Source organism: Salvelinus namaycush, chromosome 8 (genome assembly GCF_016432855.1).
Source record: "Salvelinus namaycush isolate Seneca chromosome 8, SaNama_1.0, whole genome shotgun sequence".
In the NCBI taxonomy this organism is placed as follows: Eukaryota; Metazoa; Chordata; class Actinopteri; order Salmoniformes; family Salmonidae; genus Salvelinus; species Salvelinus namaycush.
The window spans coordinates 22,894,572-23,182,929 of NC_052314.1; the positions used below are offsets into that span (position 1 = coordinate 22,894,572).

Below are 288,358 nucleotides of genomic sequence, written 5' to 3' on the forward strand. Positions count from 1 at the left end.
GATACGGACAACAACCTCTCCCTCAACGTGAGCAAGTCAACAGGCCCCATTTAACATCGACGTGGCTGTAGTGGAGCGGGTCGAGAGCTTCAAGTTCCTTGGTGTCCACATCACCAACAAACTAACATGGTCCAAGCACACCAAGATAGTCGTGAAGAGGGCACGACAACACCTTTTCCCCTTCAGGAGACTGAAAAGTTTTAGCATGGGTCCCCAGATCCTCAACAAGTTCTACAGCTGCACCATCGAGAGCATCCTGACTGGTTACATCACCGCCTGGTATGGCAACTGTTCGGGTTTTGACTGTAAGGTGCTACAGAGGGTAGTGCGTACAACCCAGTACATCACTGGGGCCAAGCTTCCTGCCATCCAGAACCTATATACTATACGGTGTCAGAAGAAGGCTCAAAAAATTCTCAGACTCCAGTTACCCAAGTCATAGACTGTTCTCTCTGCTATCACATGGCAAGCAGTACCGGAGCGCCAAGTCTAGGTCCAAAAAGCTCCTTAACAGCTTCTACCCCCAAGCCATAAAACTGCTGAACAATTAATCAAATGGCCACCTGTACTATTTACATTGACACCCCCTCCTTTGTTTTAACTCTGCTACTCGCTGTTTATCTGTGTCACTTTATCATAGTCACTTTATCCCTACCTAGATGTACTAATGACCTCGAATAACCTGTACCACCGCACATTGACTCGTTACTGGTCCTCCCTGTATATAGCCTCGTTATTTTATTTGTTACTTTTTAATTTTTTACTTTATTTCTTGAACTGCGTTGTTGGTTAAGGGCTTGTAAGTAAGCATTTCACAGTAAGGTCTGCACCTGTTGTATTCGGTGCATGTGACATACAATTGTGATTTGATTAATTTAAGCACATTTCAACATTGGTTCTACTGTCACCCTACGTGAATACTTTTTTTTTCAAAGAAAATGTGATAAATAATACACTCAAAGCCATGTCTTTTTCTTTCGTATGTTCCTATCTCGTCATAAGGAAACCTTGTTAGGTATTTGCTGTAGAACCGGTTGGAATGGAAATAGAACAGCTCTTTAAATGGAAGTGCAACAGCTCTTGAGTCAGCAGTCTGTCATAATGATACATTGGTTATTTATTTCCTTCATACATCCATACCTATGTATAATCAATCCTGTTTTGAACCTGTGCAGATGCTGGATAAGAGATGCTTGTCGCAGTCACTTAGATTCTTTGCCTGCCTGCAAGTAGCATTAATGCAGTGTTTGGATTCAATGTGTGTCTGCTCAGGTGGTTTGAACTCTGTTTTCCTGGATAGATGGCAGCATAAAAGTACTGCTGCTGACATTAGGTTCCTATTTCTCACATACAGTGCCTTCGGAAAGTATTCAGACCCCTTGACTTTTTACACATTTTGTTAGGTTACAGCCTTATTCTAAAATTGATTTAAAAAAATTCCCCCCTCATCAATTTACACCCAATACCCCATAATGACAAAGCACAAACCATTTTTTTTTTAATGTGAAATTTACATAAGTATTCAGACCCTTTACTCAGTACTTTTGGCAGCGATTACAGCCTTGAGTCTGGGATATGACGCTACAAGCTTGGCACACCTGTACTTGGGAAGTTTCTCCCATTGTTCTCTGCAGATCCTCGCAAGCTCTGTCAGGTTGGATGGGGAGTGTTGCTGCACAGCTATTTTCAAGTCTCTCCAGAGATGTACGATTGGGTTCAAGTCCGGGCTCTGGCTGGGCCACTCAAGGACATAAAGAGACTTGTCCCAAAGCCACTCCTGCTTTGTCTTGGCTGTGTGCTTAGGGTCGTTGTGCTGTTGGAAAGTGAACCTTCTCCCCAGTCTGTGGTCCTGAGCACTCTGGAGCATGTTTTCACCAAGGATCTTTCTGTACTTTGCTCCGTTCGTCTTTCCCTCAACCCTGACTAGTCTCCCAGTCCCTGCCACTGAAAAACATCCCCCACAGCATGATGTTGCCACCACCATGCTTCACCGTAGGTATGATGCCAAGTTTCCTCCAGACGTGATGCTTGGCGTTCAGGCCAGAGTTCAATATTGGTTTCATCAGACCAGAGAATCTTTTTTCTCATGGTCTGAGAGTCTTTAGGTGCCTTTTGGCAAACTCCAAGCAGGCTGTTGTGCTTTTTACTGAGGAGTGGCTTCAGTCTGGCCACTCTACCATAAAGGCCTGATTGGTGGAGTGCTGCAGAGATTGTTGTCCTTCTGGAAGGTTCTCCCATCTCCACAGATAAACTCTGGAGCTCTGTCAGAGTGACTATCGGGTTTTTGGTCTCCTCCCTGACCAAGGCCCTTCTGCCCCGATTGCTCAGTTTGGCCGGGTGGTCTGCTCTAGGAAGAGTCTTGGTGGTTCCAAACATCTTCCATTTAAGAATGATGGTGGCCACTGTGTTCTTGGGGACCTTCAATGCTGCAGACATTTTTTTTGGTCCCCTTCTCCAGATCTGTGCCTCGACACAATCCTGTCTCGGAGTTCTACGGACAATTCCTTTGACCTCATGGCTTTGTTTTTCCTCTGACATGCACTGTCAACTCTACAACATTTATATAGACAGGTGTGTGCCTTTCCTAATAATGTCCAATCAATTGAATTTACCACAGGTGGACTCCAAGTTTTAGTTGCATTTCAAGGATGATCAATGGGAACAGGATGCACCTGAGCTCAATTTCGAGTCTCATAGCAAAGGGTCTGAATACTTATGTAAATTGCTGATTTTTATTTAATTTAGTCAATTTTAGGATAAGGCTGTAATGTGGTCTGAATACTTTCCCAAAGGCACTGTACAGCCACTCTGAACTTAAGCAATTTTAATTAAAAAACTAATTTTTTCTGACTTCATTACTGTCTTCAACTATTCTAATTGAAGGTGAACAGGAGTGATGTGGAATGAGCCACCCCTGACTGCCCCAGCGCAGACTACTGGGCAGGACAGCTTCTTAATGTCTCTGATGCAATTTTTTTTATTCAACCTTTATTTAACTAGGCAAGTAAAGTTAAGAACAAATTCTTATTTACAATGACTACCTACACCAGACGACGCTGTGCCAATTGTGCGCTGCCCTATGGGACTCCCAATCACGGCCGGTTGTAATACAGCCTGGATTTGAACCAGGGTGTCTGTAGTGACGCCTCAAGCACTGAGGTGCAATGCCTTACCCGGCTGCGCCACTCGGGAGCCCCTTCTATTACCATTCTTCTATCAGTGCAACATTCTGTCTGTCACACTGAAGGAGTAAGGATGTGGGATACCTCTTCATGTTACCTCGAATGTCTCTATGGGGCTGCAAAGGCTTTGTTTGCCTTCTTGTGTTGCTGTTTTTTTTTCTTGTTTAAAAAAAAAAAGCCTTTCTCCCCTCAGAGCTGTCAGCTGCATGGAACAGTCTGAATCAGACCAAAGCTGCTGTAAGTAAACCCATATTAACAATGTTGTCTCATGGTTTCACAGTTTTTCTATTTTTGTAGACTCACCACTTAATGCAATGACACATGGGCTGTGGTATTTGAGTTTTTGTTCTGCATTCTTTGTCTGAGTCAGGCACTTTTGTTTTCCTTGCAGTTACAGCACATTGAGAACTACCTGGAGGCTTCTCCTGGCTCTGGAGTTCTGCTGGATTCCGTCATGGATACAAAGAAAAGCTCTGGGGGCGCCACCAGGAAAGTGAGCCGCAGAGGTGAGGCACACAATGGTATATCTCATCCTTGTAAGCCGTGGTTACTATTTACAGGACAAGGTTCTCAAACTGGACTTAGCAGCAGGCATCGTCAATACTTTGCGTTGTTTTGCATTGCAAGGTTACTTTGCAGGAATTCTAACCCTATCTCTCCTGACTCAGATGGGCGGCGCACAGAGGACAGCTCCCAGGCAGGCGGAACCTCCAAGTCCAGAAGGAGGAGTCATCGGAGCCCAGACAAGAGCTCCCGCAGCCCCCTGAGGAACACCACACAGGACAGCAACGTCCACAGGAACAACTGTGTTGAGTTTAAAGAGCCTCTGACCTCTTATAGGTATGCACTGTTAATGAAATGTAAAAACATTTTAAGTGTATTTCTACCATGTTTACTAATGTATGCTGAGGTTGTGCGACGATACAGTGCAAAATGTTGTGTTTTTAGTCCCTGACTGTAATCCTATAAATCCTGCAGTCGTAAGTCGCTACTTTTACAGCCAGGTCTTTGCACATAAGGCTGCTATTCAAAGCCATGTGATCTTGACACATCCCATTCAAATAGCCTGAATGCTTAAGTGACCCCCCCCTCCAGGGAAGCAACCCCAACACCCCCCCTGACCTCCCAGCTGGAGGCCCACAGTCTGCAGTCAGAGGTTGCCACCCCCCCTCCCCCGGACTCCTGTCTCAGCCAGCTGGTCTACCAGTGTGACACGCGAGACCAGCAGACTCGCGGAGACCTGAACAGCACACACTCGTCTGCCCTGGACAGCACTGTGGTGTGCTATCTCAACCACCGTTCCACGCTGGAAGCCCTGTGGCCCCCAGGCCACGCTGTTACAGCCAGAGATGCTAACAAGGAGGGGGGCCCAGAGGACAGGCCCAAAGCACACACCCTGGAGGGCCCGGCCCCACCCCCAGCAGAGACTGTTTCCTCAAGCCCTGGTTCGGCCTCCCAGAGGCTGGAGAACCTGAGGCAGAGGAAGCCTGACGACAAGCTGGAGAAGCTGAAGGAGACGATCCGCAGACAGAGAGAGCACCTGGAGGCTGCTGACAGAGACAGGCTTCTGGAGCAGCCTGTGGGCATCAGTGGAGCTGTGGAGACGACCACCGTACCCACGGCTAAGATACGCAAAGTAGCAGCCGCACCTCCGGCACCTATATACAAAGGTAAAGTCCACTGGATAAAGAAAGTTGGTCTCCAGTTGCACTGGATGTAAAATCTGATTACATCATTCCTTCAAACCAAATCTTATGTAACAGTCATTTGTTCTTATCAGGTTTCAACAGGAGTGAGACCAAGATCTGCGCTCCTGATGGTAAAGTGTGGCGAGAGATCTACAGAGACCTGTCTCGCCAGCTGTCAGGTGAGCACTGAGTGGTAGATGACCAAAGGACACACCCTATGCTATTAGCTATGCTTACATAATGACCCCTGCAGTTAACAGGTGTTATTGATAGTTGTGGGGAGTGACTAAAAGGACTGTGGAGATGAACTGCCAGCTCATCACCGCTCAATAGAATCAATGGGCTGTTGACGTCATAGTGGATGTACAATGGAAAAGGACATCAGATGGACAGCGTAGTCCAGGGGTGCTCAAGTACTATTTGAGAAGATCTGATCACACAAATTTCATGGTGGCACAGGTCTGAATGGATATTGTCCTTTATTGGCATAATAACAAACACCCACCTCGCAACCCATGCGATCCCTTGTTCACACCTTTTATTGGCGGAGAATTTTTAGCAGTTTAAATGCTTATTTCCTGCTATTGTACACATTTTCCCATGTGTTTCTATGATACAGGTGTCAAAGCTTCCCCAAAAGAATTAGGTAGCTCTGGTAGAACATATTTTTTGATTGGCGATTTTGTGCATTTAACAAAATCCCATCAGATAGCCTGGTTTTCAAATGTGTCATGTAAACAATAGTATTAGGGAAATCGTAAATGTTTAAATCAAACTATTATATTAATCTGCTATTCACAATAATAGTATTATTGTGTGCGTACTCAGTGCTGGCAATGTTCCACTTGGTCAGTCACCGGGATCGTCTCGTTAACACCAGCCACACTACACGATAATGGCAACAAAAATTCTGATGCTGCCAGAACTTTGTCAGAGCCTACGACTTAACCCAGTGGTACTTAATCGTCAGACCTAGACCCTGTCACACTGAATGACCCAAGATGTCCGACAATCGTTTACGACCTAAGGATTTGCCCACAACGTGAACATTTTGTCTGGTACGGCAAAATCGAGGCAAAAGACGGCTAAAATCGTAGTCTGCAAAGTCTTTAAGTGTTTTTATTTTCGAGCCACCTTAGTCTAATCTTTGGGATGGAAGAATGCTTTGTTTTACTTGAATGACTAATACCGGATATAAAGTATGTAGAAAGATGATGGACCTATATAATCTTTGACAACTAACAATTCTGACAACTGAATTCGAGAGGATTTATTTTATGTTTGAGCATAAGAACACAGCATTAGCCATGGCAAAATGCGTAGAATTGCAGGAAATTAACTTTAAAACCACAAAATCTTCTCAGCGCCATGCAGAATAAGTGGAATCACAGGAAATGTGCTTTAAAATTGCAACATTTTCTCTCAGCTCCATGAAGAAATCTGTAGAATTGCAAGAAATTTGTAAAAAAAAATAAAACACATTTTTCTACACCGCCAAGATGGAGGCCTCTAAAATATTATTGTCCAGGGCCATTCAGATTAGCTGACCAGACCTATTGCCACGCCCAATACCTAAACTCCCAGTTTGATCCGGGAAAAAACCTGTAATACTAGGCTATAAATATATCTGATGTTCCGATTTCAAGCTCCTGTGCTTAAATGCTGCTCTGCCATTCAAATTGCCCTGGAAATGAGATGGCATAAAATACACTCCAGTATTTTCAGAAAGACAAAGGGCTATTTTACCTATCCCCGTCAACTGTTTCCTTTAATAAATAAAGCAACTGTCCTATTTTGGACAAGAATGATTTTGAGAGAGAACATTTCCACCAAAGAAATTAGTGTTCTCTAAATTTAGGATAACTTGATGAATGCGGTGAGGTTTTTGCTGCAGCAGATTTTCCAGGCATTTTGCCACAACTGCAGCACTGCTCGCTTCCCTACCGTTTTGTATGACTGTTTGAAGAAACATTTTTGTATTTTCTTTGTTCTCCCTGGCTCTCTGCTCATTCCTGGGCTTCCTCACAGGTTGATGCCAAAGTTCTCTGCTTCCTCCTCTTACACTGATACAGTCCACCAGCTTCATATTCAATTGCTTTGTTTTGCATTCGGATGTCTTTCAGGAAGCTAGCAACTTTTTAGAAATTTGATAGTTCTGTTATTTTTCCCTCTGTTGTGTTCAAACTGTCATGTCATATCCTTTCTCCCCGTCTTAGAGAGCACCAAGCCCAAGCAGCGACCCACAGAGAAGGCTAAGGAAAGGAAGCCGTCCAAGCCTGTGAGGAAAATCCATAAATCAGCTTCTGTTCCCGACCCGGAAACCAAGCTAGGTTGGATCTCTTTTCATTTCTCCCCGTCTCTCTATCTCACTTTTTATTTGTCTCTCGTGCTTACTCATCCTGGGTCTATGCGTTCAATAGAAGATGTGGAAGCTCCTCCAATATTGTGTGTGTGTAGGTGATAATTCATCACAAAGCCAAGGGGTCTTTCACAAACAGGGGGAGTCTCCTCATTTCTTTTGGTTCATCAGTTACTGTGCAGCATGCACACTGAACCTGAGCATGCATATCACAGTGAATACATCTGGCAGGCGTGTACCACATAAGGCCTTAACTGTGTGCTATTAAACAGGCCTCTGTTTGTCAGTGGCACCATTTAAGTCACTTATCCACAAAGAAATGTCCAGAATGTATCGCATGCTGATTGCAAGCAAGCCGCAGTGTAGATGCACACTGTAGTTGGAATGCAGATGCGGCGCAGTTCTGCTGGGCTGGGCATACCAGCTCTCTGACAGCCACCCTGTACTGGGCCCATACCAGCCTCCCTCCCTCTTTCTTTGCCTCTCTGTCTCTCTCTGTGTCTCTTGTCTGTGTGTGTTCTTCCCAGTGCAGTGGAAAGTGAGATGAGTGTGGTATAGTGTAGTCTTACCCTGTCATCCTGCTGCTGGACTTCTGCTCCCAGCCCGCTCACCAAAAATAGCCTCCTGAAATCTATGATCAAGTTCAGCTCCTTTACCAAACAGGAACAGCTGCTGGCCTAACGTCAGCTCCTGCTTTGTAGAGCAAATCGGTAGGCTATATTATTCAAAGTAATGGAAGAATTGAGAAATGGTAATGTTCCATTTGTTCAAAGTGAATCCAGCAACACTGTGCTTTGTGTTAGATCCCTTGAGTTCACTGCAGTGCTGACACTTTTTATGAAGAAAGTTTAAAAAATATATATTTTCAAAGTTGGTTATGCAGATGGTGCATAATTGAACCATACTCATTACATTTATTTTCTCTCCAAAGACTTCATAGTAGAGCGAGACGACATCATTGTCTCTTTTGTGCACATGAGTATCACTTCAGTAAAACAGCATTACATTTTATTTGATACATTTTCAAGGAGCAATAAGCTGTTGCAACATCAATAATTATATGTACCAATTAAATCTTGAAGGATATAACTTATAAATGCCTCATGAGTTCAACTGTTGTACCCCATCATAACCCAAATAGAAGCTAGTTTTACTCCAATGTTTGTAACTATGTAAATGTAAACAAACACTGTATAGTCTCAACATAGTTAACTGTAATTTTGATATCATGGATGATCAGTCCTTGCATCCATAGCTCTGTCTATTACTGAGTGGCAAAAATGTCAGGTATATCCCTCAGCTTTTTACCAAAACCGAGGCAGGTTGACCACTTTGTTTCAATTAAGGATTCTAAGTTGTAAGTCTTTGCTTTCTGATAAACAGTCCTGCCATAAGTCATTACTGCTGAACTCTACACCGACCATGACCTTTCTGTGTGTTTTCGTGGTGTGCTCCCTGTTGCTGCAGTGATCAGCACCACGTCATGGCGGGAGGGCCAGAAGCTGGTGAAGATGGTACTGGGCCCCGCTCCACGTCTGCCTCAAGAGCAAAGGCCAGAGCCCACAGAAAGACTGGCCAGAACAGGTGGGTTGGGAGACATACTTCGGAAAGTATTCAGACCCCTTGACTTTTTCTACATTTTGTTACGTTACAGCTTTATTCTGAAATTGATTAAAGAAATAAAAAATAATCCTCAGCAATCTACACATTATCCCATAATGACAAATACAAACAGATTTTTTGAAATTATTGCATAATTATTAAACAAACAGATAGCTTATTTACGTAAGTATTCAGACCCCTTCGCTATGAGATTCAAAATTAAGCTCAGGTGCATCCTGTTTCCATTGATCATCCTTGAGATGTTTCTACAAAGTAATGAGTAATGGGTCTGAATACTTAGGTAAATGTGATATTTCAGTTTATTTTTAAATGTGCAAAATATTCTAAACCTGTTTTTGCTTTGTCGTTATGGGGTATTGTGTGTAGATTGATGGGAAAACCCCCCTAATTTAATCAATTTTAGAATAAGGCTTTAACGTAACAAAGTGGAAAAGGTCAAGGGGTCTGAATACTTTCTGAAGGCACTATCTACTACCCTCACCCATCTCTGCTCTACTTGGCCTTCTCTCCTCTATCCCTCTCACCCCCCTCTACTCCCTCTCACCCCCCTCTACTCCCTCTCACCCCCCTCTACTCCCTCTCACCCCCCTCTACTCCCTCTCATCCCCCTCCACTCCCTCCACTCCCTCTCATCCCCCTCTCACTCCCTCTCATCCCCCTCCACTAAATCACACGCTAATGTGTACGGCTACATGCACACAATAATGAGATTGTTGTGGATAGTCAGATTCATATAATAGTTTGATTAAATTGTTTACATGCTATGCAAGAAGAACGATTCTCCTAATAATCATGTTTACATGGACACTGAATGGCACTCTCATAAATGCAGAAAATTGCATTTGTGTTACGGTATATGTGGTGTTCATGTTTTTGTTTTATTGCCTGTTAAAAGGCGTACAGTGCACGGCTAAAGGAATATCAATAAATAAAGAGTTTGTCGTCTCTTCTAGCACAGGCAGTCTCCCTACATTAGCCAACTTTGGCTGTCAGTGACCGGAATTAATTAAGATTGACTAGCCGTTTCTGACTGACTGCGCAATTCAGCATGGTTTGGTTTCCATGGGTTGTGCTGGTGGTAGACTCATATCGGCGGGGTGGGGGTGAAGCATGATAGGGGGGGGGGGTGAAGTATGAGGCTGCTTAAGGGTTGTACTGCCAGTCTGTCTTTTTTACTGATATATTAATTTCTGCATTGTTGGGGTTAGACTTTGCAAGAAAGGCATTTCACTGTACTTCTGCAAGTGACATTAAAACTTGAACTCCAGACAGAACATTTACTTAAACAATTGTAGATGTGTTATCTGGATATAGCTACTAGGGCTGTCAAACCATTACAAACATTTGTCAAGTTAATCGCATGGTTTTCCTTAGTTGACTGCGATTAATCTCACATTTATTGAAAATGTTTCAATTATAACACATCACATTGGGTTGTAGGAATAATATATTTTGATTATAGGGGAAGAAAAATAAAATATTTAAGACAATTGAATAATAACAGATCAGACAAGTCTTGAGTTCATGTAAAATATCATACAACTATTAGATCTAGCCTAGACTACTTCTTATCCATGTTCTTCAACATGAACTAGTTACAAGCTGCTACTACAAGAATTGGGATAATTTGGTCATATCTTTTGACCTGAGGACTATTAACAAAAACATAGCTAAATGGAATGGCTGTCCTGTTCTGTTTTTCAAATCGGAGTTTAATCTAGAGGCATTCTGCCATTACATTCTAAACATTCTCGTTTGGCTAGCTAGCTAACGTTAGCATAACAAGCTAGCTACTTCTGTGCAAATGAAGTGTCTGCTGTTATTTAAAGAAACGCCTGAGAAAGTGTATGGTTGAACTTTCTGTAAGTTTTCTTTCAGAATTGTTGCGCAAAGCTGCGCGTATAGTTGTTTTAGCACAACAAGAGAGGCAGACCGCACTGCTACTGCTGTTGGTAGCAGCTGTTAGTAGACCAACAGCACAGAGTGTTGCGATTTAAAGGGTCTGTGAGGAAACGGACTTGGCTGACAAAAATTAAATGCGTAGCAAAGATTGCCGTTTAATTGTAACGCTTTAACTCTGACAGCCCTAATAGCTACCACGATTTTCCCCCTAATCATGCACACAAAACACATGTTCCTTTCAATTCACAATAACATTTAGTCACAAATCAATACAATACCCCTTATGTCTTTTACAATTTTTTTCCAGCATCCCATCCTCGGTCAAATTCGGACCCCTGTTCAGAGCTGAATCGGCGGTCCAGACCCAGCAGCTCAGAGAGACCCTGCAGCCGGTACAGGACCACCCCAGACCCTTTCTTTGCAGGCCCAGCCGAGGACAGAGCCCTCAACACAGACCTCCTGTCTGTAGACATCCGGGGCATCCTGGACGACCTGCAGCTGGAGCACAGAGCAGAGGAGCGAGCTCCAGTGGAGCCCAGGATGGGTTCAGTGTCCGGGGCCAGAACCACAGCATGGACGGCTGGTTGCTCATCCTTACGGGGCTCCCGCAGTGCCAGCCCCACCAAGCGCAACAAGCCAGAGCCATCAGAACCAGGGCCCAAGAAGAGGCACTACGACGCCGACTCAGTGCGCCAGTACATCACCCGGCAACAAGAGGAGCGTAAGAGACGTCTAGTGGAGGAGCGAAGGGCCCAGAGGGAGGAGGCGGAGAGCAGGAGCCAACGTCTTCAGGAGCTATACAGGAAACAGAGAGCGGGGGTAGCCAATAAGGGCCCTGCGGTACTGGAGAGTCCAGTACAGAAACGCCTGCAGGAGACCTACACCAAACTACTACTGGAACAGGCGGAGTTAGAAGAGGAGCCTCTGCCTTACCAGACTCAGCCAGCCTCTACCACAGTCATCCACCAGGTAAAGGCATCTTTAGTTGTAATGGGGATGAAGCCCTCACTGTCCCCTTACTCACATGGCAAGCTTTAGCGAAAATGTGGGTATAGAGCATGGTATGCATGGCATGTCAAATGCATATTTATAGCTGCCCTTGTTACATTAAGAGCCAAGATGTGAAATGGTGACATGGAGAATTACCCTCAGTATAACTCTGGAGATATAATGCTATTGCTCATATTTCATGTAGTCAAGTGGCCTGTAGGAAATGACTCATCCTGTGGTGAGTTAAACTAGCTGTGAGTTATTTGTGGTGTGTGTTCTCCTTTAGCAGAGGCCCCTGTACCAGCCATCCGGGGAGTCGGACAAGGAGAACAAGAGGCAGGAGAGACCCCAGAGTGCCTCCTCTAGCAGTGACCTGTCTCTATCTGAGATACAACCTCCTCCACTCTCCAGGTCAGCACACACCTCACTAAAACACTAATTACAGGTTATACAGTGCCTTCGGAAAGTATTCAGACCCCTTGACTTTTTCCACATTTTGTTAGTTTACAGCCTTATTCTAAAATGTATTGTGTTGTTTTTTCCCTCATCAATCTACACACAATACCTCATGGCAAAGCAAAAACAGGTTTAACAAATGTATTATAAATATAAAACTGAAATCACATTTCTATAAGTATTCAGACCCTTTACTCAGTACTTTGTTGAAGTACCTTTGGCAGCGACTACAGCCTTGAGTCTTCTTGGGTATGATGCTACAAGCTTGGCACACCTGTATTTGGGGAGTTTCTCCCATTGTTCTCTGCAGATCCTCTCAAGCTCTGTCAGGTTGGATCGGGTTCAAGTCCGGGCTCTGGCTGGGCCACTCCTGCGTTGTCTTGGCTGTGTGCTTAGAGTCATTGTCCTGGAAGGTGAACCTTCATCCCAGTCTGAGGTCCTGAGCTCTATGGAGCAGGTTTGCATCAAGGATCTCTCTGTACTTTGCTCTGTTCCTCTTTTCCTTGATCCTGACAAGTCTCTCAGTCCCTGCCGCTGAAAAACATCCCCACAGCATGATGCTGACACCACCATGCTTCACCGTCGGGATGGTGCCAGGTTTCCTCCAGGCGTGTTTTTAATCTTGTTTCTCATGGTCTGAGAGTCTTTAGGTACCTTTTGGCAAACTCCAAGTGGGCTGTCATGTGCCATTTACTGAGGAGGAGCATCCGTTTAGCCACTCTACCATAAAGGCCTGATTGGTGGAGTGCTGCGGAGATGGTCCTTCTGGAAGGTTCTCCCATCTCCACAGAGGAACTCTAGAGCTCTGTCAGAGTGATCATCGGGTTCTTGGTGACCTCCCTGACCAAGGCCCTTCTCCCCGATTGCTCAGTTTGCCCGGGCGGACAGCTCTAGGAAGAGTCTTGGTGGTTCATAACTTCTTTCATATATGAATGATGGAGGCCATTGTGTTCTTGAGGACCTTCAATGCTGCAGACATTTTTGGTACCCTTACCCATATCTGTACCTCTACATAATCCTGTCTCGGAGCTCTAGAGACAATTCCTTCAACCTCATGGCTTGGTTTTTGCTCTGACATGCACTGTAAACTGTGGGACCTTATATAGACAGGTGTGTGCCTTTCCACCTTTTATTTAACCAGGTAGGCTAGTTGAGAACAAGTTCTCATTTGCAACTGCGACCTGGCCAAGATAAAGCGTAGCAATTCGACACATACAACACAGAGTTACACATGGAATAAACAAAACATACAGTCAATAATACAGTAGGAAAATAAGTCTATATACAATGTGAGCAAATGAGGTGAGATAAGGGAGGTAAAGGCAAAAAAAGGCCATGGTAGCGAAGTAAATACAATATAGCAAGTAAAACACTGGAATGGTAGATTTGCTGTGGAAGAATGTGCATAGTAGAAATAATGGGGTGCAAAGGAGCAAAATAAATAAATACAGTAGGGGAAGAGGTACTTGTTTGGGATAAATTATAGATAGGCTATGTACAGGTGCAGTAATCTGTGAGCTGCTCTGACAGCTGGTGCTTAAAGCTAGTGAGGGAGATAAGTGTTTCCAGCTTCAGAGATTTTTGCAGTTCGTTCCAGTCATTGGCAGCAGAGAACTGGAAGGAAAGACGACCAAAGGAGGAATTGGCTTTGGGGGTGACCAGTGAGATATACATGCAGGAGCGTGTGCTACGAGTGGGTGCTGCTATGGTGACCAGTGAGCTGAGATAAGGCGGGGATTTACCTAGCAGAGACTTGTAAATAACCTGTAGCCAGTGGGGTTTGCGACGAGTATGAAGCGAGGGCCAACCAACGAGAGCGTACAGGTCGCAATGGTGGGTAGTGTATGGGGATTTGGTGACAAAACGGATGGCACTGTGATAGACCGCATCCAGTTTGTTGAGTAGAGTGTTGGAGGCTATTTTATAGATGACATCACCGAAGTCGAGGATCGGTAGGATGGTCAGTTTTACGAGGGTATGTTTGGCAGCATGAGTGAAGGATGCTTTGTTGCGATATAGGAAGCCGATTCTAGATTTAATTTTGGATTGGAGATGCTTAATGTGAGTCTGGAAGGAGAGTTTACAGTCTAACCAGACACCTAGGTATTTGTAGTTGTCCACATATTCTAAGTCAGAGCCGTCCAGAGTAGTGATGCTGGATGGGCGAGCAGGTGCGCGCAGTGATCGGTTGAATAGCATGCATTTAGTTTTACTTGCAGTTGGAGGCCACGGAAGGAGAGTTGTATGGCATTTAAGCTCGTCTGGAGGTTAGTTAACACAGTGTCCAAAGAGGGGCCAGAAGTATACAGAATGCTGTCGTTTGCGTAGAGGTGTATCAAAGAATCACCAGCAGCAAGAGCAACATCATTGATGTATACTGAGAAGAGAGTCGGCCCGAGGATTAAACCCTCATAGAGACTGCCAGAGGTCCGGACAACGGGCCCTCCGATTTGACACACTGAACTCTATCAGAGAAGTAGTTGGTTAACCAGGCGAGGCAATCATTTGAGAAACCAAGGCTGTCGAGTCTGCCAATAAGAATGTGGTGATTGACAGAGTCGAAAGCCTTGGCCAGGTCGATGAATACGGCTGCGCAGTGATGTCTCTTATCGATGGCGGTTATGATGTCGTTTAGGACCTTGAGCGTGGTTGAGGTGCACCCATGACCAGCTCTGAAACCAGATTGCATAGCGGAGAAGGTACGGTGGGATTCGAAATGGTCGGTAATCTGTTTGTTAACGTGGCTTTCGAAGACCCACAAAACCCACTGAGTCAATGATGGCCCCAAAAGCCTTTTGGAGTGGGTCTGTGGACTTTTCCATATGAATATTAAAATCACCAAAAATTAGAATATTATCTGCTATGACTACAAGGTCCGATAGGAATTCAGGGAACTCAGTGAGGAACGCTGTATATGGCCCGTAAACAGTAGCTATAAAAAGTGATTGAGTAGGCTGCATAGATTTCATGACTAGAAGCTCAAAAGACGAAAACGTCATTTTTATTTTTTTTGTAAATTGAAATTTGCTATCGTAAATGTTAGCAACACCTCCGCCTTTGCGGGATGCACGGGGGATATGGTCACTAGTGTAACCAGGAGGTGAGGCCTCATTTAACACAGTAAATTCATCAGGCTTAAGCCATGTTTCAGTCAGGCCAATCACATCAAGATTATGATCAGTGATTAGTTCATTGACTATAACTGCCTTTGAAGTGAGGGATCTAACATTAAGTAGCCCTATTTTGAGATGTGAGGTATCACGATCTCTTTCAATAATGGCAGGAATGGAGGAGGTCTTTATCCTAGTGAGATTGCTAAGGCAAACACCGCCATGTTTAGTTTTGCCCAACCTAGGTCGAGGCACAGACACAGTCTCAATGGGGATAGCTGAGCTGACTACACTGACTATGCTAGTGGCAGACTCCACTAAGCTGGCAGGTTGGCTAACAGCCTGCTGCCTGGCCTGCACCCTATTTCATTGTGGAGCTAGAGGAGTTAGAGCCCTGTCTATGTTGGTAGATAAGATGAGAGCACCCCTCCAGCTAGGATGGAGTCCGTCACTCCTCAGCAGGTCAGGCTTGGTCCTGTTTGTGGGTGAGTCCCAGAAAGAGGGCCAATTATCTACAAATTCTATCTTTTGGGAGGGGCAGAAAACAGTTTTCAACCAGCGATTGAGTTGTGAGACTCTGCTGTAGAGCTCATCACTCCCCCTAACTGGGAGGGGGCCAGAGACAATTACTCGATGCCGACACATCTTTCTAGCTGATTTACACGCTGAAGCTATGTTGCGCTTGGTGACCTCTGACTGTTTCATCCTAACATCGTTGGTGCCGACGTGGATAACAATATCTCTATACTCTCTACACGCGCCAGTTTTAGCTTTAGCCAGCACCATCTTCAGATTAGCCTCAACGTCGGTAGCCCTGCCCCCTGGTAAACAGTGTATGATCGCTGGGTGATTCGTTTTAAGTCTAATACTGCGGGTAATAGAGTCGCCAATGACTAGGGTTTTCAATTTGTCAGAGCTAATGGTGGGAAGCTTCGGCGTCTCTGACCCCGTAACGGGAGGAGTAGAGACAAGAGAAGACTCGGCCTCAGACTCCGACTCGCTACTTAATGGGGAAAACCGGTTGAAAGTTTCTGTCGGCTGAATGAGCGACACCAGTTGAGCATTCCTACAGCATTTCCCTCCAGAAGCCATGAGAAAGTTGTCCGCCCGAGGGGACTGTGCGGGGGGATTAATACTACTATCTGTACTTACTGGTGGCACAGACGCTGTTTCATCCTTTCCTACACTGAAATTACCCTTGCCTAATGATTGCGTCTGAAGCTGGGCTTGCAGCACAGCTATCCTCGCCGTAAGGCGATCGTTCTCCTGTATATTATGAGTACAGCAACTGCAATTAGAAGGCATCATGTTAATGTTACTACTTATCTTCGGCTGTTGAAGGTGCTGACGAACCATGTCCAGATAAAGCGTCCGGAGTGAAAAAGTTGAGGGAAAAACTAAAAATATAAACGGTAATTAAAAAGTAAAAACCGTAAAGTTGTCAGCTAGTAAAGTAAGGTTGGCAACAAAACGCACAGCAACACGTCTGCAAGTTCAAGAGGAAGTGACGTTTCCAAAATCACCGACAATCAACGACTATCTTTGCAGTAGATTGCAACACTGCCCCGTTTGGAAGTACTATCTTGGCGGAAAATTTTATAGTTTGCGATGGAGATTTCAGGATTTTTGGTGTCATGTCCAATCCAATCCAATGTCAAATCATGTCCAATCAATTGAATTTACCACAGTTGGACTGCAATCAAGTTGTAGAAACATCAAGGATGATCAACGGGAACAGGATGCACCTGACCTCAATTTCGTATCTCAAAGCAAAGGATCTGAATATTTACGTAAATAAGGTATTTCTGTTTTTTATGTTTAATAAATATTCAAACGTTTCTAAAAACCTGTTTTCGCTTTGTCATTATGGGGTATTGTGTGTGGATTGCTGAGGATTTTGTTTTATTTAATCCATTTTAGAATAAGCCTGTAACGTAACAAAATGTGGAAAGAGTCAAGGGGTCTGAATACTTTCTGAAGGCACTGTATGTTACCTTTTCCATTAGCACTGGCTAGTGTAGAGGCCCAAAGCATAGAGCCATATTACCTCCTCATAGCGAAGGAACAGAGCCAATAAGGATTTTTTTTGTTTCTGAACGGTCTGTTTCCACGGGTTTCCATTGCAGCATTTCAGAACATGGTGGAGTATTTTATTTGTTTGTTTAACCTTTATTTTATCAGAGAGTCCTACTGAGACCAAGGTCTCTTTTGCAGATGAGCCCTGAATTACAGAAAATACACACATCTAAATGCAGAAAGAAAAACACGGTCATTAAAAACTAACACATTCATCAGTAATACGTTCTTCAATCAGCTTTCTGAATTACACTAGAGGCACCAGAACATCACATTTTAAGAACATTTTGAAGATCGTTCCACAAATAAGGTGCAAGAGAACAAATTTACCTATTATGCTCGATTAACCATAAAATAGGGTACTTCTAGTGATAGTTTAGATGCAACAGTAACTTCAGATACTGTAAATATCTGTCTGGTCCTCACATAGGGTAAACATTATGGTATGTAACTGTCATCTGCATATGTTCATAAACTCATGAGTTGCTATGCAGTTTTTGGAATCTTGTTGTGTTGATCCTCGGCCCTGAACAATTTTTGCTTATATAATGAACACAAAGGTGGTTCTCAAAGTCCTATTTAGACTGTACAAGTCACATATTTTAATGGCTTCATGCATATTTAGATGTCTTAAACCTTTGGCATTGTATCCTATGGACAATGTTGCTCTTTACTAAAAGAATTTTATGGGTCCATAAACTAAAGGACTTTGTTAATCCCCAAAACAATATTTTGAGTGTTTCTGAGCCGTATAAAATTGTGTATTTGAATACTAATCCTCCACTCTTTCTCCTTTAGGAATGAGCTGGGACTGGGAGTTCCATCGTGGCTGCAGCCAGACCGTCTGAGTTCTGTAGTTAGACTCTCTAGTGCTCTGGCTCCCCCCACAGACAAGCTTTTCTCCCTGGGCCTGGAAACGGGAGGGGGCTCTGGGGTGAGGGGAACCAGCCCTCCAGCCAGGCCTCAGCACTCCACTCTCACAGGAGCATCCAACAAGACCAAGATGAACTGCAATGAGGCCCTGAAAGCCACAGCCGCATCCCTGTCTACCCGCATAGAGAGTGAAGCACGGAAACTGGCCGGCACAGGGATCAACTATGGCTGTGCGAGGGACTTGGATCTTACCGGTCTGACCCATCTTCAGCCTCAAGATGACGGCTGCTGGGCCAAGCCTGTGAGTCCATCGGTCAGAGAGAGCACTGATGCTGCTGACGAGCTGTCCCTGAGGATCCAGAGGCTACTGAGTGCTGGCCAGAACACATACAATGAAGCTCTCCCAGGGGTGGGCAACCTGCACAGCTTCAGAGAACAGAGAGGCGGGGCCTCTGCTTCAGGCAGCAGGCCCCAGACATCCCCAAGCGTTGGCTCCCATAAGAGGCCGGAGGAGCACCCTGAGGTACCGGGGAAGACCAAGCTCCATGACTCCAGCGGTGACTCCATCAGTGAGGGCCCACTGCTGAGCGAGGGCAGCCTGTCAGAGGGAAACAAGAGCCCCTGCACGCACATAAAGAGGGTCCCCAAACCAGCAGAGCGTCTCGGGTCACTGGACTTCTGTGCGGGCCAGAGGGAGGGCTTCCAGCCCATCTCTCACTTCCAGAGAGTGGCAGAGAAGTACCCAGCCCTCAGCACCCTCCCGTTCTCTCAGCCACGGGACCGCAGCCGAGGCCCATGGGAGGAACTGACCAAGGGAAGACCTCATAGCGTCATCAACATCTTCACGAAGAACCACCTGCACAACCACACCAAGGGTTAGCCAACACATTTACACACCCACCCTATCCATAGAAGTGTTTTGAATGAAGAACGAATGTTTAACCCATCGTCTGTTCGTCTTGCTTCCCTCTGCAGTTGGAGTAGAGGAGCAAGCAGACAGGAGCTCCCCTGCTGTGCATTGTGGCCTGTCTGCAGCCAGCTCGGTGGATGTGGCACCAGCGTATGAGGATGACTTTGTGTCTTCCCGTAGCATCGGGAGCAGCCAGTCTAAGAAAGGATACAACGGATGCAGGTAAAGTGGTTTATACCGCTGTCACATGACTGGGTGTTACTATCTGAATACCTCTCATGCAATTAAAACATAATTTCAAAATCCTGTAAAAAATTATGGGAACTTGACCACAAGATGGCACTAATGTCACATGGCTGGCTAGGAGTTCAACTCAACAGATGTGAGTTGCTGTTTTTGAAGTTGTTTTAGTCGTCTGTGGTGGTTTGATGCACATGATGTGGGTCTTAAACAATCTTTTATCTCGACGTCTCATTGCAGCATCACCAGTGGGAACAGTCACTATGACGAGTTGATGAGTCGCAGGTCCCCTTATGACACCCGGACTATAGACCTGCCATCCCATCACTCCTCAGGCTCCACTCCGGTATCTTCACCTCACTCAAAGGGTTCAGTGAAAAGGGGTGAGACTTTCCCCACAAAATAAAATAACCACTTCCCCTGAAATCATGCAGCCAAGTGACAATTTCTTACTAGTGTAAGTGTCTCCCATCTCTTTAGGCGCTGCTTCAGACAAGAGTGATACCACTCTGGTGGAGGAGCAGAGGAGCCCCTGCTCTCCGGGATCGGAGAGCCTGTCTAGAGACTCAAGACGAGGAGGCTCAGCCTCTGAGAGAAGCTCCATCCACAGCCTGGTGAAGAGCGTGTACACTGACAGTACACTAGGGGGCGCCTCAGGCTACTTACACTGCAGGTAATGTGTTCCAGACCACTTCTGAGGGGCTCAGGGGAATTCCCAGGAGCTTGAATATCCTCCTTGACCTTCAGTGATTACTGGTATTTCCTTCCTTCCTGAGCTTCTTGGTTGTCGTACAATCTCTGAGCACATTTATGTGGGGATATTATTGCTGGCATATGGGCACAATGCCTCTTTCAATTACATGAGTTTATGGTCTATTTGTTTCACTGTGCAGTCTCACTTCAGGTATTCGATACAATTTCCTTGTTAGCCAGCAGCCTACCACCCTGCATCCACTGCTGGCTTGCCTCTGAAGCTAAGCAGGGGTGGTCCTGGTCGGTCCCTGGGTGGGAGACCAGATGCTGCTGGAGCAGTGTTCGAGGGCCAGTAGGAGGGCCTCTGGACAAAAAACAAATATCCCAATGCCCCAGAGCAGTGATTGGGGACATTGCCCTGTGTAGGGCGCTGTCTTTCGGTTGGGACGTTAAATGGGTGTCCTGATTCTCTATGGTCACTAAAGATCCCATGGCACTTATCGTAAGAGTAGTGGTGTTAACCCTGGTGTCCTGGCTAAATTTCAAATCTGACCCCACCATCATAGCCACCTAATTATCCCCAGCCTCCAATTGGTTCATTCATCCCTCCTCTCCCCTGTAAATATTCCACAGGTCGTTGCTGTTCTCAGTCAACTTGGCTGGTAAAATAAGGGTAAAATAAATTAAGTGGTCCTTGGCTTCCAAAGACCACCACTCATAATATTTACACATTTCAAGTGACTAGAGAGAATATTGGAGTAAACTTGGAACACCACATCAGCCACAGTGTTCTCTCTACAGGGTCTCTTTGCCAACATAAAGATGCATCTCACTCTGTCAGGCCTGAACAGCGAATGAATGGGGTCTTTTCAGTTCAGTTCCCAATATAATGGGGGGGGGGGCATTATATACACTTAGTGTACAAAACATTATGAACACTTTCCATGTGAATCCTGGTGAAGGCAGTGATCACTTATTGATGTCACTTGTTAAATTCACTTTAATCAGTGTAGATAAATAGGAGGAGACAGGTTAAATAGTGTTTTTAGCCTTGAGACATGGATGTTATGAGTGTGAATGGCCAAGACAAAAAAATCCAACTGCCTTTGAATGGGTTATGGTAGTAGGTGCCAGAGTCACTGGTTTGTCAAGGACTGCAACGCTTCTGGGTTTTTCTTGCTCGACAGTTTCCCGCACGTATCAAGAATGGCCCACCACCCAAAGGACATCAAGCCAACTTGACACAACTGTGGGAAGCATTGGAGTCAACATGGGCCAGCATCCCTGTGGAATGCTTTCAACACCTTGTAGAGTCCATGTCTCAACAAATTGAGTCTGTTTTGAGGGCAAAAGTGGGTGCAACTCAATATTAGGAAGGTGTTCCTAATGTTTTGTACACTTATATTTATTTTCGTGAATGGATTTAGTCATACCCAATGGAATTTATCAAAATTCACTGCATCACAAAAAGTATATGGACACACCCCTTCAAATTAGTGGATTTGGCTATTTCAGCCACACCCATTGCTGACAAGTGTGTAAAATCGAGCACACAGCCATGCAATCACCGTAGACAAACGTTGGCAGTAGAATGTCCTTACTGAAGAGCTCAGTGACTTTCAATGTGGCACCGTCATAGGATGCCACCTTTCCAACAAGTCCTTTCGGCAAATTACTGCCCTGCTAGAGCTGCCCCTGTCAAGTTTTTGGCTTCTTCTTCCCCATCAAAAACCTACTTTTTTTTTTTTTATTGACTCGGAAACACGTATACAATATAACATGGCTGTGGTTTTCATGACTGATAATGCAAATTTGAGGCTCGTTCTTAGCCTACATAACAAGGAATACTGAAGTAAAATTGACACGCCACTTGCGTATGGCCTTAGCTAACTCAACACTCTAGAATGCTTATTTTGCTGTGGCTATAGATCTGGGCATTGAGGCTAAGAACTAATGATTCAAATGTGTTTAGGAAGTCTAGTGCAGAGTGCCAGGGAAAAATAGTATTTTGGCTGTTGCTCTGGTTGTGGCTGAAGGGTCTACAGCAGCCTGCCTCATGGCAGCCTAACACTGACTCTTTTGTTTGGGCAGCGAGGTTGTTAAATCTCCTCACTGCAAAATGGGCATGTTGCCAGGGAGTTTTTTTTCTTCTTCTCCTGGGACATTTGAGCCTCCCCAATGGTGTTTATTGTTTTTTTTTGCCCAGGTGGTAGATTCCCTCCATACCTTTCTGTCTGCTTGATGTGGTAGCGATTACATTCAGGATCAAGTCCTTAATGCTGCAGTTGTTCTCTGGTAAGATAAAGCACTGTGTACAATGGCAGTTAGAGCAGGAGAGATGCACCGCTGTCTACCATACTGTTTCTAGCTAGGAAGCAAAAGGACATACTGTATCATCATGATTAGACGTCTTTGCCCATTTTTGTTTGGCTCAAAGCAGCACAATATGTTAATTTCTTCACTTACTGTAGGTCTTAGGATGGTTTTCCTGGGGCCCCTTTTTCTTAATTCTGTTAGTTCCTGGTTCTCCATTTCACCTTGTTAATTTAGTGTTCTGGCGGTATAGCACACACCTGAACTGAATCAAAGTTGTTAATGTTCCATCTGTTATGTTTAACGTATACTGTACGGCCCGAGCGGTGGGTTTGAGTGTAAAAAAATCTAATATATATAGATATATACTGAGTATATATAAAACATTAGGAACACCTGCTCTTTCCATTACAGACAGACCAGGTGAATCCAGGTGAAAGCTATGATCCCTTATTGATGTCACTTGTTTAAAAATGTCAATTGACATTGAAATGACCAAAACCTAATCAAAACTGTGTAGGAATGATAATGAACTTATATTTTAAAGTCTCGTCACTCTGTCCAGCTTGTTAAGTCTTAGAATGCTAGACAGTCAGGGAGCATCGGAATTTCTAAAAGCGATGGATGTGAGACTATATTTTGCAAATTTGACAGCGACTAAATAATATAAGACATTTTAAGCGCGGCCCTCCGGACCTTGGTTAAGACTGAATGCAACCCGCGGGGCAAAATATGTTTGACACCCTTGGTTTAAAGCATAATCCCCAACCCTCACCCCACCACTTTTTCAAACGATAATCCAGCCTTCTTTAAATTGACAGTTACAAATGGGAGTTTGTATGTTTTCAGAAAGCATGCATATGAATTAATTGTTTATTTTTCCTTCTCTTGGTTCCAGTTTGGGCTTGGACAGTAAGAAGTCCCCCAGAAGCCCTAGCCCGTCTCCAGCTGGCTCTCCGACAGACTCTAGTTCTCCTCGTGTGTCTCCAGGCAGCGCCTCCCTAGCCGGGGCAGACATCCTTGGTCTTGGGTCCGGCTGCCCTCACTCCTCAGCCCGCTCCTCCTCATCCCTGTCCGCTACACTGGGGGGCAGAGCAGAGCCCACGGCTGCAGGTATACCACCTAGAAACACCCGCTCAGCCGTTTTGATACATACTCTATTGCCCATCTACAACTTCCTTTGTTTCTATCCGTCTCTCTGTTGTCCAGGTGAGCTCCACTACACCCCAGGGGTGTTGCAGCAGCGTATGTCTGCAGAGCTCCACTACCTGGAGTCTATAGAGGAGTCTGTGCGTCAGCTGGGTGACGTGGAGCGGTTAAGGGGCGTGTCTCTGGCGCAGCAGGAAAGTGTCTCGCTTGCCCAGATACTCAAGGTGAGGGAGGCCCAACCCACCAATCAGAGCACCTGAAGAGTGCTCACTTATGTATATGAATGCTTAGTATAGGCACTACTCCACTCTTGAAATGTTAGCTATTGTCATGTTCTGGTGGTTTTCATTCACCTTTTTCCATAGGTCCTGACCTTTGACCTCTAACATTTTCAGGCGCAGCAGCAGCGGCACGAGCGCGACCTTCATGAGTTGAAGATGAAGGCAGAGCAGGAGGCGCTGGAGACCCAATGGCAGCTGGAGGAGACACGGCAGAAAGCAGCCAGGGTACTGCACACAGCACTGGCATTTAGAACGGGCAACTCTGCAGAATCCACATACTTCTCACCTAGAGTTAGAACCATGCACCAACTTGGTAGATTGTTGATCCTCTCGAGGGTGGCATCATATTTGCCAACACCTTGAATATTTATAGAACTCAATCTAACTTCACTGCATGTGGTGTGAGAAAGGAGCTATTTTACTAGACGTGTGTAGGCTGTAGTGTGGTTCAGTAACAGAACTGTGTGTGTGTCGTTGCAGGCTCACGTGGAGCTGCAGGAGAACATGGCTCAGACCCAGCAGCAGTCTCTGGGAGGCATGCAGGAGGCCACCGCTAAGATGATCAGCCAACAGGCCGAGTCTGTACACTATACGGCCGTAGCTGCTCGCCAGGTCAAAGAGGTCAGAACACTCTCGCTCTCCCTCCACTCTTGTCCCTACAGCCAGTCACTGGGCTTGGTTTGTTTCCTCACTGTTGCATGTATTTGCAAATGTCTGACTCTTGCTTCTCGACACAGTTTCTTTCAGTTGATATATTGCTGACTTAGTTGCTCTCTCCTCAGATGACGGAGCTGGCCCTTTCTCAGATCGCTGGAGGCATCGGTGACCCTGCTGCTGCTCCCATCAGCACCCTGTTTGACCAGCAGAGGCAGCATCACCAGAGCTTCATGGGTGAGATGTCTGCTGCCAAGAACAGAACCGAGGAGCCCTTCTCCCTGGACAGCCGCTCTGACTCCACCCCCTCCAGGAGACCCAACATCAGGTACTGAAATTCACACTCTGGTGTTCCTCACAGACAGACACCGGGAGATGTTTCTCCTTGTCAGCATAATTGGCCTGGTCAGGTTAAACTTTATAGGCATGGCTAGATAAGCAATTGGTTTTCTCCCTCACCTGTCCCCTCTGCGTTGTACTCCCCAGTGGTGGAGAAAGCAGCCACTGGAGTCCCTCCCTGGCCTCCTCTGAGAAGAGACAGAGGAGGAAGGTGGAGACGGGTAACAGCTCAGTGGTGGAGGCGGTGGCCCATACATCAGCTGAAGATTCCATCCCCAGTGACAGTGTTCAGGACCTACTGGATGAGAAAGGTGAGGCCAGGGGTTCATAGCACTCATTGTGGGATTGGAAGAGAGCCATTATCACAAACAGGCAATGCAAAAGAATTGTTTGATGCATAAATAGCCTGAAGTCTCTTAGAAAGAGAAAACAATGTTCCTCTCCCCTACAATCTGTCCCCATACAGACAGCGCCTCAGTTGCTACAGAGTACTCTCTGAAGTTTGACGAGTCCATGACGGAGGATGAAATTGAGGAGCGTTCGTTCCGCTCGCTGCTGCCCTCCGAGTCTCACCGGCGTGGAGTGTTGGAGAAGAAGAGAGTTCCTCACGAGGAGTCAGATGACGAGCCCAGTCAGGAGAACCCCACAGCACAGGACAGCTCCAAGGTTAGTTTGCCACCTAATTTCAATAACTGTAATGCTGGCAAAGTAGCAAGACTACTCAAATACTTAATGATTGGCTGAAATCTTAGCACTTATCCAAAAACTTAAATGTACTAGTTTACTTTGGGAGGTTTCTCCTTAAAGTAACCAGTGCATAATGCTTATCCACATTTAGCCCGATTTGACCGCAGTAATGGTGAAATTATAGCTTCTGTCTAATATGTTGGCAGCAGCATCTGTCTTAGCTCTTAATGTCAAGCCACAGTAGTAGCTCCCTGCCTCTCTGAAGGGTTCAGTATGCGGGATTGTGCCTAGCCATACTGACGCCTGGAAAGAGCTACCTGCCTAGTAGGGCTCCACTGGCCATGGCATCAGAAAGACTGGGAATGCCTGCTCAACTCATTACTACCCTGGGCACAATAAACGTTCTGTGTGCCGCTTAACTGGGTTCTGGGAGATTCCCTGCCTGGCTGTATCGTTCCCTGCCCGACCCATACCTGGTCCCCTCAAACACAACAGGTGGAGGAGAGGTTGTGGTGCGGCTAGGAGAGGTTGTGGTGCGGCTAGGAGAGGTTGTGGTCACACATGGCTGCCACATGTAGGGATGATCTTGTACATACCTTGGCCTTCAATGGCCCCAGGTGTTTTGACAGCGCTCTGGATAGACTTTGGCATTTACAACACTGATTCTATATCGCAACCACCAAGGCCAGCAGCCTCTCCCTCACCTCAATTTGTTTGCCAGCTGGAGGGAGCATGTAACCAGTGGCCAAAGTGATCTTCCATCTACCACTGTTTGCTCTCTGTGTATGCCTGGTTTCCTGACTGATGAGGCTTTGTGATGTGTTAGTGACTCATTGTCTCCGCTCCCGGCAGCAGGACGGCAGCATGCCCTTCTCCAGCGGACAGGACAGCTTCTCCAGGTTCACCATGGACATGGTGCGCCAGTACATGAAGGAGGAGGAGGTGCGCGCCCACCACCAGAGCTCCCTGCTGCGCCTGCGACAGAAAGCCCTTATGGAGAAGACCAAGGCCGAGCTCGCCTGGCTGGAGCATCAGAAAAGGCACTGGTTTACTTGTATTAGGATCCATGTTTTCTGAATGAATATTGTCTCATTCCCCGCTAAAGCCAAAGCTTTTGTTTTCCATCATACGAAAACGTGCGATTGAAATTCAGTAAAACACATTGACCAAAACTCTGAGTCTAGTTTTGGTCAATGTGTTCTGTTGAATTTCTTTCGCATGAAGCACTTCTGTCCTCATTTTGCATTCATGTTCTCACTGTTTCTCCTTTCTGACCTCATAGGCGCCTCAGAGACAAGGGTGAGGATGACAAGATGCCACCCATCAGAAAGAAGCAGAGAGGCCTACTGATGAAACTTCAACAGGAACAGGTAACTAACCAACAAAATCTCTGCCCATCTGTAATGCTGAGTGACCATGACCTTTGACCCTGTCTGTGTGTGTCCAGGCGGAGATCAAGCGTCTGCAGGAGGCCAACAGGGCAGCCAGGAAGGAGAGGCAGCTGCTGCTCAAACAGCAGGAGGAGATAGAGAGGATGAGATACACCACCCTCAAGCTGAAGGAGCGCCTCAAGTGTGCCAGCACCGGTGACACCCCACCAGTCAGTACTACCACCTTCTTACATCATATTCATATCTGGGAATGTGTTATTTATGGAGATATTGAGCTAATCCTCAGAAAGAGATGCTTTGTGTTATGCATTTGTCTAAAATAATACTGCATGGTTCCATTAAGATTTGAAATGGTCTTGCGCTCTTCTTCATTTCTGGTGTGTGAGTGTGTAACCATCTATGTCCTACAGGAGACTCCAGTGACGGAGCACGTCGAAGGGGCAACCTCCCCCAGTGCTGCGATGACTGACGGGGACGTGCGCAGCGCCTCACCTCTCTCAGTGTCTGGCAGTGAGACCAGCAGCATCATGCAGAAGCTCAAGAAGATGCGCTCTCACATGGATAAGAAGTAATTTAAACTTCTATTAACTACACTGTCCAATTTTTCTATTGGCAACCTAAATGTCTTATTGGAAGTCTTTGTCATGGGCTTTTTTTTCTACTTCAGGGCTTATAACAGGATTCACTAAGATGGACACAATTTATAGCAACTTTTAAACAGCTGAAATTACCATATTTGATAGCTTTATCTTTATGGGTGTGATTGTTAACTTGTCTTAGACTGACGATCTAACAAAACCATATTGGGCATATCAATCATCATGTTTGCTTTTTTAATCACAATGAATTATGTACCAGCTTCAGAGCTTCTGTTATTGAAAATCATTTGATAGAAGTTGCTGTTGCCTTGTGAAAGTGAGGGATTGGCTTGACTAGAAACCTTAATTCTTCTGTGGTGTGGATATGAATATAAGCATGCTCCATGTCCTCTATAGATCAGGGATCATTAACTAGATTCAGCCGCGGGCAGATTCTTTTTGTTTGCGCAGAAAACTTGGGGGGGGGGGCATATAAAACCACCTCGCGAACCGCCAGTTGGGGAACCCTGCTATACATGCATGTTAGTTATTCAGACTGCATCTTCTCCAATCTCTGTACTCATTCCAAAATGTACCATATGAACCAGAGCAAATATGTAGTGTTAAATGTCTGTCTGGTGTCTCATACAAGCAGCGAGGGCAGGTTTGAGTCTTTTAACAATGTGGTCATGTGACTGGAGGGGACTCTCACGATGGTTAAACAGCCAGACCTGCACACCGACTGACCTCATTCTTATGCTTGTACATTCTGCAGTACAGGTCCTAACAAACGTTCAGTTGTTGTGGTGTTTAAGGATTTGTAACTTTCGTTCAATAGCAACGTGATCAGTACTAATTGTAGGCCGAGAGCGAATGATTCCTTGAATTGAATAATCTACCAAAAAACATGAAACTGAATGTACCCAATATCACAGCTAAAAGTAGGAGGTCACTGTCAATTTGAGCCTAGACTTTATTTTCTGTAGGGAACTAACACGCTGCTTGTAGCCACGCCTCTGTCTGCTTGCTTGCATTGGTCTTCTAACAACCTGACATTTCAATATGTTTACACTGTCTCTTTTAATAATGCACTAGTGTTGTTGTGGATCATAGTGAAGGTTAATGTGTGATTTAGCCAGTGTTTTAGTCTAATAAAGCCTAAATCAGGTTTTAGTTACCAGTACTTAAAAACAATTATCACCCACCACTACATTTGCAACTTTTTGCTAAAATAATCTAATCTCGCAAATTCCTCCACCCAGTGCATTTAATTAAGAAGAAGCATTATGTCCTCTGAGGTGCAAAATGAGACAAAGGACTCTCTCTTAACCTTTTAGGATTATAATTTATCAGTCACGCCTACCTCTTCTCTGGCACTGCCGCACACATTCACACATGGCTGCACATTTCTACACACCTGCTCTTTATTGGAGTCCAGCTCCAAAGACAAACATGCACATCTTGCCATGTCCTGGCCAACTCCTGATGAAAAGGACTGAGTTTTAATACCCCTCTTAGCTCTGCCACCAACACAAAACCCTGGCAGATTAACTACATTACTTCTCATTGAATGAAACCATGAAACATTCAGTACAATTAAGCACATGCTTAATCACTACTCTATTCTCTCTCTAATTGGCTGTTTTCTCATTCTCCAACTCATATTTTGTGGGGGTTTTCCTGTGTCATGTGTCCTTGCTTTGTTTGGTTGTAGACACTGCTCTCCTGTTCACTACTACTTCTCTCCGTTTACGGCCCACCACTGGGCATCTCGCAGTGTCTGTTTCCCCTACCTCCAGCTGTTTATCTACATCCAGTTGGTCAGGTACAGTGCTGCTCTCGCCTCTAACTGCTGCCTCTCCTTCTCTGTCCCAAGGACCATGCTTGTGTTCAGCTCCCGCCTCCCCCATTTCCTTTTTTTCCAGGAAGTGTGAAGTGAAAGCTTGAATAACACCCAATGCCATCCTGTTGGCAACACAAACCAGTCATCAGGCATTGCATGTACGTTCACAACCGTATGCATGAAGGGGCACAGAAATTCAACAAGAAGTGAAAAAACGAAAGGCATTTTTGCCAGTAATGATATGACCTCACTTTGGTCTGCTAAGGTCAAAGGTCATATTCCTTTTAATACAGTTGGCCTGATTTGAACGAGAATCCAATTGAACAGCGAGAGCTCTCCAATCTCTGTGGTGTTGCTTTGAGGGGCTCATTTAACTCATTCAGAGTGAATGAATCAGGATCTGCATGACTTTCTCATATTCATGCCACTCACTACTTTTGTTGAAGAAAAGAGAGTAAAGAGTAAATTATAAGATATTAGGCTACACACCGTCCATGAAAAAGAGGCAGTGCCTTTGGCCGGTGCTTTAGCAGTGATAGAGGGTTTTAATCTGTTCAATGAGCCCAGTAAATCTTCACCGACGTTCCTGATTAGGTAACTGTTGCTTGTGATGGGCTAATGAGTATGTATTGCAAGTGGGCTTAATAGAATTGGGAGCACAGTCTAACCCAAAGCTGTACTAGTGTGCGAAAGAGAGGCAAGCAAACACAGTACTGTCTGGCACTTCTACTAATTATAGTCAACATGCAAAATAGCTGATTAACTTGCAGTGCATAATGAACCAGTTCTTTTCAATGTACATTATAAATCAAAGCAATGGAGAAACAATTTTGAAAGTATTTTCTTTCCGCAGTATACATGGGAAATGCATTTTGACTCTTGTGTTGTGTAGAATTAATGTCGAAGTTACACCATAGACATTTTGACCTATATTCTGCAATGCATTTTTTTAACCCTTGGTGGTCTTTGACTGATGTTTTGAGGGGTGTCCTACAGTGATGTTAAGCCCTGGGGTCAAACCAACTGATTGAACCTGACTACTACACTTTGTGCCTGATTTATCCATTTTGATCAAATGTTTGTACTCTGTTGTTGTGGGGGAAGAGTGTGGATGACTTGTGCACTATGGTGTCAAAATGAAACCATGTCTGTTGAGGTAAGCATGGTTCTGATGGTTTGTGTGTGTGGACCAGGTTTTGAGTTTGCAGTGAAGATGGGCAGGGGGTGGTTGGGTTGACTGGTTGGACTGCTGATGACTCCACTAGCTTCTGCGACGTTGCAATCATTTCACTGCTTCTCACACCAATTTCACCTACCATTCTTTGTGCTTACTCTCCCTTCCTCCTGTCCTCCCCACCACCAGGTTCCTGACCAAGCGGGAGCAGGGTCTGATGCATCGGCGGAGGCACGCGGAGGAGCTGCTGGAGTGGAAGCAGAGGCTGGATGCTGAGGAGGCTGAGGTGAGGCGGATGGAGAAGCAGGCCCTGGCTGCCTGGGACAGAGAGCGTCCTAGAGACGGAGACCAGAGGTCAGATCACAGAGACTGCTCCAACGCCAGCCTCAATGCCAGCTCTGGCCAGCACGACCCTGAGGGAAAGACTGACAGAGGTGAGAGACCACTGTTGACAGACACTGAGCTATAGGCCTATTGTATGAGATGAAATAAGCACATGCTGTAGTATGCAGTAGTTTCTGTTTATTGACTGTTATCAGGTATGAGTTTACTTGCCTTGGGTCGTATACTTTTATGAAGGAGAGAACATCATACAGCTAGCTGCATATCCATGTTTGAGGCTGCAGGTGTATTCATCTGCTCTTGACCCTTGACCTTTGTATGTCTCTCCTCAGACTCAGTGAGTGAGGGTGACTACTCCCCAGTAGTGACTGGCTCCAGCGTGCACACAGAGCTCTCTGGGTCCCAGCAGCCAGACATCCCCTCCACTGATCAGCCTGGCTCTGTCTCTGAGCTGCCCTCCACCCAGCACAGCCCCTCCATCTACACCCAGGACTTAGACTCCCCCTCTGCGAGCAAGAGAGTAAGGCCCTGTGCATGTTGTGATGTCATGTTATCTATTACTACAGTAGAAATACATTGATTACATTTGTTTATGAACCCTTCCATAAGATTAGATCATTTTATTGTCCCCCCCACAAAAAAAGCAACATGCACAGGGCCTTACTCTCTTGCTCACAGAGGGGGAGTCTAAGTCCTGGGTGTAGATGGAGGGGCTGTGCAAGGAATTGTATGAGTTACCAGAATCTGTCAACACGCATGCTCCAAGTATTATCCCTCCTGAGAGCAAAGTGAGACTTTGTTAGCGCTCTTCCCATCAAATTTAATTTGTGACGTGCGCCGAATACAACAAGTGTACACTTTACCGTGAAATGCTTACTTACGAGCCCTTTCCCAACTATGCAGTAAGAAAATTAACAAATAGATAAAAATAAAATAGTAACACAATAAAATATATGCCATATCGGTAACGAATCAGTGAGCTGCAGTACGAGGTAACTGGAGTGATAGATTGAGGGGAATTGTAGGTTTGGTTTGGTTAGGTGATTGAAGTACTATGTACATGTGAGTAGGGGGTGAAAAGGAAAAAATCCCTGTAGCCATTTAATGAACTGTTGAGCAGTCTTATGGCTTGGGGGTAGAAGCTGTTCAGGAGCCTTTTGGTCCCAGACTTGGCTCTCCGGTAACGCTTGCTGTGCGGTAGCAGAGAGAACAGACTATGACTTGGTTGGCTGGAGTCTTCTGACCGCCTGGTTACGAGGTCCTGAATGACAGGGAGCTCGGCTTCAGTGATGTACTGGGCCGCACGTACTACCCTCTGTAGCGCAATACGGTCGGATGCTGAGCACTTGCCATACCAAGCGGTGACGCAGCCAGTCAAGATGCTCTCAATAGTGCAGCTGTAGAACTTTTTGAGGATCTGGGGGCCCGTGCCAAATCTTTTCAGCCTCCTGAGGGGGAAGAGGCTTTAGGCAGCTCAGTGAATGTAGGCCTTTGTCCAGGGTCCAGACTCAGTTGCTTCTTTCAGGGAATTGTCACTTTCCTTGTGCACAGTTTAATGTGTTACTTGATTGTTATTTGAGTGTGACATTGAGTATTATTAATTAACTGCCCTATTGGGTAAAGAAGAAAACACTTTAAAAAATCACTTATTTCGTTCACTCTTGTGAGCTCATTTTATGAAGCTAGATGTCACTAGTTATTTAAATCGTCTCAGGAATTTAGAAGCCACATGCAAATGAGATGTAAGCAGAAACACTCAAGTCTAAATGTCACAGAAAGGCATCTGTGCATGTACCGTTAGAGACACTGCCTTTTGAGTGTGTTTGTTTTTGTGTATGTGTGTGAGTTTTGGTGTGTCTTGGTTAGTTAGTTTGGGGCATGCTGTTGTGGTGAATGTGAGACCGTCCTGAATTCCCCTTGGGCCCTATCCTTTTCCTCTGTTGTACAGTCTCCTTCACCAAAAGCCAGCCTCAGCACTAACACACACCCAGAGGGCAGCAGCAGCAAGATGCAGCTCCGCTCCTCCTCCAGGACCTCCAGCCACGACCCCAAGGCCGCTGACACTCCCTCTGGCACACACACAGGTGAGTTGGTCCCCTCTCTGGAGCAGTAGGGCCTCCAAAACGGGACATCATTTTTATTTTCTGTTAGAGCTGTTGAAAAGCAGAGTCGAAAGAGGACTGACTGCAGGCATAATGTGATGCCGTAAGGAAAGGATTATGCGTGCAGTTCCCTGACACTCAACCTGCTTAGTTGTGTTATGGGAGTATGGAAGCTTCCCAGACGTCACTGAGCTACAGTTATAGTCCTTAAACTGTCGTTGCTGGTTCTGTTGGGCTATTATAGTGGACATTTCAATCATCAGATTTTATCACTAACATAACATGTGCAGGCATTTTTGGAGTAGCCAATGAATGTCCGGATGGACAAACTGCAAATAAATAAATATTTACTCCCCCTTCTGAGAATTTGAGTTCAGTAGTTCTAAGTTGGATTACTTTATACTAATCAGTCTGGCATGGATTTAGCATTCTAACCATACTTATTGTGTCACACAGAGCCTATGTCGGATCAGAGCGACATCGAGAGCCGTATCCGTGCCCTCAAAGAGGAGCTGCGCAAACGCAAGTCTGTGGTGTACCAGCTGAAGAAGGAGCAGAAGAAGAGGCACAAAGAGCGTCTGAAAGCCCAGGAGGCCAGCCTGCTGAAGCAGCTAGAGGTCAGTGTATATCAGAGAATCCTAGCCTGCCCTGCTCCATTCAATGAGCAATAACAAGAACAGTGACTTACTTTGGGCTTTGTTTGTTTCCTTATGTCTAGTCCTACAATGATTTCATTGAGAAGACCGAGACTGAGTTGAGTAAGGAACCGGACTCGACACCTGCTGCCAAGCCTCAGATCAAGGCCCCCACCTCAGCCACAGAGAAGCCCAAGATTAAACCACCACCTCCTTACAGGTACACCAGCGCACTAACTATGTGTATGTTGCACAAACTGATGAATTGGTCCATCTTCATCTAAACATGTTTTTTTCCTCTCCAGACCTGAAACTGGCAAAAACTGTAAGGTTGTCTCTGACTCAGAGAAAGCTGAGAAGACACTTCCACATTCTCCAGTTGAACAAGGTGGGTTGTGCATTGTCAAGAAGTGTATATTTCTGCACGTTGACATTTGTGCCCATACTGTGATGATAACACAAGTTGTTCCATGTTTTGTTTGTCAGATGACCTCACAACATCTGGGCTCAGTAAATATTCAGCATGGCATGAGGCGTCCTCAGACGAGGACCCCCCTACTGTCACCCCAACTCCAGTGTATGGGAGTCCAGAGCACACGAACGGTCTGAGGGGCCTGCTGTCCCCAGAGCCTCTCCCCAGGCAGCCCTCTGCGGGGGCACTCCCCCTGAGGGAGCCAGCCAGGCCACAGGCCACCGACTCTGGGGATGAGCGTGTCGTCTCTAGCCACCTGTCAGAGGTCATGGAGGAGCTGGACTCTGTGAAGTCTGAAGGATCTGAGCACACTCAGTCACGCTCTGAAGACCGTCACTTTGACCATCTACTCAAACTTGACCTAGAGCACAGCCCAAGTTCCCAGCAGCACCATTCTCTGTCAGAACATGTTTCCTCAGAGAAAGGAGAACAAGGGATTTCCCTGATAAGCCGTCTTGATGTTAATGAGATATCTGCTAAGTCACCATCCCCCATCAAAGAGCGATCCTACACCCCTGAGTCTGATGTCTTGTCATCAAAGGGTAAGGATGCCTCTCCTCCTTCAGCTGATGGTTATCATGAAGACTTTGAATTCTCAGTGGAGTCGTCACTCAGGGAGGAAAACCAAGGCTCCAAACCTACCTCACCATCCCGCCAAGAGACCAGAGAGGCTTCCCACAGCAGGTCACCCTTCTACAGTAGTGAGGAGGAGATCAGTGAGGAGCCAAGTGGAAGATCTGGAGCTCCTGGTGGCAGTCCTCGCTCTGAAAGACATCTTGACCTGCAGAGCCAAACCAAGGATTCCCAGGTCATTAGTTCAAACTGCTCCCCAACTATCTCCCCTTCCCAGATCCCACCTTCACCAGCACTGGATGAAATGCTTAACTTCACCATTGGAGACAGGGTTTTAGTGAGCAACGTCCAGCCTGGTACGCTTAGATTCAAGGGCCACACCAGCTTTGCCAACGGCTTCTGGGCTGGAGTGGAGCTGGACAAGTCTGAAGGAAGCAACAATGGCACCTACGATGGGGTGGTGTACTTTGAGTGTGAGGAGGACCATGGCATCTTCGCTCCTCCGGACAAGATCTTCCGTATGCCAGAGAAGTTTGAGATCTACGTGGACACCACAGAGGACGAGGACTCGTTCCTTGACGACCAATCTGAAAACAAGCCAAAGAAATGCAACTTTGAGGAGAAAATGCATGAAAGCAATCTGCAAAATAAAAGAGGGGGTGTATCTCAGAGTAATCGTTCTGGATACAACGGACCTACTGACGTGAATGATGAATCAGCTGAACACCAGAAAAACTTGATCAACTTACATGAGTTCAGAGAGGGAGAATATTCAATGTCCAATGAAAGAACCAAGACCATCATTCTGGACCTTGAAGATGTACCTACCAGTCTCTTCATCACTGACATAGACCGTAAGATAACTCTTGATGAGACCTCTACCATCATTGAGAGGAATGGCCTAGATGCCCATCAGAAATCTACTCCAGAGCAGACCGTGGGGAAAGACTCCCTCAGTGCTTTTGCAGATAAGCTCCTCAACAACTTCATGAAAGACGCTGTGAAGCAATTCGCACAGATCAGAAAGGCCAAAGAAGAGAAGATATCAGCTGTTAATCAAATGAAAGATTACCTTTTTAATGAAGAGGGTAGGGAAACAGTCTCCCAAGCTCACGTTGTGGCACAGAGAGATGGTCTGCCCGTCTTCCTAGATGGAGACCAAGAGGAGCAAGTGTCGTCTCCAGAACTCTGTAACCGGCCGGTGAGTTTTGATCCCATTTTAAGACTGTTATAGAGTAAATGTTCGAAGTGTTAAAACGTACAATATTTTCTTCAGATAATGTGATAACCTGCAATCACATCATGTGTAATGCATTTAATTTATAAATTATGATATTTTCAGCTAAAGTACTTCAAAGAGCTGATTTGTCTCAGTAAATGATTAAACAGAACTGATGACATTGCTGTAGGGGAATGGAGCAATAATTGAGCTTAGCAGCACTGTTGATAACCATCCAGAGTTGATTTGACCTCTTTGTGGATTTGTTTGAGTCCAAAGGTCAAACAACAACTTTGACCAACATGCTTATCTACGCTGAGTGTATAAAACATTATGAAAACCTGCACTTTCCATGACAGACTGACCAGGTGAATCCCGGTGAAGGCTATAATCCCTTATTGATGTTAAATGTAGATGAAGGGGAGGATATGGGTTAAAGAAGTATTTTTAAGCCTTTAGACAATTGAAACATGGATTGTGTATGTGTGCCATTCACAGGGTGTATGGGCAAGACAAAATATTTAAGTGCCTTTGAAGGGGGTATGGTAGTAGGTGCCAGGTGCACTGGTTTGTATCAAGAACTGCAACGCTACTGGGTTTTCCGCGCTCAACATTTTCCCGTGTGTATCAAGAATAGTCCACCACCCAAAGGACATCCAGCCAACTTGACACAACTGTGGGAAGCATTGGAGTCGACATGGGCCAGCATCCATGTGGAACACTTTCGACACATTGTAGAGTCCATGCCCTGACGAATTGAGGCTGTTCTGAGAGCAAAAGGTTGTGCAACTCAATATTAGGAAGGTGTTCTTAATGTTTTGTACACTGTGTATATCCAATTGAATTTGGTGCTCTGTTTTCTTTTGTTATGTAAATATTTATGCCAGTAGAAATAAAAACTTTCTTAGATTTTCTTAGGGTGTTCACTTAGTGACTCTTGTCCTTACTCTGTATCCATAGGAGAGTCCAGTGTTGGGGGCTAGTGGTCAGGAAGAGTTGACCAAGCGTCTGGCAGAGCTGGAGTTGAACCGGGAGCTGCTGGATGAACTGGGGGACGAGCAGGACTGGTTCGATGAGGATTATGGCCTCAGCTCCCGTAGAGAGCAGCAAAAATGGAAACAACAGCAGGAGGAGGAGGGGCTGTCAGTAAGCCTGGCTGACCAGGTGAAGACCCCACCCAGACCAGAGCTGCCCCGGCAGCCCAAGCTCCCTGAGCAGCCTGCCATGGTGGTGCCCCACTCCGCCCCGAAGGTGGAGAAGCTGGTTGACGCTGCCACCCAGGAGATCTGGAACCAATGTAAACTGGGCCAGGGCACACAGACTCTCACTGGGCTCCCAGTCCCTAAGCCTTCAGAGGAGTTCCTGGGATGCGATGGCAAGGATCAAGAAAGTCAATGTGTTCGCAGCTACAGACAGGTAAGGACACATTGAAAAAAGATGATCCATGTCATATATTGAAATGTATCCACTGACATTTGCTTACTATCTGCAGGCTGTATATGACTTAACATGGGAGATCATCCAGGAGATCTTTGCAGAGGATCCTAACGCCCATCAGCCTCAGTGGGTCAAGCCTCGACACATGAACTCCTCCTACTTCCATAGAGTAAAGAGCCCTGGCGACATCACCAGAGTTCAGGTGTGTATGTGAAACCGACGTCAGTGTGCTGCTAACAGTATAGCTTCCTCCACTGTCCCTGTTCCATACCAGGCTCAAACTAGTGGGGTTCTGCTCGCAAACACACGTGACCGCCCTTCTTGACACCGTACCAAGCAATTGAGCTATAGAGAAAGCTCTATATCGATGGTTCCATTGGCAACATTTCAAGCTAGCTGTGGAGTGAGCTTACGCCACGTACTTAACTCTTGTTACATATTCCATGCTTATGGTGCCATCTAAAGTAAAATCTCGTCTTCCAGGCGTTCATCACCACAGAGGTGTTGAAACTGTATAGCCTGAAGAAAGACCTCAACCAGAAAACAGATTGGCAGAAGATGCTGAAATTCGGAAGGAAAAAACGGGATCGAGTAGATCATATTCTGGTAAGAGCATTAAACAGTGAAGCTTTAGGAGTGACTCGTTCTGAATTCAAGAAGTCCTTTATTTTATCAATTACCCAACTAATGTAAAGTGTATTTTCTGGTAGTGAGATGTCTTGTGTGCATTTTCAGGTCCAGGAGCTTCATGAGGAAGAGTCTCAGTGGGTGAACTATGATGAGGATGAGCTCTATGTCAAGATGCAGTTGGCTGACGGTATCTTTGATGCGTTGATTAAAGACACAGCAGAAGTTCTCACACAAATTCAGGAGAAGAGATCGAAAAGAGCCCTTTCCTGAGCTTTTAAGCCTCCATTGTAAACCCATCTTCCACCAGTCAGTCCCTCCCACAGCCAACGTGCCAATGATCTCCAGATGCCTTCAGTTCAGTCAAACTGGTACCCCTCTGCAACACAGCTTTGGACTAGCTAATTGTGGATCTACCACATGTCTTACACCAAACATCTTTGATCCAGCCTTCAACCAACATGTAAAGCCTCCCATGTTGGCTCCCCTGTTCATGTCCAGTCAAAGATGGAGTGGATCTTGTTTCCCATTAAATTCATCAATGCTGCTAAATTGACTGTTCCATGGCTCATGAACGCAAGACAGTATTGAGGAGCAGTCTGGGTCATCTAATAACAGGTGATGATGAGAAGATTATATATCAAGTGTGGAAGTCATTGGGGTTATCAGATTGTATGAAAATGAAATATTTTGCCTTTTGTATTGTGCTATTTATTGTATGGAAATTATTTGATTATGGTTTTGTTGTTGAAACAAACTTGCTGTTAACAGGTTTCGAAACAAAGATTATTTTAGCATTTTGTAAAAGAATGGTGAAATAACAAAGCACAAAAAGATATGTGAATGTAGAAATGGCAATACATTGTATAGGAAGTGAGTGAAAAATAAATTAAAATCTACCTTTTTGTATTTAATATTTAAGAATCCAAATATTAGTAATTGATGGGTTTAAACACTGTCCTTTTTCTTCCATGTTTTTGCCTAGTAACTAGTGTATTGGCAATGAAAACAGATGCCTAGAGGTTCTACCTGGTTAGATTGGAAGCCAGCCTGTCACGCTGGATTCAAGCCTTAAAATTAGCCTTTTACCTGATTCAGTTAAAGTGCCTCTTTTTTTTGTTCTGTATGATTATGAATTGCCGCACTCAAAGCAACAACACAATTTACAGGCCTTAGTTGACGTCTCTACTCTTATGTACCTCCTTTCTTTGAATGATATTTAAATATACAGTACATACCTTTTCATAAATACCTAAAGTAAAAGTATTTTTCCAACTGGGTTAAACTTCAGTCTCTGCCTTGTTCAGTGTCTACCTAAGTATAGTTCTAACCAGAGAACACCTTTTGAAATCCCCCATTTTGCCTTTTGCTCACAGACTGTCAGTATTGCATTTCTAATGGTTCTAAGGTAGCATGACTCAAATGCCATTTATGGTAGGTAAATATATTATGCCTTTGGGTGTCACTGATGATGCACTCTTGATTTACTGCAATGGAACCTAGTGTTCTCTCCATTCGTCACGTACACAATGGCTTTAGCAGCATGGTAGCAAGTGTGAGTCATTGATTAATTTGTGTGGGTCCTAGCATTCAACAACAATGTTCAAGGGCTTATTCTGTCCTCATCAGTAGATACTTTGGTCCAAGAATACTGTGATGTACAAATTAATTTACCATGCACAGTGATGCTTGTCAATTGTAATTTTGGTTAGACAAGTGACCTTAATGGTGGGAATGAAAGTAGTTTCCATGCCAATTTGCATTTTACAACCACTGTTGTTTTACCAGAAGGAGTGGATACTGTTAACTGTCTATTGTGAATTTGCATTTTACCACCGCTGTTATTTTACCAGAAGGAGTAGATACTGTTAACTGTCTATTGTGAGACATTGGACTGTACATTTCCCTTTGATACCCATTTCTCCATGATATGCCTCATTTTGTGTGGAATGAGAAAATAGTGATGTGATTTAATACCTAGTAAATTAATTTCCACAAGACTGTATTGCAACACCTCCCCGTAGAATGGTGAGAAAAATCTGAATTGATTGTAGCTGCGGAGAAATATGAATTGATTGTAGCTGGTGGATGTAATGTCCCATTTATAACTATGCAGTATTTGTTGGTTGGGTACATTGTTTTATGTTTGGATCATACAAGCCAGCTTTGTAGTCTTGTGGAAAAACATTGAATTGCAATGTAACCAATACGCCTCCAGACAGTTTTCAAACCGCTGTCTGTAGTAGGTTTGTGTTGGCCCTTGCTGTGAAGATGAATATTTTAACTCCAAAGCAAAAATGTATATTAGGCAAAAATGGTTTGATAATGAAGATCTTTTTGCATCTTTTAAAGTGTATGCATATTTAGAATGTACTACTGTCAGAGACGCAGGTACACTAGACTTGTAAATTGTTTTATGGGGTGTAAATATACTAGAACATTTCCCTATTGGATCTGACTCACTATTGAACCTGGAAGATTTTGTAAAATAAACATTGTTCACATGTATATAGTATACATATATTTTAACTAAATTGAACTTTGAAATTGTAAATAAAGCTTTATTTCCAAATATTAAATGTGTGCTATAACCTGCAAAAAGCATGCCTAGCACAGTGCCTCAAGTATGTTTGGCCAAATGTGGTTTTCATTTTCATTTTTTTTGCCTTATTATTTTTCCCAATTTGAGTGATTTGCATAAGTGTATTATTATAAACAAAGCTGCAGGACATCCTGACTGTGTCCTGTTACACCCTAAGTTATACCCCACACGTTATCACAACGCTGACTCATCACCTCAGCCTTTGATTGTCATTAGCTTGTGGAAGTAGAATATGACAAGCATTAAAATACAGTAAAGCTCATACATTGAAAATGTAACCCATACAATTTACTTTTATAAACCGTGTATATAAGGAGATCAGTCAATTGAAATAAATGAATGTTAAATCTAAAATATAGATTTAACATGATTGGGCAGGGTGTGGGCCTGGGAGGGCTTAGACCCACCCACGGGGGAGCCAGGCCCAGCCAATTAGAATGAGTTTTTACCCACAGATGGGCTTTGTTACGGACAGAAATACTCTCCAGCACCCCCTCCTCCCAGGCGAAGAAGCCGGATGTGGAAGTCCTGGGCTGGTGTGGTTACACGTGGTCTGCCGTTGTTCGGCCGGTTGGACGTACTACAAAATTATCTAAAATGCCGTTGGAGGTGGCTTATGGTAGAGAAATGAACATTACATTCTCTGGCAACTGCTATGGTGGACATTCCTGCAGTCAGCATGCCAATTGCACGCTCCCTCAAAACTTGAGACATCTGTGGCATTGTGTTGTGACAAAACGGCAAATTTAAGTGGCCTTTTATTGTCCCCAGCACAAGGTGCACCTGTGTAATGATCATGCTGTTTAATCAGCTTCTTGATATGCCAAACCTGTCCGGTGGATATTGGCAAAGGAGAAATGCTCACTAACAGGGATGTAAACAAATTTGTGCACAACATTTGAGAGAAATAAGCTTTTTGTGCGAATGGAACATTTCTGTGAACTGGGGTTACAAATTGGATGTTCAAATCCTGGATTGGAAAAAACACTGCCTGATATGTCAAGTCAAGTGATAAAGACAGATGCAGCTGGTAATGGTTGATTGGCCAGACAGTATGGAATAGCCACAAAGTAAATATTTAACAAGAGGGTGATTCTTGATAGAAAACAGAACTAGCAAGTCAGGCTGTATCAGCTATCTGAACACGATGTGGGAGGTTACAAATGAATACATTGTATCAAATATAGGCCAATGGATAGTTGGGGACGTTACAATGTATATCTACTGTCTGTTGGCAAAAGTTGCTTGTTTGCATCCTCCAAAATCAGGATGCTGATTAAACTAAATTGCGTTCCATAATCGAGGTTCAAGTACAACTATAGTCAATGGAATTACTCTGTCTTACTTTATGAATTTAGCCAAATGACTATGATTTAGCCCTGCTTCGGTTGGGGGAGGGAGTTGGACGAGTGACAAAAGTGAAAAAGTTTATCACTTTCTTATACAGTGGTTGCCTTTCTGAGTTGCTGGCTGTCAGAAAGAAAACACTCGAAGATGGCGCGGCGCTGCTGCCGTGCCACGTCTCGGTTTACAGGGGAAATATATACACATTTCAGAGAGTCATTCATATCTACGATTGTCATATTTGTGTGTTTAACTTTTCCTTTTACCACCGAAGCTGGCTTGTACACCGCTTCTGATCAGATAGTAATCTTAACCCCGGATAATGTGGACAGCGTTTTGGTCAATTCCACCGCCGCACTGGTGGTTGAGTTTTACGCCTCTTGGTGCGGGCATTGTATTGCATTTTCTCCCGAATGGAAACGTCTCGCAAGAGATATTAAAGGTTGGTATGCATTTTAACGTAATAAACATTTTCAATGTAAATTGAACGGGTTGTTAGTAAACCAATCATAATTGACTGGTCGTAGTATGAATAAGTGCATGGGTTAGAACAATACATATGTTCTTGACATGTGGATCCCTAAATTTGTCTTCATTTTGCAGAGTAGGCCTATGCATGTTTTCTTGTATGCCCATCGAACTTCAGTGCAAATTAAGGCAGTGTGTAGTAACCAGTTCAAAAATCTAATAATTGATTATGTAGACTTAAAATTAATTTAAGACTTTTAAAATAAAATAATAATAATTAATTGTTTTAATTTATTATTGTATTCTACTTTAACATGTAAAAAAGCTGTGTGATTCTGACTGGTGAATTGAGAACACATCTTGTTTCCCACAGTACAGGACAGACAGTTTCTCAGCCCCCCCTTCCCCCTTCCAGAAAGCAACCTCTACATGTGATTATTGGAGCATATGATGTGATTTAGGAGTTCACATTCTGTCCATGTCTCATTGCTACTCTTGTTCAAACACCATCCTTTGCAATCTCAAATGAGAATACTATCTGACAATTCAGGCCTCAGTCTATAAGCAGGATCCAGTTAACTATAACAGGAAAAGAATTCCATACAATTAGTTTGAAATTGACATAGTTTCCTATTGGCAGCAGGCCCGAACACAGAAAGGTTTTAAGGCCTCAGATCTAGAGAGAGCATGACCCACCAGCCTCTGGCCTGCTTTCAAGCTGACCATACAGAATACTTGTAAATGCTTAGGAGCGGTAATAATAAGAGGAATATTTGCTACTAAGATCAAAAGCTGTTTTGACTTCTGAATTCCTGCATATAACCCTTACTTTGTAGAGTAATGCACTTTTGGTGCATTGACTTTGACACTAATTATCTCTCTCCCCAGAGTGGAAACCTGCTGTGGATTTAGCTGCCATAGACTGTGCTAATGAAGATAATGGGCCGATTTGTTCCCGTTTTGGTGTCAAGGGGTACCCAACACTGAAGGTACTTCAACTGTAATATTCCACAAGCCTTGTGGATTTTCAGTCTTACCTCACCGGAACATGTATCCAATGTTTAAAAATGACCCGTATCTCACAATGATCATGAGTCATTATCAGCTATTTTTACTCTGAAACTTTTCCATATATAAACTCGTAACCTCTAACAGTGTTACATTTCAGTCGTGTTACATTTCAGTCAGCAATGCACACACTTTAGATTAGTCAGCAATAAATCTGTTATTTTTCTCCCTTTCTGTCATCTGGTGGAAGTCAAATGAAAGAGATCATTTTTCTGAATGAATGAGAGAGCTGGAACATCTGCAGTTGATTTAAAGTATGAAGGGGTTGTGGGGGAAGGGGTGTCCCCAGTTCCTCCCAGTGGTCAACATGCGGCCACCTGTCACCTGATCCTCTCTTTCTCTCCCTCTGACAGTTCTTCCATGCTTACTCCAAACCTGACTCCAAGGGACAAGGTTTCAGAGGTAATGCAAATGTTCCGATAATTCCTAGGGTAGATGGTGATGATATGAATGGTTAGTATGAGAAGTTAAAACAAACAACATGTGATCCATATCCTCTTATTAATCCTGTGTACCTGAATCCTCCCAGAGGGTCCTCGTGATGTGAGGGGCTTACGCCATAAGATCATCGAGAAGATGGAGACCCATGAGGAGCCTTGGCCCCCTGCCTGCCCCCCTCTGGAGACCGCTAGGTGAGGCAGCCTCTTCTGATCATGTCAAACACCCCGGAGCTCACACATACAGACAGTACTGGTCTCCAGCAGCTCAATCGCGAGATCCAAGTAGCTAGCAGACCACCTATGAGTAGCTCGCCAAACAATTCTAAAAGTAGATGCACATGTTCCACTGCACGCTGTGATAAATATATCTCACAAGTATCAGACACAGTAAACTCCCAGCTACTACCTAATCCACGCAACATTGGCATTATATGACACCCCTGGTTAGACACTATTGGCTTGAAAAGCCAAATCTAACACAATAACTGCCAATGCATTTCCAGCAATATTGCCCCCTTTGTGCTGTGTGGTGTGGGCGTTTGTTTATCACTTTGTGTGTAGCCAGTAGTCATTGCTTGACTTAGGTGCCGGTACTCATTTTGGGTGCCGGTACTGTTTATATTCAGGTGCTGGAGCTCCACAATACTTCTTAGCTAATATTCTATAAGAGGAACAGGAGCTCCAGCAGTAGAACATTTGAGGTGCTGGTACTCTGCTCCCAGGAGCTCCTGCCCAAGTCAAGTACTTATTGTGAAATGTGAGTTCAAGTAATGGTTTGGAGCAGATCTGTGCCATAAATCCTAAAAGGTTAGCGTTTGAAACAATGGCCAGGTAAACAAAACCAAAGCATAGATACCTTGTCCATAGACTGCTTACAGGGTAAGGAAACCAACATGTTATTTTGTAATTTGGGAGAACTATCCCTTTAAGGCCCTATCCCATCTGTCATTTGTGTTGTGTCAATGCCCAGATTGTGCTGCTCTTCACTTTATAGTCTTAATAGAAATGTACTTGATGTTTCAAACGTCAGCTTTTATGGAAATGTAGTCACTCTGTAGAATGTATTATTCTCTTCTCTCCACAGCAAAGCAGAGATTGACAACTTCTTTGAGACTAACAGTGTGGAACACCTGGCCTTGATCTTTGAGACCTCTAACTCATATGTGGGCAGAGAGGTAAGAATTTATTATCATCAGTCAAGCTACATGCTCCTCAGAGGGAAATGGAGGAGAAAAAATCCTGGGCGTGATCAAATAGAAAGTGTTTTTAATGGACATGTTTACTATGTATAAAGCTACACAGTGGAGGAGTCATAATACCCATAAAGCCTAGCGGTCAAACAGGGAAATGGTTCAATCATTTTTCCACCATTCATTTTTCCCATTGGGGATTTTAGAAACACTTAAAATAAGGGCTGTGTTTGGTAACACTTTACTTGACAGCCAGTGTCATGGTCATAATCATGTCATAATGTCATAACAGCTGACATAACTTGTTATAATATGATCATAACACTGTCATGACATATATTTAGACCTGTTGTGACATATGTTACCTTATTTTATGGCTGGTTATGACACCTACGTAATGGTCAAATCCCACAAAACCTACTACACAAGGCAAAACATTCCATTACACCATAGCATACGTGTCAACAGTATGTTTGTTATATTATTTTTTTATTGACCATGTTATCATTGTAACATGAAATAGTTAATCCAGAGATTTTTACCTTTGCCTCGATTCGGCAGTCCCGTCCATCATCATGGCATTTCTTGTTCCTTATAATAGCCACATTAGCAGCTAATTAGCATTTCACTTTTGTGGGGTAAATACAGGCAAATATATTGATAAAAGTCACCTTATCCTAGAGAGATTTACATGGTTATCAAAACGTCACTCCAGGGTAAGCATACACGAAGCACATCCCTTATTTTAAGTGCTTCTAAAATCCCCAATGGGATAAATGAATAGTGGAAAAACAATTGGAACCATTTCCCTGTTTGACCGCTAGGTTTTATGTGTGTTATGACTCATAACACACATAAAGTGCTCATAAAGTGCTTAAGTGCTCATAGTACCATGCAGACAATATGTTGACTGTGGGACTGTATCAACAAGAGTGTGTCACTATGTCAACAGTGTACTTGCATGTTTAGTACAACCAGTTGAAAACAACATACAGACAGTGGATCATTACTGTGTTGGTTTGTTCTTCCTCAACAGGTGACTCTGGACCTACTGCAGTATGAGAACATAGCCGTGCGGAGGGTCCTGAGGACTGAGGAAGCCCTGGTGGCTAAACTGGGTGTGACTGACTTCCCATCCTGTTACCTGTACTATCCTAGTCGGAACTTCACCAGGCTCCATGTGTGAGTGGCTGTTTGAATACCATCACAATATATGACAGAACTGCAGATCACTTTAGCCATCTTCAGTCTGGGTCCTAATGTACCAAGTCGTCAAGTGTTTTTCTTCTTCTTCAGTTTTCACGGTTCAATACGCAACAATCTTGTTGTGAAAGGCTTTATCTCAGTTGTTATCCACAGCGATGATAGGATGCCTTTTAACATCTGGCCTCTTAATGGCATCATGAAATTAAAATAAGTCATTATTCAATATCATAGTACTTTGTATGATGATTGCTCACCCCGTGAATTAATCTGTGTTTTCTTTCGCTTTGTTTTGCTTATTTCAATAACTTGGCACGCAAGAGGAGTCTTTTTAGTTGACAAATGCAAAAAGGAAATTATTTATTGCTAATTTATTTATTCCCCCCTCCTCTTCCCGAGCATACAGAGGGGTTTTTAATTTCTTGCATGAAAACAATGGCGTTCCTTTCCTGCGGTTCACCTACCAAGCCACCCCAGCCTCGCCTCGCGCTGCGACAGATGGTCGCCCATCACAGCTGAATGCGCGATTGATCCAGGAGGGGGGGGGGAATGCAGTCGCACATCCGTCATGAGTGTGCTTCTCCCAGGTGAACGCAGCCCCTCCTCTCTTCGATGCGTGCCTCTGTGCACTGGGGAACCCACTCTGTGCTCTGGGGTGGGCTGGACGAGCTCAGGCCTGGAGCAGCATCCTCCTCCTGCTCTCATGTGCTCGGGGGGGGGGCAGGCCCTGGCAGAGGCAACCACTTGTATCCTATTCCTAGACAGAGAAGCTAAAAAAGCTTTTTCTTCCACTGTAGCTAGAATATACTGTGAGGTTTGTGTTCTAGTGGGAAGGATTTTTCACCTGTTTCCATGGTTAAAATCATCCTGTTGCTGGATGCCAGTTCAATGGAAATGCATCAGTCCTACCTGTGAAACTGTCTGCTTGGCTGTCTTCCAGACAAAATGAGGCCCGGACCTTCTACACCTACGCCCTGCAGAGGCTTCCTGGGGTACTGCGGGCCGGAAATTCACCACCAGTGACCTCTGACCTCTTGAAAAACACAACAGAGGACCAATGGAGACCGTTCAATAGGTAAACCACTTTAACTCGACAAAGCAGTAAAAAAGTTACTATTTGGGGGGGGGGGTATAAGCCTTACCAATGTAACCCCAGTGATTCCATGACAAAAATGTTAAATTCTGTGTGTCAGGTCTCGTGTGTATATGGCAGACCTGGAGTCTACTCTGCATTACTCTCTGCGCTTGGAGCTGGCAGCTCACCCTGTCATCAAAGGAGAGGCTCTGAGCGCTCTACAGCGTTACATCTCAGTACTGGCCAAGGTGATTGGGCAGGTCTACTCACCCCCTGAGACAAACCCTACCCATAATGAACACTAACCTCACATACATTCATCTTCTGTTCATATCGAACACCCTGAGGAAAGGGCTTTGTAGTGAGGGTGACACGCCACTAGAGGGAGAGTGAGACAGTGCTTTGGAGTTGTCGGATATCAGTTGGGAAACGCACATTTCTGCATGAATTAGCTGTACAGTTTGTTCTAAAATGTAACTTCGCTTTGAAAAATATAGCTGAAAATATGGTCCCTATAATGCATCATAATAATTAACAATTGCTCTCTTAGTACTTAGATGTATACAATATTCATAATGGTACAACTATGTAATAACTACAATGTTACATATTTATTACAGAAGAAGACATTCACAATTATTTTTTTGCACAGTATCACAGTAGGAATGACACCCTCAATGTCAATCCCAAAATTGGAGGCCATTGACTTGACAGGACACAAAAGGCTGTCTTGGGTATAATTTAAATACTTAATTTGCTTCCCTGGTGAATAGAGCGTGCCAATACCCCCTACTGATTTTTTTGTACGCAGACATACCATGATTAGGATTTCTTTGGACTGGGTCCCCTCTTCTCCTCTCCTCCCTTCCCAGCACTTAGCCTACCCAGAAGTGTGCCAGGGATCCTTTTGCCCAGGATGATGGTATGTCATAACAAACTAAGATCCTTAACTTCCAGAGTGACTGTAATTGGATCATCCTGAGAATGAGTTACGGTGTACAGAACCTACAGCTGGTGTCACACCGATGACACACCTTGACACACTCCGTTGTCAATAGAATCTGTGGTGTGCTGTGCAGTGCTGCACCCACATCACAGTGCATCTCCGTCCCAGACAGGATGTAAACAAGTTATATTTTCCTGCGCCATAATATTACTAGATTTACTGTCTTATCAACCAGAATCCGGATTTATGAATCCTTATATGTATATGAGGATTAAAAAAAGCGGATCTGGGACGCATGAGAGCATTACAAAGAGGTTCTAGGATTACCGTTTCTATCCTGCTTTCTTGAAAGAAGCCTCCAGCAGCGATGGAGGGAGGGCCAGGGAATTAGGGGAACTTGAGCCCAAATCTTGCTGTCCTCCATCCCAAATCCAGCTGTCCTCCATCGCTCTCCCGTGGCGCGTGCCTCAGTGTGCCCATGCTAAGGTTAGCAGTTAGCGGAGGTGCATGGTGGTGGAATGTGGCTGTGGCAGCTGCTTGACATCAGTGATACTGTATACGTAGCCCACCAACTCCACAGTAGAACAAAGGTCTTTGTTTGTCAGGCTTTGGCTGGGCTGTGGGTATGACAGATAGGTCCACTCGGCTGATGCCACAGTGGGAGCAGTTAGGCAGATTTTACTCAGTGGCATGTATATTGGTCCCAGAGGTCGAATGGGGCAGGATTAAAAGGGCTTCCCCGGGCCAGGCCGACAGATGCATTCTCTTTTAAACGTCTCTCAGAGGAGACTGCGGTTTCTCAAGTGCTGATACTAATCGGATTTAAGATGACATATTGCTGTGGTGAAGTGAATTGTCATGGTCCTCCGAGAGACGGGGGAGGGGGTGTGTAAGGTGGGGGCTCTGATAGTGGTTGGAGGTACACTACCAGAGAAGGGGTCACTTAGAGAGATCCTTCATAATGGTGATACTGTATACTGTAGCATTGGTTCATCTCACTTGATATGTTCATGAAACGTCTGCCCATCAGTGACCTCTGCCAATACTTCAGACAATGTACTACTGATTTCCAAGCCGAATATGTTGGCCTTTGCTTATGATTCGGAAAATAGACACACAGGTGGAAAGCAGAACATGCTAAACGTTTGGCTCTGGTGAGCAAAGCGCATTAGTATCTCCATCCCCAATTTCCTCCCTCTTAGATTCAAATGTGTGTTAATGAGCTTTTCACCCTGGTTAATGCCCAGTAGACCAGACCTGGGCGTCTGGGCCGGATGGTCGCTAAACCAATTGTCCTCCTCCTCAGTAGCAGCAGCAGCCGGGGGACCTCCTTTTGAATCTTGTTAAAACCCCACCTGTAGTACGTGATTGGGTATCTGTGTCTGTGAATACCCAAACACCATATTTTTGGCTGAATGTCTAAGATTAAGGGGAGCAAATCAAAGCCTGTGTGGGGCGCAGGGGTTAAGTACATCTCCAGGAGCCTTTTTAAGTGGGCCTGGTGTAATGGAGATCCAGTTAGAGTGATGAATAGAATCCTGCGCCAGGCACCCAAACGCTGCTGAACAGATGGCCAGGGCAAATTGAAAAGACTCTGAAGCACAAATAAAAAAAGGTGCACTTCTGGGAAGCTGGCGCCCCGGCCGGGCTGAGCCGTGCCCCTGCCTCTGTGTCTCACTGATGGGTTTGTGCCCCTGTGCCGCCCAAGGAAGCAAAAGGTCAGCACTGGCCCACTTTCAGGTCCACCATATTCACACTGCTAGATGTTACTACACTGACTGTTTCTTTCCTCGTGTGCTTTATGCGACTGTGGGCGTGTGTGTGCATGTGGTTTCATTGTTATATACTGTCTCCTCATAAGTAGTCACTTTTTCATGACTCAATGCCAGAAAATGCTAATGGTCCTTCGTGACTGAGACATCTTACCTCTGTTTTGAATGGGATGAGGTTGCCATGACCACCTGCTGTTTATTTGGTCGTCTCTCAGCCGTTAGGGTGAAATCCAGGCCGACCTGTAGGATCTAGTCTTCATAGTATAATAGTGTGTCCTCCAGGGTGGCCGTTTTAGGAGTTCTTTAAGGATAGGAAGTGACTTTACACCTCCATTCAGCTGACACTCTTCTGTCACCACCGTCTGAAACACAAGGCACTGGGATTTCCTCCCTGTCTTCCATAGTGGCCCACTGTTGGTTGCAGTGTCATTTCTACACACGCCATGTTGTCTTGACAACTACAGAGGTTAGAGAATGGAAACAAACAGTACGAGAGACAATCCTGAAAAACAGTGACTTTATTACACGTTAAGAACTGCAAAAGCAGTTTTAGGTTAAACTTCGACCCTCCGACAGATGGCATAACAGATGGATTTGGAACTCCTAGTGATTATAACCTATTACCACACAGTCAATATGCTGTTGAATAGTCTATTGTATTAAATGTGAGGAGAGTTAATGATGATATTTAACTGTAACGTTGTCTTGGGCAGTACTTCCCTGGTCGACCTGTGGTGAGGAACCTGCTGAAGTCAGTGGACACGTGGCTGAAGGGTCAGAACGACACAGAGCTCTCTTACAGCTCTCTGAGGGACGCCCTGGACAACATAGCAGAGGTGAGGGGTCAACCCAAAGCCACCAGCCAATCAGACAAGCCTGAGGCAGAACCACCCACCATATTGTCGATGAGCCAGAGTTTTTATAATAATGACCGAAATATTACAGGCATACTACACACAGGGAAGTAAGTTTATGTAATGCTGTATATTCAGATATGTCTCGATATGAATCTTTGCTCACAGTCTTGTGCAGGCATGTGTATAACTGGAAAATGTATGTGAAGTTGTCTTTGGATGAAAGCTTGCATGCCTATAGGTTCACAAATTGGACCAGTCACTTAGTGGCATCATTAGCTTTTAGCAGCCAAATCAATGAATCAATGAGGAGGTATGAACCAGCTCCTCTAAGGAAATGGACTGATGTCTAACAGTATATACACACGGAATCTTTACTATTGACTTCAGAGTAATTCTGTCAATCATAGACTCAGCAATCCTGGCCAGTGGCAGGGAGGGAACGACTATATGTCAGGAGAAATATGCTGTTGGATCAAACCACGTTTAACCAGTGTTTCCTCCTTCTGACCTGAATACAGTCTCTCCATTGAGGCGATCCATTACCTGGAATTGACATGATATGGAATGAGAATAGTATGGCACAGAATGCTCTACCACTTAACATGAAATGTTGCAGTAAAGTAGATTGCAGATGAATTCTCCTCCATGTACATGCTTATCTTGTTGTTTACATGAATGTAACCAACCTCTAAGAATCCTCAGATAAATCTGTTTTCCATGTAACCTGCTCTGTGAGAAGAGTGATCAATGTGGCCATATCTTGAGCCGTGTTTAAGTGTCAATACATGTATGTGTTTGTGTGTGATCAGGTCCCCGATGCTGCTCTGCCTGAGGGGGTGAGGTGGGTGGGCTGCCAGGGCTCCATGCCCCACTTCAGAAGGTATCCCTGTGGCATGTGGACCCTTTTCCATGTCCTCACTGTACAGGCCGAGGAAGCTGCTGGCAAAGGTTTTTTTTTTAAATCACTAAGCAACGGCTGTTTATGTCTTTATCATAACACTATCACTAAACTGTTAATTCAGTATGAATGTTCCTGGGACAATGGTAATAAGTGAGAAAGTGTTGCTAGATTCTAAAACAAACCCTCCTGCCTTGTTAGCCCGTTGCTGTGGCCTGTAGAGCCCATCGTCTGGTAGGAAATTAGCCAGAAGTCAGCAGCCATCCAGTCTTGGAGGAGTGAGTGTGCCCAGGCGATGAACCATGACACAAGTGTTTCCAGTCTGTTAGAACTCCTATGGCTCTCTGGGGACAAATCCTCGTAGTGCATTGAGCCAGTCAGAAGCGTGTGCAGCATTAACACAGGGGCTGCTGCTTTCAATGCAGGGATATGGGGCAGCTAGGGGATGGCAGCAGGGGGGGCAACTGGGGACAAGTGCTTTGTAAACAAATTTGCCTGGAATGTTTAATGGAATGTTTTGCATTCACCTGATGTGACCGCACACACTTGCACAAGCACAACATTTAGACTCACACAAGTACGTTCCGTGTTAAATTCCATTAGTAGCCTATACAAAGCACTGTTCTTTTTTTGGTTTTGTTATTCGTTTTGTTTTCTTGACACACCACCAGCTGAAACAGTCCCTAATTGTGGATGGGTAAAAAGGGATTTCTTTAGATTAGTGGTTAGAAAAAGAGGCAGCTGACCAGCACTCCTCTCCTGGAGGGGTTAATCCCAGGGCTTATGGGTTGGGGAGGAGGGTTCACATAACCTGCAGATGGGCCACCAGGGGACCAGGGGTGTCCATCTGGCCCCCCGCGGATGGACCTCTGGATTAGAGCGCCACCCCTCCACCACGGCTCATCTTTGAGCAAAATAAGGTTTTAATTTAGCAGGGCATGAAACACAACATAACCTGCATCAACAATATCTGCACTGGTACGGTGCTGTTACTGACAGTGACATCTGCAGACTTGGTTGTTCTCACAGCTCGTTGACTAAATACTGTTATTCATGGTACGTACACATCACAGCACCGTAAGAATGAAAAGGAGACTGTTTGTATGGCCGTATTTCCCTGTTATTAACCACCCATGGTTTAATACTGGAAAAGCCCTCACTCCATTGTAAAAATTATTTTTACCTTTAAGCCTACACCTTTAATAACAACTGGCAACAAATGTAAGGGACCGTTGCACCTTTTTTAGTGTACCAAACCAATATGGCCATAGCCCATACTAAATGTATATAAAAAAAACAATATATACTATATATGTTTGCTGCGATTTTATAATGTACAATATTAGACTACTTTTCAATAGTACACATCACGCTGAAGTGCATAACAAGTATGGTTAATCTTGTTGATGATTTCATCCTCTTGTGCGTTCTTCTCCCCAGACCCCCAGGAGGTGCTACAGGCAATGAGGTCCTACGTCCACAGTTTTTTTGGCTGTCGGGCATGTGCCACCCACTTTGAGAACATGGCCAAGGATAGCATGTCCCATGTGGGGACGCTGTCCACCGCCATGCTGTGGCTCTGGTCCCGCCATAATCACGTCAACAACAGACTGGCAGGTAAGGACACATGACAAATGTTACTGTTACTTCCATAGAGGATGATTGATCAGCTGTCTATAAGACTGAACCTCTAACACATATGTCATAATATGCTAATTATATCAGTATAGAATATGCATATAATATCATATTAAAATATGAAATATCTAGAAGAAAAATAGAAACGTCTCCCTTAGTGGTCACCATTGTCCATACAGGAGATAAATGTGGCCCTCACAGGCCACTACTTCTCCCTCTCCCACTTTCCCCCCTAGAGGATCTCTTTCATCCTCTCACTCCTTTACACAGGTCTCATAAGAACCACACCTTACTTTTTTGGTGGATTCCTGCCCCAAGTGTCCCGACCCTACTCCTCACCCCTAAATCCCTATAATACACCCGGAGATCCTCTGGGCAGACACCAGCTGTCCCCCCTCGCTTCTCTCCCCTGTCTCTTCCTCCACTGAGATTAGCCCATCTTCCAGGAGACTGAGATTCCCTGCCCCAGCCTGTCTACAGCTCATTACAGGTCAGCAGTAAATACTCAATCTGTGCGCTTAACAGTAGTGCTAAAGACTACAAAACAGCAAAGACTACAGTCTTGTTTATTCAATTTTGGCATTTATTTGTTTCTATCCTTTGGCAATGTTTTAATGTCAAATGTTTTATCCATTCATATTTTGTGAAGATGGTCAAGCCCATCTGTGGTACTTAACGTTTTGACGTCTGTGTCATTTTAATGAGGGCTATATGGCTGCTGCGTTGGCCTCCCTCTGTTAGAGCCATCATTTGAGTTTATTAGGCACAAGCCTGTCATTACCACCTCACTTTGTTTAGTCACTTTGTTGTCTTTTCTCTATGGTGGTGGGGGTGGCTCCCCCATCCTCAATCTCCTGGACAGCCCGTGTCCTGAATAACAGGGTGCGTCCCCTTCTGGGCCTGTCCCTGGTCCCAAGACACTCCTCCCTATTAGGACTGACTGTCTGTCCCTCCCCAGAGAGTCATATCCTCCGCTTGACAACTGATATGGCAACAATCTCCCAGAACGGGGACCACCAGCCCAGGCGGAGCCCAGAGGCCCTGCCTCAATTCCCAAGATGCTTGTGACAGCTGGTGGCACACGCCATGTCACCGGCATCACGCCTCCCTCTGTTTTGTAATCCCTCACCAGGGTTGTTCAAGTTGTGGGATTTTGGGGGCAAGTACCTCAGGGGGTGGGGTGGGCTGAGCTGTGGGGGGGGGGGGGGTGCAGGAGTGTTGGTAGCAATGCGTAGCAGTACCTCTTCTGTCGGCCCACCCCCCTCACTGACCCCTCACGCCTCTGCTTCGCATCCCAGTCTTCCCCAGGGGGGAACATCCTCTCCTCCTCCCCCTCCTCCCTAAAGTGGGGCTCTTTAGCAGCTCCCCCCACCGTCCTTTCAGAGGCAGCCATGCATGAAGTAGGCCCAATTTGTAAAGCAGCAACACAATTAATTTAGCTGGCTCAAAAGGTCCCCAAGCCAAGCCCGGCGCAACAGCAGACCTGTCCTGTTGTCAACAGGGTGAGATAGAGACTCATGTCTAAAGATGGCAGAGCCACGGGCCTGCCAGGGCTCGGAGATGCTGTATGGAGGATCTCACAGTAGTGCTGCTGGAGACTGGAGCAGCTCATACTGTACTATAGGGCTGCAGGTAGCCTAGCGGTTAAGAACGTTGGGCCACAAACCAAAAGATTGCTGGTTCGAATCCCGGAGCCGACTAGGTGAAAAATCAAAGTCCTCTTAGTTACTCTGGATAAGAGCATGTGCTGAATGCTTGAAATGTACTGTGTGCTTCAGAGCATCACTATGCTGATCTACCAGTCCATATACACTGCCACTGCTCCTTCATGTCCTGTAGTGTAGATCTCCACATTCACAATTAGTGGTGAAGAAGCTAGTTTAAACAGTATTTATTTATACTCTGAGTATTTATGCAGCCCTATGAATGACATTTCCTGACAAGCCTTTGTTACAGTATCAGTTTCGGTACTATTGCTAAAGTCACCTCTGAAAATGAAAGGCAAGGTGATGAGTAGACACATCAGAGGCATGTCATCACAAGGGGACGGGATATGAAAGCTGTCACGCTGGTAGAATGTATACAAAAGGGCCCAATCCCAGCAGGACAGGGTAAAATGTATGTATCTTTTATGTAAAGTGGTGTATGCAGATTACATGCATATGACTGAGATGAATCTGGGGGAGAGACGGTAGATGTAAATTGACAGAGCTGCTGCAGCTTTGACTTTCCTCCCGCATGGGCGTCGCCAAGCAATTTATTAGCAGATGCCTCCATTTGGGGGGCTAAAGAAAACATGTAAAGCAAAACAATTGTAATTCGTTAAAAGGAGAGATCCCCTCTGGAGGTGCCTGCTTTCATATTCAATTTAGCGATTGGGCCATCTTCAAAGGGGTGTGGAGGTAAGGGATTGGGGGTCTGGGAGAGGTTTGGGTGGAGGGGGAGCTGTCCGCATGGACCACATCTATTATCTGGCCTCTGGGACATCCCAGAAGCCCATTGATCATTGTTAGACCCTGTCACACTGTCACATACTCACACACCTAGACATCACACACACACACACACACTGCACTTACTGCTTATTATGAGCCATGCGGGTGAAATGGATCTAATGTATTCAAGCAGCAACATAGATTCTACATACAAAAATATGTATTGGTATAAGTTTGGTTTTATTGTGGGCGATCCAGTATGTCATCATTATGTCCTTATATGGAACCAATCTGTTTTACCTAATACATTTCAATTTTCACCGAAACAGTTTGCCCTCTCAACATGACTGGGTTATCTGTAATATTATCTCAGATGAGTAATCACACACCCATCTTAACTGTCATATTCCTTCTGACCAGGTGCTCTGAGTGAGGATCCCCACTTCCCTAAGATCCAGTGGCCATCCCCAGAGCTGTGTCCCAGCTGCCATGGGGTTAAGAAGAGTGGAGAACACACCTGGAACCAGGAAGAGCTGCTCACCTTTCTCCGATCCCACTTCTCCTCTGAACACCTCCTCTCTGACTACCTGGAGAAGGAGGCCCAGCTCCTCAGCAGGCAGAAGGAGAGCCTGGTCGCCAGGCAGCAGGAGAATGAGCAGGAGACCAAGAGAGGAGCAGAGAGGAGGGCCAGGGCTGCCTTGGCCGAACCACCTCCAGGCCAGGAAGAGGAGGAGGAAGATGAGGAAGAGGCTCAAGAAGAGCCAGCAGCAGAAGAGGAAGTGGATCAGAGGGCAAGAGGAGAGCAGCAGGGGGGTAAGACCTCTGAACCACCCACCTGGGTAAAACCCGAGGCAGACGTGTCCCGGCAGTCCCAGCGCAGGCCCAGCATTGTGGGGCTGAAGCTCAGGCCACCCCAGGAGGAGATTGTGGACCTGGACTCCTTCGTCAACCAGCACTACAAAGCCAAGGCCCTCCGCGCTGCAGCCGCAGGGTTCTCCCGCGTCAAACGCAGGACCCTGCAGAGGCAGGAGGAGCCGCAGCCTGGAGCCGGTCTGGAAAAGGGGCCAGGGCTGGGGCTGGGGGTGCAGCCCGTGGAGCCGGAGGACTTGTTGGGGCAGCGCAAAACTCTGCAGAAAAGGATCCTGACGGGCCAGTACACTGGGTCAGAGGAGGAAGGGGCTCTGGAGATGTACCCCCACCCTAACAAGAGGCGCTGGATGTCCTTCCTGAGCGTGGGCTTCTCAAGACTGGACATCAGCCTGTGTGTGCTCCTCTACATCCTGTCCTCCATGTGTCTGCTGGCCATGTACCTCTTCTTCAAGAACCGCCTGCGGCTGCGCCGGGCCAAGGTGGCTCTGCCCTGAGTCAACTCTGCCTTGCTGTGCTACTGTAGATTTACCCATACATGTGACAGTGAAGCTGTGGTCAGTTCTTAAACCATCCAAGTGAAGGATCCGTAATGTTCCGCATTAATGGATGGCTTTGTGGTGCATGCTTCCGGGATAATAATTTATGCATTTTATTTGTGCCTTTTTTGACCACTTGTGAATGATTAATTAAAACTCGAGGAAATTAATATGATTGTGGTGATTTTTTTGTGAATACAACAAAAGGGTTGTTGTTGATATTTATTGTAATTGTTAGGCTATGTATAAAGCCATATTATAAATTAATTCATGTGAAAAGGAATCACTATATAGTTTTATGGATAGTAATTCAATATAAAAGACAAAGCTCTTTCTCTTACTGTTACTTCCAGCTCTTCCAAAGAGTTCAATAAGCTGTGTACTCTAACAACTGTAGAGAACCATTTTATATTCTTAGAATGAAATCAATCTTCTATTCAAAAATGTGATTTTTACAATGAGAAATGTGCCTCGAATGACATTTTGGATTAACAGTGCCTGAAAGATGATTATCCATATTAATTTTAGCATTAAGCAAGTGAATGTTTCCAAATAAACAAAGATGCCATATGATAACAGATAGTCTGTGGTCAGAATTGTAGTGCTCAGTGTTCACACTATAGAATTAGCTCTAATTCTATGGTTCACACACATTCCGTTCCACAGTGGTCTATGTTGACTGAGCATGCTATGCTATTGTCTGATTGGCTAGGACATATGACATGTCCCAATTAGCTTTGCACAATAGAGTTTAGACATTAATGAAATGTTTTGGAGCCGCACTAGTTAACAGGTTACAAAATAAGGAGGATTGGGGTTTTGGCTGGTGCCCATTACATAAAACTTACTGGTCTCAATCAACTTGAGATACTGTGTTTTGCTTTGCTTATCTCAATCAATAAAATTATTTTTGCTCAAATTGTGCATTGTTGTCACGATTGGTCACTTGTTGACTTTGATAGTTCTCTTTGGGGCAAGGGACACTGTTACAGTGTATATTCTAACTGCTGTTCTATAGATGAATGGAAACCACATGTACATTTATCATCAATATCCAAAGTACCTGAGATGTCAGATGATGCTTTCTCTGTCCCTCTACATTTTACCACTTGATGTTTTGCATCAGTTCAGATGAATAACATTCAGATGTTTTGTTTTTCGTAAGGTGGCAGGGTAAGAAGTGGTGGTTGTGGGGGTGGCTGTAGGTTAAAGGAAAAAGCCTGTTGCCATCTGCTCTGTTGCTCTAGCTAAATCCTAACAATTTCATTGGGATTATAGCAAGTGAGTAATCCAGCTTTCCTTTGGACTGTAGGAGATTACCGTGAGGATTAGCTTCCACCCGATAATAAACTTTATTAAAACGCAATCGGCTTTCAGGGTCTCTTCCTTCACACTTGGAAGTGAGCTCCGTTGGGGGTGTTTTTTCAACCGTGGGGGGGTGGATGTGAAGGCCGGATGGGTACCTTGGGGGATAGGACAGTTTTGATGTGGTCCAGGTTACAAGCTCATTTGAAGGACACTAACGCTTGATCTTGAGCTTTGTGTTTTCCTGGAACATTGAACTCAATCGATCCCATGTCGCTGCCCCCTCTACACCAAGCCCTCCCTGTCTCCTGGCTTTCACATTGGCTGAGCAGAACAGGGCATGGTGGCAGCAGTAACAGTAGCCAGCAGTGTGGTGGTGGAGCTCTCAATTCTCCACAAAAACACAACATGATTAATGGCCCTACATTAAAGGAGTGGAACACCAAGCCTGAGCAGCTGTGATCTCGGACTAAATCAAACCTTTCAGAATTGTGAATTAAGCCAAATGACAGTTTATGATCTGTAGAATGGACTGAGAAAAGCATAGTTTGTCATGGTGAAATTACTGCACGGTTTAGACATTTTACTGATTGCCTCCGATGTATCATCTATAAAACTCATTCCGGAGAGGTGTATCTCTCTGATCGAGTGCTCTTTCTTTGGCTCGTCAAACTGTAATAACAATGATGACATACAGTACTTATTTACTTGCTTCATCACTTGCTTTGATCCAACTTACCTACTTATCCTTCTCAATTGACTTGTTTATTTGTTTACATGCATTGCTATTGGATTGTGAGCAGTAAAGGTGCTTTTTGACCCCTTCCCTGCTGCTCATGGCAACCCTCCGGTGTTCTGAGCCCTGAAGCCCAGGGTATTATGTGGGTTGAGACTAATGCAAGTTAATGAGGAAGTTGGCTGCAGTGCAATATACGTCTTTGGCTTTGCCAACATGGGAGGTGAAAAGTGCGCACTGAGGACAAGGGTTTCTAATCCAATCGTAGACTCTCAGCCATCCACTTGATATCCCTGCTCATGAATTGAGATCACACAGGGACACTCTTCTACTACTTTAACATCTTTTAGAAACTGAGAAATCCTTGCTCCTTGCACTGATCCTAAAATGTGGAGAGACTCAGGCAGGGAGGTCTGTGTCTGTAGTTGCCTGGCTACCCAAACTTGGTCCGGCCAAATGCTACGCCACTCCCACGTACGTTAGATTTCTTCTCCGCAATGTAGCCTCTGCCGAGTCCCCAACTACTGGATGTTCCAGTTTTCAGGGGAAATGGAGTTAAGCAGAAGTCATTATTTTTAACTCCTCCACATTTATTGGATTGGTTGAACAGTACAGAATAGAACCTCCCCCTGAAAAAATATGTATTCTCGTGAAGACCAGTATGTAGGGGATCTAGTTTCAGGAGGTTATTTTACGCCCGCTGCGATAGGTAACCACAATGAGTCTGAATCTGAGTGCCTCCCCGACAATTTCTAGAACTCAAACACATTCTAACCGTTCTGATTGGCCCCGGAGACAGATGGGTTGGGCCAGAACCAGGACACACGTGGTGGGTAAAGCGGCTTTACATCTTTTGGGGGCATTGGCTTTGATACTCTGATTGGTTAGAGATCATCCAATCGCCGATGACTTTGCTTTGTACAACACCCCTCATTATGACGTCACCACAAACGACTTCAATGATGGCAGTTTCAGACTGAAGTATGTAGTGAATGATAGAGCAGTGGAAGAATTCCGTTTGAGTCGTCAGGCAATGACTATAGCGCTATACCAGAATGTAAAATGTAATATTAAGGAAGCTCGAAACTCAAGGGCAAAAAAATCACCTTGCTGCTCTGTATGGTGTTGTCTTCCATAAATTAGACAATACACAGTTTTATTGTCAGCCTCTCCTGTATTCACAGCCTGCATGTTTACTACCAATGTGTTGATGTGTTAAAATGAAGGACAGGTCTGATACATTCTCTATCTGACCTTAACAATACTATGAAGCTTTTCCCCTATAGAGCTCCAGCATGTGGAAACAGTGAATCATTTAAAATGGAGAGAAAAAAAGAGGTTCGTACAGTTGAAGTGGGAAGTTTACATACACTTAGGTTGGAGTCATTAAAACTCGTTTTTCAACCACTCTACACATTTCTTGTTAACAAACTATAGTTTTAGCAAGTCGGTTAGGACATCTACTTTGTGTATGACAAGTCATTTTTCCAACAATTGTTTACAGACAGATTATTTCACTTATCATTCAGTGTATCACAATTCCAGTGGGTCAGAAGTTTACATACACTAAGTTGACTGTGCCTTTAAACAGCTTGGAAAATTCCAGAAAATGATGTCATGGCTTTAGAAGCTTCTGATAGGCTAATTGACATAATTTGAGTCAATTGGAGGTGTACCTGTGGATGTATTTCAAAGCCTACCTTCAAACTCAGTGTCTCTTTTCGACCGATTATGATTTTTCAACGCTGATACCGATACCGATATTGGAGGACCAAAAAAAGCCGATACCGATTAATCGGACGATTTTTTATTTATTTATTTGTAATAATGACAATTACAACAATACTGAATTAACACTTATTTTAAGTTAATATAATACATCAATAAAATCAATTTAGCCTCAAATAAATAATGAAACATGTTCAATTTGGTTTAAATAATGCAAAAACAAAGTGTTGGAGAAGAAAGTAAAAGTGCAATATGTGCCATGTAAGAAAGGTAACGTTTAAGTTCCTTGCTCAGAACATGAGAACATATAAAAGCTGGTGGTTCCTTTTAACATGAGTCTTCAATATTTCCAGGTAAGAAGTTTTAGGTTGTAGTTATTATAGGAATTATAGGACTATTTCTCTCTATACGATTTGTATTTCATATACCTTTGACTATTGGATGTTCTTATAGGCACTTTAGTATTGCCAGTGTAACAGTATAGCTTCCATCCCTCTCCTCGCTCCTACCTGGGCTCGAACCAGGAACACATCGACAACAGCCACCCTCGAAGCAGCGTTACCCATGCAGAGCAAGGGGAACAACTACTCCAAGTCTCAGAGCGAGTGACGTTTGAAACACTATTAGCGCGCACCCCGCTAACTAACTAGCCATTTCACATCGGTTACACCAGCCTAATCTTGGGAGTTGATAGGCTTGAAGTCATAAACAGCCAAGCATTGCGAAGAGCTGCTGGCAAAATGCACGAAAGTTCTGTTTGAATGAATGCTTACGAGCCTGCTGGTGCCTACCATCACTCAGTCAGACTGCTCTATCAAATCATAGACTTAATTATAACATAATAACACACAGAAATACGAGCCTTAGGTCATTAATATTGGTCAAATCCGGAAACTATCATCTCGAAAACAAAACGTTTATTCTTTCAGTGAAATACGGAACCGTTCCGTATTTTATCTAACGGGTGGCATCCATAAGTCTAAATATTCCTGTTACATTGCACAACCTTCAATGTTAAGTCATAATTATGTAAAATTCTGGCAAATTAGGCGGCCCAAACTGTTGCATATACACTGTGTCACTTCTCACAAATTGTGTCACTTCTCTTGCGTTCATTGCACGCAGAGTGCGTGCAATGAACGCAAGAGAAGTGACACAATTTCACCTGGTTAATATTGCCTGCTAACCTGGATTTCTTTTAGCTAAATATGCAGGTTTAAAAATATATACTTCTGTGTATTGATTTTAAGAAAGGCATTGATGTTTATGGTTAGGTACACGGAGCAACGACAGTCCTTTTTCGCGAATGCGCACCTCATCGATTATATGCAACGCAGGATACGCTAGATAAACTAGTAATATCATCAACCATGTGTAGTTATAACTAGTGATTATGATTGATTGATTGATTGTTTTTTATAAGATAAGTTTAATGCTAGCTAGCAACTCACCTTGGCTTCTTACTGCATTCGCGTAACAGGCGGGCTCCTCGTGAGGCAGGTGGTTAGAGCGTTGGACAAGTTAACCGTAAGGTTGCAAGATTGAATCCCTGAGCTGACAAGGTAAATATCTGTCGTTCTGCCACTGAACAAGGCAGTTAACCCACCGTTCCTAGGCCGTCATTGAAAATTAGAATGTGTTCTTAACTGACTTGCCTAGTTAAATAAAGGTATAAAAAAAAATATATATATATATATATATTTTTTTTTTTTTTAATCGGCAAAATCGACGTCCAAAATTACCGACTTCCGATTGTTATGAAAACTTGAAATCGGCCCTAATTAATCGGCCATTCCGATTAATCGGTCGACCTCTAGTCTCTTTGCATGACATCATGGGGAAATCAGCCAAGACCAAGTCTTGTTCATCCTTGGGAGCAATTTCCAAATGCCTGAAGGTACCACGTTCATCTGTACAAACAATAGTACACAAGTATAGACACCATGGGACCACGCAGCCGTCATACCGCTCAGGAAGGAGACGTGTTCTGTCTCCTACAGATGAACATACTTTGGTGCGAAAAGTGCAAATCAATCCCAGAACAACAGCAAAGGACCTTGTGAACATGCTGGAGGAAACAGGTACAAAAGTATCTTTATCCACAGTAAAATGAGTCCTATATCAACATAACCTGAAAGGCTGCTCAGCAAGGAAGAAGCCACTGCTCCAAAACCGCCATAAAAAAGCCAGACTACGGTTTGCAACTGCACATGGTGACAAAGATCGTACTTTTTGGAGAAATGTCCTCTGGTCTGATGAAACAAAAATAGAACTGTTTGGCCATAATGATCATCGTTATGTTTGGAGGTAAAAGGGGGATGCTTGCAAGACGAAGAACACCATCCCAACCGTGAAGCACGGGGGTGGCAGCATCATGTGGGGGTGCTTCACAAAATAGACGGCATCATGAGGTAGGAAAATTATGTGGATATATTGAAGCAACATCTCAAGACATCAGTCAGGAAGTTAAAGCGTGGTCGCAAATGGGGTCTTCCAAATGGACAATGACCCCAAGCATACTTCCAATGTTGTGGCAAAATGGCTTAAGGACAACAAAGTCAAGGTATTGGAGTGGCCATCACAAAGCCCTGACCTCAATCCCATAGAAGATTTGTGGGCAGAACTGAAAAAGTGTGTGCGAGCAAGGAGGCCTGCAAACCTGACTCAGTTACACCAGCTCTGTCAGGAGGAATGGGCCAAAATTCACCCAACTTATTGTGGGAAGCTTGTAGAAGACTACCCGAAACGTTTGACCCTGTAACGGGCTTCCTCCTTCTCTTCATCCGAAGAGGAGTAGCAAGGATTCGACCAAAATGCAGCGTTGGAGTTATACATATTATTTATTACAAGGAACAGACGAAGACGGAAAAACTCTTGAACAACAATACAAAACAACAAACGAAGTAGACAGACCTGGACTACGAACTTACACGTAACGAAGAACGAACGAACCAGTACTGACTACAAACAAAACGAACGAACGATACAGTCCCGTATGGTGCAACAAACACAGATACAGGAAACAACCACCCACAACAAACAATGTGAAAACACCTACCTTAATATGGCTCTCAATCAGAGGAAATGAAAACCACCTGCCTCTAATTGAGAACCATATCAGGTCACCCATTAACCAACACGAAACACATAACATAGACTGCCCACCCAAACTCACGCCCTGACCGACTAACACATACAAAATAACAGAAAACAGGTCAGGAACGTGACATAACCCCCCCCTCAAGGTGCGTACTCCGGACGCACCACCAAAAGTCTAGGGGAGGGTCTGGGTGGGCATCTGACCACGGTGGTGGCTCAGGCTCTGGGCGAGGTCCCCACCCCACCATAGTCAATCCCAGCTTCCGTATTCCCCTCTGAATGACCACCCTCCTATTCCACCCACTTAATTTAAAGGGTACCGTCGAGATAAGGGGCAGCACCGGGATAAGGTAGCTCAGGACAGAGAGGTAGGTCAGGATAGAGAGGTAGGTTAGGATAGAGAGGTAGCTCAGGATAGAGGGGCAACTCCGGACTGAAGGGCAGCTCCGGACAGAGAGACAGCTCTGGACTGAGGGGCAGTTCTGGATGGCTGGCTCTGGCGGATCCTGGTTGGCTGGCTCTGGCGGATCCTGGCTGGCTGGCTCTGGCGGATCCTGGCTGGCTGGCTCTGGCGGATCCTGGCTGGCTGACGGCTCTGGCTGGTCATGGCTGGCTGACGGCTCTGGCTGGTCATGGCTGGCTGACGGCTCTGGCTGGTCATGGCTGGCTGACGGCTCTGGCTGGTCATGGCTGGCTGACGGCTCTGGCTGGTCATGGCTGGCTGACGGCTCTGGCTGGTCATGGCTGGCTGACGGATCTGGCTGGTCATGGCTGGCTGACGGCTCTGGCAGATCCTGTCTGGTTGGCGGCTCTGGCAGATCCTGTCTGGTTGGCGGCTCTGGCAGATCCTGTCTGGTTGGCGGCTCTGGCAGATCCTGTCTGGTTGGCGGCTCTGGCAGATCCTGTCTGGTTGGCGGCTCTGGCAGATCCTGTCTGGTTGGCGGCTCTGGCAGATCCTGACTGACGAATGGCTCTAGCGGCTCCTGACTGACTAACGGCTCTGACGGCTCGGGACAGACGGGCGGCTCTAACGGCACTGGGCAGACGGATGGCTCAGATGGCGCTGGGGAGACGGATGGCTCAGATGGCGCTGGGGAGACGGATGGCTCAGATGGCGCTGGGGAGACGGATGGCTCAGATGGCGCTGGGGAGACGGATGGCTCAGATGGCACTGGGCAGACGGATGGCTCAGATGGCACTGGGCAGACGGATGGCTCAGATAGCACTAGGCAGACGGATGGCTCTGGTCGGATGAGGCGCACTGTAGGCCTGGTGCGTGGTGCCGGAACTGGAGGCACCGGGCTAAGGACACGCACCTTCAGGCTAGTGCGGGGAGCAGGGACAGGGCACACTGGACTCTCAAAACGCACTATGGACCTGGTGCGTGGTACCGGCACTGGTGGCACCGGGCTGAGGGCACACACATCAGGACGAGTACGGGGAGAAGGAACAGTGTGTACAGGGCTCTGGAGACGCACAGGTGGCTTAGTGCGTGGTGCCGGAACTGGAGGCACTGGGCTGGAGACACGCACCATAGGGAGAGTGCGTGGAGGAGGAACAGGGCTCTGGAAACGCACTGGAAGCCTGGTGCGTGGAGTAGGCACTGGTGGTACTGGGCTGGGGCGGGGAGGTGGCGCCGGAAATACCGGACCGTGCAGGCGTACTGGCTCCCTTGAGCATTGAGCCTGCCCAACCTTACCTGGTTGAATGCTCCCCGTTGCCCGACCAGTGTGGGGAGGTGGAATAACCCGCACCGGGCTATGTAGGCGAACCGGGGACACCATGCGTAAGGCTGGTGCCATGTAAGCCGGCCCAAGGAGACGTACTGGAGGCCATATATGAAGAGCCGGCTTCATGGCACTTGGCTCAATGCCCAATCTAGCCCTACCAGTGCGGGGAGGTGGAATAACCCGCACCGGGCTATGAACACGTACAGGAGACACCGTGCGCTCTACTGCGTAACACGGTGTCTGCCCGTACTCCCGCTCTCCACGGTTAGCCTGGGAAGTGGGCGCAGGTCTCCTACCTGCCCTCGGCCCACTACCTCTTAGCCCCCCCCCCCCAAGAAATTTTTGGGGTTTCTTCCCGGGCTTCCGTGCTAGCCGCGTACCTTCATATCTCCGCTCCTGGGCTGTGGCTGCCTCCTTCTCCTCCCCAGAGCGGCGATTCACTCCCACCTTAGCCCATGGTCCTTTTCCTTCTATGATTTCCTCCCAACTCCAGAAATCCTGCAATCCTTGTTTCGTGGACCACTGTTCGTGGTCCCGCTGCTTGATCCGGGTTTGGTGGGTGGTTCTGTAACGGGCTTCCTCCTTCTCTTCATCCGAAGAGGAGTAGCAAGGATTCGACCAAAATGCAGCGTTGGAGTTATACATATTATTTATTACAAGGAACAGACGAAGACGGAAAAACTCTTGAACAACAATACAAAACAACAAACGAAGTAGACAGACCTGGACTACGAACTTACACGTAACGAAGAACGAACGAACCAGTACTGACTACAAACAAAACGAACGAACGATACAGTCCCGTATGGTGCAACAAACACAGATACAGGAAACAACCACCCACAACAAACAATGTGAAAACACCTACCTTAATATGGCTCTCAATCAGAGGAAATGAAAACCACCTGCCTCTAATTGAGAACCATATCAGGTCACCCATTAACCAACACGAAACACATAACATAGACTGCCCACCCAAACTCACGCCCTGACCGACTAACACATACAAAATAACAGAAAACAGGTCAGGAACGTGACAGACCCAAGTTAAACAATTTAAAGGCAATGTTACCAAATACTAATTGAGTGTCTGTAAACTTCTGACCCAGTGGGAATGTGATGAAAGAAATAAAAGCTGAAATAAATTATTCTCTCTACTATTATTCTGACATTTAAAATAAGGTGGTCGCAGCCGGCCGTGACCGGGAGGCTCATGGGGCGACGCACAATTGGCCCAGCGTCGTCTGGGTTAGGGAGGGTTTGGCCAGCAGGGATATCCTTGTCTCATCGCGCACTAGCGACTCCTGTGGCGGGCCGGGCGCAGTGCACGCTGATCAGGCCGCTAGGTGTACGGTGTTTCTTCCGGCACATTGGTGCGGCTGGCTTCCGGGTTGGATGTGCGTTGTGTCAAGAAGCAGTGCGGCTAGGTTGGGTTGTGTTTGAGGACGCATGGCTCTCGACCTTCGCCTCTCCCGAGTACGTACGGGAGTTGCAGCGATGAGACAAGACAGTAACTACTACTAATTGGATACCATGAAATTGGGGGGGAAAAGGGGGTACTTTTTTTTATATATATATATAAAATAAATAAATAACGTGGTGATCCTAACTGACCTTAGACAGGAAATTTTTACTTGGATTAAATGTCAGGAATTGTGAAAAACTGAGTTTAAATGTATTTGGCAAGGTGTATGTAAACTTCTGTCTTCAATTGTATATGATACCCTTATCACATCTCATTCACCCATTTACTCCGTTTCACATTTGCCCCTAAAATAGGAGTCAAGCAGGGTCAGATTAATCTCATTTTACTGCTGTGGCTCCACCCCCTCCTCTTGGACCCATCTCTCACTCATCTTCACCATCCCATCCCCACCATGGCCACCAGATCATCTCAGGAGCAGGCATAGCAGAAGATACATACCTCCATGAGAGTGCAGAAGATATCACAGATATCGCTAGAGCAGTCAAAATAGTGTACCCATGCATACTTGGGAGGATGGACTATACATACACAGCAGAATCCATTTTACAATAATTCCACTTGTTCTTCACGTGAATATTATTAAGTGTAATTATTCAGTAATGCATGATAAATAGTTGTTTGAAGATGTGTAGATAGATACTTTATACCTGCATGCATATATCTCAGTCCACAGCCCTCTAACTGGAGTACTACTGTTTTCACTCTCCTGTGACTGTTATTTATAGGGCTGCTGGTCGGTGTGTGGGTTTTTCTTAACCCAGGGGAGCAGGTTGATTGACAGAATAGAAGCAGGGAATAAGGGCTTTTTTTGCTGTACAGCGCTACTTGTGTTTAGCCAGAGAAGACAATGTTAGGAGCAGTTGCTTTATATTTCTCAGTCCATCTCCAGTGTACCTTAGTGGGCTGCTGTTTGATAAAGGAGTGGGCTGGGTTGGGGGGAGTGGAGTGGACGAACAATTGATCAATACATTTCAAAATCTAATCAGGCCCTGATACTGTTCTCTACTTTTTGGAGTTTAAATAGGGACCATGCCAACTTGAAAGAACAGAAAGTTTCGTAACCCTCAGTGTCTGCCTAACATCGGGTACATGGATGATAAACTTGGACAAATTCCCGAATGTGTCAATCACATTGGTTTAATAATGCACTCAAACACCCATGCCTTGTCACTCATCAGGGCATATTTTCTGTTTCCCAAGTATTCCCGCGTTTATTACAAGATGTACTGTAGATCATCAGTGTCAAGGCTACGTGTTCTCATTTGTCAACAAGGAAATTCTGATTATCCTATAGCATTTAAACAAAATATAAGCTTTTTTAATGTTTTAAAATTAAACGTAGGCCTGTTATTAAATGGGGAGGTAGATAAATGTTTATTTTGCAATAATGGCTGTGAGGTTTATTTTTTAAGTCTTCAGTTTGGTCATTTTAAAGACCTAAGTGCACCGTAAGTGCAATGGTGTCGACAGTATTTGTAACTAGGTTACATATTCTGAAAAATAGCACAAAAATATATATATAATGGCACCATTCACATTACATTTTTAAAATGCGTCATCAGACATTACAACACAGATGATCAGTTATTGTATGAGGACTTCTTGTTACGTATAGAACCATACATAGCCTACCTCTTGTTGTGGTCTAATAATAACGACTAAACTGATTGATTACATTAGCCTACAGATAACGAAATCAAATGGAAAATATAACTTACTAAGTAACAGAATAGTAGTCAATCAGATCGCTGTGGAATACAGCTCGTTTGTTCAAACAATCTCTTCTACTAATTACCTAAATGGACAGGACCTGTCAGGAGACAACTATTCCCTAATAGAATTTGCTCAGAAGTGCAATTAAATGTTCTCCCTGCCCTCGCCTGAGGTCCCCTATCTTTCTCTGTGTCTTTTTCTGGCAAAGAAATGGGGAGAGCGTTCTGACATGATGCCTCGGCCACCGTGGTTCTCTATTTATGTTTCTATTTTTAGTGAAACGGGAAAAAAAGATTTGAGGAAAATTCTACTGCTTTCTCCTCGTGGTCACAGAAGAACCTAGCTGGAGTAAACAAGAAGAGAGAAAGCCCCACCCTGCCCCGCTTCCGCCAGGTTGAGCGCTGATCAGGAGTGGTGCTGAAATGACCATGACGCCTGAAATCCACCTGTGTAGGTATGTTTGAATGACGTTGTACGTGTTTTAACGATGGGCAGTAGTGATGCTTCCTGTGGTTATTATGCCTCTTAAAGGGAAAATCCACTCCAAAACGATATTTGTTTCATTAGGCCACAGTTGAAACTGGCCCAAAATGTTTTGCATGTCACAACAGTCAAGTTTTCAAGATATTGGAATTTCAAGAAGCAAAGTGTCACCCGCCACATAATTTCCCCTTTAAATGTAGGAAGTTCATTCATTAAATGTGATGTTCAAACCTGTTCCTATAGTCAGTGTTGTATGTGTCTCGGTCCACATATTGAGTGTATCGGTCTTGTCTCGGTGTCGGATACATTTGTACTCGGTCTTGACTCGGTCTCAGACAGTGAGGCCTTGTAATTTCTTCCCGAGACCAGCGGAGTAAAACTCGAATAATTATCAGCTTCCATTCAGTCAGCGCAAAAAAACGATTCGCCAGGCCAAATATATACACTCCTTTCTTGAAAATAATTCTCAACAGCCTTTATATCTATTATAGACATGTTTGCGCAGTGGCGAATTTATAGGCCTTCAGTGTCACAGATTTGTGATTCTGAAAGGACAGCAACCATAATACCAGCGCACTCATGTAGGAGAGTGCACTTTTTGTAAAACACAAAGGGCCAGTGGTGTAGTAAAGGGTATACGCAGGTATAAATCGTATACCCACTTTTTTTTCAGTAGCCATTGCGTATACTCACTTCTTAATCCCTACGGATGCGTATCAAAGTAGTGTAGGTATAGGATTTAACAATTATTTAGTACAATAGAGAAATTACACAATCGCAAAGCAAATTAAATATATTCACGTACGCTCCGCACACAGCCTAGTTTCAGCGGAATATCACCTGCAGGCAGCAAGAGTGTGGAGCTCTCAACTGGTTTTGGCATGGAGCAGCTCACAGATGAATGACTTCGGTTGCCATTAGGGTAGGAAAGACGTTTCAACTTATGATATCTACCAGTAAATGTTATATAAGGCAACAATGGGTATGCAAACCAGGTGTTGAAAAGGTTTAGTCCAAAGTGTTGGTTAATAGGCTATTTGTGATATGCAATTGTCATCATGTGCTGTTTCCATCAGGGGTGTAGACATGGATGGGCCTGGGTGGACAGAGGCCCACCCACTGGGGAGTCAGGCCCTGACAGGCCCACCCAATCAGATTGATGTGGTTTAAGCATTGTTGTGGACTTAGACCATCAAATCTTTGTATTTTTTCTATATAAACAAAAAGTGTGGGCCTCCCGAGTGGCGCAGCAGTCTAAGGCAGTGCATCGCTACAGATCTGGGCTCGATCCCGGGCTGTGTTGCAGCTGACCGCAACAGGGAGACTCATGAGGTGGCGCACAATTGGCCCAGTGTCGTCCGGGTTAGGGGAGGGTTTGGCCGACCGGGATGTCCTTGTCCCATCGCACTCTAGCAACTCCTGTGGCGGGCCGGGCACATGCCCGCTGACACGATCGGCAGTTGTACAGTGTTTCCTCCGGCACATTGGTGCAGCTGGCTTCCAGTTTAAAAACGAGCAGTGTGTCAAGAAACAGTGCAGCTTGGCAGGGTTGTGTTTTGGGGAGGACGCATGGCTCTCGACCTTCACCTCTCCCGAGTCCGTCACAAAGTAACCAGTGACCTAAAGTTTAAAGTGGAACTGACAGCATTTTAAACTACTTTGCAGATATGAAGGAAACAGACAATCATAATATCCGTCAAATGCAGTTCAATGCATGATTAATTTAATTCACCAATAGATTTCTTGGTAGTCCAAAAAATATTGCTATCAGGTTGTAAATCACAGCTGGCCTGGTACATTCTTTGCTGCCTCCATTCGGAGGCACTGTTTCAGTTTCAATAACTCAATATTCTGGACACAAACAGACAAATGTAACTAAGGCTGGGAATGTCAATACAATCAAACTAGCAAAGGCAATGATCACAAGTCAGCTATACCGTGGCTAATAGGCTAGCATATCTATTTATGTAGCAAGCTAAAAACACGGAGCCTAACGTTAGCTAGATAGCTAGCTAGCTAGTTAGCTGCTTGGAGGATGTCATGTCGTGCCATTGGAGGAGTGGGTGAGTGACTGACTTTTTCTCCTCATATTGTTTTTCTGCGGCTATACACAGCTAGAGATGCAGGTGTCATGTGGTTAGCTAGCAAGAACCTGAACAACTGTTATCCAGTTAGCATATCTCTTGTTCGAAAATTCACTCTGGCTATCTTTGATTTCAGAGCACTCTCGACTGAGTGCGCCAGAGCGCAGAACAACTGATGAATGTACAAATGCGCAACACCCGCTGAATATGACTGGTGTTATTAAACGTAGGCAAAAAAACAATAGTTAGTCAAGAATGCTCTAGATAACATGTAAACAGCCTAACAAGCTCTGCTACGGTGAGTAAAATGCTCAGAATGAGATGTTCTGTCATTTCTGTCTGGAAGTATCTAGCTAGCAATCTAGCCAACTTTAGCTAGTTAGCTTGGGTGCTTGGTTGGGACAAGCATGCATTGACAGGCAAGCTGCAGAAGGACGAGGAGGCTACAATTCCTCATCGTTTATCTGTGTAATTTTGAACACCAACTAGCTGAAAACGTTTGAGAGAATTTATCTAATGTTCCTTCGTTAGATTTTTGCTCATCTTGCTCTGGCTAGCATTAGTTGTTGATCTTGTTGTTGTTGATGTGCATAACTGAGGGAGAGAGAGCCTACCTTTTCATGGTTGTTTAATCAATAGGACTGTAAAGTTCCCGAATGTAAGAGGACTCCCGTGGTGTTTCCATGTTTGCAGAAATCCATTTCGGTGTATTTTGTCGCTTTTGGCGAATGCGTTCTAATGATCTAATGTCACGCTATTGCAACTGCCTGTAAATACACAGTAAGGTTCAAAGTGAATGACAGGCCTGTGTGGCAAATGGCTTGTTTGTAAAAAGGTCTACTGTAGCTCTGACTGGCTATAGCGGACTGGTCTGTGTAGACTCTGGTCCTGGACAAGACAGATGTTTTTATTCCGTTTTAATTACTGAATTGTCTATTAATTGTCCAAACGCACAGCGGCTTTACCACTCTATATTGCTGTAGGATTTTCGCAAATGCCTTAGTATATGTAATTCCCAAACATTCTTAGAATCTATGAAAACGTGAAAATTACCATATTTAAATGGTCCCTTGTCAGATATTTTTTTTTATAAGTGTCATATTCTATCTGGGGGTGTATATGAACAGATTTGAATATGATTTCATGTTGCTAAATTTCTGTCAGTTCCACTTTAATTGCAACAATGTTTCACACACAAGTTATTTTCAAAGAGATGGCTAACAACAGCAAGCACTATGCAATAAATAACACAGTTCCACTCACCAGATGATGATGATAATATGATGATAATTTGAAACTTAACTACTTGTTGAAAGTTTTTATTGAAAAGGGAGAAGCTAAAAAATGAGCACCTCTTGATAACACCTCCTGCATGCAGCTGCTGCAAACTAGCCGACAGCAAAGCTAGCTAGCTAGACCTTGGGAAACTACTGCTCGCTATTGCGCAATGATCTGGTCGATTCTATGTGATTGGTCGATTCTACTGTCACTCCAAAAGTGTGCCCTAATAAGGTTGAATGGCAGATGTCTTTATCTAGCTTCTGATGGCCTAGCCAATGGCTGATTTTGCCAGCTAGATTTATCTCCCCAGAGACCAGCATATGTATATTTTTCTCTTCAGTTTTAACCCTTTCCTTTCCAACAAAAACGGAAGAGATTAAATCAGAACATCTTTTAAAATAATAATATAATAATCATTGTCATTATATTATATTATTATAATCATTATTTGTTAAATCCTTAGCCCTTCTCTGAAGGTGTAGAAGGCCAATTTTTCCCTACTGTGTTTGGGTTAGTAATAATTTGTAGAGTGGCTCTATTTTCCCTCAGCATGCATTTTTTCACTCTTCTGAAAGTCTAAAGAATCCATATGTTGTTTTGAATATGAACACAGAAATACTGGACATTTTAAACTCTTATTATGGTGGTGATTTGACAAAATTACAATCAAATCAAATCAAATGAAATTTTATTAGCCACATGCACCGAATACAACAGGTTTAGACCTTACAGTGAAATGCTTACTTACAAGCCCTCAACCAACAATGCAGTTTTAAAAATACGAGTAAGAATAAGAAATAAAAGGAACAAGTAATTAAAAAGCAGCAGTAAAATAACAATAGCAAGACTATATACAGGGGGTACCAGTACAGAGTCACCGGTTAGTCGAGGTAATTGCGGTAATATGTACATGTAGGTAGAGTTATTAAAGTGTATATGCATAGATAATAACAGAGAGTAGCAGCGGCGTAAAAGAGGGGGGGCAATGCAAATAGTCTGGGTAGTATTATTTTTTTTTAAATGACTTGAAGGTAGAAGCTGTTTAGAAGCCTCTTGGACCTAGACTTGGCGCTCCGGTAGCGCTTAGCAGAGAGAACAGTCTATGACTAGGGTGGCTGGAGTCTTTGACAATTTTTAGGGCCTTCCTCTGACACCTCCTGGTGTAGAGGTCCTGGATGGCAGGAAGCTTGGCCCCAGTGATGTACTGTAGTCCTTTGCGGTCGGAGGCCGAACAGTTTCCATACCAGGCAGTGATGCAACCAGTCAGGATGTGCTCGATGGTGCAGCTGTTGAACCTTTTAAGGATCTGAGGACCCATGCCAAATATTTTCAGTCTCCTGAGGGGGAATAGGTTTTGTCGTGTCCTCTTCACAAGCGTCTCGGTGTGCTTGGACCATGTTAGTTTGTTGGTGATGTGGACACCAAGGAACTTGAAGCTCTCAACCTGCTCCACTACAGCCCCGTCGATGAGAATGGGGGCGTGCTCGGTCCTCCTTTTCCTATAGTCCACAATCATCTCCTTTGTCTTGATCACGTTGAGGGAGTTTGTTGGTCTTGAATAGGACTTGCAATTTTCTGGTCTCGGGCTTGACTTGGTCCATTCATTCCGATTTCCGTGTCTGTGTCAAGTAGGCTAAGTAGGCTTATCAAAAGTAACTCAATAAGAAGAAGAGAGCGATTTTGAGATTTCTCCTAGACACAGTGCTTTGTTCCAGGTTCAATACGAGTGATGTGTATCGCTAAAATAGCCTAAATTACAGAATTACAAATGAAATAAAAGTATAAATTCACCACAATATCCAACAGATTCAATATTATTACTCCTTGAATTTGGATTATTACTCATTATTTACCAGGATATTATTGCTATTTTATGAAGAAGATACAATAGAGAGCTTAAATAGACCATTGAATTTTCTATTTATATTTTGAATCATGTTTTTCCCAATCACAATTTACTGTTTTCGTGTGCATATTGGCTGCCTATAGTGATGGTTATAGTGATGATATAGCCTAATCTGTACAGTTCTGCTCTCTCAACCATGTGTGCGTTCAATGATGTGTATAACCCCTGGATGACAAACAGGGGGAGCAGTAATGAAGGCATCACGCAGCCATCTTGGTACTCCTCCTCACAAAATATGTTTCAATCAATAGAAATGCATTTATAAATGTCTACATCTACGTTTTGACACGTTTATTATATTACAGACACCTTAATGCATACTTTAAAATTATATTATGTGAGCTAAACATAATTTTTTTTCAATTAAATAATATAGTAAAACATTTCCCTTAAATATTTTTTTTAGACAGTACTAATGTTACTGTTCCCACTACAACAACAAAAATACTTAAATATAGGTTATTTTTTTCTTGAAACATTTAATTGAAATAATGTATAATTCCATTCGTTCCTATGGAGTACTGCTCCTACTCGGGAGTCCCAATATGGCCGACCATTGGCTTCAACGCCTCTCAATGGTCAATACATAGTAACAGCAATCCAGGGTTTATATACATCTACGGTGTATTTAGGTTAGGTTCAGCCTGTTCTTGTTTTATGCGTCAGGTAATTCATCCGCATGAAATGGTTGGATGGAAACCTGGTTAGTGACCCACAACTATCAACTGTATTTCAAGTAAGATAATAGCCTAGATCCTCAAGTTATTTGTTCTTCTTGTAAATCACCCACCCACTTCCCTTAGTGTGTCTTGGTTTTAATAATAAGCATCGATGACGCTTAAATTCGTTAAAGGTAATCATGATGGCTAGCTAGCCTTTTGGGTGCAAACGTTGAACATCTACAAGAAGGTATTGGGGAAGGCCTGGTTAGCCTATGAACAATAGCGGTCCAGTGGTGAGAATTAATGGTTGTATTCTGAGACCCCTTGGTCCTTGTGCTTTACCTATAAGATGGATTTGTGAATCGCAGATGTCAGTGAACTCGTACACTGAAATATTATATCTAATTAGAGGTGACTGGGTCAACAGCGGTGGCAGAAAAATCGCCATTTACTTGAGTTATAGCTTCCTGCTTACTCATTTTATTTGTAGGCTACGTTCTAGCAGGGGATCAACCACTCGTTTACGCAAATTCCACAGTTTATACTATTTCAATAGTTATACTTCACTTGAGAAATGTTGATCTGCTTAATTTTTTTATGGCTATTTTTACTTTCGTTACTAGGCAATGTATTTGAATAAAATAAATAACATCCTAATTGTGTCCCTCAGTTTCTATCAAATGTGCATGTATCCACTGTAGGCTTACATCCATCAATTAATCTAATTGTATGACCTAATGTTGACAGTCTAAGTAAAAACATTTTCTACACACTGTATTTAAAATTCAAATGCATGTTTTCGATGCACTCGACAATCAGAGTAATTGAATAATCTTGGGGGGAAAAGTGTAATGAAAATGAAAGTGTTCGACGGGATGATTCCCTTGCCACACCGGCCTGGGTGAGAGGATGGAGGGATGAAGGGGGTGGGTATAACTGGGACACCTGGCATAAAGACGGGTTTAGCGCTTGTGGGGCTGGTGTGGAGTGTAGCCTATTCCCAGAATATCCCTGCTGCTCCCATTTAATCAATTTGATGAGTGTTTTCATTTGACTAAACTACATTTCAAACGTTTAACACACAACGGCGTATGTGGTTTGTAGGCCATATAGCATTACAACGTGAAACAATGGAATCATCCACTAAGTTTTAAATATCCTATAGCTTTAGCTGAAATATCATATCACCATTATGCAAATGTAACAGAATATATTCTCTTTTTTAGACATTGGTTCACCTATAACCTAGTGGGCCTATATTGTCAGTATGCAAGTGATAGGCCAACTGGGTTGAGTCATGTGGGTAGTAGGCTAGTATTTTTTTTTTACAGCTGCGAAAACGAGTTTGTAGTTGTACAAAAACAGAAAACCAAAGAAAATATCAGAGACAGGTATGTAGAAACACGTGACTGTTCGTGTACCTTTAGGGGCAGGATAGTGTTAAGTTTACCAACAATAGCTGTATAAGCCGACACAATACCCTTTGGAATTGACTGCCTTTATATCCAGAAATTGTAAGTGTGTTTAAATCCAATAAAGATGGATGTTTTAGTTGATTTTAGATAAACTCCAAAGGTGGTTAATGGTTAAAGCATGTTTTTGAGAGGGGTATCTTAGTCCATTTGAAGTGAATATCCACCAAGTAACGAGATAACGATGGCAGTAATTTAGTTAGATATAACGTTGTCAGTTTCATTCCGATTCACTCGAAATGACACAGGCTATGGTGGACGCAAGGTGAATAGAAAACAAACATATATTCCTTATGCCCCAAATGTCTGTTATAATCTTATGTAATTGTTGTATCGGGACAAAATATTCTACAGTTATTGTGTTCATTATCAAAATTATGTTGATTTTATAGGCTATTATTATTCATATTATTGTTGTTATTATTATTGTAATTGCTTAATTATATTATGATTAATAGGCTAAATATATTATTTTAATGTTAGAAATGTTCAATGTTCATGATCATTATTGTAAACACTTGTTGTTAGTAATGGTGGTACGGGTTAGGGTAATAGCAGACATAAGCCTGCCTACATGCTAGGTATTTTGTATTCAGATATTCCGAGATTCAGATGGTCGGCTGCTTGTACAATTTCGTTCAACCTGAGTGAAATAGGACTGCAGGCTATTGTTTATCTGAACGCGTGGGACGCAGACCGAGCAAACTGTGCATTTCATTTTATGCTTGAAGAAAATTGGAAGCGAAGATTGAGTTCATCTAGCTTGAACTACGAACTCTCCGGAGGGAATATTTTATCCGAGAGCAGTCTCTCAAACGCGGAATTGAAATGAACACTGTCAGAAGGATTGTGCTTGGACTTCTAATACCTGTCAAGGCTCTCTGACAACAGGTCTTCATTACAGTCAGGTTACATCCTATTGTATTCATAGAGATCAGACACAAATATTGTGATTTTGTCCAATCAACAAAATGTAATTCAAATGCTGTTTTAGCCTACACACCAACGATGCTGTTTTTGTATGCTATCGGCAACCAGATTCAATAACTCGTATCCTAAGAAATAGGACTTACTTTGCCTGAAGGTTTAGAGCAGAAAAAAGCATTTACCCACATGCAATTTACAGATAGCCTAATTGTGAAATCGTTGACAATATGAGGAAACTGATTAATTTCATATCTCTTTCATATCAGAGCAGGTAGGCTATGGATTCAGCTGTATAGACTAGTTAGCCTATAGGCTAAATGTTGCTCAATGTCACATTTCACGTCTCTGAAGAGTGATTTGGCATACCTGACTAGAGTAAAGTCTATCAAAGCATATTGTCATTTTCAATTGACTAACGTTTTACCCTTTCAGTTATACTGACAGAGAGACAATGCTACGAGCAAAGCAAGCCTGTATTTATTGCTACTATCCTAAAGAAGGTCCCGCCTTTCTGGTGGCATTCTGTCTCGTCACTACTTCTTCCTTCTTCTCACCTGTTCTCACAAGGAGAATTCTTCCGCCCATTTGAGGCTCGTCCGAGGATCCCATTGGTCCCATTGGTGCCCATGCTAGGGTGACGTCACGGTTGCCCCTGCAGTGTGAATGAATCAAGCAGCCTGTATGATCACACCAAAAGAGCTCAGCGAAATCCGGCACGCACAGGACAATATTCCAGAATAATAAAACAAACCGGACTTTAACAGGACATCTAGATCTACAGAAGGGTCCATACCCAGTTTCTATGTGATATATTCTACCCTTTTCACTAAATAGACGGGAGATTCCGCCTACCGTGTATATGTGTGTGTTTATTCCCGGTTTTGGATCACAATGATGCAAAGTGCGGCTGTTCTACCAACAGAGAGTCCTGTGAAGGGTCTACCGGAGATACTCGGTGTGCCAATGCAACGTAAGGCTTTTTCATTTCCTTTTCTATTGATTATATCATACGGACATTGGCAGGTGAGCTCTGAAATGCTGCAGGGCACTGTTGTAGAAAATATGTAGCGGTTAATTACACTGGGTTGAGGGACAGACAGGCTAATGAAGACAGTGATATTATTCTACTGGCTAATATGTATTCATATTATTATGACTCTTACTCCACTGACTCATGACTTGTGTTTCATATTATTCTTTGAAGTGAGGATATTAGTAGCATCTCAGTTTGATCTTCTGGTCCTCATATGGAATTTTGTGGAATGCTGTATAGATAGAGATTCTTTATCACAAGTATGTATTGTTTAAACTGCTCACAGTGTTGTTTCCAAACTCCAGCCCTTTGCACGAGTTGTACGTGCAGGTTTTACACTATTTTAGAAGCCCCATGTGCATGGGCCTAGGTTTTGACGTGCATAATAGTTTACACATCAAGACATAGACACACAACGTTTTTTATTTTTTTATTAGCACAGGAATATTTATATTTTCTACCTCCAGCGCTTTTTGCATTTTATTCCCTCGAGCTGTATGAGAGGGTTGCCTCTGGTTTACAATCAGAGACCTGCTAGACAGCTGTTTATTTGCAAACGAGTCTGGCCACGTACGAGAGATCAGACGTTGTCATCACCTACTCTCTATACCCAGCTGGTTTGACTGACAGCTATTACTGAGTCATATCAGAATGATTCAGGCTATATATGTTAATGTATGATTTAGTGTTTCTGTTATAGCTGTGTTTTTGCACTATTGTAGGCTACATAATTGTACAATTATGTCTGTCTTATTATTGTTTGACCCATATATGATATTATAGCCTACTAAAACAGGTGGTTTTGTCGTCATTTCTTTTAAAACATGAAAAACATTAAATATTTCACTATATTGTGTGTGCAATAACTAGCCTACCTCAGCATCAAAGCAAAGAATTGCGTATCTTCGCATCTGCTCTTTATCTTCGTCATGTTAATCTCCAGGCCTATATAATCTGATCATGCTATCAAGATAGAACTGGAATTGGATAAATTCCTGACCTAATTATTCATGTGCGAGCCACTGAAATGTACAGATGGACCTATTATGGTTTTACCTCTAATGTTGCTCTTAATCCACAATTAAATACTCCTTTATATCGCAGATCCAAACGAGCCATTGCTTCTTTCAGCGCTGGAGAGTATAAACAAAACATATATATATATATATATATATCATGATTATTTTTGTTCAAAATCTACACTAATTTCTTACGATTTAGTACATGATTGTATTCAGTTTTTTTATAGCGTGCACAACAGTTAACCCATTTAACTAATTTAAAAGAGAGACTGTCAAAAACGGTCTCTTGTATTAGTTAATACAACCTTAATTTAGGCTACCATACATTATTGATAAAGGTAATGAAACATAATGCATAATGCACAAAGTGAAACTTAACGCAGAATTGTGAAAAATAATTTGTTTAACCTGTACAAATAGCCTTAATATTGGCGGCGTATGCTCTTTAATTTTGTAAATCGAGGGAGATTAAAAGATTGGGTAAAGATCTTGCCACTCAACCCCCCTTGGTGCATACATGCTGGATTTAATACCGGATTACTCTACGAATAAAAACATTTTAGTATTATGTATCTAAACATTATTATCATGATGAATATGGCTGTTAGCATGCTCTTACGAATAAGGGTAATTATTCTTAAACCGTTTTTGGCACAAGGCCCCAAGAAGAAGAAGATTACTTCCTGAATAGAGTTTACAGTCTGCTTGCTTTGAAGTGTAGGTCATGCAATCTACAAAACATATCAACTATAGGCATATGAGCTCCATAGGCTATGAGCTCGTTCCCTAATACTATAGGCTTCATATAAAGGTGTTACAGTACAGTCATTCCGATGCTGTAGCTAATAAGCACATGACTTAGTTGATATGAAACACTTTTTAAGTCCTGTTAAAAAACAAAATTAGTATCCCTATCAGACTGGTGAGAAATTAGCATCTATCGAAATACAGCCGCTTAAAAGAGGAAAGGAAGCGTATAGGATCACATTTTCTTAGATTTGAGGACCCCTCTTGAGGCACACACGAGATCTTAAGTGGTATAATCGTGTGATTTATAAGTCAAGCAGAGAGAGAGAGAGAGGGTGTGGGGGTTGGGGGGGGGGGGGGGGGGGGGTGTAGAGGCTATTAGACATCGAGCGTGAATAGGCCTACTGCCAAGATTGGCTGCATGCTGGAGGCCTTTGAGCTATCCTTTCAGCACCACCACTGCCGCCAAAATCTAATGAACAAAAGCACCACAAATCAGAGGAATTATTTCATATGGATGTAAAATACACCTATCTTTAATTTCAGTTTTGTATTAACTCGTATTGAAAATACATGTACTCCATAGTTATCGTATTTGATTGTGAAGTTGATTGGGAAATACCTGTTATGCAAATGAAGGTAGGCATAATGCCACATCACAATAGTAAAATAAAAGATATTGAGCTTTGCAGGATCTTTTCATTTACTTAGGCCTACACCTTTATAAGTGTAATGTAAAACGTATCCCTCTATTCTTTGTGTATGCGGCTTATGTATGAATGTTGTTGATTGAGCAGCCTTCCAGAAACAATAAATATAAATATAAAAATTGTACTCCTCCAAAATGTCGCCTAAAGTACAGAATGAAGAAGCACATGTAGGATTACTACTCGTGACCTCTAAAGCGCACGTTTAAACAGCTTGGTATGGGTGTGATTAGATTAATGATTAGACAGTGTGATTTAATGTGTCATTTATTTAAAACAACAACTAGTTTGGGATAGGCTAATTGCAGACCTTAGATACAGTGAAAATATTCAACTGCTCGAGCACAGAAAAAAATCACCTGGATAATTATTTTGCGCACAGAACGCTGCTTATCCCCATTGCATCAATTTGAATGAGTTTGAGGGGTCCGTTCTAATTTCGATCTCCTTATGTTCTTGCCACTATTCTAAGATATTGAAAATACTATTTTTTTATGAGATGCCTTTTCACCTGGCCATTGTTCACATGATAAACATAAGCTACCAATGCAGGGAAATTACTTCCCGAGGTTTCATATTCTCAAATGAAAAAAATAAGGCTATATAATAATAATAATATGTATTGTTATATCACATTGTAATATTTATCTCTATATATTTTTATAAATATAATAATACATCTGATTATTTGGTTTTGCATAGCCTAATCTTAGCACAGCAATAGTGACGCTGCTCTGGTGTTAGGCCTACTGGTAATGTTGATGGTGATAATTAATGGTGTATTGTGGTGATAATGGTGTATGGTTTTTAACACTATTAGTGCTCCTACTTATAGCCTAGTTTTCTTCATTCATGCCATTATTACTCGGTTTAAGATAATACAAATCGAATCAGTGGGGTCCAATCAAGTCCACTTCAAGGCGAAATATTGTGTCACTGGCACAGGCACTTGATTTAAACAAGCAGAGTAAAGAAATGGGATCAATCTCAACCTAAGTCGAATGAATGTCATGATGACACAATTTACTCTGTCAGGCTATGTTTTTATCGAGGTCGAATATAATGATGAGGAATTACATTACTGTTTTATTTATTTATTTTTTAACATAATTTTACCCGGCTCTGATCTTGTAAACCGGCCTCGGCAATGTTCTGCACACCTGTCTCCTTGCAGTATTCCAGGACCAGGATATTGTCTTAACGCATGCTGTGTCTTCTATCTCTCTCTCCCTCCAGAAATCCCCCAGTGTGCGAGCTGTAGTCAACACATCCTCGACAAGTTCATCCTGAAGGTGCTGGACCGCCACTGGCACTCCAAGTGCCTCAAGTGCGCCGATTGTCAAGCGTTGCTGGCAGACAAGTGTTTCTCGCGGGCGGGAAATGTGTACTGCAAAGAGGACTTTTTCAAGTGAGTTTAACTTCTTCATTTATAAACGTATTGAATGGGAATTTCGAACATTTGATTATATCAAGCTTCATGGAATTATATGTAAAAGTGATGTACTTTTAAGCAAAGCTAGCATTATATTTAATTGCCTACATTCAAGTGAGATATAAAATGCCAACATGATTGCACTGGCTTTGACGTGTGAAATCTTGTGAAATCACTCAAATCATCATACAATTATCAAAATTAGCCTATCCTATACCCAACTTTAATTGATCGCACAAAACAAACCATCTTACGTGATTTGGCATTACAAACCAAATAGTCTTGTAGGCCTACTTAAATCTATGACTCTTGCATTTAACATGCGACTCACATAGACCGACACATAACAAACCAAAGGCCTATAATTAATAGACTATGAGACTACAACATAATGCCCTGATATAACAGTAATATTCACAATGGGCATCCACAGCTTATAGAGATGTCTCCAACCTTTTCTTTGTCGAGATCACTTTATGATTCAAAATGCAAGCCGAGTGCAATTCTCTGCTGGGTACGGGAGATCAAGTGCTCCTACAATAGATTGTGTGATATCAATTACATTATCAATAGCCTATAGGGCCTAACTATAGTGCATGGGCGGGGAACACAGGGTAAAGTTCTACTTCCAATTCAATTAAATTCCTAAAAATGACTGGAAATAACTATTGCTTCATGCATTTGTCTATTTTCATATATAATAAGAGAGGTCCGTTTTTCTCAATGTAGTCCTACCCCTTATTATAAATAACGTAGTCCCTTATATTTCAGAACTCGAGTCTCAAGCTAGGCTACATGATAACACTGGCAATGGGTCAGTTGTTGTAGCCAATTACTTGCGAGGTACATCGGAGTATAAATTGAAATGACTTGTTTTTTTTATTTCACTGGACTGATGGTGACGTCTCATCGGAGGGTGGGAGAGAGTGCGAGTCGAAGTGGAGAAGCGTTTTTCATGATTTCTAAAAGTGTTGAATAAAAACAGTGTTGTAATGTTGATCATTGTCTCTGAATGTACTGAAACTGTCTTTAAGGCCCTCGATTAGATCAATGCAATCAATGACTGATATAGAGGGGGACTGGAGGCCCTTCATTGCGAAAACACTGATATCAAATAACTTGTCAAATGCTTCAACATCCTCTTCTATACACGGTCTCTTGAACATTTTGTAGCTTTGTTTGGCCATTTTACTTGAGTCTTAGCTAGCTAGCTAACGGTGAGTAGCCTGCGGTGAGAGCCTACACAGTGTATCCTAGCCTACACAGCGATAGCTACTGTTTACTTCACATGGTATCAGTGCGAAATGACACGTGCCAGAACCCCCCATTATTTAGAATTATTATTTGTTTTATTCGTTTTTTATTCGTTTTTTTTTCAGGTAAATAATCAAGCATAATTCAAATTAATTACATAGGTCTAAATACAATGTATTTTACGCATAGCACTAGATTTTATGTAAGATGTCCTTGAGTGTCCTGAAGGCACCTGCCAAATAAAATGTATTATTGTTATTGTCTATATATCCCTTTCGTTTTCCCACCCCGTACTGCGTACTATGAATTTCATCTGATGGCGTATGTATGTTTAGGCCAGTGCTTGACCTGGATTTAAATAGGTGCCGGTACTCATTTTGGGTCCCGGTACCATTTATATTTAGGTGCAGGAACTCCTCAATTATTTTGAGCTAATATTCTATAGGAGGTGCAGGAACTCTAGCAGAAGAAAAAATGAGGTGCCAGTACTCAGTTCCAGTGAGCTCCTGCCCAAGTCAAGTACTGCGCTTAGGTAAAAAGACAAATAATGTCCTGTTTGGAACACTGACAATCGGATTGGGTGGGCTTGGCTCCACAGTGGGTGGCATGCGCCCACCCAGGCACACCTGTGCCTATGCCCCTGGCCAGTGAGGACTTTCCTCTTTGCATAGTTAACTTTCATAATGTTAGAGAAAAGGCTTGTGTCAAGACTTAGTGACATGACCAACACAATGAGGTAAACCAAGCTCAGCATCCTACAACATCCTCCTGCCTTTCTGTCCATGTTGAATACTTATGTTGGATAAGACAGAACACATAACACTCAAACTTTCAACTCCAAAGACACTCTATACAAATTCAATTTATTACTGCTCTACCAGCCCTAGCTGGACACACAAAACAGCAACTTTGATTTTCTTCTCTTCCCTCTTTCTCCCCCTTTTGCTTCCATCTTTTTACGATTGAATTTCTGAGGCATTAAAGAAGAAAATTAAGTTTGACTTTTATCCAAAACAGGATCCGTACAGGCTTTTACCAAATCATGTTTGAGAGGTTTTAATGTCAGAAGCTTCAATGAGACCTAAAAAGCGTGCAAGTCAGAGAGTGGAGGCTAACTTTATTAGGCGGCCCTGGGGACAATAGGGGGGATTTTTTTAAATGTTAAAACTGCAGTGGTGCTGTGCACTAGAGGGACGGGAGAGAGGAAGAGGAAAGGGAGGATGAGGATGGGGCTGAGGCGGGGGCTTGGAACTGGAGTATAGTGCTGGATTCCCAGCAGTGATGAAGAAACTTCACCTTGGTCTGAAGGAAGGGTTTATTTCTCTGTATAGGCTGTGTGATTTACAGCCCCTCCTGAGTCAGTGCTTTATTGGTTCTCTTCAGTGTGTTTACTCAGAGCTCTCTCTATTGGATCTCTCAGCCCCCACTATACCACTACATTGATCCAGGCCATTTGTCATCCTGAGGACCAGCCTACCACCAACACAAATACATTCCACCACTGATGCTTTCCCCCTCTACAACTTATACAGCTATTAATACTATTATTAGTGTAAATAGAGGCGAAAACTATGCATGCTATGTCTTAACTATGTTATAGACCTTCTTTGTTATCATCTGCCTCTGTCTGAACTGACTAGGGCTGGATCTACCTGCTCTGGGTGGGGTTTGAGTATCTGACGGCAGGTGTGTATGTGTGTGTGTTTACTTGCAGGCGGTTTGGAACAAAGTGTGCGTCATGCCAACAGGGGATACCGCCGACCCAGGTGGTGCGGAAGGCCCAGGACTTTGTGTACCACCTGCACTGCTTCGCCTGTGTCATGTGCAGCCGGCAGCTGGCCACTGGGGATGAGTTCTACCTCATGGAAGATGGCAGGCTGGTGTGCAAGGAGGACTACGAGACGGCCAAACAGAATGGTAGGTGTCTGACTGTGTCATCCTCCTATTGCTTTGGCCACTGTTTTGTGTGAGTAATATTTTGTCTGAATAATCCAGTCTTGTCTCCTTGGTAACCTGTTATATTTAGAACATTCTCACCAAATAGACTTGAGACTAGCAGCCTCAAGCTGGTTCACCCGTGTGGCATGGTGCTCTAAATCTCTGCTGGCTTCTGCAGGGGAGCTGTGGAGAAGGGGAGCTGCAGGGGAGCTGTGGTTAGATGGCTAATGCTATCGTTAGTTGGGTGGTTGGGTGGCTAACGCTAATGTTAGCTAGGTGGTTAGTTGGCTAACGCTAACATTAGCTAGGTGGCTAACGTTAGCTATGCTAGGTGTAGCTAAAAACTAGTAAGTAGTTGCAAAGTTGTCTGTGATAAGATTTGAAAACACATCCTTTGGGTTGCTAGACGTTCGGTCATACGCCTACCCATTCACCTTGAACGAACAATCACCCTCCTTTCATTTTTGCCTTAAGTAACCTTCTGTCTTATATAACCATACCAAACATAACATATCATACTAATTTGAGTGTCCCGTATTTTAATTCACTATGTTACGTCAAGTCTATGAGACCAGCCTGCATTAACTCCTTTATGTACAATAATACTGAAGAATTGAGAAATCACAAGAGACAAGGGGATAGTGAAGAGACAGAATCATCATAAACCCAGCCGGATGTGGTCCCAGTGTCTCTGTGTCCTGCCTGGTCATTAAATCTCCAGTTTCTGTGACCTTTTATGGATCTGATTTTGAAAGCTCTGCCTGTGTATTTATGGAGATTTACATGGCCTACTGATTGTTTATCTTAAGTGATGCAATGCACTTTTACGGTGGGCCACCAATAACTCCCTTCTTCTGGAATTCTCCTGGGAGATTTATGTCCCTTACAGCTAGAGTGGGACAGTTTCAGAAGGGTATCAACTTGCCATACATGGCACCTCAGTCCATTCAAGCAAGTTCTTCACCTGTATTTACTAGTCGATATAAAAAATCAAAAACCCACAGGTTAATTACAATAAAAAATGTTAGTCACAAATATAGCTAAATATCTAAAGGCTATTCTATAATCCTTGCATGTCTTTCTCAGATGATTCAGAGGCAGGTGCAAAGCGACCACGAACCACCATCACAGCCAAACAGCTGGAGACCCTTAAAATCGCCTACAAGAACTCTCCCAAGCCAGCGCGCCACGTCCGCGAGCAGCTCTCCTCAGAGACGGGGCTGGACATGAGAGTAGTGCAGGTGTGTGCCTCACAACAGGATCTCTATTACCAAGCGGAGCAGTTTTCTAGTTTGGACTAGTTTAAGAGAACATCCTAGTGATAATATGTAGATATGAACACAAATTAGAAGAGTAAAACCTCTCTTCTGTATTTACTGAGAAATGTCTCTCATCCCCCAATGGCAGGTGTGGTTTCAGAATCGTCGTGCAAAAGAGAAGCGTCTGAAGAAGGACGCAGGGCGGCACCGCTGGGGTCAGTTTTACAAAAGCGTCAAACGTAACCGAGGGGGCAACAAAGTGGAGAAGGAGAGTTCAGCAGACGATGCGGGACTGAGCGACAGTGAGCTCAGCTTCAGAGGTTAGTATGGCTAACCCAACCCCAAACCTCTTTCATCTCTCTCTCTCCCTCTTCCTCAACTCCTCCTCCTCTTCTTGTCTTCCTTTTCACATATCTCCATGAAGCCTACATGAAAAGAGAAGCTTTGGCCATGCAAATTACATTTTACACATCCCCATGTTTTTATGGTTATTTGATGTTTGTGAGCCCGTTTTGGGGACTCATAAAAGTCTCAAGCCACTTTTAAAAGGAGGCCGGTTTTTACGAGAAATGAAAACACCGTAGCAGAAACTCTATAAAGTAGGTGAAGCTTTTAGTCAATTAGAGGGAAAGTGCTCTGGGGCATTCTTGTTATTGAAACAGCACTGGAGGGACTGTCGGAGACAAATATTTTGTATTGCATGAACAGACCCCCTTTGTTTGAGCTTAAGGTACATCATGACTCTTTCGTCTCTTACTAAGCGCTGGGGGAACACTATTAAGTACTACACACCTATGCCATTTACCAAGATGAAATCCAGATTGTTGCCTCAATAAAATGGTTTCATAAAGGCACTTAATTCTATTTAAAGATAACAGCTGTATAATGTTGATATAGTTGATGACAACTCCATAGAAGTGTTAAAACACCACTGTGTGGCTAATTGATAGTAGCTAACTCCCTCCTCTCTTCCACCAGACGACCAGATCCTGTCAGACCTGGGCCACACCAACGGTCTATATGGGAGTGTGGGCGACGTGGCCAACGGAGGCTTGTTGAACGGAGGCTTCTCTCTGGACGCTGCTGGACAACCCTATCATGACATTCAGCCGGGCAGTCCCTACGGCCTCCCCCAGTCGCCGTCGTCCATCGCCTCGCTGTCCGGCCACACCCCGCTGCTCAACAACCTGGGCTTCACCATGGACAGCATCATGATCCAGGGGGGGCAGGGTGGCGTGGGACAGGCTCTCAGGGCCATGGCAGGAGGCCCCACCTCTGACCTCTCCACAGGGAGCAGCACGGGCTACCCAGACTTCCCCACCAGCCCTGCCTCATGGTTGGACGAGATGGACCACTCCCAGTTCTGAGCTCCACCATGAACACAGCAGACTGACTGGGGAACAGAGACAGACGAAGCAGGCTTTTTACATTTCTATTTCCCTGAAACTGATATAGTTTGTTGTCCAATAATGGATGTGGAAGTGGTAGACATGCTACACGTCAGCTACCCTCCCACCACAACAGAGTAAAGGAAGTATGGAGACCCACCACTGACCAGAGCAGAGCAGTGGCGCCACACAGAACAGAACGGAAGGACGAAACACTACTGAATGTTGAATTTACACTGTATTCTACTTTTTTTATGGATGGATTTTCTTTCATTCTTTGAAAAAAATGGATTTGAAATTTCCAGCATGAGTTTGTGCATTGGGATGGTGTTGGTCATTAAACCCTGAGCCAAGCCCAAACAGCTATCAGCAATGTACAGTGGTTAGCTAGCTTAGAGGAAGTATTTAGTGTTGTGCGCATTGCGTCTATGCACTTAGCTAGCTACCGTCCCATAGCTTACATTGCATATGAAGTGTGACTGGCTCATCCGTGGATGTACGGAGAAAATTACCTATTTATTCTTTTTTTGGGGGGGGGGGAACTCCCCCACATGTGTTTCGTGCACTCTGATTGGCTCAAAGTCAAGTTATTGGCCATTGACGAGCATTGCGATTCTACAAGTAGAAACGGTAGGTTATAACCTACCGGGTCAGCACGCAGCAGGTGCCGCTTTTGTTCTAGCAAGAGAAGGAATGGCCTCCCACTCCTATCAACAGTGAGATTCTCTGTGAGTTTCATGCTGTAGGGCCACAATCTAAATGGAATCCCTAAAAAAGAAGCTTCCTGCATGCTTCTGAATGAGGAGGATCACTGTTGAAAAGCATTTTACATTGGCAATGCACTTTACACTTCTCTTTGTACATGGACAGCAACAAACAGAAGAGCGATGAATGCACAATACAACCCAGCAGTGTTTCCATATTAGATACTTTTTTCAAACAGTATCACAATTCCCATGCTAAGTTTTTTGATGTAATTCTGAAACTAACAGCACTGGGTTTTTAGGAATTACTCGATGTTGGTCCAGCTGTCTGTACAGTGTGGGAGCCACAGATTCTTCTGTGTGCAAAATGGGGAAGTTGAGAGGGGGAAGTTGCTTGCTAAAAACCCATTATCTTCTGTAATGTAGGTGCTTGACTTGTTCTCGTCTGTGAATGATCTCTAGTCCTGGGATTTTGTCAGTATTTATTTCTCTGTTGTCCATACTCCCAGGATATGCTCTCTGCTAATAGTGGATAGGCTCTCTGCTAGAAGTCATGGTCATCAAATGACAGTAGGGTAGAGAGAAGTGCAAAGTCAATTCAACAAGAATGTGGGAATTCACATTTGATATCCTCTTTAATTGGTGCAGCTGACAACATGGGGATTCCTATCTCATTATGACAGATACAGGAACAGAATAATGGTTTTACTAAATGTTTCATTAATACAGTATATTTATTTATCTAAAAAAAACACACACCAACCTAATCTTGACTGAGGATCATTCACTGTTAATGCTGAAAAGCCAGTACTGATCCTGCTTAGGAGCTGCTCTTCACTGTCAACAGCTGTAGCATCACTCCTCAAAGTAAACACAAGCAAAAGGGATTATCAAACGTAATACTTAGAGCCACTGTAAAGCAGCTGATGGCCTGATTGTCATGGTATCGGAATATGCTGTCGTGTCGTGCATCTTACATGACACCCCACTGGGTGAGATGAGAGTTGTTGTTTTTTTACAAAATCTGTCTTGTCTGATGGTGTTGGTTTCAAGGCTTTCATGTAGTGTCTAAAGACCACTAGAGTAACTGTACAAGGAGGCACCTCTTTGAGAAAAAATAAATGATCTAAGATACCATGACATAAACTGAGGTAACAAAATGAGATGCTGATGGAACAATTCCTGTAAAAAAATCTCAATGTCTGTTAATTTATATTTATTTTTGTGTCAATTGCCAAATGTGGAACCAGCTGAAAAGAGCATACATTATGCCAACCAGAAAGCAAATCAATAAACAGTAAAACAACACATGTAAATGTACACACACACCAATATCTGTCATTTGATTCTTTTCAATCTATGTTGCCTCAGAACTTTGCTTCTTAATTGTTGTACATTTTGTACAGTTTCAAAAGGTGTTGACAGTCTTATTTCATGAGCTCTATTTATTTCCATGTGTCTTTGAAAAAGATGAAACAGAGAGCACTGAATCTATTCATATAAGCCTTCTGTGCGATGGTATGAACTGTGTACAGTAAAAACTATACGAGGAAATAAAGCTGAATTGTCTTTGGATTAAAGTGCTGTATTTCTCTTTAATGTTTACATGAACTTTCTCATTATAAAGCAAATAGCAGATACAGTTAGAGGAGACGTGTCTTCTGACTGAAGAAGAAAACGAGCAACAACTCAGCAGTAGGAAGGCGGTACAGTAGCTATGGCTCCCCACTTAGGAGCCAGGAGAGAAGAGGAGGGACCATGATTAGTGTTTCCTTCACACAGGGAAAGGTGTGTCAGACAGGCAAAGCAATGCCCTAGGGATTGTTCACGCAAATTCCATCATTTGTCAATCTTGTTCTTATCTTGGAAGTAGCATATGGGCCAGGAGTGACTGCCATCTATGATTCATCTGTTATTTGTTAGCTATAGCCATGCAGCCTTATACCAGACTGATTAACACTGTGTGTTAACACCAATTCTGTGGTAGCAAACCATTCATGCAAGCTTGCGAGAACAGGCTGGCTCGTGAAGCTAATGACCATGCACCACTGCATAAGAATAGCATCAATTACCAAATATCACTCACTTCAGTATAGTAATCCCATAGGATTGTAGCTATGTGTTTATTGAAAATGTAGAGAATATTATTTTCACTATAATCTTACTTTGAATGAACTATCCCTTTAAGGATGAACTGATACAAATATTACACATTCAATTATGGAGATCCAGTCAGTCAATCAAACAGACTGTAGTAACCATGGGTGGGTGTTGGTTTTCTGTATCTTTATTCGTAAACCAATACACTAACCCCCGTCCCACCCATAGGAGAGAAAAACAGGACGAAGCAGCACATCTGCTCAGCTGCTGCGAACACTGATCCCTCTGCTACTAAAGACTGCACCAGATTGCAGTTTTGCACAGTCAAATCTTTCCTTAATCCCCACACTGTTAACTAATTGTAAACTGCCTTGTGAAATATGGATAAATATGATTTGTGGTCAGGCAAGATAGCAGAGCAGCGTTAATACAGGAGTGTATACAACCACACATCATAGTAAATTAACCAAATACGACCAGGCTCTATTTGAAGTTCCTTACAATTCAGCATCACTATACCCATGTGCTAAAGAAGTGTTGTTGGCTAGACATCTGAAATAGGCCTAAACTGGCTACATATTCATAGTAAAATTAAAACAAATGTAAAACTCAATAATATACAACACAACCGTTATCCAGACCTTTTCTGAGTCTTACCAGGTCCGTCCTAAACTTAAGTATTATCGATTTGGTTGTGTTTTAGCTCCTGTTGTGTAGCAAGAAAAGATCAGTCAAGCAGAACAAGCACGTTTGCATAAAACGCCACAAAACAAGCTGATTTTATTCAGCTGATGACAAGCCATGACCATTAATGGATACCCTTTAATAGTGCTGCCTTACAAAGATAAACAGCAACAAAGACAGTTCGGATAATTTACACGGCACTTACAGCACTAGTATACAAATAAATCTTGGAAATTCCTGCACTGTTGCTTTTGCAAAGATGACAAACACAAGCACAAATGCCATTATCATCGATCTGTGGCTTCTATTACAAACTTCCTGAAGGTAACAATTCTATTAACATGTAAATAGATATTTGGTTCAGACTGAACTTCATCTTGGACATCAAGACAGGATATTTTCCTCAAATTATGGCTTATTTTAATGATGAGCAATGGCTGCCATGACAGTGTAGCTTTAAAGGGGTTTGAGTCACAGAGAGGCTTTTCAATGACAACTTCAAGGTTGTTCTTCTGTTTTAAGTGAAATTAGGTTCTTTTCACTGGGTCATCATAGCAGAAATTAGATAGTTGACATATAATTAAAGCGAGGGAGGGTCGTTAACAGGATATTGGCTTCAGTGCCTGGTGAGGTGTTGCTTATTAGAACATTCTGGTGAGAGGAACCATATAGACACTTGTCTATGGAGCAGCTTGGATCACTATCGCCTCGAGTAGCAGCAGACGGCAACGCTTGTTTATCATGCACTAAACACACAGCTTTGCAACAGAGACTTATCGAGTTCTCGTGAAGATATTAGAGGGATGCTTTTCAACAGCAGAGACAGCAGAGCTGGGATTTTACTTAGTGTTGAATTCCAAGCAATACTGTTCTGGGGACTAGCGAGCAGATTGCATTAAGAGTTAGCCAGTACAACAACATGCCATTGCTTTTAGCCCCCAGACTGGGGAGAGTAAGAGAGGCAGAGGAAAGTGCTCCAGCTCATCCCTGTAACAAACCTTGGCCATCTGTCACTAATGGTGTTAGAGAGGCGACTTGTAAAAATGCATAAACGTTAAGTAAAGAAGGTTTGAGAGGAGGCACTGTCAAAAGTGAAAAGCTCAGAGAAAATTGAAGCCCATAATGGAAACATAATGGGCTTAGTGTCACAGTTGTGCAGACATGCCCGGGGAGTATGACGTCACCGACTCCTACCCCAAACCAATCGAGATTCAGGAAATTACTGGTACATGGGCGAAACAGCTTTTTCAAATATACCAACAGCATTATTCCTGGTTGTGTAGGGAATGCATACTGTAACAAGCTGAGGGTCACAAGAGCCCTCAGTGATACCGTAAGAGAGCAGACTGTCTGGGCTGGGCTGTCTCTGTTCTGTATACTGGGGCCATGGTGACTGACAGACAGCAGTCAGCATGACTCTTTTTGGTGACCGTTATTTAATGCCTCATGTTCAGGGAGATTGAGAGAAAGAGGGATTACAGCATGTCCCCATTGTTTGTTCAAATGTGCATTAGCTTCTTTATCAAGCGGTGGTTAAGAGCTGAGATTCCAGATTTAGTATTCTCATCTGGTGGGAGGGAGGGGGTGCCAAAGAGACTGCTCTGATCAGAAGGGCTTACAAAAAACTAAAGCAGATTTGGAGGCAGCCCATGTGTTGGCTATTTGGAGAACATCCAAATATATTTTAAGTGACATAACAGAGGGTGGGTATGTGGGGTGGGCCAAGGGAGACAGAATGTGCTAGGTGAACAGTTCACTTAAATGAAGAGGCCTAGCCAGGCGATGTGTGTGTTATATAGTTGTTAGTCATCATGGGATAAGGTTGAACTTTTAGTTCTCCATGCTCCATCTGAATATAAAATTGCATATTAGATGTTTATTTTTAGGATGCATTTAAATATACAGTTACATTGTCTTCTGCTTGTCAAGAATGATGCCAACAAAAATGCTTAAAACATTATTCTGAATAATAAAATAAGTTTGACTTACTCCTAGGGTAAAATGTCCATACGCTGTCCAAATGTCTTTTAAAGATTTTTAATCAGCAAACACAAGACAACCAAAGGTAACACACAATATCTGAAACAGAAGGAACCTATTTTTGGTTGACATTTCTTGATTTTTTTTTAATAGCAATGATGACGGATGGATTCCTTGGAATGTGACATGAGAGATGATGAAGTGGTGGCGGGTTGCACTGCCAGAGTGGGATGACCATTGCACCTATCCGGTGTATGTGACAATAAAAAACATCATCATCATTACTAAGAGGGCTGGATGCTAGGTCTGGGGTGGGCACAGGCTGGAGGGGAGGAGAGGGAGAGGAGGGCGAAGCTGGGCCTAGCCCTTGGAGGCGGTGTACTGGCGCAGCAGTGAGGAGATGGAGCTGGATTCAGTGACCTCCTCGGGCAGAGAGCCCTCCTGGTCCTTAATGGACGGGTCTGCCCCGGCTTGTAGGAGCAGCTCCACTATGTCAGCAAACTCACACGCAGACGCTGCAGGACAGAGAGGGGGAGGGGAGGAGGGAGCAGAGTAACAGAGTAGGGTAAGAGAGAATGAGAGAGAGAGAGAGAAGGGGGAGAGGAGAAAGGGAGAGAGAGAGAGGAAAGAGATATAATTGTGATGCACTTCAGAGGTAAAATGATCCAGGGTTGACTACAGGTAAAATGCCATGAAAGCAGCTATTTCCATATATCATTTTGGGCGGTATGACAAGAATATACACTTATCTGTATATCTAACAGTACCCAAATCACTAATTGAAAAGGATAGGATCACCTTCAAAAGGCTTCAAGGTCACTGGAGACATGATGAACACAGCTACGTCTGAACACAGCCTCTAAGCACAGCTCATTGGTGTTAATATTCCTTACGTGTTTAACCTGAGTGCAGGAGTCAATGAAAAGCTCATATGGAGGCCCATTGACATTGCCCTGAACCTGTGGTTGGCTGAAACACTTATTTTGTGCCGATTTGCAATTGGTTTCCCACTAAAAGGACTTGCAAGTTAGGCTAAGATATGAGGAGAGGGCTTGCATTTTCTTAAACAAGTTAGCGAGTCACAGCGCTGATGCACCTAGATTCCTCCACGCTCTGAGTGTTTTCAATCACTCTCTCCTCTTAAAGAGAGCTATCCTGCTCCTGTGTGATAGGCTGATGTCAGAGGGAATGGCTGATTGACAGCAGGCCCTTTTAAACCTCCAGCCCAAAGGTGGCTAAAGTGCCGCCCGTTCTTAGCAGGGAGAAAATAAGAGGCTTGGTTATGTCAGGTTCGAGATTTTTCTTCTCCTTCTAAATGTTATTTTATTTTCCGGGCTGCGTGCGCCATACGGGGGCCTTGGGCTGTAAAAACCCTCATCCCCCCGGGAGTCGTTGAGAAGGAGAACAATTTATAGTGTGCAGTAAACCCTCAATTAATCATTTGCCAGCCACTGTGGCCCAGTGTAAATAGAGGTGGAAATGAATTTTCATTCTCTGCTATTTGTCTCCTGGAGTTCATCGCTTATGTTTATTAGTAATTTTTTTATGCCCCATCCTCCTGTCCCTGCCTGGTTTGGTGGCAGTGGTGGTGGTCTACTGTACGCCAGCCACGTGACCAGTCCCCACACTGCAGCCGCCAAGCCCAGCCAAGTGCCCACTCAGCCCAGGGCCAGATGGTGTCCCCCCCTCACACACACACCAAGGGCTCAGAGGACATGGGGACCGCCCATGGGAGGGGGTCTTGAGAGTCCGAGGAGCACTGTTGATTTCCTTGGGGAGACCTGGTGATTATTACACACAGCCCCTCCATACGCACAGATACACACAAACACACCCTCTAACACTGACATAGAGAGATGGCAAGAAGGAGGGATGAAAGAGACGCTGATGGATGAAAGGCACCTGAGATAGCAACAGCAGTAAAAGAGGGAGAAGAGAGGGGGATGAGAAAGAGGGAGAAGAGAAGCAGAGGGGGACATACGTAGGGCCAAGAGAGCAGATGGTTCATGGTTTCTCATCCATCCCCATACAACTGTTCACACTCATAAACAGATTCAATTTACATTACATGTACATACATACAAACACTCATACACAAACATAGCCTAGAGACACATATTCATCCAGAATTCCAAATTAAAATCTGTGATATCTGGAAGATTACCATAATGCAGTGCTGTCTGGCCCTCGTCATCCTGTGAAAAGAGAGAGAAATGTTAAGAAACCCGAGAAGAGTTCCAGACAAACAGGTCTAACTTGTCCATAACACAGTAATAGGGTATATAAAACAAGCTTAATCGTAGAGACAACCATTGCTCATAGAGACAACCATTGCTCAATGAAAGAACCGTAGCCTTGTCAGTTGTAAAGTTGTGGCTCGCAAACTTTGCAGTTGAGGAAAACTGCTTTTACCTCTCGACTAAATCAAAAACCCAATGATTTCCCCATAAAGGGGATTATGTGAAAATATTCAATATTGATCTCAACCTGAGCGAACGATTAAACCTTTCAACTTGAGACTCTATAGCAGCCTGAACCAGGGGAACCAATGGCATCAGCCCAGTATCCACCCCTGAGCCCTAGCTGAGCCCTCTCTGAGCCCTCTGCCACAGGTTAACACACTGTGACCAATGGGCCAGGCAGAGCAGGCAGACCTCCGTGCTCAAAAGGCTCAGAGGGAGGGAACAAAGCCTAGGCGTCTCTCGTCATTGTCCTGGGGTGAGAACGTGCTAAACGCATTACCCATGGAGGCCGTCCCATCACACAATGGTCTTGGTACAAAGGAGCAGTCTGCCCTGAGCACAGTCACCGTTTGGGACAATTTGAAGTGGTGTCTATGGTCTGTGACCAGAACTGAGCTGATATGAAGAAAAACAATATTTAGGACAGAGGTCAGCAGGGGTGTAAATCCTGTGGGCTGTGTGTGCAGGCGGCATGAGGCCGGGAGTGAAGAGGTCAGCAGGGGTGTAAATCCTGTGGGCTGTGTGTGCAGGCGGCATGAGGCCGGGAGTGAAGAGGTCAGCAGGGGTGTAAATCCTGTGGGCTGTGTGTGCAGGCGGCATGAGGCCGGGAGTGAAGAGGTCAGCAGGGGTGTAAATCCTGTGGGCTGTGTGTGCAGGCGGCATGAGGCCGGGAGTGAAGAGGTCAGCAGGGGTGTAAATCCTGTGGGCTGTGTGTGCAGGCGGCATGAGGCCGGGAGTGAAGAGGTCAGTTTAACTCTGACAGTGTATGACACGCATCATCAAGGCGGATTCGTCTCCAGCGTGCCTTTTCACCCCCTAATGATGACAAACTGCAATATTGTTGTCACCAGCTAGCCACTGTTCAGATGGAAACATCTAGAATACATCCAGTCACTGAGCTAACTGGCTGCTTCTTTAGAATCAGAATCACTTTTACTCGCCAATAAATGTACATACCCTGAATTTGACTTAGAGAATAGGTGCTGTCAGCAACAGACATTGTACAAACAGGGTCCCGTGTGGCTCAGTTGGCAGAGCATGGAGCTTGAAACGGCAGGGTTGTGGGCTCAATTCCCACGGGGGACCAGTACAGAGAAAAAAAGTATGAAAATGTATGCACGCACTACTGTAAGTCGCTTTGGATAAGAGCGTCTGCTAAATGACTTAAATGTTAGAATACAGACGTCAATATACAATATAAATACAGTAAACATAAAACTCTGGAGTATAGTCTGATTACAGTGGGAATATACAATTTAATTGTGGATAATGAAGAGTGAGAAAGTTAGACGCACAAATATCATACCCACCCAAAACTGCTAACCTCCCGTTATTGTGAGAGGTTAGCATGTCTTGGCGGTATGATAATTGTGCGTCTAACTTTCCCACTCATCATTATTCATTCAGGACTATCCGTAATCATGGTAGTGTCGACATTAAGGGAGAAGTCTTCAGAAACATATCCTATTCTTATTTACAATAAAAGTGACTCCAAAATGACACAATACATTATTTACCAATACTTTCTATTGGGCACAAAATATTCTGAAACACAAACAGCAAATGCATCAAACAAGTTTGTAGAGGGCCTCCCGGGTGGCGCAGTGGTCTAGGGCACTGCATCGCAGTGCTAACTGCGCCACCAGAGTCTCTGGGTTCGCGCCCAGGCTCTGTCGCAGCCGGCCGCGACCGGGAGGTCCGTGGGGCGACGCACAATTGGCATAGCGTCGTCCGGGTTAGGGAGGGTTTGGCCGGTAGGGATATCCTTGTCTCATCGCGCTCCAGCGACTCCTGTGGCGGGCCGGGCGCAGTGCGCGCCAACCAAGGGGGCCAGGTACACGGTGTTTCCTCCGACACATTGGTGCGGCTGGCTTCCGGGTTGGAGGCGCGCTGTGTTAAGAAGCAGTACGGCTGGTTGGGTTGTGCTTCGGAGGACGCATGGCTTTCGACCTTCGTCTCTCCCGAGCCCGTACGGGAGTTGTAGCGATGAGACAAGGTAGTAATTACTAGCGATTGGATACCACGAAAATTGGGGAGAAAATGGGATAAAAAAAAAATAAAAAAAAAAAAAAAAAAAGTTTGTAGAGTCACAAGCTTGATGTAATCATTGTATGCTAGAAATATGGGACCAAGTACTAAACTTTTATCCCAATAGTCACTTAATCCCTTATGAAAAGTCACTTCATCAACTGTTCAGGTGATGGGCGGTTTTCATCATGATTGACCTGAACTGTCTGCCAGAGCGGAATCTTTGAAATATAAGGGCAGGCGATGATCTTACCGGCACGCTTCCTGGTCCTGAAGGCGTGCAGGTCCTTGACAGCCGATGACCTTCTCCACAGACCGGACGATGCGCTGCAGTTTGCCCTTGCAGAGGGCAGACGCAGACCCAAACGGTGATAGAAGAGGTGAGGATGGACGTGTATATAAGACGTGTATATATTTTCTATTTGAGATTCTTCAAAGTAGCCACCCTTTGCCCTTGAATGAGTAGGTGTGTCCAAGCCACTCCTACATTGTCTTGGCTGTGTGCTTAGGGTCGTTGTCCTGTTGGAAGGTGAACCTTCGCCCCAGTCCAAGGTCCTGAGTGCTCTGGAGCAGGTTTTCATCAAGGAACTCTCTGTACTTTGCTTGATCCTGACAAGTCTCCCAGACCCTGCCACTGAAAAACATCCCCACAGCATGATGGTGCCACCACCATGCTTCACCGTAAGGATGGCCCCAGGTTTCCTCCAGGAGTGACACTTGGCATTCAGGCCAAAGAGTTCAATCCTGGTTACATCAGACCAGAGAATCTTGTTTCTTATGGTCTGAGAGTCTTTAGGTGCCTTTGGCAAACTCAAAAGGAGTGGCTTCCATCTGGCCACTCTACCATAAAGGCCTGATTGGTGGAGTGCTGCAGAGATGGGAGAACCTTCCAGAAGGACAACCATCTCCACAGAGGAACTATGGAGTTCTGTCAGAGTGACCATCAGGTTCTTGGCCACCTCTCTGACCAAGGCCCTTCTCCCCCGATTGCTCAGTTCGGCCAGGCGGCAGGCTCTAGCGAGAGTCTTGGTGGTTCCAAAATTCTGCCATTTAAGAATGAGAGAGACATTTTTTTGGTAGATCTGTGCCTCGACACAATCCTGTCTCGGAGCTCTAAGGACAATTCCTTCGACTTCATGGCTTGGTTTTTGCTCTGACATGCACTGTCAACTGTGGGACCTTATACAGGTGTATGCCTTTCCAAATCATGTCCAATCAATTGAATTTACCACAGGTGGACTCCAATCAAGTTGTAGAAACATCTCAAGGATGATCAATGGAAACAGAATGCACCTGAGCTCAATTTCGAGTCTCATAGGAAAGTGTCTGAATCCTTGTATGTATGTAAATAAGGTCTGTTTTTTTATTATAAACAAAATTAGCAAAAATGTCTAAACACCTGTTTGTGTCGTCATTGTGGGATATTGCGATTTTTTATTTATTTCATTCACTTCAGAATAAGGCTGTAACGTAACAAAATGTGGAGAAAGTCGAGGGGTCTGAATACTTTACAAATCAACTGTATGTACCTAGTAGGTCCCTCAGGTCCTCCGGCACTGGCCTTTTAACTATCCCTAAGCCTAGGATCAACAGGTATGGAGAGGCACCTTTAGTTACTATGCCCCCAGCCTCGAATAGCCGTTTTTTTCTTCTTCTGTGAAGCACATTGTTGCATTCCATGTCTGAAATGTGCTGCATGAATAAAGCTTGACTTGATTTGAACATCAGTAAATCCTCTTTTTCTTAGCCTTTGGCCCTAGCTTATTAACCAGTGAAGACAACCATTAGTGGAACCAACCCAGTGTCAGACAAAGACTGTTGAATCATCCCAGAGCATGGGGGGGAGGGAGATCACCTACGCTGCTTGATAAAGGCTCTCTCCAACGATCCCAGAGTGAGATCCTATTGTTTGCCCTGAGCAGCACCACTTCAGGGGCCTGCTGATTCCATTAGAGAGTTCAATTCCCCCAAGATGGATAGAATACTGATGCAAATGTCCTCAACCATAAATGGATCGGGAGAGACAGTATTTTCCTGTGGTCTGCCTCTACGGTAATGTTGAGTATTCAGTACAATGTTAGTGTTAGGTTTAATCCCACTTGATGTGCAAAGTATAAATATCAAATACACACAAAAGTACAAATCCGGACAATAAAAGCATGTCAGTGGGCAGACGCTCTCACACACACACACACACACTATAGTTGGTCTATTGCCCTATGCGATAGAGGCAGAGTGGCAGATGTTTAGCGCAGAGGCAGTGAGTGGGACCTTGATGCACACAAATACATACAGGAATAATTAAACTGTAAGGGGTTTAGGTCTTAATCTGCTCCCCCCAACTAATCTGGTGTTAGTGCCGGACGGCTGGGACAGCACGGTGTGTGCAGGGACACTCCCAGGGTATGACAGGGAGGACACGCAAAAGTTGTCTCATACAGTACTTAACACAACACACACACACACACACACACACACACACACACACACAATTAACAGATTAAAAGTGTATAAAATAAGTGGGCAACACATGAAGTAACTAATGCCAAACATGTAAACATAAGTTTGTATTCAAAATATATTAACTTAAAACAGACTAAAAGCATGTTTGTACATCTTAGTAAAATTATGAAACCAAAAGCACCAGATTTCCTTTAAAGGCATATATATGTGGCAGCAGAATCCAGAAGTAGGACCCTGCAGGTTGGTGCACTACTGTGACTGACTAAAGGGACCATGTATGTTAGTGGAGGTGAGGGCTCTGCCCTTTACTAGGCTCTTTAAAGTGCTGCAGTGTGGAAGCTGGCTGGTCCTGTCTGTCTGGGAGCCGGGGGGGGGGGGGGGGGTCCTCTCGCCTCTCCTCTCAGCATTTACTAATGCTCCAAGAGGGGCTTGATGGAATCAGGAGAAATTGGATTGTCTCCCATTTGCTTTTGGAAAAAGGAGGAGACTTCCTAGCTGGAGGTAGCAATTTTCTATGTAGCTCTCCATCCCATTACAGAAGCACATCACAGCATAGCTCTTTTTTATTTATTTTTTATTTTCTAATAAATGTCGCCAAAGTTTTCCTTGCGTTGCAAAAATGCCTCGATGGATGTCAGCATACAGCTTAACCAAGCAGGTTCCATACAACAGATGAGAGGAATGAGAAGTAGGGGGAACATACATACTGGATCTAATGGCACAGAGGGCAATATGGTTTGGAGAGTTTCACCTAGGAAATTGATTGGTTTTGTGTGATGGCAGTACTGCAAAAAGACTACTTACACAAATCTATCATTCCGTTTTTTCAGAATGAGAGTGGTATGCAACGTTATTTGAAGAGGTCTGCACAAGGGAATCAAACTATATATTTTTGTCCGGCTGCCTTTTTTTGTGTGTGTACAGATAGAGGATCCTAATTTGATCAATCTTTTGTTGCTGAGAATTTCCCTGCGCCGCAGGAAATGCGGATGAGCTTCATGATTTACATAAATTCACTGAAAACCTACACTAACACACTGTTATATTAACAGTATTGCACTTTTCATATAGCCTCATTTTGACATGCTAATAGCCTAACCAACGATCAAGCAACATTATGGACTAAACATTCAAATCCTGTTGCTGTAGGATTATTTTACTGCGACAATATAGGTCAAATTTAAATCTTACATCTGTATGTTTGTGACTGAGTCTATAAATATGTCCATTCCTGTTTCTCTATTTGTTTGTAGAAGCCAACACCCTTGGAGGGGAGTGGTGGAATTTGCCTTCCCAGTAGCATGGGAGGAAAGAGGCTGCAGACAGAGAGAGAAATAACATTGATAGACATGAAGAGAGTAAAAGGGACCATAAAACAGAGAGAAAGATGGAAAGAGAGAGAAAGAAACATGGAAAAAAGTGAGAGAGAAAGAGATAGGGGACGAAACGGTTACAGAACAAGGTCTTTCCAGTACACCACAGCAAAGTAGGTTTGTCTACATGAGCCAGACATATTCCATAGAGAAAAATGCTCTCTCAAATCCATTGCCATCTGTAGAACCTGCTGCAGCATGAGGCAGCAGGCAGGGCTTGGGTTTGTGCTCTCCATGGCCAGACATTAAAAGCTTTCTTGTTATCATACCACAGCAATCCGGCAACTGCCCATGGCATATGGTAGGTGTGCTGAAAGCCATTGTGGGATTTTTATCCTTTAACACCATTCTCTATTCCAGCTACATCTTACTCTCTAACCGACGCCCCCATTCTCTCTCTACCCCCTGCACCTCTCTATCTCTCTCGCTCCACTGTCCCTGACAGCCACATTAAACAAGTGGGAAAAATTGACAAGCAATTATGATTTATGATCAATGCATGCAGCTGCAGCTGACTTGTATAATGACAATGGCGCTGGGGAGAAGGGAGAGAGAGGGGAGAAAGGCTCGGCAGTCTCCAGGGCTTGCAGTGGGACTTGTAAAGGGAGCATGGATAGAACCCTCCACCATTCATATGCAGATACCATTACGATGAGCAGGTGCCATTAATCAGAGTCTCAGAAAGACAGAGGAGAACAGGCTGATCCCGGGTTATTCCAGGTCTCTGAAGACCTGCTGCTGGGTACTCTATGGTACTGCCTGTGGTCTCTATGTTACTGTGTTCCATTAAAGTAGATCACAGGACACACACAGTGCACTGGTGGGCTGAACAGATGTCTCCAGACCAAATACACACTCTCTACTGTTCACGTCTGTTTGAAGTTCATCACAGGAGTGGGGTTCTATACAGCCAGTGCTCTTTATATGTTACAGAGCACATGAACTGGAAAAATGCTTAAAAATTATTATCCAAATATCCGTGATTTTCTTGTAAAGAGACAGCAGCTTTTGTTTATCTGGTTGTATGTGTGTGTGTGCATCTGTGACTCTGCGTGCGTGTGTGAGGGAGCTGGGTATCCAGAGGTAAAGGGATCAGAAGACAGTGGCACCCCTAATTGAATCTGTGCAGTGAATGTTAACCTTGCCATTCAGCGTGTGAGCTCTGCCATGCTGGTGCAAATTAGCGCTTCCCCAAAGTGTCCTTGAGGTGCCCGGGCTGCCCCTCGCCTGCCTCCGGGCTCCACAGCAGGTCACCCTGTGTGCCAATAAACCGCCTCACAGGCTCTCTAAAGCACACTGTAATATTTTATACAATTCCCGGAGAAGAGGAACCAGAGAGCTCAGGGGCCTGGAGCAAATGGCCAAGACCACTCCAAGAGGTCTGATGCTCTTAACGTCCTAATCAACTGAAACCGCTCAGAAATGGATTCTTCCAACAATGTCTGCCGGGAACGATTGGGTTTCTGAAACCAAGACCTGTCTGTGTTTTGGTATTCAGATTGAGGTTGATTAAAACCATAGTCTGGGGGTTGATTTTTAAAGGAACACAACCACAGTGTGCACCCTGCAAGAAGGCAGCCAAACACATATGTTTACCATACTTTAGTGTCAGAGGATCAAGAGATTATAGCACATTTTTCTCCACAGGTTCTCTGTGATTTTGGAGGATGGGAAAGGAAAACTATCTCCCTTCTTTTCCTCCTCGTGTATACTGTCCTTCTCTTCCTCCCCCGGCACCTCTCTTCCGCTTTCTCGTCTCTCTCTCGCTCTCTCTCTCTCTCCCCCCCTCCTCTCCCACCGCTCTTGCTTGCTCCCGAGGGACTCGGCAGAATCCATTAGCATGGGGGAGAGTGGCAGGGAATTAACATCGGTGTGCTCCAAGTCGAGTGGATCATCAATGATGTTTAAAAAGAAATATATAAAAGAAATAAATACATAAGAGTGTAATATGAAAATCAATGGCCAGGCAGCAGGCATTTGGGAGAGAGGCCCATTAAGTGGGGTTGAGTACTAACTGGACCCTGAAGAGGAAAACAGTCACTTTGTTTTCTCGCTCTCCATCAGTAAGCAGCCGAGGACAGCTTTAATGCTCAGCGCAATTTATGTGGATTAAATAAATTGTTGAGTGTACAAATTGTGAGAAGCCAATAAGAAAGGTAGTTACAACACTAACTGCAAAGAGGGACTTTTCTTCTTACCTGCAGCAGGAATATGAGTCACGTAGCTACTTCTTTACACGGTGCTTCACACAATAAATCCACATCTGTGCATTATCCTATTGGGACTTTTAAAAATGGTTGTGCGGCCGTTTTACTTTCATTTAAACATGTGCCATATAACCTCTGCTAGCATGTATAAATGTCAAATGTACTGTATGAGTGGTGTAATTTCACTCTATACGTCTGTGTGGCTGAGCAGAGACGTTCTGTAGAAGGGTTGCTAATGCATAAGTCATATTAGAAATAACATTGTAATACCCTATCAAAAGTAAAAGGTTGCTTATGAAAACTCCTATGATTCCCTTCTGTCAAACTGAGTTTCTGTAGACCCCTCCTCTTCTATTAAAAAAAGCACACACACAAAAACATGTGCTTCCACAAAACAGGGCAATTACCTTTCGCCAAGGTAAAGAAAACATATCCACCCCCAGCCACTAAAAAAGGCCTGAGTGAGTACTGAGCAGTGGCTTGGGCGCGGGTGCAGATTGGAAACGCTGGGGCGATTCATTACAGTTTGTCAATGGCCCTATTAAAAGAGAGGAAGCAGGGCTGGCTTTCTGAAATATCTGTATTAATGTGTGCACTGAGCCGTGGGTGTGTGACCTGTGTGCTGTAGCTGGGCAGTGCAGACGAGATTTATTCCTGCCTATGCGGGAACACTGCCATTCTCACACAGCAGGCAACGGGCCTCCCCTCCCTGCCCCCCACACGCACACCGTTAAACTTATGACGAATTCCGTTAGATATTTGTTATGACTCCGATGACTGAGCCATTTGTTATGGGAGGGGGGAGGGATACAAACCTGTAATAATGCTCCTGCCGTAGAATTTCAATCAGCTGCTGTTGTTCCTGTGTGTGTGTGTGTGTGTGTGTGTGTGTACGCGTGTTTACTAGTTTAATAACCAAGGCAGTTGACACTGAGGTGGAGGACAGAGATGAGAATGTGCAGTACACTGGCCTGTATTGCTCTGATAAAACAGACCCTGGCTTTGGACAGACCAGGAACATAGCTCCAATCTCACGTCGATACTCTACAGTTCAGCCAAACACAGCTAAGGGTACAAAGCTGTGACATTTCTAATCACAACACATTAAAATATCAAATCCACACAGAATGGCATTGCCACTAACTAGGACGATGCAGCAAACATTTAATAAGCCAAATAGTAAAACACAGTTGACTTACTGGGAGAGAAGAGTTGTTCACAATAAGCCACTAGGAGAATGTCAATATTGCCATCATACAGTACTTAAAGCCACTGCCTGAGGCTTCTGTGCAAGACATAATCCCTTGTCTTAGAGCCTTGAATTAAACTGGATTTAGTCTATACTGTAAAGAGACCACTGACATCAGGAACCTACAAAGGATAGCCATATACAGTGCCTTCAGAAGTATTCACAGCACTTGACTTTTCCACATTTTGTTATGTTACAGTTAGAATTTAAAATGGATTAAACTCAGACTTTGTGTCACTGGTCTACATGTAATACCCCATTATGTCAAAGTGGAATTAAGTTTAAAAATAATAAAAAGTTGAAATGTCTTGAGTCAATAAGTATTCAACCCCTTTGTTATAAAAAGCCTAAATAATTTCAGGAGTAAAAATGTGCTTAACAAGTCACATAATAAGTTGCACAGACTCGCTCTATGTGCAATAATAGTGTTTAGCATTTTTGAATGACGACCTCATCTCTGTACCCCAGACATACAATTATCTGTGAGGTCCCTCGAGCAGTGAATTTCAAACACAGATTCAACCACAAAGACCAGGGAGGTTTTCCAATGCCTCGCAAAGAAGGCCACCTATTGGTAGATGGGTAAAAATAAAAAGACACTGAATATCCCTTTGAGCATGGCGGTTATTAATTAATTAGACTTTGGATGGTGTATCAATAAACCTAGCCACTAAAGATACAGGTGTCCTTCCTAACTCCGTTGCCAGAGAGGAAGGAAACCACTCAGGCATTTCACCATGAAAGCCAACGGTGACTTTAAAATAGTTAGAGTTTAATGGCTGTGATAGGAGAAAACTGAGGATGGATCAACAACATTGAAGTTACCCCACTATACTAATCTAATTGACAGAGTAAAAGAAGGAAGCCTGTACAGAAAATATTTCAAAACATACATCCTGTTTGCATCAAGGCACTAAAGTAAAACTGCAAAAAATGTGGCAAAGAAATGAACTTTATGTCCTGATTACAAAGCGTTATGATTGGGGCAAATCCAATACAACACATTATTGAGTACCACTCTCCATATTTTTAAGCATGGTGGTGGCTGCATCATGTTATGGGTATGCTTGTCATCGGCAAGGACTAGGGAGTTTTTTAGGATAAAAAGAAACGGAATAGAGCTAGGCACAGACAAAATTCTAGAGGAAAACCTGTTTCAGTCTGCTTTCCAAGGTGGCAAATTCACCTGTCAGCAGGACAATAACCTAAGACACAAGGCCAAATATACACTGAGTGTACAAAACATTAGAAACACCTTCCTACTATTGAGTTGCTCCCCCTTTTGCTCTCAGAAGAGCCCCAATTTGTCGGGGCATGGACTCTACAAGGTGTCAAAAGCATTCCAATACTTCCCACAGTTGTGTCAAGTTGGCTGGATGTCTTGATACACATGGGAAACGGTTGAGCGTGAAAAACCCAGCAGTGTTGCAGTTCTTGACACAGTCAAACCGGTGCGCCTGGAACCTACTATCATACGCTGATCAAAGGCACTTAAATCTTTTGTCTTGCCCATTCACCCTCTGAATGGCACATATACACAACCCATATCTCAATTGCCTTTAACACGACTCCTCCCCTTCAGCTACACTGATTGAAGTAGATTTAACAAGTGACATCAATAAGGGATCATAGCTTTCACCTGGTCAGTCTATGTTATGGAAAGAACAGGTGTCTAATGTTTTGTACACTTGCTTACCAAAACATAATTAAATGTTCCTTAGTGGCCTATTCAGAGTTTTGACTTAAATTGTCTTGGAAATCTATGGCGAGACTTGAAAATTGCTGTCTAGCAATGATCAACAACCAACTTGACAGAGCTTAAAGATTATTAAAAGTAATAATGTGCAAATATTGTACAATCCAGATGTGCAAAGCTCTTAGAGACTTACCCAGAAAGACTCATAGCTCCAAATCGCTGCCAAAGATGATTCTTACATGTATTAGGTCATGGGTGTGAATGAGATATCTGTATTTCATTTTCAATAAATTTGCTAAAATTTCAAAAAATATGTTTTCACTGTCATTATGGGGTATTATGTGTAAATTGGTGATAAAAAAATATTTCACCCATTTTTAATTTAGGCAAAATATGGAATAAGTCAAGGGGTGTGAATACTTTCTGAAGGCACTGTAGATAACACTGCATCTCTAGTGTGATTCTGACACACACAACAGCTATAGCATAACATGTCTGTGTCCCGATATTGTCTGAGAAGGTTTTTCGTGTCTTCACACAACCCAACAAACTGCCATGGTCCCCATTTAAACATAGAAACAATCACCCACATAGACACTAAACACCCAGGCCATGGGGGCACTTAAGCACTTAGGAAAGATGTCATTTCTCCTCACATCAAAATCAAATCAATGTGTTTATTTTCTAAGAGAACGTTCATTAAAAAGAATTATACTTATGGTATCACAAACCAAACACACACACGACCCTTGTTGTCGACGTTCACGCTAACCTGCCACTCAGCAGTCAATACAAAATCAAATAGAGAGTTGTAGTAGAGTAGTCTAATGTAAATGTCTATATTTCACAGTAACAACTACCTAAACTAGTTCCATAGTGTCTCCCAGGCAGTTGCAGTCAACAGTGGAGAAACCCCCCCTCTAAGAGACAGGACACCAACATGGAGTCGCCCCGCCGTTCCTCGGTCCCCTCTGCCCTGTGATGCCTGTCTGTCCCACATAATGCGTGGCCATGAACTAGTTGTAGCCCAGCCAGATATTTATTACTATTGATCTACCTGGTCCCAGCCAGAGACTTCTGTTCTCTCGGCTCTCGGCTTTGACCTCAATTAAGTTATGAATTTCAATCTGATAGACTGCAAGCGTTTTAGCCCAGCGTGGCCGAGGAGTGGATTAATTAGAATCAGCGGTGCTGGGAGTCACCCTCTGCGCCTCATGGATCATGTTGTTTTAATACAAAGTAAAGAGCCACACACACAGGCATATAGTGACAGGGACAGCCACTGTCACAAAGCACATGCCGAGGACAGGACAGGAGATTCTGTCTGGAGATGATTTAACAAACACAAACTGAATTTACTCCCTGCCAATATCAACTGCAGCTTCGTCCACTTCATCGCACTGTGCTCTTCCTCCTGCCTCTTCTCCACCTCCCTCCACCTTTTTGGCTCTTTCTCTTCAAATTGTTTCTTTCTGTGATTGTCTTTTGCCTTACCTGCACCTTCGCACCCTTTCCCTGAGATTACATCCGCCCAATTCCGAACCTCCCACATTGTTTACATGTTTCCGCTCTGCAATCAGCCTAACCTAAGTCTTAAATTGTGTTTTTGTTGCTACCTGCAAATCTCATCACAGCCCATTCCCCAGCCGGCCAGCCCCCAGCCAGATTGCTGCTTGTTTGTTTGACACAAATTCCTAACAAGGAGGCCAGGATGTCTGAGCTTTCACCAATGAAAAGTCCTCTCAGGGTCTTATTTACTGTGCACTTAGCGGTGGGTGTAATTGTGGATTATTGGGTCTGGACTCTGGACACACACAGTGTCCATGGGGAGGGAGAGGAAACAGAGAGAGGCAGGGACTGGGAAGTGTGAGGAGCCCGAGGCAGGGTCATGACCTCAGGGTGGTAGGGGTTTGCGTAGGTCACAGCCAGGGGGACTGCAGGTGAAACTGGTGCTCTTGTCTGGACAAAGGCCTTGGTCACAGTCTTATGGAGGAAACACTGACTCAATAACACACACACACACACACACACACACACACACACACACACACACACACACACACACACACACACACACACACACAGCTGTGAATGGAATTGAAATAAAAATTCCTTTGTAAATGGATTAAGCAGTGCCCCATATAATATCTGAATAATAATCATCATCATGTTTATCTCTCCTCACATAAATGCAATTTTGAGGATATGTTCCTTTATTACAATGCTGTGCACTGTCAGCTCACATGAAATAACTGAGTGATACTTCTGACTACAAACATGGCCCTACTTCACACAAAGCTCCAGTTTTGCCATCCGACCCAGTTTCTGGGGTTCATTTGATAAAGAGCAGTAGAGAAGCAGTGAAATGGTGGTTATGGGCCAGTGTCTGGCATGCCATTCTGCAGTTGACAGGTGGTATATCGTTGATCTGGGTATTCATGGCCAGAGCTACCTATTGTAGTCCATTCTGATCCTGGATTAGAATCAAACAGCCCATAATGCAGGTTACCAGGTTCGGACATCCACTGAAACAATCAGTTGATTAATTTCCAACAATTTTCTCTGAGCAAATAATATATATATTTTTTTCATCAACAAATTAAATATAAATCACTTTTATCTTTATTTAACGGCAGTTGGCAGAGGTCACGGCAGATTACCGGGACATCAAATACACAACAAACCCAAAACCCCTCCTCTCTCCTCATACACAGACAAAAGAAATGTGAGGAGGTAAAATGGAGAGTTTTCACATTCATGTGACCATTTACAATTTCCATTCTGTAGCCCTTTTCACTCACAGCCCGTCATCCCGTACACTGTTTGAAAATGGCAGATTTGGGCACTGATAAACCCCTTAATTGGAATGCAGTGGCTGTACAGTAACATGATATATATGACGTTAGACCTCAGGCTCTGAGCTTCACAGTGCTGCATTGGTTATGACTACCAGCCGCTCTGAACTTGAGCACCGCACGCGACAGGAAGTTGCCTGAGTGACAATCCGTTTTTGTTGTCTAAGTGAGTGAGGGAAATGCTGTAAATTAAGAGGACTTTATGTATTTTGAAGGATGAGACGTTGAGGATTATAATAACAAACCTTGTTGATGTCATACAAGCAAGCCAAACACAAAAGTCCAAATGTGCACTTTACATTTCCATATAAAACCAATGCTATATACAGTGTCAACGTTTATGATCTATGTTTGATGTACAGTTACAAGATGACATGGCATCATACCTTGGGTTATTCTGAACAGAATGAGCTTGTTTGTCTACTGTAGAGAAAGTGCAGTGCAGCAGAACACCTGAACGCACCCATGACTCCTTTCTATGTGCACCAAAAACCAACAATCTGTTTCAGGGGTTGGAATCGGTTCAGGGAACAGAACCAAAAACCGTAAAATAACATTTTTCAGGGAACAGAAACAAAAGTGATCTATACTGTTCCAGAACATAACCATTATTTTAAAAGCATGGTTATAGTTATTTTACATTACAGGCATTTATTTCTAGTCCAACAACAAAATGCAACATAGCGCCTATACCCAGCCCTCTGTCACTCAGCAACTTTTTCCAGTGTCTGCCTGCAAGCTGAAAATCTTTGCCTGTGCAGGCTACCTGTCCCTCCCCCCTAGGATACTTGATTGGGATAGAGATTCTGGATGAACTTTTTCAATGCTAGTTAAGGATACTATAGGCCTAGTTATCACGTTTCATGTTGGATTCATTAAGTACAAAGACGTGTTTTTAATTCTGGTGCCACTGTGCACACACAAGCTTGTTAGCTACCTCAAACGTGTTAGCTAGCTAGCTCAAAGGACATTCAAAGTTCCTCCATAAAAGCTGCTCCTCCTAGGTATAATTCTGTGGACCTAATTTAGATCGTGCATGTCATAACAAGAGGCCCATGCTTCAAGCCTCTCTCCCCACCGACACAATTTCAGTCGCATCTTGCACCACGGGCTACACTTATCTGTCCATCACGCATGTAAACAACTAGCTTGCCTGCTCTAGCCACACTGACTGGCAAAGCCATTAAAATGAGCTAAAGGTAAAAAACAGTTGATTTTACAGGTTAAAAAAAGGAACAGAAAGGAACAATATAAACCGGTAATATTTGGGGGTTCGAACTGGTTCGGAACTTTATTTTGCTGGTCGGAACAGTGGAACGAAACAAAAAAAATTGTTCTGTTCAGAACGAAACGATTGGGAAATTATTTTGGTTACAACCCCTGATCGGTTTACCTAAATTGCATTTTAAAAGCTTAACACTGTAATATAGTATTTTATAACCTAACTAGGGAAGTTGGCAATAGAACAAGCTTCCAAATGATTCCCACCTGACCCCGAATGTGATTTATAATGGACTGTTTTTGGATTGCGTAATGAACAACAGTAATTGTGTGAAGGCGGGGATACAGGGTTGTGTTCCAAACAAAACAATTACAAGTGTCCTTGCTCTAGTTCCTCAACGGCACATCTAGGATAGCTAAAAAAAAAGCACCTTATAGTTGAATACTTCTTTGAGTCATAAAAGTGGATTGAAATTTGTGCACACTTGGAGTGGTGTGTGGCCACGGAGAGACCAGTTAGACCTCTCAATCAAACCTTAGTACTTTTTGGGGGTTTTATGTTGCACCTACAATACATTTTCCAGGAATATTCTTATCATGTTACTGAATGTATCCAGAGTATTTTCAGATGTTGTATCCAGTCTTGTGTCAGGTGAACTGTTGTGTCCTCACCTTTGGTCTAATAATTTTGCATAGACATTTTTGTCATTCAGCCGACAGTCTTCATCAGAGCGACTTAAGCCATTTTCACATTGGCAGTTTGAAATGACTCAAATCCAATTTTTGGCATATCCGATTTGAATCTGTTCTTTTTCCTGCAGTATGAACAGCCAAAAGTCACATGGAATCGGATATTTCAAGCCACATTCCAAACCACCTTCATAGGTGGTTTGAAATCAGATACAAATCTAATTCCTGGTCATGCGACTTGTGTCTTAACAGTCAAATCTGTTTGATTTGCCCTCAAGTGGTTTTTGGACTATTATTGGGCATATCTTGTTGCTTAGTCACTTTAACCATATCTACATGTACATACTACCTCAATCAGCCTGACTAACCGGTGTCTGTATGTAGCCTCGCTACTTTTATAGCATCGCTACTGTTATTTTTCACTGTTGTTTTATTTCTTTACTTACCCATTGTTCACCTAATACCTTTTTTGCACTATTGGTTAGAACCTGTAAGTAAGCATTTCACAGTAAGGTCTACACCTGTTGTATTCGGCGCACGTGACAAATAAACTTTGATGTGATAGATACTCTGTTGACAGTTTGACAATAACATGTGGTAGCTAACTATCTTGTTAATAATTTACAAACAAATTAGCGAAAGTGCTAGAAAGCCAAATAGTTACCTAGCTAGCTAGTTAGTTGACTGCTGTGGCTAGCCCAAAAAAATACTTATTTTGAAAGTTGCATCATCTTATCCTTTGAGGTGTTAAAGGTGTTCTTACACTATGATTTTGAACATCAAAGCAACTGGGGAAACTTCAATGGCAGCCATTGTTGTCACCTCAGCTTGCTACATAACTTCTGAGTGATAGGAAGCACGAGCACCACCAGCAATCAGCCTACACCACTGTGCAAACACCCATCCTTACTATGACAACTAGCGTAGCCATGTCAGCAAATGACTGCTGTCTGAACACGCACCAATCCAATTTGGTCATTTGTAACTTGCTGTTTGGACAGTCAGTATTAGAAAATAAAACTGATTTGAGCATTAAAACCTGCAGTGTGAACAAGGCTTTACAGCAGCAATTAGGGTTACGCTTGTTCATGTGCATTTTTCAGTTACTGGCCCAATGCTCTAACCGCTAGGTTACCTGCTGCCCATTTTCCAATACTGTTAAAACTGTTCCCTTTCAATTGCTACCATTGTTATGCATATGCTTTTCCTATTTCATCTGTAAAAAACATTTCAATTTAACTCTATCCTTGTACAGTAGGCCAATTCCCCTGAGTTTAAAAGGTTAAAAAGCATAGCATCTAAGGCATTTAGTCGAGTTCAGCATGGCCAGAAAGTGACTGAAAACAGCAAACTAATAGAATCTAATGAGAAGTAGCAGGCTTCATATCTCTATCAATTCCCAGTTCTGTGGGGTTTACATTGTATAATAATTATGCAAAGACTGTTGCATGATTTAGCTAGCCGTATTTCCTTTTGGACACCCATGCCATCTCGTAAATCTGTTCTCAATAATTATTGTGCAAAAGTCCAGTTATTTTTACCCTCCCTTAGGCAGCTGACTGGGTACCGCAAAACATTGGCAGAGAAGGAGATGGGCCGTAGGGGTTTCCGATGACCTGAGGGACTGCTGAGTGACCTCTCACACTAGGCCTTAACAAGAACTGTCTGCCATTCAACTGCAGTTACTGGTACCTACACTCAGAAATAGTACATGCATGTGTATAGCTATATTGTACACACTCTCCTGGAGCAAGTATCTGAAATTAATCTGAGATGCCAGAGATGTACAGGGATTAGATTTGACCACCTTCAACCACTTATTACAATTTAATTTTTTACATCCGTGTGCTGTTACTGTAACTACTGTTACGGTTCATAAATGTAGGCTAAATACAGTACATGGGGGCTTTAGAGAGAGGCTTCACTTCTCTGTAATTACAACGCAGAATTTAACATGCCTCCATATAAGTAGTCATTTTTTCTTGTTAAACCATGACCATAGCCACCGCTAGGCAGACCAAGATGATGATTATAAGGCAGCCTTCTGGTTTTCATCCACACCAAAAAGATTCAGGGCCACAAAAAGAAAGTCATTTGCAAGTGTTCTGATTATATGGGTTGTATAATGCAAACAATTTGCCTGATTACTCCCAATTGATTTGTTTTACTGTGGGGTGGTAAAGCCCCTGGCTCCACAACTGTATGCACAACAGCATTCATTTCCCGATGCATCACTCAGCCAGCTTAAGACAAAGCCAAAGCTCCCTGCCTGCCTCTAAACCGGAATGGTGTTCAGGGTTTTTCTCCACAGCCAGGTCACTAAACAAAGTATACCTGCTTACTGTGTCGGATAAACCCAATGGGATTTGTCGATATCACAAAACAAATTAAAGTAGACCTGCTCAGAGGGATCGAGGGATAGGAAGTGTGTCACTGGGCCTATAGCCTACTCTCATCAGCCACAGGTACTGAGCCTCCACGGATACAGAGGATTGGCTATGTGGTGTGCTAGTGATGTAGACTGTAGGTGTGTTTAGAATGTGTGCTTGGCTGTTGAAGGCTAGTGAGTGACAGAGAATTCTGTGTCATGAGCCTTTTAACACAATTGTGAATCTCACAGAAATCTTTAAATCCCCTAAAATATCTGTCCCTGTGACATCTGCGTCGAGTGCCACTTGACCCCTAACCCCAGTTTTTTGGTGTGTGTGCAGGGCTCAACATTAACGCTTGTCCTCTTCTCCGGGACAAGTATTAAAAAATAGTAGGACAAGAAGAATATAGATTTAAGTTGTCTGAACGGACAAGATAAAATAATTCACAATATCATACAAATACTCTGATCAGAATTTGATCAGAGGCCAACATTGGAATAATATTCAAATCAATAAAAAAGCCTACATGTCAAAGTGTAGGTGATATGCATACTGGCTACAGCCTCATGTCCAAAACGATGCTGACATGAGGGAAGTGCCAGAAAAAGGAGCCAAACTTTGAGACTTTTAATTAGTTATATAAATATAGGCTAAAAGGCAGTCATGATTGACAAATATAATGAAGGATTATTAACGTCTAAAGGCTTGATTCTGTCAACATACTCGAGGCACGTTCAGATCAAATGGTCACAACATCGGAGAGTGAAGGACAGTGCCATGCATATCACCCACCTTGAATCTGAGTGGAGGCGGTCAGCATTCTGAAACTATTTAACCACAAACTTAATTGTTTAAAACCTGGACGTTTCATGTAATTTTATGAGGCATGTCTTACCTTGTTTCAAAGTAGCCTTGCCAAAATTCGACTTCAGAAATGTTGAGGGAATTATTTTATAAAAACACCTAATGCCATTGAAACTAGCATTTTTTCAAATCAACTTTACTTTAATTGTCCAGCAGCCAAAGGCACAATCCTAGTCATGATTAACTCATGCCAGTTGATGCATCTTTAGATCTCCCCTCTCTCTAAATTTCTAACAGATATTTTAATCTGTCAAATAAAACACACGTGCAATTATTTGGTTGTAATTGTAATGTTGCAATATTTTATAGGCTCCCAAGGGTGGCCAACCATCCTCCAGGACAGGCTTGAATATGCAAAGAAGCCAATAGTCAGAATGTTGCCTACATTTTTGTCTGATTCTCTATGGTAAAGAAGATGGTAATGCATTTTATTTTGTAAAGTGGTTCCTTGCATCATATAATGAAGTTTAAAAAAAATGGGGGGAGGGGTGACTTGAACTTTTGGAAAAGTAAAAAAAAAAAAAAAAGATTTTATATATATATATATATATATATATATATATATATATATATATATATATATATATATATATATATATATATATATATATATATACACACAAATGTTTTTTACTTTTCCAAAAGTTTTAAGTCACCCCCTCCCCCCAAATATATATATATATATATATATATATATATATATATATATATATATAAAACTGTCCTACTTGGACTGTGGTGTGTGTGTGACTCACCTGGCTGTTGATATCAGCGCTGTTCTGCAGTAACACAGACACCAGGTATTTGTGTCCTCTGTCACAGGCCCAGTGCAGCAAATTCCTGCCCTGAAACACATAAAAGGTGTACCTCATTACTCCTGCATAAACAGATTCTACCATCTATGATCAAGTACTTCAAGGTACAACAGGTATTGTTTGCCATCATTGCAGTAGCGGCTAATGAGTTGGAGTCAAGATACTGAATCAAATATGTGAATCTTTTTTTTAGGTAAAACGCTCAAAGTAAATGTCAGTACTTGTTTACACACCGAAACACTATCTATTGTAAATCAGATCTCTTGATCAACAATACTTTTTCTCACGAGGCAAACAAAAATCTGGCGCTACCGGTAGGTACTTAGTAAAGTTGCCTAGTCTAGTGAGTGTACTACAGCTGTTATGGATAGTGACAGTGTGTCTGTCTGACCACAGGCTGTCTGACCACACACATATGCAAATGCAGTGAGGGGACCCGCTGGAGCGTTCAGTAACATGGATGGAGGCCCCAACCCCTCCTAACCTCTAATAGAACCATCTATTCTCTTCTGTTATGCACCGGCTCCACAAAGTTAACTTCCCAATAGACTTCTCCCCTTAAGAAAAAATTAATTATGCAGTACAATTTATAACTCAAGAGCCTTCAGATCCCAACTATAAAACGAGGTGGTGACAGGATGAGCTCTGCCCTGTTTCCTTGCCAGCAGGAGGGGTGTGTATGTGTGTAAAGGGTTGGGTCACGGCTCATCCAGGAGCTCAGGGACAAATTGCAGAGGGCCGGCAGAGTCCTTAAGAGTTGATAGATGGGATGCTGCGGACAAAACGAGAGCACCCCCTTGATCAGTCATCACACCCTGTCGTCCCCCCCTCCTCTCCTTAGTTTCAATCACCTCATTCTAATACAACCACCACAGGGAGCTCATTTTTCAGTTTGGCCAATTAGACCAAGCAAACTCCCTAAGTCCTATTCTATTGCTCAAATGATATTGATCACCACGGCTGCATGTTAAAATGAATATTTATGAGAGAGGCCGCAGCCTAAATACTGCTGTGCTTTCTCTCGGTTTTTGATGTGCCCCTTTTGATTGTTTGTCACATTTCCATCACTACATCGTCTCTGCCCTTTTCTTCTAATACGTTAATTCCACTTTGGAACGTTCTGTATATACTCTCAAGAGAACTATGTTTTGGGAACTAGTGAAGTTCACTATAACCTTTCTACTGAATTGGTCTTCTCAGACTAAGACAGCGCACTCATAAATACACCATTGGGATGTCTGGTTGGATAAAAAACAACATTTTCACGAGGGGAAAAAATCATTTGAAATAACCATTCATCGTAAGGAGGAACATAACTTCACAGTAGCACTCTCGTTTGTCTGAGATAACAACAAAAGAAGGAAACGCTACTGGAAATCATCCATCAGGAAGCAGCGCTGGCGGCACTTTTTGTCATAGAAGGTTAAGCTACCTCCCTGTCAGAGTGTTGTGGGGGATTAGCCAATGACAGGCTCTTTGATTCGCACCCACGGTAACACACAACAGACGCGTCTAAAAGGGGCTGAAAGGGCGCTCTCCTCAGCCGCTGCTTGCTCCTCAGTCTCAGTGGGAGGGGACCTGTCAGCTCAATTGGCTCTAATTGAATGGGGTGGGACTTTGTTCCAGAAAGGGATAGAGAAAGAGAGAGAAAAGAGGAGTTCCTTGGGTGGTATTACAACATGAACTCCCTCCCTCCATTGTTGGGGTACATGGTGGTTAGTGGTGGTTGTGTGGTCTCTCAGTGGCATGTGGGGACCTGTGTGAACACTTCACCCATAGAGCGTCTACTGGGGCAGACGCTCGTACACTATACAACTGCACAGCAGGAATAGGCAAATACACAAAATCTCATGATTATTCAGAGAGTGAAGGAGACAACTTTATGAGGGCTGAGGGGGATTCGATTAGTGAACTCTGACTAGACTGTATTCACTCTCCAGTATATTAGTCACAGTATTGTCTAGAATCAGTGCCTTGTCTTCAGCTCTGGGTAGTGTAAAAGAGATAGGGTATAGTGTCTCAGTGCAGCCCTCTCCAAACAGACCTCGCAACTTACTGAGAATAGTGGGAAGCAGCTAGAGTACTGTAAAACACCAGTCGGTTCCTGTGTGTGTGAAGTGAACACACACATACACACCCATAAACCAACGTTTGTCAAGCTTCTGCATGGGCCATGACTCACAGCATGTGTGATTGATCCCATGCTCATGGCTGGTGTGTGGATGATGTATACCCGCAGTGTGGCCCCCAGGCCCCCGGCTCCCCAACAGTAATGAGGCAGCCTCAATGAGTCATAAAGACTGAGGCGGGCGGCTGGACACCCTGATCTATTCTCCCCATCATTAGGATTATTTCCCCATTCGCCCCACGCCTGCACTGTACATTACAGCTAATGCCTTTGGCCTCTGAAGGGGAGTCAAGGGACCAGCCACCCCAGGGGTCAGAGGCCACCACCCAGCTCATATCACCTTGAATTAAAGTGCCAATATCCCCAACTGGTGAAAACATCAAACAGAACATTCTGCTGAAGAACAGTCTGAGTCACTAATACTGAAGGCTTTGGTTATCAGTGGAAACAAGAGGAATTTATACAGTCTCTAGATTATTCGCGGGACATTCAATTGTAGGCACATTCCAATTAGTGGGATAGTCACCACTGCAAGTAGCGAACACAGGCTCCTTGGTAGATCAAAACCTGAATGATTTAAATAGCAAAATATTAATCTATACTTCAAAGAACAGTCAGTCAGTGGCTGTTACTGTTGACTCCAGAATGTAGTTTACCCGTTCAAACTGACAATGCCGCTGCATTATAGTTTCAAATCAAATCAAATGTATTTTTATAACCCTTCTTACATCAGCTGATGTTAGTGAGATATACCTCCATTTCACTCATCCACACTCACCAAATCTTCCAAAAACATTTGCAAAGAGAGAATATGGTGGGATATGTTAATCTATTTAAATCAGACACGGCTGTCTGTCTCTCTATGAATGGATACCAGAGACATTCCCTTCCTATCTCTCTCAGCTGGGGGCCTATCCGAGATGGAAATAGATAGAGGACTCATAGAGATAGATAGAGGACTCTAGTGCCCAAAAGCCAGTTTTAGCATGGGCAGCTATTTTGAAGTAGTCAACTGGGTGGGACTTCCTATGGGTTAAGGAAGGATCACATGATTCCATCTGGGTCATCAGGAGGGATCAGCCAATTAATTATACTGGAGAGGAAACATTCCATAACTGCAGGTGACAGTAAATCGCCAACCTTGACTTTATACCCGTTCAAACAACACACTCCAGGTGGCAGTGTGCACCCTTTCAGTTTGTTTACCAACTCATAGAAGTAGTAGAAGAAAATGTACTACTTCAAAATGGAGATGGCCTCAATGGCGCTGCCCGTGCTCTCACAGGCAACATCTATCTAAGTCTATGGATGGACCACATCAGGGACTGTGGATGGAACTTCACTACTGCCCTCTGCTGGTCAGACCGGAGACCTGCAGTCCACTGGTAAACAACGCTGGAGTGACCACACACAGACCTCCACCATCTGGCCTGGCTACTCATATACCAACTGGTTCCTTATTTGAAGAATTGCTGTGATGAGAGGGACTAAGCCATTTGCCCTCTGTGATAAACGAATAAAGCAGATGAATAGATTTGAGGTCAAAGTGAAAAACATCTAATGATCTTTTAACGCCTTAAGCTTCTCCCTTAGATCGGAGATATATTAGAGTGAAGAGTTCCCATGGACTAATAGTCAATTTGAGGCCAAACACAATGGAGTTACGGGGGAATACTGTACCATATTGCAAATGAGCTGGTTTTACAGTTGGAATTAATAACATGTACTGTTTAACAAGAGGGCTCTTTGAAGATAGGATGCCACTTACCTCTTCATCTTTTGCATTGACATCCACTTCCTTGGAACTGATAGCTGTGGTAATGTGTTCTATGTTGTTCTCTCTGCAGTAGTCAAAGATGTTCTTGTCTTCTTCCCTGTGAGGGGATAGGAAGAGAGGAAGCATCAGTCAATGTACCAGTGAATGGAAATGAAGGAACTGTCTGGCATCAGATGAGAAGAGACATCTGTTCTTCTGGGAATTCTCCATCTCAGCAAAAACAATCAACACCAATAACAACACCACCATACACGCCTCATACAAATCTAGATCGGAATAAAATGAGATTGATTAATAACCATAGGGAAATGAACATTTATTTCTCTGTCAATAACAAATCTTGATATAGAATATAGTGGGATGTGTATTCATAAGTGTGGATGAGGTTAACACCACTGGAAATAGTACCCCCCCACCACACACACACACACACATGCACGCAATGACAGGGTGGGTGGGATAAACATAACATTCCCTCCTACTCATCCCTGGTGAGTCATCCCTGGGGAAGCAGCACGGTACGCCACACTATCTCTAATTATTCCCCCCCTTAATCACCTCCTGGCATTAGGGCCACGCCAGGCAGAGCTGTTGGGGTGGGGGACGCACAGGGACAGAGGGGAAGGGGCTATATCTCATTTAGAGCTTTACGCCTTCCCTCTCTTACCCAGGGCTCCTGATTAATTGCATTTAGTGGGCCATTGTCTGACAGAGAGCAACCCAGCCCCAGCCCCAGTCCCAGCCCCAGCGGAGGACAGGCTGGCAGGGTCCCTCACCACCAAGTTGTGGAGGATAGCGTTACAGTATTCGTTAACAGCGGTTAGCGGGGCTAAGAGCTACCTACCTGGAGGGGAATTGAGAAATGATTAGGATACAGTGCAGCAGTGGTTCTGCTTAGTGTTCGGCAGTATCTGAATAAGAGGTACCCTCGGTTAGGATCTTCCTTTCCGCAAAGAATTAGAGGATACGTAGATCCTAACTGAGAGTGTCAGAACCTCAAAATGGAGCCTAAAATAGCAACAGTGTTAAACAGAGCACTGTAGAGCCCTCTCTCCCTTTGTTCCTGATGCTTGCCTTGTGCCTCAATCACAAGTTGATTTATAAACAGCTCATTCCAGTTGAACAGAATAAGGTTACATGTGAGGGCACATTCATTTACATGCTCATGAGAATCATGTTTATTCATAAGTGGGGGGCTGGCCCCTCCCCCTCTGGTGATCGCCACGCTGACCCCGAGTGTCCCTGCCACGTGGGCACCATCCGTCTCCCACGGCAACTAATCAATGGCGGAGCTCATCAGTCAGGCTGCGCTGGCCGGCGAGGGTTTGGCCTCACGGTGGCCGGCCGCCTGACAGCACGCACGCGATTAATGGTGCCCTGATAAATGACCCGCCGCACGGCATGCTGGGAAGGTCACAGGCTACTCTGTCATCCCCACCGCCTGGTTAACCACAGCTGACTACCAGCCAGGGGGAGGGAGGGAGGGGGTGGGAGAGAGAGAGACCCTGATGTGTGTGAGTGGCCTAAGTGTATGGCAGTGTACGTGCAACTGTGATATCATTTGCATGTTGTAACTACTGTGTAACTAATCAGTCACTGTAAAATGTGGATTTGGTGTCATGACCCATGAACACCACCCTGCATCCAGAACACCACCCTGCATCCAGAACACCACCCTGCACCCAGAACACCACCCTGCATCCAGAACACCACCCTGCATCCAGAACACCACCCTGCATCCAGAACACCACCCTGCACCCAGAACACCACCCTGCACCCAGAACACCACCCTGCATCCAGAACACCTCCCTGCATCCAGAACACCACCCTGCAAGAGTAAAACCCACATCACCCTCATACCTAGCCCGGCTCACCGACACACACACCAGCCTCATAAAACACACAGTTCTGCTCCGCTACCCAGTCCAGCATACTGACAGATATCCCCCTCATCCATCAGCCTGCATGCCAGCCCTTCAGGAGAACACTCATCTCCCAACACAGCCAGGCGGCTACTGATGACTTCAACAGCTCCACCATCAATCACACACATTCTTTTAGGGAGGTCACCCACACACACTACAACAAAGAGCTATGAGTGGCAATGAGAGAACTCACACTTGCTGTGACTTTCCAGCCAAGTGGTCTAGAATGTCAGCTAACCATAAGTCTGATGTTCATCAGAGCCTTTTACAAAAGTGTAGCTCACACAAATCTATTCCATCACAAACAGCAGACTTCACCATCTGAGGGATATCGCCAATCAATCCTGCTTTTGTCAATACACATTCCACACATAGCTACCCGATCCGAAGCAGAAAATGAGCAAAGCGGATGCAATTAACTCAGTAACAAGCCCTTGCTTGAGGAGGCAGACTATTTAATATGGAGTGGGTCTTCCTGTACTGAGAGGGGAAAATTGGATATTCAGCGAACCATTGAGTGTAACAGTTTGGAGCGGGACATGCCCGAGGTAGACCTCGCCAAAGGGGAATGTTAATGACTTCCTGTCCCCACGGGCATCCACATTGGCTATCACCAAGAGGGTCGTCGCCAGGGGAGCCCGTGCCACGTGGCAGCGTTCTATACCCAATGCTCTCTCATTTCAACATGTTATCAAAAAAGTAATTAAAGGCAGGCATTTTCAGGCCACCTCTCCTCAGCGCATGCATACTAATGAGGATAATTTAGGAGAAAACCTGCTGGATTCAGCCGTCATTTTAATTTCCAAAAGAGCCTTTTTTCGAAGAAACGAGGTGGTGTGTATGCTTGATCAAGCTTCTGAGGGTTCCCATAAGGAGAGTGAATATAATTAACATAAAATCAGGACTGTTTAATGTTCCCAAAACAGTTTACAGCAGCGTTTCACAAACTCGGTCCTCGGGACCTCAAGGGATGCACGTTTTGGTTTTTGCCCTAACACTACACAGCTGATTCAAATGACCAAAGCTTGCAAATTAGTTTATTTGAATCAACTGTGTATTGCTAGGGAAAAAAACGAGTTCTGGAAACCCTGGTTTACAATCTGCAGAAGAACTTCTAACACTCAGAGCTCAGTGCAGAGGAAGCTTGTCTCTGATATAGGAGAGACAGAAACTGTGACGTACCTGATCATTTCTTCTTGGTAGAGGGAACTGACTGTTGGACCTCCAAATCCTGTCCTACGCTCTCTTCTCTCCTGGAACAAGAAGCAAAACTTTAAATCCTGACATTCATTCAAAAGCATAATTATGGTTCCATAACACTCCCCTCACCTCTTGTAATAACAGCGAGTCTGTAGTGGTGTGTGCCACACTACTGTGATCTAAGGACAGTTCAGTATTCCCCTGACTAGTTATCCAGTGTTCTCCCCACCTTAAACAAGCCAACTGTGCCATACAATGAAAAACAAGAGCCACTGGGAGAATGAGTTTCCTTATTCACAGACAGCAATAGGTTCACCTCGTCACGATTCTCTCACACATTGTTTAGGGGCGACTCCAAAACATGGGTAAAAAAATGACATGCATAAAGTCTTTTGAGGAGTATATTTTAACTGATCAAAATTATTTCAGCAATTTTATTTGTTTAGCATTTTCTGAACCGCTAATACATGCTGTAATGGCAAAAATGGACTCAACCGTTTTTTAGGTCCTCAGTCTAGCCCATGTTCTATAATCTCTTTCACAATGACTCACACAAGACAACAAACAAATTAGATTTAATTTCCGAGGGGGTTGTGGGCAAAAAACTAAATATAACGGCACATGCACTTTTAGGAGTGCAACTCCCTTCTAAACTCAGAATATTCTCTAATGCACTTCCTTCTCTAATGTAAAGATAGTGCAACCAACAATCCAAATAGGAGAGAGGTCAAGAACTGACTATTGTTTCTGCTGCCTTTATCCCCATCCAGCCTCTCCTAAATCTGTTTGTCTGGACCCTGTTAAGAATAGACTCCCTGTGCTTTGTTAACACTAATACAATCACATCCTTTTCAGAGGGGCATTTGTGCATTTGCCTTCCCCTGGCATTGTGCCAAGCTAGGGACCATGTCAGCATGTATTGGCCCCGATGGCAGCGCCAGAGAAAGGGATGTGTCAGGCTGGTCTGCAGGCCACTGATGCCTGCTGACACTCATATTGTGGAGGGGACAGAAGGGAAAGGAGAGAGAGGCGGGTGGAAGGCACTAACTCAAACAGGACCGGTGACAGGCTTTTATGTCACACCGCTAAACATCACTCTAAATCTCTCCTTTGGGGATGGAGGTTCGCGAAGGGGAAATTTCTTTGTGCTGAATTTTCATTCGGGAAGAAAAGTGCATTTGGGTTTGTCTCATGTTGGTACTTTCCTCAGCAATGTTGAATAGAGGTCAGAATAGAACAAACATACATTTTTCCCTGCATCCATTTTATCAAACCATACCCATGCTGGAAAGGACACAATGAGGGACTGGTCTATTGACAGTACTGTATCCAAAAATGTTGTGTTTCATTCAGCCTCTTTGCAGCCCCCCTCCCCATCGTTTCACTCCAGGCAGGGTGTCTTTGTCAGCTGTGACAGTGTGCTTGGTCCCAGTTGGCAGGCCTGTTACTGTAATGGGGTAGAACTTAGTGAGTGGATGATTCCATTGGCCTACTCCCTGAGAAAACAGGCCCATGTCTGCATAACAACACTAGCCTTCTGATGCAGGCAGGCACACCACACCAGATAAACAATTTGAGCACAGTAAACACATTTTATTTAGGCTAGATCAAAAGCCCTCTCACAAATAATGTATAAAAAAGTCCTACTTAGAACATGAAAACAAAATAATTTATTGGAGTTGGTTTGAGTGTAATCTGTGAACATTAAAGAGATGACGGCATGCAAAGCTAAAACAGTCTCAGGTAATGTTACCTCTGCTGTCTCAGCCACTGCCTGTCACCAAGGGTGTACCCAAGGCTCGATCCTAGGTCCCACACTCTTCTCAATTTACATCAACAACACAGGCAGTAGGAAGCTCTCTCATCCATTTATATGCAGATGATACAGTCTTATACTCAGCTGGCCACTCCCCGCATTTTGTGTTAAATACTCTACAACAAAGATTTCTTAGTGTCTAACAAGCTTTCTCTGCCCTTAACCATGTTCTGAACACCTCCAAAACAAAGGTCATGTGGTTTGGTAAGAAGCATGCCCCTCTCCCCACAGGTGTGATTACTACCTCTGAGGGCTTAGAGCTTGAGGTAGTCACCTCATACAAGTACTTGGGAGAATGGCTAGATGGTACAATGTCCTTCTCTCAGCACATATCAAAGCTGCAGGCTAAAGTTAAATCTAGACTTGGTTTCCTCTATCGTAATCGCTCCTCTTTCACCCCAGCTGCCAAACTAAACCTGATTCAGATGACCATCCTACCCATGCTAGATTACGGAGACGTAATTTATAGATCGGCAGGTAAGAGTGCTCTCGAGCGGCTAGATGTCCTTTATCATTCAGCCATCAGATTAGCCACCAATGCTCCTTATAGGACACATCACTGCACTCTATACTCCTCATCTCTGTATACCTGTCACAAGACCCACTGGTTGATGCTTATTTATAAAACCCTCTTAGGCATCACCCCCCACCCCCCCAATCTGAGATATCTACTGCAGCCCTCATCCTCCACATACAACACCCGTTCTGCCAGTCACATTCTGTTAAAGGTCCCCAAAGCACACACATCCCTGGGTCGCTCCTCTTTTCAGTTCGCTGCAGCTAGCGACTAGAACAAGTTGTAACAAACACTCAAACTGGACAGTTATCTCAATCTCTTCATTCAAAGACTCAATCATGGACACTTACTGACAGTTCTGGCTGCTTTGCGTGATGTATTGTTGTCTTTATCTTCTTGCCCTTTGTGCTGTCGTCTGTGCCCAATTATGTTTGTACGATGTTTTGTGCTGCTACCATGTTGTGCTGCTGCCATGTTGTGTTGCTACCTTGCTGTGTTGTCATGTGTTGCTGCCATGCTATGTTGTTGTCTTAGGTCTCTCTTTATGTAGTGTTGTCTCTTGTCCTTCATGCGTGTTTTGTCCTATATTTTTTATTTAATTTATTTTTTATCCCAGTCCCCGTCCCCACAGGAGTCCTTTTGCCTTTTGGTAGACCGTCATTGTAAATAAGAATTTGTTCTTAACTGACTTGTCTAGTTAAATAAAGGTTATATAAATAAATAAATGTTAGACAAACGCTTAGTATTTCTGCCAAGTTGCATAGTCAGTCAGTGTCCCCTGCTGGTCAATGCGCCATACTGCATTCTTAGGTGCAGGTGGAGCTGTCAAATTTAGTTATCTTTTTTTAGAATGGTTCAAACGTGAGAAAGACATTTGTTTCAGTTCTCACATTGCAGAGTTTCCTGCATGTGGAGATTGTATTATGTAAATTTGTGAGATCAAATGTAGTGTAGTATTGGATTTGTGAGGGCTTTTTACCTTCTGACTGCTGTCTGGGTCTAGTGAAGTTACACATGAAACATACTCCTGCATGGCCTGTTCTGCACTCATGTCCTCAAGCTGCTTCCATGCTGTCCTGTAGCAAAACATAACAAAAACATTCAGCAGATAGTTTCTCTCCCTCCCAAAAGCATTAAAGAGAACAGGACCATACAGTAGGTGAGTTTCAGTTTGGAACAAGAAAAAAATGTCATGTAAATTGAAATCTCAAAACAGGACCACTCACCACTTACTCCAGGGCATAGTATGATTCACCCATGCAAATTTATGCCAGGAGTTGAATAAGCACATAATATCAGCACAATGATTAACAAATTCCAAACATACCATTTTCTTTGACCTTCAAAATCGAAAAACCCAGGCTTTGCTGTATTGCACTTTCCAACCTTGACCTGTGAACATATGAAATACAGGTGACTCAGGAATGGATTAAATAGCCTAACCATCTGTTTGACAGCTCTCAGCAGAATCATCACTATCAATTCAATGGCAAACAATAGATTGACATCGATTCTACACCCGTTTGCAATTTGTGTACATACCTGTGGTAAAACTCCCACCCCACCACAAAATAGCGTAACAATGATATTATTATGGATGCAAGGGCATGATGAACAACATTTGGTGGCACCAATAGCTAGAACATAACAGACGTGAATGTAGACTGTATATTGTATATTGTGAATGTATATTTATGCCATTTGCTAGCTACACTACATGACCAAAAGTATGCGGACACCTGTTTGTTATACATCTCATTCCAAAATCATGGGCATTAATATGGAGTTGGTCCCCCCTTTGCTGCTATAACAGCCTCCACTCTTCTGGGAAGGCTTTCCACTAGATGTTGGAACATTGCTGCAGGGACTTGCTTCCATTCAGCCACAAGAGCATTAGTGAGGTCGGGCACTGATGTTGGGCGATTAGGCCCGGCTCGGAGTTGGCGTTCCAATTCATCCTAAAGGTGTTCGATGGGGTTGAGGTCAGGGCTCTGTGCAGGCCAGTCAAGTTCTTCCACACCGATCTCAACAAACCACTTCTGTATGGACCTCGCTTTGCGCACGGGGGCATTGTCATGCTGAAACAAGAAAGAGCCTTCCCCAAACTGCTCCAAGCACAGAATCGTCTAGAATGTAATTGTATGCTGTAGCGTTAAAATTTCCCTTCACTGGAACTAAGGGGCCTAGCCCGAACCATGAAAATCAGCCCCAGACCCTTATTCCTCCTCCACATAACTTTACAGTTAGGACTATGCATTGAGGCAGGTAGCGCTCTCCTGGTATCCACCAAACCTTGATTCGTCCATCGGACTGCCAGATGGCGAAGCGTGATTCATCACTCCAGAGAATGCGTTTCCACTGCTCCAGAGTCCAATGGTGGCGTGTTTTACCACTCCAGCTAACGCTTGACATTGCGCATGGTGATCTTTGGCTTGTGTGCGGCTGCTCGGCCATGGAAACCTATTTCATGAAGCTCCCCACTAACAGTTCTTGTGCTGACATTGCTGCCAGAAAAAGTTTGGAACTCGGTAGTGAGTGTTGCAACTGAGGACAGACGATTTTTATGCACTACGCGCTTCAGCCCTCCAGGCTCCCATTCGGTGAGCTTGTGTGGCCTACCACTTCGCGGCTGAGCCGTTGTTGTTTCTAGACGTTTCCACTTCCCAATAACAACACTTACAGTTGACCGTGGCAGCTCTAGCAGGGCAGAAATTTTACGAACTGACTTGTTGGAATGGTGGCATCCTATGACGGTGCCACGTTGAAAGTCACTGAGCTCTTCAGTAAGGCCATTCTACGGCCTATGTTTGTCTATGGAGATTGCATGGCTGTGTGATCGATTTTATATAAAATGTCAGCAACGGGTGGGGCTAAAATAGCCAAATCCACTAATTTGAAGGGGTCTCCACATACAGTATATATACAAAAGTATCTAAATAACAAATGGGTCCATTGGGATGTGCTGCTATCTGATAGTCACCTGTTTATACCTAGCATACAGGTACAACAGTTGTTCCCTGCTGGCCGTCTGAAGTAGATCTCGAAGACGGTCTGCTGCTGCCTCAAATTCGTGTTCCAATTCCTCCCCTTCCAGTCGATGACCAGGGTCACCTGCACCACTGTCGAATTTCCCTAATCCTAGATCTGAGTCGGAGTCCGATCCTCCTCCGAGAGGATCTCCTGTATCAGGCCGAGCTGGGTCGGTACCTGAGCCTGTGGCAGAATCAGGGGAAGACGATGGCGAGCGTGAAGCCATTGTCGAAAATAAAGACGGTTAAAAAAAATATGTGACGACCTTATATTATCGCTTTCAGTAGTTTATACAGGCTATGATTTAATCCGTTATCGCTGAGATGGACTTGTTTGCACTTTGCACGAATGGTCCGTCTGTGGTACACCCCACTAAAAGCCTCGGGTAGAACTTAGACTAGGAACAAAGATTTTGACCTAAAATCCGGACAGAAATCCATGCTTCTAGTTGTACAGAGAGGTACTGTCTATGACAGGTACATAGTACTGTTAAAAAAAGACACAAAAATAACCGTGGTGTACTATATATGTGGATACTATATACGTATCATAAAAAGCCCTGATAAAAGCCTGTACCAAGCCGGAAAGCATTGGCGTTCCTTAGTCCTTTAACTTCCGTTTTTAAATATGTTCTACCGAAATGCCAATATAGAAAAAGTACCTTGGTTGGAAAAGTCAGTCACATGATACATTTTTGTAAAATCTATTTAATATTTTTTTCGTTTAGCCTATAACGCGCACCATCATTTATTTTTCTGCCCCAAAACTGTAGCGTCCTATGTCGAGAAAGTGACCACGCACGGCGCCAGGCTACCCAATATACATTATTCTAGCCTACTTGTTGCTCTGACAAAAGCAGCTTTATTATCATTATCTGGTTAAATGAAACAGAAAAGACTGAATAAAAAAGAACAAAACTACAATTTCAAACTATGTACCAGTAGCTGCCATATTAGCAAATGTTGTCCAGTAGGTGGTGGTAGTATTTACAATATGTTGATCTGTATTGCAGGTGGCAACAATAAACCGCACGCACCAACACCAGTGTTGTGCCGAAAATCTCCCCCTGCAAGAATCCCCCCCACCCCTTCTATATTCCTTAATTTTGTGGCTAGAGTCAAATACTTTATGTGGCACACATCAGAGTCAAATACTTTATATAGAACAAACTTCACGTCAGGATAGGCAACCGAAATTAATAATGAATGTATGTGTGTTATATTAAACATAGAGGGATTAAAATGTTGGCAAGCAATAAACATTTCAGAACAACTATGGCTGAATTATTATCCTTACACTTTCAAAAATACAAGCCGAATAAGACATGGGAGAGATGACAAATTTTGGCAAAGAGATTTATTTATAGACTAATAAAAATCAGTAGCGGATTTAGGTACGGGCGACATGGGCTCGCCCATGGCGCCATACAAGCTATAACCGCCACATACACTTGAAACAAATAGCCAAACCGAAAACTGCAGACAAAGATGCTTTCTGCTACTAAGATCAGTGAAATGTAGGCTAAACTGACAAAGGAGTGAAGAGCAGAAATCTCAACTAGCAAGCAAGTCGCAGCAATGAAGAATGCGAAGGGGGGGGGGGGGGGGGGTTCTGGCAGGGGGGAGATTTTCAGCACAACACCGGTCTCAATTTGTAATCAGCATGATGGAATGGAACTCCAAGAGTGTGCAAAGCTGTCATCAAGGCAAAGAGTGGCTACTTTGAAGAATCTAAAATCTATAATATATGTTGATTTGTTTAACACTTTTTGGGCTACTACATGATTCCATATGTGTTATTTCATAGTTTTAATGTCTTCACTATTATTCTACAATGTAGAAAATATTAAAAATAAAGAAAAACCCTTGAATGAGTAGGTGTGTCCAAACTTTTGACTGGTACTGTATACATCCTTTTTCTCTCATTATACAATAGGCTATGGAATTTGATTACATACATTTGAGGCGCCAATTCATGTGATTATGTGGCCTTGTAAAAGTTGGGGAGCATATTCCCAGAAAGTGTGTCAACAGAAGATCTCACACCTCTAATGCACGCAGAACATAGGCTGTAGCCTACATGTGGATAGCTTTTTCTACAAATAATCTACCAATAATTGTCTATATTTTAATAGCCTAATAAAGACAAAGGAAGCGCAGTACAGTACAGTCGTCAGATCACAGACATTAAAACCATCTTCAGATAGGATACACACCGCGCCGGCTGTCACTGCGGAGTGACGCAACCACGTTGTTGGCTGAATGCGATGGCGGACTGCTATGTCCCCAGACCTTACCAGAGATCGAAGGGAGAAAGTCATTGAATTTGCACCGGAACCGTTATATCGTAATCAAACCACCTGTTATAGAGCGGGAGGATTCTGTTCCGCCATCCCTCTTAAGAATAGTATGGGACAGAGTTTATTTGGAGTACGTTATTTTGGACAAGACAGAGTGCGCTAGTGCAGGCTGCCGCATGCGAGCCAGCAAGTTGACAGATATAACAAAACTCGAGTCAACAGGGGACAGTCCTAAAAGGAATTACGGAGGTTGAAGATATAGCTGCTTAGACAAAATGAAATTCGCGGAGCACCTTTCGTCTCATATTACTCCGGAATGGAGGAAACAGTACCTTCAATATGAGGTAATTTCACACGATTGTGTTTAGAAGTAATGCTTTCTGATTTAAAGTGAGAAAAGTCCCTCTAATCCATCGTTTAATGAATACCTACTGAATTAATAGCATAATATGGTTCGCTATTAGTCTTGGTACATTTTATTAATCTTGATTTGTGTTTTTGTTACAGCTGTCACTTTAACTTTTAGCCTACTTCTTGAATTGTGTAACAAAAGATTGCTTGGATAGGCTACTAGATAAGGATAGTCTATAGTTTATGGTTGGCTATTGCATAAGCTGTAACTTTCCTTTTGATAAACCGTGCTTTCTTAGTCTTTTTTTGTTTGTTTTTAATTTAGTGTTGTTTTGTCATTTTAGGTCATGATTTTATGCATCCTAGTTATCTTTGTGCAACCATTCCTGAAGCTGTCACTTTAATTGTAGAAGCCTTTTGTTCATAGATAACATACTTGCTATTCATAGACCCTAAGCATTTATTCATTTTGTTAATTGTTATTTTATTTAGGTTAGTGATTATATTTACGGGATACATTATTATCTTTCTCTATATTTGTTGATGTTGACATATATCTGTCACCTGCTCAGGTCGCCATCGCGTGCGCTTCATCCTACATTACATTGGAACACTGAACAATTAGGATAGTATTTATGTGGCTTAGTCCGTTATTGTTTTCCAGTGTTGGAAACCAGACCTAAAATATTTTTCAGAATGAGAAATGTCACTTTTTCAAATATTATTTTAAAACATAACTATATATAAATGATTATGCATAGGATATTCTCTGTTAATGGGTAAAATCACAATACAATGTTTTCATTATAATTCATAAAATGTTACTGTCCTGAAACATTTTTCCTTGTGACACAACATATTTGATTGAATAACGCTATTATGTAAGTTATTTTGTTAATTGCAATTTTTGTAAATTAGATATTATGCCTTGCTTTGTTTGACAAGCATTAATTGAACGGACCAAAATCACAAAGTCTAAAACTGGCCATGTTTGGTTGTATCTATGGTTTGGAGAGATCAGAGTAAGGGTACATCCAGGTCAAGGTCTTTGTTGGGATATGTATGAGCATTTTCAGGGTCACACCCCACATCTTCTTGGTTCACATTAAGAGCCTGAGTGAGGACAGGCTCTGACAAGGCTGCCCCATTCCATTTTGTTCTATGAATTATAGACAAAGATGCTGATGCAAGCCTCTGGAAGAGTCTGAGTCTGCATTCCACTATCAAACCTGCATGCCTCACTATGTGGCCATATACCATACTATAAAAAATATATGTTTATATACATCTTATAAATACCTTTATTGATCTACCTAACTCGTTAAGTAGGTATAGGAAGGTCTATGCGGTCACTTGGATGTGGTGAAGGTAAAACACATATGGCCATATTAGTCTTTGTCTATACTTGCAGCCTGACGCATTTAGTACGGGGACCAATACATGTCCATATCAGCCATTTTACACCTCAGTCGGCTCTGAGATGGATGACCTGAGATGAATGACGGATTCTCTGGCATAGATTGGCATACCATCAATTGCTATGCCATGGATAAATAATCAGTGTTACTAACTAAATCACTTTGCTTTGTGAGGTAGTGGTTGATGAGTGGACTTTGTCTTTTTTCTCTGAGTGTGAGGGATGTATTGTTTGATCTTGCATTAATTAGGCTTGCGCGCTGGATTGATGGGGAACTGGTCAGAAATATTCTGATAAAAAAATATAGCACTTTACATTAAGTTAAGAGCCTCTGAATCTTAGAGAAGATGGATAACTTAATTTTATCCCCTGGAAATATTAAGGGAATAAGGTTATGGGCAATTCGAGGGTAATGGAATTGCGCTGAGACTTAGATGTTTCACTTCATGTAGGCCCCCCCCCAAAAAAAACACATACAACTCTATGTACAAGGACTACTTTTAACAATTTACACTGAACATTTTACAAAAACACATTCACTGAAAGAACTGTGCAGATGTAAAATCTCCCTCCGTTTTTATATGTGACCACGTTTTTTCAAAAACCAAAAACAATGTCTGTGGACGTTGAAATCAAGGCCAGGGCGGACTGACCAAATTTGAACTACTTTTCAACGTCCATGGACGTCCGGTGTCGGTGCTCAGTGGGTAAGGATGCTGGTTACAGTAAATGGAAAGAGAGGGGGCTCATGGGTAGGGTTCAGTAAGAGTCGGGACAGGTGACATTAACTAGAGAGAAAAGACAGAAAAGCAGAGCGAGAGAGGGATAGATAGAGAGAGAGGGAGAGGGAGGGGTTGTCCAGACTGTTTTCACACTTGCTTTGACCACCAGACGACAGAAAGAGAAAGAAAATGGTAATGAGTTGAACATAACAGTATTCCGTTGGAAGAGAGGACTGTAGCAGTTGACCCATCTGTGGTTTGTGACTACTATGATTTCACATTGTAGCCAATTCAATTGCACTAATTCCGTTAAAGATTATTTAGGAAATTTCGTTAACAATTTGCTAACAACATTTCAAGTTTGAATCAGTTAATAATTCATAAATCAAATAGGTATCAGTAAAAACACTAACTAACTGCTAGGTCTAGATGTACTTGTTACTTGTGTGAACTTTCATTATCCTCCCTCTTCATGAGGGAGAGAAATTAGAAAATATGATGTGGATTTTTGGTAACAGAATTTTAAGACACAGGGCAATGTTTCTTAAACTTACGTAAGGAACATAATTTATCCAAACTAAATATAAGTGTTGATATTAGTTGTCAGGGGTCTTTACTTCAACATTATTATGTTTTGATGTATTTCTAATACCTTTTAAGACTTTTCCTGGTAGATGTGGTCTAAGACCCCTTTTCCATTTGTTTGACCACTAATCAAAGCCTTTGCTTAATCCTAGTATTTAGAGTAGAAAATGGTTGAAAATGTTATAAATGCCTTAATTTGACACCAGATTTGACATGCTTCTATGTACTTCACGTTGGAGCTCATGGTCCTTTTACATGTACATGTCTGTTTATTGCCAAAACAGAGTAGAGATCACTCTGTCCTTGAGACGTTTGTTGAACAAGGCTTTGTGGAGGAAACATCAGCAACAACAAGTCTGGCTGTTATCCCCACCCTTTAGTTTGGTCTGTCAAGCGTTTTTACCATCCATCAATGACCTTACTCTTTCTTTTATTTTTCCAATGCAACATTGTCTGGATTCTTCAAAATGCCTTTGGCTACAACAGGACAGCTGGGTAGGCTGCTTGGGAGAAAAGATGCCTCTAATCACTAAAACGCTTGCATGTGAATTGAGGAATTGACAAGGTGATAAAGTAATGAAGTCTGCTCATCCTATGAGACTGTCCATTTTAAACACCTGTTTAGCGTTGAGGTCTGCTGCTGCTCATTAGGAAAGCAGAGCTCATTCCTGTGTGATATGCTGGCATTATTACAGAGTAATCTCACTCTTCTAGATAATATGAAAACAAACAACATTAGACTGCTCCGTTTGTCCTTTCTCCTTTTTGTTTTATCTCATGGACATTTTCCTTTTGGCTAGTGCAGTTGGTACATGGTCTTGGTTCTTGGTTCCAGGCTGGCCCTTGGTCTGGTTCCTGGTCTGTTCTGTGTGAGTGTGGTAAAGCAACAGAAGCCGTAACATGAGCAAGGTGGAGAGGGTAATGTGGCAGCGTGGGTGGGCGATAGAAGGAAGCCTCTTGTGCTTTTACCTCTGCAATCGAATCACTTGCGTGGGTTTATATGTTCAGGAGAATGCTTGTGTAAGCGAAGTTCCTATTCCTAAGGGACATGAAATTATTATCATAAGCAGGTACACATGTTAATTACATGCAGTGGTTACTGTGTGGGGCTCATTTCCCACTCTAGCCTCTCTGTGCAGTGTTCCAACTGTTAGGTAGGCATATATGCAGGTTTTTGAGCGCTGCCAGTGGCACACATTGCAAGATGACTCACTGCATAAACTGGATAATGTGAACCATAAATACAAATGATTGGTTCATATAAACATTTTCACTATTCCAACCACTGACATTAACAAAAGATGCATGGTTTAAATGAGAACAGAAATCATTGCACATGACATGATGAATATGATCATGCTAGCCTATAGCCAACACAAAACGACACACTTCTGGTGTAATGTATGCATCTTACTTAGACAACAGAGATGGCATGGCGAGCTTCCCACACCTCATCCTCTATCCCCTACTGAGAAGGCATCTGGTCTCGGTCAGTCCTGCACTCAGAGATCCACTCAGTTAAAGTGATGATGAGAATCATCGGAGTTTCAGATCTCAGACCACCCAGCACCTGCAGTATTGTAGTTGATATAGTTATTTTTTACTACTGTACATCTCAACAGAAGACTATCAGCCCAATTAGGTGTGGGGAGACCTGCAGGTTGATCTCTGTAAGCTGGTGTACTATACTACAGTCGGAGCATGCAAAAAAGAGCCGCCCTGCCCTGCCCCCTTTACCATCGGTGCTATTGCCATGGCAATATGCCTACATCTTGATGAATGTGTCCCTTCTGTCTCTTCCAACTATTAGTCTGGACGGTAAGCCCTGCTACATGAACCACAGGTGGTCTCCTGAAAAGAATGTTAACTACAAATGAAGTGTTCTATATGAGCAGAGAGTAATATCTGACTGCAGTGTTGGTGTTCAGGTTGGAAAATGAGCAAACAGTTTCTAAGTAGGTTCCTCCCACATAGGATTAATTATCATCCTTTCCTCTCATATATCAACGTTATCCAAACATCAGATAAACCGTTCCAGAGACTGGGGGAATGGAACATAAGCTACACATATGGTTGTCAAGAAGATACTTTTTTCTTCATTATGCGTCATTATTTAAATTATTCTTTGTCACATCTAAGCTTTGAATAAAAAAAATATTGGTTGGAAACTGTTGCACAGGACACAAAGTTCATCATGCGGGTATGTGTCTATCCCACTGAAGGCCCAAGCGTAGTTGTTTTGACTGGACGTCCAAGAAACGTGTTCACAATTACTGCTATTGCCCCAGAGTTAGATTGGTAGGGAGGAATAGTGATATATTCAGGTCCAGGCCTCACAGAATAAAGTCATGTTAAGACGTATCTCGTAATTATCTGTCCGTATCCATTATCTGCAAGGTCAGAGTGATCGAAGGAAATAACCACATTCTGTAGAAAGAGGTGTTTGTAGTATAGGCTACGCTGCAAAAATTGAAATCTAAGTAAGATTAAATATCTTAAATCAAGGCAATATATGCTTGTTTTTTGTCGGACAAGATATTTCTTCTTACCAGGCAGTTTTAATGTTCGAGCATTTCACTTGTTTCAAGCTTTTCTTGTCCTTAATTATCTTAATAAGATAATATAACTTGTTACTGAGACTGTGTTACTGGTTCTGAGTAACTTAATGCTCGAAACTAGAATGACCAGAATTATAAAGCTGTTTGATCAACACTGACAAGTACAAAACTGCTTTGTCAAAGTCAGAGTTTCTTATTTCAAGCATCTTATCCTTTTCATCTCTTCACATATTAAGAACAGATAACGACCAAATGGAATTCACTGTTTTATTGTCAATCTTACACACAGCACAGCAATCATTATGGGGCAGCAGGGAGCCTAGTGGCTAGAGTGTTGGACTAGTAACCGAAGGTTGCAAGATCGAATTCCCGAGCTGACAAGGTAAAAATCTATCGTTCTGCCCCTGAACAAGGCAGTTAACCCACTGTTCCTAGGCCATCATTGAAAATAAGGATTTGTTCTTAACTGACGTGCCTACTTAAATAAAATAAAAATACATGTAGACACAGAACAAAGACAGTACACTTTTCATATCTTGGGAACACACTATGAGTCATTTGAACTGTTGTACAATTCTATTACATCCCCAAGATGGTATTTGACTTGTACATACGTTTGGCTCTTGTTGCTAATTGTGTAATAAGAGGTAAAATAAACCAGTTTTCAGCATCCACTAACTCAGTGGCCTCTGCAAGGTGTGGGACCTCAACTTGATAAGCCATGACGTTTCTATCAAAGTGTATAGTTTGAAGTGGTTGATATTCCAAACAATAAAGCCTAGAATCAACAAGAAATATGTTTTTGACCAGTCCAAATTCTGGCATATTCCCATTCAGTACTTTGGCAAAGATCATGGACTTCTGAGTTATGTATTTACTACAGTTGATTTGGTTTACTTCATTGAAACCTAGGAAGCCCCTCAATTTTCCACGTAAATATTGTAGATCTTTAACCTCTGATAAAGGGTCCCATCTCCCTTTTAATTTGAAAAAATTGGGTGCATTGAACTGTCAACATTTTGGCAGCTTTCATATATTTGGTTCTGATTGATCAAAGACTTGCAAATATTTTAAAAATTGAGCTTGGAAGCTCATTGTTTAAAGAAACAATGTTTAGACTCAAACCGCATACATATGTCTAACCATTGGACCCAATGACTTTATCTGTGATGGCAAATGTATCATATAATGCTGTTTAGGTGTAACAATGCGGTCTGGAAAAAGCTCCTTCCAATGCTTCAAATGATTTTCAATGAGTAACTTCAACCTAGACACAGTCACAATGGAAAGAACAAATACTATCTGTACAATCTCTATTAGATCGATTATCAGTTGTATATATGCATTGACTTCCAAAGTCTCCAAAACAAATGGCAATATCCTTAGCAGGACAAGCATTTGCCCAGATGACTGTTTTAGTTTACCATCACTTGACGTTAATGTACAAACAGAAATTGGGGATCGCCGATCTCTAACATCTAGAGAGGAATAAGGGAATCAATCAATCTGTCCTGACACAACAAGATGATTCAAAACACATTTGATTTCCAATGGGGCTATGCCCTCCAAAATCACATGCATAATGTCTTGCAGAGTTTGTTGTATGATATCAAAGGTTGGGAATTCAACTAACTTGCTCCTTCTATTGATCCCATATGTTGTTCTCAGGCTGTTGCGAAGCAAGTCCGTCTGTGCCTTTTCTATTTCATCACACTGTCTGACATGCTTCTCCAATGTCCTTTTAGTATATGCATCCTCATTGAAGTGTGACTGCATGTCCTCAAAAGAACACTCACTGTGTCTGCACTTACTGTAGGCAAAGCCCACACTCTCTTTGAACCCTGCCAGTTTATGTTGTGCCCGGGTGTCTCCACAGAGAGAGACCATGGCACCATATATCGTTAATAGTTTGCATTTTAACTCCACTGTACAATGCATCCGTGTCTTCCTTGATTCTATTCAATTTTACATCTACACCAGATTGACGGAGGTCTGCTGATCTAGCCATGGCAAGTAGCCTGATAGCAGCCAGTTTAGACCTGTATTTTGGATGTATATTTCCTAGGGTGTAGTACACCATTAACAACTTGTTTTTTGATGCAAAGGATCCTAGTGGATTACAGATCTCTATTTCATTCGTGTACGGAACAATCTGCAATGCATTTGGTTTCTCTGAAAATAAGGAATGTGATTTTAGAAGAGCACCATCAACAATGTCATGAGAAAATCTTTCCCTGCACATCTGGGGTCCCTTTTCAACCATAGACAAAATCCTTGGGTGTGATAAGAACTGTAAGAACTGATAAGAACTAGCCTCTATCTCTGTTTAATTTGAGAGATGTAAAATGTGACAGGGAATTGTGTCCATCAGACATCATGGTTAAATACAACGGCACTGATGTCCTATAACTCCGCCTGGAATCATTATCTTCACACATCTTGCGGATTGTTGCCGAAGGATGGTTATTTTTCCCTGTAGACATTATGTACTGAGTTTGGAAATTTCAGATATACTTTCAATATATTACTTAGTTTTCTGGTCTTCTTTCTTCATTTGTGTGAAGTAATTGACTTATCATACTATTCATGAGAATGGCTATGTAAGTAGATTACTTGAATTTATCAATCAATAATATCTTGTTCATTACGTTAACCCCACTAACTATTGCAATCATTTACTCATATGAAAAGGCGTTGATTGATTGGATTAAACATCAACAGGTCATTGCTTGTACAGTAGAGAAACTGATGAGGGATTATCCCTCTGTTTTTTCCTTTTCCAGGCGTTCAAGAGTATGCTGTATGCAGCCCAGGACCAGGCCCCATCCATAGAAGGTAAGTCAACTCCTGGTCCACGGACAAAATGAGCTTGCCCCGCACCCGTACTGACATCCCGAAATAACAGGCCCTGCTAAAAATAGAGGAAATTCCAGTGATCATCCAGCCACCCCTCACACGACCCAGCAGCCACTGGGTGCAGTGACTTCCCCACCACTGTGCAGTGCTGAGATAAGGCCTTAGGCTATAATTAATATACAACGTCAGGCTGCTAGCGAGGCGTGACAGGGACCAGCGTAATGGTTTGTTTTTAGATGCAGAGTGATGGCAGTTAAGAGTTCTTCAGTTGCAGTGCAGTTAGTCACTGGATGACCACACTCAGGGTCCTCTTATAGAAGTCCTCTAAATACAATGGTCGCATAATACATGCTCAACATCCAACAACAATATTTAGATTAATGCCCGAGTTGTCATGCTAGAATTGGTTTACATGACAGAATGTATATCCTACTTACATCATACACAGAAGTGCTGCTCTGTGTGGAGGACTGCGTGAGGACTCTCCCCAGACGTGATGGTTGAACGGTCTGCCACTGATCTGTGAACAGTGTCTAGTTCTAGTTCACTGGGGAGCTGCATCTCTCTGAAGGTCTACTTCCAGGAGACTGGGCCGACGGGCCGGGCCTTTCTGTTAAGGTGTGAGAGAGACATTATTTCCAGTCAGTGGCTCTGTGTGTGTGTGTGTGTGTGTGTGTGTGTGTGTGTGTGTGTGTGTGTGTGTGTGTGTGTGTGTGTGTGTGTGTGTGTGTGTGTGTGTGTGTGTGTGTGTGTGTGTGTGTGTGTGTGTGTGTGTGTGTGTGTGAGAGTGGTGTGTCCAAGCCTCCTCTGGTCTGACTTTGATGTTTCCAAAACCAAAGTTCCGGTGGAATGGGAAAGAGGAAGTTGGCAGGTGCGGTTGACAGGCTAGGAGATGAACAGGGCTGGAACGAGCATGCAGGAAAAAGAAGCAGAACTGAGAATTTGCTCAATGCTGCTCGGGACCCACTCTTACTGTGTCCAGGTTGACAAGTTGAAGGTGTGGTCGGTTTCCGCTATACGACTCCAAAAGAAGACTCACTCACCACTCATGAAGCATGGAATAATCTGACAAAGACCACACTGTCAGCCTGTGTTTATAGTCTCTAGTACAGTAGTCTCTAGTCGCATCGTGGTGAGAGGAGAAAAGCCTAGTGAACAACCGTTGACAGTACGATTAATCAGCCAAACTTTCACCTCATATTTCAACCAATGATGGCATGTGAAGCCTAAATGACAGAGTTGTCTGTGTCTAGTTTGGTGATAACATATGAGCTGTCTCCTTTAAACATTCTCCTGAGGGTGTGAGGTTGGCCTTATCCCCAAGATGGCTGATGAATCACATCCTGTCTGCCCCCTGTCAGAGCTGCCATATGTAGGTCACTCCTGAAGCCACCATGAAGAGTAAAATAATGGAAAAACAGAGAAATAGGAGAAGGAATACATGGGACCAGCTGCTGTACTGGAACACATATTGAAGGTTGTTGAATTGTTAGATACTAACAATTCACTGTTGGAGTGACCTACACTGTTGCACTGTTGGAGCTAGGAACACGAGCATTTCGCTACACCCGCTGTAACATCTGCTAAATGTGAGCAATACAATATATTTTTTATATTATTGTTTAATTTCTTTACCCCCTTTTTCCCCCAATTTCGTGATATTCAATTGGTAGTTACAGTCTTGTCCCATCGCTGCAACTCCCGTACGGACTCAGGAGAGGCTATGGGCAAGAGCCATGCATCTTCCAAAACACGACCCCGCCAAGCCGCACTGCTTCTGGACACACTGCTCGCTTAACCTGGAAGCCAGCTGTACCAATGTGTCGTGGGAAACATCGTACTCCTGGCGACCATGTCAGCGTGCATGTGCCCGGCCCACCACAGGAGTCGCTAGAGCACAATGGGACAAGGACAACCCGGACGGCCAAACCCTCTCCTAACCCGGACGACGCTGGGCCAATTGTGCGCCGCCTCATGGGTCTCCATGAGCTGCGACACAGCCTGGGATCAAACCAGGATCTGTGGTGACGCAGCTAGCACTGTGATGCAGTGCCTTACACCGCTGCGCCACTCGGAAGGCCCTGTGACCAATACAGTTTGATTTGATTTGATTTTGAACCCCTGCACTTCAGCGCCAGACACTTTACTTTTCATATAAGGAACGAGATTAACAGGCTTCCCGTGAAATACACGCTTAGCACAGCATTTCTCGTCACACAGACCCTATTTCAAATCTGATTGAGTTAAAAAAAAGGGATGATTTGATTAAATCACCCCTCAATGAAAGAGTAATTACGGGAATGTGATTTCTGAGATGTTTTTCTCTCTCTCGACGGCGAGGCCTGCCGTGTCTGAGTCAGGTTTGGTATTCTGTGAGAGTACTGGTGCCTCCGGGAGACAATTTACTGGGTTATTACCGCTCCCTCTTGCTGACCCGCTACCTGATATAGTTATAGTAGAGATTCAACATGAAGGAATACAGCACTTCAAAGCCTCTGTAAGGGCCTTCTCTTCATCCAGGCTTCTATCAGATACCCCAGAAGTGCATGTTACTCCAACCAACAAGGAAATTGGGCAGTTGTAGTCCCGTAGGGTTTGAGATTCTTGCTATGTTTTATACATGCCTTTTCAAGGATTAAGGTAGGATATGCCCTACAGTATGTGTATGATGAGCACTGTGAACAGGGCATTGGAAGACTAAGGGGATATGAAGTTCAGCTCCACAAGTTGAGCTCCACAAAGCGTCTGTCAACAAGCACCCCAAGACATTGATGGGTAGCGGCAGGGGTAGCAGCACAGTGGGTTGTGTCCACTGTTCTCAACACCGTAGGCTTTCCTGTGGTCAGGCTGAGGGCATTGTTTGGATGGTTTGGATGTGAGAGACATTTTAGAAAGATATGAATGATACAACTCCTGACACAATACTGTATTGGCCATACAATACTACCTGTTGTGTTGATGAAGATTTTAGTCTGTAGTCAATTCCCAAACAATTGCTACACTGTGACCTTCTCTATATAGGAGTAAACATAAACCTGTTTTCAGGACTGATGAGGAAAGTCATTTTTTAATTTTGATAGAAATGCATTGATCAGCGCTACCTACCTGACTCGGATAAATGTTCAGTAATTAAGAGAGCTTTTTCTAGTTCCATACAGCACCAGAGTGCTTGTAGTGTCTTCTATGGCATTTAACCTCTTGGGAGATCCTTTGTTCTTGCTCCCTAGTTTTAATTAGAACAGCGTTTGCACTGCAGCTCAGTCCAGGAGAATGAACTGAGGAGCATCTGGCCTGAGCTCAGGCTCCTCCTCTCTGTCTCTCTCCAGTAAGATTGAATTAGATCAGGGATGGGCAACTTTGATGGGGGTTGGGGGCCGCAAAGAATCTGAACTCATCATGAGGGCCTGCAGTGGCTCGCGGGTCTGCTAACCCACATTCAAACACACACATGCAGTCAACTGATTTGTGCAAACAATTTACTACTTAACTCTCTTAACTAAATACATTGTACCAGATTTGGTTAATTTCCTGCAATAACAAATTCAATGGGGGCCACCTGGAGGTGCCCAGCGTGCCCGGTCGGTATTCGGCCATGGTTATTACAAGTTTAGATAGCTGGCTAGACTAATTTATCAATCACAAAAACGGGCTAATTGAGTGACTGTCAGTGAGTGACATAACAAGAGGAATGCTGCTGATGCACAACCAAGTTTCCAAATTGCACCTCGTGTATTCTACTATTCTAACTCTCAACAATGAGACCCTGACTGAGTTCAAAAGAAAAAGGCCCCGTTTTTGGAAATTGATCCGCGGGCCTACAAACGGGGGGTCTCCCTAAATTAGATCAAGTCCAATTCAATTAGCCTGCCGATTATGAGATTTTAAAACAATAACTGCAGATAACCACAGCAATGGGAGGAATTAGTGTGCCTCCGGAACTATTTATCAGTATTGTTACATGCCATAGTGGCCTAGTCTATTGGCAGAGTTACATCAGGGGTGATCTAGGATGGGGAAGGGCGGGGTCCACCCCCTCCCCCCATAGCTTGACCAAGGTAGAGGAGGAATGTGGGGGAAGGGTTGTGCTATTGACTGCTCACAGGAGGACACCATAAAGATGATTTCCCACAGCCAAGCACGTACACTAAGTTAGCTGAGGTCTTTGTCACAAACTGGCAGTAAAATGTTTTATAGTCTCTCTAGGTTGCTCTATAATACATAGCTTGGAGGACTGAAAGCCATACGTGAAACTGCAGATTGAATGGAATGAGGGGAGTCTTTACGTGTCTTCCCCTGAGTACATTGGTTGTTGATGTTTGATGCATAATGCCTCTGTATCTGTGAGGTTCAGTGTTATTGCTGTATGGAGCAGTAGCAGTTTGAGACGGACTGTAAAAGGATAAAGCACCATAATAAAGAATGATAGCTCAGTTGGGCAGAAGAGCAGCCTTCTGGACAGGCTGAGCCCTCCCCCTCTTTCCTCGCAGCAGTCCCACTGACCACTGTTTCTGACCCAGCAGGCAACATGGCCCTCAGTGCAGCCTGATTACACTGTTATTGCAGTGGAATATTATATGACTGTTCCAGAGGAGGCTGGTGGGATGAGCTATAGGAGGAAGGGCTCATTGTAATGGCTGGAATGGAATATATGGAACGGTCTCAAACAAATGGAAACCACATGTTTGACTACGTTACATGTATTCCATTCCAACCATTACAATGTGCCCGTCCTCCTATATCTCCTCCCACCAGCCTCCTCTAGACTGTTCATACCTTGATTACACATCTAGCCTTTGTGTTTTGTATGGAATACAATAGATGTTATAAAGTATGTGTTTATACTATACTGCTAGCTATTGGCTCAGCCAACCATCTTCAGCCCCTTTGTCATGTGGAGTTTTTCTTCCTGTGTAGCTCCTCATAGAAATCCAGGGGTGTCTCCTGAAACCTCAAAACCGTTTAATGTTTTATGCAGCTGAATCAATAACAGCAGAAAAGCAATTGTGTCTCAACTTCAGCCCTCAGGTTCAATAGCAGCAGATGGGCTCCAGCACACTTCAGGTAACTCAGACCGAAGAGCCCACCAATCAGATTATTATGTAGGAAACTGACATGGAGGGAGAAAATATTAGAAGTTATCTTGCTGGTTGTAAAATTGGTGAGATCGTGGTGTGTGTGTGTGTGTGTGTTGTGTTGTGTTGTGTTGTGTTGTGTGTGTGTGTGTGTGTGTGTGTGTGTGGGGGGGGGGGGGTTGGCTGCAGCCACAGACAGACTCCCCAGTCTGCATTGGTGAAGGTCGTCCAGAGTGGAGCAGTAAGCAGAGCTGTTATCAGAGAGGAGAGGGGGACAAGCTTGTTGCATGCTGAGAGAGCAACTAGCAATTAGCCTGCCTGCTTTTCTCTGGTCAAAGACCACTGAACAACACTATGCTCAATCTCTTTCATCCTCAATATGGCAGTCTTTTGTTCACACACCTCAACTGGTCACATTTACTATTGCACTTCAAAGGCACCATTGCATTAATTAAGGAAAATAAACATGGTAGTAAAAACGTCGTCACAATGGCTCCTGTTGCCTCATCGCTGCCATTCCCCTTTTAGTGCCAATTAATTCGTACGAGGAGGAATAGTAATGTGAGATAAGTACGTAATCCACTTAATGAAAGCGCTAACATGAATCACACTCCCAGAGACCTCCACCTTCCATGCTGCTTTCCACTCGCAGCTCTCCGCCTTCTGCGATGGGCGGCCTTCCATTTTGTCTGTTGCTGTTGGTTGCTAAAGGACATGGCTGGCTATTTGAAGCCTGGTGGTGGTATTATTTTAGTGATTGTTATTCCACTCACATGTGTCTAGGTCTAACAGCTATTATTACAGTGGGCCCGGCAATAGGAGAGGCCCCTGTGTGGACCTAAGCAGGAGCTCTGAGCAGGAGCCTTCCCCAGTCTCAGTAGCCCAAGGACACAGCCCTGTACGTTCTGTGGACCAGTAGCCTAGCAGCCAGTGTCTCCCACCAGCTTGCATTATTGATGGGCTGCTTCACAAGCTGCCTCTCTGATTTGGATGAAAATGCTAATTGCTCAGTGTTAGTGGGTTTATTCCTCCTTAGCAGCGCTAGCTGCCTGATGCCATCCGTATCTCAGTTTTCTGGCCGTGCATCTGTAGAAAAAGCCTTGCGTGCTACTGCTTTTACAGTAGGAGGAGAGGAGGAAGAAGCCTGGGGGCATTTATCTAGTGGAGATTGTTAAAGATATCAAGGAGTTGAGGGAAGTGTACGAGGATAATCAACATACTGACTGGTGCTCCAGAGAGGGAGATTGGAGGATGGGGAGGGTCAATAAAGAGCTGAGAGGAAACTCAAGGTTATAGATTAATCGAATCAGGGTAATGAACAATGAAAAAGCAGGGGACTAATTGGATGAAGGAGTGGGGAGATGCGACCTTTTCGCTCCCTCTCCTTACAAGTTGCAGTTTATTGGGATGAATCTTGTCCTGGAGGTAGACCTAAGGTTTCCACTATATGGGCCAGCTGCAAAGTCAAAATGGGTTTTATTTTAGGGTTAGGCATAAGGTTAGCAGTGTGGTTAAGGTTACAGTTAAGGTTAGGTTTAAAACAGTGCTTAATTTGAACAGTATCCGGCACCTCTCCGTTTTGTACCGGAACCTATTTGGCTGGATCCTGTACCTCTCATGGCATGAAATGTATTTTCTCACTTTTTGCAATGTAAACATTTTAACAATAGCAATCTTTCAAGTTGCCTCTTCGTTAATTCTCCTGCCCCCACAAAAAAACATAATGTGAAAAAGTAGATTTTTAGCCTGGCCAAATATTTGGGTTGGGCTGGACTGGGTTTATGGTTTGCGCAACAATGTTACCTATGTTTGAGACCAACTCCTGGTTGTGGCTGTGGCTGTGTGAGAAGTGTGCCAGTATCTTTCACATGACTAGAAGGAGATTCCCTTTCTATGATCTCTCTCCCTCTCTGCTCTGATAGACATGAACCTGCAACTCTCATCTCTCCAGTGTTGTACTTCATCATTTATTTCCTTATAGAATTGCGCAAAGAGTTATGAAGGAACTGCAGCACTCCTTATAAATTGAAATACATTTTCCAAAGTTATATAATTACTGCTGTCTGTTCATAAATAAATGAAGTCATTCAGAATAGCCTACTACACCATGAGAAGGCCTATCATTTAGCCACAGAGCTTTAAAAAAAATATAGCCTAGCTGTGGATTGTAGCTCAATAATTAAGCAATAAGGCCCAAGGTGGTGTGGTATATGGCCAATATACCATGTCCAAGGGCTGTTCTTATACACGACGCAACGTGGAGTGCTAGGACACAGACATTAGCCGTGGTATATTGGCCATATATCACAAACCCCGAGGTGCCTTATTGCTATTATAAACTGGTTACCAACATAATTAGAGCAGTAAAAATAAATGTTTTGTCATACCCATGGTATACGGTTTGATATACCACAGATTTCAGCCAATCAGCATTCAGGGTTTGAACCACCTGGTTTATAACAAGGAATAGCCTACAGTTGGGAACGCGTGGCAAATCTGTCAGTGAAAAAACAGCATGCTGACAAAACAGGCCTTTCGCAATATTAACAGTACAATCGAGGGAAAACACAGGTTGAAAAACAAATGGCTCCTGCTGAAAAGAGAAGGCTATACTTTAGGCTACCAAAATATTTGATCAACTTCCAAATATTGTTTTACAAAGTAAAACGAGAGAGAGAGAGGCTGTTGGTACGAGCACATCGGCAATCACCAGCGAGTGAGCTGCGCATCATTGAGTTAGTCAGTGAAACTGGAAAGCATTTTTAGGACTATAATTTCCTCCTCATATTGTAGCCTACAATATTGTTAGGTTACGCAAAGCCATTTTTATTGATCTCAGTTTGTCAGTGTCAAAGTAGAATAAAAAAAGTAGAAAAAAACATTCTGCCATAGTCTCCAGTCATGTAAAATGACTTAGAGTTGCATGAAATGCGTTTGTAAAAGGCCACATTTTTCCCAGACCGTAGGCTACTAAAAAGGTTCCCCATGTGTGCAACTTCTGTAAGTGCCTCTACTCTACTGCTCTATGTCACTACACACATGTGATGATATGCTGCCTCCAGTACAAGAGAGAGAGAGCCTCCACATTATCTCTGCAGCTATTGTCACGGTCGTCTTGAGGTGAATGAATGGACCAAGGTGCAGCGTGGTATGAATACATCTTTTATTTTACGACGAAGATGAACACGAAACGAAACACTTATACAAACTATACAAAACAACAAACAACCGTGACGCTACAAACGAAAGTGCACACACAAGCTACTTACGTTCAACATAGACAATCTCCCACAATCACCTAAAGCCTATGGCTGCCTTAAATATGGCTCCCAATCAGAGACAATTAATGACATCTGTCTCTGATTGAGAACCAAACCAGGCAACCATAGACTTTCCTAGAACTCTCTCCTGAACACAACCCCATACACTATACAACACCCCCTAAACAATACACACACCCTAAACTAGACAAAACACACAAACTTCCCATGTCACACCCTGACCTAACTAAAATAATAAAGAAAACAAAGAATACTAAGGCCAGGGCGTGACAGCTATAGTGCACAGTGCAAGAGAAGAGGGGAAAAAACCTTGATAGATGAAAGTCCATCTATTATTCATCTGTGAATTATATCTCGCCTGAATGGGTGTTGGGGAAGGGATGTGGGGTAGAGGGTGGGATGGGACAGGGGAGCACCAGGTTATTGGTGCTCGCAGTAGTCCAGGTCTTTCCGTAGAACTGGCACTTAGCCTTTTAAGGTATATGAGCAGTAGGTCTATGCAATCAGTAGGTTAGCGCCATCTCTCTCGTACAAAGGAAGTATGGATGGAGACATCCTTATGGAGACCAGCATGTTAGTGTGCTGTGTGTTGGCAGTAATCTGGGTATCATATGGATGGGCTGATAGCCAACAGACAGACTGAGATGAGAATGAGATGATGCAGGTCTCAGGAGTAAGAGTGTTTGTTCACGATTAAAAGACTCTCAGACATAGTCTCTGCTCAGTTGGCTTGTTCTGTTCACCATGACAGGTTACTGTAGCATTTTTAGTCAGACCAAAACCTAATCAGTTAGCTTGGCGGCTGCCATCTGTCATGTTATGTAAAACGTAACCTTTTTCTTGGATTCATGGACATGATCAATCTTGCATGGGTTGTGGCGTATTGCGTCCTCTTCAAGATTATCAACTTTGATCATGGTTATGGTATTTAAAAAATAAATATTGAATTATTGTGTATTATTCAATCCATATCCATTAAGATTATTACAGCACAATATGTCATGAGTGTGGAGCCCAAAAAGTCAAATACTGTCTGAGAAAAATAGAGACATAGGCTACTATGTCCTTGTCTGTTCTGAGTTTATCGCATCTCTCTCTCACAGAGTGCACAAACACCCAGGCGTAGGAGGGGGTGAACTATAGACAATGGTGGCAGTACCATCCGCTGAGGTATTTCAAGTCCCTTTTATTTGTGTTGAGGCAAATGAAATGCATTCATTACATGCTCTTCTAATCTTTCAGGTAAACAATTAGTCTTCAAGGCTGCTGAGCTGGGGAAATGAGAAACTGTTCATTATCTACAAGCATAATTAGTTTAATTGGGAACGATGTTCAACTCGCACAAAGCTATTTCTTAATCACGTTTTTCCCCCATTGACTTCTTTCGCCTCAAACGTATCACTTCACTTTGAAACTATCGCAGTACTGTATGTATAAACACACAATACGAAGTGTTGTGCCCCTGTGTGTGTTTGTGTTTGTGCATGGGCACACGCGCCAGCAGTGTGTAGGAGAAACAGTGTCCTTCAGAGCTCAAATCTGCCCGTCTGTCCATTGTCCCTCTGGAGAGATGGCTGGAGACTGTTAGCTGATTGGCTGCTGGTATCTTCCTGGGTAACCTGCTGTCAGGTGGCTGTTGTTTGATGTCTGTGTCGGCCCCTCCCTCCCTCTATCTCCCACTATCTCGCCCACTGACTCTCTTTAATCTATATTCTAATGCTCAGCAGGGGGAGCAGGAGATGACACGGGGGAGCAGGAGGGAGCAGGAGAGAGCAGGAGATGACAGGGGGAGCAGGAGATGAGGTTGGAGACAGAAAATAGCTCAGAAATTCTCAAACTAGATGGAAGATTATGGTAAAGCTTCTTCCCTATCTGCTATTGACAGATTCATTGTATACAACGGCAGGACTACATGCTCTATTTTACTCTGTCTACCTGGCAGCAATCAAAGAGGGATCTATTTCAAATGGCCAGTAGGAACTAGGAAACATACTTTTTTCAGAATGTATCCAACTGCTTCTGTTAGCAGAGCCATGTTGGTTTAAATTGAGTGTCTTCCCATGGGGTCAGTGTGGGTGTGTGAGAGAGAGCGAGAGAGAGAGCGGGAGTGATAGAGAGGGAGAAATTGGCCATTTCTGCAATGAGATGGAGCTCCCCCTGCTCAGTTGTGCCTCTGGGATAAACTAGGAGAGGAAGAGAGACTGGTGACATTGACAGTGAATGGAAGACAGTTCAGTGGGGAGCTGGAGCCTTGGGGACCAACTTTTCTCTCCTCTGTTAAGTGCTCTCATTACAGGGATGGACAATTAAGTGTTTTTACATAATGTTGCAAAATGTCACTGAGAATAGCAATGGGTCACCTCTCCACTTTGTTTTTACTTCAAGAGGATGGCCATATGAAGCACATTTGAGGGCAGGGGGTCAAAGCATTGAGGAAGTAAAGTAATATGGTATTCTGATTCTTTAAAATGTAATTCATATCCAGTGGCATGGGAGTAGAGTGCAGTGAATCAATTATTCAATGATATTGTTCCTGGACAACTTGTTATTTTATATTAAATGTTGAATTATTAACTGTGTGTTAGATTGGAAATATGGCCTCTGTTCACCATTCTCGTAATTTATCCCAGTTACAAAAAGCCACTGTTAAGTTAGACATACAGTGTATTTAGAGGATTGGACAGCTAGAACGTACAAACCATAATTTATGTGGAAAGGAAAATGTTTGTGCTACAGCAATATTTCACACAGCTGAGTATGTTCATTATCAGTAAAGTAATGCAGTTGTGACTCAAGTGGGTATGGAGGTTATCCTGAAATAGACCATATTATCATTATCAAAGATCCAAGTTTCAAAGATCCAGGAGAACTGAATGGGCCAATTGCAACCATTGAAAGCCGCCAGATTATCGCCAGTTGATCTCACGTTAAACCATCAATACGTGCTAAAATCACCCGCACAGCTGATCTCAATTGCAGCCAACATTGGCCAGCGAATTACCACTCTCTAATGCGGATGTCGAGGTTATCTTTCAGTCTTGATTGCAGCCAACATTTTTCAAGACCATTTCGATCTCTGGTTGGTATTATCATCGGAAAAACTCAGTCCTACTTTGAGCAGACTAAGGTTGACTTATCTATTTGACAATCATTCTGTACAACTGAAACAAAGTATTTCCTTCTTTACAGGGGCAAATCTACTGGGGCAATTTACCTGACACATTGTATGAATGTGAAAATTACTGAGGATAATAGCAGACGATATTGCCACTCCTATTTGCCACATCTTTAATTTAAGCCTACTAGAGAGTGTGTGCTCTCAGGCCTGGAGGGAAGCTAAAGTAATTCCGCTACCCAAGAATAGTAAAGGTCGCTTTACTGGCTAAAATAGCTGACCAATCAGCCTGTTACCAACCCTTAGTAAACTTCTGGAAAAAATTGTGTTTGAACAGATACAATGCTATTTCACAGTAAACAAATTGACAACAGAATTTCAGCATGCTTATAGGGAAGGACACTCAACAAGCACAGCACTTACATAAATGACTGATGATTGGCTGAGAGAAATTGATGATAAAATGATTGTGGGGGCTGTCTTGTTAGACTTCAGTGCAGCTTTTGACATTATCAATCATAGTCTGCTGCTGGAAAAACATATGTGTTATGGCTTTACACCCCCTGCTATAATGTGGATAAAGAGTTACTTGTCTAACAGAACACAGAAGGTGTTCTTTAATGGAAGCCTCTCAAATATAATCCAGTTAGAATCAGGAATTCCCCAGGGTAGCTGTTTAGGCCCCTTGCTTTTTTCAATTTTTACTAACGACATGCCACTGACTTTGAGTAAAGCCAGAGTGTCTATGTATGCGGATAACTCAACACTATACATGTCAGCTACTACAGTGACTGAAATGACTGCAACACTCAACAAAGAGCTGCAATTAGTTTCAGAGTGGGTGGCAAGGAATTAGTTAGCCCTAAATATTTATAAAACTAAAAGCATTGTATTTGGAACAAAACACTCACTAAACCCTAAACCTCAACTAAATCTTGTAATAAATAATGTGGAAATTGAGCAAGTTAAGATTACTAAACTACTTGGAGTAACCCTAGATTGTAAACTGTCATGGTCAAAACATATTGATGCAGTAGTAGCTAAGATGGGGAGAAGTCTGTCTATAATAAAGCGATGCTCTGCCTTCTTAACAACACTATCAACAAGGCAAGTCCTACAGGCCCTAGTTTTGTCTCACGTTGACTACTGTTCAGTCGTGTGGTCAGGTGACACAAAAAAGGACTTAGGAAAATTGAAATTGGCTCAGAACAGGACAGCACGGCTGGCCCTTGGATGTACACAGAGAGCTAATATTAATAATATGCATGTCAATCTCTCCTGGCTGACAGTAGAGGATAGATTGACTTCATCACTACTTTTATTTATGAGAGGTATTGACATGTTGAATGCACCGAGCTGTCAGTCTAAACTACTGCTACACAGCTCGGACACCCATGCATACCCCGCAAGACATGCCACAAGAGGTCTCTTCACAGTCCCCAAGTCCAGAACAGACTATGGGAGGCACACAGCACTACATAGAGCCATGACTACATGGAACTCTATTCCACATCAAGTAACTAACGCAAGCAGTACAATTTGATTTCAAAAACAGATGAAAAAACACCTCATGGAACAGTGGGGACTGTGAAGCAGCACAAACATTGGCACAGACACATGTATACACACACACACACACACACACACACACACACACACACACACACACACACACACACACACACACACACACACACACACACACACACACACACACACACACACACACACACACACACACACACACACACACACACAATAGGATTTAGTACTGTAGATATGTGGTAGTGGTGGAGTAGGGGCCTGAGGTCACACAGTGTGTTGTGAAATCTGTGAATGCATTGTAATGTTTTTAAAATGGTATAAACTGCCTTAATTTTGCTGGACCCCAGGAAGAGTCAGGAAGAGAATGAGAATCCATAATAAATACAAATACAAATGAACTGATGGTGATGGTGTAGCATGCTCTAATTATTTTATTCATTTCAATTTATGTAATCTATTGAATACAACTGTCTTTAAAATAAATAGTCTGATATGGTCATTTCTTATCAATATTGGGGGTATAAAATCCCTGGAGAGTCCATACTTGAAATGTGTATCTAAATCAAGTAAATCGTGATTGAGTTATATAATCTATGTTTTTTATCAAATGAAAATATAGTCTATAAAGTTATTTTGAATGGCATATATTATATTATTTTGTCAACTAAGGTGAAACGGTTTGAAACAAATATAGGCCTATTACTTCTATATTCTTGTACTCATTCATCAGCCTTACGGTTTCCGATGAGAGGTCAATGAGAAAGATCAACTAATCTGCTGGTTTACCCTTGTCGGTTTTTCGTTGCAATCAAGCTTAGTTTAGCCAGCAGGTGCATGTAATCTCCCGTTTAGTAGTGTTTTAGGAAATCCAGTGGTAACCTGCACGAGCGTGTTAAGTTCTGCCTGTTCGTTGCAATCAAGCCACCGACTTTAAAGATGGCTTCATGTGGCTAACAGTTGAACGTTTTCCTTTAAAATATTTCATTTTTTTATTTGTAATATTCTCTTTGTGGAGACTGGAGAGATGGACCAGCATTCCTTTCCTTCATCTTTGACCAGCCTGCTTATTCCTGGAGACACTGGACTGCCACACATTCACACACGCACGCTTGCTGGCACGCCATACACAGGGTTACAGTTTCTAGTGCCTCGCTTGTGCAGCTGTTGGAAAACCGTCCAAGAATTTCTGGCGTTGAGCTAGTAGATCTAGGACAAGAATGTCAGCGTCTTTAATTGGTAAACACTTCGTGGCCTCAGGAAATTTGCATATTTCATATCATCCGCAGCTTGTGGATAATGTATTCGTGATGAGTGTTAATAATAACCAATTACAGTGGTATGGTGAGTCTAATCCTGCGTCAGAGTTTTCACACATGGCCTCTGTGTCCTGGGGACGACTGGGTGGCGCCAGGAAGAGAAGCATCATACCACCGGTGGAGAAGAGCCCTAATGTACTAACTCTGATTGAGGAGACTCACCCCTATCCGCCCTCTGTCTTTCACCATCACCACCAAAACTAACCAGCCCACCACCTCCCCAGTGTGTTTAACAATTTCCCTATCTGTTTATATGCTATACAACTGACCTGCTCCATTGTTACCTTGAACTATTTTATTGTGGCTTAAGAAACGACAATTTGTCTATGATTAGCATTTCTTTCCCCACAGGCAAAATGCATGTTGTCCTGACAGTCAACATCTTATAATTAGACTCTGTGATTACCCAATTAGTATGCAGTTCAATTGAGCATGGATAACCTATTGTTCCCTTGGCATGAAAGTGCCATTTGCTGTAAGCTCTCATTTTAATTTCCTCATAGGCATTTTAATGACTTGAGATGTGTGTCTAGTTATGTGATTAAGTGACTGTTTACGTAAGTGTTTTTTTCTTCAAAAAAAGAGCTGAACAGAGCAAAACCTCGCAGCCAAAGGTAACCATGGCACCCAGGAGGGGAGCAGAATCATTAGTTTTTTTGTTGTTGGAGCTAGAAACATAAGCATTTCGCTGCACCTGTGATAACATCTGCAAAACTGTGTACGCCACCAATAACCTTTGACTTGATTCATCTAGGCTCAGTCCAATTAGACCGGGAGAATGGTGTAAACATATACTGGAAGCATATATGGAGATGGAGTTTAAAAGAGAGAGCGAGAGGTGTGAACTTGAAGTGTGTTGGACAAAAACAAAGGTGCTAGATGCCGGATATGAGAGGGTGTCTAGGCCTTGAGTCTGTGTGTGGCAGGAAAAGGAGAGATTGGCCAGGTTGTCAGAGGTTGTCTGTTAAAAATGGATCAGTGTGTCTGACCCTGTTAATTCAAGCCTGGTATGAGCTTGTCCTTCAGAAAGCTCAGACTCGCTAATGCACTAGTAATGCACTAGTAATGCACAGCCCTGTACTTCCTGTCAGGTAGAACTGCAGCCAGAAGGGAGACAAAGGCTAGCTCTGATCTAAGGTTATGCAAAGCAGACAAGCTGCTACAGTAGCTAAATAACAGATCTGGAAATCAGTTAGGCTAGGCCTATGTCAATGGACGATTCTTTTAAAAGCATTATCTTTATCCCTGTTAAGAGATCACAAGTATACCATGAGGTCTTCAATCTTTGATCTATTTTCATGGCCTAGAAGTGTTGTCAGCTATCAACAGCCAAATGAAAACAGAAGGTTCTTCCCCTTGAATGTCAAAGTAACCATCAACAACAAAAAAACTAATGATTCTGCTCCCCTCCTGGGTGCCATGGTTAACTTTGGCTGCGAGGTTTTGCTCTGTTAAGTTAGATAGGGAGTGGTGGATTTTCAATGGAATTCAAGTCTGACTTTCACATTATTGTTCTGGAGCCATTCCAGCATTGCTTTGGCTGTATGCTTGGGGTCATTGTCCTGTTGGATTGTAAATCTTTGCCCCAGTTTAAGGTCAGTTGCACTCTGAAGCAGGTTCTCATCAAGGATTTGCCTGTATTTGGACCCATTAATTGTTCCCTTTATCCTTACCAGTCTCCCAGTTCCTGTTGCTGAAAAGCATGATGCTGACACCCCCATGCTTCACGGTGGGGATGGTGTTAGACGGGTGATGGGCTGTGCCTGGTTTTCTCCAGACATAGCGCTTTACATTCAGGCCAAATAGTTACATTTTTGTCTCATCAGACCACGATCATTTGCCTTATGATCTGAGTCTTTCATGTGCCTTTTTGCAAACATCATTTTTTGAGGAGTGGCTTCCGTTTGGCCACTCTCCCATAAATCCCAGATTGGTGAAGTCCTGTAGAGACTGTTGTCCTTCTGTCAGGTTCTCCCATCTCAGCAAAGGAACTCTGTAGTTCTGTCAGAGTGGTCATTGGAGTCTTGGTCACCTCCCTGAACAAGGTCCTTCTTGCCCAGTTGCTCAGTTTGGTCAGATGGCCAGCTCTAGGTAGAGTCTGGGTAGTTACATATTTATTCAATTTCCCAATAATGGAGACCACTGTGCTCTTGGAAACTTTCAACTCTCTAGAAATGGTTTTATACCCTTCCCCTGATATATGCCTCATCACAATCTCAGAGATCAACAGACAGTTCTCTGGACTTCATTGTGTTGTTTCTGCTCTGACATGCGCTGGAAACTGTGAGACCTTATCTACTGTAGACGGGTGTCTTTCTTTCTAAACCCTGTCCAAACAATTCAGTTGGGCAGAGGTGGACTCCAATCAAGTTGTAGTGACATCTCAAGGATAATCGAAGGAAATTGGACACACCTGAACACAATTTGGATTGTCGTAGCAAAGGGGTGTATTTCATTTGCAAAAATGCCTATAGGGTATTGTGTGTAGATGGGTGAGAGAAATGTTTTTATTGAATCCATTTTGACTACAGACTGTAACACAGTAAAATTTGGAATAAGTCCATGGTTATGAATACTTTCTGAAGGCACTGTATATGTATGTGAATGGTGTGTACAGCAGTAATTATATAGGATGAGCCATGACTTGAATGCAGTATTTACATATGAAGTGGGTAAACAGTATGTAAACATTATTAAAGTGACCAGTGTTTAATGACTATGTATATCGGGCAGCAGTCTCTAATGTGTAGGGTAGTACTGGGTGGTAACCGGCTTGTGACTGTCTAAGGTTCAGGGCAGGGTACTGGGCGGAGGCCAGCTAGTGATTACTGTTTAACAGTCTGATGGCCTGGAGATAAACCGTTTCTATCAGTCTCTCGGTCCAAGCTTTGATGCACCTGTACTGTCTCCGCCTTCTAGATGGTAGCAGGGTGAACAGGCCGTGGCTCGGATTGCTGAGGTCCTTGATCTTCTTAGCCTTCCTGTGACACCGGGTGCTGTAGTTGTCCTGGAGGGCAGGCAGGGTGCCCCCGATGATGCGTTGGGCTGTCCTCACCACCCTCTTGAGAGCCCTGCGACTGTGGGCGATACAGCCTGACAGGATGCTCTCAATGGTGCATCTGTAGAAGTTTGTGATGGTCTTAGGGGCCAAGCCAGCAGCATACCATCCTGCACCCCACTGCTGGCTTGGCTCTGAAGCTAAACAGGGTTGGTCCTGGTAGGTCCCTGGATGGCAGACCAGATGTTGCTGGTAGTTGTGTTGGTGGGCCAGTAGAAGGCACTCACTCTGAAGGGGATATTGCCCTGTGTAGGGGGCTGTCTTTCAGATGGGAAGTTAAAATGGGTGTCCTGACTCTGGGGTCACTAAAGATTCCTAATCTGGCCCTCATACCATCCACCTAATTGTCCCCAGCTTCCAATTGGCTCATTCATCACCTCTCATCCCCCTGTAACTCTTCCCCAGGTCATTGCTGTAAAAGAGAATATGTTCTCAGTCATCTTGCCTGGTAAAATAAGGGTCAATAAATAAAAAGCTGAATTTCTTCAGCCTCCTGAATGAATGACATTACGGAGTGGCACTGCTCTCTGTACTGAGAGACAAAGCCCCTCTGCCCTCGCCGAGCTCTTTGAACACAGCAGGCCCCTGCCCCATGCTGCTCCACTGACAGTGTGCCACACACACCCCCCTCCAGCTCCCAAACCAGCCTCCCTCTCTCCCTCCTATCCAGGAGCTTTCCCACTGTTAGCCTAAATGCTCGCCCATGGCTATGGATTTGTTTCAGATGTTTCTGGGAAGCCATATCGATCAAATGACTCATGAACATTACAGAACATAAGTAAATGCTTTGCGGTTGGATGAAATCACCTGCAATTTGGGGTGGTTTCATTTAAACCTCCCGTCGGATTTATACTGTTCCCTAAAATAGAAAATGTTCTGGTTATTTGTGATATCTGTTGGGATCTCAGGTACTTTGTATTGTGTGAACCATAATGGTTTATTCTTCAATGTAATCAGATTAGGATGAAACATGAGTCACTACAAGAGGCAAGGTCAATACCTCCTGATTTAATTGAATCAGGAAATAGCAGCTAATCTAATAATATCAAGTTTGGATGCCACATTCCCTCTGTATATGATGCATATCCTGTAAAGCAGTTCATTACCATGGTTACAACCTCTGGATTGGCCTATTTATAGGTAACATTTTTTCCAATGCATTGCATTGGAAAGTGATACCAAAATTAAAACAGCCGGTTATCACTTAGGTGGCCGTAATAACATAACATAATAGCATAGATGAACTTTCTTCAATGGTCCATTATTTTCAGTTTGTTTTTGTCTTATTTTTTCATGACTCCCTGGTGACTTGATTTCCTGTATACAGCCCACACAACCAGGCCAGATGGCCTGAGAGCTGTTGGTACTCTAACTCCAGATTATGGCTAGCAGCTCAAATAAGAATGGCCTGCTGGACGTATCTGTTTATTTGCGCTTTCCAATGCAATTCTCAGAATCAGCTCTCACCAGGGAGCCTAGTATTACTACTGCAGTAAGAAATACAAAAATGCCTCAAGACAGTCCCAGTTAACATTGGTGTGTAGGTCATTCATGAGAGATTTAGAAATCGCGATATGACAGTAACAGTGGCGGTCGGTGCCATTTAAGATGAGGGAGGATGAATGAACATGGCCTTTAATGAACATGGCCTTATTTCTATTACAGCATATCTTCTTGTCAATACGGGGGCGCTGTTTTCACTTTGGAAAAAATCGTGCCCAAATGAAACGGCCTCGTACTCTTTTCTAGATCATACAATATGCATATTATTATTACTATTGGATAGAAAACACTCAAGTTTCTAAAACTGTTTGAATTATATCTGTGAGTAAAACAGAACTCATTTTGCAGCAAACTTCCACGAGGCTCTGTTTCAGGGCCTGCCTATTCAACTGGCTTTTATTTATCGATATGCATGCACTTCATACGCCTTCCACTAGATGTCAACAGGCAGTGGAAGGTGGAATGGGGTGTCTAGCTTGATCTGAGGTCGAATGAGAGCTTTTGGAGTGACAGGTCCGGAATTTTCTTTGTCTTCTAAGGCGCGCGGCGGAGCTCGACATTGTCTTCTGAATAGCGTTACGTATACACGGCGAATATCTCCGGCTCTGATTTTATTTGATACATGTGATAATAACATCATAAAGTAGGTTTATTCAACCGAGTTTTATCAGTTTATTCAACGTTTATTGGGACTTTTGGAGTTTTCCGTTCTTTGCGTCAAGAGAGGATGGGAATGTTAGCAACCTTGGCTAGCATTGTGGCGTGAATTCGACAGAAGAAATGGACATTCTAAAACCAAACAACGATTTATTCTGGACCAAGGACTCCTTGTACAACATTCTGATGGAAGCTCAGCAAAAGTAAGAAAACATTTATGATGTTATTTCGTATTTCTGTGTAAAATGTTGAGTCCTATTCTCCGCCGTTTTGGTGAGCGCTGTCTCGCAATAACGCAAGCTGTATGTTATGGTAAAGTTATTTTTAAAAATCTAACACAGTGGTTGCATTAAGAACCAGTGTATCTTTCATTTGCCATACAACAAGTATTTTTATGTAAAGTTTTTGATGAGTTCTTTGGTCAGATTAGGTGAGTGTCCAAAATATCTCCGGAGATTCTGGTGAATCGATGCTACGTATTCACAATGTATAACCAGGATTTGTAGCTATAAATATGCATATTTTCGAACAAAACATAATTGTATTGTATAACATGATGTTATAAGACAGTCATCTGATGAAGTTGTCCAAAGGTTAGTGATTAATTTTATATCTTTTGCTGGTTTTTGCGAAAGCTACCTTTGCGGTGAATAAATGTGTTTGTGTGTTTGGCTATTGTGGTAAGCTAATATAATTCTATATTGTGTTTTCGCTGTAAAACACTTAAAAAATCGGAAATATTGGCTGGATTCACAAGATGTTTATCTTTCATTTGCTGTACACCATGTATTTTTCATAAATGTTTTATGATGAGTATTTATGTATTTCACGTTGCTCTCTGTAATTATTCTGGCTGCTTTGGTGCTATTTTTGATGGTAGCTGCAATGTAAAACTATGATTTATACCTCAAATATGCACATTTTCGAACAAAACATAAATGTATTGTATAACATGTTATAAGACTGTCATCTGATGAAGTTGTTTCTTGGTTAGTGACTAATTTTATCTCTATTTTGTCGGTTTTGCGAAAGCTACCTATGCGGTGGAAACATGGTGAAAATATGCGGTTGTGTGTTTGGCTATTGTGGTTAGCTAATAGAAATACATATTGTGTTTTCGCTGTAAAACATTTAAAAAATCGGAAATGATGGCTGGATTCACAAGATGTTTATCTTTCATTTGCTGTATAGGACTTGTGATTTCATGAAAATTATATTATATGATATCCCTGTCCCGTTAGGCTAGGCTATGCTAGTCAGCTTTTTTGATGAGGAGGATCCCGGATCCGGGAGAGAGAAGCGGTAGAGGATATTGGATGACTGTCATTCATATTCTATTCACCCAGTTCAATGTAACATCAATAGGTTTAAGCTACTACATGATACTCAAATTTTCCCTGTACCCATCATGAGGTTGCTACAACCTAGCCTGTGAATGAAAGTTTACAACGTAGGTGCACAGGTCGAGAGAATTTTGAGTAATCTAGGTGACAGACAGTGACACATTCAGTACCGCCTTGCACACTCTTGCCTGCATCTAGCTGATCTAGGATGTAATCATTAGTCCAACAGTTGCAAATGAGAGTTTAAATTCACGTGTTTATCCCCGATTCGTTCCGTTGGCTTCCATTTAAGAAATGTTTTTCAACAGAATCGGCACAATAAATACATCCCTGATCACACGCAAACAGAGTTCAGTTTCATACCAGACCCATACAAACGTCTCATGGTGTATATATAATTCCTTCTCGCATCTATCTATGCATTCTCCTCCTCTCACCTTTTTCCTTCGCTCGTGGACTTCAGTGCAGAACACATCAGCTGTCTGTGACCAGGCAAAAAAAACTTTCCATGACTGCTAACCGCTATACACAGCCTAAATTGTTATCACGTCATAGTCAACATAGCTACTTGATCTCAAGCGTTAGAAAAAAAAACTACAATCATGCAGTACAGTGTAGTCGGCAGCAATCAGTTTAGCAGTTAAACCCATGGGCCCCGGTGGCAATAAATTACCTTGACTTGAGTTCCAGTGTTGGATAGCCATAGCCAGCTAGCTAACATAGCATCCCTCTCTGTTTGTGGGTGTTTGAGTAGGCTAAACTAGCTAGCTGCACTAGCTAAGTAAGTGAAAGTGAAAGAAAATATACTATGAAATATAGCTCTCTCTCTTGCTTCTCCTTAATTTTGGAAGAAATGTATGTGTTCAAACTGTTCAACTATTGTCTTTCTCTCTCTTTGAGTCAACTAATCACCAAATTTTATGCACTGCAGTACCATCTAGCTGTAGCTTATGCTGTCAGTACTAGATTCATTCTCTGATCCTTTGATTGTATGGACATGTCAGTTCATGCTGCAAGAGCTCTCATAGGTTAAAGGAAGTCCTCCGGAATTTGTTATAATTACTGTGTAAGTCTATGGGGGGGTGAGATCCACTAGCCTCCTAGGTTTTGTATTGAAGTCAATGTACCCAGAGGAGGACGGAAGCTAGCTGTCCTCCGGCTACACCATGGTGCTACCCTACAGAGTGCTGTTGATGCTACTGTAGACCTTCATTGCTAAACATTGCGTTTTAATTAATTGGTGACGTAGTATAGTTTTATCTAAAAAGGATAACTTTTTTACGTTTCACTATTTCTATTTTTATGAAATTCACTGAGGAGGATGATCCTCCCCTTCCTCCTCTGAGAAACCTCCACTGGACAGTAAATAATTGATAGCGAAGGTTTTGTTTCTAGTGCTCGGTCTGGTTTGGGTTGAGTGCTAGAGCAGTAGAACAACCTCGGAGGAGTCTGTGTGTACTGTGGAACCCTAAACAGATGGGGCATCCAGCCTAGCCTAGCCTGCCCTGCCCTCTCTCTCTCTCTCTCTCTCTCTCACTCACACACACACACACACACACACACACACACACACACACACACACACACACACACACACACACACACACACACACACACACACACACACACACACACACACACACACACACACACACACACACACACACACACTCTCAGTCACTCATAGTGACAGGGAGCAGGCATGGAGCCCTGGACTGTAACATGAATATTCCATGTCCTGGTCCCGCCCTTGCCTGATGTAAATTTGATGTGTTCACATTAACATTTTGTCTGATCCCTGTGGCGATGTTAGAATTTTGTCTTGAGAGGTGTGCTCCTCTTCAGATTGATCATTGCCACACATAGGGTCTCCATCCAAAATTGTTGCTTTGATTTTGTGAACGCTACGTGGAGCATTACATCTACAGTAGACTAGTTTCATCAGTGAGAGACATAAGAAAGTTAGTCATGATAAGAACTGGTTTCTTGGAGTCAGACCTGAGGGTAATGAGGTGTGTAGGTGTTTATATTCCTTAATGGCTGAAAGTCTTACTGCAATAAAATGTCACTAATATTTTCCATGACCATCACAAAGTTAGCTGTTGCTGTCAGTGAAAATATTTGTTGGGACAGCTTCCTGCTAGCAGCCTGTTTCACACTGAGTGCAGCGTGGTGTGTGTGTGTGTGTGTGTGTGTTTATGTTGGCAATTCACCTCATTATTATCCTCAAAGAGAGGCTTTATGGCGTGGTTCTTATCGAGAGGCTGCAGGCTGCTGCAGTTAGAATGCCATGCAGGTCTGAAGGGAGAGGTTTACACACCTCTGAGAGGACTGACTGATTGGCTGGCTGACTGTAGCCTGCTGCTGACTGAGGTACTCCTGACCAAGTTCCTATCTGAATTGATTACTTTGCCCTCCAAACTTGCCAAAGCTTCCACACAGTATGACAGTACAAAATGTGAAAATGCACTGTAGGTGATGATAATTACACTGAACAAAAATAAAGAAGCAACAAAGTGTTGCAAAGTGTCCCATGTTTCATGAGCTGAAATAAAATATCCCAGAAATGTTCCATATGCACAAAAAGCTTATTTCTTACATATCCCTGTAAGTGAGCATTTCTCCTTTGCCAAGATAATCCATCCGACTGACAGGTGTGGCATATCAAGAAGCTGATTAAACAGCATGATCATTACACAGATGCATTCTGTGCTGGGGACAATAAAAGGCCACTCTAAAATGAGCAGTTTTGTCACAGAACACAATGCCACAGATGTCTCAAGTTTTGAGGGAGCGTGCGATTGGCAAGCTGACTGCAGGTATATCCACCAGAGCTGTTGCCAGATCATTTAATGTTAATTTCTCTACCATAAGCCGCCTCCTATGTCTTTTTATAGATTATTGGTAGAACGTCCAACCGGCCTCACAACCACAGACCACATGTAACCACGCCAGCCCAGGACCTCCACATCAGGCTTCTTCACCTGTGGGATCGTTTGAGACCAGCCACCCGGACAGCTGGTGAAACGGTGGGTTTGCACAACCAAAGAATTTCTGCACAAACTGTCAGAAGCTCATCTGGGTGCTCGTCGTCCACACCAGGGTCTTGAACTGACTGCAGTTCGTGGTCGTAACCTCACCAGGGTCTTGAACTGACTGCAGTTCGTGGTCGTAACCGACTTCAGTGGGTAAATGCTCACCTTTGATGGCCACTGGCACACTGGAGATGTGTGCTCTTCACTGATGAATCCCGGTTTCAACTGTACCGGGCAGATGGCAGACAGCGTGTATGGCGTTGTGTGGGCAAGCGGTTTGCTGATGTCAACGTTGTGAATAGAGGGCTCCATGGTTGGGATGGGGTTATGGTATAGGCAGGCATAAGCTACGTACATTTTATCGTAATTCCTGGAAGCTGAAAATGCCCCAGTTCTTCCATGGCCTGCATACGCACCAGACATGACACCCATTGAGCTGTTTGGGATGCTCTGGATTGACGTGTTCCAGTTCCCGCCAATATCCAGCAACTTTGCACAGCGATTGAAGGGGAGTGGGACAACATTCCACAGGCCACAATCAACAGCCTAATCAACTCTATGTGAAGGAGATGTGCCGTGCTGCATGAGGCAAATGGTGGTATTCCATATCTAAATTCCATATCTTAGGGCCTAATGAATTTATTTATTTAAATTGACAGATTTCCTTATATGAACTGTAACTCAGTTAAATCTTTGAAATTGTTGCATGTTGCATTTATATTTTTGTTCAGTGTAACTCAAAAAACACTGCTATATTTTGAGTGTATTCTAAGGTCTCTGAGAACATGACCATAAAACATGTGATAACCTCAGCTTCCGGAAGGCTAGTCTTAACCCCTGTACACTCTGTTAATTGAAAGGCCACATTAGGTTAATGGACACAGCAGCAACCTCCAGTCTCACTAGCTGTGCTTACACCACATCTTCCATCCCAACAGTAGCCAAGATTCTCCTTCCCTCAAGATTAATGGGTCCAGCTTTGACTATTGGCACAACAGTTATCTGAGCGTTTATGAGCCCACTGTTGCGTGGGGTCCTCACATTTCCTCATAAAGACCTAGAGTCACATCAGACACTGACTTGGTTTAGCCCTGCAGGGTCTCTGCTTCACCTAGCGCTGTGATCCTGACAACTTTACTGTCCCCTCTGCAGCTTTATGGCTGTTTTCCACTGGCTGTTAATGGTTCTGAATCACTAACAAACTAGCCCTGTTTTCTGTCCCCTGACGCGTATGCTGTTATGTGACTTCACAGCAACAGTTAGAGGAGGATCCCCCTGTGGGCTTTGATTCCCCTCTACCTGAAGGATCAAATACACGCTGAAGAGAACAGCACAGGGCCTGTCACTGGCAGTTATGTTAACAGATTGCCTTGCCTAAACTTGTGTCTGCCACTGATAAAGTAGGCGGCCTGTGTGCGTGCATGTGTGCGTGTGCGTGTGCGTGTGTGTGTGTGTGACGTGAGCTCCGTTACTGCAGCCCTGTACCGTCTCTTTGCAGTCTGTGCTGATGTGCTGTCTGTTGCCAGGTGTCTGCAGCCTGTCTGCCTGTCTGCCATCCTGCCCTCCTGTGCTTGCTGTTTGGTGTGTGCCTGACCGGGGGATTGGAAATGTAATAACTGGAGCATGTGCCATAATAGAGCTGTGTTTTGAACCAGAATATCACAGATTGCTTTTGACACACTTCACCGAACCTTTCAAGTCCCTTCGGATTGAAGCAGAATATTTTGATATTGTACCGTGTATCCGTAAATATATATTTCGATAGTTCTCTCTACGTGTAATTGAGGCTGTTTGTAAGTGCAATGATTGAAAAAGTTTTCTTCCATCCTGAGACCTGTTGGCAGTTGAATCCAAACTACAGGTGAAGTACAGACTAGTGTACGAAAAGAAATATCACAATAGCAATGTTCTTTAGGTGTGGACTAGAGCCTGTTATAAGACTAGAGGAGTGACAGCTGGATAAAGACATTCAGACACTATAGAGTCACAAGACACACACACATAGAGCTGGTTGGCGAGCACAATGGATCCCTGTGGAATAGCAGATGTATGAATTGATGTGTGATTGGCTGATGGCCGGCAGATGCAGTCGGGCAGAGCGCGTTAGCCCTACATGTTGCCTGGATACAGCCGTCCCCTTATTGTATGTGAGGCCTTGAGAATGACTGAAAGGCTAAGTGTTCTGCAGAGGCATCCATCCACTCTCTGTTCCTCCTACTCATATTCTCAGGACTGTTTCCCTGCTATTTACAATCTGCATGAATGCCCCGGTAATTACAACACACATTTACTCACTTATGTGTCTCCCATTTTATAGTTTAATTACTGGATATATCTGCTAAGCCCCTAAACTCTGTATCTGTGCTGAAACCTGATTGTCTAATTATTATTTAGATGAACATACTGTACTGTCCGACCACCGTTCACACATCCATTCTGCTATGTTTATTTAGTACAGTGAGTGTTATTATAGTAATTGGAAAGGTAGCTAAGAAGCATTGTGAAAAGTGGAGAGGCGATGCCCGCTGTATTGCGTCAGGCTCGCTGTTTGGATGTTACAGGCTGTCCGAGTAGAGGGCTGTGTGTTTGTACTGTATGTGGTACTGCTGTAAGATCCTAATTAGATCACTCTTTTGTTGCTGACAATTTTCCTGATAAGCAGGATATTGAAACGTATAGTGTATTTAAGGTTTAAAAAGGGTGCTAAAGAGTAATTTCCATTTTTAAATGGTCAGACTTGATTCGCCACGACGAAAAATGTATCAAACCCTACACAAATTGTCCATTCATTATAATCCACATAATAATTCACATTTCCTGTTGCTGCAGGATTATTTTCCTGGTGTAGAAAACTGGCTCAAATGAAGATCCTACATCTGTATTAAACAGAGCGGTATCTAAAGCGTCTGTGCCTGGTGTTTAGGATTATATCTTTGTTCTAAAGTGGTCTGTTGGTAGAATGTAACCTGTGGCATTCTGCCTACACATTTTTTCCCTGACAAACCTTTTGTGATTGTGCTGTGATTTTCAGGTTGGTAGGTAAATACACTTGTGAAATGTGTTATCAGCTGACTAAAAATAAACCTCACTGATGATAATTCAGACACTTTTTTTTCTCTTTTGTAGTGGTTGTTTTTTGTCACTTAACTACCATTCAGTTTTTACCGCAGTGACATCATGCAGAGAGTCCAGACACAGAACAGAGCTGTCTCTGATGGAACACAGACATGCATACCAACAGGGGCACCAAGAATGGCTGGTGAAGCAAGGCCAAACCCATTTCATGATGGCTAAACTCTGGTTTAAGACCTTTGGTGGTCACTACGCCGAACTACATCAGGTTGTGTTTCAAACTAGGATTCAAAATCTGCCTGCTAATGTATCCCTTCTAGTGTGTGTAATGCATACTTCCCAGACATGGATGATCCTAATATAGGATTGTATATTCTCCAGGCCAACTCAGACGTGTGTCTGTAGCAGTCCTGACTCAGAGGCTCAGACGGTGACTCAGTAAGCGGCTGCTTGGCTTGTCTCTCTCTCTTTGGGAACTCGTCCACAGATACTGTCATCCCGTTAAAGTCTTCTGCTACTGGCCCACGCGTTGCTCCAAGCACTGTGAAAAACACACGGCGCCCTAACACTGTTCAGTGCAGCTACAGATGGCCCAGCAACCCTATTTCACCCTCCTGACAATGTCTTTATGCTTGTTTATAAACACTTTGGAAATGTACTGTATGTCTCTAAATCATAAGATAACTGAAGACTGCAATAACTGCATCACCCTTGCCTTCTCTATTACACTCATCCATTCATATCAGCCCTCTCCATCTGATTCCACCCCTCTTTCTCCTTGGGACAAATAAAACGCAGGAGAGAGAGAGAAAGGGGGGGGGGGGGGGGTGGCAGGGTTCCACACTCATTTATCCAAGCCATCTAAAACCAGATTAATTCGTAAAGTGAATCTCCTGCGAGGTCACTGTAACGGTCAGTGCACAATAAACACTGACTGATGCTTTTTCACCACTGTTGTCAAACCATAACATAAAATACCCCATATAACAGCTTTTTACCCTGCAGGTGATCTGCAGAGATTTGAGGACTCTACTCTATAAATTGCCCTATCCTGATTTGTGCTAACAAAGATGGAGGTGATTTATCCTATAGATTTGTAATTCCATAAATGGAGATTAGTCTCTGCTTGTTTACATGCTTTTAACTTTATCATAGTGACACACCTTATTGGCTTACCGTCCCTGTCCACTTAGTATGTCATATCTCTCTCCTGCTCTCTCCACTCCCCTCTCCTCCCTCCCAAGGCCCATGACATGCTCTTGGTGAACCCTTGTCGCTGTTGCCATGACAACTACTCTCGCTCTGCAAAACTATTCACTTTTCTGTGATGGTGTGATAAGTGCTGCAATTATGTCAATTCTGCCCAGGCAAAGTGTTGTTGTAAATCACCGCTCACTGTCACTATGGCTAGCTGCGTTCTGGTTGCAGATGAAGTGTGTGCTCTCATCTATCGCTGTTCATCTTTGTTATTCACCCTCTAGCCCTCGTTCATCGCTCTTTCTCTCACATCCTCTTACACTAAATCATTATACATACTTAGGAAAGTATGTATACTGATTTACATTTACAGAGCCAAACCATTACATACTTTATCTTGTTCTGTATATCTAGCCCAGTTTCAATTGGTTTCAAAGCTAAATTCTGTTAATTTGACATGATGGGTTATGTGTATGCCTTGGACCTTTATCCAGAATATTCTCCCTATTGTCTCTGTGACATTTTACCTCTTGGTTGTCTCAAGGCATGGATTTGCACAAGTTTAAGCTTTATTTTGTCAGCTTACGGTTGATATAGTTTCAGTGCTTGCCTTACACTGAGACTTTTTGTAAGTATCTAACTCAATCTGCTTATAAATTTATGCATTTGATTCACATTTCCTTGCACGTCCCTTCAGGATTTTGTTTACAGCAAAAAAGGTTGATTACGTGTTTAGTCACGGCGTGTGTACGTGTTGCCTGTGTGAATATTCATCACCTCTCCCTCTCTCTCAACAATAACCAATGCCGTGGAGGCAGGCTCTCTGGGGCTGCTTGAGTTAGCACTGCAGCCTCTCCACTCCCTTCCAATGGGACTAAAGGCGTCCGCATGCTTCCCAGCTGAAACAGTTCGGAAGAGTTTGCATATATTATGACTACATTTTGTGAGAAAACAAAATCCTTTTGAACTTCGGTACAGGTTTTTTTCTGGCTGTTCGGGCACACACATTTTTTGATGGTTTCTCGAGGAAAGCAGACGTCGGTAGCCAAAGTCTATGCCCCTTTGTCGTTGATTGGTCAATTGTAGGGATTCTACAATAGACTTTCTTGTCATTCAATGAGAGACGACTTGTTTTCATGCACATTTTTTTTCATTGAGAAATAATGCACCAAACATCTTGTAATGTAAAATTGCACAACCAAGATCTCCTCTGCAAAAACGTCAACATTTCTGGAATTTTCTTAGATTAATTCGGACAATTTTTTAAGAAGTGTCAAACGGCATCTCAAAATGGACAAACAGTGCAGTTGCTGTTTTTCAAGCGAAGGTCTTTTTAAGGGAGTACGCGAGCATTCTCGTTTGGTTCGCCCACTATGCGCCAGCCGAACTGAAGCATGCTCATGCCTTTAGGAGGATGGAGATTTTAGCTAGGGAGGAGAGAGAGTACAGATACAGCTCCCATCAACAATCACTCAGACCTTAGGCTCTGTCTGTTGAGTCTAAGACAAATACCTGGGGTGTCTGTCTAGACTCTTTGGTGGTGCAGGGGTAACATTTAGAATATTGTTCTGCACACAGGGAGCAAGGATTTAAGACCACAAAGCACATAGCACCTTTATAGTCCTGTCACTGGAAAATTAACCCAGATTTATTTTCTATATTGACCACATTTTTTCCAACTCGTTTTTCATCCAATGGATATGTGCCTTTTTTGGTTTATAATTGAATCCATAATTTTTTTTTTTTAGATATGGGAACCAGGGTATATGACCTATAATCTACAGGCCTAATGTTTAACCTTGTAAGTGCATGAGGAGTCTCAGACGGCTAAAGAGGACACACCGTTTGTAAGTGTTTGTACTGCATGTGCTCGAGGAGAGCCCTTGGAAACAAAGAGCATCATTGAGTGCTAGTGTATGAAACAGCAGTCAGTCAGACTGTTGGGCGTGTGCCTCACACATAGTCCACTCATTATCAGAGGAAGGATAGAACCAGTGTTGTAGTGGTGCCTGCAGAAGTGGGTATACTCTAATTTTGCCCCCAAAAAATCAGAACGGCCTGCCCGGCGAAGGACAGAAGCCCAGTGTGAACAATTATATGTCAAACAGTGACATACACTCTGAATGACCTAAAATCATGAATCCCATATTGGTCTTTCACAGTCAGGCCGGCCCAAGCTATACTGTGCAAGTAGGCTAATAGTAGGCCTACTATTGAAACAGATAAATTAGGTTGTCAACTGTCAGACATTCAAAGGTTTCAGATTTTTCAGGTTTTCACAACAAAATGTTATGTTCTAAGTCCATAACAATGCTTGAACCACATCAGGAGACCACTTTTGAGGTATGGGATTTTTGAGTATAGTTACCCTTTTAATTCAAGTGTGCAGGCACCTAGCACTGTTATAGCTAGTTAACATTTAATAGAGAAGGTTTTTGGGAAAGCCTTTCCAAATTACTAGAAGATGGTTAGGCCGATCATTAGCATGGCTATATTTTTCCTGTTCCTTAATTGTTTGACACCTGGACGTTTTACTTCATATTATGAGGCATGTCTTACCTTGCTTCAAAGTAGCCTATAGCCAAAATCCCACCATAGAAACGTGGAGGCAATTATTTTCATAAAGACTTACTCATATGCGTTCTCCTGTCTTTAATTCTTTAAACTTCCTTTCATTGTCTAGCAGCCAAAATAACTATCCTAGTCATATTAGCAACCCATGATAGTTGTTGCATCTTTAAATCTTCCCTCTTTCTAAGTTACTAATGGATATTTCCATCTCTGTCCATGAAACCGCTTGCATGTGCGATGCGAATTTTAGAACGGTGTTTTCCCGCAATTACATTTTGGAATGTTCACACGTAGGCCCACCGCCGTCTGTTCATTGTTGCGCCTAAAATGTGAACAAATAATAGTTTATCAACATTTAAAACTTAACATTCTAATCTGTTCCATCAGACTTATTAATTGATACGGCGTTGTCACGCCCTGGCCTTAGTATTCTTTGTTTTCTTTATTATTTTAGTTAGGTCAGGGTGTGACATGGGGAATGTATGTGTTTTTGTATTGTCTAGGGGTTTTGTATGGTATATGGGTCAGTGTCTTGTCTAGGTGTTTGTATGTCTATGGCTGCCTAGATTGGTTCTCAATTAGAGGCAGCTGTGGTTCATTGTCTCTAATTGAGAGCCACATTTAAGGCAGTCATGGGCATTGGGGTTTTGTGGGTAATTGTCTATGTTGTACGTTTGTAGCTTGTGTGTGCGCACTTACGTTTATAGCTTCACGATCGTTTGTTGTTTTGTTTCGTTTTGTTATAGTGTTCGTTGCGTGTTTTTCCCTTCTCTAAATAAAAGAGAATGTATTTTGCACACGCTGCGCCTTGGTCCTCTCTCTCACCCATAGACGATCGTGACAGGCGTGCACTTTCACCACACGACTTTGATATGTGTCAGTGGGGATTGAGAAGTGAGTATACACAATGCCCACTGAAAACAGAAGTGGATATACGTCGTATACCTGCGAATACCCTCCACTACACCTCTGGATAGAACTAAACACACATATTAGTCTAAATGATTACAACAAACTAACCATAGACAGTATTAATGGATAATTACATGTTCCCAGGGCTTTTGCATTATACATAGCATATTTGTACGTCATTAAAGGGAATTATGTGTGTGAAATACATGTTATAGTAAACATGGAATTAAACTGTATGTGTGTTTTGTGCATTAGTGTGTGTACATCGATTAGATGTGTGATTGAAAGGGGTCTTTTGAACTTCACTGCACTGGTCTTTTGTTGTCTGTCTGTCTGTCTGTCTGTCTGTCTGTCAGACCCCCCCCCCTGCCTTACCTCTGCATCCTCATCCACAGCCTGACTGACTTTCATCTAGTATTCTCTTCAATGGGCTTATGTGTGTTTTTGTGTGTTTTTGTGTGTTTTTGTGTGTGTGTGTGTGTGTGTGTGTGTGTGTGTGTGTGTGTGTGTGTGTGTGCTTAAATTATTGTTTATGCTGAATATGTGCGTTGTGAGGCTGCCTCAGCTGTGGGTGAAATCATAAACAGGACCATGGCTGAGTTGACATTTAACCTATTGTCTTAATGTCATTCATGGGCTGGCCAGCACATCATGTGTGCATTAGCTGTCTACTCACTGAAGATGACTAGTCTCCTCCCCCCAGGGGAGACACACACACAGCCTGCTAACAGTATTGATGTTCTGCAGTGACGTGGTGACCCATAGAGATCAATTCAACCCTGCTCTTAGTGACTGACATTAGAATAGTAATAACCACAAAATGAAATGTATGCAAACAACGTGATGAAGGTCACCACAAAGCTTTGGTGGTTCTACATAGGTGGTGGGGGGGGGGGTTGGTGCGTTGTAGAACCACTGCGATACAAAATTACACACACACTGCATCTCTGAAAGGACAACTTTGTGAACATGATGCAATTGTTGTCAAATCTCATGAGAGAAAAATCATGAATCTCAATACTGTAGCAGTTTTTCTCAGAATGACAGAAAATACAGAGAAATGTGATTTCTTTCTTTGTCAGCTGCTCATTTATCTAATTAACCGTTAAATTGGCTCCAGGATTTCCTTATTAAGGCGAGTCCAGCGGGAAAAACACAAATAATTGAATTCTAGAGATTGACAGCCAGATGTATGCACTATAATCCACAGCCTACTCGGCGCTTGCTGGGCCGCTACTTACACTGTCCTCCTGTGCTTTCTCTAAAACCCAGAAAATCAAGCTGATATCCAGTATGTGCCTCATTCAGACAGCAGGCATCCTTCAGTCAGAACAAAGCTGGACCAATCAGAGGGGAGAGAGCGGGGAGGGCTAGCCCTGTAATGAGGAGGGGGTGGGAGGCACAGAGTAGAGCAGGCCAAATCAATAAAGGCCTCCGCTGCATTACCGTTGTGTGATAGCATTTAGGAAGACACATGTTCATTTCCATGGCTCTATAAAGCGATTTTGCCTCCGTCTGTGGTCTCTCTCATAACTGAATGGTTCCACAGGGATCTCTTGGGGAGAATGAAGCTGGTGGTATTTAAGGGCATCGCTGCTTTGTTATGTATGAGTGGTGTGTCAGATGTGGGATAACCAGCAGCATTCTCTGTTAAGGCTGACCCTTCGTATCTCTGCCTCATCACTGTTGTTTTCTGCTGGCCTGTCTATCCCGACAGAGAGGCAAGAGGCCAGAGGCTAAAGGCTACGTTTAGCCTCTGAGCAGACAGAGGACATTTAGCCAGCACAGTGCTGCTGCTGAGAGTGCCTGGGGTCGCCTCAGTTTGTGGTAGAGTGACAGCGTGGTAGTGTCTAGGCCTGCTGACATCCACCCCAGCTCTACTCTGGGTATTGATCGCTGGAGACAGGGGGGATGGGGAGCTAGCCAAAATGAACCACGCCAGCACCTCCGGTAAACAGGAATCTGACACCCTGATCACAAAGTAGGTCTTTACAGGAAGAATGCAAATCACAGGATTTCATGTGAAAACATGGGGTTTTTGGAGCACTTCACATCATGTTTTCACATGTGTTATTTCATGTTATCACATATTGCTTTGCATGTTTTCACATGTTATCATAAATGTATATATTTTTTGTTTAGGTGGTAGATCAGCTTTAATATTGCAGATATATTGTAGCTTCCATCAATGTAATTGTCTGCATCACATATTAACTTCACATAAGATCACATTTGTTTTTGGAACACTTCACATGTGATCACGTGAAATTCATGTGGTTTTTTCATAAGGGGGAATACACACACACACACACACACACACATAAATAATTGTTACTACCACGGTGCAGAAACACATCATTGTCAGTGTTCACCTTGTATGCCGTCAGATTGGCTCCCATCTAATCCTTCTGTAGGTCAGGGAATCCTACATACTAAGCCTCATTATCTAAAATTAGTCGGCTATTAGTTTCACTGCCCTCCAATAACATCCAGCTTTGTTATGTAGAGCATGTGGCCTGCATAGGGGGGCCTTTTCTGTGTGATTTTGACAGGATTCAGAGTTACAGGATAGATGTGCACTGGAGCATAGAGCCTCAGCTTCAAATGGACCCCTCCATTAACACTAAACCGCCTGGCCTTTCAGCCTATACGTACCCACTAGAGAATGTTGCCGGGCATCACCTTTAGCATATGCATCAGATGCATATCAACCTGCAAGGTGCAGCAAACATAAGCACCAATGCTTGATAAATAGTGCATAAACTGTTATAAAGGATAAATTGCATGAATAAATATTTGTGGAAATGTATATAACACTAACAACAATAGTCAAGGATATATTTTGTGTAATTCTAAGTCCTAGAAAAAACGTAGGCCTGTAGCCTATTTTCATTTCCCTTACAATAAAAACATGACAGTCTAATCCATTTGATAAACTGTATTAGTAGATTTGATTAGTAATGGATTTATAGTAATGAATAAAGTCCAATGAGAGCTTCTTTTGACAAAGTAGAAAAGAAACAGATTATTATAATATAACCAGGCAGGTGCACAGCTGAAATGATTTGCTGTATTTCTAAATCACCAGTGCAATTCTAAAGGATCAGTTGCATAAATAAATAGCATATTTACATTTTATTATGTTAATAGATTTTGCTTAGTAGCGAGAGCAATGCTGCCGTGCGAGTGGTCATGTCATAAATGCTGCCGTGCGAGTGGTCATGTGCTGAATGCTGCCGTGCTAGTGGTCATGTCATAAATGCTGCCGTGCGAGTGGTCATGTCATAATGTCACGTTCCTGACCGGTTTTCTGTTATTTTGTATGTGTTTGACGGTCAGGGCGTGAGTTTGGGTGGGTAGTCTATGTTATGTGTTTCTATGTTGGTTAAAGGGTGACCTGATATGGCTCTCAATTAGAGGCAGGTGGTTTTCATTTCCTCTGATTGAGAGCCATATTAAGGTAGGTGTTTTCACATTGATTGTTGTGGGTGGTTGTCTCCTGTGTCAGTGTCTGTGTATGTTACGCCACACGGGACTGTTTTCGGTTTTGTTTGTTCGTTCGTTTTATGTAGTCATTTTTCCTGTTCATGCGTTCTTCGTGGTTCATGTAAGTTCGTCGTCCAGGTCTGTCTACTCCGTTTTGTTATTTTGTTAGTTATTCAAGTTAGTTCGTTTTTTGTCTTGTTAAATAAATTCATTATGTCCTATTCCAACGCTGCATTTTGGTCGAATCCTTGCTCCTCCTCTTCGGATGAAGAGGAGGAGGAATACCGTTACACATAAATGCTGCCGTGCGAGTGGTCATGTGCTGAATGCTGCCATGCTAGTGGTCATGTCATAAATGCTGCCGTGCGAGTGGTCATGTCATAAATGCTGCCGTGAGTGTGGTCATGTGATAAATACTGCCATGCGAGTGGTCATGTGATAAATGCTGCCGTGAGAGTGGTCATGTGATAAATGCTGCCGTGAGTGTGGTCATGTGATAAATACTGCCATGCGAGTGGTCATGTGATAAATGCTGCCGTGAGAGTGGTCATGTGATAAATGCTGCCGTGAGAGTGGTCATGTGATAAATACTGCCATGAGAGTGGTCATGTGATAAATGCTGCCGTGAGAGTGGTCATGTGATAAATGCTGCCGTGAGAGTGGTCATGTGATAAATGCTGCCGTGAGAGTGGTCATGTGCTGAATGCTGCCGTGAGAGTGGTCATGTGATAAATACTGCCATGCGAGTGGTCATGTGATAAATGCTGCCGTGAGAGTGGTCATGTGATAAATGCTGCCGTGAGAGTGGTCATGTGATAAATACTGCCATGAGAGTGGTCATGTGATAAATGCTGCCGTGAGAGTGGTCATGTGATAAATGCTGCCGTGAGAGTGGTCATGTGATAAATGCTGCCGTGAGAGTGGTCATGTGCTGAATGCTGCCGTGAGAGTGGTCATGTGCTGAATGCTGCCGTGAGAGTGGTCATGTGCTGAATGCTGCCGTGAGAGTGGTCATGTGCTGAATGCTGCCGTGAGAGTGGTCATGTGATAAATGCTGCCGTGAGAGTGGTCATGTGATAAATGCTGCCGTGAGAGTGGTCATGTGCTGAATGCTGCCGTGAGAGTGGTCATGTGCTGAATGCTGCCGTGAGAGTGGTCATGTGATAAATGCTGCCGTGAGAGTGGTCATGTGATAAATGCTGCCGTGAGAGTGGTCATGTGATAAATGCTGCCGTGAGAGTGGTCATGTGCTGAATGCTGCCGTGAGAGTGGTCATGTGCTGAATGCATGGACTGCACAGATATTCTTGGAAAAAGGGAAATTTGGAAATAGAGCTGCATCTCTTGAATTATGAATTATTTGACGAAAGTAAGTGTCATAGAAACTGCAGAATATGCTCTTTCTGATACTATATTGAAATCAAAATGTTTTACCTGCAAGTGACTGAAGGAGGATTTGATAAAGTGATGCTCCTTTCCCTGCATCTGTCAATTACAAGATGAGCCCATCTCTTCATGTACAATTTGATAACTGATAAACCTAATATTATCACTCATCAGATTATTGTACATTTTATTTTGTGTATAGGCTAACTGTTATTATGTGTGAAATTAGTTTGGGGAAAGTTTAGGTGTAGTTTCGATGGGCCGACTGTGCAGGCTTTGTTTCCCGCTCATCAAGTTGGATAGAGTCCAGGATAAGTTTTGCATTATTCTGAAGGCCCATTGCAACACATAGCATGTTTTCGTTTACCTTACAATACATTTGATTAGTAATAGAGTTACAGTCAATAAACCAGTCCTGTAGCAGCATATGTTTACAAAGTAAAACGTAAAAGGGAATGGTATCAACACACAAGGTGCGCGGTCAAATTATTAACAATGCTGATAAATAGGCATAACACAAAATCTTTACACTATTGTCTTTCTAAATTTAATCAACCTCTTCTTCCCTCTTATCATTCAGTTAGGCCTAATTAAAATTCAATTGTGAGGTAAGGTGCAAAAACATTCTGACATGAGCAGTGTAAAATACAAACATTTAGGAAAAGTCAGGGAAGGAGCACGACAGCTTTTTGGGGGGCTGATTTACAAAATCAAAAGTCAGTGGCCATTGGCCTATGGCAGTTCTACTGTTAAGGTTTGTAGTTAGGGTTACTTTTTTGGCGTTAGGTTTAGGGTTAGAGAAAATTTGGAATGGGAATAAATATTGACTTACCAAAAAGTCCTGAAAATGAATGAAAACAAAGCTGTGTGTGTGTGTGCTTTAGTCCGGGAGTTTGTGTGTGAGTTTTTAATAGACTAACAGCACCCTGGGGAACTCTTGTCGTGAGTGAGTTTGATGAAGAGGGCACAATAGAAGAAAACATCAAATAATACGGTACTGTATCAAACTGACAGACAGCCTATACCGCCACACCTTCCACAAACCAACATGGATTCTGAGTGCTGTGTGTTAGTAAGGTGTTGACTGTAAACCCAACTGACACTAATGAAACGTTTGGGCAAGCAATTCATCCAAAACAACGAGAAACCATTTTGGATATGTTATAGTAGCTTGGATGTGTTCATTTTTATCCAAATCACCCTGTGTGATGAAAATAGGTTATAACCTCAGTTCCTATAATTTAATCCACAGAGGGCACATGTTGAGCGGGTCATTGTCATGAAATCACTGAAATTAGGTTATGGATGGTAGAAGATTATACCTGTAAATAAAATCCATGCAGCAGCAATACAGTATCCATCATGATAAACATGTTTTTCTTGGTCCCGTTTTCTCCATGCAGGCGTTTTAGGGTCCCACCAGGACTGTTAGAACTGTTTAAATGAATAAGCGATCAGATGTGATTGTGCTCCCAGCCTCCAATGGAAGGGCTGTGTCTGTCACATCAATCAGTGGGTATGGCAGGGAGGCTGATCTCCCAGGACCTGGCTGAGGAGAGGAGAGGAGTGGAGAGGGCAGCTTGCTGATCCCCCTGGCTGGGGAGATTGAGGTTCACAAAGAGCCGACTACCTCAGGGGGATTCCTTCTTCCATCAGCTCTCTGTGTTTTTATTACTGCCATGATTAATGCAATAATGCAGACCCTATTAACCTCCCCCTCTCTTCTGTATACACACGCCCCGCCCCCACACATCCCCCAAGGGAATTTACAGATTCACATAGGCACGCCCATGCGGTGTCACATGATTCTACCTCTCCCGGTGGAAACAAAGACAAACAGCTCAGAGATTAGAGCTCAGTTAACCCATAGACAGAGTCATGAGGAAATGGTCCTGTGTTATAATGCATCAACAATATCCTTCTATAAGCAGTCTGATTGAGCACAATGGCAGTCTTATCTTTAGCTCTCCTAGCTACTCCACCCAGGTTTCTCAGTTTTCTTCAGATCCCCAATTGATATGGGAAAAGTATGTTGTTGTTTTTTTACACATGATTCCCCAGTAGAAGGCTCAATCTAAAAGGATTTTCATGTAACAGTGCCAACATGTAGTCCTACTGTACCTACACACTCTGCCTGAAGAAAAGGGAACGGTCACTGGTGGACCCCTTTGTCTGTCAGTCTGTCTATCCTATGAATGCTGTATTTGTCATGTTTTAGGGTGTTCTCAATCTCATTTCACGGCAATCATTTGTGCTGCTCTTTTCACCCCTCAGTGAGATGAGCTATTCCAGCCATAATATGATTGTGTTGTATTGATGGTGAGGCATAGTGAGAGGGGTGTTGCTTGCCATACAATACAAGGTACCTGACTCGCCTAATCAACGCCCACGGACTATTTTCTGCTGACTGCTTGCAGTGTGCAGATTTCTTTTCAATGGAGTTCCTGTGAAAGTAGAGGGATTTTTTTGTTGTCTCCTTTCTGTCAAAGATATGTAGTTATTATGGATGTATGCCTTATCTCAGATCAAATTGGGGACTTTTTGTTATACTGAGAAAGAAACGCATCATATACAATCTGAAACAATCCCCCAGACCCTCTCAATCATGTTCCTTAAGCCCTACCCACCCACACACCGACACGCAGGTGCACACACACCCAGGATCCTGGATCGGCCCCCCTCCCCAGATAGCATATGAACACGTCATAAGCCATGTCAAATAGTTTTAGAATTACAGGAAATTTGTTTTAAAATGCAAAATTCTCTCAGCCTTATTGCAAAATGTGTAGAAATAAGTACACAACCAATAAACTTTTATTCGATTTTTAGATTAGCTATAAAACTGCACATAATTCTCTCTCCCCCATAGCAATATGTGTAGATTTGCAGGAAATTAGCTTTAAAATTGCAACATTTTCTCTCTGCCACATGGCAAAATGTGTAGAATTGTATGAAGTTAGCTGTTTCCCCTTAAAACTATATAGGAAAAATAATTGGGCAGAGGGTCCCACGCCAAACTGCTGTACGCCACTGACACACAAACACACCACGGACACCTGCTCATTCGCATGCATGTGCACACATTCATGTGAAAGCAATTGGCTGCATCAGTGGAAAAGCCTCACTCCTGTAGATGGTTGCTAATGGCTACACCATCCGGGGGAGCACACGGAGCGAGATGATGATGATGATGTCAGTCCCAGTGACCCCACTAAAATGGAACAGCTATTTCCTGGCAGGCAGCCAGGTGACGGCTGTATTATTATTTTAATCAAAAACTGTTTCTCAGAAAGGGGAAAAGAATGTTATATTTCTACTCAATGTAATCAACATATTCTTTCAGCACATTCACATGAAATTCAAGGACAAAGTAGACTGTGCATGTATTTCTTTTTAAAAACTGAGATTTGTTCCATGCATTTGTATTCAACGTTTGTACTGATGTGGTGTTCATATTCTTAGATATAGTTGAAGTCGGAAGTTTACGTACACTTAGGTTGGAGTCATTAAAACTAGTTTTTTTCAACCACTCCACAAATTTCTTGTTAACAAACTATCGTTTTGGCAAGTCGGTTGGGACATCTACTTTGTGCATGACACAAGTCATTTTTCCAACAATTGTTTATAGACAGATTATTTCACTTATAATTCACTGTATCACAATTCCAGTGGGTCAGAAGTTTACAGTAAATTGACTGTGCCTTTAAACAGCTTGGAAAATTCCTGAAAATTATGTCATGGCTTTAGAAGCTTCTGACAGGCTAATTGACATCATTTGAGTCAATAGGAGGTGTACCTGTGGATGTATTTCAAGGCCTACCTTCAAACTCAGTGCCTCTTTGCTTGACATCATGGGAAAATCAAAAGAAATCAGCCAAGACTTCAGATTTTTTTTTAGACCTCCACAAGTCAGGTTCATCCTTGGGAGCAATTTCCAAACACCTGAAGGTACCACGTTCATCTGTACAAACTATAGTACGCAAGTATAAACACCATGGGACCACGCAGCCGTCATACCTCTCAGGAAGGAGACACGTTCTTTCTCCTAGAGATGAACGTACTTTGGTGCAAAAAGTGCAAATCAATCCCAGAACAACCGCAAAGGACCTTGTGAAGATGCTGGAGAAAACCGGTACAAAAGTATCTATATCCACAGTAAAACGAGTCCTATGTCGACATAACCTGAAAGGCCGCTCAGCAAGGAAGAAGCCACTGCTCCAAAACCGCCATAAAGAAGCCAGACTACGGTTTGCAACTGCACATGGGGACAAAGATCGTAGTTTTTGGAGAAATGTCTTCTGGTCTGATGAAACGAAAATAGAACTGTTTGGCGATAATGACCATCGTTATGTTTGGAGGAAAAAGGGGGATGCTTGCAAGCTGAAGAACACCATCTCAACCGTGAAGCACGGGGGTGGCAGCATCATGTTGTGGGGGTGCTTTGCTGCAGGAAGGACTGGTGCACTTCACAAAATAGATGGCATCATGAGGAGGAAGATTATGTGGATATATTGAAGCAACATCTCAAGACATCAGTCAGGAAGTTAAACCTTGGTTGCAAATGGGTCTTCCAAATGGACAATGACCCCAAGCATTCTTCCAAAGTTGTGGCAAAATGGCTTAAGGACAACAAAGTCAAGGTATTGGAGTGGCCGTCACAAAGCCCAGACCTCAATCCTGTAGATAATATGTGGGCAGAACTGAAAAAGTGTGTGCGAGCAAGGAGGCCTACAAACCTGACTCAGTTACACCAGCTCTGTCAGGTGAATTTTGTCCCATTCCACCTAACTTACTGTGGGAAGCTTGTGGAAGGCTACCCGAAACATTTGACCCAAGTTAAGCAATTTAAAGGCAATGCTACCAAATACTAATTGAGTGTATGTAAACTTCTGACCCACTGGGAATGTGATGAAAATCATAAAAGCTGAAATAAATAATTCTCTCTACTATTATTCTGACATTTCACATTATTAAAATAAAGTGGTGATCCTAACTGACCTAAGACAGGGAATTTTTACGAGGATTAAATGTCAGGAATTGTGAAAAACCGAGTTTAAATGTATTTGGCTAAGGTGTTTGTAAACTTACGACTTCAACTGTATGTGGTAAACTGCTTACTGACAATCATGCAGTAACGTTACTGCATGATTGTAGCGGGTTTACCTATGCGTTAGTTCTATTAGCTATGTTGACTGGGATGTTACTTTAGCTAATATGGTGACAACGATGTAGGCTGTGTGTATTGGTTACAGTATGTTTTTGGTCAGATGGTGATGTGTTGTGCATTGAAGTCCACAAGTGAAGGGGTGAGAGGAGGAGAGTGCATAGATGCAAGAAGGAATACAATGGGGCTGATATGAAAGTGAACTGTGCGTGATCAGGGGTGTATTCAGTCTGCTGATTCTGTTGAAAAGGTTTCATAAATGGAAGCAAACGGAATTAAATGGGGATAAACATACCTGGATTTGTCCAAAAGAAACTCTCATTTGCAACTGTTGGACTAATGATTACACCCTAGATCAGCTAGATGCAGGCAAGAGTGTGCAAGGCTGTCTGTCCATGTGCCTCTGTCTGTTACCTCAAATTTTTCTCTCTACCTGTGTGCACTTACATTGTAAACTTTCATTCATAGGCTAGGTTGAAGCAACCTCATGATGGGTATAGGGAAAATGTAAGTATCATGTATTAGTAGTAGAAACTATGATGTTATATTGAACTGGGTGAATGGAATATGAATGACAGTCATCCATTATGCTGTAATAGAAATAAGGCCATGTTCATAAAAAAAAATGTTGAAGTACCCTCATCTTAAATGGCACTGACCGCCGCTGCTCTAGACATATGAAATATGTTAGTGAAATGAATCACCAGCCTTGTGATGTGGCTTAATGAACTGTGTCCACTGTTGACTGTGTTCAGTCTGCATCGCAGCAGCATCGGCAGTAGCAGCGATGCTTTCCATCGAATGCAGAGCTGTGTGAACACCGCCCTTATCCCTTCCACCTGAGTGCACAGTACAGTGGAGAAGCAGAGCATAGGAGAGAGGGAGAGAGGGAAGACAGCCTTCTCTCAGTCTAACATCCATCAGGGCGGTAAATGAGACATCAATAGGACAGCCAGCCAGCCTGTTCTGATCCTCACTGCGTGCCTTAGAAAAGGGTTGGTTATTAATATCAATCTGTCTGATGAGATGAGAACATAAACATTGTTGTGTTAGTAAGCCTGGTGGGCGGTCCCTAATGAGGCGTGAACAAATAGACCTGCCCCCCTAATGCAGTTGTTTATGGGAGAAATCCTCCAATCAGACAAGGGATCTGAACACAGAGGAAATGCAGATGAGACATTGCATTATTGAGAGGGAATGGGGTTTTGGGGTTGTCCTATCAGTCTAGTCCCAGACCTCCACCACGGGTCCTCTCTCTGCTCCAAGGTAATGATTACCCCCTCATGATCCACACAGTAATAGAATGCAATGGGGACATTTTAATTAATGACACACTATTAAATGGACCTTTAAATAGGAGATAAAAACATGACAGCTTTATAACTGAATATTATAAAAAAATCCTGAGATATTTAGGAGCTAAAGTAATAAGATTGATCCATAGGGGATTGGCAGTAGGGTCAGCGTCAGCAGAGCTTCTGTGTTCCGTTGAATAACTGCTCTCTAACTGGACTCTGATCTCATTACAGACTGGGGCTAATCTCATATGCCAATCCATCACTTGCAGGAAAGATATTTCCAAGTGTGCACACTACACATTCAAACCATTATCTTTCCCAGTTCAAAGTTTAGCTTTATTTTTTGCTACAGTTCAAGTTATTAGACTTTGCTCTCAGTCATCGGCCAGTGAAAATGTTTACTTTTTATTTTTAATTATTGACAAGATTATCAGACATTATTCCCTGCATTTGATATATAATTAAATGTCCTCAGACCTGATGATAGATGCAGTTTCTCCACATATGGAAATGTAGGCAGGCAGTCCCCTGTTAGTATCAGTAAGAGCTAGCTGTCCTATCTGGGCGGATAGAGGACAGAACAGGCTTTCTCTCCTCTCTGTGTTGCTCTGCTGGTGTCTGTGGAGAGTTGGCAAACACTGCCAGACTCTGGACATCTGCTGGGAGAGAACACTATTCTGATGAGTCTTGGCATCTCCCCCCTACCTCCCCTCCATTTCCCAGGCCCCAGCCTGCTCCTGCTTCCTCTTACGGCGACACATGTGGAGTCAGAGAGCTGTGCCGTAGGGCATGTGGAGCCATATTGTCTGGGGTCTGTGCTGGTGTCTGTGTCGGCCGGTGCAGCATGGTACAGTGTATGGGTCAGCTCCAGCTCTCCTGAAGAGAGCAGCACGTGCCTCGCTGCCTCATCCCTCAGCTCTTTATACCATGACATTTCAAAAGAGATGAGGCTGTTTCCAAAGGCAGACCAGGGCACCTGATTTCATGCTGGCAGTGCAGTGAAGTGTTGTGCAGTGCTGTATGCTGATGTATGCAGTGACAGTCCTGTTAATTCACAGGCTTCGTTGCAGTGCTCCACGGGGGAGGAGAGGGAAAGTGTTCATTGTCTTATTATCATGCCAGCATATACCTCTGTCTAAAATAATTGAAAGCACAGTCCTGCCTGTTCTAGCCGCCTGGCTGAGACCTAGTTCTGTAGCAACCCAGACTGGACTCAGCTTATTCTGCAGGGTAGTGTTTTCTTTAAAAGATTATCCTGTAATACTTAATCTCTTTGATTAGATTTGGTCCTATTTGTTTTGAGTGAAAGAGCTCTGCTATCCATGACTGTGCATGCTGAGACAATAATAGTTATCTTCTTTCTTCATTGGCGTAGTACCAAACGAATAAAAGCCGATATTATCTGAAATAGTTAACATGATAAAGGGAACTGTGCCAAATGAAATGTAGAACAAAAGTATTTACATTTTAATTCCGTATTGTAGCTACTACAACACATGCTACGATACAAAACCTGTTGTGGTTCAGGTTTGATTATTACCCATCCAGGATCTGTGTTGTTGAATCATTTCCCCAGTCTTTTCATCATTCTGCTTTCACTGTCACAGTCACACACTTGTGGGAATCTCTGACATTTGTTTCAGTATCTATTCCCTTAGTAGGTGATTCCCTGTAATATATTTACATCCACGCAATAATCACTGTACACTCAGTACTTCTATTTATTATGTGTACAACAGTTCTATAATTGTATTTCAATGAGTGTGTTGCAGAATTGACGTTTAGAGGGACTTACACAGTTTAAAATATTCAATCGTAAACAAATCCCAGAAAACTTAACAAACTATGTGAAAAGTCCAGGCAGGTAAACATTTCATTCTTCTTCATAAGTTCCATTCCTTTGCTTGACAGAGAACAGAGTGACAGACAGTAGCCAGTGAGCCCTTCAATCAACTCTTATCAGCTTGACTTTTCCTTGTGCCTTTACCTGGGGAGGTGTGGGGAGGTGTGGAGGAGAGGAATAAAGGAGGGCCCTAATCTTCAAGGAGCCGCTGCATGTGGAGCTGTGAGCAGGCAAGGTGAGGTCTGGGCCAAACTTCCTCTGGCTGTCAGCACAGGAGATAACACTTAACAACAGCAGCAGATCAACACTGCCAGCCTCTACAAGGCTCTGAACCACAGAGAGAGGGAGGAAGAGATACAGACAGGGAAATAGGACATACAAAACCCTGATATGTTTGATGTGCTCTAAAAAGTCTCTGTGATAACGAAGGATCAAGATACGGTGACAACTTTAGCATGATCTTATCAAGGCTAAGATAGATGTAAGGACTTCTACTAAGTCAGTGAGGGGAGAGAACAACTGGTGTAGACTTTACTGTGAAATGCTTGCTTACGAGCCCATTCCAATGAATAATAATACAAATATATTATACAGTGCCTTCGGAAAGTATTCAGACCAGCCTTATTCTAAAATGGATTGAATAACAACATTTCCTCAGCAATCTACACACAATACCCCATAATGAGAAAGTGAAAACAGATTTTTAGATTTTTTTGCAAAGAAAAGAAATAACTGAAATTAACTTATTTACATAAGTATTCAGTCCCTTTGCTATGAGACTCAAAATTGAGCTCACGTACATCCTGTTTCTATTAATCATCCTTGAGATGTTTCTACAACTTGATTGGAGTCCACCTGTGGTAAATTCAATTGATTGGACATGATTTGGAAAGGCACACACCTGTCTTTATAAGGTCCCACATTTGACGATGCATGTCATGTCAGAGCACAAACCAAGCCATGAGGTTGGAGGAATTGTCCGTAGAGCTCCGAGACAGGATTGTGTCGAGGCACAGATCTGGGGAAAGGTACCAAAACATTTCTGCAGCATTGAAGTTCCCCTAGAACACAGTGGCCTCTATCATTCTTAAATGGAAGAAGTTTGGACCCACCAAGACTCTTCCTAGAGCTGGCCACCTGGTCAAACTGAGCAATCGGGGGAGAAGGGCCTTGATCAGGGAGGTGACCAAGAACCTGATGGTCACTCTGACAGAGCTCTAGAGTTCCTCTGTGGAGATGGGAGAACCTTCTAGAAGGACAACCATCTCTGCAGCACTCCACCAATCAGGCCTTTATGGTAGAGTGGCCAGACTGAAGCCTCTCTTCAGTAAAAGGTACATGTCAGCCCGCTTGGAGTTTGCCAAAAGGCACCTAAAGACTCTCAGACCATGAGAAACAAGATTCTCTGGTCTGATGAAACCAAGATTAAACTCTTTGGCCTGAATGCCAAGCTTCACGTCTGGAGGAAACTTGGCACCATCCCTATGGTGAAGCATGGTGGTGGCAGCATCATGCTGTGGGGATGTTTTTCAGCGGCATGGATTGGGAGACTCGTCAGGATTGAATCAAAGATGAACGGAGCAAAGTACAGAGAGATCCTTGATGAAAATCTGCTCCAGAGCCCTCAGGACATCAGACTGGGGCAAAGGTTCACCTTCCAACAGGACAAAGACCCTAAGCACACAGCCAAGACAACACAGGAGTGGCTTTGGGACAAGTCTCTGAATGTCCTTGAGTGGCCCAGCCAGAGCCCGGACTTGAACCCGACCGAGCATCTCTGGAGAGACCCTGAAAATAGCTGTGCAGCGATGCTCCCCATCCAACCTGACAGATCGTTAGAGGATCCGCAGAGAAGAATGGGAGAAACTCCCCAAATACAGGTGTGCCAAGCTTGTAGCGTCATACACAAGAAGACTCATGGCTGTAATCGCTGCCAAAGGTGCTTCAGCAAAGTACTGTGTAAAAGGTCTGAATACTTACGTAAATGTTTATTTCTGTGTTTTATTTTGAGTAAATTAGCAAAAATAAACAATACATTGTTTTTGCTTTGTCATTATGGGGTATTGTATGTAGATTGATGAGGAGAATAAACAATTTAATCATTTTTAGAATAAGGCTGTAAAGTAACAAAATGTGGAAAAAGTCAAAGGATCTGAATACTTTCCGATGGCACTGTTTATACAGGGAGTTCCTGTTAGCCTAGTTGTGTTTAGTTGTAGTGTTCAGTTCTAGTCCACCACTCCCTCTTTTTGCCTCTGACCCTTGTAGCCCTATGAGGACAGGGAACACAGTAAGTAGGGGAAATGTAATGCCCTGTTAGCTAAATTATTAAATTTCCCAGCAGCCCATAGTTAATATGCTTCCTGTGCTGTGGGTTTCTTTGTTTGGCTGGAGAATTGTGTTGTCTACTTCCTCTGTGGCCTCACTGTAGCTCCATCTCGCTCCTCCCTCCGTCTCCCTCAGACTCCATCCTCCTCCGTCACCTCAACTGTTAAATGAGCCCCTTGGTCTAAACTACTTAGTCTCTACTGGGACTGCCTAAAAACACGCCATTTCGCCCGAAGGGATTTTCGTAGCAGGTTAGGAAAGCATTTTCCCTAACCCCTTTGCTAACCTTAACCTAATTATCCTAACCTGCTGCATAAGTTCTCCTAACCTGGTAGGAAAAAGCCACTAGCTGTATTGAAGTGGCGTGTTTTTAGGCTGTCCCAGTCTCTTCTGCAGTGCCTTAAATGCTGTTACTGTCCGGCCTTATCACAGTGATGATGGAAACAATCCAGGGCAACGCAGAGCAAAGCAGAGTAGGGCAGTGGGGAATAGAGCCGCAGACCTACACACTCTGAATTAGATGGTAGTGCAATGTTTCCACTTCAGCAGTCCCCCAAACAATTACAGTAGTAACATGGTACTGATAAATGTGGAATAAATGACCCACATTGTAAGAAGAATCTTGTTGTCAGACTCTGATTAGCCCTTGTCTTGACTTATAGAGGCTATAAGAGGCTATATACTCTCTAAGGTAATTGGTTCAAAGCTATTGTGAAAGTTTTACTATGGTAAAAGATTTAAGAAGTTATAATCAAAGTTTGACGAACTTCCCTTTAGGTTTAGTATCGTAGCTTTAATGTGGTTTGAGGGATGTAGACTTCATTAAAGGGATACATTCAAGGATCCTTTTATGCCTGAGAGGAGATAAGCCAATTTGTCTCTAATTCATTGTTTTGACGTTCATTCCTATTATGGTGCAGAAATTGCCTGAAAGTACACCAGAGGCAACTTATTCTGTACAGTATGTCAGGCTTGTTTCTTATCCGAAATGCAGAAGGTTTCAGAACCTTGGACAGCGCTTCCAAACTACAGTACTGCAGCAAAAGGAATCGCTTGATTTCGTCTAACATTCTCACTACGTTCAATTCAAAGGAAGCGATTATTTTCAGCACAATCAACAACTGCTAGGACTGTTTGTGAAATATTACCTCTTCACTTCTCTAAAGACATGGCAATAAATAGACATTCAACACCTCCAGCATAATCTAGTTTGTTGCAGTGGGTTTTATTAGCTAGTGAACTGGTGAATGTTTCATGATTCATTCTCCCTGTGTCTCTCTCTGTCTCACTGAGCTGGTGTAGTTTATCATGATATAACCCTCTTGGTTCCTCAGATCATTTCATATCCCATCTGGTCTTGGCTCCTTCCTGCCACTAATGTATTCAACTGGTGCAATACCTGCAGGTTGCCGGCAATCCACCTCAACACACACAGACACACACACGCACGCGCAATCACGCTTACACACACACTTATCGATGCACTGGATAAACAAACATCTCTCTCAAAGTGGTGAGCCTCTTACGACTACAACTGTGTTTGATTCAGTTTGAGTTGCTTACTTAGCAATCTGTTTTATTTATACTCCTCCTTATTCGGGCTGATACTCCGCTCTGGGCCTGGCAGGCTAGCCTAGTTAATGTGGATTCTTAATGGTCTCTTGGCACCACAGCTGCATGATTGGTGGAATTAATTGTGGCTGGAGGGGGAATGGGAAGAGGAATGAAGCAGAGTGGGAGGAGGTGTTGGGTTGGTGTTGGGACACTGTCTGCCAGGTTTTGTTTCATGTTCTTTTTATCCTGTATGCCTGGAACAAGAGGATGTAGGTAGAATGGAAGAACTGCTCTGTGTGAGTGCTCTCTCTCGCTCTCTCTCGCTCTCTCTGGCCAACCCTCCATCATCTTGCCTCTAGGACGAGATTCATCCCAAATAAACGTCAACTTGCAAGGAAGAACTGCTCTATGGGAGTGCTCTCTCTCTCTCTTTCTTTTCTCTTTCTTTTCTCTTCTATTTCTTTCTTTCTTTCTAGTCTGTCTGGGAGCAAGACATCGTGGTCTGCGACGGGGCTGGTTTTCCTTTTATAGCCTTAGAATAATGCAAGCTGAGGCAGCCTAGGAGAACACCCACCCACTCCCTCAGTTCAATACAATTAGGTGATAAGATATGAAAAGGATCCTGTCTAATTCGGTTAGGTCGAAGAGTCCTCACAGCACCCATAAGAATAGAGCTTTTCTTGTATTTTATAGCTACCTCTGGTACACTTCCATTCCATTGAAATGATTGAAGTCAGGTCGAAGGGAACGAGATAAAATAATATAGAGGCAGTAACTGCACTTTCAGCTAAGGTAATAATGATGCCAGAAGGACATGGGTGATAAAACAACAATGAGGTGTCATTACATGGCTTAAATGAAGTGGAAAATGACTGGGGCTCTTATAGCTGTGTGTGTCTGTGAGGCTCAGAGAGGAATCTATGTCATGGTGTCTCCCCTGACTACACCTTCAGGACAATAAGAGATGATGATATCACTGGTCCGAACTAGAGGTCGGCCGATTAATTAGGGCCGCAGTTTTCAAGTTTTCATAACAATCGGTAATCCGCATTTTTGGACACTGATTATGGCCGATTACATTGCATTCCACGATGAAACTGCGTGGCAGGCTGACCACCTGTTACGCGAGTGCAGCAAGGAGCCAAGGTAAGTTGCTAGCTAGCGTTAAACTTATCTTATAAAAAACAATCAATCTTCACATAATCACTAGTTAACTACACATGGTTGATGAAAGAATAAACATTTTGTTTTCGAAATGATAGTTTCCGGATTTGACCATATTAATGACCTAAGGCTCGTATTTCTGTGTGTTTATTATATTATAATTAAGTCTATGATTTGATATTTGATAGAGCAGTCTGACTGAGCGGTGGTAGGCAGCAGCAGGTTCGTAAGCATTCATTCAAACATCACTTTCCTGCGTTTTCCAGCAGCTCTTCTCAATGCTTGAAGCACAGCACTGTTTATGATTTATCAACTCCCGAGATTAGGCTGGCAATACTATAGTGCCTATAAGAACATCCAATAGTCAAAGGTATATGAAATACAAATGGTATGGAGAGAAATAGTCTTATAAATTCCTATAATAACTACAACCTAAAACTTCTTAACTGGGAATATTGAAGACTCATGTTAAAAGGAACCACCAGCTTTCATCAAATCAAATCAAATCAAATGTATTCATATAGCCCTTCTTACATCAGCCGATATCTCAAAGTGCTGTACAGAAACCCAGCCTAAAACCCCAAACAGCAAGCAATGCAGGTGTAGAAGCACGGTGGCTAGGAAAAACTCCCTAGGAAGGGCAAAACCTAGGAAGAAACCTAGAGAGGAACCAGGCTATGCTGGGTGGCCAGTCCTCTTCTGGCTGTGCCGGGTGGAGATTATAACAGAACATGGCCAAGATGTTCAAATGTTCATAAATGACCAGCATGGTCAAATAATAATAATCACAGTAGTTGTCGAGGGTGCAGCAAGTCAGCACCTCAGGAGTAAATGTCAGTTGGCTTTTCATAGCCGATCATTAAGAGTATCTCTACCGCTCCTGCTGTCTCCAGAGAGTTGAAAACAGCAGGTCTGGGACAGGTAGCATGTCCGGTGAACAGGTCAGGGTTCCATAGCCCCAGGCAGAACAGTTGAAACTGGAGCAGCAGCACGGCCAGGTGGACTGGGGACAGCAAGGAGTCATCATGCCAGGTAGTCCTGAGGCATGGTCCTAGGGCTCAGGTCCTCCGAGAGAGAGAAAGAAAGAGAGAAAGAGAGAATTAGAGAGCGCATACTTAAATTCACACAGAACACCGGATAAGACAGGAGAAGTACTCCAGATATAACAAACTGACCCTAGCCCCCCGACACATAAACTACTGCAGCATAAATACTGGAGGCTGAGACAGGAGGGGTCAGGAGACACTGTGGCCCCATCCGATGATACCCCCGGACAGGGCCAAACAGGAAGGATATAACCCCACCCACTTTGCCAAAGCACAGCCCCCACACCACTAGAGGGATATCTTCAACCACCAACTTACCATCCTGAGACAAGGCCGAGTATAGCCCACAAAGATCTCCGCCACGGCACAACCCAAGGGGGGGCGCCAAACCAGACAGGAAGATCACGTCAGTGACTCAACCCACTCAAGTGACGTACCCCTCCTAGGGATGGCATGAAAGAGCACCAGTAAGCCAGTGACTCAGCCCCTATAATAGGGTTAGAGGCAGAGAATCCCAGTGGAGAGAGGGGAACCTGCCAGGCAGAGACAGCAAGGGCGGTTCGTCGCTCCAGAGCCTGAAGTGGACTTCATATGTTCTCATGTTCTGACCAAGGAACTTAAACGTTAGCTTTTTTTACATGGGATATATTGCACTTTTACTTTCTTCTCCAACAATGTTTTTGCATTATTTAAACCAAATTGAACATGTTTCATTATTTATTTGAGACTAAATCGATTTTATTTATGTTTTATATTAAGTTAGAATAAAAGTGTTCGTTCAGTGTTGTAATTGTCATTATTACAAATATATATATATAAATCGGCATCGGCTTTTTTTGGTCCTCCAATAATCAATATCGGTATCGGTGTTGAAAAATCTAAACCGGTCGACCTCTAGTCCGAACACATCACCCACAGTCCTCTGGGCCAGTCATACTCCATGTTCCTGTCACAATCCCTATGATAATCGGGACACTAGGAAGATGTTCAGTAAAAATGGAGAGAAAAGTGGACTTGGACATAAAATGTAACACAGATACATCCATTTTCAACTAGAAAACAAAGGCTTCCAGTTGATTACGCTATATGATTTTTGTAAACAACCCTCTCCTTCATTATTACCTGTGACCCACAACACCTCATGTTTATTTCTGTGTGTGTGTACAGCTCAGGGAGGGTTAGAGCCTCTGACATGGCGGAGAGCTCATGTGTGCTCATCTCCACATGGGGGTTAACATGAAGGATTTATGTAGGTTTGATGGGGTGGGTTAGGGACCACCCATCTAAGGAGGGGGGGACTTGAGTGATGTTTAGAGAAGCTGCTAGTGCCCCTCATTATGTATTTAAACCAGAAAAGGGGAAGCGCTGCCTGCCCGTTATGCAACCTGCAAGGGAATAGACCACGACTTGTTTTTCTCAGAGAATGTATTGTTAAAGCCCAGATTGTTTTTCTTTGTGAAGGTATGGAATAAACACAACAGGCAGTAAGTCTAGGCATGTTGTCTTCAGATATAGAACATTTTGTTCAGGTCCCCTTATTTCTTTCACTTCTGACCTCCATAAAGGTCAACAGGATATCAAGAGCTTTAGAGTGGATTTATGGTTGCTGGCGTATTGTTGTATTGGTTTCTCATGAGGTAGACTAATATGGTACTGCTTCCTCCAGTAACAACCAATGAGGTGTTCCCAACCGAACTGACTCTTACCCAGGGGCGTCATGCACCCCAAAAATCTGAGGGGGCACAAAGTACGTGAGGATGACCTGGGGGCTATAAAAGGAAAACCAGCCCCGTCGCGGACCAGGATGTCTTGCTCCCAGACAGACTAAACAACTTCTTTGCTCGCTTTGAGGACAACACAGTGCCACTGACACGGCCCGCTACCAAAACCTGCGGGCTCTCCTTCACTGCAGCCGACGTGAGCAAAACATTTAAACGTGTTAACCCTCGCAAGGCTGCAGGCACAGACGGCATCCCCAGCCGCGTCCTCAGAGCATGCGAAGACCAGCTGGCTGGTGTGTTTACGGACATATTCAATCAATCCTTATCCCAGTCTGCTGTCCCCACATGCTTCATGAGGGCCACCATTGTTCCTGTTCCCAAGAAAGCTAAGGTAACTGAGCTAAATGACTACTGCCCCGTAGCATTCACTTCCGTCATCATGAAGTGCTTTGAGAGACTAGTCAAGGACCATATCACCTCCACCCTACCCGACACCCTAGACTCACTCCAATTTGCTTACCGCCCCAATAGGTCCACAGACGACGCAATCGCAATCACACTGCACACTGCCCTAACCCATCTGGACAAGAGGAATACCTCTATGAGAATACTGTTCATCGACTACAGCTCAGCATTTAACACCATAGTACCCTCCAAACTCGTCATCAAGCTCGAGACCCTGGGTCTCGACCCCGCCCTGTGCAACTGGGTACTGGACTTCCTGACGGGTCACCCACAGGTGGTGAAGGTAGGTAACAACATTTCCACCCCGCTGATCCTCAACACTGGGGCCCCACAAGGGTGCGTTCTCAGCCCTCTCCTGTACTCCCTGTTCACCCATGACTGCGTGGCCATGCACGCCTCCAACTCAATCATCAATTTTGCAGACGACACTACAGTGGTAGACTTGATTACCAACAACGACGAGACGGCCTACAGGGAGGAGGTGAGGGACCTCGGAGTGTGGTGTCAGGAAAATAACCTCACACTCAACGTCAACAAAACAAAGGAGATGATCGTGGACTTCAGGAAACAGCAGAGGGAGCACCCCCCTATCCACATCGACGGGACAGTTCGTGGAGGCTGAACCTCAGGAGGCTGAAGAAATTCGGCTTGTCACCAAAAACACTCACAAACTTTTACAGATGCACAATCGAGAGCATCCTGTCGGGCTGTATCACCGCCTGGTACAGTAACTGCTCCGCCCATAACCGTAAGGCTCTCCAGAGGGTAGTAAGATCTGCACAACGCATCACCGGGGGCAAACTACCTGCCCTCCAGGACACCTACACCACCCGATGTCACAGGAAGGCCAAAAAGATCATCAAGGACAACAACCACCCGAGCCACTTCACCCCGCTATCATCCAGAAGGCGAGGTCAGTACAGGTGCATCAAAGCAGGGACCGAGAGACTGAAAAACAGCTTCTATCTCAAGGCCATCAGACTGTTAAACAGCCATCACTAACATGGAGTGGCTGCTGCCAACATACTGACTCAACTCCAGCCACTGGAACAATGTATGTAATAAATGTATCATTAGTCACTTTAAACAATGCCACTTCATATACTGTTTACATACCCTACATTACTCATCTCATATGTATATACTGTACTCTATACCGTCTACTGCATCTTGCCATCTTGATGTAATGTATCACTAGCCACTTTAAACAATGCCACTTTATATAATATTTACATACCCTACATTACTCATCTCATATGTATATACTGTACTCTATACCATCCACTGCATCTTGCCTATGCCGTTCTATACCATCACTCATTCATATATTTTTTTGTGTACATATTCTTATTCATTCCTTTACACTTCTGTGTATAAGGTAATTGTTGTGAAATTGTTAGGTTAGATTACAGGCAGTAAGTCTAGTCATGTTGTCTTCAGATATAGAACATTTTGTTCAGGTCCCCTTATTTCTTTCACTTCTGACCTCCATAAAGGTCAACAGGATATCAAGAGCTTTAGAGTGGATGGTATAGATGCAGTAGATGGTATAGAGTACAGTATATACATATCAGAAGTGAAAGAAATAAGGGGACCTGAACATATCGTTGGATATTACTGCATTGTCGGAACTAGAAGCACAAGCATTTCGCTACACTCGCATTAACATCTGCTAACAATGTGTATGTGACAAATAACATTTGATTTGACTTGAGCGGTTGTTCGTAAATTGGAGAATTTAGCATTTTTCAAACACCTGAAACAACTTTTTCATGCAATCTATAACCATAATCATTATGCTTAATTCTATGTAACAAACAAAAAAATAATCTCAGGGGGAACATGCCCCTGCCCTGTGCCCGCTATGGGCATGACGCCTCTGGGTCATACCAACAGCAGTTTAGCTGGAGCAGGAGCTGTCCATAGTGCTGAACCTCGTCCTACAGTAAAACATACTGTGGAATTCATCACGGCTCTGTAAATGTGGCTGCTAATGGTTTGTGTAGGTTTAGATGCTATCACACACTCGCAAACACTCAGAGTCTACTCAACCATCCCTCCACTACAGAATAATTGTGTTTTTCTTTTCCTGACTGCTCTAAAGCACTTACACTTTTCTCACTTCCCTCCTGTGACTGCCTTGGGCGTCAGTTGAAACATGGCTGTATGCAGGCTGGGAAGCCCCGTGTACTGGGACTAAGGTGCATAATATACCCCATCCCCTTCAGGCACTTACAGGAAATGTCCATGAGATGCAGCGTTTGTTAACACATCTTAATCAAACGGAACTGGTACTTTTTAGAAATGCTATATCCAGTATCCACTGAAACAAAGAGAGCTAAGAAACCATGACGATAAACGGGGGGAAAAACGACAACTTACCCAGCCTGTCCTCCATGAGACACTCTGTAATGACTAGAAGGGTACAAACCTCACAGCTCCATCATGTCACTATATATAGACAAAACAACAAGGAGCTCACCTCAAAAGAAAGAGTAGAACCCTGCTCTGTGCTGACAGAGAGGTGAAATGCGGATGTAAAACCAACACAATCAAACACTATAGGAGTCAGCCAGAACATCCATCTTCACACTGAGCCCACAGGGACAGAACTATTAGTCTCCTAGGAGGAATTCCATCATCATCTCACTGCTTGCGCTACACACACACACACACCACCGATCCACCTAAGCGCTCCCTCATCCCTGTAATGTCAGGGCCGATACTGCTGCAGGATACCATTTACTGACAGCCGGTGGAGCCAGCTTTGGTGTGACCCAGCTTGTTTGCTCTCTGTGGCTCTGGGTTTTTGTAGTAGAATGCTGTTTGGGGGCAGTCGGCTGCCTGGAGGGGTTACCCTGAGGGCTGTTGGCTGTGCCACAGTACCACTCAGAGGGTAATGAGCTCAGGGGAAGCCCTCCAGAATTGGCCGTCAGAGGGACACTGGGGAGTACGATACCTTTGGAGTATGAGTGGACTGGGCTGTCTCCTCACCAGCCAGTGGTGCAATAACGAGGCCCCATACGGTGAGAGAGAAGGGCTTGGATTCAAACAAATACAGACATCTTTGATAAATGAGAATAAATGCTCTATATCATTATTATTTCACACCCGTTTTAGTTTTTTTTTCTATCTGCAATTAAGCTGTCCATTTATATCCGTCCTTTTAGTTGAAAATATATTAGCATGGAGTCATAGACAGCTTGCACTTTGCTCTAACTCCGGGTGCCTAATTATGTTGATTCATGCAGATTTGAGTCTTTGGAAAAGGTTGAGGTGAAGCAAATGAGGCTGGAATGTTGGTTATAGAGACGTTTTTGCATTGGAAGCCTGGTGAATAATGTGTAGCTACAGGGCTGTTTCAGAGCAGAGCTGCCTCTCACTCCTTTGTTCTAACACATCACACACACACACTCACGGTCTCCTGGGGTCCAGCAGGGCTCCTCAGTAGAGCGTCAGCGGGGGGAGAGAGGGGGGTGAGGGGTCACTCCACAGCCCTCTCCCTACCCTTCTGTCTCGGCTTTCATCTCCTCCATTTCTTCTCATAACATCCTCTAGGCTCATTTCATCAAAAGTCCACATGCGTCTTATTTGTCATCTGCCTCCCCCTTTATGTAGACTGGTTCTCAGTGTTCTATGACCCCTTCCTTTGGGATCTTGTTTTTGACCTTGTTTTGCAGCAGTACTGCAGTCCCCTATTCTCACAGGCTTTTTCTCTACACTTGAGTCGTACCCCAGTCTGTGCTGGGAGGAGCGATAGCTTGCCAGCCAGACGACGTAAAATGGCTGAACTCTCCCTTGATTGTTTGATGAGAGGACACAGGTAGCTGTGTCCTCTCATCCTCCTCTCCTCCAGACGGGATGGGAGGTGCAGTGTGGATACACACTGTAGGGCACTCACACACCCTCCTGACCTCCTCAACTCAGGCTATCGCAGCTTCTCTCTCTCTCTCTCTCTCTCTCTCTCTCTCTCTCTCTCTCTCTCTCTCTCTCTCTCTCTCTCTCTCTCTCTCTCTCTCTCTCTCTCTCTCTCTCTCTCTCTCTCTCTCTCTCTCTCTCTCTCTCTCTCTCTCTCTCTCTCTCTCTCTCTCTCTCTCTCTCTCTCTCTCTCTCTCTCTCTCTCTCTCTCTCTCTCTCTCTCTCTCTCTCTCTCTCTCTCTCTCTCTCTCTCTCTCTCTCTCTCTCTCTCTCTCTCTCTCTCTCTCTCTCTCTCTCTCTCTCTCTCTCTCTCTCTCTCAAATAAAAATACTTACATAAGTATTCAGACCCTTTGCTATGAGACTCCAAAATTGAGCTCAGGTGCATCCGGTTTCCATTGATCATCCTTGAGATGTTTCTACAACTTGATTGAATTCCACCAGTGGTCAATACAATTGATTGGACATGATTTGGAAAGGCACACACCTGTCTAAGGTTCCACAGTTGACAGTGCATGTCAGAGCAAAAACCAAGCCATGAGGTTGAAGGAATTGTCTGTAGAGCTCCGAGACAGGATTGTCGAGGCACAGATCTGGGGAAGGGTACCAAAAAATGTCTGCAGCATTGAAGGTCACCAAGAAGACAGTGGCACCCATCATTCTTAAATGGAAGAAGTTTGGAACCACCAGAGCTGGTCGCCCGACCAAACTGAGCACTCGGGGGAGAAGGGCCTTGGTCAGGCAGGTAACCAAGAACCCGATGGTCACTCTGACAGAGCTCCAGAGTTCATCTGTGGAGATGGGAGAACCTTCCAGAAAGCCACCATCTCTGCAGCACTCCACCAATCAGACCTTTATGGTAGCGTGGCCAGACGGAAGCCACTCCTCAGTAAAAGGGACATGACAGCCAGCTTGGAGTTTGCCAAAAGGCACCTAAAGGACTCTCAGACCATGAGAAACAAGAGTCTCTGGTCTGATGAAATCAAGATTGAACTCACTTCTGGAGGAAACCTGTCACCATCCCTACGGTGAATCATGGTGGTAGCAACATCATGCTGTGGGGATGTATTTCAGCGGCAGGGACTGGGAGACTAGTCAGGATCGAGGCAAATTACAGAGAGATTCTTGATGAAAATATGCTCCAGAGCGCACAGGACCTCAGACTGGGGTGAAGGTTCACCTTCCAACAGGACAATGACCCTAAGCACACAGCCAAGACAATGCAGGAGTGGCTTTGGGACAAGTCTCTGAATGTCCTTGAGTGGCCCAGCCAGAGCCCGGACTTGAACTCAATCGAACGTCTCTGGAGAAACCTGAAAATAGCTGTGCAGTGATGCTCCCCATCCAACCTGACAGAGCTTGAGAGGATCTGCAGAGAAGAAATGGGAGAAACACCTCAAATACAGGTGGTCCAAGCTTGTAGTGTTATACCCAAGAGGAATGGAGGCTGTAATCGCTGCCAAAGGTGCTTCAGCAAATTACTGAGTAAAGGGTCTGAATACTTATGTAAATATGATATTTAAGTTTTTTATTTTTAATAAATGTGAGAAAAAAATCTAAACCTATTTTTGCTTTGTCATTATGGGGTATTGTGTGTAGATTGATGAGGGGGAAAAAACAATTTTAGAATACGGCTGTGATGTAACAAAATGTGGAGAAAGTCAAGGGGTCTGAATGCACTGTATTTTTAAATACACAGATATTTTTCTCATTTTTCCTGTAAAACTGTAAATCGTTGACTTCCTTGCTGGCTCTGAGGAACATTTTCATCGCCTTTTACCGAACACAATCAGTCTCTCCCTGCATTCTCGCTCTCCTTGCAGGTGAATAGAGCAGGGATATCGACAGCCTACAGCCTTGGGCATCTTTTTCTTATTACCGAGAAAATAATTGAATGGCTCTCCATCTAAAGGTTTCAACTTGCATCAAAGGGTCAATTCATATGATAGGCTAGCTAACATTTCTATTCTAACCCTACTTATGGATGGTGTGATGTATCCCTCGCTGTGACATTTAGATAGAACATCAATGATGCATCAGTACTGGTGTCAACTAGCAAGTCTGGCCAGGCTAACATTGATAAGAGAGTGATCGGGATGAATAATCATTGAAAAACGAATAGGTGTTTTAGTAGCAGAGAGAGGATATAGAGAAGCACATTCTCTCAGTGTGCAGATCCTCTTTGTCGCTGTCTTTCTCAGTCCCAGCAGGCGAGGCCTGCCTCTTACACTGTGACTCTCTACTCTCAGGATCACTGTCAAATATTGCCAGCTGTTATAGACTGATGGGATGTGGTTACTATGAAGCATTAGAACTATAGCCTGTTGATCCTGTGGTGTAGACCTGTGGCTTGGGACAGCGCCCTGTGGCCCTGGTCCTCTTGGCTGCCATTGGGGACAGACAGAGGAAGGAATCCCCCGGTCAACTCACAGGGGTGTTGGGTTACTCTGTGTGCTGGATGACTGTGAGATTAAAACAACATAACACAGGAAGAGAGGTTACTGAACAGACTCCTGACCCAGCCTGGTTCAGCCAGAATCCTTAACCAAATTAAAGGTGCTCTTATTTAGAGCTGAGCCAGTGGGAAAGGAAAGATACCTAGTCCGTTGTACAACTGAATGCATCTTCTGCATTTAACCCAAACCCTCTGAATCAGAGAGGTGCAGGGTCTGCCATAATCGACGTCCACGTCTTCGGCGCCCAGGGAACAGTGGGTTAACTGCCTTGCTCAGGGGTAGAACAACAGATTTTTACCTTGTCAGCTCGGGGATTCAATCCAGCAACCTTTCGGTTACTGGCCCATCTGGCTCTAACCACTAGGCTACCTGCCGCCCTGTGCTTGTTCCTAACATTTTAATGATTTTTACACCGTGAATTACTTCCTTTGGAAAACAAGCACTTGTGTACCATCAGAGGAACGAGCGAGGCAGGGGCGTGTTGGTGAGCTTTGTGGGCTGAATAGAAACTCGGACAATTGTGGAGGTGACCAGTGCGGGCCGCCTCCCAGACAGTCCTACTAGGTTCACTCACACACTGGTAGTCATTGGATCTTCTCATGACCACCCTGTGTGGTCAACTCCCACCGCGCGTCCTAGGCTTAGATTATCCCGCGGTATGAGTCTCTTTCCCGGTGAGAGGGCCTCCCTGTCTCCCTACCCTAGGCTAAGTTAGCAGAGAAGGCATGGGCTCCACTTTATCAACCCGGGTCACCCCTCTTGGTCTATCTCTGCCCGCCAGAGGTTAGAGGTTGTTATTGATTACTGTATTGTTGGGGTTAGAGCTCGCAAGAAAGGCATTTCACTGTACTTGTGCAAGTGACATTAAACCTTAAAACTGATTGTTGTCTGAGGAGAATTAGCCTGAAGGATGTGGATGATTCCAACAGATACCTGTATTTCTCCAAAATATGCTCACATTCCTCTCGGTCTACAATTACCATATTCATGAACTGTTGCACCAAAAGCTGGTTTCCATAATGGTTTGTGTTCATGAATTATTTCTCATATCTAAAAGCCTATCCAACTGACCATCTCTTAGAAAAAAATATATAAGCTATTGTAACCAAGACTTAAAAAGACCTGATATTGGCACAATATGGAGGGAATGTTGGAACATAAGTAACAAAATTACAGTTAACAAAAATGTACGCTTAATCCAGTGTAAACTAATGTATAGAATTTATTATACAAGACAAAATTCACAAATTCTACAGCACAACGGCAGAGTCATGTTTTAAGTGTAAATCTAACAATGACTCAATAGTCCATGCCTTCAGACAATGTTATAAAGTCCATATGTTATGGGCGAAGGTAGAAAGTTGGCTGTCAGAAGTAGTATTACAATGTAAATGTACTTTTAACCCGTCTGTCTGCATATTTCAAGACATGGCATATGAGGGTGCAGTGAGATACTCATCTTGAAAAAACGTATAGTTAAAAACTGAAAACCAACCAATCTTCCGTTAACACAATGGAAATGTCAAATGCTTTATTAACTAAATGTTGATAGTGCGCGGGCAACGGAGAGAAACAAAATGGTGCAGTTTGAGGCCATGTGGCGGAGAGTGATGTGGGCGCTGGAGATGTGGGTGTGAGTATGTGGGTCTGGAGATGAGGGTGTGAGTATGTGGGTCTGGAGATGAGGGTGTGAGTATGTGGGTCTGGAGATGAGGGTGTGAGTATGTGGGTCTGGAGATGAGGGTGTGAGTATGTGGGTCTGGAGATGAGGGTGTGAGTATGTGGGTCTGGGCAGGTCTGATGTAGTTGATTTTTGCGTATGTTCTGTATTGTTTCTTTTTTATATCTCACCAAAAAAATGGAATTGTTTCTCATTGGTTACATAGTGTGTTTTTGTTGAATATTGTTATGATAAGCAGCTAATGTACCTCTTCTCTGAAAAATGACCTTTCTCTCTCTATCTCTGTCTCTCTCTCTCGTTCTATCTCTATCTCTGTCTCTCTCTCTCTCTATTTTCCCTCTCCAGTCACAGATGAAGACACTGTCAAGAGATACTACGCCAAGTTTGAGGAGAAGTTTTTCCAGAATTGTGAGAAAGAGCTTTTGAAGATCAACACATTCTATTCAGGTAGGCCTATTTGATGGAGCAGTGCTGCTATGCCAGTTATTCTCTCTGACTAAGTGAGACCATCCTGTTGATTGGCCCTGAGCATCTGCAGTTTTCCCACTCACAGTAGGCTAACTTCTAATGCCGTAACTGTCAGCCTGCAGTGCATTGGGAGTAGTTAGTAATTGCCTTGACGTCTTGCACATGTATACAGTTGTACATTGTCTGTCATGTAGAGTGATGAGCTTTACTTGTGTGCCAACTAAGTGACGTTTTGTCTAATGCGGGGAATTTTGATTTAAGCATGGCTGATCAAATTAGCAAAGGAGGCCTGGTTCATTTCAGGGAGGGAGTATATATGCCTCATGTAACATGAGATGTCATATACAGTACTGCTTATAAACCTTTTCTCTGAGGTATAAGGAAACATTGCTGCCCCTAGAGGCTGTTTGTAGAACTGCATTTAATGGGCTGATGCTGCCTGGCAACATTGACATTCGATATATTCTGAATCATTACTATCAAGCACATACTTTATTGGTAATAATACGAGTTAGATGGGAAGCCAACAAAGTATTCAAAAGGTGCATTCATTAGTGTCCACTTTAATTAGCCTTTTCTTAAAGCCTTTCCTTGTTTTTCTTCTCCGATAAACATCCCCTCCCATCCCCTCCCATTGAAGCTTTGCAGGAAGCTGAAATAAACTCAGACCAGGTTGGACTGCCAAAGAGAACTGGGACTCTGACCAAAATCCTGTTGCTCCTCGCTTTTATTTCCTCTGAAAAACAATGATTTCCCATCACTGTTGCTCAATAAGGGACGGTTCTAAAATTATTTAGGGAGAGGGGGGGGGTCCAAAATGGGGGAGGAGTAAGTAACTTTTTTCTTTGCTTCAGGGAGGGTTGTGTCGTTTTTTTATTGGGTACAGGGGAGGGTATAGTGTGTTGTTTCCTGGTTTACATTCACCGTTTTGCAGTTTTTCCTGTCTTAGCCAAATTTCCCATTTGTCTCCCCTATCGAACTGTGCTACACGTAGCCTGCGCTCTTGTCATTCGTACTTCACCGCCAGTTCATTGCCAGTGGTGTAGCCAATGTTACATTCAGTAAGCAAGAGTGATTCTTCTCCTAATTTTTTACAAATTGCTCAACCAAATATTGTTATTGGGACTCGCATTGGGCTAGGCTAGTTTAAGAGAAATAAGGAGAGCGAGAGGCTACTCAGGCCATTTATTCTGTGATGCCAGTGGAGAATTGTGAAAGAAGGGAACAGTGAAGACAGAAAGAGATGTAGGCTAATTTAGAAGTTAGGCAAATTCATGTCGCCCTATTAATCCATAATTCATATACTAGCCTCTCCAGATGGAGAGTTGACCGCATATTTTTACAGTAACAGAGCTGTATATTTGACTTTGAGAAAGAAAATTCACAGTGGAATCGTATTGAGTATCGTTATATTAAGCTGGCATTTGTATCGAAGTCAAAATAATGTTATTGCGACAACATTTAGTTTGTGATCTAAGGTTAGCTATTGACTAGCCCATTGGGGTAGCCTAAACAAATGCAGTTAGATAGGCAACCCCATATTTCAGCCATCTATAGGCTAGCCACTTTGCTACATCAGTTAGGCTACGGGAGAATGCTCATTGCTAAAATAGCACACCTGCCTGATAATACACTATGAACCATGTATAGTCTTTGGTGAAAGAGACTGCCGTAAAAATACTACTTTTTGCTAAAATGTTTTTGTGCTTATTTCTGGGGGGAACATTAGCACGTGTGTGGCGCTCGCAGACCTCAAAATTGGTCTTAAATGGCATTCCAAGTTGCAATAAAAACATCTTAAAAAGTCCAAAATGTAACTTTCTGATTCATACATTCATACAGTACGCAATGGATTATGGTCATTGTAGGTAATTACCACGTTTTTTGGCTAAAGTAGTGATCATCACTATGTAGAATATTGGCCTGTTGTGAACTACAACTCCCTACTACATCACACATTTCGGCCATGATATGATTTATCTATAGAGAAACTGCGCAATAAAAAAAAAAAAAAGTAATTCAAATGTAGGCCGTCATTGTTAATAAGAATGTGTTTCTAACTGACTTGCCCTGTTAAAATAAAGGTTACAAATAATTGAACCACTGTTGGTCCCAAAATGTTTTTATGAAAGATGTTGAACCAAATGTTCAGCTAATCGCTCAGCACTACCCCATAGTAATTTGCGAACAGTCCCTAAGCATATCCAGCAGACGTCTGAGTAAGTCAAGGCTAGACACCAGGCATTATTATAATTGAATGCAGTCTGGCTCGATGTTGGCTATAATGAAATCTTTAGGGAAGGTTGTTTTCAGCAGTGTTGGGTCTTATTAGCAGTCATGTAACCCAGCCATTCACGTCACACATGACTCCAGATTGCAGCATCATAATCCTCCTAGCCGGATGTTGGGATGAAACAAGCAATTACTGAATCTTGCTGGATAGACAGCATTATCTCCCTCTTTTCATGTCGTGTTCAATGTGTGAGTTTTACATAAGAGACTCCTCTTCTTCGCAGAGAGCTGTGGCAAGCAGCTTCCCTCTTCTGAAAGGGGTCATCGACCCCCTCAATTTCACTGCTCCATGATGATTTAACTCTATTCCAAGGAGAAAAACCGAAGCACAACACAGTCTCTGTTAAAAGCTGTTACTATATCTAAAATATTTGTATGTATCCTCAAATATAGACTCTAGAGACAATATTTTACCTGTGGCTTTTCCTGGCAAAGTTCAGACATTAAAGCCTCTTTTAGTCTCTTCGACCTGCATACATATCTACCACCTTTGTTTGTAAACACATCTAATCAGGCTTCATTTCTTCCTACTTAGGTAAAGTATGCGAGTCTGGACTTTCTCACGCCTCATGTTATGTCATGACTTGATCCATGCAGAGCAGATAGGAAGCCCTCTGGACAGTGTAGACAGTGACATAATCTACTGTTATTCTGTGAGGGATTACTCTAATTTTAGCAATCAAAAGAACAACTATTCAGACATTCCTGTGAAATCCAGAGGCTGTGTGTGCAACTGAGTGGTAAAGTAACCATTGCACCCACTGCACCTAATGTAACACCCCTGTCCTCACTGACCGTGGGCAACATGAGACGGTGCTAGGCCACTACCATCGCTTTGACCAGGTGGTCTAGTTATGAATCAGGATTGAGGAGGTCTATTCCAAAAGCATCTGTCTTCAGCCTTTGCCTATGAATAGGATGTGTGGTGGGCTGCAGAGTGCAGACCGAGGCTGAGGGGACAGTGGAGGATATGTGTCAGAGCTGGGCTCGAGGAGTCCAGTCCAGGAATGTGGTCGTGGGAACGGGACTGGGGTGCAGTGAGGCTGGGTGAGGCCAAGGCGAGGTGGGGAGAATGTGGGCCATGCTCCATATCCACTCAGGTTCCTCCCTGCTGTCTCCCTCAGGAGGGAAATTAACATTGTTCTGACCCTGGTAATGGGCTTGCTGAGGGCTGCATTTACATGTCTAAAGAACTTAATACTCCCCTTCCGGATCCCCGTAATGGAGAGGAGTGTTTACCTCTAGCTGGACTTCCTGCAGGGCTGTTGAGAGTTCTATCTTGGGCACACTGCAGCCATGACACTGTTGCTCACTCAGTTGTTTTCCATATTTTTCCTCCTGCAGAGAAACTTGCTGAAGCACAGAGGCGTTTCGCCACCCTGCAGAATGAGCTGCAATCGTCTCTGGATGCGCAGCGTGAGAGCAATGCACCAGGCCTCCGCAAACGCAAGACGGTGTTCCACCTGTCCCAGGAGGAACGCTGCAAACACCGCAACATCAAGGACCTGCAGCTGGCCTTCTCCGAGTTCTACCTCAGCCTCATCCTGCTGCAGAACTACCAAGTTAGTACCATTAACCCTAAACCCTACACACTACCCCCAGATACTACCTCCGCCTCATCCTGCTGCAGAACTACCAAGTTAGTACCATTAACCCTAAACCCTACACACTACCCCCAGATACTACCTCCGCCTCATCCTGCTGCAGAACTACCAAGTAAGTACCCTTAAACGTAAACCCTACACACTACCCCCAGATACTACCTCCGCCTCATCCTGCTGCAGAACTACCAAGTAAGTACCCTTAAACGTAAACCCTACACACTACCCCCAGATACTACCTCCGCCTCATCCTGCTGCAGAACTACCAAGTAAGTACCCTTAAACGTAAACCCTACACACTAACCCTAGATCAGGGGTAGACGACTAGATTCAGCCGCGGGTTGATTTTTGTTGGAGCTTCGGGGGATTGTAATAACTATAATACTTTGTACACTGCAAATTGACCACAACTAAGTCCAAAAAGAGATTGTATTTAAAAATAACAATAATTTCATACCTTGATTACATTGAGACAAGATCACATAATGTATGTCTCTTTTTTAATAGTAGAAATACTTGGGAACAGATTACATAAATAAATAAATAAATAAATATCTTAATTACTGTTGATGGAAAGTATTTTGGACCAAAAACTAAAATTCTCAAAAAACTTCGGGGGGTTCCAAAAAAATGGCAAACACCTGCCATAGATACTACCTCAGCCTCATCCTGCTGCAGAACTACCAAGTTAGTACCCTTAACTCTAAACCTTGCACACTACCCCTAGATACTAGCTCCGCCTCATCCTGCTGCATAACTACCAAGTGAGACCCAGTCAGCCTGTCTCCACACCCTCTCATCTTTCTGTTTGATGCTGCTATAAGCATAACATGTCTTTCTACAGCTCACTCTCTCTCAATCCATCTCTATCCATCTCTCTTTATTGGTGTCAATTTCATTCTCTGTTTCTCTCTTTATCTCAGCAGAATAACCGTTCAGTCATTGTCTCCTGTTGATGTTTCTCTGCAGCTCTTGCTCAATTCAATTCCCTAACCCTAACCCCAGGATTGGTCTTTCTCCCAGAATCTGAACTTCACAGGTTTCCGTAAAATCCTGAAGAAGCATGATAAGATCCTGGAGACCCCCCGCGGGGCTGACTGGCGTGTGGCCCATGTGGAGGTGGCCCCTTTCTACACCTGTAAGAAGATCACCCAGCTCATCTCTGAGACAGAGGTACGTATGGAACCGAAGCCCATGGCTGTGGAGGTCTAGGCATTGTTGAGGTTAACTATTTTCCAACAATGTTTACTCTGTCAGCTATTTTAGCTAGGTACAATCATGAAATTATGAATGGCCAAATTTCGCATTCTAGCGTAGTCTGATCCTGGTCTTTGACTCTCATTGAATATGTTGTATTGCATTCTAACCGTTTCATGACGGTTAGAATGCAACCAACCATGCTATTTAAAAAAAACAAAAATTGCGTTGTTCGTAACTTGTTTGTACATAATGTTGCTGCTACCGCCTCTTATGACCGAAAAGAGCTTCTGGACATCAGAACTGCAATTACGCACTTCAGATTAGACGAAGAGTTGGTCTTCAATGAGTCGGACAGGAGGGATATACTACAGACACCTGACCAGGCCCAGATCCTCGTCATTTGCTGGAGAAGGAAACTGAGATTTCGCGGAAAAAGGTCAGGGTGCCTTGTGAGGATCAGGAAACGAGTGGCTAATCTGCCTTTGCCTTCCGTCCTGCTAGCTAATGTTCAATCGCTGGAAAATAAATGTGACAAACTGAAAGCACGTATATCCTACCAACTGGACATTAAAAACAGTAATATCTTATGTTTCACTGAGTCATGGCTGAGCGACAACATTAAGAACATACAGCTGGCAGGTTATACACTTTATCGGCAGGATAGAACAGCAGCCACTGGTAAGACACGGGGCAGGGGCCTATGTTTATATACGTAAACAACAGCTGGTGCACGATATCTAAGGAAGTCTCAAGGTTTTGCTCACCTGAGGTAGAGAATTTCATGATAAGCTGTAGACCTGTAACGGCTGTCGTCTTCCTCCTCGTCTGAGGAGGAGAAGTTTGAAGGATCGGAGGACCAATGCGCAGCGTGGTACGTATCCATATTTATTTTAATACTTTTCAAGAATGAACAAAAACAATAAACTGACGAAAACCAACGAAGCTACAGTTCCGAACTAGTGAACACAGGAAAAAAACAGGAACACACGAACAGGAACAATCACCCACAAAACACACTACAAAACAGGCTACCTAAATACGGTTCCCAATCAGAGACAATGACAAACACCTGCCTCTGATTGAGAACCATATCAGGCCAAACAAGAAACCCCACATAGAAACAGAAAACATAGATTACCCACCCAACTCACGCCCTGACCACACTAAAACAAAGAAAATACAAAAGAACTATGGTCAGAACGTGACAAGACCACACAATATACCTAGAGAGTTTTCATCTGTATTTTTCGTAGCTGTCTACAGACCAATGCTGATTCTAAAACCGCACTCAATGAGCTGTATACCACCATAAGCAAACAGGAAAACGCTCATCCAGAGGCAGCGCTACTAGTGGCCAGGGACTTTACTGCAGGGAAACTTCAAATCAGTTTTATCTAATTTCTATCCGCACGTTAAATGTGCAACCAGAGGGGGAAAAATTCTAGACCACCTTTACTCCACACACAGAGACGCGTACAAAGCTCTCCCCCGCACTCCATTTGGCAAACCTGACCATAATTCTATCCTGATTCCTGCTTACAAGCAAATATTTAAGCAGGAAGCACCAGTGACTCGGGCCAATAAAAAAGTGGTCAGATGAAGCAGATGCTAAATTACAGGACTGTTTTGCTAGTACAGACTGGAATATGTTCCGGGTTCTTCCGATGGCATTGAGGAGTACACCACATCAGTCACTGGCTTTATCAGTAAGTGCATCGAGGACGTCGTCGCCACAGTGACTGTACGTACATACCCCAACCAGAAACCATCAATTACAGGCAACATTCACACTGAGAGCTGCCACTTTCAAGGAGCGGGACTCTAACCTGGAAGCTAATAAGAAATCCCGCTATGCCCTCCGACGAAGCATCAAACAAGCAAAGCGCCAATACAGGACTAAGATCGAATCGTACTACACCGGCTCCGATGCTTGTCGGATGTGGCGGGGCTTGCAAACTATTACAGACTACAAAGGGAAGCACAGCTGAGAGCTGCCCAGTGACACGAGCCTACCAGACGAGCTCAATAACTTCTATGCTCGCTTCGAGGCAAGTAACACTGAAACGTGCATGAGAGCATCAGCTGTTCCGGACGACTGTGTGATCACGCTCTCCGCAGCCGATGTGAGTAAGACCTTTAAACAGGTCAACATTCACAATGCCGCAAGGCCAGACGGATTACCAGGACATGTACTCCGAGCATGCACTGACCAACTGGCAAGTGTCTTCACTGACATTTTCAACCTCTCACTGTCTGAGTCTGTAATGCCAACATGTTTTAAGCAGACCACCATAGTCCCTGTGCCCAAGAACACTAAGGTAACCTGCCTAAATGACTACCAACCCGTCTGTAGGCATGAAATGCTTTGAAAGGCTGGTCATGGCTTACATAAACACCATTATCCCAGTAACCTTAGGCCCACTCCAATTTGCATACTGCACCAACAGATCCACAGATGATGCAATCTCTATTACTCCACACTGCCCTTTCACACCTGGACAAAAGGAACACCTATGTGAGAATGTTATTCATTGACTACAGCTCAGCGTTCAACACCATAGTGCTCTCAAAGCTCATCACTAAGCTAAGGACCCTGGGACTAAACACCTCCCTCTGCAACTGGATCCTGGACTTCCTGATGGGCCGCCCCCAGGTGGTAAGGGTAGGTAACAACACATCTGCCACGCTGATCCTCAACACGGGGGCCCCTCAGGGGTGCGTGCTCAGTCCCCCCCTGTACTCCCTGTTCACTCATGACTGCACGGCCAAGCACGACTCCAACACCATCATTAAGTTTGCTGATGACGCAACAGTGGTAGGCCTGATCACCGACAACAATGAGACAGCCTATAGGGAGGAGGTCAGAGACCTGAACGTTTGGTGCAAGGACAACAAACTCTCCCTCAACGTGATCAAGACAAATGAGATGATTGTGGACTACAGGAAAAGGAGGACCGAGCACGCCCCCATTCTCATCAACGGGGCTGTAGTGGAGCAGTTGGAGAGCTTCAAGTTCCTTGGTGTACACATCACCAACAAACTAACATGGTCCAAGCACACCAAGACAGTCGTGAAGAGGGCATAACAAAACCTAATCCCCCTCAGGAGACTGACAAGATTTGGCATGTGTCCTCAGATCCTCAACGGTTTTACAGCTGCACCATCGAGAGCATCCTGACGGGTTGCATCACTGCCTGGTATGGCAACTGCTCGGCCTCCGACCTCAAGGCACTACAGAGGGTAGTGCGTACGGCCCAGTTCATCACCGGGGCCAAGCTTCCTACCATCCAGGACCTCTATACCAGGCGGTGTCAGCGGAAGGCCCTAGAAATTGTCAAAACCTCCAGCCACCCTAGTCATAGACTGTTCTCTCTGCTACCACACGGCAAGCGGTACTGGAGGGCCAAGTCTAGGTCCAAGAGGCTTCTACCCCCAAGCCATAAGACTCCTGAACAGCTAATCAAATGGCTTCCCAGACTATTTGCATTGCCCCCCCTCTTACATTTCACTGTAAGGTCTAATACACCTGTTGTATTCGGTGCATGACAAATAAAATTTGATTTGATTTTGATTTGAGTAATAGACCTCCCTTTGACATGTTTTTGTTGTGTGTTTGTCAGGCTCTGGTGACCACAGAGCTGGAGGGAGGGGACCGTCAGAAAGCCATGAAGAGGCTGAGAGTGCCTCCACTGGGGGCAGCACAGGTGAGAGAGTGACTGCACCATAGATTTATTAGAATGGGAAAGGGGGATAACAAGTCAGTATAGAGTGTATTTTAGTTAGTGGACCATTAACCAATCACTTTTAGATCTTTCCCGCCATAATTCCAGCTCGTGTCAGCTTCTCATCAACATTAACGTTGTATGACAGTTCGACACACTTCCCACTCTTCATCTCTTTCCTGCTGTGTGTGTATATATATGTGAATGTGTGTGTGTGTGTGTGTGTGTGTGTGTGTGTGTGTGTGTGTGTGTGTGTGTGTGTGTGTGTGTGTGTGTGTGTGTGTGTGTGTGTGTGTGTGTGTGTGTGTGTGTGTGTGTGTGTGTATGCATGTGAAACACACACTCTATTTATCCCCACTGTATTGATCCTGTAAGAGGCTCTCCAAACTAGGCCGGACAAATGACTTTTTCCACAGGGGATGAGAAAATGCATCCCCATCACATATCCCTCAGATTTATAGCTGTATTAATATCAATGTCATGCCCAGCCTGAATTGTACTAGATCAAAATGGCTTGTCCAGATTCCCCGTGGGCACCTTTATATGACTTGTATTTTTAGCACACACCAAAGTACTTGATGATAACACACTTTAATATACTCTTTCTATACCGTGCATTGAATTGACTGCAGCACAACCAGAAAAAGGTTTCTGCTTCCCTGGATAAGTGTGTCTATCTGTCAAGCTAAATGAATTAGTAAATGCCTAGTGCAGTTCTCCAGCTGTGTGCCTGACATTGCAGTGGAGCCTAGAAGACTAGCAGTCACGCAGGTGTAGTAACTGGTAATTGCTCATCTCTGTCATTCTCTGCTCCTTCCTGCAGCCTGCTCTAGCCTGGACTACCTTCCGCGTTGGCCTCTACTGTGGGGTCTTCATAGTCCTCGCTATCTCCTTCCTCCTCACTGGTACGTTCACACACAACCATGCTATTAAGGCCTTTTTACTGGGGGTTAGCTAACAGATACAGAGGAAATGAGGCTTACAATTTAGACTTGGCATTAGGGGGATCTCAAGTTAGTTTTGCATACTGTATTGTAGCTTCAGATATTTGAAGGAGAATGACATGATCGAATTGCTATTATTCTTTTTCAGGTGCTGTACTCATCCGGTATGAGAACGTGTGGCCTCTGGTGCGTATCTACCGCGGTGGCTTCCTGCTGATTGAATTCCTCTTCCTGTTGGGCATTAACACCTACGGCTGGCGCCAGGCGGGGGTCAACCACGTGCTCATCTTCGAGTTGAACCCTCGCAGCAACCTCTCCCACCAGCACCTGTTTGAGGTAAGGGAGAACCAGGGGATGCACAAGGACAATGAGACAGAATCCAGTCAGACAGTAGTGAAAATAATGGAGAGAAGAAATCATCTTGTGTGACCACCAGAGCGAGAATGCGCTGAATAATGGAAATAAAAAACGGTCAAATCAAATCAATTTTATTTTGTCACATACACATGGTTAGCAGATGTTAATGCGAGTGTAGCGAAATGCTTGTGCTTCTAGTTCCGACAATGCAGTAATAACCAACGAGTAATCTAACCTAACAATTCCACAACTACTACCTTATACACACAAGTGTAAAGGGATAAAGAATATGTACATAAAGATATATGAATGAGTGATGGTACAGAACGGCATAGGCAAGATGCAGTAGATGGTATAGAGAACAGTATATACATATAAGATGAGTAATGTAGGGTATATAAACATAAAGTGGCATAGTTTAAAGTGGCTAGTGATACATGTATTACATAAAGATGGCAAGATGCAGTAGATGATATAGAGTACAGTATATACATATACATATGAGATGAGTAATGTAGGGTATGTAAACATTATATTAAGTGGCATTGTTTAAAGTGGCTAGTGATACATTTTTACATACATTTCCATCAATTCCCATTATTAAAGTGGCTGGAGTTGAGTCAGTATGTTGGCAGCAGCCACTAAATGTTAGTGGTGGCTGTTTAACAGTCTGATGGCCTTGAGATAGAAGCTGTTTTTCAGTCTCTCGGTCCCTGCTTTGATGCACCTGTACTGACCTCGCCTTCTGGATGATAGCGGGGTGAACAGGCAGTGGCTCGGGTGGTTGTTGTCCTTGATGATCTTTATGGCCTTCCTGTGACATCGGGTGGTGTAGGTGTCCTGGAGGGCAGGTAGTTTGCCCCCGGTGATGCGTTGTGCAGACCTCACTACCCTCTGGAGAGCCTTACGGTTATGGGCGGAGCAGTTGCCGTACCAGGCGGTGATACAGCCCGACAGGATGCTCTCGATTGTGCATCTGTAGAAGTTTGTGAGTGTTTTTGGTGACAAGCCAAATTTCTTCAGCCTCCTGAGGTTGAAGAGGCGCTGCTGCGCCTTCTTCACAACGCCGTCTGTGTGGGTGGACCAATTCAGTTTGTCCGTGATGGGTACGCCGAGGAACTTAAAACTTACTACCCTCTCCACTACTGTCCCGTCGATGTGGATAGGGGGGTGCTCCCTCTGCTGTTTCCTGAAGTCCACAATCATCTCCTTTGTTTTGTTGACGTTGAGTGTGAGGTTATTTTCCTGACACCACACTCCGAGGGCCCTCACCTCCTCCCTGTAGGCCGTCTCGTCGTTGTTGGTAATCAAGCCTACTACTGTTGTGTCGTCCGCAAACTTGATGATTGAGTTGGAGGTGTGCATGGCCACGCAGTCGTGGGTGAACAGGGAGTACAGGAGAGGGCTGAGAACGCACCCTTGTGGGGCCCCAGTGTTGAGGATCAGAGGGGTGGAGATGTTGTTACCTACCCTCACCACCTGGGGGCGGCCCGTCAGGATGTCCAGTACCCAGTTGCACAGGGCGGGGTCGACACCCAGGGTCTCGAGCTTGATGACGAGTTTGGAGGGTACTATGGTGTTAAATGCTGAGCTGTAGTCGATGAACAGCATTCTCACATAGGTATTCCTCTTGTCCAGATGGGTTAGGGCAGTGTGCAGTGTGGTTGCGATTGCGTCGTCTGTGGACCTATTGGGTCGGTAAGCAAATTGGAGTGGGTCTAGGGTGTCAGGTAGGGTGGAGGTGATATGGTCCTTGACTAGTCTCTCAAAGCACTTCATGATGACGGAAGTGAGTGCTACGGGGCGGTAGTCGTTTAGCTCAGTTACCTTAGCTTTCTTGGGAACAGGAACAATGGTGGCCCTCTTGAAGCATGTGGGAACAGCAGACTGTGATAAGGATTGATTGAATATGTCCGTAAACACACCAGCCAGCTGGTCTGCGCATGCTCTGAGGACACGGCTGGGAATGCCGTCTGGGCCTGCAGCCTTGCGAGGGTTAACACTTTTAAATGTTTTACTCACCTCGGCTGCAGTGAAGGAGAGCCCGCAGGTTTTGGTAGCGGGCCGTGTCAGTGGCACTGTATTGTCCTCAAAGCGAGCAAAAAAGTTATTTAGTCTGTCTGGGAGCAAGACATCCTGGTCCGCGACGGGGCTTGCTTTCTTTTTGTAATCCGTGATTGACTGTAGACCCTGCCACAAACCTCTGAGCTGTTGAATTGCGACTCTACTTTGGCTCTATACTGGCAATAGCTACACTGTTTGTTTCCGGTCACCTTGCCCTGGTTAAAAGCAGTGGTTCGTATTTCAGTTTCGCGCGAATGCTGCCATCAATCCACGGTTTCTGGTTTGGGAATGTTTTAATCGTTGCTGTGGGTATAACGTCTCCGATGCACTTTCTAATGAACTCGCTCACCGAATCAGCGTATTCGTCAATGTTGTTGTTGGACGCAATGCGGAACATATCCCAATCCACGTGATCGAAGCAGTCTTGAAGCGTGCAATCAGATTGGTCAGACCAGCGTTGAACAGACCTGAGCGCGGGAGCTTCTTGTTTTAGTTTCTGTTTGTAGGCTGGAAGCAACAAAATGGAGTCGTGGTCAGCTTTTCCGAAAGGAGGGCGGGGGAGGGCCTTATATGCGTCGCGGACGTTAGAATATCAATGATCCAGGGTTTTACCAGCCCTGGTAGCACAATCGATATGCTGATAGATACTATCAATACTATCAATACTAATCTGAAGACATACACTAGGGTTTTTTTCTGATCATATTTCCAAGGACAATGTGTATACTGCTTTATAAAGGAAATTTACAGAAAATGTGATAGTTTAATGCCTTTGTGTCTTCTGTAGATTGCTGGTTTCCTGGGCGTGCTGTGGTGTATGAGCATCCTGTCCTGTCTGTACTCTGAGTACACCATGCTGCCCATGCAGGTGAACCCTCTCATCCTCTACGGCTTCATGCTCCTCTTCCTCATCAACCCCTTCAAGACTGGCTACTACAAGTCCCGCTTCTGGCTGCTCAAACTGCTGGTGAGAACCTTCTCCACTGGAACTACTGCATTATAATGATGATATTACATCAGTACAATGAAACCTGACTCAACTGGTGTTTGTGTGTGTACAACAATGTATTTGATACCTATCTCACATTCTATATTGTGTTCCATGTATTCGGCTTATCTTTTCTTTGTCTGATGTTTACTGGCTTGGGTGATGGGGGGTAGGAGGATTCAGTGTGTGTGCGAGACAGAGGCCAGTGGGGTGAGGGATAATAGGATACAGGCGTGTCCCTGGGGATGTGGCGACTGTGACTGTGCAATCATTACAGGGATGGATCCATCAGTATGCTGCTCCTCCAATCTTCCCCATCTCCCAAGCATCCCCATCCCTCTCCAGCTCTGATTGGGCCCCACTTGGGCCTGTGCACCATTCTAGAGATGCACACGCCCACACTGAACACAGGCGCTAACCAAAATCAAGGAACAAATCAAGACAGATTGTCTGGTGTGTTAGTTTACGCAATGAATACATTTAAAATAATTTTTATCCTCTGGATGTCTTTGTATGATTGGGATGTTGTGGAGATCAATAAGGACATAGATTGACAGGTAGAAATCCTTAATTAGCATACATACAGTGTATTCGGAAAGTATTGCGACCCCTTGACTTTTTCCACATTTTGTTACGTTACAGCCTTTTATCAAATGGATTAAATCGTTTTTTTGCCTCATCAATCTACACACAATACCCATAATGACAAAGCAAAAACAGGTTTATAGACATTTTTACAAATGTATAAAAAATAATACACTGAAATATTCAGACACTTTACTTTACCTTTATGACGCTACAAGCTTGGCACACCTGTATTTGGGGAGTTTCTTCCATTCTTCTCTGCTGATCCTCTCAAGCTGTCAGGTTGGATGGGGAGCATCGCTGCACAGCTATTTTCAGGTCTCTCCAATGATGTTCGATCGGGTTCAAGTCCGGGCTCTGGCTGGGCCACTCAAGGACATTCAGAGACTTGTCCCAAAGCCACTCTTGCTTTGTCATGGCTGTGTGCTAGGGTTGTTGTCCTGTTGGAAGGTGAACCTTCACCCCAGGCTGAGGTCCTGGCACTCTGGAGCAGGTTTTCCTCAAGGATCTCTCTGTACTTTGCTCCGTTCATCTTTGCCTCGATCCTGACTAGTCTCGCAGTCCCTGCCTCTGAAAAACATCCCCACAGCATGATGCTGCCACCACCATGCTTCACCGTAGGGATGGTGCCAGGTTTCCTCCAGACGTGACGCTTGGCATTCAAGCCAAAGAGTTCAATCTTGGTTTCATCAGACCAGAAAATCATGTTTCTCATGGTCTGAGAGCTATCATGTGCCTTTTTACTGAGAAGTGGCTTCCGTCTGGCCACTCTAAAGGCCTGATTTTTGGAGTGCTGCAGAGATTGTTGTCCTTCTGGAAGGTTCTCCCATCTCCACAGATAAACTCTGGAGCTCTGTCAGAGTGACTATCGGGTTTTTGGTCTCCTCCCTGACCAAGGCCCTTCTGCCCCGATTGCTCAGTTTGGCCGGGTGGTCTGCTCTAGGAAGAGTCTTGGTGGTTCCAAACATCTTCCATTTAAGAATGATGTAGGCCACTGTGTTCTTGGGGACCTTGAATGCTGCAGACTGTGGGATCTTATATAAACAGTTGCCTTTTACAAATCATATCCAATCAATTGAATTTACCACAGGTGGGCTCCAATCAAGTTGTAGAAACATCTCAAGGATGATAAATGGAAACAGGATGCACCTGAGCTCAATTTCGAGTCTCCTAACAAAGGGTCTGAATACTTATATAAATAAGGTATTTAATACGTTTGCAAGAAATTCTAAAAACCTGTTATCACTTTGCCATTATAGGGTATTGTATGTAGATTTGTGAGGATTTTTTTGTATTTAATCCATTTTAGAATAACGTAACAAAATGTGGGAAAAGGGAAGTGGTCTTAATACTTTCAGAATGCTTTGGTATATAACAGGTTGAATCAATACTGCAGCTGAGACAATCTGGGGACTGGGTGAGGCTGCATAGTGAGGCTGCATAGTGAGGCTGCATAGTGAGGCTGCAGAGCATACAGAGAGGTGGGCTGGTGAAATGTCAGGCTTGACCTGGAGGCAAGAGGGAGAGAGGATCATTCCCATTCAGCCACAGTCTCATTCACAGACCCCAGATAACATAATCCAGTCTCAACAAAAACCATACCTAAAACACTAGTTAACCCAATCTTGTTAGACTACATTAAATCAAACCGCTACAGAGGCACTGCTCTTCAGCTGACCCGGTGCTGATCCCAGACTGTCATGTTTAGGGCATGTGTGGTGTGTCAGGTTGGATACTGTGTGTGTCAGCGATACTATTGCTGGTGTGGCAACAGCCCTGTTGAATGAGATTGACACACTCCAACTAGAGCCTCGTTAGGCTTTTCCATACGTATCCACCAGTTCATTTACTGTAGGGAGATGCAAGGACTGCTGGTTGCTTCAGGGCTCATGCCCTCAACACGTTCCAGCTCATTTTGCTCTGCCCTCTCCCCTTCCACTGCTCTAATACCCTGTACATGACAGCCTCATTAGCTGCATGACAATGAGCTTCCTCCATGTTGAAGTCTTGTGTACACGGATGGAGCCGAGGTGTCTGCGTTTGTGTCCCTTCTCTTTTGTTAATTTGTACAGTCTGTTTTGCCTTCATGTGAGGCAAGCATGGGAGTTCTAGTAGTATTAGTATGCAGAGGTATACTTTAGACAGAAGAGCTGTCAATGTTTTCTTAACCTTAGACTATGCTAACCCTTTCAGTGTTAGCATATGTATTTAATCCTGTGTCTTGTATGAGACTAATAAATCTGTCTGTCTCCCCAGTTCCGTGTGTTCACAGCGCCGTTCCACCGCGTGGAGTTTGCAGACTTCTGGCTGGCCGACCAGCTCAACTCTCTGGTGATTGTACTGATGGACCTGGAGTATCTCATCTGCTTCTACAGCTTTGAGCTCAAATGGACCGACCGCAAAGGCCTCCTGCCCATGTTCAACGGTGAGTTAGAGCACTGGCTCCCTTTAGGTAGGTACTAGTTATGGTCTAAGTACAGGACTGGGATGAGGTAATAGCTGAATGTATGTTACCTATATATTATGCTGGTTCATCAGCTCTATTTGAACTCATTTATAACAGTGTTGTTTTGTTTGGGAGATATGTACTGAGTCTAAATGGTTTAGCTCGATCTGACTCCGGTCAATAGACACTGTTGTCCATGTTCAGTGGGGTCTGTCTGTTCTGTCTGTCTGTGAAATTAGTCATTAATGGTTCTCCTCAGTAGTCTGCAGCCTGACAAATCAGCAGCCAGGTAATTGATTGGAAACGTTTGGGTCCAGCTAGCCTCTGCCGAGTCCCCAACAACTGGATGTTCCGGTTTTCAGGCGACACTCCATCTTAACTCCTCCTCCACATTTACTGGATTGGTTGAACAGTGCAGAAGAGAACCTCCCCCGACAACCTCTCCCTCTCGTCAAGACGAGTGTCTAGGGCAGCGGTTACCAAACTAGTGATGCCTGTATGAAAATGGGGTGGCGGGAGAATTTCCAAAATTCTGAAAAAATACAAAGCATTCACGGGTCATTACGGAGAGGATTTGGTTCCTGACAGAAAGGGAATACCCTGCCGTCTCCCTCAGAGCATTAAAACTCATGGTACCCTTCGCCAGCTCATATCTGTGTGAATCTGGATTCAGCAGTGCTCTCGTCTACATTAAAACCAGATATTGATCCAGGTTGGATGTGACAGCAGAGATGACCACGTCCCCTGACTTTGAGAAGTTCAGACGCGACATGCATCAAGCACACCCATCTCGTCCATGGTGGTGAGACGAGACATTATGTCAGACTTATTTGTAATTGACTGTCTTAGCCCCAAATTAAAAGTATGTGATCGTAAGTTGAGAAGACAATTAAAAATACTGTTAGAATGTTTTGCAATTGACTGCCATATCCCCAATTAAAATAAGTTAACATTGTCTGTTAATTACATCTTTTTTTGGTTGGGGTCATTAGAATTTTCAGATATCAAAATGAAGTCATGAACGAAAAAAGGTCCAGCAATGTGACTTTCATGCTGATTAGCTGTCCACTCAGAGAGGGCTGTTACTGCTCTGTGTGTGGGAGGGATGGAGAGAGAGCAGCATAGTGCAGAATGACAATGAGTCTGGGACTACAGACATATATATATATATATTTGTTTTTAAGTTGTCATTTAGCAGACGCTCTTATCCAGAGCAACTGCATACATTTTTGTTCATACTCGTCCCACATGGGAATAGAACCCACAAGCCTGGTGTTGTAAGAGCCACGCTCTACCAACAGAGCCACACGGGAGCAACCTGTGTGAGTCCATTAATGTCCATCCTGGCATCCTCCCATTCCAACAGAACAGTACAACAGTTCTAGCTGTAAGAATGGTTGATACCAGAACCATAAACACAATGTAAATATAGATGTGGTTTGATACCAGAACCATAAACACAATGTAAATATGGATGTGGTTTGATACCAGAACCATATACACAATGTAAATATGGATGTGGTTTGATACCAGAACCATAAACACAATGTAAATATGGATGTGGTTGATACCAGAACCATAAACACAATGTAAATATGGATGTGGTTTGATACCAGAACCATAAACACAATGTAAATATGGATGTGGTTTGATACCAGAACCATATACACAATGTAAATATGGATGTGGTTTGATACCAGAACCATAAACACAATGTAAATATGGATTTGGTTGATACCAGAACCATAAACACAATGTAAATATGGATGTGGTTGTTACCAGAACCATAAACACAATGTAAATATGGATGTGGTTGTTACCAGAACCATAAACACAATGTAAATATGGATGATACCAGAACCATAAACACAATGTAAATATGGATGTGGTTGATACCAGAACCATAAACACAATGTAAATATAGATGTGGATGATACCAGAACCATAAACACAATGTAAATATAGATGTGGTTGATACCAGAACCATAAACACAATGTAAATATGGATGTGGTTGATACCAGAACCATAAACACAATGTAAATATGGATGTGGTTGTTACCAGAACCATATACACAATGTAAATATGGATGATACCAGAACCATAAACACAATGTAAATATGGATGTGGTTGTTACCAGAACCATAAACACAATGTAAATATAGATGTGGTTGATACCAGAACCATAAACACAATGTAAATATGGATGTGGTTGTTACCAGAACCATAAACACAATGTAAATATGGATGTGGTTGTTACCAGAACCATAAACACAATGTAAATATAGATGTGGTTGATACCAGAACCATAAACACAATGTAAATATGGATGTGGTTTGATACCAGAACCATAAACACAATGTAAATATGGATGTGGTTTGTTACCAGAACCATAAACACAATGTAAATATGGATAATACCAGAACCATAAACACAATGTAAATATGGATGTGGTTGTTACCAGAACCATATACACAATGTAAATATGGATGATACCAGAACCATAAACACAATGTAAATATGGATGTGGTTGTTACCAGAACCATAAACACAATGTAAATATGGATGATACCAGAACCATAAACACAATGTAAATATGGATGTGGTTGTTACCAGAACCATATACACAATGTAAATATGGATGATACCAGAACCATAAACACAATGTAAATATGGATGTGGTTGTTACCAGAACCATAAACACAATGTAAATATAGATGTGGTTTGATACCAGAACCATAAACACAATGTAAATATGGATGTGGTTGTTACCAGAACCATATACACAATGTAAATATGGATGATACCAGAACCATAAACACAATGTAAATATGGATGTGGGTTGTTACCAGAACCATAAACACAATGTAAATATAGATGTGGTTTGATACCAGAACCATAAACACAATGTAAATATGGATGTGGTTTGATACCAGAACCATAAACACAATATAAATATGGATGTGGTTGATACCAGAACCATAAACACAATGTAAATATGGATGTGGTTTGATACCAGAACCATAAACACAATGTAAATATGGATGTGGTTGATACCAGAACCATAAACACAATATAAATATGGATGTGGTTGTTACCAGAACCATAAACACAATGTAAATATGGATGTGGTTGATACCAGAACCATAAACACAATGTAAATATGGATGTGGTTGATACCAGAACCATAAACACAATATAAATATGGATGTGGTTGTTACCAGAACCATAAACACAATGTAAATATGGATGTGGTTGATACCAGAACCATAAACACAATGTAAATATGGATGTGGTTGTTACCAGAACCATAAACACAATGTAAATATAGATGTGGTTTGATACCAGAACCATATACACAATGTAAATATAGATGTGGTTTGATACCAGAACCATAAACACAATGTAAATATGGATGTGGTTTGATACCAGAACCATAAACACAATGTAAATATAGATGTGGTTTGATACCAGAACCATATACACAATATAAATATAGATGTGGTTGATACCAGAACCATATACACAATGTAAATATGGATGTGGTTGTTACCAGAACCATAAACACAATGTAAATATAGATGTGGTTTGATACCAGAACCATATACACAATGTAAATATGGATGTGGTTTGATACCAGAAACCATAAACACAATGTAAATATAGATGTGGTTTGATACCAGAACCATATACACAATGTAAATATGGGATGTGGTTTGATACCAGAACCATAAACACAATGTAAATATAGATGTGGTTTGATACCAGAACCATATACACAATGTAAATATAGATGTGGTTTGATAACAGAAACCATATACACAATGTAAAATATGGATGTGGTTGTTACCAGAACCATAAACACAATGTAAATATAGATGTGGTTTGATACCAGAACCATATACACAATGTAAATATGGATGTGGTTTGATACCAGAACCATATACACAATGTAAATATGGATGTGGTTTGATACCAGAACCATAAACACAATGTAAATAATAGATGTGGTTGATACCAGAACCATAAACACAATGTAAATATGGATGTGGTTGATACCAGAACCAATAAACACAATGTAAATATGGATGTGGTTGTTACCAGAACCATATACACAATATAAATATGGATGTGGTTGATACCAGAACCATAAACACAATGTAAATATGGATGTGGTTGATACCAGAACCATAAACACAATGTAAATATAGATGTGGTTTGATACCAGAACCATAAACACAATGTAAATATGGATGTGGTTGTTACCAGAACCATAAACACAATGTAAATATGGATGTGGTTTGTTACCAGAACCATAAACACAATGTAAATATAGATGTGGTTTGATACCAGAACCATAAACACAATATAAATATGGATGTGGTTTGATACCAGAACCATAACACAATGTAAATATGGATGTGGTTGTTACCAGAACCATAAACACAATGTAAATGATGGATTGGTTGATACCAGAACCATAAACACAATATAAATATGGATGTGGTTGTTACCAGAACCATAAACACAATGTAAATATAGATGTGGTTTGATACCAGAACCATAAACACAATATAAATATGGATGTGGTTTGATACCAGAACCATAAACACAATGTAAATATAGATGTGGTTTGATACCAGAACCATATACACAATGTAAATATAGATGTGGTTTGATACCAGAACCATAAACACAATGTAAATATAGATGTGGTTTGATACCAGAACCATATACACAATGTAAATATGGATGTGGTTTGATACCAGAACCATAAACACAATGTAAATATGGATGATACCAGAACCATAAACACAATGTAAATATGGATGTGGTTGATACCAGAACCATAAACACAATGTAAATATGGATGTGGTTGTTACCAGAACCATAAACACAATATAAATATGGATGTGGTTGATACCAGAACCATAAACACAATGTAAATATGGATGTGGTTGTTACCAGAACCATATACACAATATAAATATGGTTGATACCAGAACCATAAACACAATGTAAATATGGATGTGGTTTGATACCAGAACCATAAACACAATGTAAATATGGATGTGGTTGATACCAGAACCATAAACACAATGTAAATATGGATGTGGTTGATACCAGAACCATAAACACAATGTAAATATGGATGTGGTTGATACCAGAACCATAAACACAATATAAATATGGATGTGGTTGTTACCAGAACCATAAACACAATGTAAATATAGATGTGGTTTGATACCAGAACCATAAACACAATATAAATATGGATGTGGTTTGATACCAGAACCATAAACACAATGTAAATATGGATGTGGTTGTTACCAGAACCATAAACACAATGTAAATATAGATGTGGTTTGATACCAGAACCATATACACAATGTAAATATGGATGTGGTTTGATACCAGAACCATAAACACAATGTAAATATAGATGTGGTTTGATACCAGAACCATATACACAATGTAAATATGGATGTGGTTTGATACCAGAACCATAAACACAATGTAAATATAGATGTGGTTTGATACCAGAACCATATACACAATGTAAATATAGATGTGGTTTGATAACAGAACCATATACACAATGTAAATATGGATGTGGTTGTTACCAGAACCATAAACACAATGTAAATATAGATGTGGTTTGATACCAGAACCATATACACAATGTAAATATGGATGTGGTTTGATACCAGAACCATATACACAATGTAAATATGGATGTGGTTTGATACCAGAACCATAAACACAATGTAAATATAGATGTGGTTGATACCAGAACCATAAACACAATGTAAATATGGATGTGGTTGATACCAGAACCATAAACACAATGTAAATATGGATGTGGTTGTTACCAGAACCATATACACAATATAAATATGGATGTGGTTGATACCAGAACCATAAACACAATGTAAATATGGATGTGGTTGATACCAGAACCATAAACACAATGTAAATATAGATGTGGTTTGATACCAGAACCATAAACACAATGTAAATATGGATGTGGTTGTTACCAGAACCATAAACACAATGTAAATATGGATGTGGTTGTTACCAGAACCATAAACACAATGTAAATATGGATGTGGTTTGATACCAGAACCATATACACAATGTAAATATGGATGTGGTTTGATACCAGAACCATAAACACAATGTAAATATGGATGTGGTTGTTACCAGAACCATAAACACAATGTAAATATGGATGTGGTTTGATACCAGAACCATATACACAATATAAATATGGATGTGGTTGATACCAGAACCATAAACACAATATAAATATGGATGTGGTTGATACCAGAACCATAAACACAATGTAAATATGGATGTGGTTGTTACCAGAACCATATACACAATATAAATATGGATGTGGTTGATACCAGAACCATATACACGATATAAATATGGATGTGGTTGATACCAGAACCATAAACACAATATAAATATGGATGTGGTTTGATACCAGAACCATAAACACAATGTAAATATAGATGTGGTTTGATACCAGAACCATAAACACAATGTAAATATAGATGTGGTTTGATACCAGAACCATAAACACAATGTAAATATAGATGTGGTTTGATACCAGAACCATAAACACAATATAAATATAGATGTGGTTTGATACCAGAACCATAAACACAATGTAAATATAGATGTGGTTTGATACCAGAACCATAAACACAATATAAATATAGATGTGGTTTGATACCAGAACCATAAACACAATGTAAATATAGATGTGGTTTGATACCAGAACCATAAACACAATGTAAATATGGATGTGGTTGATACCAGAACCATAAACACAATATAAATATGGATGTGGTTGTTACCAGAACCATATACACAATATAAATATGGATGATACCAGAACCATAAACACAATATAAATATAGATGTGGTTTGATACCAGAACCATAAACACAATGTAAATATGGATGTGGTTGTTACCAGAACCATAAACACAATATAAATATGGATGTGGTTTGATACCAGAACCATATACACAATGTAAATATGGATGTGGTTGTTACCAGAACCATATACACAATATAAATATGGATGATACCAGAACCATAAACACAATGTAAATATGGATGTGGTTGATACCAGAACCATAAACACAATGTAAATATGGATGTGGTTGATACCAGAACCATAAACACAATATAAATATGGATGTGGTTGATACCAGAACCATATACACAATGTAAATATAGATGTGGTTGATACCAGAACCATAAACACAATGTAAATATGGATGTGGTTGATACCAGAACCATAAACACAATATAAATATGGATGTGGTTGATACCAGAACCATATACACAATGTAAATATGGATGTGGTTGATACCAGAACCATAAACACAATATAAATATGGATGTGGTTGATACCAGAACCATATACACAATGTAAATATAGATGTGGTTTGATACCAGAACCATAAACACAATGTAAATATAGATGTGGTTGTTACCAGAACCATAAACACAATGTAAATATAGATGTGGTTTGATACCAGAACCATAAACACAATGTAAATATAGATGTGGTTGATACCAGAACCATAAACACAATGTAAATATGGATGTGGTTGATACCAGAACCATAAACACAATATAAATATGGATGTGGTTGATACCAGAACCATATACACAATGTAAATATGGATGTGGTTGATACCAGAACCATAAACACAATATAAATATGGATGTGGTTGATACCAGAACCATATACACAATGTAAATATGGATGTGGTTGATACCAGAACCATAAACACAATGTAAATATGGATGTGGTTGTTACCAGAACCATATACACAATGTAAATATGGATGATACCAGAACCATAAACACAATGTAAATATGGATGTGGTTGATACCAGAACCATAAACACAATGTAAATATGGATGTGGTTGATACCAGAACCATAAACACAATGTAAATATGGATGTGGTTGTTACCAGAACCATAAACACAATGTAAATATGGATGTGGTTGATACCAGAACCATAAACACAATGTAAATATGGATGTGGTTTGATACCAGAACCATATACACAATGTAAATATGGATGTGGTTGATACCAGAACCATAAACACAATATAAATATGGATGTGGTTGTTACCAGAACCATAAACACAATATAAATATGGATGTGGTTGATACCAGAACCATAAACACAATGTAAATATGGATGTGGTTGTTACCAGAACCATATACACAATATAAATATGGTTGATACCAGAACCATAAACACAATGTAAATATGGATGTGGTTTGATACCAGAACCATAAACACAATGTAAATATGGATGTGGTTGATACCAGAACCATAAACACAATGTAAATATGGATGTGGTTGATACCAGAACCATAAACACAATGTAAATATGGATGTGGTTGATACCAGAACCATAAACACAATATAAATATGGATGTGGTTGTTACCAGAACCATAAACACAATGTAAATATAGATGTGGTTTGATACCAGAACCATAAACACAATATAAATATGGATGTGGTTTGATACCAGAACCATAAACACAATGTAAATATAGATGTGGTTTGATACCAGAACCATATACACAATGTAAATATAGATGTGGTTTGATACCAGAACCATAAACACAATGTAAATATAGATGTGGTTTGATACCAGAACCATATACACAATGTAAATATGGATGTGGTTTGATACCAGAACCATAAACACAATGTAAATATGGATGATACCAGAACCATAAACACAATGTAAATATGGATGTGGTTGATACCAGAACCATAAACACAATGTAAATATGGATGTGGTTGATACCAGAACCATAAACACAATGTAAATATGGATGTGGTTTGATACCAGAACCATATACACAATGTAAATATGGATGTGGTTGATACCAGAACCATAAACACAATATAAATATGGATGTGGTTGATACCAGAACCATATACACAATGTAAATATGGATGTGGTTGATACCAGAACCATAAACACAATGTAAATATGGATGTGGTTGTTACCAGAACCATAAACACAATGTAAATATGGATGATACCAGAACCATAAACACAATGTAAATATAGATGTGGTTGATACCAGAACCATAAACACAATGTAAATATGGATGATACCAGAACCATAAACACAATGTAAATATGGATGTGGTTGATACCAGAACCATAAACACAATGTAAATATGGATGTGGTTGATACCAGAACCATAAACACAATGTAAATATGGATGTGGTTTGATACCAGAACCATATACACAATGTAAATATGGATGTGGTTGATACCAGAACCATAAACACAATATAAATATGGATGTGGTTGTTACCAGAACCATAAACACAATATAAATATGGATGTGGTTGATACCAGAACCATAAACACAATGTAAATATGGATGTGGTTGTTACCAGAACCATATACACAATATAAATATGGTTGATACCAGAACCATAAACACAATGTAAATATGGATGTGGTTGATACCAGAACCATAAACACAATGTAAATATGGATGTGGTTGATACCAGAACCATAAACACAATGTAAATATGGATGTGGTTGATACCAGAACCATAAACACAATATAAATATGGATGTGGTTGTTACCAGAACCATAAACACAATATAAATATGGATGTGGTTTGATACCAGAACCATAAACACAATGTAAATATAGATGTGGTTTGATACCAGAACCATAAACACAATGTAAATATAGATGTGGTTTGATACCAGAACCATATACACAATGTAAATATAGATGTGGTTTGATACCAGAACCATAAACACAATGTAAATATAGATGTGGTTTGATACCAGAACCATATACACAATGTAAATATAGATGTGGTTTGATACCAGAACCATAAACACAATGTAAATATAGATGTGGTTTGATACCAGAACCATAAACACAATGTAAATATGGATGTGGTTGATACCAGAACCATAAACACAATGTAAATATGGATGTGGTTGTTACCAGAACCATATACACAATATAAATATGGATGTGGTTGTTACCAGAACCATATACACAATGTAAATATAGATGTGGTTGATACCAGAACCATAAACACAATGTAAATATGGATGTGGTTTGATACCAGAACCATAAACACAATATAAATATGGATGTGGTTGTTACCAGAACCATATACACAATGTAAATATAGATGTGGTTGATACTAGAACCATATACACAATGTAAATATGGATGTGGTTGATACCAGAACCATAAACACAATGTAAATATGGATGTGGTTGATAAATGTTTGAATGTTTATGTTGTTGATAATTTTCTCCCCCGTTCCGACCAGGTGATTACATATGCCATAGTTACTCCTACGGTCTCCGTGCCATCATCCAGTGTCTGCCCGCTTGGTTCCGTTTCGTGCAGTGCCTCCGTCGGTACCGAGACACCAAGCGAGCTTTCCCTCACCTGGTCAACGCTGGCAAATACTCCACCACTTTCTTTGTGGTCACCTTCGCCGCACTCTACAGCACCCACAAAGGTAAGGAGACAACCAACTCTCTGAGCCAGTTGGACAGTCAGGGGAGGATCATTGGAAGTGGAGTATTAGCAGATGTGTTATTGCACTGTGGACTACAGACAGGGGTTTTGCTGTGATGGGAGGGGAATGTCAGGCTGAATGCTGAGGCTCAGACCATCACAAGCTGTATGAAGAAACATAAATCAGAGATGACCTTGAGTGCAAATGGTTTGTCACTGGAATAAAGATGTCAACCCTGGATTTATTTTCTGTTAGTCGATGCCTCATTATAATAGAAATGGGAAAATACAAAGCTCAACATTTCAGTCGCGAGAGAGGGAGGATAACATTTAGTATCAAGGAAGTTAAAGCTTGTCATTAGAATTCAAGACACTATTCTCCAGCTCCACAATTAGCTGCTGATTATTCTGATTCAGAAACGTTGTCACAAAAAAGGAAGTGTACAAAGACATCCCTTCAACATTCAGCCTTTCTGCTATCTCATCTTGGCTGCATAGATCTTTGTCCAAGTCGATAATCTCAAAGCAGTTTGCTAAGTGGTTTTTGCCATTTCATTATTTATATACTTGTTCATCAACGGTCAATATATTATATTTGTGCAAATGCCAGCTTTTAAATCTCAGCTCAACCTTTGAAAATGGTAAATGTTACTTCACAGCATGATTTTTTCTTCATTTTTCAATATAAATTCAAATCAATATTTGTGTTTCTTCTGTAACCTGACTCTTGGTTTGGCTGTGGGTTTGGAGGCAGAGAGGAGGTTTTAGGTTGTTAGGAAACGAGACCATTAAGGGCTTTTCCTCCTCCAGTCACTCCGTCCGTTCCTCTAGTCTTCAGCCCTGTGGACCCTGGACTAATGGGCACTCTTCATTTCATATGCTGTGTGAAGACCTCTTTCATCCCCCTCTTTTTGAATGAAGAGGTAGAGTCCGGGTCGTTAAATGAGAAGGGATGGAGGGAATATCCAGACTACAATGCCCAGTTAACCCGCTGTCTTTCAACTGCGTTGGCATGGCTACTAAATCTCTAATTTACAGAAAGTGAATGCACAGGGTGGCCATAGATATTTGAAGCATGTTCTCCATGGTCATTAAATTGTTCAGTCCAGTGCTCTTTATTGTTGCTCGACTGTATGTTGTTATGTCTGCTGTATAGGCCTACCGCCTGAAGTCTAGCCAGATGTGGAGGTGTGGTGCATCTCGGCCCCTGAGTTTGACAGTTCTGCTGTGACACAGTAAATGGGATACATAGAGTTAGGCCTGGACCGGAGCACCCAAATTACACAGCATCTGTTTCACCAGCAGAACAGAACGCATAATGATCATCGGCCAGTATTGAATCATGTTCATGCCGTGCACAGTGGTAGTAAATCAGCATAGGAAATGCTGGCAGGGCTACCAGGTTGTGTATAGATATGTCACCTCCATTGTACATCCACAAAGTAGTTTTCTGTTGTTGCTTTGTGACCTCATTGATCCCAGTATTATATCACTACCACAGAGAATTGTTCTCTACTCACGTTGCAATAAATGTATAAGGTGAATCGATGCAGAGGGTAAAATGTACCCTCCTACTATTTAGGTATTACAATATAGTAAAGGAGTTGGATTCATGTAAATTAATACAGATAAAAGACTGCATTTGTGCAGAGAAGTATTTGGCAGTCCTGTGAACAGATCAGTAAAGTAATAATAATCTATAAATATATCAAAGAACAATGGTGTTTATGCTGTCCCACTTGATGTTCAAGGGTATGTAGAAATGGGGGATTTCCTGATTTAGACTTTAGAATTTATAGTCCCTAGCACTACAGGATATTAAGCCTGACAGTAAGGCCAAATACTTTATTCAGGATCAATATGGGATCTGCTCTTGTACAGTAGTAGCTTCACTAAATGCTGTTTTAGATGCAGGAGAGCTGAGCAGTCATGCAAATGTAAGCCCTTAGGAATGCTTTCATGAACTGCCCAGGCCGTGGGGAGAGTAATACTGCAAGGTTAGCTGGAACGAGTAGCATAATTCTGGTGGAAGGACACTCACTGACTGATAGAGTGTGGGAGGGACAATGGACGGGTAGATTACATGGTCTAGGTGAGACTGAGACAGACAAAGAGGAATAATAGACCTTTTGAGGAAGTGAGAGTCGAGCAATAATGAAGATACAAGAAAAAGTAGAACTAGTGTGAAGGATCAGCGAAAAATCTGATATGAGAGATTGAGAGGAGAGAGGGATGGAGGCAGGGGGAAGAGGATGGACTAGCTGGAGGAGAGTAAGCTGCAATAACTTGCCTGCGGCGAAACACATCTCTGGCGGATGCTGCTGGAATGGAAATGAGACCCAGGGCCAGGCTGGCTGACTGAATAGGATTTTATCACTCACATAGACACACACATTGTCTACGTACACACAGCGGTAGATGCCTGAACCACTGTATATGAAAGACTTCGATTTAAGTCAAATTGTTCTCACACTCCCCCTGTCGGGGTCATGATACCCACTGAACTCTGCCTACTGTCTCTGGGACATACTGCCTATTATGATCAGCGTCATATTAAGTAAATGATGTAAATGATGTAAATGATACTCCAACCACACAGGTAGTAATATCACTCTACACAGACTCACTACCAATCAGCCATGTGAAATCAACATGTCACCTTCCCTGACTCAATAACCTTTATTTGTCTTGCTAGGAGTCCGTGTCTGATTGGATAGGCTCTGTGAGGAGAGGGGGTGGAGATAGTGATGAGGCAGGCAGGTAATAGATTCTTTATCACCTGAACAGCAGTACAAGGCAGCCCAGGCAGGCGGCACCGTGGCAGATAACAACCCAAAGACAGATGATTGCTGTTCCCGTGTGCTTATTAACACCCTTCAGTGGGAGGTCTGCCCTGGCCCTCTGGCCTTATGAAGTGTGTCTGTCACTGCAACGTCCCAATCTCAAATGGCTTTTAACCGCTTAGGTGGTGGCTAGACATAAGCATTTAGTGAGCGTGACAGAAGCTAGTTACCCTCTATTGAGCTCCAGATGAATGACTAGCCACCCACACTAGAGCCTCTGAGGACATCAGATGGACATCAGTTCTACCGAGCCCTGGAGACCAACCAGAAGGCTTAGTGATGGAGGAGTGGTATCTTATATGCTCATCTTTATAGCGTTTTGATTTCACATCTATTTGTAACTGTTTGTTGATGCAGTAGTTTGGTGTTGTGAAGATGCTCCAGTTTTCCTTCATATTTCTGGATTGATGTGTTGTTAACTATATTAGACGGCCTTGAATTTGTATTTGCGTAAGTCTTCCATTTACACATTTTTTGACACAGGTTTGTTCTACCAACTTCAATGAATTTGTAATTTATATGTTTGCAATCCCAATTGCCGACTGTGTACACATCAGAAGTACTTTTTGAAAGGGGTGTCGTGGAAATTCTTACACAGGGACACTCAAAGTCAATCTTAAATTAATCATTGTTTATTGTCAGCTTGCTGGAGAGGGTCCAACCAACTCAATGCACTATAGTACACATGTCAATCAGGAGCTTTGCCTGGGCAGTCCCAGCAGTTGTCGTATACGCAGACAAGTTATATTTGCATGATTTAACATCATTAATGAATCATTACCGTTTTGTTTCATTCATGTGCCCGACCAATACTGCCTCATAACATGTGACAGACCAACACCTCAAGAGGCTTCTTCTCTCTAAGCTGAGACCTTGAAACTGAGATATCTTTAGTTTGTTCTCAAAACAAGGTCTGGGCGTACTGCCAAATTGCAGCTACTGATAGTGAGGATTTGTTCAGTCAGCCACTTGCATGAACACAGAAATTGTTTTTTTTTGAACAGCACATAAATAGAACACAGAAATTAGTTATAAGAAAAGCACAAACATTAAAATTCCATTACGGGGGGGGGGGGGCACATGATATGGACGTTTTTAGGATGAATCTCAGCAGGGAATGTTGGGGTAATGTGGGGACACGCTACTGGATGAGGTAGTCTGATTCAGAGCCCACTGTCTGGGTGAGAGCAGGGCTGGAGGGACCAGTGTAAATCTCTGTGAAAAATGTCCCCTGTTCATTTCCTGGCGCCCTGGTGGCAGTAAGTGGGAGGCATTGACCATGACGGATGACACTGTCCCTGTCTGCTGTCTGTGTGGTCAGGTCAGACTGTGAATCTAACCAGTTTGTCAGTAAGCACATACAGACACACACACACTGTCACTTTATGACCAAGGTCCAAGGTCTCAGCTCTTGTGAATCTTGATTACTTGTCACATTCCTTAGTTAATGGGAACAGTAACCTACACCAGCCTATTCAAAGATGCACAGTAGACTTACCCAGTGGATTTACCATAGCCATTTTCAGTTCAGTCAGTCAGAAATCTACACCTGGGTAAAGCTGGCTGGTGTGAATAGTTGTGATAAGAGTGGTTACGTAACATTGCGTGATGTGTCTCCCCAGGCCTAGGTGTCCTGTTGCTAGTGTCGGTGTGTGAGTCTGTCACACAGTGTTAGGCCATACTCTCGTTTATGTCACAGCGGGAGAGAGCTCTCTGTGAACGCTGGGTTCAGCCCAGAGCCTGGGCAGATCAGACTAGAATACCTCAGTCATCAATAATCCCCCAGGCATTTCAGGGTGTCACTGGAGCAGCATGGGAGTGTGGCCTAGTCAAAACACATAGCTATGACACAGGGAAATTAACATGACACTGCAGCACAGCTGGTCGCCGTTACCTTTGTTACTAGCATGAGGTCAATGTTCAAAAAGAAATTAGAACATAATAAATCATTAAATAAATATAAATGCATTTGTATATTTAATAAGCATTTAATGTATATATATATATCTTTTTTGCAAAGATTTTTATTTGTAGTGAATTGCCAGAATGAAGGACACAACAACATATAGTTTCAAGAGCCTCTGAATAGTTTCCTAAGGATTATTATGGTATTTTCCATCCATGGTAACCTGTCTCAGGAAATGTACTATTTATGGTACAAGTTCTCCCTCTAGTGGGGATAGTGAAGACCAGAGACACATTTATGAACAAGCTGCTGTCCAAGTCTGCAGTTCCAAGCAGACAACTTAGCTATGTTTTCTTCTTAATTATCAAGTTATATACTGAGTGTACAAAACATTAGGAACACCTTCCTAATATTGAGTTGCACCCATTTGCCCTCAAAACAGCGTCAATTTGTTGGTGCATGGACTCTACAAGGTGTCAAGTTTTCCACAGGGATGCTGGACCATGTTGACTCCAATGCTTCCCACAGTTGTGTCAAGTTGGCTGGATGTCCTTTGGGTGGTGGACCATTCTTGATACACATGGGAAACTGTTGAGTGTGAAAAACACAGCCGCGTTGCAGTTCTTGACACACTCAAATCAGTGTGTCTGGCACCTTCTACCATACCCTGTTCACAGGAACTTAAATATTTTTTCTAGTCCATTCTCCCTCAGATTGGCATCCACATCGATTGAAGTGGATTTAACAAGTGATATCAATAAGGGATCATAGCTTTCACCTGGTCAGTCTATGTCATGGAAAGATCTGGTGTTCCTAATGTTTTTTTACACTGTGTATGCAGAGCGATTGTTCAAAACACTACCGTTATACAGACTAATGATGGACAAATGTCTTGTTTGTGCTTCACAGAACAAAAGCATTCTGATGCAGACATGTTCTTCTACCTGCTGATCGTGTTCTCAGCCGTCAGCTCCCTGTACACTCTGATCTGGGACCTGAAGATGGACTGGGGCCTGTTTGACCGTGGAGCAGGAGAGAACACCTTCCTCAGGGAGGAGATCGTCTACCCGCAGAAAGTGAGTATTACATACATATATATGACACACACACACACACACACACACACACACACACACACACACACACACACACACACACACACACACACACTTCCTCTGACCTGATGACTGTTCTATTTTCCAGGCATACTACTACTGTGCCATCATAGAGGACGTGATCCTGCGTTTCGCCTGGACCATCCAGATCTCCCTCACCACCATGACCAACATCCCCTCTGTGGGAGACATCGTGGGCACAGTGCTGGCTCCTCTAGAGGTGTTCAGGTGGGTTGGAGCATCAGTCTCTCTCTCATGCTCTCTTTCTTTCTCTCTCGCTCTCTCTCTTATATACCTCACTCTGAATCCACACACAGGCGTTTTGTCTGGAACTTCTTCCGTCTGGAGAACGAGCACCTGAATAACTGTGGTGAGTTCCGTGCCGTGAGGGATATCTCAGTGGCTCCGCTGAATGCTGACGACCAGACACTGCTGGAGCAGATGATGGACCAGGAGGACGGAGTCAGGAACCGCCAGGGCAAGAAGAGCTGGAAGCGCAGCTACAGCCTGTCTCTACGACGCCCTCTGATGTCCTCTCAGTACGAACCTCCTCTCTCTCTCTCACACACACACACACACGGCTAAGGCTAGGAGATTTTCCTGAAAACTTGACCTGAGTTTTTCCCGCTCAGGTCAATTGGTCAGGAAACCCTCAGGGCCCTCTGGGTTATGGCCATTGCCAGGAGTCTGTATATGGTGGCCTTGTGTTTGTCTGACAGTATCCATGTGTGTGTTCCTTCTCGCGTCCAGATCATCCAAGAAGGACACCAAGGTGTTGATAGAGGATACGGATGATGAGGCCTTCAGCTGAGCCCAGGGCACCAGCTCTACGCCCCCAGTGATCTTATCACTCCATCACAGAGCTGCCTCACACCACACCCACACCCACACCCACACACACACACACACACACACACACACACACACACACACACACACACACACACACACACAGAGACAGACAGAGACAGACAGACAGACAGACAGACAGACAGACAGACAGACAGACAGACAGACAGACAGACACAAACTAATATATACATGCACAGAGACACACACAACAATTAACTTACTCAAGCACAATCTCAGTATATGATATTGATATAGATGAGGTGGAATTACACACACACAGTTCTGAGTTGTTCAGACCAAGAGGGATACACACAGGAACATATTGGAGAAAAAACACCCAGACCTGGGATTTTCCAATGAGTACTTTTATTTTTTTAACAGACTCCTTTAGTTTATTTTCTTTATGTTAATACTTTTTAGTTTGTATATTTGTTTTTGTAGTTCTTTGCCATTTTTAAAGATGTAATAATAGAGAATAAACAACTGTTTACATGCATTTAGTATATCAGGATCAACAGGGATAAGACATATTAATCAAAAAGACTAATAATAACCAACCTGAGCATGGACTCTGGAACATCAACCACAGCATATCAACAACATCAACTGGTTTCAACCTGTTGCTTCTTTTTCTATTCGGCGTTTTGGGTTGATTTTGTTTATTGAGTTGTAATAATGAAGCCGGTGTAAAACCCTGGCGGCACTTGCAGGAAAAGTGCATTTCATACAAACAAACCAAAACAACTTGTACAAAAATATCATTTGAACATATTTGAGTCTGTTAAAGTTGCTTTGTATATTTGTTCATGTGCGTTATTTGGATGTCAGAACTATTATGTACCCCATGTATTATTTAGAAGAATGATAATAGCTTGAACATCTGTGCAATGATATTGATGTGTTTCTCAATGGTGGGAATGTTGTTAGACTTGTGCCATGCTTTCTAGAAGCCGTTGTTGTGGAAGACTACAAACTCTTCAGGTGGCTCATTCCCCCTCTCATACAAGCCTGGCCCACAGATCAGATAGTCAGCAACACGGTACAACTTCAAAGTGATCTAATTAGCTCATGGCAAGTGCCCTACACGTGCAAAACTGTACTTTGCTTTTCTGCCAAACGTGTTATTTTAATGAATGTCATTCGCTGGCGTAGCATCAACCATCTAGCTAGCCTGAGAAGAAGGGTCTGTTCTGTGCGGCGGTGGAGTTGAGGAGACTGACTGAGCGGTTTTTCCATTTCTCTGCCCTTTAGGAAAACTATCCCATTCTCTTTTGATCAGTCAACAACTGAAACAGCACTGTGACTGTTTTTCTATTGCAGTGTTTTCTACTGATGGTGTGGGGCACTTTGTGTCTGTTCTGTTGTTTTGCTATCAGCCTTCTCAGAACAGTGGCGACAGAGATCAGCTGACAGTGACCAGCGTTTCCACTGGGGTTTCTCTGACTGCGATACTGCCCAAGTGGGTCATGTGGAATCTTCACAGGATACTGTTGACATCTGAAGAGGGCTTTTCCATGGGAGGAATGCCCTGGTTAAACATGAGATCATCATCTGTCATGTCTGCTAGCCCTCTCACTCTCCAAATAACAGTCCTCACCCTAATCTCTGTCATCTCTCTGAAAGATCTATGACTTTTACAACATAGCTGCTGCATCACCACTTTTGAATATAGAATGCATGTGTCATGTACAGTATCATAGGCCCTGGGACTCTGCATGTGTTAGAGTTTTTACTAGTGGTAGTGTTTGTCAGGCTTATTGACTAGAACAGGGACCAAGTGAGTGAGTTGTATCTCTGCTGTGTCAGGTGATCTTTAATCCTGAAAAGACCTTGCTGTGAAACAGTAGTTCTCAGATCAGATAGCCATGATTAAACGGGCCTGTCCTCCTTGGGTTGTAAGGCCTGCAGTATTTACTGGGTTTTAAGGGTTAGTTCAGTTTCAAGTCTCAGTGGCCAAACATTCTGTTGAAGGTGAGGGTGATTTCTGTTACCAGCTCATTCTACAGTACATGTCAGTTTCTCTTGCTTTTTTTTGGCAATGCAGTTATCAACAAAGCTCATGATTTTGCTGTAATGTTTGCTTTAATGTACTTTTTATAACTTTTATAGTGAATTTTGGTTTTGCCAAGAAAAATAACACCATGGAAATTGTACAACTGTTAGTGCTCTTTTTGTTTGTCTATTTTGTCACATGCATGCTTTACTTGTAGACAAATATTATTTGCGAGCACAATCTTTATCGGCTGTAACTTTGAAAGTGGGTAAGCCCCTTTTTGTGGGCTTTCTGGCTTTTCAAAGGAAGGATTAGTGTATGTCACTGCCTGTTTCTCTCCCCTCCCAGTGTGTGAAATCCTGTCTCACTCTGTGGCTAAGCTGTTTACATGACGCAGTAGCCATGAGTTGATGAGCATGAGCTTGTCTTTATTATTTAGACTGTTGACGTGTCTAACGATAAATTACGGTTGGGGACCCAGCACAAAATCTTTGTGTAAAGTTCATAGGCTACAAAATGTGTTGCAAATGCTTAAAAGTGCAATCAACATCCAGAATGACATACAATGGCTTGTGCCTTTGAGTTATATTTCTTATTGTGGTGAGGATTGTAGTCAGAAAGACATATGGCAGTTAGTGGTTTTAATGACGTACCAGACGCCATGGCACAGCCCTATCACAAAACACACAATTCAATTCTCTAACTACGGAGTGCGTCCTCTTTGTTGGAAGTATAGTTGCTCCCACTTTCTTCCCATACTCACTATAACTACTGAACAGGCCAGTCAACCAGTCTTTCCACCAAAAAACACTGCTGCAAGGATGCCTTTACATTCCTTGTAGCTTTTGCATTTCAGGCCTTTTAAAGCGATGGAGAGCTCTTCTACCCCCTCAAAACACATACACACTGTTTAATCTCATCTAAACCTCCCTCCAACACTGTCCTCTTTTGTCAGAGCAAAAACTTCTCCCTCCAACTTCATGATTATTTTAGTATCGCTCTACCGATTGTCTTGCCTGCATGCTGGTTTTGTTTTCCACTGTACATGTCTTTATTTATTTTTCATTATATGAAGAACACTAATTATTCTAGCTTTTCTGATCATTCTTGATTGCATTCAGAAAGTATTCAAACCCCTTCTATTTTCCACTTTGTTACGTTAACCTCATTCTAAAATTAAGTTATTTTTCCTCATCAATCTACACACAATGACAAAGTAAACAGGTTATCAATTTTAGAAAATTGAGTTTAAAAAATTCTACCTTAAAAATCAAATCAAATCATTCAGACCCTTTAATCAGTACTTTGTTGAAGCACCTTTGGCAGCGATTACAGCCTCGAGTCTTCTTGGATATAACGCTACAAGCTTGGCACACCTGTATTTGGGGAGTTTCTCCCATTCTTCTCTGCAGATCCATTCAAGCTCTGTCAGGTTGGATGGGGATCATCTCTGCACAGCTATTTTCAGGGTCTCTCCAGAGACGTTCGATCGGGTTCAAGTCCGGGCTCTGGCTGGGCCACAACGACATTGAGACTTGTCCCGAAGCCACTCCTGTGTTGTCTTGGCTGTATGCTTAGGCTCGTTGTCATGTTGGAAGGTGAACCATTGCCCCAGTTTGAGGTCCTGAGCAGGCTTTCATCAAGGATCTCTCTGTACTTTGGTCCATTCATCTTTGCCTCGATCCTGACGAGTCTCCTGGTCCACGCCGCTGAAAAACATCCCCACACTATGATGCTGCCACCACCATGCTTCACCGTAGGGATGGTGCCAGGTTTCCTCCAGACGTGACGCTTTCAGGGCAAAGAGTTGAATCTTGGTTTCATCAGACCAGAGAATATTGTTTCTCATGGTCAGAGTCCTTTAGGGGCCTTTTATCTTTTACTGGGTGGCTTCCGTCTGGCCACTACCATAAAGGCCTGATTGGTAGAGTGCTGCAGAGATGGCTGTCCTTCTGGAAGGTTCTCCCATCTCTACAGAGGAACTCTGGAGCTCTGTCAGAGTGACCATCGGGTTCTTGGTCACCTCCCTGATCAAGGCCCTTCTCCCCCGATTGCTCAGTTTGGCCGGGCGGCCAGCTCTAGGAAGAGTTGATGGTTCCAAACTTCTTCCATTTAAGAATGATGGAGGCCACTGTGTTTTTGGGGACCTTCAATGCTGCAGAAATGTTTTGGTAACCCTTCCCCAGATATGTGCCGACAAGTGTGGGACCTTATATAGAAAGGTGTGCCATTCCATATCATATCCAATCAATCGAATTTACCACAGGTGGACACCAATCAAGTTGTAGAAACATCAAGGATGATCAATGGAAACAGGATGCTGTACGTCATTATTGGGTATTGCATGTAGATTGAGAAAACAAAATAATCAATTTTAGAACAAGGCTGAAACGTAATAAAATGTGGAAAAAGTGAAGGGGTCTGAATACTTTCCAAATGCACTGCATATTTTGTTTTCCATTTAACTTTAAAACAAACAGCATTATAGGTGCTGAGGAGCATTTTGATGGTTCACAATCCTGCATTCAAATGTAAAACCTGTTGAATTGTGTTTGTAAAAAAAGAAACAGTTAGACGTTCATCTGGATTGTGATTGGTCATATTTTGTTGGGGTTTCTATACTTTTTCCTGGCTCCCTCATCCTCAGGGTTCATTGGCATCCAGGGCTACTGGAGGGAGGGGACTAGGGGTTGGCACAACCCTCACTCCATAGTGTCGACACTAACAAGATACTAATGGAGGACATTATCTTATAAGCGTTCTAATGCATATACAGTGGCTTCGGAAAGTATTCAGACTCCTTGACTTTTTCCACATTGTTACATTACAGCCTTATTCTAAAACCTACACACAATACCTGACAAAGCGAAAACAGCTTTGTAGCAATTTCTGCAAATGTATTAAATTTAAAACTAATACCTTATGTAAATAAGTATTCAGACCCTTTGCTATGAGACTCGAAATTGTTTCCATTGATCATCCTTGAGACATTTCTACAACTTGATTGGAGTCCACCTGTGGTAAATTAAATTGATTGGACATGATTTGGAAAGGCACACACATGCCTATATAAAGGTCCCACAGTTGACAGTGCACGTCAGAGCAAAAACCAAGCCACGAGGTCGAATTAGAGCTCCGAGACAGGATTGTGTCGAAGGCACAGATCTGAGATCTGAGGAAGGGTACAAACAAATTTCAGCAGCATTGAAGATCCCCAAGAACAGTGGCCATCATTCTTAAATTGAAGAAGTTTGGAACCACGAAGTCTCTTTCTAGAGTTGCCCAGCCAAACTGAGCAATCGGGGGAGAAGGGCCTTGGTCAGGGAGGTGACCAAGAACCCGATGGTCACTCTGACAGAGCTCCAGAGTTCCTCTGTGGAGATGGGACAATGTTCCAGAAGGGCAATCATTGCAGCACAAGACCAATCAGGCCTTTATAGTAGAGCGGCTAGACTGAAGCCACTCAGTAAAAGGCACGACAGCCCGCTTGAGGTTCACCAAAAGGCACCTAAAGATTATCCGACCATGAGAAACAAGATCCTCTGGTCTGATGAAATCAAGATTGAACATTTGGCCTGAATGCCAAGCGTCACCATCCCTACGTTGAAGCATGGTGGCAGCATCATGCTGTGGGGATGTTTTTCAGCAGCAGGTACTGGGAGTCTAGTCAGGATTGAGGGAAAGATGAACAGAGCACAGTACAGAGAGATCCTTCATGAAAACAAGCTCCAGAGCTCTCGGGACCGCAAACTGGGGCGAAGGTTCACCTTCATACTGGACAACGACCCGAAGCACACAGCCAAGACAACGCAGGAGTGGCTTCAGGACAAGTCTCTTTATGTCCTTGAGTGGCCCAGCCAGAGCCCGGACTTGAACTCGATCAAACATCTCTGGAGACCTGAAAATAGCTGTGCAGCAAAGCTCTCCATCCAACCGGACATAGCTTGAGAGGATCTGCAGAGAAGAAATTGCCCAAATACACATATGCCAAGCTTGTAGCATCTCTTACCCAAGAAGACTCAATGCTGTAATCGCTGCCAAAAGGTGCTTCAACAAAGTACGGAGTAAAGGGTCTTAATACTTATGTAAATGTGATTGCTAATAAAAAAAATAAAAAACTTTTCTGTATTGTGTGTAGATTGAGGAAAAATACAATTGTATCAATTTTAGAATAAAGCTGTAACGTAACAAAATGTGAAGTCATGGGGTGTGAATATGTCCCGAAGGCACTGTATGACTGACTAACAGTTACTCACTAATTTATAAAACAACTGACCAATGTCTAATGACAAGAGATGGTCAAAGTGATAACCCTTTGACAGAGGGTTACTTTGTAAGACCTGAATGATAACCAAGCCCTGACATCACAATTTCCCACTCAATGATTTGCTGATTTCACTGCTTGTTAAATCCCATGATTTTAAGTGTTTGATATCTCTGCATCTTTACTTCCTTCTTGATGTTGTACCCTTTCTTTCTAAAAGTGAAAGACTGTAACGGTGTCTATAGATGTACTTTGATTACATTATGAAAAACGATAGATCAGATGTGCTTGTGTTTTAAAGAGACAAAGGAAACGTCTTACAATGCCCCTTTGACGGAGTAGTTTGTAAATGTTGTGTATAACGGTGTACTACAATGGTCTCATTTGTATTTCTGTATACACTTTGGTTATCCTGTCATATCTGGGTTTTATAAACCACGTTAATTTTTAAAACTGTCACCCTGGCTCTGGCTTTTTTATTTGTTCAATTCCATAATAATAATTTTAAAAAAAGACTTGTCTGTACCGAGATCTCCTAATATTGAACATAAACATACTCAGGTGAGGAATTTTGTTTGCAAGTTCTTTGGAAGGAAAGTACAGATGCAATGTTGCACTCCCATACCTTAAGTTCTTCAGCCCAACACAATCAAATGAAAGAAAAGACCAGGCTTTTCCAGGCTGTTTAAGAATTCACAACTAGGTTGTTTATTTTCATGATAACTGACAGGATAAATGTTATACATTCTTTTTTAACACTGATTTTGTTTATTGTAGTATGCAAAATGATGAAATCATGAATATGATACATAATTCCAAATGTTCCGTAAAAGTAGCACAATTGAATTAATTGTGAGCACTCGTCACCCTGGCAATCATCCATTTTTAGATTAGTCACAAGACAAAAAGAAAATGACCCGAAAAAAAGAATGTCAAGAATTGGCTGCCAGCAAACACTTAGATCCATGTAAAATGTTACATTTCATTCATCGTATTCATGTAAATGCATATATAAAATGTGTACAGTTGTATATGCACATACAGTAATGCAATTACTTAAGTTGAGCTTACTGTACAAAAGACATGAGTATGACACATTTTTTCTAACCATTTCTCCCAGTACTTCAGTATAAACATATACAAACAAACAAAGGCCCTCTGGCTTCAGAAGCTAAAAACTACAACGGACTTATAAAAAGAGACATTCACATTTCTGAAACAAACTCAATGATTTTAATCTCCCGTCCCTCTGCTTGCACTGCGGACTGTGTGAACAGAGAAGCAACGTGGGTGAGTCAGGTGAAGATCTCCTGTGTTCCGTGCTGGATTCCCCCAGGATGCCCCTGTCTCTCAGTCTCTCTCCATGTGTGTGTAGTGAGTGTGTGTGGCCTCTACGGAGAGGGGGGTTTCCTACTGTAATGCACCTGGTATCTGTTGACAGGCAGGCCTTTGACCTGTGTGTTGAGGCAGGTGGTCTTGCACGGAATCATGTCCTCCTCCTCCTCGCCTATCAGCCAGTCGTGGACCGAGCGCTCGGCCGCCGGGGTCACGTGCTCCACCAGCCAGCCCTGGTGCCACTTGTCAAACCGCTCGTGCTGGTTCACAGCAACCCTGTGCTGGGACTGGGGGAGAGAGACAGAGGGGAAGAGTCAGTCACTGTCAGACAAACAGACAGTGCCTTAATAGGGACAACATTCCACAGTGGAAGCACTGGATGACGAGTGCCATGACAATGTCTAACTGATGCCAAAACAAGACATAACACTTCAAACATGTTGGAAGCAGCTATAACTATAAATACCTTTATATAAATATTGTCCCTTCTCTAGTTCAATGCCCACCTTAACTTCTCTTCAACTCACACACATGCAATCCCAGACATAAATTGGTTGAAGCTACCTTCCTTGCTTTGACCAGCGCTCCCCGGCGGTACATGTAGTCCTCAGAGTTCATGACGAACACCATCTTGTGGGTGTTGAGTTTAAAGCGGCAGTCCAGGCTGCCAGCACTCTCCACTCCCAGCTGCCTGTGCCACTCCCGTCTGCAGCGCATCGCTTCCACCTGCCGCACCTGCCAGCGTCTGAAGTGCCTCAGGTTCCTACACACACACACACACACAGGGGACAGTCAGAGTATATCAGACGGAAAATACTGTGGTTCAGACAGAGGACCACAGTGAAGCAAAGTACAGTAATATTCAAATCAGAGCCTATGCTAGGACTAATTTTGTGCTTGGCTGTTATGGCAAGCAGAAACGATCTATCTGCACTGCAGTGCTTTTGACAGTCATTAGTTAAGACAGTGAAATTACAAAATGTGAAAAAAACAGGATTGCCGTGTAACGTCTCAGGAATTCAGGTGGCATCATATGATGGTCAATATATGGACATCACAACCAAAGTTAATTGCGTGAATCTCTCACTTACCTGGGCAAAAATACCGGTTTGAAAAAGTAGCCTTCGTTCTGTGAGCAAAGCGTTGACTCTGTCCCTACAAACTGTTCCATGTAGCTGGACAGGCACTGGACAGGGAGAGACATGTGTCAATATCAAAACAATGCAATTACAGAAGGCCATAAACTCAATCATAAGCAAAGCTTGATGAGTTGGTTATTTGAATCAGCTGTGTAGTACTAGGGCAAAAACCAAAATGTGCACCCAGGGGGGAGTTTGGGAAACCCTGCTTTAGGGCAGTGTTATTTATACTATTTAGCGTGGACCCCAATTTTTTCCACTAGAATTTCAGGGGACCCCACTTTTTTGCAATCATTTCTCACGACCCCACCAAAAAAAGATTGACATCCTTAAAATCTGTATATTTTAACATCAAGAAATAACCTTCAATTTATTACATTTTAATCTCTCATCAAAATAAACCAATAAATGTACTTTATCACATTTTATTTTTTAAATGATCCTTCTCAAAAACGTTTGTATATTGTCCCATACAATGATCTGTATTCTTACTTTTTGGTTCCAGCTACTGAAGACCTATTGAGACATCCAGTCAACAACAACAAAAATGGGGGGGGGGGGGGGGCGACCCCACTGCCGTTCCCAACCCCGACTTTGAATACCACTACCTTAGGGCACAGCAGGTTGCCATACAAGGCCAGTCTATGTTCATGTCCAAAAGGGAACACTATGACATTCTAAAGGTGCTAACAGTGCGACTGTCCGTAGGATTCTTTACCTGTACATCCAATGGATCATCAGCCTGGGCCTCCTCTGTGTCCAGCAGCTCAATGGTCAAGGTCACCTGGCCTTGGTTCTGAATGAACATTACCTACAAAATAATTCCCATCCCATTAAACATCAATGATCAACACGACGGTTTCAGAATGCACAAATTCTCTATTACAATAAGCAGCAGCTGAACTCCTACCAACTATGAGCAAAACCATCCTGTTTCAACCAAGTAAAATATACACCCCCCAAAACCGAATTCAATAGAAAATCTCTTCAAATATACAAGGCTCAGCGTTTGTCCCCCCCAGGGCAGGCCGTTACCTTAAAGCAGTTCTCCTCGGCCATTACCCTCTCCGACTTCCACTGGTAGCTGGTCTCCCAGGCTGTTCTCACACACTGGGACGACAGGTTAGCCCCCGCCGCGCCCCTCTTCCTCTCGGCCAGGTACAGCTCAGCCACCTGCAGACACACCTCGTCACTCACCAGGTGCTGCAGCTGCAGGAAGAGAGAAAGAAATTACATGCATTCTGAGAACAATCAAACACTTCAGGATCGCTATATTCTTGAGGTAAAGAATGAATAGGTAGTTAACGGATATGCATCTGGTTCTGTAGATTATTAATGAAAACTGGCAAGTAGAGAGACACCACTGACCTGTCTAATGATGTTCTGGATGAGCTTGTCGATGGTGAAGCCAATGTAGGCATGGATGGTAAACATCTCCCGCAATGTGTCCTCATACTGTGTGGACTCCAGGTTCCCATCCAGAAGACTGCGCACCATATCCAGGAACGCTGGATAGTACTCCTCCAGTTCTACCTCACCTGTAGAGCAAGTTCACAGGTCATTGAACAGACACTAGCTAGCTACAGAACTTCCCTCTCAAAAAACATGGCAAACTTGAGCCTAATGTTCTCTCCTGTACACAGACACACAAACAAATGCAGGCTACTAAATATGAAGGACGTTAGATCTGAGAGGTTCATACTGGGCTGTTTGAGGCGGAGCTCCATGGCCAGGTCGCGGCCCTCGGCCATCAGAAGCCTCTCACGGTTCTGCTCTGCCCGGTGCTCCAGCAGTTGCCTCTCCGCCTGCCGGTACACCCTCAGCAGCCGCTGGCACAGGGTCTGGTGAAGCCGCAGGAAGAAGTACCAGTTGTTGTTGACGAAGAACAGGTTGTAGACTCCGTCCAGCTCCTTCTGGTGCTCTGCCTCAGGGTCTCTCAGGTCCACCTTCTCCCCTCCCTCTGGAGCCAGGCTATGGGACGAGGCTACACCAAGCTCCACTGTCTGAGGAGAGGCGCAGCGCCGCCGCCTCGACTCCCCGTTCAGCTGCTGATGTTGAGGTTGATGTTGCTGACTGCCCGATGTTGCTACGGCTCCTGGTATACCGCCACAGCCTCCTCCCCGGTCTCCTCTCTCCTCCACCTCCTCGTCCGTCCACTCCTCCGTCTCGCTGAGCTCGCCCCGGCGGGAGAAGAAGAGGTCGGGGACAAAGTGCTGGATGATGCGCTTGATGTGGTCCTTGTCGTCCTTGTGGATGGTGGGCTGGCGTTTGACGTGGTAGATGATTAGAGAGGCGGCATCCTCCAGGATCTGCTTGTCCTCGTAGGTGAACACCATGTGGGGATCGCTGACCGCTGGCGCGCTGCTCCCGTCACGCCCCTGCTGGACCACGCCTCCCTCCTCTGTGCTCTGCTCCTGACGCTGAGGGGGACAAACGCACAGGTTAGACAACACAGGAGAACATCTTCTTTCTAAAGAACCTTTGATGGATCGGTCGGGCGACTATAAAGGAAGTAGATTGAGTCGGAGTACTCACCTCATCATAAACACTTTCAATCTCATTGAGCAGGCTCTTGGATCGAAGGGCCTTCATGTCATTCTGCTTGAAGTTGACCCCCTGGTGGTCCAGGGACTTTAGGTAGGCCTTCTCATACTGCTCCCTCCAGATCTTGTTGAAGCCCTGCTGGGCTTCTCTCCACTCCTCCTCCTTCGCTTTCAATCTACAGACACAGCAGAGAGGACATCGAAGAATTAACACACACAGAGAGATTGACATTGGTCAAGTAATTTGGGTCAAATCTCTGCATGTGTACGTGTGTGTACCCTGACCTCTTGAGCACCACAGGCACGGCAGTAGCAGGGCTCCTCTTCAGCCCCTCTATAATCTCAGGGGCCTTGTCGCCGTAGATACGGTAGATGGCTCGCCGCTGGATGACCTCAGATGTGCCTCCCAGACAATCGTCCAGACGGAAGCGATCCTGGTCCTCAGGCGACAGACGGGACAGCTTCTTCTGAACGCTCTCCAGGACCCGGATGGTGGCCAGGTTAGTCTCTAGGACCACATCCAACTGGAGGAAACAGGAAAATAACTGAGAAGATGTTTCTGGAACAAGGTCCTCAAAGGTGATTCCGCAGTGACGCTCTGGGTAGATAAGGGAGAATAGTCTGTTTGCATGTAGTTGGTGGCTGTAGTAGTACTTCTGATATCTCGGCTTACTTACCTCAAACCTTTCGTCCTCACAGCGATGAAGCTGCTCCTCGTATGGGGTTTTCTTTGAGCTCACAAACGTAGAGTCCTCCGACCACGAGGGGAAAGAAACCCAGGTGTCATTCAGCACCTGGAAATACACAATTTTGGTTTTACTTTAATTTTCCACACAACTGAGAACATTATCATTGATGCAAACCAGAAGTTGTTGATGGGCGAAAAACAAAAAAAGGACACTCAATTCTGATTGATCTTCAATAATTACCCCATCCTCAACCTCCTGATAAAGATACCAAGATAAAAGCACTGAATAAGCATTAGCTAAGTTTAACTCTGAATAAATGTGGAAAATCACAAGGCTCTGGCATGCTGCAGCTCAAGCAAAACATGCAAAAAAAAAGTAGATTCACAGCTATTGGAGCAATAGTTACAACTTTGTAGTGTCTCCTACTAGACTCAAAAAAGGGCTAAAAACTTGAAATAGAAATCAGAGGTGCTGGAATGGCAAATATATACACACATACACACAAAACTCCTTTCATTTATGAGCACCTCTTTGCAGATAGCAGTGCGACCGCTGCACTTGGGCTGCTGGTAAGTCTTGGGTAGTGCTCTGTAGCTGGATCCCAGGCGCTTGCAAGAGGCATAGTCGACCTCCCTGCCCCCACCTCCTTCCATGTATCGGTCTGACAGGCCAGACACTGAATGAGAGAGCTCTTTGTCCCCCAGAAAAGACTTGAACTGGGTATATAGCTCTGGAAACTTCCTGGAGGAAATAATGAACATGTTGAAATTAATGAATGGCTCAAGAGGAGACTTGGCAAAACATACTGCCCTTCATACAATACAATAATATCATTATGCATTTATTTACTGAGAAAGACATCAGTGACTGTTCTCTCTGAAACCTCCCATGGTCCAATGCAAGCTCCCACGATCCACTTACCCCAGAAAGGGAGTGACAAGCTGCAGCAGCTCTGCTCCCGAAACCACTTCCTGGTTAAACAAAGCAATACAGCGGAGGAAGTTCTCGTATACCTCCCGACTCTTGAAGAAACGGCGAAGCTGCAACAAATCAAAACATTATTATCGTCATTGGTGACCAAGGCTTTCATGATATTTGTCACAGCCAAAACACATTATGGAATAATTCCAACGCGGACACCTGGGCATTACCTTGTCAAAAAATGTGAACTCCCGCAAGACTCCATGCTTCCCAACTGAGGCAAAGGACTGGTCTTTGGAGCATGAAAACTTCATCTTTTTCTAAAAACAAAAAAACATAACCAATCACATACAGTATAGGTCTTCTAGGAAAATGGTGATGTGTATAAATGTGTGATTAAGTCCAGACCTTGAGCAGTGGTGTCATGTGAGGCAGCAGCATGGGCCTGGGTCTCTTCTTGCTCTGTTTGCTCATGTCCTCATCCTCTGCCCTCTTCAGATGGTCTTTCCCAGTCAGGGAGCTGCCAGTGAACTGAAAGGACACAATATAGAAACGCAAATTGCACTGAAAGTGAACTGATCACAGAAAATTACCATGGGCAGGATGCTCTCAGAAAGGGGAAAATACTGACCAGTGATCTCTTAGCATCTGGTAAGAACTGTCCAAACTCAGCCAGTAAGTCCTCTTGGCCTTTGAAGAGGCTGGCCACTTTTGAGAAAACTTCATCCTCTGTCATTCCACTACTACCATGACCCCGGCTCTCCTTGACCTCAAGCTGCTCCTTCTGAAAAGACAAAAACAGACAATTATTCCATCGGAGAAACCATGATATGATACACACTAATCTGCTACAATTTAAAGTAGCCTTGATGCTAGCAAACAACTTAACTTTAAGCAGACTTCACTTTATATCAAACTAATATATTGTTTTCAATTGACAGAAAAACAAATCAATTACCATATTGATGACACAGTGTACCTGGTAAGTGTGTAGTATCTCAAGGAAGGATCTGTAGATCTCTGGATGGTCTAGGAAGCGGTTTTTGATTTTGTTGACATAGCTGATTGCACTGTCAAATTCTACTGGGCTGGGCTCTGAGGCAGGGGGGGACACTGAGGAGGACTGTGGCTGGGATGGGCTCTCTCTGCTGGGGAGTGGCAAGGACAGTCTACTGGGAGGCTCTGGGGGCCCCGAGGATGAGTAGATGCTTTCAGGCGATGCCACAGCTTCACTTTGGGCAGACCCAACTTCAGCAACAGATGAGCCTGTGGCACTCACAGCAGGGCTTGCCATACTCTTCCCCTGACCTGGGGACACCTACCAAAGAAAAAGTGGCACTTATTATTAACATAAATTAACTTCACAACATCCATCATAAGAGCACCTTCATGTGTGACCATTTTGGTCTGCTATGGTGGAAAGGTTGTGGCAAACTCCACTTATATATAGGCCTACTACCAATACTTGGTATAATGGTTGATGAATAAAATTGGGTTACAAATGTTGTGCATAGGCAGCCAGTATTAGAGTTTTATGCAAACCAAATCAATACACATTTAGAGGGACCCACCTGGGAAGAGAATGGGGACTGAAGGAAAACCACGCCATTCTTGGGAATCTCTATCCGATACCCCGGGGGCAGGAAGGCATTGAATCCTAAGACGAGGTCCGGGTGCCCGTGGAAGAGCTGAGACACACGGTTTATAACACCCGGTGTGTCAATGCTATGAAGGAGAGAAAGATTTTAGGCAAATTTCATAGGGACAGAGGAAGTGACCTTAAACGAGATGGCATTAAATTATATTGGGAAGCAGATTTTCTTAAGAGTAACTTCAACAGTATAAAAAAATGTATATATGAAAATCTGCTTCTCAACATAATTTAAGTAACTTCAATAGTACAAAAAAATATATGTATCAAGAAATGGCAAACAGAAATGCTATACCTTTGTGATTTGAATTCTTTCATTATGTCAAGAAATTTGTTGTATATTCCAGGGTCATTCCCAAATCGTATTTTCACTTGGTCCAGGTATGATAGGGCATCTTCAACCTTAAGGTAAAGATAATGGTGTGAAACCAAATATAAACTCAGCATATAAAAATGTTTTTTTTTTATTTCCATAAGATGCTAGATATTAAGGGGTCCAGGTTAAAGACCGATAATCAACAAGAATGCTAACAAACAGGGGCAAATGAGTTATGTTGCTCCTCAATGAAGTCATTAGCTGAACAATTTATGGTATGATGTCTTCACCATAACTCATTTAGCTACCCATCCAACTCCCTACCACTATTTGTAGTTACACTGCAAACAATAAGCAGTTAATAACTTGGCTGAGCAAGATATTACATTTTTTGGGGGCTGTGTTAGCTATATCACATCGGAACACCTTGGACGCATTGTAGCTAAAATCTGGTCAACAAGGAAAACGTAGTTAAACTGCATGGTTAACGTTAGCTAGCTAACAAAACCGATGGTTCTGTGCGGCATATGATCATCGACTTTAAAATCAGCAATACGAATAAACAATACAATAGCTAACGTTAGCATGGCGTATTGAGAAAACCCTACTCATGAACTAGCTGGCAAGTTATCTAACGAGTAACGTTACTGTATGTTGGCTAACGTTAGTTAGTTGTCGGATTACAAACTAGCTAGCAAGCAATAGCGCGTATTTAAAGACAGGTCTCCCATTTTGTGCCAACAAACACCACCCCATTCTAGACAACTTAAATGTGACTTTTTTTCTGGCATTGCGGGCAGAAAATGTGAACAAGGAACTTCAGATGCCCAAAGTTATCCAACAATGGAAAGTAGCTAACTAACCAGCCAAAGCAACTAACATAGCTATATATGTTATACTGTGCTGTATCTGGATGACCCAATGAATGATTTTTAAAATCGTGTCTAACGCAATTGAAGAATCCAAGTTATCTGGCGTTAGTTAACCTACACTAAAGTACTGTTCATGCGACATTCTATTCAGAACACCTTTATGATTAACTAGCTAGCAAACGTTAACTCCTGAGCATGAAGAGAAAGACAATATCTGACGAACACAAAATGGTTCTGGGGAAGACTTTTCCCTTTTTGTTCCCGTCTCTTACCTTCAGTTTTTGAAAGTGCTGTTGTTGCACTTGCTTTTGTACAACATAGGCCTTGTCTTGAATTTGGTTTATTTGCTTCGTGTTGTGTGCCTGAATTTTCGCCATGGTCCCGGAGATAGTAACAGACATACAGCCACTACTACTTGGTTGATTATACGCTTTGGTATCTGGTTGTTGGCTAGCCGACAAAAATCTTGCCTTCGTCAGGAAGCTAGCTAGCAACGCTTAGTTGGCTAGCTAGCTAGTAGAGAACGTTAGCCAGCAAACAAAATAAGGAAAATCCAGCCAAGTAACAATGATGGGAATAAGCTACGACTCGATGCGACTTTGATTAAAAGCCATTATCGGTCCAACAAGTAACTACTGCTGGTACGCTGTCAGAGTGAAGCCTCTGAAAAAAAGCTTTGAGACAATGGTTGCTGATTATATTTTAAATAAACTATTGCCTGTCTCTTTAAATTCGGCGGCAGCTGTACAGCCAGTCTTGGCGTCCGGAAGCAGAGACGGAAGAAGAAGCGAGACACCCCACTCTCTCATTTTTTCTGGATACATTACCGTCAAGGAACTAAACCGAGCAGACACTGCTGCTATTGCATTGTTGACTATGGAAGAACCACCCCGTTAAGCCGACCGGAACCGATCATTTCTTTCAAAGGCAAACGGCCTGAGTAAAAACTCTTTATTTATCCACCATCTTTGTCCGGAAGCACAGTCGATCAGAGAAATTCCAATGCGCAGACGCATGGAGAAACGGGTGGAGCTTCACGAGCAAAGTATGGATTTTTCTCCATCCTCCTTACCTCACTACAACAGTACAGTCCTTGTTCAATTTTCACACTGACTGGAGGAAATCTTTTTACACAAGTGTATACACGTTGCACGCAGAACTTGAATATTTTTACGAATGGCAAAGCGTTTATTTGCATAGTTTGAGATGTGAGCACAGAATTTGACGGCCTGCCACTCACCAGCACAGAATCAACCGGGAGGGAAAGTAATGGGCGTGCCAACAATGCGCATCACACAGAAGACCAAGACCTGAATATAGCTAGTGGCCTACTACAATACACACAGGATATTTGTATTAGATACTTTATTTGTAAATACAGTCATACTTGGCATAGCACATTCATACTCTATACTGTATATATTCTGTACAAATCAGCTATGCATACTCTATTACTTTTTTTTATTTTTTTTATTGCACTGTGAAGTTAAGGGAAGTAGCAGACAAGCATTTCGCTGCACAAACTATACCTGTTGTGTGTACCTGATGAATACAATTTTATTTTAGATGTATTCATACAACTCCAACCATCCAGATTGAGCAAACCCATACCATGGACAAAGTGGTCCTATTTATGGAATAACAAGCTCATTTATTTCAACAATCTACTCTATTTACTTTTGTGTATGTATTGATGATATGGATAACTACTAACGTAACGGTCTTGTTCAAATAGGATTACATTTGTGATTGAGGTTAACCGTCAAACTCATTAAGAAAAAGATCAAGTGCAGGCAAAGTTGATTTAATGGCATAAAGACAACAGCAATTTACTTGTGATATACACGGCACAGCGAAAAGTATGTGGACACCTGCTCGTCGAACATCTCATTCCAAAATCATGGGCATTAATAGAGTTGGTCCCACCCTTTTTTCTAACAGCCTCCTCTCTTCTGGGAATGCTTTCCAGTAGATGTTGGAACATTGCTGCGGGGACTTGCTTCCATTCAGCCACAAGAGCATTAGTTAGATTGGGCACTGATGTTGGCCAATTAGGCATGGCTCGCAGTCAGCGTTCAAATTCATCCCAAAGGTGTTTGATGGAGTTGAGGTCAGGGCTCTGTGCAGGCCAGTCAAGTTCTTCCACACCGAGCTCAACAAACCACTTCTGTATGCACTTCTATTGTGCACAGGGGCATTGTCATGCTGAAACAGGAAAGGGCTTCCCCAAACTGTTGCCACAAAGTTGGAAGCACAGAATCGTTTGCTGTAACGTTAAGATTTCCCTTCACTGGAACTATGGGGCCTAGTCCGAACCATGAAAAACAGCCCCAGACCATTATTCCTCCTACACCAAACTTTACATATGACATTATTCTTTCGGGCAGGTGGCGTTGTCCTGGCATCCGCCAAACCCAGATTCATCCGTCGGACTGCCAGATGGTGAAGTGTGACTCATCACTCCAGAGAATGTGTTTCCAATGTTCCAGAGTCCAATGGTGGCGAGCTTTACACCACTCCAGCTGATGCTTGGCAATGCGCTTGGTGATCTTAGGCTTGTGTGCGGCTGCTCGGCCATGGAAACCCATTTCATGAAGCTCCCGATGATCAGTTAATGTGCTGACGTTGCTTCTAGAGGCAGTTTGGAAATCGGTAGTGAGTGTTGCAACCTAGGGAAAACGATTTCTACTCGCTTCAGCACTCGCCAATTCTGTTCTGTGAGCCTGTGTTGCCTACCACTTTGCGGTTGGGCTGTTGTTGCTCCTAGACGTTTCCACTTCACAATAACAGCACTGTTGACAGGGGCAGCTCTAGCAGGGCAGAAATTTGAAAAAGAAATGACTTTTTGGAAAGTCACAGGGCTCTTCAGTACGAGCTATTCTACTGCCAATGTTTGACTATGGAGATTGCATGGCTGTGTGCTCATACACCTGTCAGCAACGAGTGTGCCTGAAATAACCATATCCACTCATTTGAAAGGGTGTCAACATACTTTTGGCAATGTAGTGTACATTGAATGGCAAAAACGAGATGTGAAAAACGAAAAATATAGTAAATTAACCTTAGTGGGAATAAAATTGTAGTTTTAGAAGAGTATTGTTGTCCATCTATGCACTTGTCTATTTTTCATGGAAGTCATTAAGAAGCCTTGGCTGCAAATTTCCACCTCTGTAGCCACTGCTGAAAAGTCAGTCCCCCCTTGCGTATGTCAGGCAGAGCAAACTGAGCAGGCTGATCCCACCTGCACAGACAGAACAAATTAATTAATTGTCAATAGTCTAGCTGGTGAATAATATTGAGGTTTAATACAAGGGAGCTCTATGTGAGAAAGAGTTAATGGGAACACTTACCAATAGGAAATGGCAGTCTTAACCTGATTCCCGTAAGAAAGGCCCTGTGAGCAGCACTGGGTGAGCTCCCAAACCCTGGGTAACAAAGACTGAAGCAGCTCCTTGTCTTCCTCCAGGACACGTAGCAGGAGGGCTAAGAAGAAATAAAGAAAAGGGAGATTAAAGGGAGACGAAGATATCAGTCAGACATGTAAAACTGAATGGTTAACCAGGTAAAGAGCATGGTTAACCAGGTAAAGAGCAGTGATACAGTGTGATTTGAGTCTGATTGAATGGCATCTAGCTATCCCATTTGTTAGTTTGCAGCTTTGAACTCTATAGAAGACCTGTACCTTGTTGGTCAGGTGCAGGTAGCAGCGCTCCTTGCTTCTCTACATTTGCTAAAGAGGAGGAGTGAAATTGCAGCAAACGACGCAGAAAGCGAAGCTCCAAATGCTGGGATAGAGCTTGCGAGTACAGTTCCTCAGGGGCCTGGCAGAGAAACAAAGAGACAGAATAGAGAATATATAAATAAACAGGATAAGAGCAAAAAGCAAACCTCTAGGTGCATAAATGGTCATGGAATAATCTGTTAGGACTCACCCTGTACATTGGAAAAGCCATGCTTTGACACAGATTGTGGAAGGGCGAGGAATGCAAGCGATGGATAGACAACCACGCAGCTGGAATTCTCTGCTCGCTGAAATATATAGCAGATGACAGAACTTAACCATCTGAAAAATCTCCCTCTGAGCATTTTCTCTCAGCCAGACCAATTACTAAAAACATGTTTTATTTTAATTAAATAGGCAAATCAGTTACGAACAAATTTGTATTTACAATGACGGCCTAACAAAAGATCTCCTACGGAGATGGGGTCTGTGATTAAAAATACATTTAAATATAGGATAAAAACACACATCACGACGAGACAACACAACACTACATAAAGAGAGACCTAAGATGACAACATAGCATGGTAGCAACAACATGGCAGCAGCACAACATGGTAGCAGCACAAAAAAGGGTACAAACATTATTGGGCACAGACAACAGACAAAGGGCAAGAAGGTAGAGACAACAATACATCACACAAAGCAGCAACAACTGTCAGTAAGAGTGTCTATGATTGAGTCTTTGAATGAAGAGATTGAGATAAAACTGTCTAGTTTGAGTGTTTGTTGCAGCTCGTTCCAGTCGCTAGCTGCAGCGAACTGAAAAGACGAGCGACCCAGGGATGTGTGTGCTTAGGGGACCTTTAACAAAATGTGACTGGCAGAACGGGTGTTGTATGTGGAGGATGAGGACTGCAGTAGATATCTCAGATGGGGGGGGGGGGGGGGCCTAAGAGGGTTTTATAAATAAGCAACAACCAGTGGGTCTTGTGAAGGGTATACAGAGATAACCAGTTTACAGAGGAGTATAGAGTGCAGTGATGCATCCTATAAGGGCATTGGTGGCAAATCTCAGGGCCGAATGGTAAAGAACACCTAGCCGGACGAGAGCACCCTTACCTGCCGATCTATAAATTACGTCTCCGTAATCTAGCATGGGTAGGATCGTCATCTGAATCAGGGTTAGTTTGGCAGCTGGGTTTAAAGAGGAGCAATTACGATAGAGGAAACCAAGTCCAGATTTAACTTTAGCCTGCAGCTTTGATATGTGTTGAGAGAAGGACAGTGTACCGTCTAGCCATACTCCCAAGTACTTATATGAGGTGACTACCTCAAGCTCTAAACCCTCAGAGGTAGTAATCACACCTGTGGGGAGAAGGGCATTCTTCTTACCAAACCACATGACCTTTGTTTTGGAGGTGTTCAGAACAAGGTTAAGGGCAGAGAAAACTTGTTGGACACTAAGAAAGCTTTGTCAGGGAGGGGCCAGCTGAGTATAAGACTATCATCTGCATATAAATGGATGAGAGAGCTTGAGCTATGTTGTTGATGTAAATTGAGAAAAGTGTGGGGCTTAAGTTTGAGCCTTGGGGTACATTCTTGGTGACAGGCAGTGGCTGAGACATCAGATTTTCTGACTTTATACACTGCACTCTTTGAGAGAGGTAGTTAGCAAACCAGGCCAAAGAACCCTCAGACACCAATATTCCTTAGCCAGCCCACAAGAATGGAATGGTCTACCGTATCAAAATCTTTGGCCAAGTCAATAAAAATAGCAGCACAACATTGCATAGAATCAAGGGCAATGGTGACATCATTGAGGACCTTTAAGGTTGCAGTGACACATCCATAATCTGAGCGGAAACCAGATTGCATACCAGAGAGAATACTATAGACATAAAGAAAGCCAGTGAGTTCATTATTGACAAGTTTTTCCAACACTTTTGATAAACAGGGCAAAATAGAAATAGGCCTATAACAGTTAGGATCAGCTTGATCTCCCCCTTTAAATAAAGTACTAACAGTAGCTGCCTTCCAAGCAATGGGAATCTCCCCAGAGAGGAGGGACAGGTTAAAAAGGTCAGAGATAGGCTTGGAGATTATAGGGGCAGCAACCTTAAAGAAGAAAGATGTTTTTTGGGGGTCAAGTTTAAGGAACTCCTTTAGCACCTCGGACTCAGTGACCGCCTGCAGGGAGAAACTTTGTAGCTGGGCAGGGGAAAAAATAGGGAGGAGCATCGAGGCTAGTTGCATTGCAAATGTTGGACGGGCAAGGAGGCATGGCTGAGTTAAAATGGAATCCTGACTTATTGGAGTGGTGATTAAAGAGCTCAGCCATGTGCTTCCTGTCAGTAACAACCACATCATCAACTTTAAGGGACATGGGCAGCTGAGGAGGAGGGTTTATTCTCCAGGTCTTTAACCATTTTCCAGAACTTCTTGGGGTTAGACCCACAGAGAGAACTGCTCCTTAAAATAAAAAACTTTGGCCTTCCGGGTAGCCTGAGTGCACTTCTTTCTCATTTGCCTGAACGAGAGCCAGTCAGCCTTATGATCAGAAGATGTCAACTCACCCATCAAACACCAACAAATAGGAAGCTCTTACCCTTCAATGAGCCTGCAATCAAGTGTTACTAGTGACACGTTTCCAAACTGTCTGGCCTCCTGGGACACAGAGTTGCGAAGCCTATTGGCTGCTGAAAGAACTTCACCAAACTGGGGAGTCAGTTTTCCCTGGACAAACTGGCCAATCTAGGGTCAGACAGACAAGAGAGAGGAAGAGGTTGAGTAATTGGCCACTGTTTACACAGTATGCATTAGAGTACACAGAAGCATATAGAGGGCCTACCTCCTTGTGCATGCGAGTCAGTTCAGTCTTAGCTGTTGAATTCCCCTTGATCAGACCTCTTGTCTGTTCCTGCCTGACGTCCTATGAAGAAAAACATGACAAAAGTGTGTCACACTTGTTTAGGTTAACATGTGGCAAGTGGTGAAATGCTGTGGTGTTGTGTGTGGAAGACAAAGGTAGAAATACAGACTGCAAAAAACAGTACATTTCCTCACCACAAGCTGTCTGAAGTCTGTGATGCTCTGCCATTGGCTCCGCAGGTTGCGAAGGGCCTCCTGTCTGTCCCTGGCATGTTGCTCCATTTCAACACACTGGTTTCGCACACCATCTCGCACTGCTGCCTGCATCACACACTGCATCTCCAGCTCAAACACTGACCTGGGCAGGAAGGAAACATGGGAGAAAAGAAACCAGAGTATTTTGATGAATTGACATGACTTCATTAGAGGCTGAGCATGTTTATTAATGACAAAACGTAAATGTTGTGGAAAAAGCCAATCTGTAGTGCAGACTTACTGTGTCAGGGCTTGGGTTTGAGATTCCCCGCCAAGCAGCTCAAACTCTGCCTCATTCTTTCGGGCATGAAGCTGGGTCTTCAGCTGTTGAATTTGTGAACGCGTTTGAGCCAGTTCCATCAGACTCTGTTCCACCTCCTCCCAGGCTGACTGCAAAAAGATCAGACACATATCAAATACAGCAACAGTGAACTACAGTACTGTTCAAGCCTATGCAGTGTCTTTACCCCATGTTGGTATTTTAGTGTAAACTGAAATGTGTGTAAAGCACCTGTAAAAGACTCTTAACGGGTGGTAGCTCTTCCTCTTCTTTCGAGATGTCTAACAGGTGATTACTCTCATAGCGAAACCTAAAACAAAACAGATATATTTGCCCTTTAATTCCAATCCATGCAGATGTTTGTCCAGCTACATTTAAAAAAAAAAATTTTAAAACCAATTTACCGTAATGCAGCAACATCACGAGCCACATCCAATGAGGCAAGCTTCTCCTCCAATGTAATTTCCTGTCCCAAGGCCAGGTACTGCAAGGCTGACAGCACTTGGTTTGGAGGATAGCATCGCAACAAGTCCTGATGAGATAAAACTTATAATACCATTCTCACTCAACTGAAGCAAATATGAAACAGATCGTCATGTACAGTGTCTTCGGGAAAGTATTCAGACTACATTATTATAAAATGGATTAAATAAAAAAATTCTCAGCAATTTATACACAATACTCCATAATGACAAAGCAAAAATAGTTTTCACATTTTTGAAAATGTATATATATATTTTTTTTTAATTAAAAATGAAATACCTTATTTATATAAGTATTCAGACCCTTTGCTATGAGACTCAAAATTGAGCTCAGGTGCATCCTGTTTCCATTGATCATCCTTGAGATGGTTCTACAACTTGATTGGTGTCCACCTTTGGTAAATTTAGTTGATTGGACATGATTTGGAAAGGCACACCTGTCTATATAAGGTCCCAGTTGACAGTGCATGTCAGAGAAAAAACCAAGCCGTGAGGTCAAAGCAATTGTCCGTAGAGCTCCAAGACACTATCAGAGCTCTAGAGTTCCTCTGTGGAGATGGGAGAACCTTCCTGAAGGACAACCATCTCTACAGCACTCCACCAACCAGGCCTTTATGGTAGAGTGGCCAGACAGAAGCCACTCCTCATTAAAAAGGCACATGACAGCCCGCTTCGAGTTTGCCAAAATGCACCTAAAGACTCTCAGACCAGGAGAAGATACTCTGGTCTGATGAAACCAAGATTGAACTCTTTGGCCTGAATGCCAAGTGTCACGTCTGAAGGAAACCTGGCACCATCCCTAAGGTGAAGCATAATGGTGGCAGCAGCATGCTGTGGGGATGTTTTTCAGCGGCAGGGACTGGGAGACTAGTCAGAGTTGAGGCAAAGATGAAAGGCGCAAAGTAGAGATCCTTGATGAAAAGCGCTCTGGAGCAGGTTAGGACCTCAGACTGGGGTTAAGGTTTACCTTCCAACAGAACAACAACCCTAAGCACACAGCCAAGACAACGCAGGAGTGGCTTCGAGACAACAAAGTACTGAGTAAAGGGTATAAATATTTATATACATGTGATATATATTTCTTTCTTCTAAAAACCTGTGTTCGCTTTGTCATTATGGAGTATTGTGTGTCGATTGATGAGGGGAAAAAACAATTTAATCAATTTTAGAATAAGGCTGTAATGTAACAAAATGTGGAAAAAGTCAAGGGGTTTGAAAACTTTCCGAAGGCACTAAATAACTAGATGCAAACAACAACGCAACTTACCTCCACAGCACTTAACCAATGCTGAAATACTGCAGTTCTTTGTTCACGAGTCAAGCTGAAGACAGAGAGTCAATGATGATTTAGCAATAGAAGAATCTCATGGATGACTCTGGTTCCTATATAAAACCATCTGATAATTCTTACTGTGTGGCAGTGGAGGACGCCATTTTCAGCTCACTCTCTTGTAAAGACTGGAAGAAGAGGAGTCTTTCATCACACAGCTCTCTCACATTACGCTAAGGAGGAATAGAAAGAAGATTAGTCCAATACAAAACCATCACAGATTATATCATATAAAGCATCAACAATTTATTTTAAGTAAAAGCACTTACCAGAACCTGAGGCTCTGCTCCTGTTGGGTTGAGATAGTCCCCACTGCTATTGGAGGCTTCATTTCCAAACACCACCTCCAGCTCTGCCTTCCTGCAAAACACACCAAAAGTAAAGAATGGATTTGGGCTGGGTTTGCGGCATTAGAATGTATGTAGAAGTGTGTTAAGAAATGGTAAGGGTAAACAGAGGCTCTAGGAAGCACACCTAGACAGCTGTTCCAGAACCTGGGAGTGTCCACTAATCTTGCGGGTATCCTCTGAGAGAACGTGGCGCTCCTTCATGCAGCGCTGCTTAAAGGCCTGTAAAAGCAGCTCCCGGCGTTGGTTCTCCTTCACCATTCCCCAGCTCCAGTTAATGGACTCTTCTACTCAATACAAAAGAAACGTTACAGCACAACATGTCACGGCAAAAGGGGGCATCAACACATCAGCATATACAAACCTAGCACAATTTAAGATGTGGAAAACCAAATTATACAGTGGGGTCCAAAAGTATTGACACCCTTGATAAAGATTATCAAAAATGACTAAAACAATTCAAATAGGCTCAGTAACGTTATCTTCACAAGGTGAGGTTTTGAAAGGTATTGAAAACAGGGGTGTCAATTTTGACCCCTACCTTTTAGAGAAAGAAAATATGACTTGTTACAAAATCTCTCGGAGCAATTGTATTAGTGTAATATAATTTCCCAATTTTCTTTTAGAGCATACAACATAGCTCAGTATTTGAATTATACATTTTTTTGAGTAATTTTTGCCTATTTCAGACCCCACTGTATGCATATTTGTTAAAAGGCTCACCTTCAGTAAGTAGCTGTGCTTCAGTCCCATTGATTTGAGAGTCCAGGTGGTTGAGTTCGGCTCTCAGATCCTCTATCTGCTCCTGAAGCTCAAGCCGCTTAGCAGCATCACTCTGCCCCACTACCTTTTTTAACTGCACACAAATACATACAATGTAATTAAAATAATGTTCACACAGAAAACATAATGCTAACTCTGACAGTCTAAAAATCATGATACTGTACCTACAGTGCATTAGGAAAGTATTCAGAGCCCTTGACTTTTTCCACAGTTACGTTATAGCCTTACTCTAAAATTGATTAAATATTTATTTTGACACACAACACCCCATAATGACAAAATGAAAACATGTTGAGAAATGTATGCAGATGTATAAAAAAAATAATTAAAAAATAATACCTTATTTACATAAGTATTCAAACCATTTTCTGAGGCTCAGGTGCATCCTGTTTCCATTGATCATCCTTGAGATGTTTCTACAACTTGATTGAAGTCCACCTGTGGTAAATTCAATTGATTGGATATGATTTGGAAAGGCACACACCTATCTATATAAGGTCCCACAGTTGACAGTGCAAGTCAGAGCAAATATCAAGACATGAGGTCAAAGGAATTGTCCGTAGAGCGCCGAGACAGGATTGTGTCGAGGCACACATCTGGGGAAGGGTACCCCAAAAAATTCTGAAGCGTTGAAAGTCCCTAAGAACACAGGGGCCTCCATCATTCTTAAATGGACAAAGTTTGGAACCACCAAGACTCTTCCTAGAGCTGCCCGCCCAGCCAAACTGAGCAATCGGGGGGAAGGGCCTTGGTCAGGGAGGTGACCAAGAACCTGATGGTCACTCAGAGAGCTCTAGTTCCTCTGTGGAGATGGGAGAAACTTCCAGAAGAACAACCATCTCTGCAGCACTCCACCAACCAGGCCTTTATGGTAGAGTGCCCAGAAAGATGCCACTCCTTAGTAAAAAGCACGACAGCCCAAAATGGCACCGGAAGAAATGGCAGCAGTTTTACAGGCGCCCAACCAATTGTGCTATTATGTATTTTTTTGTGTGTTATTTTGTACATAATGTTTCTGCAACCGTATCTTACGGCAGAAAACAGCTTCTGGATATCAGGACAGCGATCACTCACCTCAGATTAGACAAAGATTTTTTCAACAACAAGCAAGACTCACATGATATTCTCCAAACACCCGGCAGGGCAGACATCCCAGTTATTCGCAAGAGGAAGCGACGCAGGTACAGGGGACGAAGAGCCGGATGCCTCGTCAGGACCCGCAGAAGGCGAGTAGGAAAGCTGCCGTTACCGTCAATATTACTCGCCAACGTGCAATCATTGGACAATAAATTAGACAAGGTACGATCACGAATATCCTACCAACGGGACATTAAAAAACTGTAATATCCTATTTTTCACGGAATCGTGGCTGAATGACGACATGGATATTCAGCTAGCGGGATATACGCTGCACTGGCAGGATAGAACAGCACACTCCGGTAAGACGAGGGGGGGGCGGTTTGTGCATATTTGTAAACAATAGCTGGTGCACGAAATCTAAGAAAGTCTCTAGATTTTGCTCGCCTGAAGTAGAGTATATTGTGATAAATTGCAGACCACACTACTAGCCTAGAGAGTTCTCAGCTATATTTTCGTGGCTGTTTATTTACCACCACAAACAGATGCTGGCACTAAGACCGCACTCAGTCAGCTGTATAAGGAAACCACTCACCCAGAGGCGGCACTCCTAGTGGCCGGAGACTTTAATGCAGGGAAACTTAAATCAGTTCTACCAAATCTCTATCAACATGTTAAATGTGCAACCAAAGGGAAAATAATTCTAGATCACCTGTACTCCACACACAGAGACGCGTACAAAGCTATCCTTCGCCCTCCATTTCGTAAATCCGACCACAACTCTATCCTCCTGATTCCTGCTTCCAAGCTAAAATGAAAGCAGGAAGCACCAGTGACTCGGTCTATAGAAAAAGTGGTCAGATGAAGCAGATGCTAAACTACAGGACTGTTTTGCTATCACAGACTGGAACATGTTCCGGGATTCTTCCGATGGCATTGAGGAGTACACCACATCAGTCACTGGCTTTATTAATAAGGGAATCGAGGACGTCGTCCCTACAGTGACTGTACGTACATACCCCAACCAGAAGCCATGGATTACAGGCAAAATTCACACTGAGCTAAAGGGTAGAGCTGCCGCTTTCAAGGTGCGGGACTCTAACCCGGAAGCTTACAAGAAATCCCGCTATGCCCTGCGACGAACCATCAAATAAGCAAAGCGTCAATACAGGGCTAAGATCGAATTATACTACACCGGCTCCGACGCTCGTCGGATGTGGCAGGGCTTGCAAACTATTACAGACTACAAAGGGAAGCACAGCCGTGAGCTGACCAATGACACGAGCCTACCAGACGAGCTAAATCACTTCTATGCTCGCTTCGAGGCAAGCAACACTGAGGCATGCATGAGAGCATCAGCTGTTCCGGACAACTGTGTGATCACGCTCTCCGTAGCCGACGTGAGTAAGACCTTTAAACAAGTCAACATACACAAGGCTGCGGGGCCAGACGGATTACCAGGACGTGTGCTCCGGGCATGTGTTCACCAACTGGCAGACCACCATAGTCCCTGATTGAGTCTGTAATACCAACATGTTTCAAGCAGACCACCATAGTCCCTGTGCCCAAGAACACAAAGGCAACCTGCCTAATTGACTACAGACCCGTAGCACTCACGTCCGTAGCCATGAAGTGCTTTGAAAGGCTGGTCATGGCTCACATCAACACCATTATCCCAGAAACCCTAGACCCACTCCAATTTGCATACCGCCCAAACAGATCCACAGATGATGCAATCTCTACTGCACTCCACACTGCCCTTTCCCACCTATGTGAGAATGCTATTCATTGACTACAGCTCAGCGTTCAACACCATAGTACCCTCAAAGCTTATTAATAAGCTAAGGAACCTGGGACTAAACACCTCCCTCTGCAACCTGATGCTGGACTTCCTGACGGGTAGGTAGCAACACATCTGCCACGCTGATCCTCAACACTGGAGCTCCCCAGGGGTGCGTGCTCAGTCCCCTCCTGTACTCCCTGTTCACCCACGACTGCATGGCCAGGCACGACTCCAACACCATCATTAAGTTTGCAGACGACACAACAGTGGTAGGCCTGATCACCGACAAGACAGCCTATAGGGAGGTCAGAGACCTGGCCGGGTGGTGCCAGAATAACAACCTATCGCTCAACGTAACCAAGTCTAAGCAGATGATTGTGGACTACAGGAAAAGGAGCATCGAGCACGCCCCCATTCTCAACGACGGGGCTGTAGTGGAGCAGGTTGAGAGCTTCAAGTTCCTTGGTGTCCACATCAACAACAAACTAGAATGGTCCAAACACACCAAGACAGCCGTGAAGAGGGCACGACAAAGCTTATTCCCCCTCAGGAAACTAAAAAGATTTGGCATGGGTCCTGAGATCCTCAAAAGGTTCTACAGCTGCAACATCGAGAGCATCCTGATCGGTTGCATCACTGCCTGGTACGGCAATAGCTCAGCCTCCGACCGCAAGGCACTTCAGAGGGTAGTGCATACGGCCCAGTACATCACTGGGGCAAAGCTGCCTGCCATCCATGACCTCTACACCTGGCGGTGTCAAAGGAAGGCCCTAAAAATGGTCAAAGACCCCAGCCACCCCAGTCATAGACTGTTCTCTCTACTACCGCATGGCAAGCGGTACCGGAGTGCCAAGTCTAGGTCAAAAAGGCTTCAACAGTTTTTACCCCCAAGCCATTAGACTCCTGAACAGGTAACCAAATGGTTACCCAGACTATTTGCATTGTGTGCCCCCCCCCAACCCCTCTTTTTACGCTACTGCTACTCTCTGTTCATCATATATGCATAGTCACTTTAACCATACCTACATGTACATACTACCTCAATAAGCCTGACTAACCGGTGTCTGTATATAGCCTTGCTACTGTTATTTTCAAATGTCTTTTTACTGTTGTTTTATTTCTTTACTTACCTACACACACACCTTTTTTCCCACACTATTGGTAAGAGCCTGTAAGTAAGCATTTCACTGTAAGGTCTACACTTGTTGTATTCAGTACACATGACAAATAAACTTAGATTTGATTTGGGAGTTTGCCAAAAGGCATCTAAGGGACTCAGACCATGAGAAACAGAATTCTCTGGTATGATGAAACCAAGATTAAACTCTTTGGCCTGAATGCCAAGACTTACATCTGAAGGAAACCTGGCACAATCCCTACGGTGAAGAATGGTGGTGGCAGCATCATGCTGTGGGGATATTTTCAGTAGCAGGAACTGAGAGACTCGTCAGGATCGAGGGAAAGATGAACAGAGCAAAGTAGAGATCCTTCATGAAAACCTGTTCCAGAGTGCTCAGGACCTCAGAATGGGGCAATGGTTTACATTCCAACAGGACAATGACCCTAAGCACACAGCCAAGACAATGCAGGAGTGGCTTTGGGACAAGTCTCTGAATGCCCTTGATTGGCCCAGCCAGAGCCCGGACTTGAACCCGATCAAACATCTCTGGAGAGACCTGAAAATAGCTGTGCAGCGACACTCCCCATCCATCCTGACAGAGCTTGAATGGATCTGCAGAGAAGAATGGAAGAAACTCCCCAAATACAGGTGTGCCAAGCTTGTAGCGTCTTACCCAGGAAGACTCAATGCTGTAATTGCTGCCAAAGGTGCTTAAAGTACTGAGTAAAAGGTTTGAATACTTATGTAAATGTGATATTTCAGTTTTTGCTTTGTCATTATGGGGTATTGTGTGTGGATTGAAGAAAATAAGGCTGTAATGTGCCAAAATGTGGAAAAAGTCAAAGGGTCTGAATACTTTCTGAATGCACTGTATATCAAATTATGTAGCGAATTGTTTCGAAATATTGGGTGTACCTCCTTATCTTGTAGAACTTTGTACCTGAGAGATCACAATGTCAAGGAAAGGCTTGTGGGCAATTCCATGGTAACGGAATTACGCAGTGACTAATTTTTATTCATTTTAAAATGTATGCCAAACCAAAAAACATTGATTTCAAAGTTGTTTGTTTGTATTTTTTCCCCTTTTTCAACACCAATTTCATAGAGCCAATTACGATCTTGTGTCATCGCTGCAAATCCCCAACGGGCTCGGGAGAGGCGAAGGTCGAGTCATGAGTCTTCCGATACATGACCTGCCAAACCATGCTCCTTAACACCTGCCAGCTTAACCCAGATGCCAGCCGCACCAATGTGTTGGAGGAAACACCGTTCAACTGACGACCGAAATAAGCCTGCAGGCGCCCGGCCCGACACAAGGAGTCGCTAGAGCGCGCTGAGCCAAGTAAAGCCCCCCCGGCCAAACCCTCCCCTAACCCAGACGACGCTGGGCCAATTGTGCGCCGCCCGGTTACGGCTGGTTGTGACACAGCCTGGGAACGAACCCGGTCTGCAGTGATGCCTCAAGCGATGCAGTGCAGTGCGATGCAGTGCCTCAGAACGCTGCGCCACTCGGGAGGCCTGATTTCAAAGTTAAACCAACCATACAACTCTATGCACAAGGACTGCTTTAAACCATTTCTACTGAACAAATTAACCAGAATTATTTTGTGATTGAACCGTAAAGATGTGAAATTTGTTAATGGAATTATGGTAAAATCTTCCTCAGGTTTTTATGTGAGCACGTTTTCACAAAACTCTGGGGAGGGTCAGCTATGACATGGTACCTTGAGTTTGGGGAGAAGAAAAAAAGAAAATTTAAAAAATTTGCTTTTGGTTAAACTACAATAAGTGAAGTGGATTTACACCCGGTAACGGAATTACGGTAAAGAAATTACATAATGACTCCCTGATCTGTACAACACAGAAATGCATATTTCTAGATATGAATGTAATTTCTCATGTTTCACAAGTATGGACAGTGCTGCACAGCAGAGCACAGAGTACAGTACAGGAGACTAGGATTCTGTACGTGCAGTACAGTAGTTTAATATACTGTGCTCTGCTGTATTGTACTCTACTGTGCTCTACTCACTATACTGTGCAATCCAAACTTGTGAAACATACGTCTATGATAGGTTCAGATTTGGTCCAGTCCAGTCCGTCTGTCTTTGGATGTTAACGTCAAGGCAAGGGTGGACTGACCAAATTTTAATGTCCATGGATGTCCGGTGTCGGTCAGTGCTCAGTGGGTGAGGATGCTGGTCACAGTAAATGGAAAGAGGGGAATCACGGGTAGGTGTCAATAAGAGCTGGCAGAGGTGACTAACTGGAGAGTGAGAAAGGTTGTCCAGACTTGGTTTAAATGCCAGACAACAGACAGAAAAGTTATCAGCTGAACATAACAGTATGCCAGTGGAAGATGGGTCACCTGCCATTGTCCCATCTGTGGTTTCTGACTATTATGATTTCCCCATTTTAGCCAATTCAGTTGCATTCATTCCATTACTGATTTTTGCATAATTCCAGAAAATACAAATTTGAATCACTTAATAATTCATAAAGAAATATCAGCAAAGTCACTAACTAATTGGCAGGTCTATCATTACTTGTTACTACTTCTGTGAACTTTCATTATCCTCCCTCATAAGGGAGAGAAATTATAAAATGACTTAGATGCGTGGGTTTTTGTTGACAGAATTACAACGCACAAGGAAATATTTCTTCAACTTAAAGGTAAACAATTTCTCCAAAACTAAATATAAAAGTGTTGATATTAGTTGGCAGGGGTCTTTACTTCAACATTCTGTTTCTATGCATTTTGAGACCATTTCTGGTGGATGTTTTGCAAGACCCATTTTCCATGTCTATCAAGAAATCAAAGTCTTTGCTTATGTGTAATTTTTAAGATGTAAAATTATTTTAAAATGTACCTATGCCTCCATTTCCCAAAAATATATATGTCAGCTTTTCCTTTGACACCCAATTTGATATGCTCCTTTGAACTTCACGTTGGAGCTCATGGGTCCTGTTCGATGGAAATGCCCTTGTACACATGTTCATAGAACGAAACCTGTGAGTGTCATATTGGTGTCAGAGAAATTAGGCAGTTACCCTGACAATAGAGTCGGTTTCATCTCCAAGACAATGAAATGACCCGTTGTACATAGCTCAAGAGAACAAAACCAAAGGATACCACTGAAGATTTCCACGCATAACCCTGACATTCCTGCAAAAATAAAGGAATTACATCAAATATTGGAAAAGCAAACTTATTACAAAACAAAGTCAGCGTTGGCCAACGAAGTATACACAAATATGTTGTAAAAACCTGTCTGCATACCCACCTCTGATTGAAAATATGTTGCGTGACATATCTCCATATTGAGGCTCCTGGGCCAACACATAACCTGAAACAAAACAAACAATACACTCGCGTTAACTCACTGATGGTCCACATTAGTTAACTTAGTCTGCCACGGTCGCTATGGAAAACTGTAGCTGTGAACTAGCTAACGATAGCTAGCTATTCGTCGACCAACTAAACTTCACGATGGTAGTGTGGCGACTAGTGTGGGCAGACAGGAACGCCGAAAAAACTACTGATTTCAGCACCCAAATAGGCCGCAATTACACAGAAAAAAATCGTAAATCGTTGACTTTAATTGACTAGACAACTATATGAATTGTTACCAACAAAAAGCAATTAGAGGAATAGCTCAACAAGGCCAAAAAAGTTGCATAGGACATTGATGAATGACGTCGTTACCTACGTTTTAAAGTAGTTGTCGTTTGGGAGACTTTGGGGTGGTAGATTAAATTCTTCAGTCGCCCACCGCTTTAGTTCCCGCAGGAGGGTCCTATCCCCCATCCTTACCTTAGTCGAAACCAGCGAGGCGTTATCTAGCTAACGACGTTAGAAGGGTAACGTATTTATTTATTCTAAATAAAATGGCTCTGGCTGCCTGTATCTACAAGAAAGCTCGCCAAAAACGAATACTAAATGTGTTAGCTTGCCAGGTGCCTGTAATAAATAGTAAGCAGGCTAAGTACTTTGTTTCCAAGTGTATGACTGTCAAAAATATCACAAGAAAAGTTAGTCTTTGCTCTGTTGGTCATTTGTTATGATTTCCCATAAAATATTTTTCTGCCAGTACTAGTGGTTCAACTTCCCGCTCGCTCTGCAGCATATCCGGTGACTTCTTCGATGAGGTTTAACGGCGGTTGGCATCCAATATGTTGCATTACCGCCACCTACTAGACTGGAGTACAACTCCCTTATACTTTGCTTGAAAAAATAATAAACAAATACCCTACCATCTAACACAACAATTACCCCACAAAAAACAAATCTAAATGTTTTGAAATAAAAATAACACCACCCCACTACACTATTAAAGCAGGAAGCACCAGTGCCTTGGTCTATAAAAAAGTAGTCAGATGAAGCAGATGCTAAACTACAGGACTGTTTTACTAGCACAGACTGGAATATGTTCTGGGATTCTTCCGATGGCATTGAGGAGTACACCACATCAGTCACTGGCTTTATCAATAAGTGCATCGAGGACATCGTCCCCACAGTGACTGTACGTACATACCCCAACCAGAAGCCATGGATTACAGGCAAAATTCGCACTGAGCTAAAGGGTAGAGCTGCCGCTTTCAAGGAGCGGGACTCTAACCCGGAATCTTATAAGAAATCCCGCTATGCCCTCCGACAAATCATCAAACAAGCAAAGCGTCAATACAGGACTAAGATCGAATCGTACTACACCGGGTCCGAAGCTCGTCGGATGTTGCAGGGCTTACAAACTATTACAGACTACAAAGGGAAGCACAGCCGAGAGCTGCCCAGTGACACAAGCCTACCAGACGAGCTAAATAACTTCTATGCTTGCTTCGAAGCAAGTAACACTGAAACATGCATGAGAGCATCAACTCCACACTGCCCTTTCTCACCTGGACAAAAGGAACACCTATGTGAGAATGCTATTCATTGACTACAGCTCAGCGTTCAACACCATAGTGCCCTCAAATCTCATCACTAAGCTAAGGACCCTGGGACCAAACAGCTCCCTCTGCAACTGGATCCTAGACTTCCTGACGGACCACCCCCAGGTGGTAAGGGTAGGTAACAACACATCCGCTACGCTGATCCTCAACACGGGGGCCCCTCAGGGGTGCGTGCTGAGTCCCCTCCTGTGCTCCCTGTTCAGTCATGATTGCACGGCCAGGTACAACTCCAACACCATCATCAAGTTTGCTGATGACACAACAGTGGTAGGCCTGATCACTGACAACAATGAGACAGCCTATAGGGAGGAGGTCGGAGATCTGACCATGTGGTGCAAGAACAACAACCTCTCCCGCAATGTGATCAAGACAAAAGCGATGATTGTGGACTACAGGAGAAAGAGGACCGAACACGCCACCATTCTCATCGACAGGGCTGTAGTGGAGCAGGTTGAGAGCTTCAAGTTCCTTGGCGTCCACATTAACAACAAACTAACATGGTCCAAGCACACCAAGGCATGAAGAGGGCACGACAAAACCTATTCCCCCTCAGGAGACTGAAAATATTTGCCATGGGTCCTCAGATCCTCAAAAGATTCTACAGCTGCACCATCAAGAACATCCTGATCGGTTGCATCATTGCCTGGTATGGCAACTGCTCGGCCTCTGACCGCAAGGCACTACAGAGGGTAGTGCGTACGGCCCAGTACATCACCGGGGCTAAGCTTCCTGCCATCCAGGACCTCTATACCAGGCGGTGTCAGAGAAAGGCACTAAAAATCGTCAAAGACTCCAGCCACCCTAGTCATAGACTGTTCTCTCTGCTACCGCACGGCAAGCGGTACAGGAGTGCCAAGTCTATGTCCAAGAGGCTTCTAAACAGCTTCTATCCCCAAGCCATAATACTTCTGAACAGCTAGTCAAATGGCTACCCAGACTATTTGCACCCCCCATGCTGCTACTACTCTCTGTTATTATCTATGCATAGCCACTTTAACAACCCTATCTGCATGTACATAATTATCTCAATTACCTCGATACTGGTGCCCCCGCACATTGACACATTGCCTCTGTATCGGTACCCCCTGTATATAGCCCCGCTATTGTTATTCACTGCTGCTCTCTAATCATTTCAGTGTAAGGTCTACACCTGTTTTATTCGGCGTATGTGACAAATAAAATGTGATTTGATTTTGATTTATTTAAATCTATTTACTACTACCTCATGCCAACAACTTAAAGGGATGGGACACCACCACTTAACGCACCCTGTAACTCTTCTGATGTCAAGTCTCACACAACCAAATACTTCTCTGCAGCTGCCACCACAACCTCAATTTTCTGCAACTTACATTCCATCCCTGCAGTATAGTTGATAACCATTGCTGTTAATGCTAAAAATCCAATCTTATTGAAACATATATCACTTGACAGCCTATCCCTCTGTACTGGTACAGATCTAATACTCACACCACTCCTCTCAGGATCCCTCACCCTTGACCCATCTTCCTCTACTTTCTTCACTGCATCAGCATATGACAACTTCTGCACTACTCTAACCCTGGAAACCTCAACCTGCCTCTCTCGCACAGGACATTTCTGAGCCCCAGCCCTATGGGCACCCCTACAATCAACACATACCACTACTTTCCCCAATGCTACACAGTCCTTTCTCATGTCCTTCTGCACACTTCTCACACCTAGGAACATTCCTCCTACAAACTGCTGCCACATGCCCATAAGCTTGACACCTGTAACAACGTAATGTATTCGGTACAAAAGCTCGTACAGGATAACTTATATATCCTAACATCACTTTGTCGGGCAAAGACTCAACATCAAAACTCAAAATAACAGACAATGACTTATTTCACCACTCTCGCCACCCTGTCTGCATCACACCAAACGACGAGCATCACAAACACCGGGAATCTTCTCCTTCATTTGGCTCTTTTCTCATATCCGGTGATGTTTGCTATTTTATAGGACAAATAGAACGTGCAACGATCTACAACAGAACTGTCAAAGTAAAAGGGATAACAGCCTGCATCCACTCCATTTCCTTATATAAAAAGGAAACCTCATACCCAGTGTCATATATTTAGATAAATCTGCTTATACCATTCCATATAAATATGTATATATTATGGCAAATAACCAATATCTATATAGGCCAAAACCAGATGGCTGTTGAGATTGGCCCATAAAGAAAGATGCAAATGACAATTACTTGAAATCACAGAAGAAAATAAATTATATGTATAAGCAGTTTTGTGTGGAAATGAAAACACTAGACATGTTTTGCCAATACTCTTATTTCTTATTCTTGAGTGGCATACATTTTCTGTTAATTCCCCACATTTTACTTAGTTTTGTTTTCTCCGCCATACTATAGTCAATGTAGTGCTTTCACATGTTTACTATACATTTTTTCATTCGAAAAGTAAAGAAACTGGACTTCCATGATTGTCCCATTATATTATGCATCTTGCCCAAGTCTATACAACAATAAAACATATATTTTTAAATGGCAAATAAATAAGACCTGACTGTAACATCATCAACTCAAAGTTTAGATCTTAACCCTCCTTTAACATATATTTTCATCATAGACATGGAATACAAAAATCAAAACTGTAAATTGAACTGGACAAGAATAGAAAAAAAATCTAATAAAAACATTGTTGATGACAATAAAAAATGTAATAATCTGTTAATGGTCCAGTTTCAATTGTTTCCGAGTGACAAAGTAAACACAGTTCTTTGCTCCTCCATCCTCTATGACAAGATGCCGTGTCCATGTTGGGTCATTATTTTGCATTATGTTGATGAATGTCCTGTGATGAATTCAAGGCATTCCATCATTAGTCTATTCCTTTTTAAATGTTTATAATTGTATTTATTTCGATTTATCAGTGGGTGCTGCGGCACCCTCAGCACCACTACTTCCTGCGGCTATGGCTCTCTGTACTCCACTTCAGACCACACACACCTCCTGCAGGTGACCCTGCAACCGGCGCTCAGACTGGAGAGGTGATGTGCGAATCATCTGCAGGATCATAAGGTCTCGACTGCCTGACGGCAACTGGTCTGCGTTCCATGCCAGTGCACCTGTGGAAGATTTGACATTGGAATGGCGAGGGAAAAGACTGATGAAATGAACAACCAATATGCGACATCTATAATGGACATTTCCACAGAAGGGTGTTTTTCCCCCTGAATGCCCACCAACTCTAGCAGTGTCCCTCTAGTGTAAAAAGCTTTTTGCCAGCTGCTGCATCCCAGATCTGTACGTAGCCTTTGTGAGTCCCGACTGCCACATGATTGCCCCCAAATCAGAAACACACAGCATTGGAGTCAGCAAACCACACAAAAACACCAGATGTAAAAGGTGTTATGGTGGGACTGACAAACTGCAGATTATATGGAGTTGAATTTACTCACTCTGACCAGCCCATTGATGTAACAGAATCTCCCTCCACTGCTAAATCACACAGACCAGTTACCTGGAAAAATAAATCAATGCACATCTGGGGGCTTGTATAGAAATGAACATAATGTGTAATGACAGGATAATGAAATCACATGCACATGTATTAGTCAGACAAGCAGTAGCTGGCTGGTTCAGGCACTCCAGAGATAGACAAGTGCCTAAGTCTGCTTAGCACATTTAGAGCAGACCAGTCCACAAGGTTGAGGTAGAAGTCATCCTGTAGTTCTGGAGCATCCAAGACCTTGAATGGGATCTTTGCGATTTTACGAGTCAGCTTCCAGGGTGACAGTAGGAACTTCTGACTGCAAAGACAGAAAACAAACCAAATGAAATTAACGTTGATTTGTAGTTAACAGTAACCACTCTGCATCTTTACAGAGAGGCTGCCATTCGATCCTTTCACCTTTTACTACTTACAGGTGACAACGAGTAGAGAGAGATTCTGTTGTCCTCATCTAGTGTGGATCTCTAAGCACTGAGAGAGTACTGCACATAAAAGATAGATTTGGGTCAGACCTTGCTCCAAATAACTCCATGTAGCTTGGAAATGAGAGATACAGTGAGACATTCTTACACCGAAGAGACTCATCTTTTCTGGTGTGGAGGGCTGCAACCGTTTGTCCTCTGTCTGGGGGTCCTTTGTTGATGTCTGCGCTGAGCAGCTAATTTTTCAGCAAAGCAGATAAGGCCAGCCCATTCACTAATAGAGAACCACAGTTACATGAATATACACTTACCGAATAGTTTAATTGGTACACCCATCTAGTACCGGGTTGGCCCCCCTTTGCCTCCAGAACATCCGGAATTATTCGGGGCATTCTACAAGGTGTCGGAAATGTTCCACAGAGATGTTGGTCCATGCTGACGCGATGGCATAACGCAGTTGCTGCAGATTGGACGGCGATACATTCATTCTGCCAGCAGCCCGTTCCATCTCATCACAAAGATGCTCTATTGGGTTGAGGTCTGCGGACTGCGCAGGCCACTCAAGTAAATTGAACTCGTTGTCATTTTCCAGGCAATGTTTTTCCACTCCTCCAATTGAGCCGTTTCGACCACACCGGGTTCGTCTGCTGCAATAGCCATCCATGACAAGAACGGACGAGTTGTGTGTTCCAAGATGTCGTTCGGCACACCACTGTTGTACTGCGCCGGTATTTGTTTGTTTGTGGCCAGCCAATTATTGCCATTATACACTCATCGGCCAGTTCATTAGATACACCATCCCATTCACGAAAAATAATCGCTCCTACAAACCGTGAGTAATTTGGCCATGGCTTGCTATATAAAGCAGGCATCGAGGCATCCACTGTTTGATTGAACCTTAAAATTGGCAAAACAAGTGACCTAAGCGACTTTGAACATGCCATAATTGTCGGTGCCAGGCTTGCCGGATCCAGTATCTCAAACTGCTGCCCTCCTGGGCTTTTCATGCACAACAGAGTCTAGGATTTATCGAGAATGTTGCGACAAATAAAAAACATTCAGTCAGCATCAAACCTGTGGGCAAAAACAGCTTGTTGAAGAGAGAGGTCGAAGGAGTGTACACTGTATGCCTTTCTTAGGTGCTGGTAATTTCCTATGATGTGGCTTAGTTTGTCATGTTACTTACCTTGGCTGCTGTCAGATGTTGCATCCTTTATTTTTCCATTCTGACTTGATCTCTCATTTTCCTAAAAACACAAATTACATTTAAAAAAATGTATCCATGAGCTGACTAAATGTGTCAAATTAAGCTATAGGGAGTTAATGTTGTATCAGGGGAAATCTATTTAAATTCATTGACTTTTTGACAGCATTCCTTTAGATAAAAAAAAAAAAAGAAAGCATCATACTGCACATGCTTGGCCATGGAAGAAGTGGCCAGGAAGTGACTTTTTTTTTTTTACCCGAATACCAAAACATTTATGAGATAAAGGTGCTCAAAGTAGACCCTTTTTGCATATCCCCACCATATTATGCGACATCCATGTTTTTATCACTGGAAAAGATAAATGGTTGAGTTCGATATCATTTAAAAGCTTAAAAATGGGGTTGTCAAACTATTTTATAACTTCTTAAAATTAAGCACATTAATACGATTTTCAACCGGTGTAGAGCCTAACTGGCATACATAGGTGGCGTGTGAGTTTGAAGTTTGGGGAAGATAATTTTCACTATAAAAATGCACATTTATAATAAAGCATTACATGCATAATCGCATTTGCAGTCACTTGAGGATGGTGTTTTCCTGCTAATTGATTGCATTTTGAAACATTCTTGCTTATAGCCTACTACCATGTGCGCATTGCTGGCCTGTGGTGTGGTGTGGTGTGTGAATTTTAATGCCCACAACACACTCTGGGGGAGGGGCAGGGGGACGGATGGAAATGGCCAAATGATGGAAAATCTGATAGAAGTTAAAGATCTGGTGTGCTTGAATGATGGCTTAGGGACTAGGATTGATGTAGTTACAGGGAAAGAGTGCAATGGACCTCACTCTGGTATCTAGTGTGATGGCAGGAATCTGTGAGTGTGAGGAATGGTAGGAGTCAACAGTAGGGAGTGATCATTACCCCATAGTATGCACAGTAGGCCAGAGGGAGGTGGAGGTGTCAGTGGATGGAGTAGGCAGGTGGGTGTTTGAAAGGGCAAAGTGGGATCAGTTTCAGGAGTGAAGTGAGCGGGTGATGGCTCGGGTGGATTTGAGAGGGGAAGTGGATAGTATGAATAACTGGGTGAGAACAGCGTTAGTGGGAGCAGCTACTGAGGTGATACCTAAGAGTTCAGGGAGGAGGAGGAGGAAAGTAGTCCCATGGTGGACAGAGGAGTGTGGGGCAATGGTGAGAAGTAGGAACAGGGCATTTACAGTACTGAAAAGGACACATAACTTCCAACATCTGATTCAGTATAAGCAGGCCCAGACTCTGGTGAGGAGAACTATTCGTCAGGCAAAGAGGTCATGTTGGCGTCGGTTCTGTGACACCATTGGAAGGGCGACACCAGTGGGAGAAGTGTGGGGGATGATTAAGCGGATGAGTGGGGTCAGAAGGGAGTGGGATTATCCAGTGTTGACGACTGGGGAGGATGGGTAGTAAGATAAGATGGCAGAGATGATGGCCGAAGCGTTTGTCCAAGTGCATAGCTCGGCAAATTTGTCAGAGGGGCAGAGGGGGAGAGAGAGAACGAGAGAGGAGCATCCTGGAGTGCTGGATAGGAGGGAGGATGTAAATGATGCGTTGAATGCACCATTTACAATGGTAGAGGTGAAAAGGGCAACTTCACCTGGGAATGATGAGGTGTGCTATGTTATGTTGGCCCAACTTAGTGATGAGGCACTGGATAAGGTATTGGTGTTGTACAACAGTGTGGGAGAAGGGGAAACTACCAGGCAGCTGGAAGGAGGCAGTAGTGGTACCAATCCGGAAGATAGGGAAGGACCCAACGAGGCCAACAAGCTATTGGCCAATAACCTTAACATCACATGTATGTAAGATTATGGAGCGTGTGATAATGGAGAGGCTAACTGATAAGGGAATTTATATGTTTAAAGTAATGATAAGAGAATCTGAATGACATTAAGAGTAATGACTAAAGTATTTCACCCTAATAGTTACAGAAGCTGAGACAATGTGTTTAGACATAATACTAGAATATTGTGAGACAGTGGGAACATTGTGTTTGTGTGTGATAAAGAGGAACTGACAACAGACATGTTTTGGTACTGTGAGACCAAGGACAGGAGATAAAGTTCCTCCACCCAGGGAGGAACAGATGCGCTTGTAGACTTGTAGGCGCTTGTAGGAGTTATATAAAGGCTGTGCGCAGAATCTGAGTCTTTGCCTAATTCTTATTAACCCTAGCTTTACAACCTAGGGGAAATTGGTCAAAGCTATAGTGATTGTTATCATCATTGGGATTGAAAATTCTCGTGACACTAACTTACTTCCTGGAGAGCAGGGGGTTATTATTGCCACATCAGAGCGGATTCAGGAAGGGTAGGGGAACAATGGACCCAGTGCTCTGCTAAGAAGCAGAGGTCAGGAAGGCCCAGGTGAACAAGGAGACTGTTGTAGCTGTATTTTTTGATGTGGAGAAGGCGTATGATATGATGTGGAAGGAGGGGTTGTTAATCAAGCTTGATATTATGTGGGTAGGAGGAAAAACGTACAACTGTATAAAGGATTTCCTGTTTGGAAGGTCTATCCAGGTGAGGGTGGGGAAGTCTCTCTCAGCCAGCTACATGGTGGATAATGCTACTCCACAGGGGATCATGATTAGTCCTCTGTTGTTCTCAATCATTATCAATGATGTTTACTCTCAGGTACAGCCGGATATTGGGAGGTCGTTATTTGCAGATGTTGGAGCCTTATGGAAGAGAGGAAGAAATATGCCATATATAGTCAAGAAGGTACAGGAAGCAATTGATGAGGTAGAGCAGTGGGCATTAATGTGGGGATTCAGGTTCTCTGTAGAGAAAAGTCAGACAGTTGTCTTTACCAGGAGGAAGCTGGGAGATGAGGTATGCTTGAGGTTATATGGGAGAAACTTGGAGAGGGTGGGGACCATCAGGTTCCTTGGGGTATACTTTGACACTAGGCTGATCTGGGCAGAACACATTGAGAGAGTGGTGGGAAAGCGTAAGAAGGTACTAAATGTGATGCGCTGTCTGACAGGGAAGGAGTGGGGGGCTGGGCGTGCTTCATTGAAGACCATATAAACTCAGCAAAAAATGAAACATCCCTTTTTCAGGACCCTGTCTTTCAAAGATAATTTGTAAAAATCCAAATAACTTTACAGATCTTCATTGTAAAGGGTTTTAACACGGTTTCCCATGCTTGTTCAATGAACCATAAACAATTAATGAACATGCACCTGTGGAACGGTCGTTAAGACACTAACAGCTTACAGACGGTAGGCAATTAAGGTCACAGTTATGAAAACTTAGGATACTAAAGAGGCCTTTCTACTGACTCTGAAAAACACCAAAAGAAAGATGCCCAGGGTCCCTGCTCATCTGCGTGAACGTGCCTTAGGCATGCTGCAAGGAGCCATGAGAACTGCAGATGTGGCCAGGGCAATAAATTGCAATGTGACAACTGATCGTCCTCGCCGTGGCAGACCACATGTAACAACACCTGCACAGGATTGGTACATCTGAACATCACACCTGCGGGACAGGTACAGGATGGTACCATCAGTGCTCAGACTGTACGCAATAGGTTGAGAGAGGCTGGACTGAGGGCTTGTAGGCCTGTTGTAAGGCAGGTCCTCACCAGACATCACCAGCAACACGTCGCCTACGGGCACAAACCCACTGTCGCTGGACCAGACAGGACTGGAAAAAGTGCTCTTCACTGACGAGTCGTAGTTTTGTCTCACCAGGGGTGATGGTCGGATTTGCGTTTATCGTCGAAGGAATGAGCGTTACACCGAGGCCTTTACTCTGGAGCTGGATCGATTTGGAGGTGGAGGGTCGGTCATGGTCTGAGCTGTGTGTCACAGCATCATCGGACTGAGCTTGTTGTCATTGCTGGCAATCTCAACGCCGTGCGTTACAGGGAAGACATCCTCCTCCCTCATGTGGTACCCTTCCTGCAGGCTCATCCTGAGATGACCCTCCAGCATGACAATGCCACCAGCCATATTGCTCGTTCTGTGCATGATTTCCTGCAAGACAGGAATGTCAGTGTTCTGCCATGGCCAGCGAAGAGCCCGGATCTCAATCCCATTGAGTACGTCTGGGACCTGTTGGATCGGAGGGTGAGGGCTAGGGTCATTCCCCCCAGACATGTCCGGGAACTTGCAGGTGCCTTGTTGGAAGAGTGGGGTAACATCTCACAGCAAGGACTGGCAAATCTGGTGCAGTCCATGAGGAGGAGATGCACTGCAGTACTTAATGCAGCTGGTGGCCACACCAGATACTGACTGTTACTTTTGATTTTGACCCCCCCTTTGTTCAGGGACACATTATTCCATTTCTGTTAGTCACATGTCTGTGGAACTTGTTCAGTTTATGTCTCAGTTGTTGAATCTTATGTTCATACAAATATTTACACGTTAAGGTTGCTGAAAATAAACGCAGTTGACAGTGAGGACGTTTCTTTTGTTGCTGAGTTTATGTTGCATTGATCCGATCTGTAATAGACTATGGAAGTATAGGGTACGGTTCAGCAGCCCGGACATCATTGGAAAGGCTAGATGTCATACAGGGACAAGGACTCAATATTTAGTGGGGCGTTTCGGACGTCCCCAGTGGCTGCACTTCAGGTGGAGATGGGGGAAATGCCATTGTAGATTAGGAGACAGCAGCTGGCAATGAATTATTGGGTCAGCCTACAGGGACATGGGGTATCTCATCCTGTGAAAGGGATTTCAGGCATGCTGGGAACACGAGCGAAGACAGAACACAAGCTTTGGGTGGGTGGATAATACCCAGGCGAAGGAGATGGGACTGTGTGGAAGGGAGTTTAGTCCAACGATAGCTATCCCTGTGAATCCACCATGGCTCCTCCCACCTCCAGTAGTAGATCTAGAAGTATTGGAGAGACTAGGGAAAGATAGGATGGGTGTTGATCCATCTCATTTGTTTAAGAGATGTCTGGATACTGTGTATCAGAATTGTGTGGCCATATACACAGATGGTTCAAAAGACCAAGGACAGGACGTACTGGGTCAGCATTTGTAGTGCAGGAATGTGGGGTGAAAGTCAGGGAACGTATTACAGATCATCTGGCTGTATATATGGCGGAGGTGATGGCCATACTGTTGGCCTTGCAGTGGGTGGAGAAAGTTAAGCCAGAAAGAGTAGTTATTTGCTCTGATTCATGTGCAGTGCTAAGGGGTCTCCAGTCCTTTATATCACGTAGCAGTCAAGACCTGCTTTATGAGGTGCTACAAACCCATGGCAGGAGTAAACAAATGGGTATACAGATAATATTTACATGGGTCCCAGCTCATGTGGGAGTGGAGGGAAACGAGGCAGTTGATGTACTGGCTAAACAAGCACTAAGTAGTGGGGATGTTGATGTGGCAGTTTAAATGAGCAAGGCAGAGACAAAGGGCATGATATGGACAGTGACAGTGGAGAAATGGCAGGAGCAGTGGAATAGAGATACTAAGGACAGGCATTTATTTCAAGTACAGAGGAAATTTGGGGAGGAGAACAGCATGAAGGGACATGAGAGAGAAGACTATATTTACAAGAATAAGGGTGGGACACAGCCAGTTGAATAAGACCTTAAATGTGATAGGAAAGCATCCAACAGGAAAATGTGAGTATTGCCAGGAAACAGAGACCGTGGAGCATGTATTGATACAGTGTGGACATTGGAGGGAAAGAGAGAGGATGAGATCTAGTATGAGGGAGAAGGGGATATAGGAAATTCGTTTAAAGAGTATATTGAGTAGAACGTCATTAGATATAGTCTCAAATATGTTATCTTTTTTAAGAGCAACGAGGCTGGCAGGTAATATTACTTTTTGGTGCATTACGCAGTAATGCACCATAACGTTGGATGCCAACCGCCGATAAACCCCACCGAAGAAGAAGAAGCATTGCTGCGCTTATAATGTGAAGAAATACCTTAAAAGTATATCAACATTTTAAGCTAAACGTTCTGATCTGTTGCGTCAGCCTCATTGCTTTTAAAAGGTTTTTTGATGCTAGTGGTTGTATTAATTTGGGATCTATCGCATCTCACAACTGTCCCAGACTATGTTGGGAATATATATTTATTGCACATAAGGACAAGTTGACAAAATTAATAGGTCAACTGTTGTACTATGGGGGATAGTAGATTGACATAGGTTAGTGCTTTTGCTGTTCGTTAGGCCTACTCATCTTGTAGAAGATGTTCTTCAAACATCTTCAACATGCACCTCGGATATCGATAAGGACACACACAGTTGCTTCCCCGATGTGTCTGTCTTTACTTGTAGAGACAGACAGGACCCAATCACGTGATGGACATTAAGGACCCAATCACGTGATGGACATTAAGAATAAGAACCTGCCCTCCAGGACATCTACACCACCCGATGTCACAGGAAGGCCAAAAAGATCATCAAGGACAACGACCACCCGAGCCACTGCCTGTTCACCCCGCTATCATCCAGAAGGCGAGGTCAGAACAGGTGCAAAGCTGGGACAAAGAAACAGAAGTTGTTTTTCAATCTCAAGGCCATCAGACTGTTAAACAGCCATCACTAACAGAGTGGCTGCTGCCAACATAAAGACTCAAATCTCTTGCCACTTTAATAAATGTAATAAATGGATTTAATAATGGTATCACTAGTCACTTTAAATAACGCCACTTTAATAATGTCTACATATCCTACATTACTCATCTCATATGTATATACTGTATTCTATACCATCTACTGCATCTGGCCTATGCCGCACGGCCATCGCTCATCCATATATTTATATGTACATATTCTTATTCATCCCTTTACATTTGTGTGTTTATGGTAGTCGTTGTGAATATGTTAGATTACTTGTTAGATATTACTGCACTGTCGGAACTAGAAATGCAAGCATTTCACTACACTCACATTTACATCTGCTAACCATGTGTGTGACCAATAAAATTTGATTTGAGATATAGGAGTGAGCCAATGTGAGTGAGAGGCGCTTCCAGGCAGGAGAAAGGAATGAATTGTTATATTCAGCCCAAGGGCACAACAACCACTGGTCGCAAAAGTCAAAACATCCTATTTTATTCAGCTATGTTTAATTGTATTCTTAATACTATAAAATAACGCCATGGAATTCTTAGCAAATCTTGTTTGCTAAATGAACTTGTGTAGCCCCCAGCCAAATGGCATAGCCAGATCAGGGCCTAACATAAAGACAACTCAGAGTACGTTATTCTGTTCTTCTGAAATAGACTACATTTTCTTCATATAATGTTTCTTTAGACCTGTCGAAAATAAATAATGGATTTATTGGGATTGTGTAGGCTATATTACATGGATTTATTAGACTTTTTTAAATGTAGATGTTCCAACGGTCTTTATCAATGGCGTATAGGCTGTGCGTGGCAGCCAGGAGATGCTTAATGTGTTTATGTTAATAAACAGTCAATTCCCGAGAAACCGGCAGTTATTTGGTTGACAATCACCAGTTGACAATTTCATGACCGCCACAGCCCTAGGCATGTCATTCCTACATTTCCTAATCTTGCCAATGAAAAATATCCTGAGTAGTTACCAATATCAGTGGGTTTTGTGATGAATGAGCCATCTGATTCAATGAATGATGGAGTGGGGTTTGCCTTTTTGCCCAAAAATGTATTTAAAGTGGTCCAAAGCTTTTTACTATCATTCATCTTTGTATCATAGTATAATTTCTTATTTTTATACAGTTTAGTCACAATTTCTCAATTTGCATTACATTTTCCAATCAGCTGTGCAGCCAGAGTTATTTGACATTCCTTTGCCTCATCTATCTCAACCATAAAAATGTTCAATACCTCATCAATCCACAGGGATTGGAATTTACAGTAATTTTCTTAATGGTTGCATGCTTATTAGTAACTGGAATAAGCAATTTCATAAATGTGTCAGGTACAGCATCTGGTTGCTCCTCATTACACACCATAGACCAGCAAATATTCTTTACACTATCAACACAGGAATCACTACAAAATGTATTGTATGACCTCTTATACACTATATTAGACCCAGCCTTTGGAACTTTGGTTTTCCTAGATATGGCTACTATATTGTGATCACTACATCCAATGGATTTGGATACTGCTTTTAAGCAGGTTTCTGCAGCATTAGTAAAGATGTGATCAATACATTTGGATGATTTAATTCCTGTGCTGTTTAACTACCCTGGTAGGTTGACTGATAACTTGAACCAGGCTGCAGGCACTGGTTACAGTTTGAAGCTTTTTCTTGAGTGGACAGCTTGATGAAAGCCAGTCAATATTTAGATCACCCAGAAAATATACCCCTCTGTTGATATCGCATACATTACCAAGAATTTCATATTATCCAGATACTGACTGTTAGCACTTGGTGGTCTATAGCAGCTTCCCACAAGAACGGGCTTTAGGTGAGGCAGGTCAACCTGTAGCCATATTACTTCACAAGCATGTCGCTACACCCACAAAAACATCTGCTAAATATGTGTATGTGACCAATAACATCTGATTTAATTTGACAGTATTTAACATGAGATCCTCTAAGCTTTACAGGAATGTGGCTCTGAATATAGACCCCAACACTGCCCCCTTTGGAATTTCTGTATTTTCTGTAGATGTTATAACCATGTATTGCTACCACTATCATTAAAAGGTATTATCGAAGTGACTTTCAGAGATAGTCAGAATATGAATGTTATCTGTTACTAGCAAGTTATCGAATTCATGAACCTTGTTTCTAAGGCTACATATGTTCATGTGGGCAAATTTTTAGCACTTTTCTGGGATACTTAGTTTTTTTATTGCTTTACTGGGAAGCTTATCAGAAGTAGACATGACAATGTTGTTAATGTTTCAGCTGCACACAGGGGACTTCCTACTAAGGCGCACTGCCTCAGTGCTAACAGTGTAACTCTGGTTCATATACATATGATTACTGCATACAATAGCTGTAGGATCGAGAGAGGCATTCAGGGGAGTTAGAGGGACAAATTAGCTTACTTACATTGTGACTGCCAACGCCCTTGTGATAATGTACATTTGCTGCAGAATTACGTCAACTCAGCGACACAATGGTAGGGATTATCTGAGCTGGGTTTGGGCCATTGATAAGTCGGTCTAAACGAAGCCTTGAAATGAATAGAGTCCAGGATCCAAGATGATTTGGATGGACTCTGTCATTCCTGTAGAGCATCGTCTGTTTCCAGAAGGTGTCAAAGTGATCTATAAAAGTTCATCCAAAAGAGCAAATCTTTTAGCCAAGTGTGTAATGCCAGTAGCCTGCTGAATCTTTCACAACTGCGGCCCAACGTTAGTACCGGACCTGAAATAAATGTGCCGCTTTTTGGAATCTTTCAGAGCTAAAATCAGTTATTTAAAATGTTCAGCAGTTCTGAGCTAGCCCTCCTAATGTCATTTGACCCCACATGGACTACGACAGCTGCAGCTCCTGAAGCAGCCTCGTAATGTCCTGTGCTCGTGCTCCAGGATAGCACAGGGTTTTTGCCCTGAGAACCAAGATGTTATTTACCATAGAGCTGCCAATGACGACATCTGGTGCAATGGCTGAGGAGGTCCGGCCGTTCTTTCGCCTCGAGTGGGTTTGCAAACCCCCACGAGGACCAAAGGGCGGTGGGGCTCGATGGATCCGAGCCAGCTGCAGTATCCATCATGGATGATGAATGTGCAGGAGTCTCAGACAACCTCACAGTCGGAGCTCTGAGGATCTGAATCCGAGGTAGAAGCCACCGGAGAGGGAGACAGAATAGACAGCAGGTGGGGGCGGGAGGTCCTGTATAAACAAAGTCACTTCCTTGACAAATTCCTTCACAACGGCTCTGCAAAAGATGTTTATAACTAACCCAACATAGTAAATCTGTGTCGTTTACAGTGGGAGCAAATTAAGCATAGTAGGCAGAACAAGCAAGGAGGTGGGAAAAGCCAAGTACGAGCTAGCGAGATCCTATTGGCGCGTTGTAGCACGTATTTGCATATTTCCGTTAGGGAACGCCACCTTCGTGAAGTGCGCGTGTGAACAAACTCAATTCGACCTTGCACTTCTTCTAAACCAAAAAAAAAGGGTATACTGAAAAATATAAATGCAACATGAGCTGAAATGAAAGATCCCAGAAATGTTCCATATGCACAAGAAGCTTATTTCTCTCAAATTCTGGGCACAAATGTATTTACTTCCCTGTCAGTCAGCATTTCTCCTTTGCCAAGATAATCCACCACCTGACAGGTGTGGCATATCAAGAAGCTGTATTGTTTGGCGTTGTGTGGGCGAGCAGTTTGCGGATGTCAACGTTGTGGTGTTATGGTATGGGCAGGCATAAACTATGGAAAACAAACACAATTGCATTTTATCGACGCAATTTGAATGCACAGAGATACTGTGATGAGATCCTGAGGCCCATTGTCGTACCATTCATTCGCAGTCTTCACCTCATGTTTCAGCATGATAATGGATGGCCCCATGTCGCAAGGATCTGTACACAATTCCTGGAAGCTGAAAATGTTGGCCTGCATACTCACCAGACATGTTACCTATTGAGTATGTTTGGAATGCTCTGGATCGTCGTGCACGACAGCGTTCCAGTTCCCGCCAATATCCAGCAACTTCGCACAGCCATTTAAGAGGAGTGAGACAAAATTCCACAGGCCACAATCAACAGCCTGATTAACTCTATGCAAAGGAGATGTGTCACGCTGCATGAGGCAAATGGTGGTCACCCGAGATACTGACTGGTTTTCTGATCCACGTCCCTACTTTTTTTTAAAGGTACAGTATCTGTGACCAACAAATGCATATCTGTATTCCCAGTCACATGAAATCCATAGATTAGGGCCTAATTTATTTCAATTGACTGATTTTCTGTAACTCAGTCAAATCTTCAAAATTGTTGTATGTTGCATTTATATTTTTGTTCAGTACATATATCATATTTTCTTTAAAAAAATATATGATATATATATTTTAAGATTCAGATTTTTCAGAGGGTGATGCAGCACCCATACTTCATGCAGCTATGGCTGAATATCAACTGTTAGGTGGCAAGAGCACACAGCTGATTGCTGTGCAGAAAGAAATGTGTTTCCTATAAGCACAGTCACTGCACAACATTCCTAAATGCATTCTCAGTAAAATGCAACAGTTTTGAAGACAATTATTGAAAAGAGCAGTGATTTATTTCTCCACAACAATTCATACATTTTTGCACAAGAGGGCAGCGTTTTACAATATCAAGTGTCTGGCATGAGAATTTGAAAAAAGTAACCACGTGAAGCGCTTCAGCCATTCGAAGGCATAAGCGGTAGGCCTATACTCAATTCATTGTAAAAATCACACAATTACACTGTACTGATAAACACTGTATAAATCACATGATTTTATTAGTGCCACTGGGAGTTTTTTTTAGGACATTAAACAAGCAACAAAATCATATTTAGAGTCGGATCTAGCTAAAGATAAAGCCCATTGTGGTAAACAATGCAAAGGAGTAACCCCATGCTTCAGCCATGTAGCCAAAATGCTGCATCAGACACACCTGCCTGATAATATGGACCATGTACCTAAAGATAATGCTTTTCATCAATATGTTATTGGGATGATTTCTTGAGGGGAATATTACATATTAAACGGTTTAATATAGGCTCAATGTCATCATTGAGAGGGGGGGGGGGGGTTTGTTTTCCAAACAATCAGTGTAAATATCCGATTTTATGGTTGGCTATATAAAAAGGTACTTGCCCAAACTGAAAATGAAACATTAAATCACCCACAATTGAAATTCTGAATGCATAATTCACTTTCCTGTGATTTTGGCCGGGCCAGTAATTTTCTCATTTGGGCCAGTAGTTTTCACTTGGTACTAACCCAGTGTGTGTGTCACTGGCAAGTTTATGTGAATTTAAAACCCTGGACTGGTACCCAAGCTAACTGCCTACCATAGAGCGCCGACTTGAGTATCTGGTCAATATAATGGATAATCGGTGGTCACACACAATAACTGAAAAGCATATAAACAGTGTATAAACTGAGCAGCATATTAAATCTGGTAGCAAGCAACAGTTGTAATGTGTGTGTAGCATGAATGTATATATGTGTGTATGTCTGTGCAGGTGTGTCTGAGTGCATGTGTGCTAAAGTGCAGAGAATCAGAGCAGGTGGTCAGTCCAGTTCAAATGTTCAGCAGTCTGATGGCTTGTAGATAGAAACTCTCTCACATGCGATATCTCAATTGGCTCAAGGGAGGGGGTGGGCAAGCTGCATCATTCGTGGGGGACAATATGTTTACTGTTGCCTTGGACATTTAAGATTAAAAGCATTATTTTAAAGAAATTATAAAATAGTTCGACAACGCTGTTTGTATCAATCCCAACTGTTAACTTATATTTTCCAGTGATTAAGACTATGTATGTCTTATAATATGGTGGGGTATGCAAAATAGGTCAACTTTGAGCACCTTTATCCCTTGAATGTTTTGGCATTCAGGTCCAACAAGTCACTTTCTGAGCACTTCTACAATAGGCAAATATGTATGGAAGTTTTTGTTCAAATCAAAAGGGGTGCTTTCAAAAAGTGATTGAATTCAAATGGAGTTACCCATCATAATTCACAAGATAGGATGTTAAAGTGACATACTGTACAATGATTAATCCTGTGAAAGTTGATGCTCCAGTTGGCCCCTGCACGGGACGTGTTGAACCTGTCACAATGCTGCTGGGAGAGGACATTGGGGAGTTTTTGGGCATTAGGTTGTGCATCACCTTCTGTGCAATGGCACAAATTAAATAATAATTTATTAATCATGACAGGTAAATGGAGAACCAGTGTTCCAGTGCCCTTTCAAACAAATCTTTTCTCCTTTTGGTACGGTCATCATTGCACCACCTAAAAGTTAGCAGAGACGCACCTTCCTTATCATAACATCTCAGAAAGATTCCCTATCATGGATAAACGGAAATCGAACGTCATTTCAGACATAAAATGTAGCTATATCCTCAACAAAATGAAGAGGCGTCTACATACAGTGCAGTCAGAAATTGACATATCACGTGTCTGTATCAAGAGAATGCATGCAGTATTTCAAAGGCAGAATCAAATAGGTGATTAAATAAAAAGTCGGAATTCAAATATTTAACTGATATCTATATACACTGCTCAAAAAAATAAAGGGAACACTTAAACAACACAATGTAACTCCAAGTCAATCACACTTCTGTGAAATCAAACTGTCCACTTAGGAAGCAACACTGACAATAAATTTCACATGCTGTTGTGCAAATGGAATAGACAAAAGGTGGAAATTATAGGCAATTAGCAAGACACCAACCCAATAAAGGAGTGATTCTGCAGGTGGTGACCACAGACCACTTCTCAGTTCCTATGCTTCCTGGCTGATGTTTTGGTCACTTTTGAATGCTGGCGGTGCTCTCACTCTAGTGGTAGCATGAGACGGAGTCTACAACCCACACAAGTGGCTCAGGTAGTGCAGCTCATCCAGGATGGCACATCAATGCGAGCTGTGGCAAGAAGGTTTGCTGTGTCTGTCAGCGTAGTGTCCAGAGCATGGAGGCGCTACCAGGAGACAGGCCAGTACATCAGGAGACGTGGAGGAGGCCGTAGGAGGGCAACAACCCAGCAGCAGGACCGCTACCTCCGCCTTTGAGCAGGAGGAGCACTGCCAGAGCCCTGCAAAATGACCTCCAGCAGGCCACAAATGTGCATGTGTCTGCTCAAACGGTCAGAAACAGACTCCATGAGGGTGGTATGA

General features: G+C 43.2%; 7 protein-coding genes across 10 annotated transcripts; 4 read left to right on the forward strand and 3 right to left on the reverse strand.

Annotated features, from left to right (window-relative positions):
* The first annotated feature begins 3,636 nt into the window (after positions 1-3,636).
* Positions 3,637-40,492, forward strand: LOC120052071 (centrosome-associated protein 350-like). The gene is made up of 35 exons (XM_038998931.1): positions 3,637-3,688; positions 3,851-4,022; positions 4,278-4,852; positions 4,963-5,049; positions 7,087-7,200; positions 8,697-8,813; positions 11,062-11,257; positions 11,318-11,711; positions 12,031-12,155; positions 18,185-19,134; positions 19,235-19,391; positions 19,650-19,792; positions 19,890-20,082; positions 23,314-23,528; positions 23,625-23,788; positions 23,960-24,070; positions 24,326-24,466; positions 24,628-24,827; positions 24,986-25,149; positions 25,305-25,504; positions 26,381-26,571; positions 26,808-26,895; positions 26,973-27,129; positions 27,355-27,484; positions 30,701-30,945; positions 31,186-31,373; positions 32,802-32,937; positions 33,412-33,572; positions 33,674-33,810; positions 33,896-33,978; positions 34,077-35,836; positions 36,815-37,270; positions 37,347-37,493; positions 37,775-37,897; positions 38,027-40,492. Exons 1-35 carry the CDS (start codon positions 3,637-3,639, stop codon positions 38,189-38,191), a joined length of 8,637 nt encoding a protein of 2,878 aa, XP_038854859.1. The 3' UTR covers positions 38,192-40,492.
* Positions 40,493-41,734: 1,242 nt separating this feature from the next.
* On the forward strand, positions 41,735-58,184 carry qsox1 (quiescin Q6 sulfhydryl oxidase 1). The gene is made up of 12 exons (XM_038999486.1): positions 41,735-42,306; positions 43,221-43,321; positions 43,754-43,802; positions 43,930-44,032; positions 44,925-45,015; positions 46,067-46,212; positions 47,174-47,308; positions 47,427-47,556; positions 50,740-50,862; positions 51,693-51,831; positions 53,222-53,398; positions 56,275-58,184. Exons 1-12 carry the CDS (start codon positions 42,015-42,017, stop codon positions 57,216-57,218), a joined length of 2,430 nt encoding a protein of 809 aa, XP_038855414.1. The 5' UTR covers positions 41,735-42,014; the 3' UTR covers positions 57,219-58,184.
* Positions 58,185-78,763: 20,579 nt separating this feature from the next.
* LOC120051836 (LIM/homeobox protein Lhx4-like) lies at positions 78,764-88,631 on the forward strand. Its single transcript, XM_038998717.1, has 6 exons — positions 78,764-78,842; positions 82,618-82,789; positions 85,782-85,984; positions 87,092-87,246; positions 87,413-87,584; positions 88,243-88,631. Exons 1-6 carry the CDS (start codon positions 78,764-78,766, stop codon positions 88,629-88,631), a joined length of 1,170 nt encoding a protein of 389 aa, XP_038854645.1.
* A 5,530-nt stretch (positions 88,632-94,161) lies between these two features.
* On the reverse strand, positions 94,162-129,171 carry acbd6 (acyl-CoA binding domain containing 6). Of its 2 annotated transcripts, XM_038999487.1 has the most exons (8): positions 128,759-129,171; positions 127,106-127,170; positions 126,758-126,854; positions 123,428-123,498; positions 120,312-120,417; positions 116,356-116,445; positions 96,285-96,315; positions 94,162-94,635 (listed from the first exon to the last, which is right to left on the reverse strand). In XM_038999487.1, the coding sequence occupies exons 1-8, from the start codon at positions 129,032-129,034 to the stop codon at positions 94,481-94,483; spliced, it is 891 nt and encodes a 296-aa protein (XP_038855415.1). In that variant the 5' UTR covers positions 129,035-129,171; the 3' UTR covers positions 94,162-94,480. The 2 variants fall into 2 exon arrangements, with proteins under 2 accessions (XP_038855415.1, XP_038855416.1); XM_038999488.1 differs by lacking the exon at positions 96,285-96,315 and having other exon boundaries at positions 94,494-94,635.
* Positions 129,172-135,082: 5,911 nt separating this feature from the next.
* On the forward strand, positions 135,083-234,782 carry xpr1a (xenotropic and polytropic retrovirus receptor 1a). Its single transcript, XM_038998932.1, has 15 exons — positions 135,083-135,100; positions 139,524-139,575; positions 201,127-201,228; positions 204,886-205,103; positions 206,166-206,315; positions 209,963-210,046; positions 210,888-210,969; positions 211,157-211,344; positions 214,217-214,396; positions 217,259-217,427; positions 227,825-228,019; positions 233,677-233,843; positions 233,971-234,110; positions 234,200-234,421; positions 234,633-234,782. The coding sequence occupies exons 1-15, from the start codon at positions 135,083-135,085 to the stop codon at positions 234,691-234,693; spliced, it is 2,028 nt and encodes a 675-aa protein (XP_038854860.1). The 3' UTR covers positions 234,694-234,782.
* A 6,894-nt stretch (positions 234,783-241,676) lies between these two features.
* Positions 241,677-251,220, reverse strand: LOC120052526 (paired amphipathic helix protein Sin3b-like). Of its 3 annotated transcripts, none has more exons than XM_038999489.1 (19): positions 250,730-251,220; positions 249,565-249,671; positions 249,190-249,343; positions 248,577-248,936; positions 248,250-248,402; positions 248,027-248,149; positions 247,849-247,938; positions 247,619-247,737; positions 247,225-247,438; positions 246,686-246,802; positions 246,294-246,532; positions 246,001-246,184; positions 245,168-245,885; positions 244,834-245,003; positions 244,501-244,674; positions 244,184-244,276; positions 243,418-243,512; positions 242,891-243,089; positions 241,677-242,613 (listed from the first exon to the last, which is right to left on the reverse strand). In XM_038999489.1, the coding sequence occupies exons 1-19, from the start codon at positions 250,856-250,858 to the stop codon at positions 242,383-242,385; spliced, it is 3,669 nt and encodes a 1,222-aa protein (XP_038855417.1). In that variant the 5' UTR covers positions 250,859-251,220; the 3' UTR covers positions 241,677-242,382. The 3 variants fall into 3 exon arrangements, with proteins under 3 accessions (XP_038855417.1, XP_038855418.1, XP_038855420.1); XM_038999490.1 differs by having other exon boundaries at positions 248,598-248,936; positions 250,730-251,219; XM_038999492.1 differs by lacking the exons at positions 247,619-247,737; positions 247,849-247,938; positions 248,027-248,149; ... (3 more) ...; positions 249,565-249,671; positions 250,730-251,220 and having other exon boundaries at positions 247,197-247,296.
* A 1,816-nt stretch (positions 251,221-253,036) lies between these two features.
* LOC120051837 (HAUS augmin-like complex subunit 5) lies at positions 253,037-268,612 on the reverse strand. Its single transcript, XM_038998719.1, has 19 exons — positions 268,217-268,612; positions 267,791-267,853; positions 267,640-267,672; positions 265,422-265,446; positions 260,467-260,599; positions 259,871-260,030; positions 259,666-259,756; positions 259,478-259,569; positions 259,334-259,388; positions 257,989-258,116; positions 257,816-257,894; positions 257,546-257,694; positions 257,245-257,407; positions 257,030-257,110; positions 256,787-256,932; positions 254,390-254,486; positions 254,140-254,278; positions 253,808-253,940; positions 253,037-253,698 (listed from the first exon to the last, which is right to left on the reverse strand). The coding sequence occupies exons 1-19, from the start codon at positions 268,312-268,314 to the stop codon at positions 253,596-253,598; spliced, it is 1,968 nt and encodes a 655-aa protein (XP_038854647.1). The 5' UTR covers positions 268,315-268,612; the 3' UTR covers positions 253,037-253,595.
* Positions 268,613-288,358: the final 19,746 nt, after the last annotated feature.

What these genes read in the sequence shown, in the direction of transcription:
- LOC120051837 (XM_038998719.1), bottom strand. Translation starts at nt 268,314, where the DNA reads ATGGGGGATAGGACCCTCCTGCGGGAACTAAAGCGGTGGGCGACTGAA. An exon ending in GCGTCCTCCACTGCCACACA is followed by an intron (nt 259,389 to 259,477) that starts GTAAGAATTATC and finishes CTCTGTCTTCAG; the next exon opens with CTTGACTCGTGAACAAAGAA. An exon ending in CAAACCCAAGCCCTGACACA is followed by an intron (nt 257,408 to 257,545) that starts GTAAGTCTGCAC and finishes CTTCCTGCCCAG; the next exon opens with GTCAGTGTTTGAGCTGGAGA.
- qsox1 (XM_038999486.1), top strand. Translation starts at nt 42,015, where the DNA reads ATGGCGCGGCGCTGCTGCCGTGCCACGTCTCGGTTTACAGGGGAAATA. An exon ending in CGAGGAAGCTGCTGGCAAAG is followed by an intron (nt 51,832 to 53,221) that starts GTTTTTTTTTTA and finishes TCTTCTCCCCAG; the next exon opens with ACCCCCAGGAGGTGCTACAG. An exon ending in CGTCAACAACAGACTGGCAG is followed by an intron (nt 53,399 to 56,274) that starts GTAAGGACACAT and finishes CCTTCTGACCAG; the next exon opens with GTGCTCTGAGTGAGGATCCC.
- acbd6 (XM_038999487.1), bottom strand. Translation starts at nt 129,034, where the DNA reads ATGGCTTCACGCTCGCCATCGTCTTCCCCTGATTCTGCCACAGGCTCA. An exon ending in ACCCAGACAGCAGTCAGAAG is followed by an intron (nt 123,499 to 126,757) that starts GTAAAAAGCCCT and finishes TTCTTGTTCCAG; the next exon opens with GAGAGAAGAGAGCGTAGGAC. An exon ending in TACCAAGAAGAAATGATCAG is followed by an intron (nt 120,418 to 123,427) that starts GTACGTCACAGT and finishes ATCCCCTCACAG; the next exon opens with GGAAGAAGACAAGAACATCT.
- LOC120052071 (XM_038998931.1), top strand. Translation starts at nt 3,637, where the DNA reads ATGGATACAAAGAAAAGCTCTGGGGGCGCCACCAGGAAAGTGAGCCGC. An exon ending in CTGCTCGCCAGGTCAAAGAG is followed by an intron (nt 24,467 to 24,627) that starts GTCAGAACACTC and finishes CTCTCTCCTCAG; the next exon opens with ATGACGGAGCTGGCCCTTTC. An exon ending in TGAGGGAAAGACTGACAGAG is followed by an intron (nt 30,946 to 31,185) that starts GTGAGAGACCAC and finishes GTCTCTCCTCAG; the next exon opens with ACTCAGTGAGTGAGGGTGAC.
- LOC120051836 (XM_038998717.1), top strand. Translation starts at nt 78,764, where the DNA reads ATGATGCAAAGTGCGGCTGTTCTACCAACAGAGAGTCCTGTGAAGGGT. An exon ending in ACTCGGTGTGCCAATGCAAC is followed by an intron (nt 78,843 to 82,617) that starts GTAAGGCTTTTT and finishes CTCTCCCTCCAG; the next exon opens with AAATCCCCCAGTGTGCGAGC. An exon ending in CAGTGAGCTCAGCTTCAGAG is followed by an intron (nt 87,585 to 88,242) that starts GTTAGTATGGCT and finishes CTCTTCCACCAG; the next exon opens with ACGACCAGATCCTGTCAGAC.
- xpr1a (XM_038998932.1), top strand. An exon ending in CCAGGCCCCATCCATAGAAG is followed by an intron (nt 139,576 to 201,126) that starts GTAAGTCAACTC and finishes TTCCCTCTCCAG; the next exon opens with TCACAGATGAAGACACTGTC. An exon ending in CTCCACTGGGGGCAGCACAG is followed by an intron (nt 210,047 to 210,887) that starts GTGAGAGAGTGA and finishes TCCTTCCTGCAG; the next exon opens with CCTGCTCTAGCCTGGACTAC.
- LOC120052526 (XM_038999489.1), bottom strand. Translation starts at nt 250,858, where the DNA reads ATGTCTGTTACTATCTCCGGGACCATGGCGAAAATTCAGGCACACAAC. An exon ending in TACACTGTGTCATCAATATG is followed by an intron (nt 248,403 to 248,576) that starts GTAATTGATTTG and finishes TTGTCTTTTCAG; the next exon opens with AAGGAGCAGCTTGAGGTCAA. An exon ending in ACATGACACCACTGCTCAAG is followed by an intron (nt 247,939 to 248,026) that starts GTCTGGACTTAA and finishes TTTTGTTTTTAG; the next exon opens with AAAAAGATGAAGTTTTCATG.